Source organism: Anabrus simplex, chromosome 2, assembly GCF_040414725.1.
Source record: "Anabrus simplex isolate iqAnaSimp1 chromosome 2, ASM4041472v1, whole genome shotgun sequence".
NCBI classification, from domain to species: domain Eukaryota; kingdom Metazoa; phylum Arthropoda; class Insecta; order Orthoptera; family Tettigoniidae; genus Anabrus; species Anabrus simplex.
The window spans coordinates 1,051,088,092-1,051,335,734 of NC_090266.1; the positions used below are offsets into that span (position 1 = coordinate 1,051,088,092).

Below are 247,643 nucleotides of genomic sequence, written 5' to 3' on the forward strand. Positions count from 1 at the left end.
GGTTCTGGTATTTTGTTTTTGCACATATTTTGTGATGGAAGCCGTGTATATGTATTGCATATCTGGTTATAACATGTCTTTGTTCTTGTAGTTCTTTGGTCTAGTTACGTTCAATCATAGCATCACTGCCGTAGAATTCAAGATCTGTATCGGTGCTTTTCCTTAAAAGTTTCTTTTGAATTGCTTGGAATGGCTCTGTAGATGGCAGTGGTAGATTGATTCGTAGATCTTCAACGAAATACGTTTCCCGAGCCAGAACGTAAACTAGTCTGGAGAGTACTGATTTACCCACTCGTTGGGCCTTCTTGAGGAATCTCTGACTTTTTCTATCTTCTCCAGGTCGCTAATTGTCAGGTTGTCCCAGATTATCTCGATTCCGTATGTGTGAAAGTTGGAGCAATTGTGGTCTTAAATAATATTATCGCTGTGTTGATTGATAGCATAGATAGGTTCTTGATGTTGTGGATGGCTCCGATTGCTGCTGTCGTTCTGTTTAAAACGTCTCTGTTGAAGGATGTCATGGCTGTTTGAAAGGTGATGCCTAAGTATTTGAATTTCTTGACTATTTCTAGTGGTTTATTTTTTGCGTTATAGTGTCGCCTGTGGCCATTTTGCCACCTTTCCTGAACACCATCTGAACTGTCTTTTCCTGGTTATAATCTCAAATTTATTCTCTGATGCCCATGCATCTGATTTCATCATTTTCTTCTAAAGTTCCATGTTTGAACACGATCCCAGAGCCATATCGTCAGCGTACATTAAGGTAGTAGTCTCGGGTGACTCCACCGTTACTTGAGTGATGAATGCTGTTGCTATGTTGAATAGCAGCGGGCTTAGGGGTCTCCGTGGAGTACCCTGTTAGTTTGAGTTACTTTTCCTGATGTGGCTACTCCATAGTCTATTTTGATTACGTTGTAGTCTAGGATGGTCATGACGTTTCTAGTGAGTGGGTGGTCGCCAATAATTTGCTTTATTTTTCCTACCAGGATCTGTCTGTAAGGCTGAAAGCTTTTTTTATAGTCCACAAAGACAACATAGTATTTCTCCCTTGGGAAGTAGCCGTTGAGTGGAAAATGCTTTGCCAACAAACAAGACATCATACAAGCATTTCGACTTGAGGTAAGTGTACATCGATGAATCTCGTGCTGCAGATGGTACGTTCAGTCTTCCTCATTGATTGGAACGAACCACAGACAACCTAGGAGATTACTTCGAAGAATGTTAGACAGCTAGTACAATACGTAAAAATAATTTTATACAAGTTATATGAGAATTAAGCAAATAAAACAATTTTTAAATGCCATGTTTGCCTTCTTACCATTTGCCATGACTTTTGAATCAACACTCATATCACTATTGGTTTGGGAGTTATTATGTCTTAGTTTGCCATAACCTCTATCAAGATAAGTACCCATCTTGATTTATGGGAGTAACGCAGTGTAAAATGTATTCAGCCAATAGCAGCGTTCCTTTGCCTACCTACTTTGCAAAAGCTTATAGTTGTATGATATTTTACTTTTTTTTTTTTTTTTTTTTTTTTTTTTATGTAACCTTTTAGGGCGGGATGGTGAGTCCCGAGCAGTGTTGGTGAACACTCTCTCTGCTGCACTGTTGTGATGGTGCTGAAATTCTACCTTAGTATGTCCTATGCTGTTGCCTGGTTACCTATTATTTGCACATCTTGCTGTTTTCTACTCATATGAATAGCAATTATTTCAGTTGCTGCTGTCAAATCCCTGTGTCTCTTTACTGGCTGAGGAATTTTTACCATCCATTACAGGTATGCAATTTCAACATTGAATAACAAATAGTTAAACAATGCCCGGTGGCTCAGTTTCGATGTCAGTTTTCAAGTCCTGTGATAGCCGAGTGTAGCATTATTTAAATGATATTGTTTAAGGGTAAAGTTATACTCTGGCTTACTATTTGATATCAGATACAATGGAACTTGGTACTGGTAAGAGGTATTGAGTAAATGTTTTGATTTGACACTTAAAGTTTCAGACTGGAGTTATTTGTTTAAGTGAAAGCTATCTTTGGTACTTTTTCATGTAAACTCTGGTTGTGGAATGCTTGTTCTTTACAGTCATCTCACTTGCAGCAATGGGATGTTTCTTAAGAAGTTGCCTATAAATAATTGAAAGCTCACGCAGTGTAATAGATTAATTATATATTGTTTAATTTTGCAAAGAAAAGTGCCTTCAGTTCTGAAATTTGCAGTATATACAAATTAAGTAAAAAGCAGCTGTATTAAAATATTCCTGTCCATATGGTGTAGGTCTGACTGCCTGAAAGTAACTTTTGTTGTCAGGTTAGGTTTTGACCAGCCAGAAATTATAACTGGTTAAAGATGCAAGATTAGTAGCATTGTCATCATTTGGCTGTATTCCAGTATATACAACTTCAGAGTTTTGAGCAACATATTGTTCTTATTGCCTTACAGAATAATGCATGCATATATATATATATATATGAACAAAAGATCTGTTTCTGCTTTGTTATAATGGAAAATCTTGACTCCAACACTGTGTTTCTTATGGATGTGTGTCAACATCTGGATGCGGAATGCTTGTTGCAGTATTATATAAAATATTTTTCTTTACAGGTGTTTATGCTGTTTTAGCAAATTCAGTTGGTGAATGTATTGCTTATTTTTCATTCTGTGCAGTTTTAAATACATTGTCATTTTAATTCTATGTTTATCACACAACAGTCTTGCCTGTAAGTATATATACTTAAGACATAGGTGACCATAACCACCTTTGAATGAACCAACTGTAAAACCTTCAATCTAATGTTCATACATACAGTTGGTGAAACCCCAATTCACGCTGTGATCAATCTCTAGTCAATATTAACACATTTGCATAAACTTTCATCCATACAGTAGGAGAAATCCATTTTACACTTAGGACGTTATTTAGTCATTGTAATATGAAATAATTTAGTTGCTTCCTTGTTCACAAATTCTGGCTTTTAATTAATGTTCATATTTTAAACTATGTAAATATCAACTTTTATAATTTTTTTTTTTAGCATAAGGCCACTGTATTTAGTATTAAGTTCCAATGTTTAATAAATTTAAGACTTGACCTTAAGATTAGTATTAGGCTGAAAATGCCCAAAATTAGGGCGAAACATGTTCCTAACTAGTGTTTATAATTCATGTAGGATTTAATCACTACAAAATATAATTGTATTGAATAGGTGGACACAGTAATTTTATTCTTGAAAGAATTTTACTTATTGTATCTTCAATACAGAAGAAAATGAGATTAGTTACCAGTACTACAATGCCGATCTAACAGTCCAAAGTTCCAGAGCTGGAGTGACCAGGCCGCAGAAAGCCGTGAACACCACTCTGCCATTATTCACACTGCTCATTTCAATCATTGCCTCAAGAGTAGGGATTGAATAGCTCGAATGCTATGATGAATCAGTATATTACGTACCAGTAGTATCAGAAAATTTTTGAACCAGAAGAATGGCATGCTAAGGAAGAGAGTTTTCTAACTCCCCAGCTACTTCTCGCCAATATTCAGGCAGGCTGTGACACTCGGTATGACCAAGTGTGTTGGCTGTGTGGTTAGAGGCGTGCAGCTGTGAGCTTGCATTCGGGAGATAGTGCATTCGAATCCCATTGTCGGCAGCCCTGAAGACTGTTTTCCATGGTTTCCTATTTTCACACCAGGCAAATGATGTGGCTGTACCTTAAGGCCAAGGCCGCTTCCTTCACACTCCTAACCCCTTTTCCATCCCATCGCTGCCATAAGACCGATGTGTGTCGGTGGAACGTAAGGCAGATTAAAACAAATACTCTGTACGGAGGAATAATCCTGTCCGTCGGAGATAAGTGGCAACAGAAGACGTAAAGCACATCACAACAAACAATGCTCAATGTAACTTTATTGTTGATCAATTTTATGAGCTTTCTATATTGTACGCTTTCACGTTTAGTTTTGTTTCTACTGAGCTCAATAGCTGCAGTCGCTTAAGTGCGGCCAGTGTCCAGTATTCGGGAGATAGTGCGTTCGAACCCCACTGTCGGCAGCGCTGAGGATGGTTTTCCGTGGTTTCCCATTTTCACACCAGGTAAATGCTGGGGCGGTACCTTAATTAAGGCCATGGCCACTTCCTACTCCTAGCCCTTTCTTGTCCCATCGTCGCCATCAGACCTATCTGTTTCGGTGCGATGTAAGGCAGCTTGCAAAGTAAAAAAGTTTTGTTTCGACTCTGTGACATTAGGGCGTCTTTTAAAATTCTTTATAGCGTAGTCTGTAGTTCCCTATTCTCAAACTTAATATACCGATTTTCATTTATTCTGTTTACCCATTTTCTCGTGACTTGGCGCTGATATGGATTTGGTAACAAAAATCCAAATTCATGAATATCTCCGTAAACATAACCAGTAATTTAATACTAGATAACGTTAATTATGTAGTATTTATCGATACGACCACTAATAACAAATATTTGAGAATTCAATTTTAGGCCTTCCTGTAAACTACCATTTCACTCAGTGTGAATAAAATTATTTATCGCCTAGATTGTAGCGACTTATTCCCCAACTTTGCATACCGATTTTCATTAAATTTTCTTCAGCCGTTTTCTCGTGATGTGTGTACATACAGACAGACAGAAATTACGGAAAATTAGAAAGTGCATTTCCTTGTTACTGTGGACATGACTGATACAGAAATACCATCCTTTTTAAATTGTGAGCAATGTACAGACAAAACTCTTATTTTATGGGTAAATGAGTATTCACTTCATTTTTCATATGCGTGCACTAATATTGCATATTTGTCAGGGAAATGCGTAAGATTTCATGTACTGGTACTTGTTCTGAACTCCTCAGACTGGCTGCATAGCATAATCATACTTGCCTCGTATTTTAGAGATTTCATAATTGAATCATGCCACTTTTGAGTGCCTAAGTAGTAAAGATCTGTGACAGTACATTTACTGGCATGTTAAAGAACTCGTTTCCAGGACAAAATTCCAGCGTTGCAATATCCTGTGGATTAAGAGAATTTTTGCTGTTGTTATTATTATTATTATTATTATTATACTAAAGGAATTTCTATATCTTTGCCAATTTGCTGTTGCATGGAATGTCCATATTACTTTTTGCAGACATAATACTGTTTTTTTTAAATTTTGGAATGGAATCTGTTATCCCAACACTGGTAGTAACTTCCTATTCGAAAGGAAAAAATCCCTGTCATCTTCTCAAGTTTATGTGGGGTTGGTGGAGCATCCAGGCTGAGTGTTTGGTCTTGGCTGTGGTTTTGAAACTGGTCATCCTTCCTGCCACCATGTACCAGTCCCACCCAAAATTGCCAGGATTCAAACCTGGGTCACTCAGGTTGGGAGCCAAGCAACTAGTATTGGTGCCAGGCCACTAAATATATTCCTTAAACTTTGAACTTTATTAATAAAAATGCATTGAATAGTTGTAAGATCACTAGACGAGTTGGCCATGCGGTTATGGGCGCGCAGCTGTGAGCTTGCATCCTGGAGATCGTGGATTCGAATTCCACTGTCGGCAGCCCTGAAGATGGTTTTCCGTGGTTTCCCATTTTCATACCAGGCACATGCTGGGGCTGTACCTTAAATACGGCCACGGCCGCTTCCTTCCCACTCTTAGCCCTTTCCTATACCATTGTCGCCATAAGACCTCCCTGTGTTGGTGCGACGTAAAGCAAATTCTATTTTAAAAAATGACAACTGGAGTAGAAGCAGCCAAACAAAATGGATAAAAAGTTTATCTATAATTAAATGTATGTTTTGTGCTGGAAGGAAATGGAAATCCTTATATAACATCCCCCGAAATATATATTAAAATAGAAAATGCGCATGGCAAGGTTCGAACTAAGAACTTGCCAAGTTTGAATTGTGAGTATCATTACTAATTTATTGTATTACTTTTTCATGATAGTATAATGATAACACTTGTTAAGGAAACTTTAGTATGGTAGAACCATGGCAGTGTATTAATGTTTCTTAAAGGTAATTGCCTGGTGCACTTCCTGGCTTTGAATAAGTAGTAGTTCAAATACATACTTTTCCTACCCATAAACTCTGTATGTGTATCTGGGATGGCATCCAGTGCTGTGATCCAGAAACCTAAGGAGGATTGATCAGTAACACCATGGATCTCTTAATTTGATGTAAAATTACAACTATTTTCTACAGCTAGTGGTGGTGATTATTGTCTTAAGAGGAAGTACAATTGGGCAACCATCCTCTAACGATACGTGAGGAATTATTATTATAATTTCCATTTTATGGCCTTCATTGGTCCACTCTAGCCTACTTCATACAAAGAAATTTTCAGTTTCCTGTCAGCCCATTACTTCTTCATTCTCTCGGAACTTATATTTCTTTCTTCATCGGATATCACCCTTCCTATTGTCTGTTGATTCTGGTTTGTTTGCGAGTTTCCTGATTTTGTCGGTTTTGTTTCTTCGGTATCCCACTGTAATTTGTAGTTCATATCTTCTGTGATTTCTGTAATCAACTTAAGTTGCACTTACTGTTCCATAATTTTTCTATTCTCCTGATGATCCTGTTCTCTGGTGTCCTGATTAGATGTCTAAAAAATAAAATGAGTTTCTTCCTGATTGTGCTCATTACTGGTTATATTTCCTTGTAGACTATTTCATTAGAAGCTACTCTCCAGTGTCCATCTTTTTGGCATGATTCATTGATGCATGTTCTAATGATTCTTGTCTCTATCTTGAGTATTTTGTCTATTTCCAGCACCTTGGCATCTCCAAAAACCGTAAAAATGTAGATTGTGGAACGCAAAGCAAATATTATTATTAATATTATTATTATTATTACTTAGGGCTACTTTTTGGGGGTTTTTCATTATAATATTTCCATACACAGTGCCATCTGTACTGTCTACTGTGAAATAGTAAGCAGTTGTCTGTTATCTACTTGATAATCCACCTAACATAAACATGAATGCATGTGTAGCTTGCCCATTATGATCAGGTAAAATTACTATCCCAGTGAATGCATTGCATAAATAATCAGATTCACTCCCTGTGTGTAATTGATATTTCAACTATTAATAGAATACATTGTTTTTCTTCAGTTGAATAGATCAGCTTTTGTTTTGAGGAAGTACGTACCACTGCAATTTTTCATTCAAAGATTTTACTGTGTCTATATTTGAATGAGGCAGGCTGCAACTTGCTGTTGCAGGCTTGTTCAATGAAGCAGTTGTTGAGTTCAGTAAATTGTGTAAACGGCATTACCAGGAGAGTTGGCCGTGCGGTTAGGAGCGCGCAGCTGTGAGCTCGCATCCGGGAGATAGTGGGTTCGAACCCCACTGTCGGCAGCCCTGAAAATGGTTTTCCGTGGTTTCCCATTTTCACACCAGGCAAATGCTGGGGCTGTACTTTAATTAAGGCCACGGCCGCTTCCTTCCCATTCCTAGGCCTTTCCTATCCCATCGTCGCCATAAGACCTATCTGTATCGGTGCGACGTAAAGCAACTAGCAAAAAAAATAAAAAATAAACGGCATATCTCAGAATTCCGTACCCATCCTCTTGTACTTTTTCCCACCTATGCAGCTCAAATTGTGCCTAGTGAAATAAAATAACATGCTGGTGATTCCATCCAACTATATTGTGGGGACTAACTTAATTTTTTTAAAAGTTAATCTATATAAATGTGTCGGTAGGAGAACACCCTTCTTTTAACCATGGCAGCCCATTGCCTTCTTCGAATTCGGTCCCTGGGGAATACCTTAGTGATAAATTCTCTCTCTGGCTTGTTCGTACAGCCGAAAGCACGACAAACTGGCGTTTTCACCAACTGTGTGAACTATGACCATTAAAATAACTCGTTTACAATACAGTGCTAGGGACGAATGTGGTGGATCAGGTGCAGCCAATCAGAAATTGAACCGTGCTAGCCACAATGTATATAGTTGCTATTTTTGTCTGGGAGCCAGCTTGTTTCTTACAGAATACTGTTGATTGCAACTGCAAACTCACTGCATTACCTTTTACTAAATACTTGAAATTATCTACCTATTCCAGCTTTGTATTTCCAACTTGACATTCAGTTCACTTAGATTTCTTCTCTACTGATTTCACTTTAGTTTTGGAAAGGCTAATTTTAATATCATACTTGTTGGACTTATTTTCTCAAGTTCCAAGATAATAGACTGCAGGCTTCAGTGCAATCTGCCATTAAGACCAAGTTGTTGGCTTAGGCCATATTGCTTACTACATTTCCACTGAACTGAATCCCTCCATGTCACTTTATACCTTTCAGCAGATGATCCATGTAAACTATGAACAACAAAGGTGAGAGATTACAGCCTTGTCTTAACCTCTCTAAGTACCTTGAACCAAGAACTCGTTCTGCTGTTAATTCTTACCGCAGCACAATTGACAACGTAAGTGCATTTGACTGCTTTTAATAATCCACCCTTAATCCCATAGTCCCCAGTACGGCGAACGTCTTTTTCCTCAGTACTCTGTCATATTCCTTCTATAGATCTACATAACACTATTCCCTCCGTAGCATTTTTCAATTACCTGGTGCATACTGAAAATCTGATCCTGACAGCCCCTATGTGGTCGGAAACGACACTGGTTTTCATCCAACTTACTCTCAACCATTGATCCCCTTCCAAAATGCCAGGGAACACCTTGTTTGGTATACTGATCGTTGAAGTACCTCGATAGTTGTTGCAATCCTTCCTGTTCCCTTGTTTCTAGATAGGTGCAGTTACTGCTGTTGCCCTGTCAGAAGGTACCTTACTAACACTTCATGCTAATCTTATTTCTCTATGAGCCATTTCAACCCTGCCTTCCCACTATATTTCACCATATCAGGTCTAATTTCACCTATTCTTGCTGCTTTATGACCGGAGTTTATTTACTATCCTTTCCACTCATCAAGCATAATTTCACCAACGTCATTGCCCTCCTTCCCATGAGCTCAGTTGTTCACGATGTCACCAGGAAGATTTCCTTTTGCATGAGAAGATTTTCAAAATATTCCTTCCACCTGTCCAGTGATTCCCTGGGATGGATTCACCTGATTTACCCAAAACACTATTCATTTACTTTTCCCCTCCCTTCTTTAGATTACTTATGACTGTCCGGAAAACTTTCCCTGCTCTTTGACCTTGCCTTTCCAGCTTATTACCAAAGTCTTCCCTCGATTTCTTCTTGGATTCAACAACTAATTGTTTCGCTCTGTTTGTTTCATCTACGTACAATTCTCTCTACATCAGTCCTTGTTTGGAACCATTTCTGATACTCCTTTTTATGTTCACAAGCTGCACTCACTTCATCACTCCACATAGGTGTTGGATTTTTCCATCTTTACACACAATTGTTCCTAGACATTCCCTTGCTGTTTTTACTACAGCATTGCTGTAAGCCCCCATTCTGGTTCTATACCCTGAACCTGCTTGCTGTCCATTGTGTGGAACTTTTCACTAATCGTATCCATGTACTTCTAATTTTCTCTTCCTGGAGATTTACCCTTATTCATCTGCAGACAGATTCACTTTCCCTAGTTCACTACAGATCAGGTAGCGGTCTGTATCATCGAAAAATTTCTGGAAAACCTGCACATTCCTAACAGATTTCCTGAAATCAGTCTGTTAAGATAGTCTATTATGGATCTGCTGCCCCTATCCCCTCATGTGTAGCGGTGAATGGCCTTATGCATGAGGAATGTATTCGTAACTACTAACCCCATAGTAGCACCGAAGTCCAGCAAACGCTTCCATTCTTATTAGCTTCCATATCTTTCCCACTTTCACTAATCGCCCATTAGCACAATCCTATCTGTGCTGTTGACCCTGACTTTGATGTTGCTCAGTGCTTCATAAAGCTTGTCAACTTCATCCTCATCTGCACCCTCACATGGTGAATACACTGAGACAATCCTCGTCCTAATTCCTCTAACTGCCAAATCTCCCCACATCATTAGCTCATTTGCGTGCTTAATAGAAACTATGTTGCTTGCAATAGTATACCTGATGAACAGTCCTACCCCACACTGACCTTCCCCTTTTAACACCCGTCAAGTACACTTTATAATATATCTCTTCCTCGTTATCTCCCTTTATCCAAATGTCATTAACTCCTAACACATCCAGATGTATCTTCTTTGCTGACTCAGCCAGTTCTACGTTCCATCTTCCCTAAGCCCCATTAATATTGATAGCTCCCATTGAATTCCATTTTGTTCACGAAGTTTGTTTACAAAGAGTCCCTCACCTTTCAAATAGGAGTGTGACTACATTACTCCTGTAGGTCCGATGCGTGCTTAAATTGTTCTGAACATGCTCTTGAAAATTCTGTGAAGCAGGATGCTACCCCTACTGAAATAAAGTCGGAGTGAGGATCTCTCCACTAATGGGTTAGGGACCATCAGAGGATTGTATAATCCTAGCTGCCTGAGCACAAGGGCATGACTCGATATATCCGAGATGCCCACTCCCATTCCATAGCAGCTGGTATCCCTACTCATTGCACCACTTACTAGTCCACTTGGCTGTTGCCTATGGTTCACGAACTTGGACCTGACTACAGTAACCCCCTCCTATTTATTAATAATTATATTTTTGAATTTACGTCCCACTAACTATTTTTTCATGGTTTTTGGAGACTGGAGGTGCCATAATTTTGTCCTGCAGGAGTTTTTACATGCCATTAATTTTAGAGACACAAGGCTGATGTATTTGAACATTTACAAATACCACCTGCCAGGTAGGGCTTAGACAGTCAGGGCTGTAATCGCCTGTGCTACTCAAACCCGGCGGATGATTAAAAATTTAAGGTAATGTGAGTGTGCATGATGTGCACACATGCTAAGAGGAAGCTTGGCTGTAACAGAGATAAGCATCATTGTTTTGATGGAGGACAGAGAGAAAATGAATAATAAATCTTGTCTAATATGCTCTTGGATTTTTTTATACATGTAGTATATGTATACTGTTTTAGTACTGGGCAGAGTGTCTTATGTAGTGGTGCATTGACTTTTTTTTTTTTTTTTTTTTTTTTGCTAGGGGCTTTACGTCGCACCGACACAGATAGGTCGTATGGCGACGATGGGATAGGAAAGGCCTAGGAGTTAGAAGGAAGTGGCCGTGGCCTTAATTAAGGTACAGCCCCAGCATTTGCCTGGTGTGAAAATGGGGAAACCACGGAAAACCATCTTCAGGGTTGCCGATAGCGGGATTCGAACCTACTATCTCCCGGATGCAAGCTCACAGCCGCGCGCCTCTACGCGCACGGCCAACTCACCCGGTGCATTGACTTTTAGAGTCCGATTAGGATTCGGTTGTGCCTCAGTATGGTGATCAAATACACCAGTCTCATCTTGATTTATTAACACAAAGGAATTAAAGTGGGACAAAATTTCCAGTGCCCATTACTGATAAAGTAATTTGTGGGGTATATAATAATAAATACATTATTTTGCATGTGACAGGCATTTTATTATGTTAATAAAGAACCAGTAGTATTAAATTGTTCTGAGAAATGTCAATGGTAGTCTCAGATCTCAAAGATATTTATGGATAAACCTCTCTGTATTAACTAGCCGAGAAATTTCTATGATAATGTGCTGCTCCTTTCCATCATTTTTTTGGGTGTGTAAATACTGTATACAAGTGACAACTAACTAGGTATGTCAGGTATGGTCTGTCGGCAGCCCTGAAGATGGTTTTCCGTGGTTTCCCATTTTCACACCAGGTGAATGCTGGGACTGTACCTTAATTAAGGCCACGGCCGCTTCCTTCCCACTCCTAACCCTTTCCTGTCCCATCGTCGCCATAAGACCTATCTATGTCGGTGCGACGTAAAGCAGCTAGCAAAAAAAATCATGTATGGTCTTGCCTTTTTCCTAGAGAATGACCAGAGAATTTTACTCTTGATCTGATTTTTTCTCATATAATCAATTTGAAAAAATGTTAAGTGTACAAATACTGAAGAATAGGATGCTTGTTCCATTCTGTTACTTATATAAGACCTGTTGAGTACCTTATTTCATTCTTTGTTCTATTATCGTGTGTTCCTTGCTTTTACCATCTCTGCTAACATTTTTCTTTTTGCCTCTTTCTAACTTTTGATCCATCTTTATCACGATAGAATTCACAGAGTACAATTGCCTGCCCTCCCGATAAGGCAGTGGAGCAGAAGTGGGCTCGTTGGGAGACTAAAGAGGAGTGTATCCTGCCAGGCTGGTTGTCTTAGGCGGTAGAGTGCTGGTCTTCTGAACTCAAGTTGACTTGGGTTTTTTAAAAAAAAAATTTAATTTTTTTTTTTTTTTTTTTTTTTTTTTTTTTTTTTTTTTTTTTTTACCAGCTGGTGGTATTTGAAGGGGCTCGGATACGTCGGTCACATGTCTAGATTTAATGGCACATTAAAGAACTCTTGGCTTGGCTGGCCTTCTGACCCCAACGTGGCAGGTTCGATCCTGGCTCAGTCCGGTGGTATTTGAAGGTGCTCAAATACGCCAGCCTCGTGTCGGTAGATTTTCTGGCACGTAAAATAACTCCTGCGGGACTAAATTCCGGCACCTCGGCGTCTCCGAAAACCGTAAAAGAATAGTTAGTGGGACGTAAAGTAAATAGCATTATTATTAAAGAACTCTTGCGGAAAGAAATCCCGGCATCTCTGTATCTGTTGTCTGTTAGGTCATCAGCCCTGAGGCTGGTTGGATCCTCAAATAGCACCACCGAAGGTTATGCGGTTGTAAGGAAACCCCAAAAACCAATGGCAGCACCAAGATGAGGAGTGAGGTAGTTTGCCATTGCTTTCATCACTGGGTCAGAAAGTACTATTGCAGCACGACTGACCCTATGAGCAGCACCTTTCATAACACTCAGATGCACTAGTTATGCTCCGAATGTCATTACTCAGCACTACCCATACCCCAGCAACTACCATATTGTCACAGTCATGTATGTTGACTGGGACTTCGGTGGAAGCTACACTTTACTCTGTATCTGTTAAGATGGTAAAAGTAGTTCCAGGGAAGTAACACGAATAAAATTATTAGAAATGGATCCTGAAAAACTGGGATTTATAACAGGAGAGCATGTTTACTCCTACTTGTCCTTGTCTCACTACTCTTTTGCTTCCTCTGCTCTGCTAGCCTGGCGTTGTATTTTCCTACACTCTTTATGATTTAGTGTTTCATTGTCAGGGCCGGATTAAGAGGGGGGCTAAAGGGGCTGCGGCCCCGCGTGCCAAGGGGTCCCGGCTTTTGGCTGAACCTAAAATTGTATAAAAAGGCCTGCTGCTCCACCTCCGTGCATGTATATGAATATTTACGCTCGCAAAATATCGAACACGCACTCTTCCTTCCTTCTTATCAGTTGTCCGCGTTAGTATGTCATCACTGCTAGAATCAATTGCCGTCCGGAGACACGAATCCTCGCTACTCACGCACTGTAATTATTGTAAAGGTTATTGTTGACGAAAATTTAAATCTGGCAGCTTGCGAGTACGGGCAGAGGGGGAAGGGGGTGAAGAGGTCTCGGAAGTGAGCGGGAGGGGACAGGGGAAGCACGGTGGAATGCGCATGCTATACTATATCTTTGCATCAGGAAGAGAACTTCCAGTTCACCTCTGATTATTGAACCATTCTTAAGTTACTACTGGAATGTTTTTGTAAAATGGATAGAAAATATCCTAGTGGTGCCAAAAAACGTAAGTTCTGTTTTGTATGTCGATTTGATAGTGATGATGAGACAAATGTAAAATATGTTTTGGCATTATGAAATATTAACATGAAAAATTGTAGTCTATTTCAATACTTCCCTATTCATTAATTTAAGTGCAAGTAGTTCTATAACGACTTCTATGCTAGTCTTACATGGTTACGAAGAAGGGGCCCCACATTTTTAAATAGCCCAGGGCCCCCAAACACCTTCATCCAGCACTGTTCATTGTTAATTAACTTACATGCTGTCTACATCTCACATTAATGATGAAAGTAGATTTCATGCTTCCATGCATTCCTCTGTAATTTAAATTTTCTTGATAATATTATATTCTTGTACCTAATTAGGATGCTAGGAAATAGCTGCAAGTGTGAATCAGTTCCTTCATTAGTACTTGGGCCGAGCCATTTCCCAGACAAGCTAATTTTAGGCCAGGTGAATCATCAGTAGAGTCCAGATTTGTATGTGTTATTAACCTATGATATATATGTACACAGCCACACAAAAAATAAGCCGGCAAAGGAATATGTGAAATTATACATTCAATTTTCTACATTCACAAAACGTGAGGATATTCGTAAACTGCATAGCCGGTGGCCGGTGATATGATACTTGGAATCCTTTCACCTGCACAATATGTTCATTCTATTTCAAACAAGGATTTAGAAAGAAAGTCATACCGAGTGAGTGGCTGTGAGTTTTAGGTCATGTAGCTGTCGACTTGCACTCAGGAGGTAGTAGGTTCGACCGCCCTGTAAGCATAGCTGAAGATGGCTTTCCCGTGGTTTGCCATTTTATTAATAGGAAAATTATTTATTATTTATAGGAAAAGCACCCGAAAGGGCATATACAATATGATTATATCAAATTTTTTAAATTATTCTTTGCGGGATGCTTTTGGTCCTTTTTGAACACAACACAATATGGTATTTTACGCAGCACTTTCCACAGAGCAAACATATGCAATTCTCGTTTGGTGGGTGGAATTTCGTATTGCTACATAACTTGTAGTGGTAGCCATGAATGGCTAGTCTTGTGATTGTGTGTCTTTGTTCTTTGTTAGCGTTTGTCCATGATCTGTCTTGCATTGCATCAGTACTGTAAAATTCCAAGTCGATGTCCATTCGTTTCCTTTGTCTAGCAGCTAGAAGTGCCTGGTAAGCGTCAGTATATGGCAGGCTGAGCTTATACCTGATATCCTCTAAGAAGAAAGTCTCTTGCTAATTCATAGGCAAGTCTCGATGGTGCATACTTCCCTGTTCGCAGGCAGTGCTTTATGAATCTTGCTTTCACCTTTTCAATTCTCTCGAGGTTCTTGTACGTTAGATTTTCCCATATTAGTTTTATGCCATATGTTGTTATTGGTGTTAATGTGGCGTCGAAAAGAGTCATAGCTGTATTCAGCGATAAGCGATGAAGATTCTTGAGTCCACATATGTTTTTAATAGCCGTTGTTGTCCTTTCTTCCACATGGTAGCTGAATGATCGACCCTTGTCTGCAGGGTGGTGCCTAGGTATTTAAATTTATTAACCACTTCCATCTCTTCGTTGTTCAATAACAGCGTGTTCTTTGGTGATGCTGTTCCCCCTTTCCTGAATGTCATCTGTGCTGATTTCTTCATGTTTATCTCGAGACCATTCTCCAGTGCCCATTTTGCCAGGGCTTTTAATGTCGTCTGTAATTCCTCTTTGTTGGGGCCCGCTATGACCATATCGTCGGCGTACATCAGGAGGGTCGTCTCCATTGTATTTCTAAGGATATTGGTGATGTTCGCAGTGGCTATATTAAACAGTGTTGGGCTGATGGGGTCCCCTTGTAGTACACCATTTGTCTGCCTGATTTTGTGAGATGTTGTTATTCCATCATCTACTACAATGTCGTATGTCAAAATGTCTTCTATTATTTTACTAATGTAGTGTGTCTTTCCAATCATGCCTTCGATGTTTTGCAGTAGTTGTTTTCTGTCTATAAGATCAAAAGCCTTTTTGTAATCAATGAAGACTGCGTAGTATTTTCCCTTGGGCATTCTTAGTGCTGATTCTATCTCGTCCAGAAGAAATTTTACAGCTTGTGTTGTGTTTCTACCCTTCCTGAACCCGAATTGGCATTCTGGTATTTTTGAGTCTACTTCCTGTTCGAGTCTCCTCGTTAGTATTTTAGTATAGATTTTGAAGATGTTATTCTCCAGTGCTATTCCTCTGTATGAATTTGTGTCATTTGTTTCCCCTTTACCTTTGTATAGCATTTTGATCTTCGCAGTTCTCCAGCTTTCCGGTATTGTCCCTGATTGCAGGCATATGTTGAAGAGATTGGTCCATAAAGGAAGTAGTATTTCCAATGAGTCTTTTAAGATTTCCATGCAAATATTATCTGGCCCAGGGGCTTTCCTACTTTTCGCTTTAGTGATGGCGTCTGCGATCTCTTGTGGTGTTATCGGTAGTGGATTTTGAATCCGTTCCTCAGTTATGCTTCTGCACACAGCTACATTAATGTTCTGTTGATTTAGTATTTTCTTGAAGTGTTCTTCCCATTCTTACATCGGTATAACTGTGGCTTGTGTTACATTTCGCTTCTTCAGGGCAATGAATGGGTCTTTCTTTGCTGCTTCTGCGATTCTATTCGCTTCTCCTTCCATGAATGCAGTTCTCGTTTCCTTCAAAAGTTGCTTGTAATTTCTCCTCTTAGTTGCATAGGTTTTAAGATCTTCGTCTCTTCCTGTCGTTTTGGCTACGTATAACGCTTCTATTGTTTCTGTACGTATTTTATAACATTTTTCATTAAACCAGGGCTGAGCTCTACGTTGTCTTGGTGGAATAAGAGCTTGTTGAAGTATGTTATTGATTAGTTCTAATGCCCCAGTTGTGTTGCCCTCATCTATGAGCTGCGCTGAAGTTTCTATTTGCGTCTCGTTTTGTTTGAGGATATTTATATCAATCTTTCTTGATGGTCTGTCGTTGGTGGTCTTAGTCATGTATTTTGTCTGCATATTTTCTATTTCAAATGTATTGTGAATAGGAATATGTTTTCTGATTGGTGCTGCAGAAGACGACCATAAACCTTCTTGGGCCAGATTTCGAACATATTTTCCTCTATAAAATACTAAATCAATTTGAACTGGTGCCGTTGTGTGCAAAATATGTTTTGAGTTCTGAGTCGTTTACAAGTTTGAAGCCTTCCTCGCTGAGTGTTTCCAGAATCAGTTAAGTCTTGTTACTGATTTTATCTATTCTTCAGTTAAGATCTCCTGCTAAAAGGACTGACTCATCATGTTTCACCTCCGTCAATGGTTTCATTAAGTGTTCTATTGCATCTTCCGTTGTCCAGTGTGGGGGCATGTACAGGCCTACTGTTGTGAGAAGTGTTGTTCTTGTTATTAGCAGATTGTCTTCTTTCGTGGCGCTGGTTATCTTTCCAATAGTCGGTTTGAAGAAACATGAAACACCTCCCTCCGGCCCACCGTCAGTAGACTTGGCGAATGAATGTGTACTGTAAAATCCTTGGATGTGTATTGGTTCTAAGAGGAAAGTCTCTGTTGCAATTATAATACCTATGTTTGCAAGTGTATCGTGGGGGAATATGTATATGGTTTGCCATTTTCACACTAAGCGAATTCTGGGACTGTACCTTAATTAAGGCCACGGTCGCTTCCTTCCATCTCATTTCCCATCGTCGCCAAAAGATCGGTCTGTGTTGATACGACGTAAGGTATATAGCAAAAAAGTCATTGTGCGACAGCCAGTTTTTGTGTATTTGAGTGTACGTAACATTTTGCAACCAAAAGCCTCAAAATACCGGTATGTAATATCAAGGTTATTAAAATGCTTCAGAAATGCTTTTATTGGGCATAAAATGTAAGGAGAAAAGTTATTTTTAAACAAATAACAATATGAACCATTGTCATATTACATAATGGTGCAAAAGTCAGTCAATGCGTGAAGCACAGGTTAGAAGGTATTTCCCATATTCTCAAGATTTGGGTTCCGTCAGTGATCGGAAAGTGTATTCTTGTACACTGAAATAATCGCTTAACGTCACTGGTGCATACTTCTCTGTTGAGAATCTGGCTAACAGTAAACAAACTGGTGCAATCGGGATTTCTCTTCAGGACTGACTGAATTGTTTAAATGATTTTTTCATATATTGAGCTGCGAAGAACGTTCAATTTTTTTAATGTCGTAGTTGTCCATTGATTCCATGAACGATAGTCCAAAAGTTTCATACTTTTCTATGCTTTAAAGACTCCAGTCAAAGTCATATTTGATGTTCGCAACATCACATGCAATTTTAGGATTCTGCAAGGTTATCCTCACCAATGACTAACTCAGGAGGGAAAGGGCCAACTACAGTCTTAACATCTTGAAGGTGTTCATTTTAGAAATCGACTGCCTTTATCCAAGTGTCGCTCGTGGTAGTTGCTCCCAGTAAGCTGGCACGTGTAGGGCACCCTCACAAATTCCTTGTTGTTTGAAGAAACAAGTTACATTGACTTTGTAACTTTTCTGCCAAACACATGAAACGGACGAGAACAGTGCCTTCAACATACAGGCTGTCGAGTCGGTGTACATTTAAAGAATTCTTCTGTACGTCTCCAGGGCAGTAATTTTGTTCATTATTAACGAACCTGGCGATTGTTTCGTGAGCAGTGCGTCCTCAAAATGGGTTGGCAGTGATGTACGGTACGGTTTAGATGCTCTGTTCGAACTCGGCTTTCTCACAACTGAAGCCCGATTCACAATGCAAACGTAACGTAAACTTGAAATTAACGTTAACTTAGAAGTTGGCGGCCATGCTATCTAATGGATCCATTCACAATGCGCCGAGGTAAACTTAACAGCGAGTCCGTAAAATTAAGCGATTGCAAACTCCAAGCTCTTGCGGTTAATTTTACGTTAGTTTTAAGAAGCAGCCAATCAGAGCAGATGTAAACATTGTATTTTGTGTACGATATTATGACTTCTTTCGATGAAATACTTGTAATTCTCTTTCAAAATAATCTTTGTGTGTATGTATGATAAAAGGAAAAATAATTACAAAGACGCTGTACCGAAAAATAGTACATGGAAACAAATATCCTGTAGTAATGAAATATGACGGTAAATGGCGGGATACATGCTCGCAGAGCTGGCGAACGGACGAGAGACATTCCCTCTCATAGGTAAAACAGTTTCCCTGTATATTTCTTAACATTATGACGGACTACTAGTTCACGAAAACGATATCATCCAAACAAATAGATACAAACATCTCATCGGTGTGTGATAGCTAGGAGCACAGGAGACCTTACACTTCTTTTTATTAGAAAAGTGGAATCAGATCGTAAGATAGTTTCAAACAGTTCAGGTTTCATCCACATGTACAAAATGAACTAATGAGGGTCATTTGTTATATTAGATTACCGAAATCGTCCTGAGATAACCTTCTTTGATTCAATGGATGAACCCATTTTCTGCACCGTTGCTTAGTTCGCCTTTTAATGTACACAGCTCCCAGAAGTAAAGCAAGAGGTGTTTGAAGTAATATGAATTCCACTACCACGTTTTTCGATTCCATCGAGGTATTAAAATATAAAAATGCGAGATAGCCCAAAACTTTCGTGCTAAATAACATGGCAGTGTTTTGATTGGCTGCTGTGTACTCTTTAACGTTCCTCCATTGTGAATACCTCAAATTTTACGGTTACGTTACGTCGTTAAGTTTACGGTTACGTTTGCATTGTGAATGGGCCGTAAGTTTGCGCAGTGCATCAGCCCTAAACATCATGGTTTCATACACAGCAATCCATACGTAAGACGAGCCTATTTCCTTTGTAATGGACTCCACAGCATTATCCTAGCGAAGTCTTCCTGATCATCTTGAGCTTGGTGAAAAGTGTACTTAAGAAAAGCGTGGTATTTTGGCACCAGAAAATTGTTCCTTGGTATGTTTACGGTGATCACGGTTTCACACGTCTTATGAAACTCACTTGAGAAGAATACTTTTGCAATGTATAGGAGCTATCTATAGATCTTTTAGCCGTGCCACTGAAGATACTGGTCATGCCATCCACAGCTGTCATGTGGAATTGCCCGCCACCATATTTCAAAGGTATAGCAGCACGATGCTCCGTTGATTAAAGATGGCTGCTGTCAAATAGAATTTTACAAATTGCCGCCGCCACCACATTTCAAAGGTAAGTAGGTAAGTAGCTAAAGAGTGCAGCACTAACGTTTGCGATGCAAGATGGCGGATAACAGCTGTCAAAAAAAAAAGCACGTGTCTTTGTTAAGCACGTGGAATTTTTCAAATTGCCGCCATCACATTTCAGAGGTATGTAGCTAAGCATAGCAGCACGATTGTGCAAGCACCCTTAAGCAGTCCCATAAAATGCTATGTCTAGCCTCCATCTTGCGCAAGCACCCTCGAGGTGTCTCATAGCCGTCATCTTGTGTCCATCTTGCGCAAGCATCCCAAGGGAGTCCCATAAAATCCTACGTATAGCAGCCATCTTGCGCAAGCACCCTCAAGGCGTCTTATAAGGAGTCATGTTTAGCCGCCACCTTGTGGCAATTAGCGTCGGGAAGGGCATCCGGCCGTAAAACTAAGGTTAAGCCCCCCCATGAGGTTAGGCTTGCTGTCTTGTGCTAGGCTAAGCCCCTCTAATATAGCCGATGTGAGGTTAGGCGGTGTTTCATAAGGAGTCATGTATAGCCGCCATCTTGTGCAGTTGATGTCGGGAAGGGCATCCATCCGAAAAACTGATGTTAGGCTTGCTATCTTGCGTTAGGTTAAGCCCCTCTAAGATAGCGGATGTGAGGTTAGGCGGTGTCTCATAAGGAGCCATGTATGGCCGCCTTCTTGTGCAATTGGCGTCGGGAAGGGCACCCAGCCGTAAAAATGAGGTTAGGCTTGCTGTCTTTGCTGGTTAAGCCCCTTGAAGCAAGTTGATAAGGGGCAGCCATGTTAACGGTTGTCAAAACAAAGCGAATTGGCGCGAAAGCATATGTTGAGGTGACAGGGAGATCGTGCATGCCAATTTAATTCCCTAAGTTTTAAGAAGTGAAAACGTAGATTCTCGCTTTAAAGAATGCCAGCCGTAAGCTCAGCGTATGATTGTACTAATCGGAGTAATGAAACCAAGGATATATCGTACTTTAAGTATTACTGAATTATAGCCGAGATTCCTTTTTGTAATTAAATCCATTTTATTGTTTACTTAGCGTAAGTACGGATAGCCACGGTAATTATTTGTCGAATTTTGTTTCAGATTTCGTTTAAAGAACAAGGAATTGACCGAACAATGCGTTGTGAGGGCGAAAAGAGATAAATGGTATCCCACTCAATTCAGTTGCTTATGCTCTGTACATTTCCAGCCTTATTTAATTTTCATTCACATTTACAAATAAAGGAAATGGAGCGCCCACCACCAAGAAAACGTAACCACAAAAAATCACTTATTTCGTTCAAACGTACACCAAGTATGATAAATACAGCATTTTACTGCTAGTTTTGAAATGTATACAGCCTTTATTTTTAAAACTGTGCCACACTTCATAATGGACAACTTTCAAGCTTACCTTTCAGCTAGTAATCCCAGTATGATATGGTAATGGGAGAAACATCATATCCCACCTATACTATAATAAATAATTACACTAAACGATTATTGTGGTAAAGTATTCATGGACTGCCTCTGTTGTGCACTGGTTAGCGTGAGCAGCTGCCACCCCTGGAAGCCCGGGTTCGATTCCCGGCTCCGCCACGAAATTTGAAAAGGGGTACGAGTGCTCGAACGGGATTCTATCAGCCTGGGAAGGTCAACTGAGTAGAAGTGGGTTCGATTCCCACCTCAGCCATCCTCGAAGTGATTTTCCGTGGTTTCCCAATTCTCCTCCAGGCAAATGACGGGATGGTACCTATATTAAGGCCACGGCCGCTTCCTTCTCCCCCCACAAGGCCCCTGTTCAGCATAGCAGGTGCACCCCTCCCTCACAGTTGTATCCCCCGACCCAATGTCTCAAGCTCCAGAACACTGTCCTTGAGGTGGTAGAGGTGGGATCCGTCGCTGAGTCCGTGGGGAAAAAACAACCCTGGAGGGTAAACAGATTAAGAAAGGAACACAGTAATCATGAGGATGCAATAATTTTAAAAATATGAACAGAATGAGGTTGTAACCTATTGTAGGTCCCTATGATTTTAAGGCTTCCTGTCAAATATTCATGTCCATCGTTTTTATTCTAATTTACGCTTAACCACAACAGCCAAGCAGGGTAACGCTCTTGTTGCGATTTCGAGGCCTATTCGTGTGTCACTGTGCGATGATTTCGAACTACCCTACAATCAACTGATCGTGATGTCGGCCTCGTGCCGCAATGTGATGAAGTGGCGGTATTCGCTTTAATGCTTCAAGCTTTCGGCAACGGTCTTTAATTCTTCCCCAGTGATTCTAAAATGCGCATTTTCTACACTTTTCGTCATTTAAAGGCCATGCCCCCTTGCTTGTTTGACCACAGGAAACATGGCGGACGTTCGTTCTATTAGGTTCACCCAGGCAGCGCTTCCGCCTCTCTATGTTATTCTAGCTCGTTGCATTACACATATGCGATTGCTACATGCTCTAGCGGAAAAAGTTTAGAACAATTGTCGATGCATGCATCATCGATACGTAATGTGTACACGCTTTAAAACATGGCTATTCTTTGTGCTTTAAGTTCATGCACATAGGTAGCAGCACACAATTGCGATCGTTGTACACTCTAGCGGAAGAAGTTTAATATGATAGTCGATGCATGCAAAATCGGTAGGTGATGGATACAAGCTCTAGCTGTTGCAAATAAAACCTTACTACTGTTCTGTTCACAAGATTTTTAAACATAGCTATTTTTAATGATTCTCTTAACAACGTAGAGAATAGAATTGGTTATCTTTGTGCTTTTGCCGAGTGTTGACTACGTAGGCGTTGGTTTCGAACTTCGCATGCTGACGTAGTATACCAAGAGACCATGACATCACGACCACGTGCTCTTGTTGGTAAACAAAGCTACGGGCTTTTTTGACAGCTGTCATATTGACGGACCCTAACCTCACTTTGAAGGACAATAGAGATTCGCTAACCTCACTGCTGCCATATTTACGGCGCTAAACCTCAAAGCTGCCACCTTATGCATGTTGTAGTGCGGAATTTAAAATCCAACAACAGAACATCGCTAACCTCACTGCTGCCATCTTCAAACGTTCACTGTTCCAACACTTAAAACAATCAAGCAGATACTGATTTCTGTTAGGAAAACGCAACTCATTGCACCTCGGGGATTTTATTAGGTAATTCTGATAAGACGTGACCCTTGGGTTCCATTCCTTGTTATGTGTAGCTTTTCTTCGGTTCTGAACACAAAACCATTTACCAATAAAGATTCATTTGCAACACTTAACAAAGTAGAAGCGTTCTTGCTAATAACAATCGATGAGGGTGTTGCTGCTGTTAAAAATGTGCCTACTTCAGCTAACTCCTTCCGGGAGGAGGAGGGCGTGGTGAGGCGCTAGACGAGCCCGTTCGCCTATTAGCCCCTTAGCCCTAGGAGGAGGAGAAGGAGTAGGACGCAGTAAGGAGGTGGAGGAAGATTCCTTTCATTCTTTTGCCCTTATAATAAGCCCAGATGCCCTTCCAGACACAAACTTTACAATGTAAGTTCCTCAGCGAGAATCATTGTTTTTACAACTACTTACACGGTTTTTAGAGGGTAAAACCAGGCTCCGGCACATAACCTACTCCTGTCCAAGGAGCCTGCACAAGGCTTAACGTCCCCATCCGACAGATGAATCACCATCAACATCTTGTACCCGCAATCATTCTCGCTACTTCTGTTACTTTTCGGGAGATAGCGGGCTCGGACCCCTACTGTCGGCAGCCCTGAAGATAGCAAATGCTAGGTGGAGGCTAGCCGCTGCTAGCCCTTTCCTGCACGATCGTCAGTCTTCCTGAAAACGGGTAATTACATAAAACATAAGGATCTGGCCGGATACCCTTCCTGACGGAATAAGTTGCCATGATTTGAATCGCGGTATCCATCATTTTATTTCTGTAAGTGTCTAACTTGCGTGTATGCAGGAACAAGGTCATGCGTATTTTTTGCTGAGATAACATGCCACTTCCGTTCACGTTCTAAGCAAGCAGAAACTCACAGTACTGCGTCCATTTGGTCTTACAACTTGGCTGTTTGAAGTGGCTCAGTTGTTATTCCTGAGAGGAATATATATTGTATAAGAGCATTTTTCTCATTATCTTTCTATAATCCAGATTTTCATTAGTCCACATCACCTTCGGTCCTGTTTAGTCTAGAAAATTGAGGTTCTACTATACATGGATTGTAAACTTACAGCATACAGATATACAACATTAGCTGCGATCCTCAGGCACTGAACTGAAGCAAAACATCTACAGTATCCCCTACCTGTTATCTTGTAGAGCGTAAACGGGGCGTTGAGCTAAGTTGAAGAATTAGTCATCGGGCATTGTGCTGACCTAACATCTACGGGATTATCTCCTGCCTGTTAGTGACCTCATACGACTAAACTGAGCCAGGATCAAACCCGGAAACGCCAAAGTGCCAGAATTTAGCCCCTTAAGAGTTCTGCTGTGTACGACTAGAATGAGCCAGGATCGAACCTAGAGACGCCGAGGTGCTAGAATCTTGTCCCTCGGAAGTTCTACTAAGCTCCTTCAGACTAAGCCAAGATCGAACCTGGAGACGCCGAGGAGTTAGAATTTTGTCGTTCAAAAGTTCTACTAAGCACCTTCAGACTAAGCCAAGATCGAACCTCGAGACGCTGAGGTGCTAGAATTTAGTCCCTCAGAAGTTCTACTAAGCACCTTCAGACTCAGCCAGGATCGAACTTCGAGACGCCGAGGTGCCAAAAATTGGTCCTTTAAAAGTTCTTCGGAGCACCTTCAGACTGAGCTAGGATTAAACCTAGAGACGCCGAAGTGCTAGAATTTTGTGCCTCAGAAGTTATTCCGAGCACTTTCAAACTAAGCTAGGATCGAACCCGGAAACGCCAAAGTGTAAGACTTTAGTCCCTCAAATGTTCTACCGGCACGACGTATACCGGACTAAGCCAGAATCGAACCTGTTATGTTATAATGCTAGCGCTTCTAAGCTACTCAGCCCTGCAAGAGAGAGCAGGTTGCCGCTGCAACTTTTGACGCACGCTGTAGGCGAGCAGTGAACGTTGTACTGGGCGAAACTCGCTGAAGCATCACTCACATTCCAGCAGTGTCCATGTGCTGGCCGAATTGATGTAGCTTGTGTGTGGGTTTGCTTCAAGCTTACACTAATACAACGATTTACTAAAACACATCCCTGATATTTTTCTTGTTCGGGAGGGACTTACACATCGGTGCTAGAACTCTAGAGTCTGCTTATTCGAAACCCGGTGCTGGTACATACCTACTCGCAAGGCATAACGCCCGAACTACACCAGGGAGCGACCAGCTGCTTCCCCCGCTCCTAGTCCAGGTTTACAGCCGGATACCCTTCCTGACGCCGCAGGACCGGGATTCGACCGGTTGCCCTTCCTGAGGTAACAAAACCGGGATTTATTTTTGCTAAGTCACTACAGTTTTGCTTGCACAAGAGCATGTCAGATGCAAGTCGTGCTGAGCAGCATTCGCCTAAGGCTGTAGTTGCTTCAACATGCTTTAACTCGAATCCTAAAAGAAATCCGTTGGTTAGGGACCGTCAAGAAAGAAAATAGCGCATAACGAACTGCCTGCGTAAAGTAGCAAGCATGTGGATTTAGCTAGCACTTCGTTGATGGCCGCTGTAAAATTGCCCACTACCACATGTCGAAGGTATGTAGCCAAAGATAGCAGCTAAATAGAATTTCAAATCACCGCCACCACATTTCAAAGGTATAGCAGCACGGTGCTCTGTCGATTAAAGATGGCTGCTGTCAAAAAGAATTTTTCAAATTATACGCCACCACATTTCGAAGGTAATAGCTAAAGAGTGCAGCACTGAGGTTTGCGATGCAAGATGGAGGATGACAGCTGTTAAAAAAGCACGTAGATGTTAAATTACCAGCAGTTCCGTAAAGAGGGCAGCACTAAGGTTACCGATGCAAGATGGCGGATGAGAACTGTCACTTAGAATTTGCCCACCACCACATTTCAAAGGTATAGCAGCACGATGCTCCGATGATTAAAGATGGCTGCTGACAAATAGAATTTTTCAAATTGCCGCCGCCATCACATTTCAAAGGTAAGTAGCTAAAGAGTGCAGCACTAAGGTTTGCGATACAAGATGGCGGATAACAGCTGTCAAAAAGCACGTGGAATTTTTCAAATTGCCGCCGCCACATTTCAAAAGTGTGTAGCTAAAGATAGCAGCACGATTGTGCAGGCACCCTTAAGCAGTCCCATAAAAAGCTACGTATAGCCGCCATGTTGCGCAAGCAACCTTAAGGCGTCTCATAGCCGCCATCTTGTGTCCACCACCTTGCGCAAGCATCCCAAGGGGTCTCATAAAAGCCTATGTATAGCAGCCATTTTGCGACCGCCATCTTGCACAAGCACCCTTAAGGCTTCTCGTAAGGAGCCATGTATAACCGCCATCTTGCGCAAGTATCCCAAGGGGGTCTCATAAGAGCCTATGTATAGCAGCCATCTTGTAGCCGCCATCTTGCGCAAGCACCCTTAAGGCGTCTCATAAGGAGTCATGTATAGACGCTATCTTGTGCGATTGGCGTCGGGAAGGGCATCCAGCCTTAAAACTGAGGTTAAGCCCCTCCATGAGGTTAGGTTTCCTGTCTTGTGTTAGGTTAAGCCCCTCTAAGATAGCGGATGTGAGGTTAGGCTGTGTCTCATAATGAGCCATTTATAGCTGCCATCTTGTGCAATTGGCGTCGGGAAGGGCATCCAGCCGAAAAACTGAGGTTAGGCTCTTCTATGAAGTTAGCCTTGCTGTCTTTGTTAGGTTAAGCCCCTCCAAGATAGCAGATGTAAGGTTAAGCTCCCTCTCTTAGGCGTCAGGAAGGGCAGTCGGCCGTAAAACTGCGGTTAAGCCCCTCCGTGAGGTTAGGCTAGCTCTCTTTGTTAGGTTAAGTCCCTCCAAGATAGTGCATGTGAGGTTAGGGTCGAGCTCTTAGGCGTCAGGATGGGCGTCTGGCTGTAAAACTGAGGTTAGGCCCTTCCGTGTGGTTAGGCTAGCTCTCTTACGCATAAAAAGTTGGGTTAAGCCCCTTCAAGATGCCCAACAGCACCGCGCTGTTCTGGTGAATGAATTTCTGGCTACGGAAGACATTCATCTCATGGACTGGTCAGCGAGGTCTGTGGATCTGAATCCTATAGGACATGCCTGGGATGCATTGGGGAGACGAATTGCGTACTATCAGCCTCCACCAAGGACCCTCCAAGACCTTCGCATTGCTCTTTCGGAGGAATAGGATCGACTGCCACAAGAGCTCTTGGACCATCTGATAGAGAGCATGCCACGTCGCTGCGAAGCATGTGTGGCCGTTAGGGGTAACCATACACCCTATTAGCAGCAAATTTTGTTGTGGAATACATTGCCAAGTTTTGTTAGTTGTTGTAAGAGGTGTACCTTAGCTATCAGAACCTTTCTGACTGTTTTTGGACACGTTGTGTGATTCAGCTTCCGTTTGTTCAGCAATCCGTCTGACTTTCCTCTCAGGCGGTATGGCGTCGTTAGTGATTATGCTTAACTTTTGGATACTAGTGTATATACTGAAACAGGAACGCCCGTACTTCAGTTTTTCGGAGAGCATGAGAAACGACAAGGCGTGTACGGCCCATGCTAAGAGAGTGAGAGAGAAGGGTAGTGAAAAAAAAAATGTTATGATTAAAGTGGATCCTTCAGTTTATTCAATAGATATGCAAAGAATTATGTCACCTTTTACAGCTGAATCGTGGGGTTGTCCTTGAAGGCGTGGAGGTGACGTCGTCCTGCGGCGTCTGCGTCGTCTTGCGGTCGGCGTCGGCGTTGTCTTCCGTCGTTGGTGTTTTCTCTGTATTAGCGTTGATGGCGACTCGAACCTGAGGCAGGAACGGGGAAATGTGGAGCTTCCGCATCGGACGTCATGGGACTCTGGTGTGACACCTTTCTTAGGCGAAGCACACCGAAATAGTTCCCACAGTCAATGATGTTGAACGCACTTTACCAACAAGGATAAAGTCAGAGTCACAGTTCCATGAGAATAAGATGGAAGGAATTATCGTATTTGGAATAATAAACAAACGAAAACAATCTAGAACCTTCCGAGGTGCAGTGATTAAGCACTTCACAAAGAAAATTAAATTCACCGGGTACAGTCTCTGCACTGTACACCATGAGCACAATATTCACACACTTGTTGAAATAAACGACAGTCCAAGTTCTGTTACGTCGTGATTTTCAGAAGATTATCATTGACACTTACGATCATACGTGATTCTGAACAGGTTATGATGGGAAATGGCATGGTCCCTCGGAAAGAAATGACGATACCGTATTCCACAAGTTAATACTGTCTTTAAGAGGGAATGTCGGCACAGTTTTATTACGAACACAGTTCCGAAAAATGGATAGACACAGTCTTTAAATGAAATGAAGGTCTGCACAGTTTTATTACGAACACAGTTCCGAAAAATGGATAGACACTGTCTTTAAATGAAATGAAGGCTGGCACAGTTTATGTTAGAAACGTTATCGCTTTTTTCACACAGTCTTTAAATGAAATCAAGGCTGGCACAGTTTATGCTAGAAACATTATCGCTGTTTTCACACAGTCTTTAAATGAAATGAAGGCTGGCACAGTTTATGCTAGAATGTTATCACTGTTTCCACACAGTCTGTAAATGAAATGAAGGCTGGCACAGTTTATGTTAGAAACGTTCATAATACACAAACGAAATATAATCGCCCAGTCGTACAGACTGATAAAAAAGAAATTACGTTTTTGTTCAAGCCCAAGTACACAGCCGGACCGGGTGACGAATTATATCGCGACGTGCTTACTTGCACACACACACTGAGCTCACGGCTTACTGCCGACTCCTCTCACTCTCTCTGCCTACGGCACACTGCACACTCTCTGATTTACCCCAGGCTGGCGATTCGCTTATATTGCCGAAGGTCGGTGGCCGTGGCTACACATGTGGGCCCCAAGAAAATTTTATATCTTGGCCATCTTTACACCGATTGACATTAAATTTCGGCTAGCAGCGTTCATTATTCCTGCCTGCAAGGTGACGTTATTGAAATATTGATATCACATTTCGTTCATGCTGCAATGCTATGGAACACGAAAGAACCTTCTGCGTGACGTCGCTTGGCCTTGGCCGGTGTTCTGGAACAGCGCGAGCTTGCTTGCAGTTCCCACAATGCCTGTGCGCTCGGCGCAAGTTTTAAATGCTTACGGCCGGGTGATAGCGAGTTCCTCTTAATAAATGAATGAAACGTGAACGCTCGTAGGGCATTCCCGTTTCAATACGATTCCTCACGATTTTACGCTAAGCTTTTAAAATTAAAAAACCGAACATTACAGCCTACAGGCCATGTGGACGTATTGCAATGCTCAAGTATACTTGCACGACTGTAGGTCGATATTGTCCTTGACGGTGAGCCAGAGGTATTCCTGAATCCCATGGTAATGTGATGGGGAGGGCCCACGTAAAATAAACGGTGGTTGGTACGCGTGGATTTTGACGGGGTGGAAGGAGTACCTTTGGTCAAATACAGTAGAGGCAATACGGGACACTCAGCGAGATATCGAGGGACAGCTATTAGAGCTCTCTCTAGCGGGTAGACCTGAGTACTACTGATTCTGCCATAAGAGCACGTGTATTTGTGTGTGAAGTTTTTGGTGTTATTTATGCGTTTTCAGTGAGTTGACATAATTAAACAGTAGCGTGTGTCATTGCTTTATATCTCCTCTCAACATGAGGGGAAAGGCAGTTGCTGTGTTTGGCTGCAGTAACTATGAAGTAGAGAAGAATGCGCGGTCTATCATTCGCTACCCTCGTGACAAGAAAATGTAAGTAATATTGTTTTTGCATATATATTCTTCCAGTGACAAAGAGATTTTTATAGTACTTCATAATTTTCTGACCTGCTCGACCCATATTTTAACTGGCTTAAAATATAATACGCATATTTTATTGTATAGTGCAGCAGTTAACCTTCAATACGGTACCGACGTGTTGTTGTAGGTGTGATCTGTGCGTTTTGAAATGTCACAGAAGTGATTTGGATAAGGTGTTCAAGAAAGAAGGGACGTTACGCTTATATAAGAATTATAAGATCTGTTCAGATCATTTCAGGCCAGTGACTTTAAAAATCCTCGACTATACAGCCAAGGGTATGTTACATTTTTACTCTAATTGTATGTACACTGACTGACAGAGCAAATGCAACACAAAGAAGGAGTGGTTCGAAAGGGATGAAAGTTAGGGAAAAAACAGAGACTGCACGGACGAATAATTGATGTTTATTTCAAACCGATATGCAGGTTACACAATGCGCACGGCATCGACTCAGTAGGATGTAGGACCACCGCGAGCGGCGATGCACGCAGAAACACGTCGAGGTACAGAGTCAATAAGAGTGTGGATGGTGTCCTGAGGGATGGTTCTCCATTCTCTGTCAACCATTTGCCACAGTTGGTCGTCCGTACGAGGCTGGGGCAGAGTTTGCAAACGGCGTCCAATGAGATCCCACACGTGTTCGATTGGTGAGAGATCCGGAGAGTACGCTGGCCACGGAAGCATCTGTATACCTTGTAGAGCCTGTTGGGAGATGCGAGCAGTGTGTGGGCGGGCATTATCCTGCTGAAACAGAGCATTGGGCAGCCCCTGAATGTACGGGAGTGCCACCGGCCGCAGCACATGCTGCATGTAGCGGTGGGCATTTAACGTGCCTTCAATACGCACTAGAGGTGACGTGGAATCATACGCAATAGCGCCCCAAACCATGATGCCGCGTTGTCTAGTGGTAGGGCGCTCCACAGTTACTGCCATATTTGACCTTTCTCCACGCCGACGCCACACTCGTCTGCGGTGACTATCACTGACAGAACAGAAGCGTGACTCATCGGAGAACACGACGTTCCGCCATTCCCTCATCCAAGTCGCTCTAGCCCGGCACCATGCCAGGCGTGCACGTCTATGCTGTGGAGTCAATGGTAGTCTTCTGAGCGGACGCCGGGAGTGCAGGCCTCCTTCAACCAATCGACGGGAAATTGTTCTGGTCGACAATGGAACAGCCAGGGTGTCTTGCACATGCTGAAGAATGGCAGTTGACGTGGCGTGCGGGGCTGCCACCGCTTGGCGGCGGATGCGCCGATCCTCGCGTGCTGACGTCACTCGGGCTGCGCCTGGACCCCTCGCACGTGCCACATGTCCCTGCGCCAACCATCTTCGCCACAGGCGCTGCACCGTGGACACATCCCTATGGGTATCGGCTGCGATTTGACGAAGCGACCAACCTGCCCTTCTCAGCCCGATCACCATACCCCTCGTAAAGTCGTCTGTCTGCTGGAAATGCCTCCGTTGACGGCGGCCTGGCATTCTTAGCTATACACGTGTCCTGTGGCACACGACAACACGTTCTACAATGAATGTCGGCTGAGAAATCACGGTACGAAGTGGGCTATTCGCCAACGCCGTGTCCCATTTATCGTTCGCTACGTGCGCAGCACAGCGGCGCATTTCACATCATGAGCATACCTCAGTGACGTCAGTCTACCCTGCAATTGGCATAAAGTTCTGACCACTCCTTCTTGGTGTTGCATTTGCTCTGTCAGTCAGTGTAAATATTCCTCAAAGCATCACTGTCAACAACATTTTCATACTTTTCTTTCTTTTATCCCTCTTCTCAGATTAAAGCCGTGATTTTATAGATTTTCTTTCTGTTAGTAGGCTTCATGTTAAGAGGAAAATTGTCCAGCTTTTAAATGTTAAATCATTGCATCATCTGTGTAAGGAATGTGCCGATATTTTTATTGACAAGTGTCTTAATGTGATGATACAATGTTTTTTAAATGAGAAAAAATACAAATCTAACCGTAAAAGTTCAGGCAGGAATGCTAAAGCAAAAAAGTAATGCAGAAATGAAATATCAACCCATTTCACAGCAGTCCATTTCACATCTTGTTTATGTGTCTAATTTCAGTCTGTAAATAATAACCTTTCAAATACAGTAATTCTTCATTCATTTATCCAGAATTGCTTTAGCAACTTCGAAGTTAATATCTCAATAATACTTTCTTTCTAGACGTAATTTATTTAGCCATTTTCGTATATGCATTTCCATTGATATTTGAATTTAGCGCGACTTTTCAGGTCAAGTCACTAGGAGCGCCACCGACGAATTGTCTCCCATTTTATCAAGGCTAAATCCGTAAGTGTCGCGTATTGTCTCCACTGTATTTTATTTGGTTGTAGGGCTGTTTTGTCTTATGTAAAAAAGGGCATCACTGGCATATGTGCTTAATTGATTGTACAGTTGAAGGTGTGCCGTAAAACTACCTCTGTCCACAATCTGTATCCATTTATACAGGTGAAAGTTATATGTTGCCAAACGGCGACAGTATGCAGTAGAGGGTTAATGAATTTATTATCCAGTGGAAAGCAAGGCTCGTAACATTTGAAATGCAGATAAACATTGAAAAAACAAAATACCTGAAAAGCGGCACCCAGGCAGATGGGAAAATATTGATCTACGACATTCCACTACGGAAGATATCTGCGTTCCGTTAACTTGTCTCGTGCGGGGCAGCTGAAGAAGACACACTTGTGGACGATCGAGAAGAGTTAACACTGCCTGGTTAAAGTTGCCTCGGGTCACAGGCGGCGTACTTTGTGACTGTAAGTTCCCGCTGTGACTCACATCGAAGATCTTCCTCAGTGATGTTCGTTCACCCAGTGATACTTACTGTATGGGATGATATGTTTGCTGGCGTTAAAGAGACATTAACAGATCCTACGCGTAACAGATATGGGCATATTTAAATGGACGCTGGGTGTCACGCGGCTGGACCGCACTAAGAACGAATAGGTCAGAACACTCTTGGAGTTGGCCCGATTCCCGAACAAATTGAGGTGATATGGTCAGTTTGCCAGAGCTGACACAGAATCTATCCCAAAGTGAGCACTTACACTCAGCCCAGATGGACAACGGCCTCGAGGTCGACCTGAAAATGAGTGAATGGTCTGTCTGTGAACGCTGAAGACCGGTCGAAATGCAAGAAGACCGGGAAGAAGAACAGAAATCGGCAACCTCTGCTGGTTTTTAACCCACGATCTTCAGATACAGTGGCGGAAACTACCTCTCATCTAATGAAGTACCGTTTTGGAAAAGGAACGTGCCGGCTTGTGTGGCGTGCCATGCACCTCCATTGAGATGATTAATAGATAAATTGTGCGTCAATAGAATGAAAGGTCATGGGGAAACTGGGGATCCCGGGTGAAGCCTATCCGACCTCCGCTTTATCCGGCACAAACCTGGTTTGAATCCAGGACCAGCGTTAAAGGCCGTTGTCTAACCGTTTTATACACGAAGGTATAATGCCCTTTTTTTTACATAAGACAAAACAGCCCTACAACCAAATAAAATACAGTGGAGACAATACGCGACACTTACGGATTTAGCCTTGATAGAATGGGAGACAATTCGTCGGTGGGTATAATGTCAATACATAGTTAAATTTGGAGAATCAAATCACTTCATAATTAATTTAATTAACACCTTACTTAGGCGATACAAAGTAGGCCTATTTTGATCTTCTTTAGTACAATTAGGCAGAATTGCTATTGTTAGTGAGTCTTAAAATGTAAACCTATGAAACAATAATGTATTCGAAGGTCAATAAGAATTTCCTTCTAATATGAAAACCTATGAAAATATTTCGTATTCTATCAAAATGCTTAAACAATTTGTGGCAGCGCCCTTAAAACTCTTGCATTAACAGAAGATAGGAATATTTGAATTTGAATGCATATTCTATGCTAATTATTGAGCCATGTTAGCCATTTAGTATCTCGACGATCAGGAAATAAGAAATAAAAAATCATAATGGAAACAAATAATAAAAGTAGGTGAGATTTCACGTTTACATAATTCTAAATCTTTTGATCATAAGGCATGGGACCAATAGTTTTATGTGGAATCCGAACCAAAGAGATGCGCTCATCTGTTCCGAAAATTGCACATGCTCCTTTTTGGAGAAGGTGGTTCGAGGCTCAGTGTTGGCACTCCTAAATGTGGCTCTTCGTGGTTTCCCTTTTTCACACCATGTACCTTAATTCATGCCACGGTCATTGTCTTTCCACTAATGGCCCTCTCATTACACATCGTCGATGAAAACTTCAGTTGTTAGTGAGAAATTAAACATGCAACACAAATAATATCGCATTCACTGCAATCCGTGGTCACTTTCGTAAGAAGTCAGGCACGATAGGATTATACCGTTCTTCCCTAGAAAGAAGAAATACCGTAGGGCCGTCGCAAGGGAAGTAGGAGCAGGGAGATGCTACGAGCTAGGGGGCATCGTGGGTACCTTCTCTTACGTAGCCTGTTATGTTTTGAAAATCTGTTTAGGGGTTAAGAGGGCCTCACAACAGATATTCTCTAAAACTCAATTCTATTCGTGATTATAAAATTAATCTCGCACTCGTTTAGGTACTAATTGACTGCCTTCTGGTTTAGTTGTTTTATGTCTCATTAATCACAGTGCATGCTTTGCTTCAAACCAATTTAGCAGCCTCAGCATAAAAATACACCGTTGTCAGCCATGTTCTTTTAACCACGTTCAATAGACGGTCTATTGGAAAAATTCGATTTCTTCAATTAATTTAATTTATGTATGTTTATACTTATGCAATGCCGAGGGAAAATAGGAAATGCCAAATAAAGTGTAGGAAACAACGTTGGCTTAGAAAATAACTTCATTTCCGTAGGTATTAATATAGGCAATTAACATACTATACTTAACATTTTATGAGCTGCAATGTGTCAATGGTAATAAAACGGATAATGGTATCACACACACACACACACACACACACACACACACACACACACACACACACACACACACACACACACACACACACACACACACACACACACACACACACACACACACACACACACACACACACACACACCAGTCATGTACACTTCAGTTTATGTATTGTCTCCCAAACAGCGGAAGCAGAATCATGGAGTGCAGGAGTGATATTTCTCCCGTCATTCACCGCGCTTTCTCAATAGGGGGCCTTGAGCATTTACGTTTCTCTCTATCTCTCTCTCTCTCTCTCTCTCTCTCTCTTCCCTCCTCCTCCAGGTCAAATTGTCGGTGCTGTTAACAGAAGAGTGTAGCCCTTGTCATTTATGCTGAACCGGTGACAGACCACAAAATGTGTCCTGTTGCTACATAAATTGTACATTATTTACAATTCACAGTGATTTCTTATATATTATCATATAACCCTAGACATATTAAGTTTACTCTCTATTTTATATTTTTAAAATTTCTGAATTTTTCTCGTTTTTCATCTGACAATTTGGGGTCTCTCCTCTCTCGGTGAATCCGCTCTTGGTCCAACGATTCTGATCAGAATGTGGTACAGGACAAGGCTGTATTTTCTCACCCTCTATCTGCAACATCTGTGGAATGATGGAAGTACTAGAGAAATGGGAAGGAGGCATTTCCGTCGGATCAGCAAATTGCTGATACTCTGATCTTAGCCAATAGTGCGAAGGAACTACAGTTCACTATGGGGAGCTTCATGTTTTTTAACAAGGAATATGTCTTAGAAATTAACAGAGGAAGGAAAAGAGTTATGAATTTTGGCAAACAAACTGACAGACAATCAGCTCGACATGAGGGAGGTGGCTTGGTTTGAAGTTGGCGAGAAATGAATGTATTTGGGCTTCGTGATATTCAATGCAGGAGATAGTTCTGGTGAAATTAGGAGAGGAATGGCTGTGAACAGGGAAGCCATTCACAGATGACCAGAATCTGGAAGGGCCGATGAATAACTAAGAACACCAAATTACACTTGGTCCAATTCCTCATCTAACCCATTTCTCCCGGCGCATTCTCCGTATCTCTTGGACTGAACATCGAACGAATGTGTGTATGTTTTCTAAATAAGTGAACATCCGGATAACACACTTCTAGCGGATCGTTCTAGCTTACCTCCGGTACTTCGGATACGTCACCAGAAGAACTGCTGTCATACAGACTTTTGTAGTAGAGGGCAAGGTTGAAGACAGAGAATCTTCGAGGAAGATATCCTATTAGATGCGTTGACCAACTACAGCCTCTGATAGGGTGTCTGCTACACACATATTGTACATGATTGCCAGACCTGACGTGACCAAATTAGATGTTATATAGTTGTACACCAGACCGTGTCAAGTGCTGAGAATTGAAGAGGAGGATAAGGGGCTGATGACTTTGATGTATAGATGCTTAAAACGCCAATCATTATTGAAAGAGTGTATCCACGTCTTTCTTCGTATTTTCTACATTTTTTCTTGTAAACAAACAATTCAAGTAAAAACTTTCCAAATCGTCGGATACATGGAAGCTGGTCAGACACAAATCGAAGTCTCAGCAGCCCTGGTTCTCCCATAAAGTGTCATTTTCAGGCTTTAGTGATTGGTCTGATACACACGATTTATGTTCGTTACAAGCCAGTACAATGTCGCCCAAAGTCAACAATTTCACATTAGGTTCGATATGTGCCATTAACTACTTGACGAAACTGGACGATGAATTCAAGGCACTGTCCTTAGAGCCTGTCACGCCTCAGCAGTTAGAATTTCATGGCAAACTGTGTACCCGGAGGCCCAGGAAAGCTGGCCTCCTTGCCAGATGTCCGGTAGTGTAAGCGAGGATCGATTAAAGCTTTCATTCCATAGCCGGACAGGTTGAAAATAGTGTCTACCTCGCTTGATCTAATGCAGGGAAGAGCGCGATTTTTTTTTTTTTTTTTGCTATTTGCTTTACGTCGTACCGACACAGATAGGTCTTATGACGGCGATGGGATAGGAAACGCCTAGGAGTGGGAAGGAATCGGCCGTGGCCTTAATTAAGGTACAGCCGCAGCATTTTGCTGGTGTGGAAATGGGAATCCACGGAAAACCATCTTCAAGGCTGTCTCTCTTCAGAGCAGCTGTGATGTTGTAAGAGGTTTAGGCTACGTGTTAGCTTCTTGAAGAAATGATGCAGTCAGATCAGCATGTAGGACTAAATATGAAACAAAGACACATTAACCCCATGCTATAGTTGGCTGTGGTATAGTCGGCACCATCGAAATCAGGATCTGAGCGAATGGAGGAACGTTGTCTTCTCAGATGAATCCAGATTTAGTTTTAAAAATTATTCCTATTGCACATTTGCATTGAGAGAACCTAGAACGCTTTCAGGAATGGGATCAGGTAGCTGGTTATGGAATATTGATATGGACAGGCATCAAGTTCAAGAAATGTACACAGCTGCACATATTCACTAGTGGTGCTGCTACTACCTGGAGATACAGTAACGAGGTACTCTAACAACATGCGTAACTTTCCAGAGGCGGCCCAATCTTCATTTTCATAGACAACAATGTAAAGTACTGACACTTGCACATGGAACCGACCTGATGGATGAAACTCTTGATGTTGAAGATATCTGTAGTAGGCTATAGATTGACCAGCGATGTATCCAGACGTAAACCTTATACTGCATGCCTGAGATTAGATTAAAATATTGTGTTTGAGACGTAAGAAAGAAAACATAAGTTTGCACACAAATAATGGACATATTGGTACTAATTCTTAATACAAAGGATAAATTCTTCATACGATTAGTTTTGAGAGTAAACGAGAAGCGCATTGTACCATAAGTATCGATTTGCCTGGAATGATAGCCCGGGAAGACAAATTGTCTCTCTTCAAAACAGCTGTGATGTTGTAAGGGGTTTAGGTTATGTGTTAGTTGCTTGAAGAATAACTGCTGAAATGGACAATTATGAAGTATTGGGAATGGTTGGTGAAGGATCTTTTGGTAGAGTGTATAAAGCGCAAGATAAGCAGAATGGTGCAATTGTTGCCTTCAAAGTGATCCGAAAGGTAATGTAACTATTTACCTTTGAAATTGGTTTTCCTGTTTAATTTCGATCATAGAATGTTAAGTGTTTGAAGCTCTTCTGTTAAATGTGCTCTGTCCCCTAACTGCTGCATCATAAATATTTGGTTGACCTTATGTTGCTTGAATTCTATGAATGCTAGACGTGGACGTTCTGGCTTTCATCCAGGCAAGAATGGGCCACTGTACTGTGAATACAGAATCGCGTGATGTGATAAAAGTTTGAAATAAGGTATGTCTCGTTGATGATAATTCTTGAGATGTGGCCGTGGTGTCACTATACGATGTATAGATGAACATTAGCTGTTGATTGATTTCTTACTTGTCATCCCTGGACTTGGCGATCTTTAAAGTATTCATTCATCGTTACGGCCAGCTATGGGCTTCGTTTACACAAGTCGCGTGTCCTGTCCTTTAGAATTATTATTATTATTATTATTATTATTATTATTATTATTATTATTATTATTATTATTATTATTATTATTATTAATAATTATATTAACATATACCAATGTTTGTTTATTGTAGTAGGCATGTGGTAGAAATAGGCTAGTATTTTTATTCGTTGTCTGCTTTAGTAGGTGGTACTGAGGATAATTTACATCCAGTCCTAGTATTTGCAGGATGTAAACAATATAGTAATATTGTACACACCGCTTGTTAGTGAATCACTTATGTTTAGCTGAATGTACATTGGTATAGGCCCTATCGTATATTATGAATTCAAGTATGATATACCGGTATGTGCATTCTTACTTCTCACTGTGGGGTGGATTGCAGAATGTTCATCAGGGATACTGTTCGTTACTATATAGTTCCTGCTAGGCTTAAATATTAACATCAGTTATATAAATATATACAGTGACCATCATAATTTTTCAGAGAGGCAGAGTTCCTTTGTATTGAACATAAAAAAGATTAATAATAAACATACCAGTACAAAGTTTAATTTTGCTTACTCCAGGATGAGTAGTTACACATACAGATACCAAAAATAAATATGCACTTCCTTTCATGAAAAGCCAAAAATTTGAGACATATGAATGTAATTACAATAATACAAAATTGCCTGTTCATAAATATTCGGACAAAAATGCAAGTACAACAAAAATATGAAGGATGGAGTTCATGTAGGAATATTAATACTTTGTGATTCTTCCCTTCCTGCGAAGCACTTCAGTCAGGCATCTCAGGATGCTGTCCATGAGTTTTCTTGTGGTGGAATGGGACAGTTTCTCCCACTCCCCTTGCAGTCGTCTCATCACATCAGCTTTGGAATTTATGGGAAGTTTCCAGATGTTGTTTTCCAGTATATCCCATAAATTCTGTATGGGGTTAATGTCAGGACTTTGTGGGGGAGGATTCACAACTTTAGGACAGTTGTACAACCACCATAGCTGTACATTATAGGCCGTATGTTTTGGGTCGTTGTCCTGATAAAATTTAAAACGGTCCCCAACTCCCATTTTTTTTGCACTTTTCTTTAGGTTGTTTTTAAAAATCTGAAGATACTGGCGGTGGTCCATGTTTCCGTCTGTACAAACCAGCTCACCTACTCCTTGAGCCAACATAAAGCACCAAACCATAACATGTCCGCCTCCAAGTTTTACTGTTGCCTTCATACTTCTTTCTTCAAACTGTTTATTGGGCTGTTTCCAAATTGTGATGTACCCATCTGAGCCAGAAACATTGAATTTTGATTCATCGCAGAAAATTATCTTCCACCAGTTCATGTCTTCACTAAGATGCTCCTTAGCAAATCGTTGTCACTTGATCCTATTTATTTTGTTGATATAGGGCTTCCTTCTTGCAGTTCGCCCGTGATAATCACCTCTATATAACACCCTCCAGATTGTACATGCACTGATCTTGTTTCCAAACTCGCTCTCAGCTGCAACAGCAATAGTGATTGTAGTAAGACATGGATTTCTTTTCACTTTTCTTACTACTGCCCTGTCTTCTCTCCTATTAAGGACCCTTGGGTGACCTGTTTGTGGCAAATTTTTCCTTTGATCATATGTACTGTTCTTTCCTCTGCATCCCATTTCACTCATGAATCGTTGCGTTTGCTTTGTGCATGAGGAAGGCACTGATTGGGACCTGCCTGCATAGCGCATAACAAGTGCAAAGCATGCCTTGAGTAGCTAAACATCTCCTGTCCAAAAAAAATTGACCAGCAAATTTTCGTATCTCAAATAAGTAAAAGGTATTACCGGTACTACTTTGTGTAAACTCATCTACAAATCGTAATTGGATAATTACAGTACCTACGAATTGCATTCAATTTTAGTAATTTTGAATTTATTACCTGTTCTTTCTTTAATAACAGGAGTTATTACATGTATAGATTATTGTGTTTAAAAAATCCTGTCACTGTATATATATTGAAATTTCAGAGATTAGGGCTAGAATTATTCTGTATGAAGGGGCCAGTGGTGAGGTAGACTCGTGTTACATGCTCATGTTTGATTTCATTGTAAGGATTGGAAATGAATTCGAAAATAAGAGAAATGTGGTTATGATATGGAAGTTTATTTATTTTTATTTATTAGCTGAGGCACCTGAGCTAAAGCTTGCTGTGGTGCAGTACATTCTAATATTATCATGGCTTCAGAGTATTTATAAAGTAAATTAATACACTCCAGTAATACAAGTTTGTTACATCAAATCAGGTAACAGTAATTTTGGTTACAAGAATAGAGCTAAGTACTACATATCACACATAAGTTACGTTAGTTTCATAAAATATTAATATATCCTATAAAAATAATCATATGTACCGGTATATGTTTTGTTTTATTTAATTGAATTGTTTCATAATGATGCACTGTAAGAGTAAACAAGCAGTGACACCAACTGCTGAATATACAAGAAAGAAAATATAAAAGTCAGTTTCAAAATTCATTAAATCTACATTTTTTCTACTTAAGATAATTATTTAATATTAATGGGAAGTACTAGCCTGATTCTGTTAGAATAGGATAAGCAGGTGCAAATTCATTCTTCTAGTTTAAGGTTATTCATCACTACACTTGAGAACATAGCGGTACCAGAGCCATACAGTAATGGACTTCATCATAAATGTTTGTGTCTTCAGTAAATCTGTGAAGAATGTGAGAATATTCTGATAATTTTTCAGTGATATCAAGTACTAACTTAACATATCTGCAACAATCCAAGTATTGTGCGACCTAGGATGTAGATAGTGAAGGATGTTTGCTAGTGGATGAGAGAGGAAATGCTACAGAATACAAATGTTAGACAGAAATAGACAGACATAGTTAATTGTTGAAAGAACAGGCAGTGAGCAGTTTTCAGGTCACTGGAGTAAAATGAATGACATACAGTGTATTATGAGCAGTAAGAAACAGTTTTGGAACAATGGAAGGGAAAGAAATGATGCAGTCAGATCAGCATGTATGCCTAAATATAAAACAAAGACACCTTAACCCCATACTATGTTTTGCTGTTTATTGACATTACTACATCTCGGTGCCTCATAAAATTTATCTACCTCTTCCTCATCTGCTGTGCCACATGTTAAGTAGACTGAGACGATGGTAGTCCAGATTCGTTGAACCATATCTACCCTCATCTCTCATTCACTTTGGTGCCTAGGCCTAATGGAAACTGTGTTACTTACTATAGATTACCTGGTAAACAGTCTCACTGTATATATATTGAAATTTCAGAGATTAGGGCTAGAAGTATTCTGTATGAAGGAGCCAGTGGCGAAGTAGACTCATGTTTGATGTCATTGCAAGGATTGGAAATGGATGAGAAAATAAGAGAAATGTGGTTATGATATGGAAGTTAATATAAATGGGAAGTACTTGCTTGATTCTGTGCTAAAATAGGATAAGCAGGTGCAAATTCATTCTTCTAGTTTTAGATCTCACTGTTTACGCAGCCATACCCCTTTTAACATCTGTTAAGAACATTGTAGACATTTCCATATTGCTGAGGACATTTTGTGCTTTGGCAAATGTTTATGGCGCTTTACTAACATACAGTCACAGTGAGCTTTTAATTCTAACTATTTTGAGAAAACATTTTATTTTGTGTCTGTTTAACATTACAACAAATGCTGGGGGTTGAGAAAGGCAGCAGCCGTGGCATTTACTAAGGTGCATCCTCAGTATTTGGCCGATGTGAAAATGGGAAACCGTGGAAAACTACCTTCAGGGCTGTCGGCAGTGGGGCTCTAATCTACCATTTCTTCAGTGCTAGTACTGCTGTATGAGTGGCTGCCTAGCCGAGGCAGTAAAGGCGTGTTCGGTTCACCTAGAAGGACGTGGGTTCGATTGCCTGTCAGGAAGTTGTAAAATTCAAGAAACAAGATTTCCACTTTCGGAGGTGCACATGGCCCTGAGGTTCACTCAGCCTACACCAAAAATGAGTATCAGGTTAATTCCTGGGGGCAAAGGCGGCCGGGTGTAGAGCTAACCACTCTACCCCACCAAATGTGGAGGTTACGGATAGTGGAAGCCTTTATCTTCCACCCCTCCAGGAGCCTTCATGGCCTGTACGGAGATGACTTTGCTTTGCTTTTAGTACTGATGTATATTGTTGTGGGGTATTACTTAAATATACCTGAGATTCCTGTTCTGGGGCTGTAATCTCTCAGCTTTATTTTCATAGTTTATCATTATTGATAGGCCTAATTTATTGAAATCTTGGCTTAGCCTATACCCGTAGTAATTCTCAGTAAATCAGCATTTTCAAGAGGAAAAGACCTAAGTAGATTTAATGCCAGGTAAAGGTAACAAATCAGAGGTGGTGAGTAATTTCAGGTACTTAGTCTGTGTTTTCTCCCAGACTGGCTGTATAGTGAGACAAATTGCTGGAGCAAGATACAGCAATAAGAGAAATGTTCGAAAAGAAATGTATTGGTTTTGGTAAACTTTCTGTGAGGGAATTGCAGAATAAAAAAAATAAAAAGTGCTCAAACTGCTACTGTCAAAGGGTAAATATTGGAGAAATTATCTGAATAGATTCCTTGAATAGTTAGAAGAGGAAATATTTCTTGTTTAAATGCTAGAGACCAACTCTAATGTCCCTAAAACAGTATTTTCTCTGATACACAATGAAGGATATTTCTATTTTTGTCTTGCTTGACATGAAGGTACCGTAAATGTTTCTCACATAGTCTGTAGCTACATATAACATTTGGCTAATGCCAGATGAATATTTTTGGGTTTCAACAGCCGTCACCTCTGTAGTGATATGATATATATGCTGGATAATTGGCTACATGTTGTCATGAATTTCTAGGTAGTGCATCTCACTAAAATCCTGGGGCTGATAACCTACATGTCAGACCCTTAGCAGCGATCGTCTTCATCATCATCATTAAAAACATTGTAGTAGGTTTTCGTGGGGGTTACCATAATTTGAAAACTTACTGAAATAATTGATAAATTATTCCATTCCCTAATTCCTCTTCCTATAAGTGAATATTTGCCCCAATTTGTCCTTTTGAATTCCAACTTTATCTTCATACTAGCAAGATACCCGTGCTTCGCTATGGTATTATACTGAAATATGTAATTGAATGCTTAACGTTTTATATATAATCCTCCCAAATTTGTTACCTTACTCGTTTTCTGAGAGAATCCGCCTAAATTCGCGATCTGACTCGTTTTCTGAGAGATTACGGCAAAGTTCCTCAAATTTTTCAATCTTTCTTTCCAGCAATCGATTTCGTACTTCCCGGGCTAGGTCCAGGTATTCCACGCGGTCAGTTGGGTCCCTAAATCATTGCCATCCTTTCCTATAAGCATTTTTAGTGTGGATCAAATCCTGAAGGAGATACAGCGTGGTGTCGTCTTGGGTGCATTGGCGGTACTGAACCCGCGGCCGGACTGTATTCGTAGTCATTACCAGGCCAGGACCCGTTTCCAGCGCGGTCCGCACAATTTGACGACGGTCCAGAACATTATTATTATTATTATTATTATTATTATTATTATTATTATTATTATTATTATTATTATTAGATGTTCTGGACCCCACAGCAAGATGCAAGACCGCTACTTGGCGGTAAATTACATCTGCTGCCATTGTCATTGTTGACAATGTGACCAGCACCATTGTCGCGTGTAGGCAAGTGTGCGAGATTTCTGGCGATACGAATGACATACTTCCGTGTATTATTGACCTTATTATAGAGGTGAACAATTTGACGGTCAATTTCATTCCTATCGTTTATTTCAAATGTGTTTAAATTTTTATTTATATGCCAGGAGAGTCTGCTGTAATCTAAGAACGTTCTCCGAAGGAAAAATGGCTGCTGAAATCGAACCCAGGAAATATTAAAAATGATCGGTTTATGATCAGAATAAGTACATCGAAAATCTACAGCCTGTTTCCAGTCATTCTATAGGGTCAGGAATGGAATGAATAAAGCCCCATCTAGCGGCGACAATAGGACTTGTGCCGGCTGCCGAAGCACTCCTCTGGGGCCAATGATCGATGAATGACAAATGAAATGAAATGAAATATTGGACAGTATTGCTGGAATGAATGATGATAGGGAAAACCGGAGTATCCGGAGAGAAACCTGTCCCGCCTCCGTTTTGTCCAGCACGAATGTCACATGGAGTGACAGGGATTTGAACCACGGAACCCAGCTGTGAGAGGCCGGCGCCCTGTCGCCTGAGCAACGGATGCTCCAGATAAGTACAGTACATTATGAACAGTAAAATCAATTGGTCTCACCTCCTTTTACAGCCCACCGCCATTAAGTTTATTTACCCCCCCCCCCAAAAAAAAAAATTAAAAGAAAGCGTGTTTCTTTATGTTTAGAGGAGATTCCAAACACCAATGTTTACGTCTATTATCTTCAGTTCTGAGATATAAGTATCCCCATAAAAGTAATTCATTTTTCACTTTCTTTCACACTCCCACCCCCCACCCCACCCCACCCCACCCTAAGTGAATTCTCCGGCAAAAAATACTTGTTTCTTTAATAGTAAAGGATCTTCTAAATACCAATTATCACGACTCTAACTTCTTCAGTTTTTTATTTATGTGTCCTCGTGAAAGGAATTCAACTCCTTTTCACTCCCGCCTCGTAAGATGGTCCCCCCCCCCCCCCAAAACGCGTTTTTCCTTGTTTGTAAAGGAGATCCAAATACTAATTTTCACGTCTGTAACAACTTTAATTTTTATTAGATGTATGTATTCTCATACAATTAAGTCAATTAATTTTTTAATTCCTTCATCCCCGCCCCCTTCATTGGATTTTCTGAGAATACGTGTTTCTTTACTTTTAAAGCAGATTCCAAATATCAAATTTCACGTCTGTAACATCTTCATTTTTGAGATATCAGTAGCCTAATTAATTCTACACCATTTTCAGTGTTTTCTGTAGATCCCAATATGATGGGTTTAAAAGGGTGAATACCCAAGTGGTATTTCCGAAAACTAAAAATTCACGTCTCTTTATTTTTAATAGAGATAAAAATACCATTTTTCACTTCTGTAGCTTGTTAAGTTTTTTGGAGATATACTGTAGAAATTCTCATTTTGAAATTTCACCCCTTTTTAGTTCCCCTTAAGTGGAGTTTTCAAAAACAAATCACCTATGTTTCTTTACATTTACAGGAGATTCCAAATACCAAATTTTTATGTCCGTAACATTTTACGTTTCTCATATATTTTGTAGATATAGTCTTTCAAAAAATTCACCCCAATTTGTCACTCCCGTTCAACCGCCATTAATTGGATTTTCCAAAAACAAAAAGTACGTGTTTCTTTATTTTTAAAGGAGATCCCATATACAAATTTTCAGTTCTGTAATATCTTCAGTTTCTGAGATATATGTATCCTCATTAAAGGCATTCAACCTATTATTCACCCTTTTAAACCCATCATATTGGGATCTACAGAAAACAAAAAAATACGTTTTCCTTCATTTTAAGGGAGATTCTAAATACCAATTTTTACATCTGTAAACTTTTAAAGTTTTAAGATGTAGACACACTTATTTTAAAAATTCACCCCCCCCCCCTTTTCACCCCCCATTATTTGGATTTTCCCAAAACGGAAAAATACCTGCTTCTTTAGTTTTAAAGTAGATCCCAAATACCAATTTTCAGGTCTGTAATATCTCCAGGTTCTGAAATATAAGTAGCCTCATTAAAGGCATTCAACCTTTTTTTCACCCTTTTCCACCCTTCCTATTGGGATTTTCCGAAAACAAAAAAATACGTGTTTCTTTATTTTTAAAGGAGATTCTAAATACCAATTTTTACATCTATAAGCTTTAAAAGTTTCGAGATATAGATACACTCATTTTAAAAATTCGCCCCCTTTTCACCCCCCCCCCCCCATTAATTGGATTTTCCGAAACTAAAAAAATACGTGTTTCTTTATTTTTAAAGGAGATCCCAAACACCAGTTTTCAGGTCTGTAATATCTTCAGGTTCTGAAATATAAGTAGCTACATTAAAGGCATTCAACCCGTTTTTCACCCTTTTCCACCATTCCTATTGGGATTTTCCGAAAACAAAAAAATACGTGTTTCTTTATTTTTAAAGGAGATTCTAAATACCAATTTTTACTTCTATAAGCTTTAAAAGTTTGAAGATATAGATACACTCATTTTAAAATTTCACCCCCTTTTCAGCCCCACCATGAATTGTATTTTCCAAAAACAAAAAATACATGTTTCTTTATTTTTAAAGGAGATCCCAAACACCAATTTTCAGGTCTGTAATATCTTCAGTTTCTGAGATATAAGTATTCTCTTTAAAGGCATTCAACCCATTTTTCACCTCTTTTCACCCCTCCTATTGGGAATTTCCGAAAACAAAGAAAGACGTGCTTCTTTATTTTTAATGAACATTCTTAATACCAATTTTTACATCTGTAAAGTTTAAAAGTTTTGAGATATAGATGCACTCATTTCAAAATTTTACCCCCCTTTTCACCCTCCCATTAATTGGATTTTCCAAAAACAAAAAAATACGTGCTTCTTAATTTTTAAAAGCGAACAAAAGTTCCAATTTTCAGGTCTGTAATGTCTGCGGTTTCTAAGATATAAGTACCGGTATCCTGATTAAAAGGCATTCAACCCCTTTTTCACCCTCTTTCACCCATCCTATTGGGATTTTCTGAAAATAAAAAAATACGGGTTTCCTTATTTTTAAAGAAGATTCTAAATACCAATCTTCACATCTGTAAACTTTTAAAGTTTTGAGATATAGATACACTCATTTTATAATTTCACACCCCCTTTTTACTCCCTTAGCGACGGAATATCCAAAAATCCTCTCTTAGCGAGCACCTACATCTTAATATGAATATATCCTCAAAATTTCATTCATTTATGTCCAGTAGTTTCGGCTCGGCGATGATGAATCAGTCAGTCAGTCAGGACAAGTTACTTTATATATATATAGATTATGATCTTACCTAACTTTAAAAGCTCCACTCAAGCTTATTAGTATGCTAATGTCATTCCATGCCATCTTTCCACTGACAGCTTGTGAACATCCCGCTTAGTTAAGCAGCTCGTCTCCGTACTCCTAAGTCTTCCAAAGCCAAAGTTTGCCACATTTACGTAACACTAATCTTTTGTAGGAAATCACCCAGAATAAATCATGCTGCTTTCCTTTGGATGGATCTCTTCCAGTTCTCATATCAAGTAATGTTGTATAGTATAGTATAGGGTCTCTGATACAAACTCAGACCAAACGAATGGTGTTTGTACTCTGCGTTTTGGCAGCTGCCTCAGCCGAGCTTATACCGCGCGCGGCCGCCCTACTTTAAGCATGTATACAATCTTATATGAAATCTAACCTTATAAAAGATGCTGGAATTGTCGTCCTTCCTGGGTTATACAGGCATTGTATCTGGTAACCACATTCTGGCTGACGCAAGTCAGTTCTGCCACTGTAATGTTTCCAATTTCATTTGTAATGTTTTCTTTCAGTTCCTCCAATGTGTGAGGATTTGTTCGATACACTTTTTCTTTCAGTTTACCCCACAAGTAAATATCACACACTGTTAGATCTGGAGAACAAGGAGAAAATAGACCAGCACTGATCACTCTGTCTACAAACACTTCCAAGATTGTAAGAAGGGAATCTTCTGCTGTATGAGCAGGGGCTGAATCTTGTTGAAACCACCCATACAATTTTTCTTCTTGTGTTAACTGATGGAAGAACGGCATCAAAATGGCATCTTGGTACCTCTCTGCATTTACTGTTGTCTTTAAAAAAATAGGCCCAATTATTCGTCTTGCACTAAGCAGCACTCCAAACACCAATCTCCCTATCGTAATGAGGGACTTCCAACACCATTAGGATTTTCTGCTCATCAGTAGTGAGAGTTTTGACTGTTCATATGACCATTAAGATGTAACCGGAACTTTTACATACAAAAATACGGTGTTGCAATGATAACTGTCTCACCATGTTAACAGCTGAGATGCAGACTGGTGAGTTATGCTTGCCAGGTCGAACACACACAGTCTGCTTGAAAGGTCAAGAACTATGCGCGTACTTCCCATACTGCAGCTGCCTTAGCGCTGAGTTCAAACACCGTGCGTTTGGTCTGGGTTTATATGAGAGACCCTGTAGTGTATTTGATCATCCATCAAATCATATTCATGTATACAAAGTACATTTTAGTATTGGACACATCTTAAAGCAGTAGGTAATGATGTAAAACATAAAAATTATGTACATTTTATATTATAATCTTATAATCACAGTATTTAATTTACTGTATGACCTATTTAGATATTCCCTCACAGAATAAAAACAATGGTATTCCAGACATGCCTTTAGTAATCTTTGAAATGATTTTATTTTGGGGAAAAATTTGATGTCCTGTGGTAGTTTTATTGTATAATATGATCCCTACGTGAAATGTTTCATTTTGATACATAGACTACAGTACTTGTATTTGTATGTAAGATATGAATGTTTTGTTTGTACCATGGTCTGCTGTCCATCTCACATCATCATCTAGGTCTTTTTTGCAGTCACTCACAATTCTGTAATTTATTTACTACTCTGTACAGTATAACATCATTTACCCCATCTGGTAGCCATGATCATTACGGCGTCCAGTCTATATGGTCTGACACCGTGGTTAGCCGGTTTGAGTCCTATTGGTAAAGAAAAAAATTTCACCATTAACCCCTGCGGGTGGGGGACGCACATGTAGAATACAGCCGTGGTATCCCCTGCCTGTCGTAAGAGGCGACTAAAAGGGGCGACCTAGGTGCGGACATGGATTGGTGATGGGAGAGGCTGAATACATCCACAGGTAATCCCTGCCTGTCGTAGAAGGCGACTAAAAGGGTCATGTGGCCATGGTCAAGGGTCAGTTATAGACTATTTCAAAATTTTTCATGTGAGTGCTGCTCACGTGTGCGACTATGCTCGAAAGCCTGTGTCAATAACCACCCAGGAACCGGCGGGTGGGAGTGTCATGTACCCGGGCAGTAGTATCCGCCTGAAAACACAGGTCCCTGCACAGCCTAATTCCAGAAGGACATATTCTTATTCATCATTTTTATTTATTTTTACCTATATTTAGTGCTCTGTACATGCTATGGGGTACATGCTAATGCGGATGACTGGAGGGAGTCCTCGTGCTTATTGCCTCAGTCCTCCCGCATTAGGCATCGTCCAGCATCAGACCCCGGGCAGTATCGGCTATGACCAGGTGGGTATTGCCTTGGCTGCTTGGTTCGGCTACAGAGACCCCTGATCGGAGTGGTTGGCATTCGGGGAGGATGATTTCGGGCATGGCGTCGAAATAATTTCCGTCTGCCACCTCTGGTAGTTTGCTACCCGTCTTTAACTTTTAATTCCCTTAGGGGGCCAACCCCTTGGGAACAAGCGCAGCGTATTAGTCTGGGTTCCAACTTCTCTAGGTTCCTGGTTGCTACCGGAACCGATGGGCACGACTTCAAGCTGATTAAATCCATTCTTTTCAGTTGACACATTGAAGGTGTATACGGTGAACTTGAGGTCCTTAAGAAAATGCGCAATGGTGGTTTGCTTCTGAAGACGAGCACTGTGCTCCAGGCAGATCGGTTGCTTGAGTGTGACCACTTTGGCGACATCCCCGTCAAAGTGGAAGAGCACAAAACTTGAATATGGTTCGTGGAGTTATTTTCCACCATGATCTCGTTCTGAACACTGACGATGAATTGATGGAAGACATGAAGCACCATGGCGTGACCCACGTCCGGCGTATCACATGCAAAGTCAGCGGTGAAGACGTTGCCATGGGTGCGTTCATAGTCTCCTTCAAATTGTCAGTGTTGCCAGAGAAAATCAAGGTATCAACCTATCGCTTGCGATGTGAGGCCGTACATCCCGCCTCCTATGTGATGCTATCAGTGCCAGATATTTGGACACATGGTATCTCGTTGTTCGAACCAGTCTGTGTGTGGTACATGTGGAAGAGTAGTTCACGGCGCGGAGGAGTGCACAACTCCGTACAAGTGCGCTAACTGCTCTGGTCTTCATTCTCCTCGAGATCGGACCTGTCCGACCTATCTGAGTGAGAAGAAGATCCAGGAGATCAAGACCCTGGATGGTCTTTCCTACCAGGAAGCGCGCCGTAAGTTTAATTCCCTGAATGCACCGGCCAAGACACCAGACATCAGCATGATAGCACAGTCTCTCCCAGGTTCGTCATTTTCTATTGAAACACCTTCCAAGAAGATTGCTGCGCCCAAGGCGGCAGTTGCTCCTGTGAGCAGCGCCGCAAAGAGAACGAGCTCAAAGGCAGGTCCATCCCGGGGGTCGACCACCAATAAGCCTGTGCCGGCTAAGAAACCTACCCCATGAGGTCGACAAAAGCCGCGCCTAAGCCAGCGGAGGCGGCATCGTCGACCAGGGTTGGGAAATCACCTTCCAGCCAGTCCAAACAAGAATCGATGGCAGGGAATTAGAGCGCCCTTACCAGGCCTTCTTCCACATCTCCTACAAATGGGGCGTCACGCCCTCCACCCGGAGGGCCTGATTCTGCGCTGGCGGGTCTTCCTCCTGGAAAACCTGCGCGCTGTCCTCGTCGGAAGAAACCCCGTCCCCGGACTACATTGAAGAAATTCAAGGCCTGAATCACCTCGTCTGGTGACGAGGTGATGCACATGGAGCATTTATCTCCATCTTCGGATGGAGATGTGAGTGTAGGTTAGGTAGCATTACACTGCTTCTAACTTAAACCTCAGAAGTCCATACCCACACTATGGCACTGTTGCATTGGAATTGTAACGGTTATGACAGGCATCTTGCTGAGCTACGTCAGCTCATTAGTGAGTATGCAGCGAGTATAGTTTGTATTCAGGAGACAAACTTCAGACCAGGTCATCATACGGTCTTGAGAAATTTCAGACTATACTCGACAGAACGACATTATGCCCACCGGGCGTCTGGTGGCGTGGATATTTTTGTCTGTTCTGATACTTATAGCGAAGAGGTCCCTCTAAGGACCCCACTGGAAGCAATTGTGGTACGAGTGCTGCTGCTTGTCATAGCAACAGTGTGTAACGTTTATTTTCCTCCAGGCCAGCCTCTTAACATAAATGATGTCACTGATCTTATAGATCAGCTTCCACCTTCATTCCTCTTTTTGGGACATTTTAACGCAGTGAGGCAGGCACTGAGATGCCTTGTCCCTGGGGACGAGAGCTGGAAAGATTAGTAACAGAGCTGGATTTATGTATTTTGAACACAGGGGACCCAACTCACTTCAGTGTACGTTACGGCACATATTCTCGCATAGACGTAAGTCTGTGCAGCCGAACGTTGGTTCCGCTGTTTCGGTGGAGTACACACAATGATTTCTGTGACAGTGACCATTTTCCCATCATTCTTACTTTGTTGAAACAAAACTTTGTTGGCTCTGAGTCTCCCGAGAGTCTCCAGAGACTCAGAGCCAACAGAAGGGCGGCTACCAACGCAACAGTAGATAGCAAATAACATCTTTCAACAAACATAGAACATTTTCCAATATCTACTGACACTTCCTGACATGGTCTCAGTCAATTTTATTGCCTACCGGAGCTATAAAGGCCCCTTCTGCAATAATTCAACTGATGCTTCAGTTTCACATAATGCTCATGATTTCATCAGCGGCCTTGAAGATGTTGTTTTTATGACATTCATTTTAGTGCTTGTTTTTTCACGCCCTCATGTCGTTGGCATTATATCATTGTCACACTGTTTATCCACTAAAATTTTTTTAATGAACCGTTTTAATTAGAAATTTTGTAACAGGATAAGTTTTAGTCTCTGACAAAATATTTTTATGGTTTAAACATTGACAGTGTTTCCATCAACATGTTTGTGTAATGTATCATTTCTCACATTTTTATGTACAGTAGAAGTCTGATAGTCCGGCACGATCGGGACCGGCCCGGTGCCGGATTACCGAAAATGCCGGATTATCAGGCGGTACCTCTTACTACGATATAGGTTAAGGCGTACAGTGAAAACAGCTCTAACACCGCGTTTTGCAGTAAAATGTTGATCAGCAGAATCATTAGTTTAATAACACACTCCTCTTTTCAATCGTGTTGTTTCTTATTGTCATTCCATAATAATGCCAAAGTTCATTGATATTCTTATCTGTAAGTCTTCCTTTACCATTTAGAGAGACTTTCCATCTACAGCTTCTCTTTTCCTTCTGTCCGCTTCAATTTTTGAAGGCATGTTCCCATCCGTTTTTGAACTTGTCCCATACATTCAATTTTTTAAATCTGGTTTTTTATCATATGGTTGGCTTTCCAGTACTCGGTGTAGCACACAGCCTTCCAGACTGAATATTTCCAGAGATAGAGATATTTAAGTAAGTCAATGCATAACAACTGGATTGTATCAGACACATTTGCACTATTTACTTTGAAATAATAAAAAATACACTTCCAATGGTTTTGACAAATGCATCAAATTGTTCAAGAGGGATCATTATTAAGAAATAATATTAAAAATCCTGGAGTGGTGCCGGACCATCGGGTGTTCTGGACTATTGGATGCCGGACTAATGGAATTCTACTGTACTGAATTTTAGTAACTGGCTAAACTTTTAGCTTCGATATTAATATAAGGTGTACTCTTGAATATTGTTTTTAGGCTGAAGATGCCCTGAATTGAGGGCGAAACATGTCCCATTTAACTGATAGTATGTTTATGTAACCACTATAAGTGGAAATTAATGTATTGAATAGGTGGATTAAAGAAAGCCTTTATTGTTTTTAAACTATAAATTTTCAATACGGACCAAAAATGAGATTTATAACATGTAATACCCTCTGGTACAGCGGGTCCAGGACCTGCTGGCCGGATGTTCGGATGCCGGCACCAGAATCACGTTTATGTGGCTCCCAAGCAGCATAGGTGTAGAGGGAAATGAATTAGCAGATAAGGCTGCCAAGGAACTGCCCCCGTTGCCTTTCAAGGTTCCAGCAAGTGATATTCACACTCAGCTGAGACATCTGGTTATGTCCCATTGGGAGATGGAGTGGCAGGGCATTCCACTTCCAAATAAGCTGAGAGCGATAAAAGGATCAGCGAAGCTATGGAGGACTTCCCTTCGGGCTTCGCGGAGGGAAGCAGTGGTATTATGTCGTCTTCGGATCGGCCACGGTATCCTGACTCACTCCCATCTATTGAAAGGAGAACCCCATCCGGCATGTACTTGCGGCGATCATCTTACCGTTGTACGCATCCTTACGGAGTGTGTGGACCTGGTCGATCTTCGTCGTAGTCTTAATCTCCCGAGTACAATCTCCCTTATCTTGTGAGATGACGAGCAGTCAGCAGACCTCGTCATCCGCTTTATGAGGGATAGTGGTCTGTTTTATTGTGTGTAATGATGTCCTTTGTCCTAGTGTATTTGTGTTAATTGTGCTTCTATCCCTTTGACTTCATTTTAGTTTGTGTTGCGTATTTTAAAGTGTTCTTTTAATGTCTAATGTAAATTATTTATATATATATATATATAATATCTGTACTACCAGGCAATGCTTTATTCCTCTGTTTCCTCTATTTTCTCTTATTTTATTAGAAAGAAGGCATTGTGAATTAGATCCACTGATTGTTTTAATTTCATACTCATTTTTATCACCATTTTTTAAACTCTAGTCAGTGGATACATTTTAAAATTTTAACTATCATATATCATGTTGTCCATCTCGTCCCATTAGGGGCCGATGACCTTCGATGTTAGGCCCATTAAAATAACAAGCATCATCATCATCAATTTCACCATCAGAATGTTGGCTGGCAGGGTAGAAGAAGTGGTGGTATACAGTTTCTAATCACCAGATTGCGTGCCAAAAGCCTGGATTCAGTTCTAAACCTCTCCGCAGTGCTCACGTGAAGTGAGGGCATATGACGCTGTTGATGGTGATTCATCTGTCGGATGGGGATGTAAAGCTTTAAGCAGAACTCATGGTGATATTTGACAGGAGTAGGCTATGTGCCATCACTGGGTTTCACCCTCTCCCTTTGTACTATTGTGTAGCACATCATTCATTTCATCTCATTAGCTCCTCTAACGTGTGACAGGCTTCGGTAGCCAGCACAGTTCCTATCCTCGCTGCTAGATGGGGGTTCCCTTCATTCCATTCCCGAGCCGGTTGAAACTGAAAACAGACTGTGGTTTTTTATTTTTATTTTCAACTCCTAGGTTTTTTATTTTTATTTTCAACTCCTAGGACGAGGTTGACATCAGGAAGGGCATCTGGTCATAAAAGCTTGTTACAAAGTTTCATCCCACTTCATACCTGACCCGGTAGAGAAATAGGACAAGGGTTTTACATACACAGTATAACATAATTTGCAAAATGTCTTACCTGTGATTCCATATCTTTACTCGTATAATTTGTGTACATTAGAAAACATAAGGTTCCAACAATACTGCCCTGCGGGATTCTCTTCTTAATCCTTACAGGACCATATAATTCTCTGAGTTCTATATTCTAGAAATGTAAGCCACCCATTCAACCACTTATTTTGTCTAGTCTGGTAGCCCTCATTTTCATCAGCAGTCTCCTATGATCAACCCTATCAAAAGCCTTGGATAGTTCAATGATGGAAAATGATAGGAAAATGGCAGATAAAATTGGTTTACTTACAAAGCAAACAAAGTAAGTCATAAGGGGTTAGGCTTCTTTTATGTGTGTGTGTATGCACTGTATATTAATTTGTTACCATTAGTTGACAATGGTAACAATAGGTGACAATGTCCGGCTCCATGGCTAAATGGTTAGCGCGCTGTCCCTTATTCAGAGGGGTCCCGGATTCGATTCCTGGCAGGATCTGGAATTTTAACCATCATTGGTTAATTTCGCTGGCATGGGGGCTGGGTGCTGTGTCGTCTTCATCATAATTTCATCCTCATCATGACGTGCAGGTCGCCTATGGGAGTCAAATCAAAGACCTGCACCTGGAGAGCCGAACGTGTCCTTGGACACTCCTGGCACTAAAAGGTATACGCCATTTCAATAGCTAACAATTAGGTTGTGATGGGTAACCATTAATTATTGGTTGCACCTGTGAGAGTGGAGCGACAAGCAGCACTGTCATTTCACTTCAACAGATCTTTTTTGCATGAAGGTTTCATCTTAGTTTACGTTACACGTATGAATTACCATAGTAAGTTGCCTAATTTATTTTTATGCAGAACATGAGTCAAAAGCATGTACAGTATAGCAAATCTGGCATGCTTTGTACCTTAGGCCAAGCTTGCTTCGTTCATATACAGCAGGTTGTTAGCCAAGTCTGCATTTTTATACATTTGAAAACACCCATAAAAAATGCATGACTACCATAAAAGTTAACTGAAGGTATCTCTTGGCCTTCAGACTTTTGCCAAGAGATTGCATATTGCATGTCCCTGAACAGGCTTATTCATACACTGAATAACTCTTCTGTAAACCATCAGTGCAGTGAGGTATTTTATACACTTAATCTTGGACAATCTTGTAAGTGAAAGGGGTATTCCCTTTTGCTGAATGATGCTCAGAGAAATGGTCTCTTATGGAATGTGGCACAACTTGAGATTGTTACATTAGGGCATCCGAAACTTGCAGAGTACTGAGTGAGTTGGCCATGCGGTTAGGAGCGTGCAGCTGTGAGCTTGCATTTGGGAGATAGTGGGTTTGAACCCCACTGTCGTTAGCCCTGAAGATGGTTTTCCATGGTTTCTCATTTTCACACTAGGCTGTACCTTAATTAAGGATAGGGCTGCTTCCTTCCCACTCCTAGCTCTTTCCTATCCCATCGTCGCCATAAGACCTCCCTGTGATGGTGCGACATAAAGCAACTTGAAAACAAAACAAAACAAAAAAAAAAAAAAAAAAAGCACAAACTTGCAGAGTATGTCCATGATGATCCACCATCTGTATTTTCATATTTTTATGAAAACATCAAATCAACACAGATGGATTTTTGTAAACATGCGTTAGAACCTGGTTGTTATGGGGACCAATAGAAATAGCTGTGACCAAGCGAGTTGGCCGTGTAGTTAGAGTTCCGTAGCTGTAAGCTTGCATTCTGGAGATGGTGGGTTCGAATCTCACTGTCAACAGCCCTAAGGATGGTTTTCCATCCATACCTAAGCCAGGACCGCTACCTTCCCAAACCTAGCCCTTTCCCATCCTTCCACTGCCGAAAACTTTTGACGTGTTAGTGCAACGTTAAACCACTAGCGAAAAAAAAAAAAAGATCTCACAAACTTTAGGAAAGGAGTTCTTTAACAGAAATGAGCAGCTAGAGGTATTCTGATGATGGTTTATGGAAAAACATGAGCTTTCTATAATCATTGTACAAATCATGGTCAATTCTGTGGTGTAGGGGTAGTCTGTGCCAGCTATTCAGATTGCAGCAAGCAGGCCTACAACTTGGCTGTATCAACTGTTTGTCCGGTATAGATCATTTCCTAGCTTTTCGTTGTTTAACACAAACTACAACCTCTTCCGAGTGCTGACATACGAATTATTGGTAACGTGAGTATTTGCATTTGCCTGGTGTGAAAATGGGAAAAAAATTGGGAAACGACAGAAAACCATCTTCAGGGTTGCCGATGGTAGAATTCAAACCCACCAACTCCTGAATGCAAGCTCACAGCTACGCGACTCTAACCGCACGGCACTGCCTATGTAGGTGGCAAGAAATTTTGATGAGAGTCTGCAGGCAGGATGTGTTGAAAGACTGTTTCAGTACCCTGTATACCCCTTTTCAGCAGCAATACAGGCCACAACTTTTTCATGGAAGCAACCATAGTGGTAACAAATATGGTGTGGAATTCACTCCACATTCAGTATATCTGTTGTTTGTTTAATATCCGTTCTTACTACCAACAGTTTTCACTGATGTTCCCCTTGTTTCACATGTTGGTGTAGTTAGACAGAGGTCATTGGCAGTGTTGGAAGACTGATCCAGATGAAGGCCAGTTAGTCCTATTCATGCTGAGAGCGATCAAGTCTAGTGATCATACTGACCAGAGGATTTGATAAACTCCTCGAAAGAGCTTTAGCTTACATGAGTTGTACATAGATGGGTATTGTACTATTGGAATAAATATCTCCCTGTTGTTGCAGATATATTGTGAACTGTTAAATGTTCCCTGTAGAGACACCATTACTCCAGATGTTACTCTTTTATGTTACTGCTATATATACTGTGGAATTATCGGTGGTCAACACTGCACTTGCAAACAACCATGGTTAGCACTGAGGCATAATCTGCATTCGTCAGTGAACAAAACATATCACCACTCATCAGTTGACATGCTTTCTTCTCAATACCATTGAAGGTAAGCTACATGTTGGTGAGATGTGAGCAAATATTTTCCTAATAGTACCCATGACTCCAACTTCAAGCAAATGGTTATGGATGGTCATTGCTGACAGCTATGTTTTGTCTCTACCTCTATTCCATTCCGCAGTTACTGTACAGTCTGCTATGGCTGCTCGTTTGGTGTCATGATATTTACCTGTATGTCACTGCTGTTCGTACTGAGGCTTATGGGCAAGGACATGTCTCATAGAATGTGTTGTGCAAACATTTGATATGAATATCTGTGAAATCCATATACTACACCTGTACTTCAACTCCATAAATTACACAAACTATGTGTACTTACATTTGTCATGACATGCTAGCAACATTCAACACAACTTTGGAGTACTCTAGGGAACTGGATACTACAGACTACTCCCACTCTAGGGGCACATCTGTTGATACACCTCAGATATTTTTGGAAAATATTTGATTTCCAATTCTTCAGAGCACTGCACTTATGATCGTCTTATTTGTTGCCCACCAGCAGTGCCTATGCATATAGGATCCTTCTCATTCACTTCCTTGAAGACATTCTTTTTTTCATTTTCTATTAGTGCAAAATGCTTTTTAAACATATCTAATCAAGAGGTAAACAGTATTCTTCAGTCATTGCTCTTTTCATTTTGCTTTCACTTTCACTCTGTTGACATGTTATTTCTAAGAAAATGGAAGGAGAAAATCAGTTTTCATCAGTATTCCAAGTAAGTCCAGTTGAATGCTTTATTGTCTTTTAAGTCAAGGAATGTTAGAAATATTCTAAAATTTGTGGTATAAGTACAATAGTATATGAGTTTCCAGGACAGTGGAAAGGCATGAAATTCTAGGGTTGACATTTCCTAGATGTGAACATTAAAGGTCCATGCAACTTATTTTAGTGTTTTTTTTTTTTCTTAACTCAATGAATGCAAGATTAAATTTTAGTCAACATGCTGAAAATCCTAGCATTTTTTTATATTGTTCATGAGATATAAGCAGAAAACAGCCACAGTGCTTGAGCAAGTGATGTCACTGTTGGCAAGCTGCCTCCTGTGTGCTATTAGTAGGCATAGCAGTGTCAAACAGTGCAACTATTGGTTCAGCATATTTAACTACTGTAAACGATACCTAAGTGAAAACATGGTTTACTCTATTGTGTATAGTTGCAACCATGCAAGCACTTTGGAAACATTGAAGGAAGAAGGTGTAGGTTTTCATTTCACAAATTCTCCAGTTGAGAGAAATCTCTAGAGAGATATCGTGCATAGCTATAAAAAATTATATAGATGTTGATTCCCATAGGGAATCTGAAATATTTGTCCTGAATGAGTAAATTTATAATACCAATGTCCGTTATTGGACATTATAAATTTTCCAGCTAACTCATTCTTGGTTGCCAGCGTTCTTAACCCTCAGCAGCCTGGAATCCTACATATGTACGTCCTTCTTGGGGATGGTGTTCTTGTATTGCCTTGACTACACAAGATGGTATAACTTCTCTCTTCCTAAAAGAGTCCAGTTTGACCCAGGACACAAACTGGTGAAAGGCTATAGACTGCCAGTTAGCATTAGTTTTCATAGCCAGTCCTTCCGTAACATAGGGAGTATTCGTTTTATCCATATGAAGACAACGTGCAGTATTTAACACATTGTAATTTAACACAACATTAGAAAAGTCCTCGTGCCAAACAATGCACGTCATACTTCGGCGCATTTCATTTATTGTTTCACTCTCTTTACAGCAGAAACTTTCAGCAGCAGTAGGCATCGCTTTACAATGTTCGCACTTACACCAGTCAGTGTTTTCCTGTCTTTCTAAAATAACAGATGCTGGTGGTTTGTTCTCTAGTCGAGATGTTGTGCATTTTAGTTCAAATTGACAAGGCTTCACTTAACAAATGTTGAAATTTCATTGAGGGTTCCATCTATTCAATACAAAGCGTATGTTGTACAGGATAGTATTTACAACATGTTTTTATTCAAGGGACCGGTTTCGACACATTTCTGAAGCATCATCAGCCTAAATTACAAAACTAGCAAAATACATAATAGGTTATGATAACAATGTATATACATAGTGACACATAAAAATTTTCTTGACAACAATTTCACATTTAAAAAATTGAGGGTTTTATAAAATACTAGCAAGATACCCGTGCTTCGCTACGGTATTATACTGAAATTTATAATTGAATGATTAATGTTTTATGTATAATCCACCGAAATTAGCGATCTGACTCTTTTTCTGAGAGATTACGGCAAAGTTCCTCCCATTTTTCATTCTTTCTTTCTCCAGCAATCGATTCCGTACTTCCCGGGCTAGGTTCAGGTATTCCACCCGTTCAGTTGGGTCCCTAAATCTTTGCCATCTTTTCCTATAAGCATTTTAAATATGGATCAAATCCTTGAGGAGGTCCGGCGTGGAGTCGTCTTGGGTGCCTTGGCGGTACTAAACCCGTGGCCGGACTGCATTCGTAGTCATTACCCGGCCAGGACACCACCGCCGCCGCCGCAACCACCACCACCACCACCACCACCACCGCCGCCACCACCACCACCACCAATGTGACCAGCGCGTAGTCAAGTGCGTGGGATTTCTGGTTCTGGCGATACGAATGATATACTTCCGTGCATTATTGACCTTATTATAGAGGTGAACAGTTGTACGGTCAATGTCATTCCTATCATTTATTTCAAATATGTTTAAATTTTTATATATATGCCAGAAGGATCTACTGTAATCTAACTTTTAAGTTCTACAAAGGAAAAGATGGCTCTTGAAAACGAACCCAGAAAAGATAAAAAATGATCAGTTTATGATCAGAATAAATACATTATGAACAGTAAAATCAATTGGTCTCAAATCCTTTTTCACCCCACCGCCGTTAAGTGCATTTACTCCCCCCTCCCCCCCCAAAAAAGGGAGATTCCAAATACCAATGTTCATGTCTGGGTTACCTTCAGTTTTGAGATATAAGTATCCCCATAAAAATGACTCACTTTTTTCACTTCCTTTCACACTCCCCCCCCTCCCCTTAAGTGAACTATCCGGCAAAAATTACTTGTTTTTTTAATAGTAAAGTATCTTATAAATACCAACTATCACAACTCTAACATCTTCAGTTTGTGAGATGTGTGTCCTCATAAAAGGAATTCAACTCCTTTTCACCCCTGCCCCCAAGATGATTTCCCTCCAAAACACGTTTTTCTTTGTTTTTAAAGGAGATCCAAATACCAATTTTCACGTCTGTAACAACTTAAGTTTTTATTAGATGTAAGGATCCTCATACAAATAATTCAATTAATTTTTCAATTCTTTCACCTCCCCCCTCCTTCATTGGATTTTCCGGGATTACGTGTTTCTTTACTTTTAAAGCAGTTTCCAAACAACAATTTTCACATCTGAAAAGTCTTTCGTTTTTGCGATAATAGTATCTTCATGTAAATAATTTAACTAATTTTTCAGTCCCCCACCCTTTAAGTGGATTCCCGAAAACAAAAAATATGTATTTCGTTATTTTTAAAGGAGATTCCAAATACCAAATTTCACGTCTGTAACATCTTCAGTTTTTGAGATATCAGTAGCCTATTTAAAAGAAATCAACCCCATTTTCAGTCACTTTTACCCCCCCACCCAAGTGGTTTTTCCGAAAACAAAAAATACATGTTTCTTTATTTTAATAGAGATAAAAAATACGACTTTCACTTCTGTAACATGTTAAGTTTTTGAGATATAATATAGAAATGCTCATTTTAAAATTTCACTCCCTTTTTAATTCCCCTTACCGTAATTGGAGTTTCCAAAAACAAATCACCTATGTTTCTTTACTTTTACAGGAGATTCCAAATACCAATTTTTACATCTGTAACAGTTTACATTTCTGAGATATTCTGTAGGTATAGTCTTTCTAAAAATTCACACCAATTTGTCACTCCTGTTTAACCCCATTAATTGGATTTTCCAAAAACTAAAAAATATGCGTTTATTTTTAAAGGAGATCCCAAATACCACTTTTCAGGTCTGTAATATCTTCAGTCTCTGAGATATAAGTACCCTCATTAAACTCATTCAACACTTTTTTTCACCCTTTTTCACCCCTCCTATTGAATTTTCCAAAAACAAAAAATAAGTGTTTCTTTTTTAAAGGAGATTCTAAATACCAATTTTTACATCTGTAAACTTGTAAAGTGTTGAGATATAGATACATTCATTTTAAAAATCCCCCTCCCCTTTTCACCCCCCCACCATTAATTGAATTTTCCAAAAACAAAAATACAACTTTCTTTATTTTTAATGGAGATCCCAAATACCAATTTTCGGGTCTGTAATATCTTCAGTTCCTGAGATATAAGGATCCTCATTAAAGGCATTCAGCCTGTTTCTCACCTTTTCACCCCTCCTATTGGGATTTTCTGAAAACAAAAAATACATGTTTATTTTTAAAGGAGATTCTAAATATCAGTTTTTACATCTGTGAACTTTTAAAGTTTTGAGATATTGATACACTCATTTTAAAAAATCATCCCCCTTTTTACGCACTTAGCGACGGAATATCCAAAAATCCTCCCTTAGCGAGCACCTACATTGTAATATAAATGTGTCCTCCAAATTTCATTTCGTTATGTCCACTAGTTTTGACTCGGCGATGATGAATCGGTCAGTCAGGACATGTTCTTTTATATATATAGATTTGGCGTGTTTTTGCAACGCGTATGCACATGTAAAGTTCTTGTGTAGAATGTCATACATTCAAGTGTGGTGATGTATTTTTACAACACGTTAATCGTGCAGTAGTCTTCTTTGGATGAGGCACTTTCATCAAGTGCTAGGTTAAGGATGTGATAAAAACTTGGTGTACACATTAAAATCTTGTTGGACACATAAAACTACTCCTCTGTGTGGTGTCTCTTAAGGACAAAATAGCAGTGCTGTTGTTGTACTCAGCAACGTCTTCCAATACTTTTGTTACAGGTACGTAATTAGGTGGTATGTAGTTGAACTGTAGGCTAAGGTTTCTCAGTCCAACATGGAATTGTGAAGCCTGAAGAATAAAAGAAAAGACTTAGTTTAGATTAGTTTAGATGTAAGGGCTTAATGAGCCAAGGCAAAAGAATGACCTGTGTGGTTATATGTAGAGGCTCACCTTGCTCGGCGTGCTGTGTAGTTTACCATGCGGAGAGGAGATGTAAACTAAAGCGTGTAGGCCTGGCCAGAGTAGGTAATTGGGAGTGGGGAGGGGAAGGCTTCACTTTTCTGGACACGATTATTAATTCGGAACAGTGTGCTGACACTGAGAAACACTCGTTGACAGATGGAAGTGGTGCGCGATATCCGTTGTAAGGCAACAGTGCCGTCATGCTGTCTTCTACCTAAAACTTAGGATCTTCACATCTCGCAAGCTAATGGAGATTTTTAAGATACAATTTTTGCATTCCACTCTTCTATACAAATTCTAAGTGAATTAATTATCAACAAAAACATGATTTTGATGAGTTTACTGGGCCTTTAAGTGGTGTGTAGTGTGTAAGAGAATTGCACAAAGGGCTTTTCTAATCTTTTCATTCCTACCTACTGTATCCTCCTCCTCCTCCTCCTGCTTTTCCCACACCATGGTGGGGTCATGGGTGTGAACCATGTTACACGTGTAGACTTGGGCCTGTTTGACGGCCAGACGCCCTTCCTGATGCCAAACCTTCGTGGAGGGATGTATTCACTACTGCGTGTTTCTATGGTGGTTGATAGTGTGGCGTGGTTATGAAGAGGAGTGTCCTAGGACGAACAAGAACACCCAGTCTCAGAGTCAGGGGAATTAACCAGACCCGATTAAAATCCGTGATCCTCCTGGGAATTAGACCTGGGTTCCTCTGAACTAAAGCCCTCAATGATAACATTTAGCCATTTTTACCTGTCCTACAAATATGAATGTTCCGGACTAGTTGGCCATGCGGTTAGGGGCGTGCAGCTGCGAGCTTGCATCCAGGAGATAGTGGGTTTGAACCTCACTCTCGGCAGCCCTGAATATAGTTTTCCGTGGTTTTCCATTTTCACACTAGGCAAATGCTGGGGCTGTACCTTAATGAAGGCCATGGCCACTTCCTTCCCACTCCTAGGCCTTTCCTATCCCATCGTCGCCATTAGACCTATCTGTGTCGGTGCGACGTTAAGCAAAATAGAAAAAAAAATAGTGTCTTTAGTATAGTGTACTTACCTGTGAAATTGTTGTTTCTTATGTGCAGAGAGGGAGGTCAGAGAAGGAGCTCCGAAGCCTCAGGCAAGAGTGTGAAATCCAGCGACACTTAAATCACCCTAACATCATTCACATGCTTGACTCCTTTGAAACTGAAAATGAGGTAAGTTTGTTTTCATTATATGCAACAGTGGCGTATGCTGGGATCAAGACATGGGCTATCACTAGACTTAGGTTACCCTTTTCCAATGGTTGGTTTAGTGAACGTAAATCCTTAAGCATTTTTAGATGTAGCCAATAGCTAATGAAGGGGGGCGACGGGGGCAGTTGCCCTCTCACTTTGTGGAGAAAACATTACATTTTTATTCCATTTTATCTGGCTAAAACTAGGAAATTTATAAATGATTAAAACAAGCAATTTGTACAAGCCTTGATGTCTTATCAGCTAATTATTTCCTTTATGTTCTTCAATTATTAACAAAATTATTAGCGGAAGTATGCACCAAATGTCGTTCGTTGTGGCTAACCGATTTGTATAGCGCCGCATGAAGTAGTGGAGACTTTGCATATGCTATGAGGAAGGGTGGTAGGGGTATATATTTTTTGCCAGGTCATGTACATGAGGTATGATTCACCTGCTTGCCACGCGCATTTGTCGGTCTGGCAGTCTCTTTAGTGTCTGTTAGTTTCTTAGCATAGTCAAATGCTGAATGATTTTTAATTGTAATCACCCCGTACTTTTATTTAATTGTAATACAGTTGTAATATAGTTCCCGACCGAGCTTGAGATTGGGCCAGCTAGGAAGACAGCCGGTGAGGGGAAGTGTGCGAGTGAGAAAGCAGACTCGTGAGAGCAAGAACACTGACTTCCCCTTCTCGCTCTGTGTTGTGGCGACGCACAGTTGACCCGAAATATTTGTCATAACTGACATGTAACACTCCGCAGATTTTCAGTTAGTGGAATTCCCTTCCAGCTGTAAATTACAGACATACCTAGCCAAAACAAATTTATTTAGAAGTATTACAGATGATAGATAGATTTAAGGAGTTAGAACATAATTTAACCTCTTATTACAGTAGTTGTCAAAATGTTTCCGTGTATCAATTTGCATAGCCATTGTTTTAAATTATAATTAGATGTAGAATTAACTTTACGATACTGTAGACGTACAGTGTAGAATATGGTTTGGCATAACAGCGGGCTTCATAACTTGAGCCATGTCATGTAAAATAAGTTGATAATAATAACTTTTGCTACAAGGTGAGAAAGACTATGTGATTGTATGTCCCTAGCTCCTTAATGCCGAGATTTTCTTGCTCTCTTGTAAAATAAGAAATGTGACTTAATAACACAACATACATATAACGATATAATGGTTTTCAGGTACAAAAACAAAATATAATTCATAAAAAGAAATACAGTAAAGGGTCTGCATATGCTGAGTAAAAGGCAACAACGTATGTATACAAAGATAACGTAAATGACACTTGAAATAAGAAATAATAAAATAATGACACTATATTCACAAAATGAGCACATACTTGTTTCGTACTGTCCTCTACAGCTCTTCAATTCCACTGAGTCCTTCTTCATCACTTCTGTTGTCGGTTCCCAGCTGGATCACAAAGGACTCTATAATGTCTTCAAGAGGTTCCTCATCCCTCATGAAGTCTTTCAGGGTGATAAGGGGGCATTCGAAGGACCGACTGACCGTACTGTTCCATGACTTCATCTAGGACGTAGGTTTTGTGTGCTGGCTTGTGCTATTTGATAAGCTCATAAAGCTTGTGTTTGTACATCATCTCACGGTGTGGAATGTTCCTATTCGCTAGCCAGGAGATCATTGTCACTTCCTGTGAGCTAGAGGTTGGAGCACGATCTGCTTCCTTGTTGTGATATGATGCATTGTCAGTCATGAGAACACTGCGAGGTGGAAGGTCAGGAATAAGCATATCTTTCACCCAATTAAAATAATTGTCACAATTCATGTCACCATGTAGTCGCCAGTCTTGCTGCCAGACTTCCAGATTAGCAGACAGTTCTCGATGAAACCCATTTCCCCACCAGTATGTACAACAATAAGTATTGTTCCTTTTGATATGGGAGGTGATATACCGTATATTGAATTATCAGACCATCCTTTGCTGGATTCATGGGACGTATGGATATAAGTTTCATCCATGTACACTATAGGCCTATCCTCTGCCTGGTACTGAGTATTTTTTTTTTTTTTTCAAATAAACAAATCTTTTGTATTTTATGTCATACTTTTCCATTAGGATATGCTTGTTAGTGTCAGATTTTTTCCAACGATGTCCTAATGATCGAAGTATTTGCTTGACAATAGTATTGGATCCTTTGAACTTTAAGTCTTTCTCTGACTTTGCACGAATTCTTGAAACTGTAGGTAAACATTTTTCAACTAAATAAACATTGTTAACAATATGTCTTACGACTCCTTCATCAAAGTCATCCAGTCCAGTAACATTGTTTGTGCGCATTCTTCTTTTGTTTGGTGTTTCAAACAAACTATCCATAGGTTTTCCTAATTATATCGCATTTCGTTTTTCACTCTTAATCCGTGCTACAGAAATTTCTGACACTCCAACAGCTGCTGCTACTCTTTCCTGCACTTTCTTACAATATCTCACTAACTTTTCTTCCATTGCCTTCCTTTCTGTAAGGTGTATATCGTTCAAGATTGCTGCAAGAGTCTGACTCTTTAGCACCTTACGATGCAGGCTACATTTAACGCCTTCCATACTATCACAGATAGGCCTAACGTACACCATTAACTACAGTTTCAAGACAACGAGAAATTAGAAAGCAGCGCTTAACAGCTGATTGTAAACTTATGGACTGAAGTGTCCTTGTAACACGGAGCTCTGTTAGGAGGGGATGCGCTATGCTGGATGGTCCGAAGTGCGCATGCGCAACCAGGCGTCTTCCTAGCCGGCCTGATCTCTAGCTGCAGTCGCTTAAGTGCGGCCAATATCAAGTATTCGGGTGATAGTGGGTTCGAACCCCACTGTTGGCAGCCCTGAAGATGGTTTTCTGTAGTTTCCCATTTTCACACCAGACAAATGTTGGTACTATACCTTAATTAAGGCCACTGCCACTTCCTTCCACTCCTAACCCTTTCCTTGCCCATCGTTACCATAAGAGCTACCTGTGTCAGTGCGACGTCAAGCAACTTGAAAAAAATAGATGTTTGTTTGGTGAAAGTTTTATTGTATAGTATGGAATCAAAATCTCAAAAACTATTATTGCCACACTCAAGTTGGTAGACTGCCAACATTTATGTCTCTATCAAAATTCACTCTGAGAGCATTAAAAACTTAGCATTTTGTAGCTTTTTTCACTTTAGATACAGGCCTGCACCCCCCCCCCCCCCCCCCAACCGCCTCCGCCCATTATATCCTGCAAACCCGGGTACTTTTTCTTGTCTACATTTTTTGCCCCCTCCGCCACTTCTAATCCCTAATCGCCATTACTAAATGGAGAAACCTTCTATGTTGTCAAGGATGCTTCATAAGCTACTGCCCTGGCTTCTGCTACTATAAATACTCAACACCTCATTGGTGGAGATGGTAGCCTAAGGTTTAGCAAATTGAAGTCCGGTTTTGTGACTAAATGGATAGAATGCTTGTGGATGGCCCAGTTCAATTCTCACAATCAACCCCCTCATAGTGTTAATTCTCCGTGGTTGGGGAGAGGGTTTTTATGACGTTTTCACCGTTCATTTCATCTTCATCTTACGTCAGAGATGCCATGCACCATTATTATTATTATTATTTGTATCAATTTAGGAAGGCTCGGCTCGTGCCGGTAACATAATGGGCTGACTCGGCCTAAGCAAGGAGTCACCCTCTTGATTATGAAACTACAGGTACATATATGTACAAATATTTACAACAGAAATAATTACAACATATACATTTATACAATAAATACAAACAACTTCAGACTTCTTATGTCCCCGTTTTGGGAATCTGTTCTTCAGTATTACTGGAATTGCGACCTGGAACTTCATGCTGTTTGGCGTGAGTCAGAGGAAAAGTCGTTCCTAGGAACTTTCTCACAATGTGGCAGGTGCTCAGGAGGGTGGCTTTCTGTAGTTCTACGTATGTGTGATGATGCAGGTTTAATGCGGCCAGAGAGCTGTGCAATCATTTTGGAATAACACCGGTACATGATATTACTATTGGAACTGTGGTGACTGATTCTAGTTTCCACAGGCGTTGTATTTCTATTGCCAGTTCTGTGTATTTTGATATCTTTGTGGCTATTGTTGTTTGCAGATTGGAGGTATTTGGACAAGCAATTTCTATAAGGGATGCGGATCTTTTTGATTTATCGATTAGAATAATATCTGGCCTCTTGTTGCTGAGCATGACATCGGTTATGACTTCTCGGTCCCATAGTAGTTTATATGAAGAGTTTTCGAGAATGGGTGGAGGTGTATATTTCCAATATGCAGTTGATGACTGAAGAAATCCACATTTTACAGAAAGTTTCAGGTGAATGATTTTTGCTACCTGATCATGTCGGTGCTTATAATCGGTGTTGGCCAAGTGTGGGCAACCAGAGATGACGTGCTGTATGCTCTCTGTAGTTCTGGAACAGCGGCGGCAGTTGTCTGAGACAACTGTTGGATCCTTCATGATAAATCTACGGTAGTTCCGTGTAGCAATTACTTGATCTTGGATGGCCAGAACAAATCCTTCTGTTTCTGGGAAAAGACCGGAGTAGGTCAACCAAGCGTGCGACGCAGATTTGTCGATATGAGGTTGATCCAGTTCGTGGGGGTATTTCCCGTGAAGAGGTTTTTGCTTCCACATGGCCATATTCATCTCTTTTGTAGGTGGGGTAGAAACAGGCATTTCTGGCGACGACAGATTGAGAGGTGTATAGTTTATATCGGCTCTGCAAACAGAATGATGAAGACACGATGTATCAGATCTCGAGTGGAAATATTCTCTTAGACTTGATATCAGATTGCTATGTAAATTGACAATGGATAAGAAGCCCCTACCACCTTCTGATCTCGGGAGTGTAAGACGTTCGGTTGCAGGTTTAGGATGGTGCATATGGTACCGGGTGAGTGAAACTGCTGTTTTCGTTTGTAACTGCTGAAGTTCTGTTTGGGTCCATTTTATGATACCAAAGGAGTATGTGAGCAGTGGTACGGCGTACGTATTGACTGCTTTGGTAAGATGTTTAGCTGTCAGTTTTGATGATAGTACCTTGTTGAGACGCGTTATATATTGCTGCGTGACATTTCTCTTGATGTCGGGGTGTTTCATACGAGTGCTCTGATGAAAACCGAGGTATTTGTACATTTCTTCTTCCTCCAGCTGTTGTATGGATTCGTCTCTTAAACTCAGAGGTGTCCCTTGTGCTGAGTAGGATCCTCTGATGACAGTTTGGGTTCTGCATTTGTCCAATCCAAACCGCATGCCTATATCTGAAGAAAACGTCTTGGTAATTGAGAAGAGATGTTGGAGATGGGGTTTGGTAGAGGCATACAGTTTAATGTCATCCATATAGAGTAGGTGGCTGATTTTGAATAGCTCTTCTCGCTTATTCTTAATGCTAAATCCATACCCACTTGTGTTCAGTAGGTAGGATAGTGGATTTAATGCCATGCAGAACCATAATGGACTCAGTGAGTCCCCTTGGAAGATCCCTCGTCGTATTGGTATGGGTCTTGTTGCAACACTGTAGTTTCTTAGAGAAACGTGAAGTGAGGTGTTCCAGTCTGCCATTACCGTCTTAAGGAAGTGAATGATTGAGGGGTCAACTTTATATAGTTCCAGAACATGTATGAGCCAAGTGTGTGGTACTGAATCAAAGGCCTTTTGGTAGTCAATGAAGCACGTGTATAGGTTCCTGGATTTATGGTGTGCTTGTTCCAGGACCACAGTGTCGATAATCAGTTGCTCCTTGCACCCCTTGGTATTCTTCTTGCAACCCTTTTGCTCCTCGGCAATGATGTGGTTTTCCTCGCAGTGTTTCAGAATTCTGTTGGCTATTATAGATGTAAATATCTTATATAGAGTAGATAGACATGTTATAGGCCGATACTTCGCTGGATTTTGCAGATTTTCATCCTTTGGTTTCAGATATGCAATGCCAGTGCACAGGAAAGCTGGGAATGTTGCCGGGTTGTCTAAGAATTTCTGGAAATGTTGAGTCAGAAGGAAATGAGTACATGTAAATTTCTTGTAGTAATAATTGTGTATACGATCAATGCCTGGGGCCTTCCAGTTCTGCAGTTTCTTGATGCTCTGTTGTATTTCTCCGATCTCAACAGCCTTGGTTGCCATATGCTTCACTTCATTACTTCTATCTTTCAGTTCACTGATCCAATGGGCTTCCGCATTGTGCTCTATTGGGTTCGACCATACTCCCGACCAGTAGCTGTGAATTTTTTCTTCGCTGGGCGTATTTCCATCTTGAGCTGCATCTTGTGTTCTCTTGTTCAGATTGTTGTAGAACTGTTTCTCATTTCTTTCGAACATTGCGTTCTGTGATTTTCTCTCTGTGGTGTTTTGGTATCTTTTGAGGCGCTTGGATAATGCGGCCAACTTTTGCTTCATGGTTTCGAGGGTTTCTTGTAGTACTATGCTTCCAGGTTCCTCCAGACTCTGCCTTGAACTGATTTTCAGAATTCGAATAATTTTGTTATTTAGGCATTTCCCTCTGACTCCATTCTCATATTGCTGCAGGCGATTTACGTCCTGGCGGATTTGGATGATGCGTTCTTTCAGGCAAGGTGCCCAAGGTGGTTCTCTCAATTTTTTCTTGACAGACTTATTGTTAGGCAAAAATGGCTTTCCATTGTTCAGTCGTACTGCGGCAAGTGCTGCACAGTATATTGCAGTATGTACTTCAGGGAACGTCTGATGTTCTTTCAGATATTCTGGCAAGACTTTCGAATTAAGATCTTCAATGATTTTTGCAAACTTTTTGGATGATTGCTGCCTTGGCAGTATGGGTCTTTGTGTGGGATCGGTACCAGAATATTCTAGAAGGGCCTTGTAGAATTCAACATGTGTCTTGTCATTATTATTATTATTATTATTATTATTATTATTATTATTATTATTATTATTATTATTATTATTATTATTATTATTATTATTATTAAATAAAAAAAGAATTTTACATCATTTCCAGCGGTCGTACCCATCGTTCACTGGTTTATTAGCTTCATCGGGAGATGAGTGATGGTGTATGACCCATGATTCCAACCAAGGAAAGAGAACACTAAACCTGAATGATTGCACTTCATTTTTGGATCTACCTATAACAAGAAAACTACTCATATAACAGCAGTTCTGGAGTGTCGTCCTACAAGGATGCAGAAGTAAATAGGAGTGAAATACCAGCACTCTGTTATCTACATAATTAAGTTAGAAATATGAGGTGACGAATTTATACTATGAGGAACACATGGTTATTCATTAGCAGTGGCAATCTGACGGAGCGAAGCCTAGCACACCTATACCCCAGGTGCCCGCATCTGTCGGACATACAGCAGCAAGCAGCTCCAGGTGGTACAAGGTGAGAGGAACACAGAGCCTAGGTGGCAAGATCAGTCTCCGGTGCCTTGCTCTCAGAAATCGTGCAACGTTTTATCTCATTGATTTCAAGTTATGTAAATGGAAAAATGTGTCAGATGCCTACATTATAATGTGCTTTAGATTTCCATCGTTCTCATTTGAGGTTTGGGCTTCACCGGTAGCCTTGGTAGCTCTCAGTATACGCCACTGATATGCAACAAGTATCAAACCACATCCAGATGGGCACTGTTACATTGGGGGGCAGTCAACCTCTTGATATTAAAAAGAAGACCAAAGAGCAGATCAAATTCTTGAAAGAGAATGTCTTAGCCATTCTTGGGCTGTATGACCAAGTGGAAGGGAAGACTAGAAAGGCTGCTGAAAGTTGGGTATAGGCTCTTTCAGAAGACTGAAAATGAGAATTGGGTTAGGTAGGAAGACCATACATATGGAAGATACAAAGTATGTAAATAACAGGATCATTATACTGACAATTCATCTGAAGTAAAGAACAAAGATTTTTTTCAAGGGTTTGCTCCACAGACAGGAAATAAAGAACAAGACTTAGAGCAGTTTCTAGAAGAAGCAGTTTCAGCTGAAGGAAATGATGACAGTGGGAAATTTTCTTCCCATATATGTTATTACAGAGTAATGCACAAAAAAAGCTGCATGTTGCTGTTTTATTCGACACTTGTGGTAGCTTGCCGGTACTACCTTTTCCAGGGGACATGGGACTATTACATATGAAAGAGAAAAGTGAGGGTTTCTCCTATTGCACTGGCACATTGACACTGAGATCAGGAAGGCTAGGACAAGGAAGGAAGCAGCTGATGCTTAAGCTAAGGTCTTACGGAAATCACAGAACACTATCTTGAGAGCTGACAAGAGTGAGGTTTGAACCTACCTACATTATCCAGAAATGAGTTAGTATGGTAATCACATTTAGAGAGGATACTTTTCCCACATCCTGGTGGGGTCACGGGTGTGAACTGTGTTACACATGTAGACTTGGGCCTGTTTTATAGCTGGATAACCTTCCTGATGCCAACTCTTTGTGGAGGGATATATTCACTACTGCATGTTTCTATGGTGGTTGATAGTGTTGTGTGGTATGTCATGTGGTTATAATGAGGACTCCTAGCTTTGAGCTTGCATCCAGGAGATAATGGGTTCAAACCCCACTGCCGGCAGCCCTGAAGATGGTTTTCCGTGGTTTCCCACTTTCACACCAGACAAATGCTGGGGCTATACCTTAATTAAGGCCACAGCCGCTTCCTTCCCATTCCTAGGCCTTGCGTGTCCCATCGTCACCATAAGACCTATCTATGTCGGTGCGACGTGAAGCAAATAGCAAGAGAGAGAATCCCATACAGGCCCAAGTCTACATCAGTAATACAGTTCATCCCAGTGATCCCACCAGAGTGTGGGAAAAGCAGTAGAAGAAGGAGGAGGAGGAGGATAGATAGGAATGAAAAAGATCAGGATACTGTATGTCCATACAGATCTGTGCTATTTTCAGCCTGAGAATTTTGAGGAACTGTGCTCAATGCATGTACACATCATCAGTAACAGAAGACATACATGAGGGTCTCTCTTCGTCTTGGGATTACACAAGGAACATGTTGTACACCACTTTTTCTCCAACTTCTATTGCTTCTCTTGGATGACTGTCCATGGTGAGGAAGCTGATTGATGGAGCTTGTCTGCACGTTTGGTTTCACTATTGCAGTACATTCTTGCAATCCGTATGACGTATCATTACTTCAACAACACTGGCTACTTCCATGCATTACCATGACACTTCTAGGAACAGGTTACATGAGTGCATCGGAGGATAGGATTTGGCAGTAGGCTGACTAGGCTCCAGCCTAGGGACCTGCACTACAAAAAATGAATAATAATTAAAAAAAATTGAAAATATTCACAAGTTAAATATGTTCAAAGTTAACAGTAAGTATTAATAGTAATCTTCAATACATAAATTTAATCAGTCGTTAATAGGCACTAAGTCAATTTTTCCTGTATCGAGGTAAAGAAAAAGGTTTTCTTATCTAATTGTAAAGATTTTTTCCTGTCCTGTGTAAGCTTTACTCACCATGATAATATTACTCTAGGGAGGGGTATTCGTTTGGCTTTATCCTCCTTGAAGTTGAAAAGGAAATTAGGATGACATTTTTCTCTTTAACAATGAATCACAAGTTTAATAAGTAGAAGGTTTTATGACGTATAAATGTATAGTGGCCATTAATGCATATTACAGTATTTTCAATGCAAGGCTGTAGAAGAATTAACATCTAGTAATATGCAAGGCAACAAAAGTCTGTGACTTAATTCTCTTTAATCCTTTATGGGACAAAATAACTCTTTCTTTTCAGAAACCTTTTTTGTTTGTTTTAATATTCACAGATGGGTCTAGTTTGCAGTAGAAAAAGAGCATTGACAGGAAATAACATGTTAGGCTTTAAAAATAAATGTAGAAATTAGGTGGTCAGAATCATGACCACCATCTGTTTAAAACGACATTGAATTGCTCACAATCAGTTTGAATCAGCTGCCTGTTTATCCTTAATTGAGTCAAAGAATGTGATTAATTCATCTTGAGTCATTGGTTCTAATATCTCACCAAAATGTCTGCCTGCCATGCTGGAAAAACATACTCTTACAATGATATATGTATTTATTTGATCCTCCTGATCCGTAGCCATGTTGAAACACCGGATCCCGTGAGATCTCCGAAGTTAAGCAACATTGGGCGTGGTCAGGAGTTGGATGGGTTGCCACGCGCTGTTGGTGGGGGTAAGGGAATGGAGGAGCGGAAAGGAACTGGCCACCCTACCGCACGTAAACTCTGGCTCAGGAACACCTCTGCGGAGGTTCGGACCTGCCTTCGGGCAGAATAACCCTTACCTTACCTTACCTTACCTGTTCAATACAAGCTAACTCATTCCTGGAAAATTTATGATGTCCAATAACGGACCATTTATATTGGTATTATAAATTTACTCATTCGGGAAAAATATTTCAGGTTCCCTATGGGAATCAACATCTACATCATCTGATGGCCAGGCAGGCAACAATTTTTGGTAATGGGACCAAGTCTCTCATAGTGCATTGGCACTGCCGGTGGCTCCAAGTAACCTACGCAGTGGTCTCCACGGTTTGTACTAGCCATGTGTCTTGGTCGGTGTGCTATTTACTAACTGATGAGCCCAACTTAGCACACTGGGCTGAAATGCTGGCAACCAGGAATGAGTAAGCTGGTAAATTTATAATGTCCAATAACAGACCATCTATATTGGTATTGGATGAAATCTTTCACTCCTTCTTCCATCCTCAGTTGTACTCTGATTATTGTATCACTAATGTAGCCTACCCTATCCATATTTTCACCCAGGGTTTTGTTAACAATCACTCTTAATCCATTTCTTGCCTCCCCTTCTCCACTTCAGTATAGGGTGTACCCTCCCTCTACTCATCCTCTTCACTCCCTTTCCCCTCCACTTCAAAACAAAGTAGGCAGCAAAAGCAGGTCTTCAGATCTCCTTTGAGGAAAATCAGTTTACAACAAACATAAAGCTGGCACCATAAGAGCTAGATGTGGACCAGGGAAAAACCAAGCAGGTAGGAATGTTTAAATATAGTATCTAGGTTAGTGGTTAGAACTCTGTCTGAGAAAGCAGTCTTCATGTCACACATGAATAAAATCGAAATGGCATACCATCTAACCAAGGGTTTACATACCAAAATATCATAATCCCTGAACACCAAGTTCAGGTATACTATCGCACTATCATTTGCTTTACGTCGCACTGACACAGATAGGTCATACCAAGTACTGCTAGCTGATCTTGTACAAATGCTACCATCGTTAACCCAGTGGCTGGATGAACTTGTTGTTCAACTTTAAAGTTGTGGTATTTAATATCTCTGTTGGCAAGGGTATTGACACCTCACTGCTGTGTATATTGTGCATACATTATACTTTTATTTTCTAATTCTGTGTGTAGTTCTATATGTGCTATATGCTAAATAACCCAAAATCCCTCTTTTCAGCTAACATTTTTACCCTTGGTACTTTGTTATATGCCTTCTCTACAGTATATCTACGAAACGTGAACAGAGCGTTATATTCCTCATATCGCATTTTGCTATTACTTGACACAAAGTGATAGTCTGGTCCTGTGGTCTGAAACTACACTGGTTTTCATCCAACTTACTCTTTACCATTGATTGCACCCTCTTTTCCAAAATGCCTGTGATCACCTTGCCTGGGTACTGATCAACGAAACACCTTGATAGTTGTTGCAATTCTTCCTGTTCTCTTATATATAGGTATGTGCACTTATTGCTTTACCAAGCGAGTCGACTGCATGGTCCAAGGCATGTACCTGTTAGCTTGCATTTGGGAGATAGTAGGTTCAAACCCCACTGTCGTCAGCCCTGAAGATAGTTTTCCGTGGTTTCCCATTTTTACACCAGCCAATGTACCTTAAGGCCACAGCCTCTTCCATTCCAGTCCTATCCCTGTCCTATCCCATCATCCCCCATAAGACCTGTCTGAGTCGGTGCGATGTTAAAACAACAAACAATTACTACTTTCTTCCAATCGGAAGTTACCTTACTCACATTCCATGCTAAATCTGTTACTGTCTGAAGCAATTTCATCCGTACCTTGCCACTGTTTCTACCATTTAAGGTCTAATTTCATCTATTCCTTCTACTTTATGAAAATGTAGTTTATTTACCATCATTTCCTCTTCCGCGAGCGTAATTTCTTTGCCGTCATTTTCCTCCCCCCCATGAGCTCGATTGTTTGGTACAAGTATTGGGAATGTTCATGAAATGAATATCTACGTAAGTTATACTGCAAATAATCAATCAATCAATCAATCAATCAATCAATCAATAATAAATATAGTATTCCCTTTATGTTCCCTTCAAATGCTGTGAGTATTATCACAGAGGTAGAATATTAGTTGCTGGTGAATGTGGTTTTAACTGCTGTACCCTGTGCAGAACTCATAATGTGATCGTGATAAACTGTTAAAGAAACTCTGTCTTATTCTACAATTTCAGTCCTTGTGTGAATACTCCATCCGCATTTCAGTTTTTCTAGGACGGAGGTAGGCAGTGTGGGAAGCTGGGATACGAAAGATGTTATCGTGAATGGAATGAAATGTCGTATGGCTTTTAGTGCCGGGATATCCCAGGACGGGTTTGGCTCGCCAGGTGCAGGTCTTTCCATTTGACTCCCGTAGGCAACCTGCGCGTCATGATGAGGATGAAATGATGATGAAGACAACATATACACCCAGCCCCCGTGCCATTGGAATTAACCAATTAAGGTTAAAATCCCCGACCCGGCCGGAAATCAAACCCGGGACCCTCTGAACCGAAGGCCAGTACGCTGACCGTTCAGCCAACGAGTCGGGCGTGAATGGAATGATAGGGGTGGAATATGGTTTGGGAATGGGCTAGGAGTCATAGGGAATTGAGTTTTTTTTTTACTTGTTATTCCTTCTAGGATCTTAGATAATTCAGAAATAAGAATTGAGACTGATGGGTCTATAGGAATGGATTAGGTTTAAGGAAAAGGAGGATATTGGATTTTCCCCAATGTCCAGGGTAGAATCCAGTATATAGTATGATTGTATATTTTGCACTTAGAAAGGCAATAAGGATTGGAGGGGCTTCTTGGATATGTTGGTAGGAAATTTGATTGGGGCCAGGGCAGGTATTTTTCCTATGTTTCAAAAATTGGGATATTTCTCAAGGCATAATAGCATTTACAGAATGGGAATAATCGACTTGGGGTTTAAGTTCAGGACATTCTGGGTTTGCAAGTGTGTTAATGACATGTTCATTAGGATGATAATATTATTGAGACTGGGAGATGGGGAGAAAACTGTTGTAGTAGTTGGCAAATAAGTCAGATTTTTCTTTGTCATTAGTTGGGTGATTGGGAGGATTGAAGATTGGATAGCGAGGAAGAGGTTTATTTGTTTAGTCAGTCGGTGTAAAGTTTTCCAGAATTGTTTAAGTGTCATGTTGGTCTGCTAGCTCATCACAGCTGTTCATACAAAATTTATATTTTATTGCTTTAATATAGGAGCGAGCGTGTAATAAAGTGTGTTGGTGTTGTTGCAAGATTACTGGGTTTCTAGTTCTTGTATATGAGTGATAATAATCATGCGCTAACTGGAGAAGGTGTAGTGCTTTAGGTTGAATTGGAGGTTTAGTAGGGTGATACAAGTGGCAGGGAATGTGGAGTCTATCTGCAGTGAAAATAGCCTGTTCGACCATGGTGATGGCAGTATTGAGGTTGATTATGGAGGGGAGAAGTGTCTTTGAATAATTCATTAATTGTATTACGATAACTGTTCTAATTTGTATCAGGAAAACGTCGGGAAGGCGGGGGTGCAGGAGGTGGTTGATGTCTGTGCGGAAGTATTCCAGGGTGGGTGATGAGGGCGGGAGCATGATCAATTCCAACATGACTTGCTTTTTGAATGGTGGGTGAGTTGGCAAGGGATGGTGATAGAATTAAAACGTCTGGGGTAGAGTTGGACATGGGTAGTGTGTGGAAAGGAAAGGGAAGTCGTATAACCTGTAGATGATTACATAGATCTTTAAAAGTATTGGTCTGTGTAACAGTGTATAAATTTACACTAATGTCTGCAAGAATTATGTAATCAGGAAATGTGGAATCAATATATTTCATAAAGTCAGTAGGGACTGGTTTGTCTGATAAATATATAGTTGCAATAACAATTGATTTTAGGGGTGTAATAATTTCTAATATGAGATATTCATTAAAACTGGAGTAAATTGAAAAAAGTGTTGTTCTTCTGTGAAGTAACCGTGCTTCGTTGGGGTGGTCACCTCTATAGAGATTGAAAGATCTGAATTTTGAGGTTTAATTTTCTTGTCCAGAGCATACTAGGATAAATAAATGTCGAATAGTCCCTGATCAGCATTAAGAGAACAATGTTTACATAAGAAATTTTCATAAATTTAATACACGAATGGGATCGTATTTAGGGGAAAGAATACAAAATGCATTCTATTCCCTGAGTACGTCACTTCAACATACGTATTGAGAACTATTCGGGCAGCTAGTTGCGCTTGGGACAGGATATGGGGGCGGTGAAAAGAATGGATGTTCTGAAGTATCATGGGTAATAAAGCTAATGATAATTTCAGAACTAGGGGAAGGGAGGATGAGGAAGGTGCGGAGGTGGGGAGATTCTGGGATGTGACTGGTACTACTGTTTCAAGTTGTGTGGGTTCAGGGATGATTTCAGTTTACATTTGAAATTGAATGCGGGATGAGGTAAGTTACAATTAATACAATTGGAAGCAGATTTGTTATTACAGTGGTTAGTAGGATGCTCTGGTCTTGTGCAGATACCACATACCTCTGCCTGGACTCATGGGCTGCCGGGTGGATGGTCGTACCGCTGGCAGTGCACATAGCGGAATTTCTGTGGAGCGGCAGATTGAGATGTCTCCACCCTGTGACGCTGGTCATAAATCATCGTTCCATTCCGATTCCTCAGTAAGGCGTCTAGTGTGGCGACGTCCCTCGATAGAATCCGCACCAGGCTGGTAGGTCCTTGGGCATTACGGATCATTGCCACCCAGTAGATCAGGTGACCTTCCAACTGGAGCTGGGCGGCTGCCTCGTCGTCCATGAGGTCACGGTCTACCCGTATGCTACCACTGAGGAGACGGATGCAGGAAGGCGTGATGAACTACTACTACTACTACTACTACTACTACTACTACTACTACTACCGAGCTCGATAGCTGCAGTCGCTTAAGTGCGGCCAGTATCCAGTATTCGGGAGATAGTAGGTTCGAACCCCACTGTCGGCAGCCCTGAAAATGGTTTTCTGTGGTTTCCCATTTTCACACCAGGCAAATGCTGGGGCTGTACCTTAATTAAGGCCACGGCCGCTTCCTTCCCACTCCTAGCCCTTCCCTGTCCCATCGTCGCCATAAGACCTATCTGTGTCGGTGCGACGTAAAGCAACTAGCAAAAAAACTACTACTACTACTACTACTACTACTACTACTACTACTGCTACTACTACTTTTTCGTTCCTCCCCTGAAGGTGGAGGTGGGTCTCTTAGACGGTAACACCATCTCTCAGGACGGGAGATTTGTTACGGTGAAGGAGATGCACGGAGAAGGTGAGAGGGTTGGCGGTTGTGGCCTATACTAGGAACTGTCCTGGAAGGTTCACTGCAGAATTACAAGAACCTGTTTACCTAGTCAATATAAGGGCTGACAGACTTTTGCCTCTTTATTTTACCCTCAGGGACTGAACCTGGTCTATTAATAAGAAATTAATGTATGTAGTAATTATCTCCATCAATTCATATGGAAGACTTGAACTTTAAAGTAATTACGAGCAGTTTAAAATGGAAAAATAATTAGTGGACAGCGTGAACATTTTACAATCCAGTAAAAGAAACTCTTTCTGTTTTAGTAAAGTTTTATGGAGCTGAGCTTCATATTCCACCAAATAGTCCTCTATATTTCACTTATGCTGTAGTGTCGATGGTTAAGGTTCTCCTTTAACACACTGTTTAGACTTTGAATCAGAATCTTGTGAATAATCTCTTTGCATCTTATCTTGGTAAAATATTCCTTGAATTTTCTTTCTAATGGTTGAGAAATTCGTTAATGAGTGTAATTGTCACAAATCAAATGAAAGTGGATTTGATGAGATTGGGTCAGTTGTTATTCAATAATTTGACTAAATGCTTTAAACTAGAGTTCGATACCCTACCTGTCCACTTACAGGGTATGGAATGAATTTGATAGCTTTTTGCTCATGTTCAAATTTGTTGCTCTTGTGTTAAAATACATATTGTTAAGATGGAATATGGTATGTTCCTTCATCCCTTTGATTATCCCAACTTCCGCTATTTATGAACATTCCAAATGGATCTACGTGCCTTCAGATTTTGAGGTAGATGACCCTGGCTCGCACTTTCTACTATTAGGATATTTTTTCCCCACGTGTTAACTTGGTCTTGTACTCTCCGTGGCCACCTCTCCTTGCATAGCACATTCACTTTGCTTCTACTGCGCTGCACTAACTCTACGCTAACTCTGCGCCAACTCTGTGCTAACTCTACTCCAATTGGATTACGGCATAGTTCTTTCTCGTGACACAGTCCATAACAAGATGCTATGAATTGTGACATTGTAGCTAACCAATATATATATATACACTGACTTAGCAGATGTCATGGGGTAGTCACCTAATAGCGTGTGGGGCCTCCTCTGGCCCTGCGAACTGCAGTGAGACGCCGTGGAAGTGAGTCGACAAGTCCCTGGTTGTCCTCTGGATGCAACTGACACCAATCGTTTGCAGAGCGGCTGCCAATGCTGGTCTGTCCGTGGGTGCAGGACCCATGGCACGGAGCCTGCGTTCCAAGACATCCCAGATATGCTCGATAGGGTTCATATCGGGGCTCCTGGGTGGCCATGGCAGTCGTTGGACCTCCGCTGCATGTTCCTGGAACCATTCTCGGGCAACATGGGAGCGATGTGGCAGCGCGTTATCATCTTGAAACACCGCAGAACCGTCTGGGCGCTAGAAGGCCAAAAATGGGTGGAGATGGTCCCCAAGCAGCTCAACATACCGCGTACCATTCAAAGTCTCTTCCAGAACAACTAGTGGGCCCATTCCATACCAGGAAAATACACCCCAGACCATAACAGAGACACCAGCGCCCTGAACCACACCTTCGAGGCAGGTGGGATCCTCGCTTCTGTGGTCTACACCATACACGGTGCCTTCCATTGGCATGGTGCAGTTGAAATCGTGATTCGTCCGACCATATCACTTTACGCCATTGTTCCAGTGTCCATCCCTGGTGACTGGCGACAAATGCGCGTCGTCGTGCCCGATGACGTTGGGTTAACAGTGGCAGCCGTTGCGGCGCCGGCTCCCATACCCCATAGAACCCATGTTCCTATGGATTGTCCACTGGGAGACGTGTCTAGCATGGCCTGTGTTGAATTGAGCCGTGATTTATTGCACGGTTGCCCGTCTGTCACTATTGACAATCCGTCTCAGATGTCGCTGGTCACGGTCATCGAGGGTGGCTGGACGGCCGGTCGTTCAGCTGTTGTGGACAGTGACACCCGCATTCAACCATTTACGATACACCCTGGACACGGTTGATCGTGTGAAGCCAAATTCCCGCACCACTTCCGAAATAGCACTTCCCATCCGTCGGGCACTGACCACCATGCCCCGTTCGAATGGTGTCAGCTCACGATGACGTTCCATGTTACACCTGTCACATGCACAGCCACTGCTCACAAGGTCTCCTATACAACTGCCGCTGGCACAGGGGGCGTGTGGTGCGCAGACAACACACCTGTGCATCAGTGCTCCGCTATCCCATGACATTTGCTCAGTCAGTAATTCGTATTTGTACATAATTTCCTTTAGGTCCCGGCAAAATATAATTTAAAAGCGTGTTAATTAAATCTTATTTATACGTAATCAGTTTGTACGTAATTCGCTGTTATACGTATTAAGTGCCAGTGAAATATAACTGAGTTTTGCGTAATTGTAATGAGAATGTGCTTTTAAAAAATAAACTACTGTATTTACGAAGTTCCCTCTTTGTCGGCGTAGGCGGAAATAGAGCGATCGGGTTTCGGTGCTGAAACAGAACAGAGAGTTTCGCCGAGTGACATTGTTGACCCTTACTTACTGGCGGCTTAACAAAGACTCCTCCTATACCTTAGTCGTTTTTAACACGCCGCCGAAGATTAAGGCACATTGTAAGCAAAATGGGCGGTTTCGGTGCTTAAACAAAAGAAAATACAGTAAATTTGTTTGAATATGAGAATTTCTTTCGTGGGAACAACGGAGAATAAAATGTCCACGATGCCGGTATCTGATGTTTACTGTTGAACAGTAGTTGCTTTTGATTAGCCATGGAGAACAGAAAAGGGAAAAGTTATACGAGAAGTGGACGCTAATCCACACAAAACGAAAACTGAAATCGCTTCAGACTTAGGCATTGCTTATACCACGCTATGTACAGTCATCAGTAAAAGAAACGCTATTTTGGATGAGTTCTTAAAACTGGGTTCAAAATCAGCAAAGCGCAGCCGTCAGCAAGAAGGATGGTACGTAGATTTGGAGAAAGCACTTTTCACATGGTTCCAGCAAAAGCGGGCTGCAGCTCTACCAATTAGTGCAGACATGCTGAAGGCAAAGGCGATAGATTTAGCTAAAATGATGAGTATCACTGCTGCTTTCAAGGCTTCATCGGGATGGTTGCAAGGATTTAAATATCGTCATGGAATTACACGGAGAAGAATTTGCGGTGACTCAAAATCTGCAGATGACGTCACGGTGCAACATTGGAAAGAGGAGGTTCTGCCAGGTATCGTAAGCAATTATCAGCCTCCAAACATCTACAGCTGTGATGAGACCGGCCTATTCTACAATTTCCTTCCTAATAAGACATTAGCTGAAAAAGGTGACTCATGCCACGGAGGGAAGAAAAATAAAATTCGTGTAACAGTACTTCTCGCCACCAATGCAGGTGGATCTGACAAACTTCCTCCACTTGTGATAAGAAAATCGAAGAATCCGAGGTGTTTTAAGGGTTCGAAAACAAAACCTAAGGAAGTTGAATCCAATGGAACAGTGGTTGAAAAAACTGGACATTAAAATGAAAAAGAAACAGAAGAAGATCCCTCATTTTATGGATCGATGTGCAGTACATCCACCTCAAATCGTTCTGGAGAATATCCAAATGGAATTTTTCCCTCCTAACTGTACCAGCGTTCTACAACTGCTTGATTTGGGCATCATTGCAAATTTCAAAGTGCATTATAGAAAAATGCTGGTTCAACATTTAATATCACTGAGTGATGCAGGAAATGAACCTCTCTCCATTAATTTGCTACAAGCCATGAACTTTATTTCGGCTGCCTGGAAGCAGGTGTCATCCTCCACAATCAGCAACCGTTCCTGCAAAACTGGTGTCTGACGAAAAGAGGCTGACTCTAATTATGATGTGATTATGGGGACGAAGTTTTGTCTGGTAATGAGCTAATGGTGGGTGTATAAAAAATAGAATTCGATACTTTTGTGCATTTCGATGACAATCTGGCTGTATGTGGAGAACTACCGGATGAAGAGATTATTGCTGATGTATGCCAACAACGCAGCGGTGTTGGACCAGCTGCAAGCGATAGTGACATTGGAGATGGAGATAACGACTTGAATCTTGACACCTGAACTGAGTGAAGTGTTAAAGTGCAATCGAAGTGTGTAGGCGTTCCATCAGTGCGAAAAGTTGAAGTGAAAATGCTTTGAATGCATTACCAAGTTTGCTAAAGGAGGTTTATATTCTTAATGCAAGAAAAGTGAAACAAGCCAAACTATCTGATTTCTTTAAGGCCGGGCCAAGTTCAAAATAATATTTTCTGTCTTAATGTATTTATTATTTGCAAGGATTTACACATGTAGGTCTATTCCATTGGTTTTTCAGTAAATATGTGATGTATTGCGTAAGTCTGATTTCTAGGTAATTCTGAGTTACAAGTAGTTTTTTCTCTTCCCCTTGATATACATATAAGTCGGGTTCAACTGTGTATATATACTCTCTCTTGTAATTAAGCTGCCGTTTAATAAACACTACCCTTCGATCATTAGTTGTAAAAATCTCTGGCAGTGCCTTTTGCAAGCATGGGGAACTATAACCACATAGATGTTGAAAAAAGAACTCACCAGGAGAATGCCATGTGTTTGTCGAGGAGTAATCGGAGCAAAAGGGGGACACATAGACAAGCACAGCGTTTGAACTGTGTACTGTAACTCTAAAAGACATTGTTTTCCATTATTTAAAGAGTGTCAGTTTATGTATAATGGATGTCTATTATTGCATTTTAAAAAAAATGGATGCCATGTGTAATATCACTAATCTGCTGCCTAATAAATATTAAGAACTGAAGTTTTCTTAAGGTGAGTTTAAACTTGCTGATCCTAGTTTATCTCTGTCTCTTGCATATATATTTTCGTGACATGTTCAATTTAATTTGTCTTGAATAAGAACTCTCTGTCCTACAGATTGTTGTTGTAACAGAATATGCTGACAAGGAACTTTATGAAATACTGGGTACTGAAGGTTACTTGCCTGAAGAAAGAGTGAAAACAATAGCTTGTGACTTGGTATCAGCTTTGTATTACCTTCATTCCCATAGAGTTCTCCACAGGTGAGTTAGTGAATGAGTCAGGAGCAGTTGGATAATGAGCTTGGATATATTGTTAATAGATATATTTGAAAATGCTATTCTCATTAAAATATTGTGGAATCTATATTTTTTTCTGTAATTTTTGTCTCATACTTTGTTTTGAACTGCATTTTTTCTGTCTGTCTCATTATGTATTATAGTTTACATCATGATGTGGTATCGGCTGTACGTAAATTTTTTAAAAAATTTGTATTTATGGTAAGGAATCAAGAGATTGTGATTTACACTGTCAGTTATTTCATAATGCATGGGTGGGAAGTGGTGGTTTCCTCGCAGCATACCATAAATTTCCCATGACTCAGAATAGCACATCAGTAAGGCAATTCCCTCAAAAATATATTGTTCTCTGATACTTCTTTCCTCATTGTGAGTGTAGCTAGCCCTAGCTACTCCCATTCGGGTTGGTGCATACGAAGGGAGTACTCATTTCTTTGGTGTACCAAATCCAGAGGTATGGTTCTGCTTCTCGGAAGTTCTTTTCAGGATCTCCTCCAGGTGTCTTTTGGTCTTCCTCTTCTTGCAGGTGGTTCTTCGATACTTAGGCTCTCTGAACAAGGTGTTTTTCGTCTTGGCATTGGACGTGTCCAGACCATTTCAGCTGTTCTTCATCCATTTTATCTGTTAATGCAGAGACTCCCATCCAGCCATGAATGTGATCATTTTTGATCCGATCTTCCCATGTCACACCCAGTGACCAGTGAAGCATTCTTGTTTTGGCAACACACAGTTTCTGATTATGCTTGGCCTGCCTGGCCCATGTTTTTGTACTGTATGTGATTGCTGGTCTGATCACAGTGCATTCTTTTCTCACACATCACTGATCGCCACTTTGCCCACCCGACAGTGATTCGGTGTTGAGCATCAGTGTGTACTGTTACCTTGCTGTTGATGATAGATCCTGAATTTATCTACTAACTTTAAGGGCTCATCGTCCAGGAAAACTGCACATTGTGGGCCAAAGTGTTATGGACTGGAGAAGTTTGTGTGCATATACTCGGTCTTTGCCCTGCTCACTCTAAATCCATGGCTCTCTAGTGCTAGCCTCCATCTCTCAGGAACTTCAACCCTCTCTCTTCTTTCACCAATGAAGACCTGGTCATCCACATAAAAAATGCTCCATGAGATATTTGGTCAGGTAGTATATGACCAAATTAAATAACAATGGACCAAGCACTGAACCCTGGTGAATGCCAGCCCTCGCAGGGAAACTATCAGGCACTTCAGCTCTAGTCTCGACCTTAGGGAGTGACATTTCCTAGGTCTTTTTCACTGCATTTACCAGCCACTTCAACACATTTAGGCTTCGTAAGGTGTTCCAAACCAGTTCTCTTGGAACTCTATCATATGCTTTCTGTAGATCAGCAAACACAGCATGAAAATATTCTCAAGTTCCCTCTTCTTTTCCATTATGATATGAACTGCCTGGATCAGATCAGGAGTTGACCTTACTCAAACAAACCTAACTGGCCTCTGTGAATTTCGACTAGATTTTGTATCCAGTTTGCCACTATAGATTCCCAGATTTTAAGCGTTTGAGACATTTAATTCTTCGATAGTTCACACATTTCCTGGAATCACCCTTATTCTTGAAAATAATGGTACCGGGAAACTTTCACAGGGCTGAAATAGAAGGAAGTCGCCATCTAGCCACTTGTTGGGCAGTCTTTACAGACACAGATGTCCATCTTCACTACACTTTTTCCACAATTTTGCAGGGATGTTGTCATGGCCAACAGCACTTCCCAGTTTCATCATCGACACCGCTTCTTCCACCATTGTTTTAGTTCCTGGCTGAACTGGGCCTTTTGTGGGGTCAGATTCCTCTGCTTCTTGATGGGGAAGTTCCCCATTCAAAAGCACTTTAAAGTATTCTTTCCATCAGTCGTTAATGTTGGCTTTTTTTCCCCCCTCAATAATTTGACTTGTTTGCTGTTAATGTTCATTCATAAGGCCATATCTTGTGACTGTTTACACCTCTGGGATGCCAGCTTGTACAATTTTCTTGCATTATTCATCTCTTCCTACTCTTTGTACAGTCTGTCCTGTGGCTCGTATTTTACTACCGCCACTTCTTTTGCTTCTTTTCATGCTTTGGTGTATTGCACTCTGAATGTGACTCCATCTGGGTTATTTTGGTTTTTCCACCATGCCTTGAATGCTGCTTTCTTCTCCTTCAGCTTTGATTGAATAGCTTCTTCCCACTGCCAGGATTCTTTTTCTCTCTGTAATGTTCTTCTTGATACCCCTGGATTCTCTTTCTCCTTATCAACACACAGCCTTTGAAAGGGCATCCACATTTCTTGCGCACTCAACACACCACTAATATCTATATCTTGTCTGAAGAAGGCTTTCATATCTTCAGTAAATATGTGGGCTCTCCCCTCATCTTTTAAACCATTTGAGCTTTTCAATTGGTACAACTCACTCATTACCAATGATTTTCTGCAGCCTCATTTCAGTTAATAAAAGGTAATTTTATGATGTGAGAAATTCATCCGGAATCACTTTACAATCGACAGAATATCAAAGTAACTCCTTGTGGCACAAGATATAGTCTATGTCGGTGTCTGTGATACCATTTTTGGTTTGTGATTTGTAAGTTACAAGGTGTTCATCTTTTTTCTGGAAGTGTGTGTCGACAATTGCCAAATCATATGCCAGAGCAAGTTCTAACCGCTCCTGTCCTTGATCATTGTTTTAGCCATAGCCAAAGCCACTGTGACACACTTCATAATCTGAAGCATTTCTGCCAACATGTCCATTGAAGTCCATTCTGATGATAGTCGGCTCGGATAGCGGGAACTCTTGCAAGAGTTGCTCAAGCTCTTCCCAAAAGGCCTGCTTGGTCATTGCACCCTGTCCAGACTGCAGTGCATATGCAGATATTACGTTATACACCATCCTTCTTCCACCACCAATTTTATTAACTTCAGTCAATCATTCACCCTTTTCACAGAGACGATTTGTCAGATGTTGAGCGACGATGATGTCAAATCTATTATATCTATTTTTATAACCATTGTAGAAAACATTGTATCACTGTCCAGTGTTTTTAGCTTTGGCGTTGGCATACAAGCAATGTCAACACATCTTTATTCCAGCACTTCTGCTAGTTCAGTTGTCTTCCCTGGCAAGGTGCCGATGTTCCACTTTATGATATATACTTTTTGCTTCTGCAGCTATTTTCTTACTGGGCGAGTTGGCTGTGCGGTTAGGGGCGGGCAGCTGTGAGCTTGCATCCGGGAGATAGTGGGTTCGAATCCCACTGTCGGCAGCCCTGAAGATGGTCTTTCGTGTACCTTAATTGAGTCCATGGCCGCTTCCTTCCCAGTCCTAGACCTTTCCTATCCCATCATTGCCACAAGATCTATCTGTGTCTGTGGCATAAAGCAAGTAATAATAATAATAATAATAATAATAATAATAATAATAATAATAATAATAATAATAATAATAATAAAAAGCTCTTTTCTTGTCTCACTGATGTAACGAGATTTCCTGCCACAGAACGTGCTTGTATTCACCTCACGTTTATGTGGAGGCAACCTATTCTGTACACCCGTTTCTTTTGGACACGGTCGTTGACCGGACATTTTTCCCAACAGCTCAATTTCTTCTCAGGGTATCCGATTGTCAAGTAAAATCTGGAGATTTTACACTAGGTTTTGCTTTACGTGAGGTCGAAGAGAATGGCAGTCCACGGTAAACTTATCTGCGGTCGTTTGATATAGACATAATATCAATCAATTATTTCTCCTAACTAAGGTACCAACAACGTGAGAAGTCAATATATTCAAATCAGGTATCTACCCATTTGTTAGTTCGCATATCTTACCAACTAACTTATCAACTATGTCAAGATGAAAGAATTCATAACACACCAAATTATAGAAAAGCACAATAATAGTATTTATTGAATAAACAGATGCCCTATGAAAATGTAATCTGATTTGGGGTAGTATTTGGTCTGGTATTATTTACAGGTAAAGTTCAGAGTCAGCGCTGGCTCGTAGAAAAAGAAAATAAATATAATGTTAAGTTATGTACATCAGTTCCGTCATGAATTCAAAATCGGATACTAATATTTACAATTAATCACTGGACATCTACGGTCCTCCTTGAAATCAAGTCCTTGAGACGATTGTTAAGATTGCTCAGTTTCATTATAAACCGAGGCTAAATAGATCTGAATAGACGTACAGTTAATCTGAAGTGAATGTAAGATCAACAAATAGATCTAAGCTTGAACATAATTCTGAATTATAACTTCGAACTATGTATCTCAATTATATTTGAATTATAAATAATATTTAAATTATACGTTGCAAATCATAAATCTGAACTCATTTATTTCTTTCTTCTATGTTGTGCACGGCTAACGACTTACGGACTAAGGCATTTCTCCCTAGTGCCTGTTAAATCTGGCTCCTAGCCTATCATTTCCCTAACCATTACTCATTGAAAGAATGTAAATTCCAACAAACTCCGTCTCAGGATAAATAAGCTATCTATCTAACTTCAACATAAATTTTTGGTCGACATACACACGTATTTGAGGCTCAATGTGCCCTCTCTCTGTTATATTCCATAACATTTCTCGTTTAGGCAAGTTACTGAATTCATACGCGCAGTCGTAATGTAAATAATATGTATTTGTACTTGGGAATATATTACTGCATTTATAGGTATCATGAATGCATTTGGTCAAGATCACCGTCATAAACATATCATAATATTCTCGTAATTGGAACAAAGCATCTACAATTGACATATAATCCCGTAATAAATTCAATTCTACTTCAATGAATTCCATCCATACCTTGGTTTAGCTCATCTCCGCGGTGTGGTCAATTTCACGTACCTGTATCCTTTCACATAATTCCTTCCCTATTATAAGTGTGGCATGGCATATCCTAAGCCGCAGGCACTCCTTGGCCTCTGCGTAATACATTAATAAACCTTCGCATTTCATATACAACAACATACTTTGTCGAGTTCCACTATTGTAACCATATTTCCACATTCACTTAACATCTTAATTATCATAGCCTCCATAACAACATGTCGCGATTATATTCACTTTACCATGTCAAAATGCCACAATTCCTTTCTTATAAACGCATTTCAATATCGCTATTTATCATAACCCTAAAGCTGAGTTCAATGCACTTATTGCGAAGCAAAGAGTACGTGATTCTATGCATTCATTACCACCGCGCATACCAAACGTGACGTAGACATATAGCATAACCAATATGAATTCATTGCATTTCCTCAATGTGTCATTACTATCAGCTGTTATTAAGGACACTTCTTTCAACTTGTAGTTACTCACGAGTTATTCTGACCAATATGCGGTGATGTATATATATAACATAGAAGAATCTTATTCTACACTGCTTAATCGTATACTATGGACTTAAATATTTCACATATCACTTTCATTATTCACTTGCACTTTAAATTCCACGGTTTCTATAACCAACTTATCGGCACATGCCAAAAGCACCTGTGTACGCGAACCAAAAACTATGTAATTAAATAATGTAAATGACTTAGCTCGCTTATCGTTACATCTGGTCCAGCTGTTCCGCCTCCACTCGGATGTAGTTGGCTCTGTGGTCAGGTCATGGGTTGGTCGTCTGGTAGGTCCTCGGCCTCCTCATCATGGGTTGGTCAACTGGTTTCCCATTGCCTTCCTCATCATGGGTTGGTCGTCTGGTTTCCCATTGCCTTCCTCATCATGGGTTGGTCGTCTGGTTTCCCATTCTCTTCCTCATCATGGGTTGGTCTTCCGGTAAGGATGTACTGCTCCCTAGCTTGGTCCATCATGCGTATTTAGCAAGCCATCATCATGCTACTTCTGTTAGCAACAAAAATGCAGATTTCAGAGCAGTAAATAGCCATGGTATGTTCCATTCGACGATAATAATTCCTCAATTGTTATTTCTTTTTGCTGCTCTCAGAGGTGAATTTAATTTCGTCGGGTTTAAGTTCTGCGTATATATATCTATATCGGCTGCTTCTTGCAAATGTCGAAAAATTGTTCTTCTTCTCTTGAAACAAGACCAAGGTAGTCTTCTTCCTGTAAGAGAATCTTTCTCCTAGGTTTCACTTGCTTCTTCCTTGTAGAATGTAGCTCAGTTGCTGTCGAGATCCTCCCACGCGTATTTCGTCGTATCTTGCTTATTTTTATATTTTTTTATCAGCTCTTCTTCGTCGGCTGGTGAATTATGTCGTTTCTTTTACTACGGCGATCCCTTTTTCTCAAGTACCTCTACTAAATCTTTCCGTCTTCTTCAAATTATGTAGCGCATTTGCCAATTGCCTCTTCACTCTCCGATGAAAATTTTTAAGATGGAGTTTTTTTAACAATCCGTTGTCTTCTATTTTTTTTGTAAAACAATTCACTTGACAGTCCACTGTCCGTTGTGCCTTCAATATTTGACCGTTCCGTGATGTGTATGGCCTTCAATAATATCGCATTAGATATCTATTCCTTGCATCTTATAGATCAGATCGGCCATCTGCACTTCGGACCTTCAACCTCCGGATTGAGCTCATCCGCCCACCAAGTTGTTGGCTCCCTCAGATTCTCGGATTATTTCCTGCTCTCAACACTTGGTGTTGAGGTGCTGGCTGCATGGTCTACTCCATTACCATAACAGGATATCTAGGCCAGGCCATTTGCCTGATGTGAAAATGGGAAACCATGGAAAACTATCTGCAGGGCTGCCAACAGTGGGGCTCAAACCTACTTTCTCCCGAATGCAAGTTGATACCTACATGACCCAAATCGTGCAGCCACTTGTTGTGTGCATTTCTTGTACAATTACCTTTTTGCAATATTTCAACCTTAAAATATCGCTGTCTTGACATTGCATCATTTAATTGGCCATAACTGAAAACTGGTTTAGTAAAGTGGAGCCCTTCACTTCCCTTGAGGTTCATTGATTGTGATACAAAATGCCAAGCAGATTGGAAATTAATGCCTCTTGAAAGAAAATGGAAGTGTTTTATCGGAAATTGTTAACTCAGTTCGAGGGATTAGAGCTCCCTGCTCAGCTTTATCTCCACTTATTCTCTCCAAATCAAAACAATTTTTGTCCATACTTCTTAGAATTAGGTCCTAATCTAGTTCAGTTCAGGAGCCGTTGGGAAACGTTCTGATTTCTGCGGAGCATAACTATGGCTCCAATTTTTAGAATAAGAATATGTGGAGGCAAACCATTAACTCCAAGGAATTCAAGAATTATGCAGGAAACTGAATTAGCTATCTTTCATCTTCAGTATTAATCTGTTGATGCTACTGTATGGTTTTGAACTACCGGGTATAAGCCCAATGACTTTCAAATAAATTAATTATGAATGGCAACTTTCAAGAAAATGATTATATCTTTCAGAGATGTGAATGTATTGCTATCAATTTCAGTCACTACATCATCATGTGCTAAAATTCTGGGCTGGTAGTTCAATAAAATTTGATCCGTCGCCGTCTACAGAGGAGTAGTTGGCGTTACCGATTTCTTGCTAAAAAAATCAGGGAATTCCTTTTTTTTTTTTTTTTTTTTTTTTTTTGTGCTCACATATTTTGATTTAAGCAACATATTTTGAAGAAGGGTCAAAGAGGAGAGTAGTTAATACAGTTATAAGTAAATAATGGTTTGGCGATAAGCATGTGGCAAAACTGGCAAAACCTTGATGAAATCTCCCCAAGAACAATGATTTTTCCACCAGAAGGAATGGAATTTCGTTACCTATGATATATTTTAGAAGACTATTCACATACATTAATACCAAGTGATTTGGCTATGGGGTTAGGGGCATGCAGCTGTGAGCTTTCATTTGGGAGATAGCAGTTTCGAATCCCACTGTTGGCAGCCCTGAAGATGGTTTTCCATGGTTTCCGATTTTCACACCAGGCAAATGCCGGGGCTGTAACTTAATTCCTTCCCACTCCTAGCACTTACCTATCCGATTGTCGCCACAAGACCTATCTGTGTCGGTGCGACGTAAAGCAACTTTTAAAAACAAAAAAAAACACGCATTAATGAATTACTATTTGCCGTTGGAACTTTATCCCGTATTGAGCCATGCTAATCTAATATTGTCAGCTGCTTTAGAATTTAATTTTAATCCAGTCACTGAACTCTCATTTAAATTTAGAGGAGTTTTGAATGTAATGTGCACCATTCAACAGCTGGGCAGCAAAACAGCAGCTATTCCTGTCCACGTTACTGATATAACATGAAGCCCTAACCTGAAGCACTTGAAGTGTTTTTTTAGTGCCCTCGGGATCATCGATGAAAAATGCATTCTTGACATTTGTGTTGTTTTGTTGAAGCACATCAATGGTTCCATTAATAATTGAAAGTTTTTCATGGTTTATTATGAGTACGATGACGGTCAAATTAAAATTGAAAATTAGCTCGTTAGTATGACATGGTGGATTGACTCACTTTGCTAACTATGTTAGTATGGAATGGAAGAAGTTCACAGCCTGTGTTAAAATTATGGCATGAAAAAAGTTAAAATTTTTCCAAAATCACTCAAGTTAACAAATATAGGGAAAGATGATATGGAGAAGGAAATGATTAAATCTATCCAAAATCACTTCAAGCTAGCAAATATAGGGAAAAGTACAGAAGAGACAGTAAAATTGCGCTCAGTAGCTTCTTCTTGGCCAAGCGACGCACTGCGACTGACTGCGCATGCGTGCTTACCCCTTCCACCTTCTCTACCATGCTTCAGCGCTGTCACGGTTCAGGTGGCCTTACAGTACTTGTGAGCGCTTTGGCCAATCAGAATGCTACATTTTTCTTTAATAATTTAAAAATGTACCTAACCTAATCCTATGGCACTACAGCCCTGAAGGGCCATGGCCTAACAAGCGTCCGTTGCTCAGCATGAAGGCCTGCAGATTACGAGGTGTCGTGTGGTCAGCACGACGAACCCTCTCAGGCATTATTCTTGGCTTTCTGGACCAGGACCGCTATCTCACCATCAGATAGCTCCTCAGTTCTAATCACGTAGGCTTAGTGGACCTCGAACCAGCCCTCAGATCCAGGTAAAAATCCCTGACCTGGCCGGGAATCAAACCCGGGGCCTCCACATAAGAGGCTGGCACGCTACCCCTACACCATGGGACCGGCAATTTAAAAATATACAGCGAGAACTGTTTATGCTTTTAAAGACATTCTACAAATCTAAAGGCCAAGAGCTTTCATCAAAATAGTTTACGATGTCAGTCGGTTTAGCCGTTCTCTCAAGCTTGCTGTAAATAAAATCAGCCTAGTGTTTTAACTATCTAGATATCATTTAGTTTGTATTCTTCTTTTACAATCTGCTTTACATCACACCCTTATACATAGGTCTTATGACAACGATGGGATAGGAATGGACTAGGATTGGAAAGGAAGAGACCATGGCCTTAATTAAAGTACAGCCCCAGCATTTGCCTGGTGTAAAAATGGGAAACCACGGAACACCATATTCAGGGTTGCCGACAGTGGGGTTCGAACCCACTATCTCCTGAATGCAAATTTTAGCTACATGTGATTGTATTCTAAATTGGAAATCAGATAGTCTCAAAGGTGATGCATATTTACTCTTATCTTTTATCAAACGGGTGATAAATAAGGTCCTGTCACATTGATTCACCGGAGTATGACATATTCCACTTTCTCTGGATAAAACATTCTTCCTCGTCTCTCAGAAGTCCTGATGTGTATTGTAATGATACACAACTTTTATATATCTTTCTTTCACATGTCAGTGGGGGCCGGACTGGAAACAACCAAAAGTGAGCCATGATTGTGATTTGTTAACTGGGAAATCAGTGGTGTGGCTCTAATATGCATGTCATTGAGATAGACAATTTCTGAATAAGTGGCATATTATGGTCCTCTTTATCTCCTTTACAACTGGCCGAGTAATGTAGTAGCTATGTGCTCACCATCTGTGAGGGTGAATATCATGGTTGGCATTTAAGATGACTTAAATATAGATTTGATGATGTGTTAAGAACCCATTTACAGGGCATAATTTTGACATTCTAATGACTCTTTTAAGACTGGTATTTGTTGAAGCGATGTTCAGCACACATTATCATCTTATCCTTAATATCTGCCTGGGATTGTATATTGCAGCACTAATAACTACAGTTTTTATTTGACGCTTATTTTTTTATTTTTAGAAACAACGTACACTCATGTTCATAATAAACAGAATACCTTGGAAGACTAGAGATAGGAAGTTCATATTTACAGGACATGTTCGTTTGTATGTTCTGCAGAAACTATTAGCATTTCAGTCGCCTAAGTTCAGCATGTGTCCTGTTGCCTAGTAGGCACTGGGTCCTCCATGGGCACTGATAACTTGTTCCATGCGTGATGGCATCGACACGTATAACGCGCTAATGGCGTCCTGGGGTATAGCCATCCATGCTGCGTTCACCTGGTTCCACAGTTCATCTTTGGTGGTTGGCATTGAGTCACAGCACCGCACCCGTCGTTTCACCATATCCCACACATTTTCGATTGGTGACAAGTCCAGTGATCGGGTGGGCCAGGTCAACAGTCTGACATCCTGTGACAACAAGAAGGCATGTGTTCGTGCAGCAACATGTGGTCGTGCATTGTTCTGCTGAAATATGGCGTCTGGGGTGTCGTGCAGAAAGGATATGGCTATGGGTCGCAGAATGTCATTCACGTAAGTCACACTGGTCACAGTGCCCTGGACACGCACCAACTGTAATTTGTGGTTGTACCCAATAGCACCCCACACCATAAGGCCTTGAGTTGGCGCTGTATGTCTTGTGCGAATGCGTCAGTGTGATGTCTCTCCCCCTGTCTGCCGCAAACCAAAATGTGGCCATCATTTTCAAACAAACAGAACCTGGATTCATCCAAAAACACTGTCTGCTGCCATTCCTGTCCCCAGTGATGTCGTTTCATACACCATTGCAGTCTAGCATGTGTATGCACATTAGTGAAAGGTAGGCGGCGACAGACTGTCACTCCTGATAGTGTACGATGTGTTACACTGTTCCGGTGTTGTGCCAGAGCGGAGGAGAATGCAGACTGTCCTGCAATGCCATTCGGATGAGGAGCCGATCTTCTCGGGGGGTGGTCTGGGTGGTGCGACCAGACCCATCTCGTCGTGTTCTGCGGCCTTCTGTCAACCATTCTGTACACACATGTTGCACTGCAGACACACTTCGTCCCACACGAGCAGGAATTTCCCGGATGGATGCATCATGTTCTCCCATGCCAATAATGCTCTCTCTTTCAAACTCATTTGACTGTGCGGCTCTCTCATACATCTGTGAGGCATCCTGCACGTCTGCTCCAGTCACACTGATAAATTATCTTCAGTTTATAGCGACGAGAGCCACAGGCACATTTTATCAGTCGGTGGTGGTGCGTCGAGATATTGATGTCGACCTTGAACCCGAGGGCCGACAGTTTCAAATGTTAATCATTTCTTCAGAACATACTAATGCACATGTTCTGTGAATATGAACTTCCTATCTCTAGTCTTTCAAGGTGTTCTGGTTTTTATGAACATGAGAGTATATAGTGAACATAAAGTTGAACCAAGAGAGCAGTACTTCAAACATGACAGAGATTTGACAGAAAGAAAGAAACTATCCTTCATAATTGTTTTGGAAATTTTTCTCTTAACACGGCATGAAGTATGAAGATATTTTATATGATCCACCTTTGTTTGCATTGTGGGTTAGTAAAATTGTATCTGCATTTTATTTTTTAGAGACTTAAAGCCACAGAACATCTTGCTTGAAGCCAGTGGGGTTGCAAAACTTTGTGACTTTGGTTTTGCTCGCAGCATGAGTGCTGGTACTCATGTGCTGACTTCAATAAAAGGTACTCCTTTATATATGGCACCTGAGCTCATTGAGGAGAATCCTTATGATCACAATGCAGATCTGTGGTAAGTATATTTATCATTATATTCTCACCTGACTCTTGAGTGACAGTTCTCATCAAGGTGGCCACAGTTCGAATCATGACCAGTGCTTGTAAGATTTTTGGAATGAAACATGCTTGCCTAGCTGGAATAAATTTCGTGTATCCCCACTTGTTACAATTTTGCAACATGTCTAATGATGATAGCCAGTCTTGAGTTATATTCAAAATTTAAAGACCAAATATTCAGACCTCAGTCCCTTATACAGTAGCCTTTATTATCAGAAATTGATGTTGAACAATATCTTATTTATATATCTCATTATTTTCATTTATGTGTAACTGAAAGTACAGTAGTCAATTGCAGCTGCTGATGGAACTTTTTTATGTTTCATATACAATGTTCTTTATAAATACGTCTGGCTCCTTGGTTGAAACGTCATTATTGCAGTCCTCGGTTCACAGGTTCCCAGGTTTGATGCTGGGCCGGGGATTTCAGCTGTGCCTGGTTATTTCATCTGTGGTTCAAGGACTGGGTGTTTGTCTCAGTACACTAGAGTTCATATACGTACAACACAACACAACACAACACAACACAACACAACACAACACAACACAACACAACACCACACCACACCACACCACACCACACCACCACAGAAACACAAAATGGTAGAAAACATCCCTCCACGTAAGGATGAAATTATGAAGAGCAACCGGTCGTAAGGCTGGTATTACACAATCAGAGAAATATATGACAGTGCAATGGAGGAATATTTAATGTGCTTTCATAAAATTTCTTTGATAAAAGATATGAGCATCATGTTATCTTTTGCAAACGATTTGACTTGTTCAATCCAAAATGGTGGATCGTAAGTTCAGGTGGAATGTTGCTACAACAAAACTACTTCTTTCAGAGTATGAAATGAATGAAATTTGCTTAAACATAGCGGAGGCGATATACGGGAAGGATGCACAGTTTTGGATGTGAAAAAGAAATTGAAAGAATTACATAGCGAGTATTTGGCTGGAAAACTAATGTTGAATATAATCTTTACATTATATTTAATCTAATTCATTTAATTTTTATTATTGTTAGCAACTTATTTTATTTTTCTGATAAGCCACGTGAGATAACTTAAAACCATGTGGGTTTTAAACTTGTAGTATGAACCAGCAGACAGATGTACAGTAGAACTTGTGGTGTTCTCTCCTGTAATGGTTTAATTTAAAACAACATACCTGTACATTTTATGATAATTTTTGTCATTACAATATAAGTAAAAACTAATAGTAGCCAAACATGCACACAACTGTCCTTCATCCATTTTTGCTGAACTGTGATAAAATTTATTTTATGTAGTGTAATGGTGCAATAGCTGTATGTTATGATCTTTTGTAAAAGTTAACTTGCACAAAATATTTTACAAAAGATCTTCGACAAATTTCTTTGATAGTGTAATACTAACTTAAAAACTGGGCAAAGTCCACATGTGCACCTCGGATCACACCCTCAATCCCTCCACGGTGTGGGAAATGTGGCATATGTAGAAGTAGTTAAAAAAAAATCTGAATACCACACAGAAGCTGTTATATGAGTGTAACAAGGAGCCCATCCCATATTGCAGTAGGATATGCACAATGTTTTTGATGTTCATGTTGAAGGCTCCTATTTGAAATGTCTAGTTTGAATGCACATTATTAGCCCGGAACAGTTTTAGCAGGAGATTTACCAGTAGTGTGTAGATTTACCATCGGGCAAGTTGGCTATGCGGTGAAGGGCGCGCAGCTGTGAGCTTGCATCTGGGAGATAGTGGGTTCGAACCCCACTGTCGGCAGCCCTGAAGATGGTTTTCCATGGTTTCCCATTTTAACACCAGGCAAATGCTGGGGCTGTACCTTAATTAAGGCCACAGCTGCTTTCTTCCCATTCCTAGGCCTTTCCTATCCCATTGTCGCCATAAGACCTATCTGCGTCAGTGCGACGTAAAGTAAATAGCAGAAAAAAAAGTAGATTTACCAGCATGTAAAAGAACTCCCACGCGACAACATTCGGGCACCTAGTCGTCTCCAAAATTGTATAAGTGGTTTTTGGGGATGTAAAACTAGTAATAGTAGTAGTAGTAGTAGTAGTATTACACCTTTGGGGAATGTGAGAAATCTTTGAATAGGAAGATACATGATCTTGAAATCTGCTCTTTTGTTTTTAATATACTTTGTTAGCAGAGGTTGGTAGACTATTATCTCTATATTGAGAGCTTACATCACAAGAGAATATTGTTTTAAAGTTTACTACTAGGAGATGAATGATGAATGTAAGGCTCCAACCTGGGTCCCGTAGTTGTTCTCATATTTTCCCCGTCTCATCTCCTTTCATATGAAGCATCCTAAATGTCAAAGAACTTCAAATTATGGGATTTGATTGGGACAGTTTTGCACTAGAAACATCAGTCATGACTAAGGTGTTCATTAATTTTTGTGGGAGTTGAACACATTACCCATCATTGCTCTCTTACTGTACTAGCGGGTAAATTTTATCAGATCTCTCTAATGGTTATGACATTGATTTGGAAAAGTCCTGTGATAGATAGCTTTCTCATAGCAAAAGCATTCTCATAGCAGAAGTTTGAACAAGTCATATGGAAATTTGTTGGGAAAGGAACAGTTCTGTCGTCGACAAATGGGGAAAAGTAGGATGGTTTAAAATTGAAACTTGACTAAGACAGAAAACTGTCCTTTCACATTATTATTATTATTATTATTATTATTATTATTATTATTATTATTGTTATTGTTATTGTTATTGTTATTGTTATTATTATTATTATTATTATTATTATTATTATTATTATTATTATTATTATTATTATTATTATTATTATTATTATTATTATTATTATTATTATTGCCAACTAGGGACCACGTCATTTCAACTGTCTCCTTCCCCATGCTTTAATATTTGTCCAATACTCCCGCATTCGTTGCCGGTGTTGTTCCTTTCTTGTTTTGTTTCACACTTTCCCTGTTTCCAGCTTTGACTTTTCTTGGAAACCCTTGTGGTCTTGAAGTTTCTTCTTAAGTGGGTTGTGCTCTAGGATATAATCATGTGTGATGCCCACCACTTTTAGATCTTTCTCTGCCTCACTGAATCAGGCCCCTTTTGTCTTCTTATCTTGGAAATAGGGGAAGATCCGTTTGATTGACCTTGCAGGGCTCATACATGTTATGTTACCATAGAATGCAATCCTAGTCTTCTGCATTGTGTCCGTTATCTTTTCTACGTGGAAATAGAGCTCCTGGTTGTGCCATCTTCTATATTCACCTTTGTTTTTTATGGAGCCCAAGATTTTCCTCAATCTTTCTTTCTTTCTTTCTTTGATCTCATGTTTCCCAATAAGGCGTTTTTTGTTCATTGCAAGGCACTCCACTGCATGGAGGTCCTCGAGACAAATGATAGTGCGATAGTATGCCTGAACTTGGTGTTCAGGAATTATATTTTGGTATGTAAACCCTTGGTTAGATGGTATGCCATTTCGATTTTATTCATGTGTGACATGAAGACTGCTTTCTCAGACAGGGTTCTAACCACTAACCTAGGTACTATATTTAAACATTCCTACCTGCTTGGTTTTTCCCTGGTCCACATCTAGCTCTTATGGTGCCCTTTATGTTTGTTGTAAACTGATTTTTCTCAAAGGAGATCTGAAGACCTGCTTTTGCTGCCTACTTTGTTTTGAAGCTGTCTGTAGCAAATTGGAAAAGATTGGACAAGATTGCTAGATCATCTATAAAAGCAAGTCAGTCACTTACAAATTTTGTGTTCCTACAACCCAGTCTGACTCCACTGTTGACCACTTTGTTTATCATTTCCGTACACCTTTTGCAGATGACTTTCTCTATATAACACAGTTGAGATCAGAGATGAGAGCCCATCTCCCTGCCTAACTCCTGTCCTTATTTCAAAGCCATCTGAAATTTATCCTCTGAAGTTCTCTTTGGAAGTAGTGTCTTTCAGGGTCTGTTGAATGATTGCTCTTGTTCTGTTGACCAAGCCAATTTCCTTTAGAATTTGTATGGGGATATTTTAATCAATCAAGTCATAAGCCTTTTGTAAATTGACAAATGTCACCACATATTTCCTTTCCTGGACCCTCTTTGGTATTCTCCCAGTTGTGGATCGAATTGTTCTTCTGCCCTAGTCTGAAGAGCTTTTGAAAGAATCTTGTAGGTAATTAAGAGGAGGGAGATACTATGATAGTTGTTAACATTCTTCTTGTTGCCTTTTTTTATGAAGGGGTGACTCAATGCAGAATTCCAGTCTCTTGGAAGTTTCTGTTTCCCAAATCTCATGGATGACGTCTGTCAGTTTTTCAGTCACATTGTCACCTGCATACATCTACTGTTCAGCTACTATAGAGTCTTTACCTGGTGCCTTATTGTTCTTTAATGACTGGATGATATGTTTGATGCTTTCTTTTGTGGGTGTGATGAATCATGTTGGACTAGCGCACTATTTCAACTGTCAATGTGGAATTTGGAGCTTCACAGTTGAGGAGGGATTCAAAGTAATCCACCAGAATCCGGCAAGTTTCTGTATCACTGTGTGCTGTTTTCCCATCGGAGTTTGTGAACTGTAGGCTTAAATTTTGTCTGAAGATTGTATAGAAGTCTCGTATTATTCTTCTGAAAGTCCTGCTCAGTCGGTGCCAACTGGTTCTCTGCCAAAAGCATGTTTCGTTCTGTGGATGTTTTTCAGCAGCATGTTTTCTCTCATTCAGGAAGTTTACCCAGTTAGTTTGGGTCTTTTGAGAGTTCCATCTCTATCAGATGAACTGTCTTTGCTTTACCACAGCATTGCAATCACTGTTCCACCAGGCATGTTTTCATGGCTTCGTTAGTGGGATTGTCTCCTTAGGTGTTACGACTAGGGCCTCTTATTGTTCTTCCCAGTTCTGGGGATCAATGGATTCTAGCTTCTGGGTGAATTCCTGACTAGATTCCAGTTTTTCTGTATCATATCTAATCATCTTTCTCGGATGGCTCTTCCTAATGTTTCGCGGGAGCAACTTAATTTTGATTTTGGATAGATAGGGATCTGAATCTACGTCAGCATTTCTTAGAATATTCACCTTTTTGGATCTTTTTCTGGGCTTTCTGAGCGATCGCATGATTTATTTGGAACTCGCCATGATAGGGATTTGACGGTTTTAGAGTTTTCTGCTTTCTGAGCAGGTGTCTAAAAGTGGTTGATTTCAAAACTAGATTGAATACCTTACATAGTTCCACAAGCCTCTCTCCATTGCAATTTGTTCTCCGGTGAGCCAGATAATTACCTAAGTTTTGGAACTACTTCTCTTGGCTGAGCTGGGCATTGAAATCTCCAAGCAGGATGGTTGTAAGTTTGTCTAGGACCTTAGAAGCTATGTTTTCAGGCTCTTCCCAGAATCTATCTGTTTCTTCTGGGTCTTTCTTGTTTGCCTGATTAAATGATGCATGCAAAAATCTTTCTGGTGACTATAAATCCAGTGCCTAGGTGAGGGACAGATTTAGTGACACATTTATCAGATTTACTTTTGAAGATCCTGTAACCTTGTGACTCAAAGGCCTGTTCATCTATAACCTTGTCTCCTGAATCACTGCTGTTAGGATTTGATTTTGAGACAACGTACTGGTGAGTGAATTGCTTTAACTTCCCGATCAGTATAAGAGAATTTGCGTTAAAGGTAGCACTGAAATTCTGGCATTTGTGACTGATCTTTTCTGGAGCCTCCGATACCTCCAAACTTGATATAGTTATTGATTCCCATAGGGAACCTGAAATATTTGTCCTGAATGAGTTAAATTCTTAATTCCAATATAATTGGTTCATTATTCCAGCTAACTCATTCTTGGTTGCCAGCATTTCGCTCGTGTGCCAATTTGGGCTCATCACTTGGTAACTAGAACACCTACCAAGATGCATGGCTAGTGCATACCGTGGAAGCCACTGGCAGTGCCAATGCACTATGAGAGAATTTCTCATTTACAAAAATTGATGCCTGCTAGGCCATGAGATGATATGGATATTGATTCCCATAGGGAGCCTGAAATATTTTTTCTAAATAAGTAAATTCATAATTCTAATATCATTACCATCTGTTTTTATGTGATTGAGGATGCAAAGAATCTTGTTGGATAGTATTAGCAGTTTGTGTAGGTTTTCTGGAAATATTGTAAGATAGATGATTTAAATGTCTGGTAATACAGTAGTTAAATAAATAATTCAAAGATTGGTGAGTTTCAGATTCTGGAGTAAACTTAATGTATGAAATCAAGCAGTCATATCAGCACATAAGTGTTCAGTTGAAAACCGATTTTTGGACACTAGGTCCATCATCAGTGATCAAAACTTATTTAAAACATACTAATTTCCATAGGTGTGTCATCAAGATAAAATGGAGCCCAGATGAAATAAACATTAGAAGTGGTGGCTGGACATGCTATTGAAGTTCTTAGTTGAAGTTATTTCATCTGAGCTCAGTCTTATCTTGTAACACACCTATGTAGATAGTATGTGTATATAAGTTTTAATACTAGAACCGCGGCTGGGTCATTTGTGACCCAGCTGTTAGTTCTTTCTTCCATATCTTCCTTTTGTCTCTACCTGGAGTGCTAGATTTTTATGACTTTTCATAAATAAGGGTCTTTAACAACCACAAATAAGGTTAGTTTTTGGGGGGCAAACCGCTGTTTAAAAAAAGCCAAATTTGCCTAGAACCGCAGCTGGGTCAGATTTGACCTGTCATTGATAATAATGTGTTAACATCTGTTCATCCGTTTGGCTTTTTGTAATTTTAATCCAGTGTCACCGGAATTCTCCAAGGATATATACTGTGCCCAAACTGGTAACATCGAATTGGCTGCGGGGGAAGGGAGAGGAACGAAACAGTTTAATCACATCTGAACAATTGTGCAGTAAGGATACTACTCACGCTTTGTTGTGCAATAGGTTGTTAGTTTTGCAGTATTGGTGTGTATATAGTTGACAATGGCCGTACGTCAACGACTTACTACTGAGCAAAATATCATCGATGCCATGAATGACATTTCCAATGAGGAATCTGAAGGGGAACCCGTGGATTTTTCGTCTGATGAAGGATCACAGCTCGTACCTTCAGATTCGTTATCAGAAGAGGGTGATGTCCTGCCATTTGAAGCTGTATCAAATCTTGATAGAGCAGGTATGCATTTCTAAACTTTCATTTTGTAATGTATGGACTACAATTTAGATACTTTGAAAATTTCAGGCCTAAAAGTATTTATTTTACAGTTTCATCACTGTGATATTTCTGTTCAGGCTATTAGGTTTATATAGCTCGGTGCATTTTTATTTGCTGTAAATATTATTTTCAGGTGGAAAATCTAAGACAAATTTTATCTTTGTATCTAATCAGGTCTTGCAATGCCAGAGACTTCTCGCGTTCGTCAAAGGGGGCGTGGCCAGGAGCACTGTTCAGTTCCTTCATCGGGAGAGGACGCCATCGCTAACGGTCAAGTAATTGTACAATTTTACAACAGAGAGGATGCGCCATTAATGAAATGAGACAGGTTTTGTGTTGAGAGTCTGATTCTGTTTCCAGCAGGTACAGAAATTGTATATCCAGATGGCACGACCTAGAAAGTTGGGTTAATTGGTGATGTTAAAGCTGGTAGACGTGGAGCTCAAAATGTGTTCAGAGATCACGTTGGAGCTACTGCACATGCTGAACGTAATGTGAATGAGACTTGCGCAAGTGCTTGGCGACTTATGATCAAGGACAAGATTTGGAAACATATTGTGACATGTACTGAGACAGAGGCACATCGTGTACTGATGTCAGATGATTAGTGTCTAAAGATTGGGGAGATGGAAGCCTTTCTAGCTATACTGTACATTTGCGGTGCCATAGGAGCTAAAGGTTTAGAACTCGACTCACTGTGTTCAAAGAAGTGGGGCAATCCCATTGTAAAATCAACAGTGGCTCATGATAGATTCAGAGAAATAATGCGTTTCTTGAGATTTGATGTTGAATGTACAAGGTCAGAAAGACTAAAAGAATATATATTTGCAGTGGTATCAGCAATCTGGTACGCCTTCATTTTAAATACCCAATGTAGCTATAGAAGAGACCCTCCACATCCCTGCACCAGCTATTCATTCAGTTCTACACAACCATCTCCATGTTAGGAAGGTTTGTTCTCTTTGGGTGCCCCATTCACTTTCAGAGGAACATAGGGCACATCTAGCTAAATGGTGCCGAGAAATGCTAAAACAGTTTGAAAATGGGACTTCGCGTAACGTCAATAGCATCGTTACAGGTGACGAAACTTGGCTTTATTATTACGATGTCCCAACAAAATCGCAGAACAAGGTGTGACTGTTTGAAGACGAGGGTACTCCTGTGACTGTGCGAAAGTCAAGGTCGGTGAAGAAAAGCATGATTGCAGTATTCTTCACTAAATGGGGCATCCTGACTCGGATTGTGCTAGAAACACAAAGAACAGTTACTTCGAAGTGGTACAGTGAGACTTGTCTGCCTTAGGTCATCCAGGCTCTCAAGCAGCTCCGCCCAAGATCACGACTCAACACTTGGCTCTTGCATCACAATGCTCCAGCACATCGTGCTAACGTAACAATGGATTTTCCTGCCAGATGAGGGTTGACTGTGCTTGATCACCCTCTGTACAGTCCTGATCTTGCCCCATGTGACTTCGCACTCTTCCCAGAAGTGAAGATGATGCTGAAAGGGCGGCGTTTTGTATCCGACGAGGAGCTTCTGGCAACATGGGATTAAGAGTGTGAAAATGTAACTGAAGAAAAGTGGCAGAGTTAGTTCAGTAACTGGTTTTGACGTATGGAGAAGTGTATTGAGTGTGGTGAAAATTATTTGGAAAAGTCTAAAGCGTTCACTCACATTGCAAAACTTTCCTAGTGCCCTTTGTATGATCCATTATGGCAAATATGTCATCAACATATCTGGCCCAACAGCATATGTTGTTGAAATCAGTATTATTAAGAATTTTATTATGTTCAAGATTATCCAAATATATTGTTAAAGCAAAAGTGTAAAACCAGTTTATCACCATAAGACCTATCTGTGTCGGTGTGGAAAAAAAAAAAAAAAAAAACACCACCAGTTTTAAGATGATCAGAAATTCTTCAATTTCAGCTTGCTAAATTTCTTTAAATTGTTGCTAATTATGTTGATTGTGTAATTTGTGGGGATGCTTGGATACATATTAACTACAGGTATGTCGAATGAGTGGATGTAATGGTAAGATTGAATTTTTATGTCTTTAATGCTATTCCATAACTCTGTGGTATTTCTTATCGACTTTTTAGCCAGGAAAAAATAGGTCTTCTTTAAAAATCTTCGGATAAATTGGGAAACTTTGTAAAGTGGGCTAGGTCTCAAATTAATAATTGGCCTTATGTGGGCTCCGGCTTTGTGAATCTTAGGCAGTGTTCTGTCTTTCAGAAGTAGGGTTCTTGTTGATAAATTTTGCACACTCTTGATCGCTTGAAAACAGGAGATGTTTTTGAGAATTTGCTTTAAATTATGCTGGATTTTGGATGCGGGGGTCTTTTGTGATTATAGTAAATGAGTCGTCAGAAAAAAGTTTTTAGTTTTATTAATGTGATCTTCTTTATTCTTTATAACTAGAGCCCAGTTTCTTATGTAATTACATATTCCACTCCTGTGCTTGTAGACAGTTGAAAATGTCAGCAAATTGTGGTTCTGATATGGTTATACTTGGGTTTCATTTTACATATTCTTAGTAATATTAGCCTACATATTATGTGAAGAATGTAACATTTTTGTACATATCTAGGCAATTACTAAAAAAATAAAAAAATTGCCTTTCTACTTTCTTTTTCAGACTAGTAAAATAATTGGGAAATTTCCTTTCATATAGAGAATATTTCATTTCCTAAAGTTCCCTTAAGAAAATAGTTTCTTTAACATTACATTTCTAACTTACTGTGCGATACAGGAAGACGATGTGCATAAACTGCCATCTTGTGAGATACACACAGGAAGGACTGTCAATAAGGTGCTGAGAACTTGCTGAGTTATGGGAATGAAGTGTGGTTTCACAAGATCCTACACTATTTCTGTCAATACACTTCTAATGACCGTGTGTGTATATCGAGTGAATTATTCATAAAACTCTAGCGCTCTGGAGCAAATGGTTTTCGGTTGAGACTGCTGACGAGTGTGTATTGGTAGTGTTCTGTTTAGTCTGTACTCATGTGAGGTGGATTTATTAAAAATGACTCCAGTTAAATCTAGTCTTGCGTCAAAACTAAAATCGTGGTAGAGTACTGAGGAATGTTTTACAGTGGATGGGAAAGTGGTTATGTGTTAAGTGTGTAACAAAACTATAGGGTGCTCCATGAAGTCACAACTTAACCAATATTTATGTAGTGCATTGCACACAAACAATAAACATCGTGTGTCTTCTAAGCAGGTTGAAGTCACAACTTGACCAATATTTATGTAGTGCATTGCACACAAACAATAAACATCGTGTGTCTTCTAAGCAGGTACTCTTAACTCAATTGGAAGAGTCAGGTTCCAAAAGTGAGTTTATGAAAGATATGTACTGGGCAATGGTAGCTGCAAATATTCCGTGGAACAAACCTCAGGTGCTGGCATAATGTTCATTTCTTGGAAAGTATTGCAATAGGCCAATTCCAGACGAATCTATGCTTCGAAAGAACTATCTGGACGAGTGTTAACAGGATACACTGGTGTCTATTCAAATTGATATTCAGAACTCTTATATCTGGATCAGAGCTGATGGAACGACTGATGCTTTCAGATACTACATTGCCAATTATTGGGAAAATGGATCCAGAAGCCCCTTTCAAGTCACACCTAATCTGTTCGAGAATCCTGGAGCAAACAAACCATGCAACAGTTACATGTTTTGTTAACGAAGAGTTGTAAGTGTTTTGGCCTGAAGGCATACAAGCAGATGATGATGATGATGATGATGATGATGATGATGATGATGATAAGTCCTCAAAACAAATTTCAAATCTTAAAAAGAAAATTAAAGACAGAGATCTTATTATTACAAAAGAAAAGAAAATCAAAGGGTGCTTGTTTTGTATTGAGATGCTGCGGCCTGTATGCTGAAAGGCGCGAAAACACTGCAAGTATTTTACCATAACACAGTTCATTTCACATGCTTAGCACATGCATTACAACGTGTTGCTGAAGAAGTCAGAAGTAATTTTATGAATGTAAATAATTTAATAGCGTCAACAAAAAAGTATTGTGAAAGTCCTAATGAGAATTCAGTATTATAAAACACATCTAGCGCACGTACCCTTGCCACCTGAGCCTATCTTAACATGATGGGCCTTCGAGCTATTAGTTTCTAAAATGAACTTTTTGAAGCTGTTAAACAATTGTAGATACATTTCCTCCCGAGTCGGTAGCATCAGTACGCGATTCTCAGACTGCATTCAGTGAGCAAAGTGTAGTCAGCAATATTGCATACATTCAGAGTAATTTTACTTGGATGGCAGAGAGCATTACAAAATAGACCATTGGCCTTATCCATGACAATTGGGGAGAATGCTAAATTGATACTTGGTAGTACCATGGCAGGACAAATCGGCGTCAGAGTTTCTAACAAACTCCGTGCAGCCTTGAAACAAAATCAGAGTTATTCAAGTTTTCTATCTGTTTTCAAGATTATTCGTGGTGAACAAGAAGAACGCCCGGAAGATATTTCGCCCAGCGAGTTTTATGTTTTAAAATATGCACCCGTCACTTCCTGCGACGTTGAACGTTCCTTCTCAGACTACAAGATAATTTTATCAGATCAGCACTAAAGAATCATGGTGGAAAACATGGAAAAGTACTTGGTAATTTACTGCACATCACAATTTAAAAAAAAAGGGTACCATACTGATTGTTACTTAATAGGGGGTTTAAAGACAGATTCTGTATTAATATTATTTAGTAGCATTTATTTTTTTCATTTCCTGGGCATGAGGAGAACAGGGAATTACCTACAACAATAAATTGTGTAGTATACTCTGCGATTTACAGTGCATAACATTCTTTTTAAATATTTGAAATATTTTGAGTATGCCTTCAATTTGATTATTTAATAAGTATACTTAATTTCAACATTAGAAAATGGTAGACTATGTAAATTATCTTGACCACCAACGATAATTTTGTCTTAAAATATTGAGGTATTTGAATCAATTTTATTGTTTAATATCAACATTAGTCATGAATGACAATAAAAGGAGTATACAAACATTTTTGAGAATTTAATGCATTAATACTGCTACATATTTTCTGAATATGACATATTGAATTACATATTATGTGAATATTATATATTTCATTTTTACTACATTTTTATGTACATATTTCACACTTTGATATTACATAAAATCCGGGCCCTAATTATAACGGTGGTAGTACCTTTATCTGATTTTGTAATAATAAGATCTTTGTCTTTAATTTACTTTTAAGATTTGAAATTTGTTTTGACGAAATGTTGTTGTTATTATTATTATTATTATTATTATTATTATTATTATTATTATTATTATTATTATTGTTATTGTTATGGGGTTACCCATGGAGCAGAAAGAGGTTACAGAAGGTGCTGGGGTGAATGGGTCTGTCTACAATATCAAAAATTGAGTTAAAAACTTTAAAAGGTTATATTTCTTTTCCGAAAACAAACTTAACAATTTTTTTCATAACAAAATAGCAATCATTAAACAAGGCTAGGAAAATCCAAGATTATTGATATTTATAGATTCTGGGCTTCAAGCCCCTAGTTTTACAATTCCAGAGATACTGGATCCAGTTTACACAATTTAAGTTAAAAATCGTGAATATTAAGTCAAGGGCAGAAATCCCCCAAATCAAGAGCACTTGCTCCCTCAGTCACAATATCTAGCCTCCCAGAGGCACACTTTAAAGTTACAAAACCTGAAAAAGAGCTAACAGGCTCTCAGGTTTCCAAGCCTACTCAAGGCAACATCAACTTACAATCACTGGCCTCTCAAGGCACAACTTACTATTTGAAAATGATTTATACAGGGGTATTTAATACCCAACCTATGGGGCCTTCATGAAAACAGAACAGGTTAAATAACTGGCTCAAACACAAAAGGAACGGAGACGTACACTGTGCTCCAAGATAATGAAAACATAAAATCTTACAGGGCTCAAGGCCGATGAAACAGGGGCTATTCCTAAACTATTGAGGTGACTGGCATAGAAATTACTTTTTAACACATTACAGAAGGAAAAACAGTTACAAAACGTAGTCACCTCAAACCAAGATGAAGGGGAGCTCGAGAGGGTAACTCACTCTCTTTCCCCGATTTATAATTAAAGCTTTTATGAAGTTTTACATTAGCCAAAAGAAATTTTACATTTTAGAGAAGTAGGTTAAGTAGTTAAAGATTCGGACCTTTCCCTCGGATTAAACTGCAAAGGTAGCAAGAAAGAATGATTTTATGTGGCCATTACCTTATAGATGTTCTAGCTGCTGACGAAAGAGGCCGCCCGCCTCCTGCTTAAACACACTCAGTATGACGACGATCAGTTGGCCAAGAAACATGAAAAGCCGCAGTTTATAAACCCTCAGGGAAGGTTCGAGATCATTCAAGATTAATCAGGACACACCCTCTTAAATTTTATTGGCTAACACAAAGTGAACAAGAAATGCGGGATTGGTTGAAAATGAATTACAAAAATTCCTGATTGGCTAGATTCAAAACTGGCGGAAAGAAAAGGAAGTATTGCCAACCCAAAAATAAATGAACATAGATCAGTTATGGAAAACCTAGGAATCCAAAACTTTTTTAAGTTATAAGTTCTTACACCTTGCACCAGGGTGCATGATCATAGTTTTTTGGTAGCATCATCTGTGGAAGAATGTCCAAACTTCTTGATGAAAGCAAGGTGAAATTGAGTCAGTTTAGGAAACTGCACAACAAAACAATTACTTAATTTTTCAGTGGTGACATCTTCTGATTAAAGTTCTAAGTTCTTGTTGTTGTAGTTACCACTTTTGTTTGATAGAGGAGTTAATTTTGGCGCTAATTTTTAATGCGCGGCATTGAGGTGTACCTCCGGGTATTATTATTATTATTATTATTATTATTATTATCTGGATTATTAGTTTTTTGTAAATTGATAAGACATAGTAGACACATTTAACAGTACATTTAAAAATAACTTCATCACGGCTGACAAGGACGAAGACATGTTCACTACAAAGAAATCCCCTCCCTTCCTGTCCCTCACTAGCCTCTACTTCACTCTAACGAGGTCGCAGCAAGTCTTTGGAGAACCACATCCTATGCAGCGAACGGCCCAGTTAACGTGCCGGCCAGAATTTCCCACTGCTGTGCAGATGCATTGGCACCTTCTGTTTGTGCAATATTTAACATTTCTGTGAACAGTGGGACTGTGCCAGATGAATGGAAGAAAGCAAACATTGTTCCTGTGTTCAAAGATGGCAACAGGGAAAATGTAGACAATTATTGCCCGGTCTCTATTACGTCTGGGTTATGTAATTTCATGGAACGCCTAATACCTAAACATGTGCTGGATTTTCTGAATGAGAGAAACCTGTTGAATAACAGCCAGCATGGATTCCTCCCTAGGAAATCCTGTACTACACTTGTAACAACAGTAATTGATGAGTGGCAACATTCCCTGGACCAGTCTAGTACGAGGACGATTTGAAAAGTTCTCGGAATCACCGCTAGATGTCAGTGCTAGAGCAACGAGGTTCCCGCGCAATAATCACACATCCTTTGTGAGTGAACACGTGGCGCATCAGTGCTCTAGCTGCAGGAGTGTGGTAGTGACGACTCTTTGTTGTTGTTCCCGCGTAGTGATTTGTGACAATGGAAAAACTGAGATTCGAGCAGAGATTAAATACTTTGTAAAGAAAGGTATGAAAGCAAAGGAAATTCATGCTGACTTTCAGAACACACTGGGGGACTCTGCTCCTTCATTTTCAACTGTTACCAAGTGGACCAGCGAGTCTAAATTTGGTCGGGAGAGCTTGGATTATGATCCGCGTAGTGGACGGTCAAAAAGTGTTACGACCCCAGAATTTATCGCAAAAGTCCATAAAATGGTCATGGAGGATTGTCGACTGAAAGTGCGGGAGATTGCTGAAGCTGTAGGGATGTCTTCTGAACGGGTATATTATATTTTAACCAAAGAATTGGGTATGAAAAAATTATCCGCAAGATGGGTGCTGCGGCTCTCGACATTGGACAATAAATGCACCAGATTGGAAATGTCCGAACAAAGTCCGGCCCGTTTTCAGTGCAACCAACAAGATTTTTTGCTTGCAAGTGAACGGTCATTGACATCTATAAGAACATATCTTTTCAACAGCATTCGCCGAGGTCATATGGCAATAAGCATTTAAATTTCTTGAAGACCAACATTTATCCTGTTACATGTTCAATCATCAAAGTGACGATAATTTTGAATCTTTATAGACTCTTATCCACAAGGGATAAATAACTTTTTACCAGATCTCATTGCCAAGAAAATCCTCAAATTTAGCTCCTATGATTTTCACGTCTTTCTAAGATTTTGGACATGATATATATATTTTTATTTTATTTAATATTTTAGTACTCTCTCTTCCATAATTTTAATGTATCTTCCTATTAAGTACATGTAATTAACCCATGTATACAAAGATTTTATATTTTATGATATTCTAATAGAGTAAGTTTAAAGTTTGTCAAAAATGATCTAATAGTTCTCAAGTCATTATTTACGTAAATAACAATTATTCGAGATTCAGATTTGGCTAATGATGCTCTATAAGGGAGCGAAACATGTCCCATATATAACTTTTTAACTAATGAAGTTATTTTAAATGTGACAACATTATAATGTATTGAACAGGTGGATTCATAATAAAACTTTATTATTGTATATCAAGATTTTTTGCGCCGGTTTGTGACTACAGATGAAACTTGGGTCCACTACTGTACCCCAGAGACAAAACAGCAGTCAAAGCAGTGGAAACATGCTGATTCACCACCACCAAGGAAAGCAAAGGCAGTACGTTCGGCTGGAAAGGTCATGGCCTCAGTTTTCTGGGATGTAAAAGGCATTCTGCTGATAGATTATCTTCCTACTGGCCAAACAATTACGGGGCAATACTATGCAAACCTCCTAGACCAACTACAGGAAAAGATACGTGAAACAAGGCCTGGTTTGGCAAGGATAAAAGTAATCTTTTATCAGGACAACGTTCCGCCGCACACAAGTGTTATTGCCATGGAAAAACTTCATGAACTGGGGTACGAATTGTTGCCACATCCACCTTGTTCACCTGATTTGGCACCATCAGACTTTCATCTATTCCCCAAGCAGAAAATTTTCCTCGGTGGATGGAGATTTTCTACAAGAGAAGAACTGACAGCCGAATTGGAGAGGTATTTTGCAGGCCTGGAGGAATCTCATTTTCGAGATGGGATCAAGGCATTGGAACATCGCTGGACCAGATGCATTAGTCTACAGGGAGACTATGTTGAAAAATAAAAGCAGTTCCACCGAGGTAAGATACTTAATTCTAGTACATTCCGAGAACTTTTCAAACCACCTACGTCTCTCCCAAGTGGACTGCGTGACTCTTGACTGGAGTAAGATCTTTGATGTGGTACCTTATCGACTGTTGTTAAAACTAAAGAAGTATGGTATTCAAGGCAAACTGCTGGCATGGTTTTGATCATTCCTGGTATGTAGGTTGAACACAGTGCGTTTTGTTTAGTGGGGCCAGATGAGACCAAACCTTAGTCACCTCAGGTGTGATTCAGGGTAGTGTGATAGGGCTGTTTCTGTACACGATCTTTACACTAGATCTACATATAATTGGTACTACATGAAGAGCAAACTACAGCGTCTATTCTAGCTATTTGTTGCTGCTATGTGCCACTATATGGTGCCACAGTATTCTTCCAAAATCACTGACTGGCCTGTGGTCATTCTCACAAGTGTCCGGCTCCATGGCTAAATGGTTAGCGTGCTGGCCTTTGGCCGCAAGGGTCCCAGGTTCGATTCCCGGCAGGGTCGGGAATTTTAACCATAATTGATTAATTCCGCTGACACTGGGGCTGGGTGTATGTGTTGTCTTCATCATCATTTCATCCTCATCACGACGCGCGGGTCGCCTACAGGCGTCAAATCAAAAGACCTGCATCTGGCGAGCCGAACTTGTCCTTGGGCACTCCCGGCACTAAAAAGCCATACGCCATTTCATTCTCACAAGTGAAAGTGCGCCAGGTATTGTTTATTTCCTTGTTTATGTGCGATTATCATTTGGTTTGTATAGTTGTACAAAAATATAAAAGATCGAAGATATTGGTAATATTCTTGGTGGAAATGGTAAGCGACTTACCAAGAAGAGAATTAGTGAATTGATATTTGTGAATTACTGATGGATTCTGATGGAGAGAAGGGTGTAAGTATTGATGACAGTGATTATAACGCTAGTGATGAGGAGTGCACTGACAGCATGATGAATATATCGAATGATGCAGAAGATGATGGCAATACTGATAGTGATATTATAGTTGGGGATGGTGCTGGTGCAAATGGTGTACACAATCATGTGAACAATGATGACTGGGATCCTTGTGTAGGAGCACAGAAAGATATTCCATTTACAAGCCAGGAGCATCCAAATCTTCAAATTGATACTCCTTCAGCCACAGGAGCACATACATCAAGAATTTTGAATCGGTCTACAACTAACCCTAAAAAAAAATTTTTTTAAATAAAGAGCGGACTGATGGCCACATGACCCTTTTAATCGCCTTCTATGACAGGCAGGGATCACCTGTGGATGTATTCAACTCGAACCATTCACAGGGGGTCAACATATGGTACCAAACCACAATCCTCGTCCGCACCGAGGTCGCCCTTTTTAGTCGCCTCTTACGACAGGCAGGGTATACCGGGGGTGTATTCATCATCTGCATCCCCCACCCACAGAGGGTAACAATATGTAATGTAAGTACTGTACTTGTTTTGCATTTCAGTAGTTTTCATAAATATTGTGTTAGTTTGAATTAGCACATAATTTGTGTTGTACATTCTATAAGAAGTATCAAAAAGTTCTGTGACACCATATGGCATCATGCTATATTTTATGTTTCATAAAAATTAATGTTACACCATGTGGTGTTGCACATGACCTTGGTATGATGAGATAAAGTTTACTTAGTACATCATATTAATATATCCCAAGATTATACTGTATAGACAGCCTACAAGGCGTATAATTGCTGTGGCACCAGCGGAATACTATTGAAATTCATGCCTGGCACCAGTGGAATAGTGTGCTACAATCGGCTCGGCACTCACCATGTTAAATACAACCAGGTCACTGCCCCCCATAACACACTCTGTAAACAAATAGATATTGTTTTTCTGAGAAAATTCCTCACAGGTAAATTCACATCAACCCTACCGTTCTGCTCAAAGAGATCGAGGTATGTCCCTTTTCCCTCCATTGCAAGAAAAGCATCATATCAGAGTAGCTTCTTTATTTGTTCTGCTCGGCTATGGAATGAACATTTTTGTAAAGAGGTAAAGAGCATGTATATATAACGAAACCTTCTGTAACATAACATAATTGTCTACGCACGCACGCACGCACGCACGCATGCACGCACGCACACACTCTCTCTCTCTCTCTCTCTCTCTCTCTCTCTCTCTCTCTCATATTATTGGAATTTTAAGTGGGGATGGAGGCACATTAGTGTATATGGGACTATGCCTTTTCTCCATTCACCATCCCTAAATTGTATCCACAATTTCTGGAAATAATAATACGGTAGATTAAAGCTTATGGCTAAGGAATAATTCGATAGAATCCCATTGAAGTCCAGGTAAGCAGTTAGAGACTTCTAAGTGACTCTCATATAATTTACTATTTAGACACGTTTTCTTCTTGTATAGGAACTTCATTTCATCTTTGAGCCTAATTTTATTGGTTTTAGCTTGAGTTTCAGGCATCAAATTATTTGATAGACATTGTTTTAAGAACTCAGTATCTTTGCCAACTGGCTATTTTAGTTTTCAGGTCTAAATAATAATAATAAGCCTTTTTGTTCTTGTCTGGTTGGCTTTAATTTCATATGATATAAACTTCATAATGATCCGTATTGACATGAATTCAACGTTAAATGGGGTAATAATTATCAGTGACATTATAAATATATTTTCATTAAAAAAAATTGGCTATATTCTCCGTAAAACTTTAATGGGACTGGTAGTTTCAGCCTTATTTTGAGCCATTACATAAACCAAAATTGGCATAATTAAAAAACACTGAAAAACAGACAACATCTAAAAAATGTAAGTAAAAGAAGACGCTTTGAAAATCAATGAGTCTTTGGTGTCATTGCAAAAAAACTTTTTGTTGAAGAGTAACACCAATGCCCCTCAGTTGTTGTGTAATGTAAATGTTATTTAGTGAAGGCAATCTTTTGTTGAGTTAAATGGTGCTGATTTGTTCAAGTTGTAGCCATAGGAACCAGTTGTAATCTTGATTGCACTGCGACTTATGAGTGGATGTGTTTAACAAACTTCAAAATTGGCTGAGGGGGATATCTGTAAAACCAGAACCACATTGACCCAGTAGAAGTTTGTAGGGTGTCAATGAGGATCAATTGTATATTGTCCAGAATAGATGTCTAGAAAAAAAGAAAGAAAAAGAGAGAATCAGGGCACTGTTTGGTGGAAGAAGAAAAGGAGAAATGAAAAGATGTGTATTATACGAGACTTACTCCATCTTTCAACTATGTAAGTGAGCCACACTGATTGCTATATCGAAACGGTAGGAGTTTAGGCTGAAGGAGGGGTAGATGAGGGGAAGCAATAAGGGGATGTAGGAATGATGAGAGGCTGGTAGGGATATTGGAGCTTCTGTTTGTATTGGATTTGTGTACTGGATGATTACATCATATAAAGTGTTAGGCTTTTCAGAAATTTCATTGAGTTGTAATTGGGATTAAAATATTAAATTAAGTGCGGCCAGTATCCAGTATTCGGGAGATCGTGGGTTTGAACCCCACTGTTGGCAGCCCTGAAGATGGTTTTCCGTGGTTTCCCATTTTCACACCAGGTAAATGCTGGGCTGTACTTTAATTAAGGCCACGGCCGCTTCCTTCCCACTCCTAGCCATTTCTGGTCCCATCGTCGCGATAAGACCTATCTGTGTCGGTGCGACGTAAAGCAACTTGCAAAAAAAATAAATTAAAATATGAATGAACAATTGTTAAGGATATTTAGCAGAGTACCTTTATCCGCAACCTTTAGTATGTTCATATCTTGGTCAATAGAAGTAAACTGATGATTGGAATCAGACATACGGTATGTTGACCCATGGCAGAAAACTAGTTATGTGTTTTAGTGTTAACATGCTCTAAATAACACGTTGTGAAGCTTCTGTCTTTTTAACCAATATATGTCGCGTCATAGTTATTGCACTTAAGTTTATAAGCCACAGAAATGAGAAATTTCTGAAAAGCCTAACATTTTTAATTGATGTAAACATTCCAGTCTATAATAAACACAAATCTACGAACAATCTACCAGCTTTCACCACTTCTGCTTTCCCTTACCATTTTCCATCCCTCAGCCAGAACTCCTACCACCAGCCTATGCTTCAATATAGCAGTCAGTGTGTTGCACTTCGCGTAGTTGAAAGAAGCTGTGTGAGAGGGCGGGGGTAAGTCTCGTATAATAAAAGTCATTTCATTTTTTCCTTTCCTTCAACTTCTTCTTCTTTATTTTTTCCAGGCATCTATTGTGGACAATCTGCAATTGATCCATATTGAGCCTACAAACATTTACTGGGCCACTGTGTTCCACAGTTCTGGTTTTATAGATGTTCCCCTTAGCCAATTTTCAAGTTTGGTAAATACTGCACATCCACTCATTATAAGTCACAGTGCAATCAAGATTATGACTGATTCCTACGGCTACAACTTGAACAAAACAGCGCCATTTAAATTAACAAAACATTATCTTCACTAAATAACATTTACATTTTACAACAACTGAGGGACATTTTTGTTACCCTTCAAAAAAACTTTTTTGTTTACAGACACCAAAGACTCATGAATTTTTTAAAGTGTCTTTATTTTATTCACATTTTTTTTAGATGTTGTGTTTTTTCCAGTGTTTTTAATTATGCCTTTTTTGGTTTATATAACTGCTGAGGGTGAGCTTAAAATAAGGTCGAAACTTGTCCCATTAATGTTTTAATGAAAATATACCCAATTTTTAAATGAAAATAAAGTTATATTGTCGCTGATAATTACTTACTGAAATGTTTATTTGTAGGTCCCTAGGATGTATCGTTTATGAACTTGTTGTTGGTACTCCTCCATTTTGTACAACCTCAATACTGCATCTCTTGCGATTCATACGGCATGAGGCAGTGAAATGGACCTACTCTTACCCCATTTAACATTAAAAGAATAGTGTTAGATGTTGCAGACTTTGGGCTGGGAAGACTTGGGAGTTAAGAAATGAGCTGTTCAACTGATTGGTGTGTTCCAAGCTGTCAGTGGAATTAGGAATTGAAATAATTTATCAAGGGAAATGTTTGATAAATTTCCAACTTTTTGAAATCATTAAGATAAAATTCGAAAGAATTTAATTGTATAAAGTCCACCTGATCAATACATAGGACATGTTTCGACCTAGCCTAGAAGTCATCATCATCAGCTAAAATAACACAAAGATGAAAGACAGATACAAAAACAGTGATACATAAACACTTAAGATAAAATGCAATCAACAAATACAATAGCAATCTATGTTTGAAATATTCATAAGCTTCAATCTTGGACAAATCTAGTTGTGACAGGTGTGGATCCAACCGTATTTATCACACCTATTGGTTGGCTGGAGGAATAATTTAAAATTGTGAAGACAGTCAACTGTTATCTATTTGTCATGCTTCTGGAAATGGAGTGAAGTTTTAAAATCTGTAAAATTTCTTTATGTAGAATACAAGTTTGGCCAGGATTTCCTCTTTCCTCCAGCCCTGTGCTTGTATAGATCAGGTTGGGTCAGTGTTGACCTCCACACTGACTAGCAACTGATCTGAGGTTAGGAAAAGGTTTAAGAAAAGTCTAGGTAAACAATTATTAGGGAATCTGCCACCTGAGCAGCAGTCCTAAATTGAGATCAATGATTGATTGATTGATTGATTGATTGATTGATTGATTTGATGATGATTTTTTGTTTTATAGGGAAAACAAATGTGATTACTATCTTGTTAGTATGGATAAAAGCAAGATAATGGTGATGAGAAAAAGAATGACAGAAATAAAAGTGTACATACATACATACATACATACATACATACTGTCCCCTTCAAAAGTGGTAATATTTTATTAGAAAGAAAATGATTTATTTCATCAGTGTGTTGGGACATTATTTTAATCGGCAAGAGGGTGAGATTCCGTATTTCGTGCCAGTACGAGCTAGTCACTTCGCGAACCGGTTTTCCCGACCTACAGAGAGCACGAGGGAGCAGGCTGGAATTCCTGTTATGTGGCCTTCAGACACATGTGTGCGTACCACGTGACACGGCGAGCAGGCAGATCTCAATCGATCAATAAATGGAAAGTCAAGTGACGTAAAACTGGAGCAGCCAATAAAAGTGACAACCTTCACTGGAATTCAATAAATCCACCAATTAGATGTAATTAAGAGACACACCTATGTCTTACGACAGGAAATTAATGGTAATTCCAGAGGAAAATTTGGTAGAGGGTTTTATACTTCTGAACGCTAAATTTGAGCATTACTCTGACTGCAGCAACCGAAGAGACTGGACGTCGTTTGCTTCATCGGAAGACTTTACATTGGAGAAGGCATCGAGGACTATATAAACAGCAATTCAGACACTCGAAAAATTTCACTACGATTAATTTAGGGTTGTTCTAAGATAAGTGTCTTCAGCCAGATTATAAAGCATCGAGAGTGAATCCTGGGCTATTTCTAAGACTTTTTGTTAGTTTCAGCTTTCTACAAGAACTTGGAAGAAGAAAGGTCCTGAGTTCGAGTTTACGGCAAGATGGTTATCCAGCTCCACGAAGAATACTGCAAGTTCCTGTACATCGTCAACGCCTCCATGAGTCACTAAACATGTAAGGCATCGGACATGGGCGAGACTTCGTTCGATGGAAGGTGATTTGACCACGTGCTAGGTCATCAGCCACAATCCAGTTCACACCAGTCACATGAGTATTCTTTAAGAATTCAATTGCTTTCTATCTTTGTAAATATCTGTAAACGTAGCCTTACTTATTCCTTTGGATTTCTATTAGTTTTGCAGTAGTTTGATTTTTCATTCTTCTTTCTTTGGTGAGAGGTAGTTAGAACCCTTGGAATGAGTGTGTGTTTGCTCTATTAGTTAGAAATGAATGTGAGTCATCGAGAGAGACCTTAACTGTCCTAAGAATTTAGAAGACAGGTGAGATAAAAATTAAATGAACCCCGCGTTAATTTTGATTAGTTTTGAAATAATTTGAAAGTTATTTAAAACAAATTAGGACAGTGTTCTAGTGTTTTTCTTCGTGTAGAATTTCATTCTATGATTGTACGACATGTTTATGGGTTCGAATTTATTTAGAGTCATCCGAATAACTTCACACGACAACTTTACGAATGAGATTATGCACGGTCAGGAATATAATAATAATAATAATAATAATAATAATAATAATTAAAGATAATTACGGGCTAAAATGATTTAATAAGGTCATGAGTTTAATGTTAGTTATTTTTGGAAAGTATTATCGTGTGCTCACTTTATGTAAAGTAAGCCTGGAACATGGCAAATTCTCCGGACGGAGTATCGACGAATTATAGGTATATTTCTGCGCTATGAATTTGAGTATGACTTGCAGATGGGCATTATATTTTGAGTAATAATTTATGCACCCATTAGAGTCAATTTTGGGAAGAGATGTGTCACTGGACATGATTTCTTCGAGCTTCAGTGCAGAATAATTGAGAGCCACGACATTATGATGAATAAAAATAAATGCCGCAACTCATGTACCGTTAGCGCGTATTCTATTATTTTGACCTGTGTTACAATTATTCTATTCGCTAAATTAGGATGATTTCTGTTTAAAATACTCCTTGAACATCGTTGTATAGTTAATTTCTTTGTATAAGTGATAACCTTAATTCTATCACACTCTGAATTGATACCTGGGATGTGTGTGATAGTGTCATCTGGAGAATGATTTCCCTAATTCGCAGTAAAATCCTAAAATTAATAATAATGGGTTAGTGTTCGTGTAAATAATGTTATAATAACGCCGTGTACCCCTGTGTGAATGTGTGATGTGAGATTTGATCCTATTCTGTGTTTTTTGGAATATTTCATGTACGATTTTGTGAAGGTAATTTTCATTATGTGCGTCCAAGTTTTGACCGACTTGTATTATTTCGCGTGTCCGTAATTGGATCAATTTTGAATCTTTAGAAGATTTTATCGTAATTTAAGGTTGATTAGGGCCTAATTTACTAACTCAAAGTGAATAAGAGAAGGCAACGTCCGTGGACTGATGTCACGAGATTTAATTGTTAGATGTTGTACAGTCACTTTCTGCATAAAATTGAGCAAAAGTTAAGGTGGTATAAGTTCAAGTAAAAGTTATTAGAAGAAGTTTATTCAATCAATAATTATATAAACGAAGTAATTGTTGAAAGGAAAGTCTAGGGAATACTTGCTAATCATAAATTAATGAATTAAATAATTTTCAATAATTTAAATAAGGAGGAGAAAATAGTCATTTTCTTGGAAAATAATTGAAACCCAGGAGGGAAGATTTTAATTTTAATAATTGGATTATCATCATAAGAGAAGGATATTAGATATTATTTTGTTTTCCAATCAATTTTTCAGTAAGTTAATGGTTTCTATATTTATTATTGCAGAAAAGAACAATCATTGAAAATTTATTTGAGCGAGATCCCTCACGAATGAAAGCACGAGGAGAAGATGTTTTTCAAGAATCCAACCCAGATTTTGTTAATTTAATTGTTTTCTTTAAAAGAGTGTTAGTTTAATAAATGTGTAAACCTAATTTAGTCTCCTTTCATTTGTCGCTAGTCCTTCATCTATCCCTGCCTTTAAAATTTTCTGCGCAGCCGATAGCGAACGGTCCACCACTGAGACCCTCGCTCTCCGGCGAGCTGAGCCCGGCATAAAGGGGGCAATACATACATACATACATACATACATACATACATACATACATACATACATACATACATACTGCACCCGTCCACCTCCCGAGTCCCAGACTAGTATTTATCTCAGGGGTGTGGGTTCATTATTTAAGTCATCAAATATATAAATATAGAGGCATCAGTGAACACGGGAATGAACGGGGCAACTAAAAATAAAATGGGGAAAGCTCAATATGTAAACATGAATCTAAGGACTCCATGATAGGACTAGGACGTGACAGTTAACGTTAAAAAGTGCATAACATCTAACTACAATAAAAAGATTATGAGAATGGTTTCCTTTGAAATAATGGCCAGAAGGAGCAATTTATTGCGCCACCAGGCGCATGGAATTTTGATACATTTGGCAACAACAATTAATTTTACAACATGTTACATCAAACAAATCACTTGCTTTACCGCAAGTGGTAACAATATGCTGATGATGTCCATCCTGGAAAAGAATGACAGTTGTGGGGTATATTTCACTTATTGATCGCATTAGGATCGAACCTATGTCCTTAAGACTCGAGAGCCCGAGGATAAACCATGTTTATTGTCGGCTTCTCGATTTAAATTAGATGACGTACCTCCGACTATCTACATTTCCTGGGGTCGGCACTCAGGATGGGAAATGTCATACGATCTCGGGAAGCATTATCACGAACGGGTTCTATTTTATATCCAGCTGATGCCATGCCACTGGAACTAACATCTACCAATTATTTAAACATAATCTAAATACTGCCCAACTCGGCCACATGGTATCAGTAGGTTAGTGTCTCGAATGAGATAACATGAGGAGTATTGGGAATTACCGGCCGATGAACTCCACTTGCCCCGCAAGCAGAAAATAAACAAACCAAGCATTACAGTAACATGACTCACGCTTGAGCCAGCTAGTTACAGGAAAATATGTGATTATTACTCCGACGATATCACGAACTGAATGATGGCGTCATCGATACTTTAATTCATTATTATTAGAATAATCATCCATCCATGAAATTACCAGTATTATTATTATTATTATTATTATTATTATTATTATTATTATTATTATTATTATTATTATTATTATTATTATTCAATGATTCCTGACACCGCCACGTTTCATTATGGTCCTGATTATTACGGGACGCAAAACACAAATGTTATTACTGTTATTATTATTATACTATCACTCAGGTGATTATTAATATTATTATATCACTCATCTGATTATTATTATTATTATTATTATTATTATTATTATTATTATTATTATTATTATTATTATGTGTTATGAGTTCGTCACGTCCGCAAACATCTCAGCATACCGGTTACATTTACGCCTCTACAATGATCACCAAACCAAATGTGATTATTATTATTTTATGATAATTATTATGGATATTGATCACTACGATTTATCACCGTTCTAACGTTATTATTATTATTATTATTATTATTATTATTATTATTATTATTATTATTATTATTATTATTATTATCAGTTTCACACCATCAGTTATATTCCTCATTAACACAATTATCCTCATTTATTTAACACGGTCCAACTTCTCAATCTGAAATATTCATTATTATTATTGCAGTATCATGATTATCATTACTCGTCATTTTAACTATCACAATGTACGATCATTTATGTGGAATCTGAACCTCTCATTATCTTTAGGTCCGTAGTATTTCAACGAATAGCTGCGCAGTCTATTAACTTCGTACATGCTGTCACGGGTTCGAATCCTGCCCGTTACGTAATTCAGTATTTCTCTGTTACATTGCCCGTATATTTTACACTCATTTCTCTGTGTTCAATTTCATACATTTTCTCGTATCATATTATTTCAACACAGCTTCGTCAATATGCTAAGTGTTTCCCATACGGAATTCATATCTCTTTCTATCTCAACATTATTTTATTCATTTATTTCTCACAGAGTTATCAACTGACTTAGATTTTTCATCTATGACATTGTACGACATTTTTATATCCTGACTGCATGATCTTTATAATATCTCTCTTCCCACTCGATTTATTTCTGAGGTCATTCTCCACAAAATCATCGCAACAACCTGGAATTATATTGCCAACATTTGACAATCATGATCACGTAATTCATCACCCTACGTGTTCCGGTTAGTACTTGCAAATGAAATATCTGACATTTATTTATAAAATATTGGACCGTAATTTAAACAATACGTCTATTAGCATATAAGGATTATTAGAAGTGATCTCACTATTCATAATTATTAATTCACAAATTTAGATTATCATACATTATTTAGTCCGAATTAGAAAAACATACCGTCATTAACAACTCCTGATAATTTCACAGAATTTACTATTAATCGCTGTTCACATCGAAATACGATATCTCAAGAATTATTATTATATTTATGATTATTATTAGTGGCATTCACTTCAACTTTTGACAACGTCAAACGGAGACTATTAACATAACAATACAAACACAGCTGGCCTGACACAAAGCTGGATTTTCCATAATGATTATTATACGACTTGTCGTCAAATGAAATAACATAATAGCAAACTCCGGGTCGAATTGAACACTACACAAAATTAAAACTTGTCGAAAAATCTTGACTATAAAATACTGGTAAATACATGCATGACTTAACTACTATCCTCTATCTACAGAAATTATATGTACAACAAAATGAATACATATGTCGACCCGACATTTACGTTAGAATTATTTGATCCCGTTCGTTTATGCAAATTTAGAATAGGATCGAGAGGTGACCCATTTCGTTACGTAAGGTAACCAAGTCAAAATCAAACTACTACTCTTCCCTGGGTCATAATGACATCCCCAAATAATTTTACATTTTGGTACTGATCTGGTTAGTTCTAAACTTCAGCGGCATAGCAGACGAGAGACCCACATGGCCCTCTCTGCTGTTTAGCCCTCCATAATGGCTGGTTGTACGTCACATGTGATTTCCTGGCATTCCGCCATTCTTATTAAATTATCACACCTTTATTACTTCATATATTAACACTGTTGGTATTCACTGAAATACTATCATAACACTTAATCATCCTAGACCCAAACTAATTTATATACACTGTTATCTCTTCGTCCTCCTTCCGCACAAAGGACTTAACACAACGGCGGAGTGTTAATATACACGCCCGACGCGCTTCGCGTTGTCTGGCCCGTCCCGCTCACGTCGTACTCTTGAAGAGTTTATCATGATGACGGTTCGATTCCTACCATACAGGTTCCATTAATTTAATGTTATTTCCTTGTACTGCTCGTCACACAGTAGCGTAACTCTGCATTTACCGTTTTTAGTAAAAGAAAGTATGTTCTCTCCTTGGAAATACTATCTACTATTTAGACTTCACAAACTATATATCTCAAAGTCTCAAATCGTAGCATGATTTGGAATGTTTAAATTTACTCTACTGACTGGAACAAGACGTAAATAATACAAGTCACTTCGCCCACACATGAGCACATCATGTAAGTACATGCGGTCGTTCGTACAAAATTGCAAGTTAATTCAGCGTCAAAGTAAAATTTCAGAGTAAGCTCCACAACGAGTTAGCGCCAACATGAATCCAGAAGTAACTACTACACGACGAGTTAGCGTCAACATGAATTCACAAGTAACTAAGAACTGAGTGTTCATTGCTCTCATATTTATCGGTGAGTGTCTTCCTCGTGGCTCCACTGACGTCATGTCCGAGAGAGAGGGGGGTGGATTTCTCAAATCGGCACTTGCACTCCGAACTGGAAATTATAAATTATCTCAAATTAATCCCCTCATTTGGAATATTTACTGAATCGAATATGATCTCCTGACGATCATAGATTTCGGAGATATGGATGGATTTCGCTCCTGACTTTTGGCGGGTTCGAAAGCGTCTATCTCAACATGGTCGCCTTCCAGCCAATGGCAATCGAGGAGCTCAAATTTCAAGAAAGTCCGTCTTCAATTAATTTAATTTGCAATCTATTATTGATTATTCTTCCACGTATGACATCTAAAAAGTTCCTTAAGTTGATCCATATAACTGCAATAATTTATTTATGATTACTTTCGTAGCTAACTTTATTATTTCACCCAGATCTTTCAAGGTGGTATTCCTGAATCGCCAACAAAATTTTCGTGATTGGTCTACAAGTGCGCGCTCGGTTTGAATTTTCACCTGCAACAACTTGAGCCAACGATTGCCGTGGAAACACTGTAATTTTTCACTCTCTGATTCTGAGAATCTCTGACATAGCAGAAAGTTTGCTTTCGCCCAAAATATCCCAGCGCAGCGCTCGTGTTGCAACCATTCTATTGTCCCTGGCTTGCCTTTCTCTTATTGTACGAAACATATTTGTGGACATACGTATCTCCTGGTCGCTAAATTAATAGGCCCCCTGCCGTGAGGCAGCTCTATGCTGTTGTGACAAGCTAATCCTTCAGGCTCCAGTCTGTCGTGTACTTAGCTCGTATTTCAACAATACACAAATGAAATATTGTCAACTAAATTCTACATTTCAATAAATGTACCATATATTCTTTCATATATGAAATCATGATTAAATTATGACCCCGATCATGCAGGTTCAATACATACATACATACATACATACATACATACATACATACTTTTTGTATATGAACTAAGCTCCTTCACAGTCTTCTATTTGCAGCTAGCACTGTGTCCTCCCCTGGTATTACTGTACCTTGAAATTGTTAAAATCTGACTCTAACCATTGCACCTAGTTCTCCCTCTGCTTCTCTTAGCCTCCATGGCTGAGTCCTTTGATCTTCTAGGTAACCTGTCCTCCTCAAATTGCCTCATATGACCTCACTACCAAAATCAGTTCATACACACTGCTTCATCTATTTCATCACTCCTAATTGTTTGCTTCCAGCACTTTGAAAAGGTTTCTGCAGGACAAAATTCTGATACTCTGGTTTGTCTGAAAACTTGTAGCAATTGAAGGGACGTTAAACAAACAATGGGTGGTATGGGTTTATTTTGAAGCAGTTAATACTGGATAACCGTGATTGTCATATTTGAGCGACGTGTGGAGGATTGGGTCTAACAGTGCCTTATCTGATACCCAGTAATAATATTTAGGACCACCATACAGTAACTACAGAATATTGTATTTTTTAACTTATAAGGAATCACTGCCCTTTCCCACTGTGATAGCACTAGTATACTCATGTGGATACCACACCATGTGGAATTGGAAGATGTCTTCTTTTCATTGAAGAGATGACATATGTCCACCTCATGTAGTGACCCTTGAGCTTCTGGTCTACACAGTCTACACAGTACTTTGGAATCGTATATACTCATGAAATTGCAGAAACTTTGCAGAAACGTTTCAAGCTTATATCTTGGCAAGAGAATATTGCTTTCAAGAGATGTACTGTCCTTGTCTCTGGAATATTCCAAAACATGTTAGAAAAAATACTATAGTTTAAACATACTTGCATTTGTAGGATGAGTGTATTTTATGTTTTATTTAGACTGAAACCTAATGAAGATTTAGTATACTGTTCTTGTGTACAGAATTTCATATGTAATTTGTGTGAATGAAATGTTTGTTTGTAGGTCCCTTGGCTGTATCATTTATGAACTTGTTGTTGGTACTCCTCCATTTTGTACAACCTCAATACTCCATCTCGTGCGACTCATACGGCATGAGGCAGTGAAATGGCCAGACTTTGTTTCTGTAGAATGTAGAAGTTTTATCCAGGTATGTAAAATCCCTAGTTTATTTCTTTTTTCACTATTTGTTACATATTTATCATTTATTGATTGCTTGAGAGAATCTATTCTAGTCATGATGAAATATTCATATTTATTAATATACAGAGGGGTCCAGAAAAATGTAGACACTCTTTGATAGTCAATATTTATGGAACAAAGTGGCATTCTGTTAAAATTCTTGCGCAGGGGGGACTTTATTTTATGTGTTCAAAGTGACCCCCATTAGCAGCCAAACAATGTCTATGCCGCTGAACTGCTAACTGAACTACGGCTGTCAAAGTTGCCAGTGTGATAGCTGCACAGGACGCCTCTATGGTTTCTCGTAGCTCGTTCAGTGTAGCTAGCTTCCGTCGATAAACTTCATTTTTCAAGGACCCCCATAGGTAGTAGTTTAGAAGTGTAAGGTCTGGAGACCGTGGTGGGTACTCATCAGTTCCTCTTCGACCTATTCATCGTCCAGGTAGATTTTCGTCCAAGTAGGATCTGACATCTCTGTGTTAAGGCAGAGTGCCATCTTATTGTAGGTAAAATCTTCCATTTCCAAACACCTCTCGGATGGCAGGTAAAATCAATGTTTGCAGTATATGAAGATACATCTCACCAGTTACGGTACCTTCAAAGAAGAATGGGCCAATCAAACCGCGCGATGACAGACCACACCACACCACACCACACCACACCACACCACACCACACCACACCACACCACACATTAACATCGGGTAGATTAACATGTTTGCCCACGTGAACGTGAAGATTTTCAGGAGCCCAGTACACGGAGTTGTGGCGGTTTACAGTACCATTCTGTTTGAATTGCGCCTCATCAGACCAGATAACCATCCTTGCAAACCTAAAAATAAAATTCAGGAAACTCAATCCTAAAAAATTACCAGTGTTTCGCCCAGAGTGCGGCATGGGCTCATCAGTTGGATACCACACCTTTTCCAAGACACTGGCCGGCTAGTACGCCAGTAGCGACACCACTGCAAGCCATACATATGATAAGCACAATGCAGTGCCAACGTACTAGGGGAGAATTGCATCTCCACTTGCTATATTGCCCTCCCGGGCTAGCATGAACAAAATGTGGCTTCCGATTGAGTTAGCTAAAAATAAAATTCAGGAAACTCAATCGTCAAAAAAGTGTCGTCTTCATTCACAACGTGCAGCGATCTTGGAATATATACTTTCTACTTTGCAGCCTTCAGAATTCGTCGTACAGTTGTTCGACTTAACCCACTTTCACATGCACCCTGATTCACAGATTTTTGAGGTGATCTAATAAAATGCTGCAACACAGCAACGCTGGAAGCTGGGCTTGATGTTTTTTGTTGGCCAGACCTCTTCTTATGCACATCCTGAACAGTACCGTCGGCTTCAAATTTATCCTGAATACGATAAATTGTTGTATGTGTTGGTGGCTGAGTTCCGTACACATGCCATTGCAGTTGTACCTCCATCATGTTTTCGTACTTCCAGTACCACTTCAGTATGGCCTTGCATTGCTCAAACGACGATCTTACTTCATTCATTGCTGCACTGTCATCTGCTAGAAAACTCATGCCAAGATTGTTGTGCCATTCAGGTGACCTTCATCATCTGTTGAGAAAGCAATGGACTACGCTACCACGCAAGAATTGCAACGATTTGTCATTTTGTTCCAAAGGTATTAACTATCAAAGATGTGTATACATTTTTCTGGACCCCTGTGTATTTATTTGGTGTAAGGTAATACTGTATACATTTGTAGAGAATTTCTAATTATAGTTTACAGTCTTCTCAGGACTACAGTCAGTAGTGTGAAGTTTTAGCTGCCTCTGTTGATAAGGGGTAGAGTGTCAGCCCCCTGATCCCAAGGTAAAGGGTTCAAGCCTGGCAGAGATAGTCAGATTTTTGAAGGGTGGAAGAAAGTTCATTCGACACTCCATGTCATACAATGCCGGCATGTAAAGGATCTCTGGTGGCATACTTGATGTTTACCCGACAAAATTAATTTAATCTGAACCACAGATGCCCAAGAGAGTTTCGGTTTACTCTGTCTGCCATCTAGTAGGGCTCGAGTAAAACGGAACATCAAATTTGACGAGCAGACAGCCAGATGGTGTCACATTAAAATGTCTGCACATGGTAGCTGAAGCCATGCGATTATAATAATAATAATAAAAATAATAATAATATCAAGTTTTACAGAAAATCTTGTAGGTTGTTCTGTTCTCTGGCTTAGCAGTCATGTGGATGCTAGTCAAAGTCCCACACTACATTGGGTGTCTTATTTCAGTATCTTGATTGATAAATTTCATTTTTTATTCCGTATTGATAGTCACCATAAGTCATAAATGAAAGAGAAGTTCCACCTAATCAATACTATTTTATTGTCACATGCAGGACCGGTTTAGCCTATGCAGTGGCCTCCACGGTGTGCACTAGCCTTGCGTCTTGGGTGGTGTGCTAAGTCCCAATGTAAAAACATTATTATTGCTCAGCAACCAACTCCTCCACACTTCTTTCCTCTGCAGTGATCACAGAATCATCTGCAATTCGCCTGCCAATAAAACACGTGTTCTGCGGTACGAATCAACCTTTTCTAATATTCTAACTTTTTCATCCATAGTGAAAGTTTTTCTTTCCTTCTTTTTTTCCATTATTAGCAGGAAAACATTAAAGCAATAACAAAGAAGAATTAACAAATACACACGATGGTAAAGGAAGATTGTGGCAATTCACTTTGACCGCTCGACTCGCATAGCAAGAACAGAAAATGTAACAAATAACAAAAATAAATGTGATTAATCAGAGACAATAACTTTAACAACTCCAACAACAAACGCAAGTGTAAAATAATAACCGTGAAATAACGAACTCGGGCAAGACAAACACTGAATCACTTGATAACGTCTTCTTCTTGTGGCTTATACTTTATTTAGTAATAAAGCAAACACCTGATTTCTTCTTCTTCTTCTTCTTCTTCTTCGAGGTTTTGTTGGGCTCTGCATTTTGCCATTACGCAGATACTGTATGTGCGGTATTATACATGTTTTTGATTTCTGTTGGGTGTTTGTTTTCTTGCATTCAAAAGTCATAGGATTATGGTGGAAAGTTTGTGTGTATGTGAGATTTATAGAGTTAATTCAACTCGTTGTTGGATTTGGAAATAAGGTTTAGGACGTTGTGGAAAACACCTGATGTCAAAGAATGTGCTACGTTGGTTAAGAGGAAGTTCAATACTGAGAGTTCTAAGAGTTATTATAGACCATGGTTGTTTGATTTGGTCGTCATGCCATGGTTACGCAAAGTGTTTTACGTTAGTTGCAACGCCATTTTATCTCAAAGTTTTTCCTCTCGAATGGCCTGTCGTGGTGTAAATGGCGAGAAGCATAAAATGTCGCAAATGTACATTTGAGGATTTTAATACATTGTGAGCATAGGAAATCTCAGGGGACCAACAAAAAATGTAAAAGGTGGGAAAACATAAGAGCCAGGAATGTAAATGTGGGGTAATAGTGTACTTTGTTTATGACATGTTGTGGAATATTCTGTATTGAGTTTTCAGAGAATGTTTTTCATTTCAATTCTTAAATGTTGCAAAGAAGGTTTGTTTTCATCACGTGTCTGTTTCCATTTCAATATGTATGCACATCATGGAGGTATAAACATATAAAAATGTGACCAAATTTCTTTTTTGAGCAATGTAGTTTGTGATAAAATTCTACGTTCATGAGATACTATTCTAATGGTGTACTAGTTTTCAACTTGGCTGCATCTAGTTCTGTAGGCGCAGGGTATAAACATTTTAAGAATCAGACGGCTCTTCTGTCTTGTGCATCTTACATTCAAAATCAAATAACATTGTTGTGCCAGCTCCTCCAGTGGAAACAAGTAATTTTTGTGGGCATATCATCAGTTCAAGGTACCTTTTCCCTACTCCCTCTATGATCTGTCATATTATGACTTTAAAATTGGTTCTCCCATCTCATTAGCATTGATAACGCCTTCCTTTTACAGTACAGTGTCACCTACTTCCTTCTACTGGTATGATTCTTTAGTGTTCCTGCAATCTTTTTGCCAAGTCTTCTTTCACTAGACATGGTTTTCCATCTGAGTTTGTAATACTGATATATCTACTTCTCCTTTTTCCAAAAGTTTCTGTTGTATTTCTGTGTGCAGCATGTAACTTTCCTACCATGCAGTCTTCAACATTTCGACTCATTTCAATAAGCCAACTTACACTTTCTCTCCCCTTCATTCTTTAGTCCCCTGTACTGCTTTGTCGCATTATTGTATTTCACTTTCGTATGTCAGGTCTACTATCTTGTGAGTTATCAGCTGATTCCCTCTTGATCTTGCCTTCCTTCCTACCTTTTCATTAGTATCTGTACCGATCTCATTCCTTAGGACTCTCCTCCTTTCATATATTGCTGTCCTTCCTTCTCTTTGATCGGTCCTTGTGCAGTGCATTTCCTGAAACATTCCCTCATTTATTTTTTCCTCAACCTATCCATATTCCATCTCTGTGCTTCCCTTCCTTTTCTGACTTTCTTCATCTCCAGTCAGCATATCTGATAATCAAGTAGTGGACCATGTTTACTCCTGAGAAGGTCTTAAAAACCATCAACTGATTTCTAAATCTCTGCCTAATCCATATTAAGTCTATTGATATCGTACATTGTCTCCTTGTCTTATCTCTTTGTATAACCATCTTTTGTGGTTTTTGAATTGAGGGTTAGCAGTGTCTTAAATTATGCCAGTTAGCTTCCTCTTTCATTCTTTTCTCTCCTATTACATTACTTTCTCATCTTTGGCTTACCACTGCATTTCAGTCTCCCATCACATTTAGGTTTTAATTTTCTTTTAGATACAATATTATACCTTCAATCTTGTATATTATTTTGATTTCTTCTTTCTTGGTAAGGTATCTTTAGATTGGACAAAAGCATAATTGCACCTATCTATAAGCAAGGGAACAGGAAGGATTGCAACAACTATCGAGGTATCTCATTGATTAGTGTACCAGGCAAAGTATTCACTGGCATCTTGGAAGGGAGGGTGCGATCAGTTGTTGAGAGGAAGTTGGATGAAAACCAGTGTGGTTTTAGACCATAGAGGGGCTGTTAGGATCAGATTTTCAGTATGTGGCAGGTAATTGAAAAATGCTACGAAAGGAATAGGCAGTTGTGTTTATGTTTCGTAGATCTAGAAAAAGCATAAGACAGGGTACCGAAGGAAAAGATATTCACCATACTGGGGGACTATGGAATTAAAGGTAGATTATTAAAATCAATCAAAGGCATTTATGTTGACAGTTGGGCTTCAGTGAAAATTGATGGTAGAATGAGTTCTTGGTTCAGGGTACTTACAGGGGTTAGACAAGGCTGCAATCTTTCACCTTTGCTGTTCGTAGTTTGCATGGTTCATCTGCTGAAAGGTATAAAATGGCAGGGAGGATTCAGTTAGGTGGAAATGTAGTAAGCAGTTTGGCCTATGCTGACGACTCGGTCTTAATGGCAGATTGTGCTGAAAGCCTGCAGTCTAATATCTTGCAACATGAAAATAGGTGCAATGAGTATGGTATTAAAATTAGCCTTTCAAAGACTAAATTGATGTCAGTAGGTAAGAAATTCAATACAATTGAATGTCAGATTGGTGATACAAAGCTAGAACAGGTAGATAATTTCAAGTATTTAGGTTGTTTGTTCTCCCAGAATGGTAATATAGTAAATGAGATTGAATCAAGGTGTAGTAAAGCTAATGCAGTGAGCTTGCAGTTTCAATCAGCAGTATTCTGTAAGAGGGAAGTCAGCTCCCAGACGAAACTATCTTTACATCGGTCTGTTTTCAGACCAACTTTGCTTTATGGGAACGAAAGCTGGGTGGACTCAGGATATCTTATTCATAAGTTAGAAGTAACAGGCATGAAAGTAGCGAGAATGATTGCTGGTACAAACAGGTGGGAACACTGGCAGGAGGGTACTCAGAATGAGGAGATAAAGGCTAATTTAGGATTGAACTCAATGGATGAAGCTGTACGCATAAACCGGCTTCGGTGGTGGGGTCATGTGAGACGAATGGAGGAGGATAGGTTACCTAGGAGAATAATGGACTCTGTTATGGAGGGTAAGAGAAGTAGAGGAAGACTAAGATGACGATGGTTAGACTCAGTTTCTAACGATTTAAAGGTAAGAGGTATAGAACTAAATGAGGCCACAGCATTAGTTGCAAATAGAGGATTGTGGTGACATTTAGTAAATTCACAGAGGCTTGCAGACTGAACGCTGAAAGGCATAACAGTCTATAATGATAATATATGTATGTTCATAATTGGAAGAAATGGAAACATTCAGTGTTGAGCTGGACATTAAATTAATGTCTGTTTTGATGATATCATCAATCCATTTGCTCTTCTGCCATTAGTTCATATTCATTATTTATACCATCTGCTTATCTCGGTTATCACACACCACACATAACACTATCCTCCACCACAATAACACGCAGTTACCTACACATGGCAGATGCCACCCACCCTCATTGGAGGGTCTGCCTTACAAGGGTTGCACTCGGCTAGAAATAGCCACATGAAATTATCTCAATTGTTTCTGCAGTCATTGGAGATTATATAATTGTAAAATATGTGATATCGCACTATGAATACAAAAGTGTTGTAACTTTAGTTTATGACACCTTCATATGCACCTTCCCTGTAAAATGGTTGTAACTCTAAATTATTAATGAAATTATAATACAAACAATAGTTTAGTAATTCTTTTAAAGTTGCATGTCATTCATGCATAACTGTCTTATGTATGGTTACGTCAGTTTTGTCTCATAATAGCGTAGTGAAGTATTTATTAGATTTAAACTATCATTTGTGAAACCATTTGCATGTCTTAAATCCCACATATGTATTTTATAACATTGTTTGAAACATGAAAGTTCTGAAGAAACACAGATTTTGAGTTATGACACTTTTGTATTCAGGGAGCTGTATGTAGAATGTGCAGTATTCTCTCTCTCTCTTTGTAATTTCTTTTGCCATAATAATGACACTTAGAAACTGTGGTTGTATGTGTACCCTGTACTCAACATTGTCCATAGAAGAAATCCTTATCAAGTACATGTAATACTTTCACACCAGAAATAAATGTATTTATACATACTGGAAATGTAAATAACTGAGACCTGTTAAAATGAAAAATACTTATGAGACAACTTTGAATCCTTTATGTCAAGGTTTTTGTAAATTTTGTTCTTAGTCACAGCGTCCTCCCTCCAACTTCCAGCGTTGCCCCATTGTTCACCGTACACCTTCTTTCACCCAAATATGTATTACAATTTTTATATGGCTTTAGTGTTTGACTGTCATTTTATTTTTTACTAAAATAAATCATGTTTTATTTATAGGGACTCCTGCAAAAGGATCCTAACCAGAGATTAACTTGGCCTCATCTTTTAAATCATCCCTTCGTCAAAGATGGAATTCTCATCCAAAGTGAAGAAGGTGTGCAGTATGCATGACAGTAAATTTTTGTTCTTTCTTACTCAGATTTAGGTTTCATATTTCATTTTTTCTTCTCTATCAAACTCAAAGGATGGAAATATTAGCTAATTCATTGCAGCTACCATTTTCACCCGATTGTAAGCCAAACTTTTTTTTTTTATTTTTTTATTTTTTTTTACGTTTTCCTCGGATTATTGTTAACACGGCTGGTAAAGTACATGACACCTTTTATCAGCGCAATAGGAAGAAGTTACAAAGAAATAAATGCCAGAAGTTAGTTTTTGCCATCATGTAGATTCAGGCTTGGTTTCATCAACATTTATTAAATATATACTAACAAATTTAACGTGTTAAGATTTTTGCGTATCTTCAAACTTTTCCTAAATGATGTTAGCTAACACATTGTTAAATCTCATGAGAGTTACAACAGTGCAAATCTAGAATGCAGTGCCAGAACAGAGTGGTTTGAGTGCAGTCTGATGCGCTTTTGTTTGACTTTGAATACAACTGTTAAACGTAGTGCGTGAAATCAGCGTAAACAGGTTGCCTCAACATTTGAATTGCAATCCCTGGCTAAGAACAGGAAGCAGTCTTTTGTAGACCTCTGTCATCCTTTCCACGCTGTTCAGGATCCCTTTGCAACTTGTCGTCACTTCAGGTCATGCTTGGATATGAGGGTTATTAATTATCATTCTGTTGTTTACAGAACCTCCTGATTTGGAGGTCAGGATCATTAATTGCTTGAACATTAATAGAATAAAAGTATACTTTCCAATTGAGGCAGATTTCAGCTCTATTGCTTCCAGGTGATTGGATTCTTGTGAGTACTATCTTTTGCACTTAAAACGCACATTCTTCTACTGAAGGAAATACTAAGTAATCTTCTCATGGATGCAGACACTGCAGAAACTCTGCTATTCTACTAACTGAGCTTTTGAAACTCTAATGTTGTCTCCAAACACTACATGAAAAATCGTCAGTCCTGTGTTTATAGACCTTTGTGTTCGGTCTCGAATCTGCTTAACGACACAGAAGACGGTGCTGTGTATGAAGACATAAAAGAAATTGGTGGTAATAAATCTGAATCATTTGATAGCAGTGACTAACTAAACAATTAAATGGCAGAAAATTTATTCCTTATACCTTCCTAACGGCTGCAGTTTGAATTCTGTGGTCTCTTTGTAGGATTTTTATGAATGATCTTAGAGATACTACTTCAACTCTGACAAGTATCTATTTTGAATAAAAACATGGTGGAAAGGAAATCATTTGGATGCTACCTTGCCTTAACGAAAATATATACAGTAAAACCTCGTTAATTCAAAGTCGTTGGGACTCAAAAATTGGACTTCGAATTACGTGATTTCGAATTAACCGCCAATTCGCAATTCAGAAGTACCAACCCTTGCCGCGTTACAAAATATTCTAAGGCCCGTTACTGCATGCAGTTAACCTTGATTCACAGTTTATACCTTTCAAATGCCATGAAAAAAGAACTATTTCCAAAATGTATCCAAGAAGGTGCATTTACAGTATTCAAATAATGCACTCGGATATCTCACTGGTAAACATAACCTCACGCAACGAAAGAAAGAAAAAAAAGCACGATTCAAAGATGAGGAGAAATCTATGCTAGCTCCCATGTGTAAGTGCTTTGTTAATTGGATTACTATACTGTATGCACTTTAGATGCCTTGTATTTACACAGAAAGTACCCGATGCCCTTAAAATCGAACTTTCATATGACTCTATCCTTGTACGATTTCCCGCCATGGCACTTCTCTCGTACTTCAGAAATGTAATCATTTGCCGCGTCACAAAGTGTTCTAAGACCCATTAATACATACAATCACCTCGATTCACAGTTTAAACCTTTCAAATGCCATGGAATAAAACTATTTCCGAAATGTATCCAACAAGGTGCATTTACAATGTTAAAATAATGCACTTGGATAAATCACTGCCAAACATAACCTCACACAACGAAAGAAAAAAAATCTCACAATTCAAAGACGAGGATAAATTATGCCGGTTCCCCTGTGCAAATTCATTATTTTTTGGATTTCTTTACTGTTTGCATTTTTATTATAGATGCTTTGTACTGGCATGGAAAGTGCCCGACGCTCTTAAAACATTGTGGCTTATCGAACTTTCCTATGGCGAGGGGATAAAGTATCTCGCTTCCACGTGCATTGCAACGCACTACTATGTCCCCCATCCCTCACACTTGTACGATTTCCCGGCTGGCAATTTCTCCTTTAAAACCATAAGACCGCTTGGGCTCGCATTAAAATAAAGCAACGCAGTTTCACCAGCAATGACAATATTGTTCGGTGCCTACGAATTCATTATATGAGCCACGTTTTTTCGTCAACTGTCGGCATCGCCAGTGTTCGCGGATTCTGTTTTCCCGCACACTACCTGTTGTGTGATATTACGGCGTTCCTTAAAAGGTTGAATAGAAAAGAATTCCGATTTCATTCAACTTAGCAATCATGAAGCTCACTGTAGACCCACCGAAGTGAGTGTAAGTGCGTAAAGCTACCCCTCCACGTTCCGGAACGCGCGTTTTTATTATGACGCAGAGCGGATAATATTTCGAGTTGAAATTACTCTGTAACATACTATTGTTTTAAAATGGAAAGGCAGTTTCGAATTAAAAGTCTGAATTTCAGTAATGGGGCCGATATTGTACTTCGAATTACGAATTATCCGTATTTCGAATTAAACAATTGAAATAATATGCAAAACTGTATCTCATGTTTCCGGGAACGAGAGCTTCTTCGAATTAGGCGGGATTTTGAACTAACCGATTTCGAATTATCGAGGTTCTACTGTATTTGTTACAATTGTGTTCATTATTTTAACAATTCATGGTCAGTGGTTGCTGAGAGTTGCCGGAGGAGTGGAGGAGGTTAATTTTAATTAAAATTCTGGCAGTCGTGTAACATTTTTATTTATTAATACAAAATATGAACCCATCTTTCCTATTTTTGATTGTGTGCCAAGGTGTTTTGGATGATGCAATTTAAAAAAATCTGAATTGTTAATTTGCCCAGATAAACTAAAAGTAACTTACTTGTCAACGTATTATAATTTAATAACTAGTCTTTTGGGTCATTGTGAGCTTCTGTCCACGCTTCTGAATGGAAGCTTGTTGCTTTCTACTAATCCCGTAATTGTCTGCGACAGCATTAGAATTATTTGCATTATTCATTTTTAAAATGTTCTTTAAGTATTATAGTCAGTGGTTTTAATATCTATATATATAAAATGACTTGTCCTGACTGACTGACTGACTGACTGACTGACTGACTGACTGACTGACTGACTGACTGACTGACTGATTCATCATCGCCAAGCCCAAACTACTGGACATAAGGAAATGAAATTTTGGGGATACATTCATATTAACATGTAGGTGCTCGCTAAGGGAGGATTTTTGGATATTCCGTCGCTAAGGGGGTGAAAAGCGGGGTGAATTTTTAAAATGACGATATCTATATCTCGAAAAGTTAAAAGTTTACAGACATTAAAATTGGTATTTGGAATCTCCTTTAAAAATAAAGAAACACATATATTTTTGTTTTCTGAAAATCGCATTAAGGGGGTGGAAAAAGGGAGAAAAGTGGTTGAACACCTTTTATGAGGAGACTTATATGTCAAAAACTGGAGATGTTACAGACATGAAAGTTCAAATTTGGAATCTCCTTTGAAAATAAAGAAACACGTATTTTTGTGTTTTTGGATAATCCGAAGAATAGGGGGTGAACAGAAGTGACAAACAGGGTGAATTTAAAAAAATACTGTATCTGCAGATTATCTTACACACTTAACAATTACAGATTTGAAAACTGGTATTTGGAATTTCCTGTAAATGTAAAGAATTTTTTTTTTTTTGGTAAATCCACTTAAGGGGAACTGAAAAAGGGGGTAAATTTTTAAAATTAGCATATCTACGGTATACCTCAAAAATTTAACATGTTGCAGACGTGAAAATTGGTAGTTGGAATCTCCTTTAGGAATAAGGAAATGCGTAATCTTCGGTTTTCAGTAAAAAAACCTTAACGGCAGGGGGTGAAATACAGTAGCCATGTTCACTTAACTCTGTGCAATTTGTGAGGTAGGGCATATATCCCACCCAAGGATTTTGTAAATCTCAGTTTTTCAAATGTAAGAAACCTTAAAGACTTTTAAGTAGTTTGGTGTTCTAGATCATACGAATCTTGATGAAAGTCACAGTGTTTACTTTCGGTCAGTTTTAAAAACTTGTTTTTACTGTGACTTGTGTAGACACATTCAGAGAATTTTCATTTCCAGGTGTTGGATCTCCCTTGACAAACCCTCTGACAACGTCTCAAGCTATGGCAAAAGAAAACCAAAAACGGCACCTAGCTAATCAAATTTCAAATCAAAACAAGTAAGTGTGGGTTTTTGTTGTTGTCTAGTTACATTTATTTGTACTATTGATGTGACATAAAGTTGAAAAATCTATGTTGCCTAAACATCTTGTATTAGGTAACAAATTATTGGGTTGATGCAAAAGTTTGCAGTATTTGTTTTTGGCCTAACAACACTGTGAATGTTAGGAGATTGTTTATTATTTGTCATTTGTGGTTATATTTTGTGCGTGCGGATACGCTTCGAATTTTGCAGATTTTAAGAAAATTAGTATAATTTGTAGACTAAAGAAGATGAAGTGTCAAGTGAAGAAAAATAAACACTTCCACCGAGCAAGTTGGCTGTGCGGTTAGGGTCACGCAGCTGTGAGGTTGCATTCGGGAGATAGTGGGTTTGAACCCCACTATTGGCAGCCCTGAAGATGGTTTTCCATGGTTTCCCGTTTTCACACCAGTCAAATGCTGGGGCTGTACCTTAATAAAGGCCATAGCCACTTCCTTCCCACTCCTAGCCCTGTTCAATCCCATCATCGCCATAAGGCCTGTTATCTGTGTCAGTGTGACATAAGGCAAATTGTAAAAAAAACAAAAAACACTATGTCTATATATAACACTTCCAACATATTCTTCCATTCGAGTTTAATCATGCATACATACATACATACATACATACATACATACATACATACATACATACATACATACATACATACATACATACATACATACATACATACATACATACATACATTATCATTATAGACTGTTATGCCTTTCAGCGTTCAGTCTGCAAGCCTCTGAGAATTTACTAAACGTCGCCACAATCCTCGATTTGCAACTAGTGTTCTGGCCTCATTTAGTTCTATACCTCTTATCTTTAAATCGTTAGAAACCGAGTCTAACCATCGTCGTCTTGGTCTCCCTCTACTTCTCTTAACCTCCATAACAGAGTCCATTATTCTCTTAGGTAACCTATCCTCATCCATTCGCCTCACATGTCCCCACCACCGAAGCCGGTTTATGCGTACAGCTTCATCCATCGAGTTCATTCCTAAATTAGCCTTTATCTCCTCATTCTGAGTACCCTCCTGCCATTGTTCCCACCTGTTTTATACCAACAATCATTCTTGCTACTTTCATGTCTGTTACTTCTAACTTATGAATAAGATATCCTGAGTCCACCCAGCTTTCGCTCCCGTAAAGCAAAGTTGGTCTGAAAACAGACCGATGTAAAGATAGTTTCGTCTGGGAGCTGACTTCCTTCTTACAGAATACTGTTGATCGCAACAGCCAGCTTGCTGCATTAGCTTTACGACACCTTGATTCAGTCTCGCTTACTATATTACCATCCTGGGAGAACACACAACCTAAATACTTGAAATTATCGACCTGTTCTAGCTTTGTATCACCAATCTGACATTCAATTCTGTTGAATTTCTTACCTACTGACATCAATTTAGTCTTCGAGAGGCTAATTTTAATACCATACTCATTGCACCTATTTTCAAGTTCCAAGATATTAGACTGCAGGCTTTCGGCACAGTCTGCCATTAACACCAAGTCGTCAGCATAGGCCAAACTGCTTACTACATTTCTACCTAACTGAATCCCTCCCTGCCATTTTATACCTTTCAGCAGATGATCCATGTAAACTACGAACAGCAAAGGTGAAATATTACAGCCTTGTCTAACTCCTGTAAGTACCCTGAACCAAGAACTCATTCTATCATCAATTCTCACTGAAGCCCAATTGTCAACATAAATGCCTTTGATTGATTTTAATAATCTACCTTTAATTCCATAGTCCCCCAGTATGGCGAACATCTATTCCCTTGGTACCCTGTCATATGCTTTCTCTAGTTCTACGAAACATAAACACAACTGCCTATTCCTCTCGTAGTATTTTTCAGTTACCTGGCGCATACTGAAAATCTGATCCTGACAGCCTCTCTGTGGCCTGAAACTACACTGGTTTTCATCCAACTTCCTCTCAACGACTGATCACACACTCCCTTCCAAGATGCTAGTGAATACTTTGCCTGGTATACTAATCAATGAGATACCTCGATAGTTGTTGCAATCCTTCCTGTTCCCTTGCTTATAGATAGGTGCAATTACTGCTTTTGTCCAATCTGAAGGTACCTTACCAACACTCCACGCTAATTTTACTACTCTATGAAGCCATTTCATCCCTGCCTTCCCACTATACTTCACCATTTCAGGTCTAATTTCATCTATTCCTGTTGCCTTTTGACAATGGAGTTTATTTACTATCCTTTCCACTTCCTCAAGCATAATTTCACCAACATCATTTTCCTCCTCCCCATGAGCTTGGCTGTTTGCAACACCACCATTATGATTTCCTTTTACATTGAGAAGATGTTCAAAGTATTCCCTCCACCTCTCCAGTGATTCCCTGGGATCCATTATGAGTTCACCTGAATTACTCAAAACACAGTTCATTTCCTTTTTCCCTCCCTTCCTAAGATTCTTTATTACTGTCCAGAAAGGTTTCCCTGCTGCTTGACCTAGCCTTTCCAGGTTATTACCAAAATCTTCCCATGGCTTCTTTTTGGATTCAACAACTATTTGTTTCGCTCTGTTTCTTTCATCTACATACAAATCCCTGTCTGCCTCGGCCCTTGTTTGGAGCCATTTCTGATAAGCCTTCTTTTTACGTTTACAGGCTGCTCTCACTTCATCATTCCACCAAGATGTTCGCCTTTTCCTATCTTTACACACAGTTGTTCCTAGGCATTCCCTTGCTGTTTCTACTACAGCATCCCTGTATGCCACCCATTCACTTTCTATATCCTGAACCTGCTGTCTACTGTCCGAAACTTCTCACTAATCATATCCATGTACTTCCGTCTAATTTCCTCATCCTGGAGATTTTCTACCCTTATTCGTTTGCAGACAGATTTCACTTTCTCTACCCTAGGCCTAGAGATACTTAGTTCACTACAGATCAGATAGTGGTCTGTATCATCGAAAAATCCGCGAAAAACTCGTACATTCCTAACAGATTTCCTGAATTCAAAGTCTGTTAAGATATAGTCTATTATGGATCTGGTACCCCTAGCCTCCCATGTGTAGCGATGAATAGCCTTATGCTTGAAGAATGTATTCGTAACAGCTAAACCCATACTAGCACAGAAGTCCAGCAAACGCTTCCCATTCCCATTAGCTTCCATATCTTCCCCACATTTACCAATCACGCTTTCGTATCCTCCAGTTCTATTCCCAACTCTCGCATTGAAATCGCCCATTAGCACCATTCTATCCTTGCTGTTGACCCTGACCACGATGTCACTCAATGCTTCATAAAACCTGTCAACTTCATCCTCATCTGCACCCTCACATGGTGAATACACGGACACAATTCTTGTCCTAATTCCTTCCACTGACAGATCTACCCACATCATTCGCTCATTTACGTGCCTAACAGAAACTATGTTGCGTGCAATGGTATTCCTGATAAAGAGCCCTACCCCAGACTCTGCCCTTCCCTTTCTAACATCCGTCAAGTACACTTTATAATCTCCTATCTCTTCCTCATTATCTCCCCTTACCCGAATATCACTTACTCCTAGCACATCCAGATGCATCCTCTTTGCTGACTCAGCCAGTTCTACCTTCTTTCTTCCATAAGCACATCAATATTGATAGCTCCCCATCGAATTCCATTTCGTTCGCGAAGTTGTTTCCAAGGAGTCCCTCGCCTGTAAAATGGGAGTGGGACTCCATTACTCCCATAGGTCCGAGGCTTGCTTAAAGTGTTCTGAGCTCGGTAAATTCATCAAATCAAATCAAATCAATATCTCTTTATTTGCAAATGAGGTGTCTACCTCGGTGGCAAATGGTACACTAAAATACATTATTGTCAAGCACTAAATATTAAATTAACAAGAGAAGAAAATTTTTCCTATAATACAGTATTATACAATTTACGCTAACAATGTTTTCTATTAAACACACAGCTCATCCTTAATAAATTTATATTGTTTACAAAATTCTAATTATAATATCTCCTGTACTACTTACAAATATAGTCAACTGATATACAGTATGTGGAATTGCTTCAAATGATACTATAAAACTGGTATAACATTAATATTTACATTGTATTTATTTATTTACTTTTTTTTTTTTTTTTTTTTACCCGTTCTGGATCCTAAGTAGCATAACGACCTGCTGCGTCTTAACCAGAGCCCCTTTTGCCACCACTTTTCAGAGTTCTTGAAGGGCCTTCACAGCTACCGTAGCGGTCCCAGGGCCCTCAAAGTCCCCACTGTACTTCACCCCTACAGGCAGTCCCCTACTTTGGCTGTCCAAACTCCTTAGACCGGGGGATGGAATTAATTTATTCACACACATTTTTTTATTTACAATAACCTGCACCGGTCGAATGCCCTCTAACACTTCATTTATTTTCTCTGTTGCTGTTTATTCTCTTCTTGAATATCTGTACAGATTTTGGAAAAGGATCAAACACTACCCCTGGTAAACTGTTCCACTCCTTCACACCCTTCCCAATGAATGAAAATTTACCCCAATCGCTTCTGCTAAAATTCCTTCTAATTTTATATTTGTGGTCAGTCCTGCCGATATAATTATTTTCCAACTGAAGCCTCTCACGGATATCTCCCCATGCTTCTTCTCCTGTATAGGCTCTATATAATCCTGTAAGTCTAGTTTTCTCCCTTCTCTTACTTAAAGTTTCCCACCCAAGTTCCTTTAACATTTCTGATACACTACTCTTTCTCCTGAAATCCCCTGTTACAAATCTTGCTGCTTTCCTCTGCACACTATCTATTTCTTTTATTAGGTATTCTTGATGAGGATCCCAAACACTGTTTGCATATTCCAATAATGGACGAACCATACTCAGGTAACTTTTTTCTTTTAATTCTTTGTTGCATCCTTTAAGTAGCCTCATTATGACATGTAATGATCTGTATGCTTTCCCAACAATGTCATCAATATGACCCTTCCAGTGCAAATTACTTTCAAATCTCACACCTAAGTATTTGCACTTGCCATCTTTTGGGATAACTACCTCATCCAAAGTATATTGAAATTCAGTTTTAAAGCTCCTGTTTGTAAAAGTTGTAACAGTTGATTTGCCTCCATTAACCTTCATATTATTTTCTTCAACCCATTGTTGGATACTTTCAAGGTCCCTTTGTAATTCTGAACAATCCTCAATGTTGTTTATTTCTCTATAAACAATTATGTCATCTGCATACAATCTTATTTTTGATGTTATATTGTTCCCTAAATCATTTGCGTATATTAAGAAAAGTAACGGACCGATTATACTACCCTGTGCAATTCCCTTCCAAACTTTCTCTTCCTGAGATACATTATTTCCTACTTTGACTTTCTGAACCCTTGAATTTAGAAATGCTTTTATCCAACGTGTAACCCTTACGTCCAATCCTATTCCCTCCAATTTCTTTAATAATATTCCATGTTCCACTCAATCAAAGGCTTTGGAAAGATCTATGGCTATGCAATCTAACTGACCTCCTGAATCCAACTGATCTGATATGTCCTGCTGAAATCCCACCAGTTGTGCCTCACAAGAAAATTTCTTTCTAAATCCATACTGGCTCCTCATGAACCAATTTTTATCATCACATATCCCTCTGATGTACTTCGATATTAAACTCTCCAGAATTTTACAAACTATACTGGTCAGGCTGATTGGTCTGTAGTTCTCTGGTTTCCTTTTATCACCCTTTCCTTTATAAATTGGTATTATTATAGATTCCTTCCATTCCGTTGGTATTACACTATTATTTATGACATAGTCAAAGAGAAATTTTAAATAAGGCACTATGTACCACCCCATTGTCTTTAATACCTCCCCAGTAATTTGATCACTTCCTGCAGCTTTTCCTTGCTGAAGCAGTTGGATTTCTCTGAAAATATCTTCGTTTGTGAATGAGAAGCTTCTTGTTTCCCTCTGTCTCTCTCCCTCTCTATCTTCTGTTTCGGTTTCCAACTCTTGACAATCATCTACTGAATCTCTAAATTCCCTACTAAATAGGTTTGCTTTCTTAGTATCTGTTAAATAGTGTTCACCCCCTTCTCCCACCATTGTAGGAATTTGGACTCCTTTTCCTTTTTGATTCCTGATATATGAATACAGCTTTTTCCATTTCCCTTTGTGGTCATTACCCTCTTGAAGTATGCCATTCATATAATTCTCTTTTGCTTCCTTTTTCACTCTATTCAGTTCCCTCATTAGCTGTTTTCTAGTTTCTCTACTCTCCCTACCCTCTTTGATTTTCCTGTTTACTATTCTACATTTTCTTTTTAATTTTCTTATTTCCCTTGTATAATAAACAGGGTCTGAGGTCATTTTACCCTTCTTAACAGGTACAAATCTCTTCTCTCCTTCCCAAATAATTCCTTTAAATTTAGCCCAAAGTGTATCCACGTTACTCCCTTCACTTATCCAACAACTGAATTGTGATTTAAGGTAAGTCCCAAATTCATCAACTTTAGTTTTTCTGTACAATTTCTTGTCTTGTGTAACCCTCTTATTAAGCCTTTTTGGTACGAGTCCTACATCCATTATTACAGCCTTATGGTCTCCTATTCCTTCAATTACCTCAATTTTATCAACAATTTCCCATGGTTTAACCAAGAATACATCTAGTAAGTTATTGAGACAAGTCGGTTCTTGTACTACTTGTGTAAATCCTCCCTCCCAAATTAACTTATTTGCCAGTTTCTGTTCATGGGCTTCACTTGCAGCTCCTTTCCATTCAACTTCAGGCAAATTTAGATCTCCCCCAATTATTACCATATCATTATTATTGTTTTTATGAGTATAATCTATTATTTTTTCAAAGATTTCCATGTCTCTTTCCTCTCTTCCAGGCCTGTATGTTCCTATAATTCCCACCTCCTTCATATTATCACAAACTAATTTTATCCCTAATATTTCATCCCTTTCATCGGTAAACCATTCATGTGAACAGTAAGTTTCCTTCACCAGAATAAACACCCCCCCTCCCTTTTTATCTCCTTGGTCTCTACGATAGACTGTGTACCCTTCTGGAAATACTTCTCTATTACCCACCCCTTCTTTCAACCACGATTCCACTCCTATCACCACATCAGTCTCATAAGATTCCATCAATGTACCGAATTTTAATTGTTTATTTACTACACTTTGACAGTGAAGCAGGATGCTGCCCTACTTGCACATAGTCCAAGTGAGGATCTCTCCTCTAATGGGTTATGGACCACCGGTGAAATGTATAGTCCTAGCCGCCTGAGCACAAGGAGGGCCACGACTCAGAATATGTCCGAGATGCCCACTCCCATTCCATAGCAACTGGTATCCCGACTCAGGACCACTTACTAGGCCACTCAGCCGTTGCCCATGATTCACGAACTAGGACGTGACTACAGTAACCCACAAACATGAACCATGAGTTTAACAAAGAAACAAAAAAAGCAGAGGCAGCTCGAAACATTTGCACCATGTATAGGAAGATTGCTGTCAGGAGAAATAGTTTAATCGTTTAAAACTGGGCCACTTTGGCCTGAGTGACTGTCCTCATTCTGGGGACAATCTCAACGCATTGATTCACAATGATTCAAGTCAGTCAACCAAAGAATTGACAAGTGTAATGAACTTTGACCAGTCAACAATCGTGTAATATTAAAAAAGAAAAAGATGAAGAAAAGAAGAAATCAGCGGGCTGCCATGCCATTTGTGCTCGTTTGCTATTGTTTAGTTCATGAACAGTATCAATCATTCCTATTCAGGATTGTTACTGGTGACGAGAAATGGTGCCTTTACGTGAACATCCAAAAGAGTAATGTTTACTGACAACAGCTCAGACGTCTTGTGATCACAATGCAAGAAAACTGACCAGGAGAAAGATGTCAGGTTTTGGAGCAACACAGTAATGCACACACACATTCAGCTTACTTGACGAACGCAGTTATTCAGGAGCTTAGTTGGGAGGTCCTTTCACATCCTATTTATTCCCTCAATCTTGTGTCCTCGGATATTTCCACCTGCTCAGTTCTCCATTCTACAATATTGAAGGAAACTCATTTACCAATGAAAATGCTCTTTGAACTAGGCTTGACTTCCTTAATTCCAAACCAGCAGATTTCTTCATGCATGAGTGTGAAGAAATTTCCCCAGCCACAGATAGGTCTTACGGCGACTATGGGACAGGAAAGGGGTAGGAGTGGGAAGGAAGCGACCGTGGCCTTAATTAAGGTACAGCCCCAGCATTTGCCTGGTGTGAAAATGGGAAACCACGGAAAACCATTTTCAGGGCTGCCGACAGTGGGGTTTGAACCTACTGTCTCCCGAATACTGGATACTGGCCGCACTTAAGCGACTGCAGCTATCGAGCTGTTTCAAAATTAGCATCTATTTTTTTCCAAAATTAGCATCTATTTACATAATTAAAATAATCGCATGGTGTTAATTGTAACGATTCCAAGTTTATGAAGTGCAATTATTGTCATTGGTTCACACACAGTTAAATGAAATAATTAAATGAAATAAGTTTCATTGTGATAGATTCGTATTGAACTGTGATTACTTTTTATGAATCTCTGTCATAGAGTTATTTTTTAACATAGTGCTGCACGTCTCTATAATTCTTTTCTCAATATCTCACATGGTATGTACATTTACGAGATCTTATGTGTCTTTATATCATTTAATTTCTTCGGTACTTATGTTTTAATTTTGCTTTAGGCTGATGATGGCCTACTATTAGGTCGAAACTAGTCCCTAATCTTATATGTAATTCACACACAATACAATTCATTGTTCAAACGAAAGCATTGTCAGTACTTCGGCACTATTGTTTTTCAGATTGCACCGTCTGTCTGTAACCACTGTGTTGTAATGAGACAACACGAGCTCGATATCTACATTGTTCATTGGGGTCCACAACAACTCAAGACAGTATTTAGCAAATATGCTGAACTCTGTCTGAACTGCAGTTAATGCAAGCTTGACATCACATTTTTCACTTTCTTTCATCTTGGTTTGAATTGCATGTTTCAGAGAACAGTAACCAGACCAGATATCATATCATGAGAGATCTGTTACTCCAAACAATTTCTCAAGCTCACCTAATTTATCAGTGTTATTCAAAATTATATCTTTTGGATACAAAGCTTGAGAAATTGACACAAAATGCTTATGGTTGGGGTCTTTAGCTTTCAATGTGGCTAGCTTGCACTGTGAAGAATGAGCAGCTTTGACAAATGTGTCTCTGCATGCAGCCTGCTGTAGAGGAGTGAGATTAATCAGAGCATCATTAGTTGCCGCAGAAAAATTCCCCTCACAAATGAAGGTAAAACTGGCGTCAAGGTTATGCAGTTTGGGGTAAAGGAGATGAAAGGTAGGATACAGAGGCCCTTCAAGTTCAGTAAGGAGGTCAACCAATCCAGCTGCATGATCTGTGACAAAAACCATGTGGGAGTGAAGATTATTCACTTCTCGGTCACTCAGATCAGTCAGGTACTTAATACCACAGTTGTTGTCTTTCATGTCAGACATCTTGAGAAATGTAATGGCATCAGTAAAGTAAGCACTCAAATGGAAGACAGCCTGAAACCAGTTATTCCATCAGGTTATGACAGGTACAGGAAAAAGCTTTGCTTCCTTTGAAGCACCCTACTTTGATGTTAAGAATTGTAAATAATTATATTTTCGCTTTCTTGTGTTCAAAAATGCTAACTTTACCATCGCAACCATATGATTTAAATCTGTCATCACTGCGACCCAACTGTTGCCAACCAAGCTGATCTTATGTGCCCAGCACTGTACATGCATTAAATGATCCCTTATGACCACACTTAATGTTTCATAACACCAGGTCATGTACGGGGGCACTGTCACTAACAAACACTTTAACTGCATCATATGGTACACTATAACTGCGCAGAGCTTCTAAAACAGCACGAGAGCAGTTTGTAGCATTTCTTGCATCAAGATAGTTCACAGAAACAATGTGCAGCTCTCTTTTCGATCAGGCTGGGACTTGGAATACGATGATAAAAACACAATGGCCCATTCTGTCTGTAGTTTCATCACAGAGTATGTTGATGTTCTTCCCCACTAGAGCCTCTGCTGTTCTTTCCTGGTGGTCAGATGCAACTTCTAGAAAGGAAGAAAGACCTCAAAATAATTTTAAATTACTGGATCAGTTGGGTGCGGTAAGATAGTTCGATATGGAAATCGCACTCAAATTCTGTATCCTTCAATTTTGCGCATGGTGTTGATGTCATAATACCTAACCATACCCGATATATGAAATCGAAACTTACCTGGTAAATATACTTCACGTAGAGTTCTTACACATGGCAGCTCTTTGTTTGAAAACTCTGTAATCCATGTTCTTAGCTCTTTGCTTTCCAGCTTTTCCAGAGGTATATTTGCTTTGGCAAATACTTCAACTGTGTGTTTCGAGAAGTTATCTCTGGAAATTTTTCGTCGTTTACGTCTAACTGTGTAAGCACAGAAGATTGCTTTCTTTGAGACCTACTAGCAGCAGGGGCTGAACTTTCGTTATCACGTCGCTTACCCACGTGTTTTTCAGATTAACATGTTTCATAATGCTATCTTTTTTTCACCACCCAACTCGGCAGTTACAATACTTGCAAAACACTGTCGCTGAATCTGTGGCATATAGATCATCCTTTGCATATTGCTGAGCTCTTTCGTGCGCTGTTTTTGTCTTGCGCCCCATAACCTAAACGATCACTCGACTTTCTACTCTTCACTAGTTTCAGTTTTGAACAACAGCAAAACAACGCTGCGTCTGTCTCGTTATTTCCGTGACACTCGAGTTACATTTTGATAATGGATACAGATCTTATTCCCCTTGCTATTCCCATTGTAAATATCGATTAGAGTCAGCAAGCAGCAAGCGATCGGCTACTTTTCTTCATCGATCTGAACGGTCTAAATTTTTTATGCATCATATTTTGAGTATTTTGGGCGATTTCGCCAAAATATGTTGTTTTTGCCAGTAAAATAGTACATTTTCGCATAATTCGCACCAAAATCGCATATTCATACTAATTGCGCATTTTGGGTCACAATTCACATTTTGTCACACTTCTATTTCTGCATAAAAATGATTTTATTCCACATTAGAATTACCGTATACTTTGATTCAGTAGAAGATTAAAAAATTCGCATTTATTGCAAATGCAATTTTTTTTCAGGTCCCTGCTGATTAGTTTATATCTTGCTTGTGTCTCAAATGTATAAAAATTAAGACTTTGTCATATAGCAGAAAAACACCATGAATTTATGCATCAACCTAATCTACATATATATACATAAAATAACATGTCCTGACTGACTGTCCGACTGATTCATCATCAGTATAAATGGTCCGTTATTGGACATTATAAATTTTCCAGCTAACTCATTCCTGGTTGCCAGCGTTTCGCCCTCATCTTGGTAGGTGTGCTAGGTACCAACTGATGAGCCCAACCTAGCACGCGAGGGCGAAACGCTGGCAACCAGGAATGAGTTAGCTGGAAAATTTATATTGTCCAATAACGGACCATTTATATTGGTATTATAAATTTACTCATTCAGGACAAATGTTTCAGGTTCCCTATGCATTCATTCATTCATTCATTTAGCTTCCATAGACTGTACAATTACATATTTTGAAATATGCCAACAGTATAGGAGTTGTCAAGTGATTTCCTAATACTAATATGCACAATAATGAACATTTTGAAAAAGAAGAAAAAGAAAAAAACAGAAACCCCCAATTGCCTCAATGTTCGGACAGCACATCTTCTTTTTAAATAATAAATAATATTAATAACCAATATTTACAAGACAAAATAAAAATAAAAATCTTTTGGTGTGGTGTTAATAATATGTACATAATCAATGTGACATTAACATATTTTTAAGGCTATATACTAGATATTAAGAACGTTTACAAGCTAATAAGTAATAGCATCATTACCAGCACTTCATCATGTATTCTTCTGTACTATAGAAGCAGCTACTCAGCAGGAGATTTTTTAAAGCTGTGGTAAATGAACGGATGGGACTAATATCTTTAATCTTATTTGGAAGCTTATTATACAATCTGATTCTAACAGAGTCTACATGTCTCAAGGCAATGGTTTTACTCTTGTGCTCGATAAAAATATTATTTCTTGTTTGCGTCTGGTAAAGGAATGGTTATTTGAAGAGTATGGTATATCTAAAAAAAAAATGTAACATTCTACAGAGGTGCAAATTGGTATTTGGAATCTCCGGTAAAAGTAAAGAAACATAGGTGATTTGTTTTTGGAAAAACCACTTAAGGGGAACTGAAAAAGGGGGTGAATTTTATAATCAACATCTATATCATCTGATGGCCAAGCAGGCACCAGTTTCTGGTAATGAGACGAAGTCTCATAGTGCATTAGCACTGCCGGTGGCTCCAAGTAGCCTACGCAGTGGTCTCCATGGTATGCACTAGCCATGCGTCTTGGTAGGTGTGCTAGGTACCAACTGATGAGCCCAACCTAGCACACGAGGGCGAAACGCTGGCAACCAGGAATGAGTTAGCTGGAAAATTTGCAATATTCAATAACGGACCATTTATATTGGTATTATAAATTTACTCATTTGGGACAAATGTTTCAGGTTCCCTATGGGAATCAACATCTATATCATGATTCATTGCCGAGCCAAAACGACGGGACATAAAGAAATTAAATTCCGGGAATACATTTATATTAGAGTGTAAGTGCTCACTAAGGGAGGATTTTTGGATATTCCGTCGCTAAGGGGGTGAATTGTTTAAATGAGCATATTTATATCTCAAAAACTTAAAAATTTCCACACGTAAAATTTGATACGTTAGCGATGGAATATCCAAAAATCTTTCCTTAGTGAGCACTTACACTCTAATATAAATGTAACCCCAGAATTTCGTTTCTTTATATCCCGAATTTTTTGTTTTCAGAAAATTCCTTTAAGTGGGATGAAAAGTTGGTGAAAAAGTGGTTGAACACCTTTTATGAGGATATTTATATCTCAAAAACTGAAGATGATACAGACGTGAAAATTGGTATTTGGAATCTCCCTTAAAAATAAAGAAATGGTTATATGAAGAGTATGGTATATCTAAAAAAATGTAACATTCTACAGATATGCAATTTGGTATTTGGAATCTCCCATAAAAGTAAAGAAACATAGACAATTGTGTTTGGAAAAACCACTTAAATGGGGGTAAAAAAGGATGGAAAATGGGTTAATTCTTTTTATTGGGATTCTGATATCTCAAAGACTGAAGATGTTACAGATGTGAAAATTGGTATTTGGAATCTCCTTTAATATAAAGAAACATATTTTTTTGTTTTTGGAAAATTCACTTAAGGGAGAGGGCAAAAGGAAGTGAAAAAAATTGAATTCCTTTTATGGGGATACTTATATCGCAAAAACTGAGGGTTACAGATGTAAAATTTAGTATTTGGAATCTCCTTTAAAAATAAACATACATGTTTGTTTTTCGACTTGAGAGAAGACTGCTTCTTACGTATACAGTTCTGTGTCGCATGGTCATCTTAGCCCCAAAAGGTAATACCACAAACGTGGTTTACAAAGAGTTTCTGGGGTAAATGAAACTCAATTTTTTGGTGAGTACTTAGGGATTTTCAGATAATGTCTTAGTACAATACCAAAGAACAACTACTTTTATCAAATTATGAAATCCACGCGAGCAAAGCCGCGGGTAACTGCTAGTACAGTATATAACACAGTATGCTTTATTACCGAGCTCGATAGCTGCAGTCACTTAAGTGCGGCCAGTATCCAGTATTCGGGAGATAGTAGGTTCGAACCCCACTGTCGGCAGCCCTGAAGATGGTTTTCCGTGGTTTCCCATTTTCACACCAGGCAAATGCTGGGGCTGTACCTTAATTAAGGCCACGGCCGCTTCCTTCCCATTCTTAGCCCTTACCTGTCCCATCGTTGCCGTAAGACCTATCTGTGTCGGTGCGTCGTAAAACAACTAGCAAAAAAAATGCTTTATTTTTCTATTATTTGTATATCCTGTATTCTGAATGAATATACATAATCCATTGAGTGTTTGTCTCCTGATCTGTAATCAATTTTGACAATAGTGTCTTAAGACATACTTGCTTGACTGTTAGGATTTTACTATTTGTTGATCTAACTGATAATTTTAAGCAGTGTGAGGTATTCTTATTGTAATAGAATTAGATTTATCATATCTCTTGTTATTGTTTTAAAATATGTAATTGTTCCATATTTCAGAATCTTATCACGAGTAGTGCAGAAGATAGATGAACAGGAGAAGAAACTGAAATTACAACTAAAGAAGGCACATTGTATTAAGTCAGTTGAATCATCTAAAGCATCAATTCAGGTTTTAACTGGTGATGTTTCCGAAAGCCAGCCAGTTGGAGTGCCAGTGTGTAGAAATGTAGTTGAATGTGCTGAGGGCCTTGATCACCATGTCAAAGACTCTCTTGTAGGAAGTGGCTGTAGGACAGTAGCTGCTAACAAAAGAAGTATTAATACTCAAGTTTTGCACAATAGTGAAAGTACTGGGAACTTTGTCAGTAGAATCCAAAATGAGGATCCTGAAAGAGAAGAGCAACTGCCTGATCCTTGTGAACTGGCAGACCAGATCAAAAAGGTAGAAGTGACAGAAAATAAAAATATGAACATTGTACTTTGTGTGTCAGATATAAATCAGGAAAGTGAGTGTGGCCTTATTAGTTCAAATAACAGTCCGTTTATTAAGAGTAATGTGAAAGAATCAAAAGTAGGAAGTAGTCAGGAGCATGAAGATGGCCGTAATAGTACCTCAATTTTTACTTTACATAACTGGGATTCAGCTGACAGTGCTCATCCAATTGAGAATGATGAGTGGCTGGCATTTTTGCAACGGACTATGGAAGAAGTAATAGAAGGTGATGTTGATTCAATGTTGCAACAAAGTTTTGTTGGAATGATTGTTACTCCTCTACGGAACTCAAATGCTAATTGTAGGGTGATTGAATATGTAGCTTCACTTCTTTCATTACCATTTGTGTCTGATGGAGTACTAGAGGATGAAATTGAAGCTATAATGCAGGTTTGTTATTATACAGTTGTATTTCATTTTAACTATTTTTTAAATTCATTTAAAACTGCTGTTGTAATTTTTGTATTTTGTTATGCTGTACATTTATATAATTGTTATGCAAAAAATTAATTTGCATACATAACTAACAATTTAATTATACAGGTTATCCCACCTAACTCTGCAACCTCAAATATTTTTGAAATGAAACAAACTGTGAAAAATCTAGTTGCACAGGAATATGCTCTAAAAATGTTCAATTGTGTGTTATTATTATTATTATTATTATTATTATTATTATTATTATTATTATTATTATTATTATTATTATTATTATTGGTAGTTGCAGTAATTAGACAGAAGCAAAAACTGTGTATCTCGTAGACTGTGTGTGTGTCAAGTAGCCTGTCATAAGTGCTAAGAAAGGAAAAATGAATAAGGGAGCCCTACTGTAGATATTTCATGTTTCAGAAGAGGGGCATGACAGAAAAAGTTTGAGAACCCCTGATATAGAACGTACATTAAGTACAAAATAAGAATCGGTCTGGTATTATAAAGCAACATATACAGTGGTTCTGAAGATTAAAAATATCCATTATGGAAACAACCAGATTAACTCAGAATTTCACTTGCAACCTTTTCATAGCTGCGAATCCATTGATATAATAGGGGATTGAAGATCTCTTGAGATTATACTGAGGTTTGTGAGCCTTTGCTGCTTCATTGTTCTTCATAAATAGTTTCTTATCAGTTTCAGCTTACTGAAACGTCTTTCTCCTGAAGCAACAGAAACTGGCAGCTTAAAAAATATTTTCAAAGCAGTTGTATTCGGGTAGCCCTCTTTGTAGCCTGTTGCTATTCTTTTTATGGATGCAGTATTTTTGCATATGTCTTTCAGCACAGGCCAGAGTAAAATATCACTTCCACCAAAGTCTCAGTCTCATTTATGGCTGTGACAGCACGGAAGCTGCTGAGGTATGGGTGATGCTGAGTAAAATGATATTCAGATCACAACTGTTGTATCTGGTTGTTGTGAAGGGCATATCTCATAGGGCCAGTTGTTCTGCGATAGCACTTTCTGGCCCAGTAAGGAAGACAATGGCAGACTACCTCACTCCTCATCATGCCTATTACACCTCATTATTGTACTGCCATTGTTACCGTGTGGTTAGGGGCGTGCAGCTGTGAGCTTGCATTTGGGAGATAGTGGGTTCAAATCCCACTGTCGGCAGCCCTGAAGATGGTTTTCCGTGGTTTCCCATTTTCACAGCAGGCAAATGCTAGGGCTGCACCTTTATGAAGGCCGCAACCGGTCCCTTCTCATTCCTAACCATTTCCTATCCCATCATCGCCATAGACCTATCTGTGTCGGTGCAAAGTAAAGCAACTTATAAAAAAAAAAAGTGGAGTAGTTCACTTTCAGTCCATTGTTTTCTAGAACTCTTTACCATTTTCACTTTACAGTATGGTATTATAGAATACTAGCTGTAGTACCCGTCGTTGATGGTACAGTCATTTAGCATGTGCATAATTACATATTTGTCCGCCCCTCAAATTGTTCCTGAGATTTTGATACACATTGTCAGCAGCTTGTTGTGACATACTCACTTCCTTGCTCCTGATGGCCCTTTGCAGTTTTTTTTTTCTCTTTTTCACTATTTTTGATTTGATCTCCTTCCATTACAAAAGGAAGCCAAGTATCGGGTTAATATTCTAAAAAATATTGACAGATGTACCTTTAAAACGATGCCAGAAAGGATCTCCATAGAAACTCTCTTTACAGTCTATAGATTTAGTTAACTACTTCCAGCCAATATTCAGGCAGGCTGTTCTACTGAGCATGCAGCAGTAATGCCACCTATTGGAGATGAGTGGTAACAGAGGATCCAAATCACTTCACAACAAACAAAAGTCAGTATAATGTTATTCTTGAACAATTTTATAGGATTTTGGTATTATTGACTTACTTGACTTACAGTATTTCCTTTATCTCGTAAGTGGAGCGTAGGGCATCGATTTTGATATTATAGGCGTTCGTATTTAGTTTTCTTCCGATTCTATGACATTCCGGTAGTCCTTCCTTCTTCCATGACGTTCCTTCATGACTTTTTTCTCATTTTGATAGTCATATTTACAATTTTCTTTGCTGATGTGGGCTGATGACCATGCAATTTTTCACCTTAAAACAATCATGACAAAAAAACTCCACCATTGCCAGTTAACATGATTGACAATATATCCATGTTAGCAATGTTTGGTGTTGACGTGGATTAAGTAAGAAAAGCCTAAATTACAAATATTTCTGTTATCATAGCTGGTACGGTAAAATTGTATAAGACATAAATAATCGGAAATTACATATATTATCTGTAACCTTTGTTATGTAATGTTTATCAATAGGGCCACTAATAACATAGATACTAGAGAATTAAATTTGAGGCCTTCCCCTAAACTACCATTTCACCTAGCATGAATAAAATAATTTATAGCCTAGATTGTAGTGCCTTATACCGAGCGAGTTGGCTGTGCAGTTAGGGGCGCGCAGCTGTGAGCTTGTATTTGGGAGACGATAAGTCCCACAGTCGACATCCTTGAAGATGGTTTTCCGTGGTTTCCTATTTTCACACCAGGCAAATGCTAGGGCTGCACCTTTATGAAGGCCGCAACCGGTCCCTTCTCATTCCTAACCATTTCCTATCCCATCATCGCCATAGACCTATCTGTGTCGGTGCAAAGTAAAGCAACTTATAAAAAAAAAAAAAATAGGTAGTGCCTTATTCCCCAACTTTACATACCGATTTTAATTAAATTCTTTTCTGCCATTTTCCTGTGATGCATGTATGTACATACATACGTACAGAAAGACAGAGATGACGGAAAACTAAAAATTCTATTTGCTTGTTAATATGGACACGACCGATACAGAGATACATTGCTTTTTAATTCTGAGCAATGTACAGACAAAACACTTATTTTATGTATATATCAATCTATATATATTAAAAAATTATATGTCCTGACCGACTGACTGACCGATTCATCACCATCGCCAAGTGCAAACTACTGGACATAAAGAAATTAAACTTTGTGGATACATTTATAGTACAGTGTAGGTGCTCAGTAAGGGAGGATTTTTAGACAGTCCATCGCTAAGAGGGTGGAAAGTGGGGTGAATTTTTAAAATGTGTATGTCTATATCTCATAAACTTAATAGTTTAAAGATGTGAAAATTGGTATTTGGAATCTCCTTTAAAAATAAAGAAAAATGTTATTTTCGTTTTCAGAAAATACATTTAAGGGGCATAAAAATAAGTGAATATGAGGACACTTATATCTCAAAAACTATAGATGTTACATGTGTGAAAATTGGTACATAGAATCACCTTTAAAAATAAATAAATATGTATTTTTTGTTTTCAGAAAATCCACTTAAGACGGGATGAAAATAATTTAAAATGCAGCGAATTTAAAAAATAAGTATACCGGTATCTAGAAAACTTAGCAAGCTACAGATGTAAAAATTGGTATTTGGAATCTCCTTTACAAATAAAGAAAAGGAAGCATGTTTTTGTTTTCAGAAAATCCAAATAAGGGGGTTAAAAGAAGTGAAAATGGGGTGAATTTTAAAATGGGTATATCTCAAAGTCTTAACAGGTTACAGACGTTAACATTGGTATTTGGAATCAACATTAAAAATAAAATAACACGTATTTTTTGTTTTTAGAAAATCCACTTGAGGAGAAGTGAAAAGGACAAAAAAATTGGGTGAATCTTTTAATGGGGATTCTTATAAACCTTTCTCAAAAATCGAATATGTTACAGACATGAAAATTTGTATTTGGAATCTCCTTTAAATATAAAGTAATACGTATTTTTTGTTCTCGGAGAATCCATTGAAGGTGCGGGGGTGAAAAGGGCTGAAAAAAGTGGTTGAATCTTTTTATGAGGATACTTATATATCAAAATTTGAAGATGTTACAGACATAAAAATTGGTTACTGGAATCTCCTTTAAAAATAAAGGAACACTTCTTTTCAGAAAATCCACTTACGGGGGTGCAAAGAATTGAAAAATTGGTTAAATTTTTAAAATGAGTTTATCTACAGTATATCTCAAACACTGAAGATGTTACAGATGTGAAAATTGGTATTTGGAATCTTCCTTAAAAATAAAGAAAAATATTTTTTCGGAAACCCACTTAAAAGTGGGGGGGGGGGGGGGGTGAAAAGAAGTGAAGGAGTTTTTTTTATGAGGATACTTATATCTCAAAAATTGAAGATCTTACAGACGTGAAAATTTGTATCTGAAATCTCCTTTACAAATAAAGAAGCACACATTTTTGTTTTCGAAGAGTCCACTTAATGGGTGAGCGGAGTGAAGAGAAGTGAAGAAATTGAATTCTTCTTATGAGGATACATATATCTAAAAAAAGTACTGATGTTAGGGACGTGAAAATTGGTACTTGAAATCTCCTTTGAATGAAGAAACATGCATGTTTTTGTTTTGGAAAATCCACCTAAGAGGGTGAAAAGAATTGAAAAAGCGGGTGAATAAGTGAAGGAGTTGAATTCTGTTTACGAGGATACTTAAATCTTAAAACCTGAAGATGTTACAGATATGAAAATTTGTGTTTGGAATCTCCTTTAAAAATGAAGAAACACACATTTTTTGTTTTCAGAAAATCCACTTAAGAGGGTGAGAAGTATTGAAAAAGGGGATGAATTCTTAAAATTAGTATATCTACAGTATATCTCAAAAACTGAAGATGTTACAGACATGAAAATTGGTATTTGGAATCTCCTTTAAAAATAATGAAACATGTATTTTTTTAGTTTTCAGAAAATCAACTTAGTTGGGGGCGGGGTGGGAGGTGGAAGGACTAATAAATGGATTGAGTTCTTATTATTTGTGTCAACTTATATCTCAAAAACTAAAGATGTTACATACGTGAAATGAAACTCAATTTTTCGGTAAGATTTTAAACTTTAGGGATTTTCAGATAATGTCTCAGTGCAGTAATGAGGAATGATTACTTTTATCATAGTATGAAATTAATGCAAGCGAAACCGCAGGTAACAGCTAGTATAGATATAATATTGGTGCATGGTATTCTACATAAGGAACTGTTACAGTACTTGCAAGTCATTTTCACAAGGAAAAGTAAAGTATATTGCTCTGTCACTCACGGAAACAAAAGTGCCTCGTCACTTCTTGGCTAACTCGTATTCATAGCTTCCGTTAACTCAGTGGTGACTTTGGACGTTGCAGCAGAATGTTCTCAATTATTCAAGGCGGTTAAAATTTCCTGGCTGTTAGGTGGAATTACATTGTCATCCTGAATCTTACTCCTACCTCAAACAATAACAACTATTGATTTGCAATAGTATTCTTTCCTTACATTTAATGTGCATGTTATTGAAGTGAGTTAGTAGGCTAAGATACAGGCTGACTGTTGACTGCTTCACAATTGTCTGTTTAATTGCACCAATGTTAATCCACTTATTCATAGCGTAACACCCAAATAAACTATGGTTTAACAATGGTTTACTTTCAACTATGTACATTGCTTGCATTCCTAGCAGAAAAACAACATTTCTTGTTAAGTGAGATATTTTGATGTAGGTGGGGGATAAAAAAAAAGGTTCATAGTTCATGATAACTGAAATTTGTGTCAACTGAGGAGACTTTCCGTAAGAAATAATACATTCCTGCCAGGAAAATTGTTTTGTTCATCTTAACTGAGAGTTCATCTTAGGTGAGCTTTTGTTAATAAGGTTTTACAGTAGTGGTGGTGGTGGTGGTGGTGGTGGTGGTGGTGGTGGTGGTGGTGGTGGTGGTGGTGGTGGTAGTAGTAGATATTACATCATGGCTACAGATGTCACAGATTTTAAATGTAACTTCCAGGTTCACTGTATTTGTGATTTTTTTTTTTTTAACAGGTATATTTGGATGTGAAGGTAGTCCCTAACCTTATTTACGCATCAAAACTACTGGCTCGAAATAAAGGCTTCATTGGTAATGAAAGCAGTCTCAGTGCCGATGGACTTCAGGCTTTGGAATCTATATACCTACTCCTGTGCTATCTGATGTACTCCCAGGATGAATTTATCATCCAGTTCTGCGACACTGTTATGATTTTAAATGCAGCCTCATTGCTTCAACAGTTCCTCTTGTTGGGCCGCAGAAAGGTCAGAGTCGTGACAGATCTTATTGCCATTCTCTGTCAAGTACTGCGAGTTGTTCCTGAGAATGCTTCTGTTGTGGAACAGATTGTTCTGGGAAAAAAAGCACCTGGTAAGTATTTTGTTTTGCATGAGTGTAATTTTTATTCATCACTCTTAGCAGCAATCATTATTTGGCAAATGTTCCATTTATTTGTTAAGGTGTTCTGTACATTTCATGAAGACCTGACATAATTTTCTATTCAATCCTATGACCATAAGAAGATCACTGTATTCACTGTTGTTTCACTTATCCTTAAGGTATAATGTTAAAGAAAGATGTTGAAATCTGTTAACCTTCACATAATTTACTTCTGTCTATAATCATGTCTATAATTGTAGCATGGAATTTCTAAACCAGGTAAGTGACAAAATCATGTTTGTGAGTTATTTGATAAAAACAGCTTGATATTGATTGTAATAGTGCTTTTAATTGTTATGAAAGAAATTAGAAATGCATCTTGTAAAAAAGAAAATCATCACAGACTATAAATTTCATTTTTCCATATTGACAGTTGAACTCCTACAATAATGCAATTAAGTGTTTATTATTCCTCCTATGCAATACATATTTATCATCTTACAAGGTGAAGTGTTTACTAACTAGACATGTTTTGACTCACTCTTTCAGTAAAAACATATTAAATTAAAACATGATTAAGATTAAAATGATTGTGTGTAAAACATACATTAAAATGCTTCCTTAATATTTATGATTTATCATATATTTATATGTAGATTATTTTCCTGGTCAATATATGAAGATAAATCAACTTGTAGAAGACTGGGTGCAAAATCCCAGGGTAGGATTTTCCCATCAATGTTTTTATGAAAAACAATTCCCCCCACACTAAAAAATTCTGGAGGGAAGAATTTTAAAATTAAAATGACACAGATAAACAACAAAACATACATAACTAAGAATAATCATTGTCATTCATTGTGTCATTCTGTGTACATCCATTCAATTAACAGCATAAATACAATGTTATAAATCACTGGGCAAGTTGGCCTTGCGGTTGGAACATAGATGAATTTGACATACACAACAAAAAATCTATAAAAATGGTACTTAGCTGGTTTGGAACTTCCATGCTGCATGCATACAGATGATTTTAGGAAATTTTTGAGAAATTTAAGATAGCTACATAACTTAAAAGAAATGAACATTTGTTTTGTGCATTTTTAAGTATTCATACTGTGATTTTATTTCATAATTATGATGCTGATTTCAGACATCTTAGTTAGTTTAGTTTCATCCAGCTTGGAAGACTGAAAATTTGTTCTCAGTAACTCACCCTCTTCTGTACATCCTTTTCCCTGTTGCTCTTCCAGCTGTTTCTTTTGTTATTAGTTATAGTTTAGAAGTCAGCTTTGCATCACCTTAGGAAGCATAGTAACAATTACCATATTTACTCACATAATTTCCTCCCCCCTTACTTTTTTTAGACCTTAAAAATGGGGGGGAAAAATTATGTGAATCTAAATTAAAAATGGTAGTGAAAAAATGAAACATAATTACCTTACTTAAGTTACAAAATGTATTTAGGCCAAAAAATAGTACAAAATAATCAAAAATATTTATAACAATTACTTTTAATAAAAAATCTAAGACATTAATACATTCCCTGGCAATAGTTACACGGTAACCATCGTCTTTTAATGTCACACGAGAATTCGCTGAACATAGGAGCCAGATACCTGAAATAAATTAGAATGCTGAACTAGGGGCTGAACTAGGGTAAAATGTGTAAAATTGCCTACGCGAATATGTATTTCACTTCAATGAATTAGACTTACCATGTCATTCATCGTTGTTTTCTTGCGGAGTTTGGTCTGCATTTCCGATTTACGATAGCAGGTAATTGTACTCGGGCCACTTCCTAATTACAAATATATAAAACTGCACGATTTTTTCACCGTGGTCCTTCAGAAGTTACTGGCATAGAGATGTCCTTTGAATAGAAAGATTGTTCCTTTTCATGACCCAACAAAGCCACCCATTGCTTGCTTTAAAATCAGGAATTTTCAAGGCTTTTGCTATTTCTACAGCTTTTAACTGGAGCATCTCGTGGGAAACTGAAAAGCCATAATTTCTCAATTGATTTACGTAGAAACAACTTCCTTTTCAATTTATGGATGCTTCCCAGTTTTTGGTCCCCGAAATGATAAAGGTGTTTTCTTGGTTCACTGTAATTCTTCTTTCTGCTTCCGCCAGTAATGCACGTGTGATGGTGCTATGGAAAATTCACGAGATGCAGCACGATTGCTGTTATTTTTGGCAAATTCTATTACAGACAATTTAAATTGTGTATTGTAATTACTGTTTTTCTTTCCCATCACGTCACTAACACGCTTCGCACAACTAATTACACGTAAGAGCACTGTTAAAAGCAATTACTGTACGTGTACAAGTCACAGCTGATAACGAGGGCGAGTTTTGGCTAGCAGTCACAGGTGTGTTCTGGCTCCGGGCGCTGGAATGTTGAGTAATCAGTCACTTCCTCCTCTCCTAGCATGGGAAACATGAACTGGAATTTCCAAACTAGTTCCCAATTTCCGTACATCGTCATGAATTACAAAGACGAGATAAGTCCATGGTTCGCAACTGGTGGAATCTGTAGATAAAACAAGGGGGGAAAAATATGCGATTATATTTTTTTTCAAAATTTTCTTTCTAAAAATCAGGGAGGGAAAATTATGTGAGGGGGGAAAATTACGTGAGTAAATACAGTATTGCTGTCTCCTTAAATATCTGTAACAGGATGTCCACCCCTATGGAAAATAACAATGATAATAATCGTATGGTCTCAGCTACCATGTACAGACATTTCAATTTGACACCATCTGGCTGTCTGCTCGTCAATTTTGACGTTCCATTTTACTCTAGGCCCACTAGATGGCAGGCGGAGTAAACCGAAACTCTCTTGGAAGCTGCCTCTGTGGATCAGTGGTAGAGTGTCGGCCTCCAGATCCCAAGATAGCGGGTTCAAACCTGGTAGAGGTAATCGGATTTTTGAAGGGCGGAAAAAAGTCCATTTGACACTCCATGCCGTACGATGTTGGCATGTAAAAGATCTCTGGTGACACATTTGGTGTTTACCTAACAAAATTAATTAAATCTCAGCCATAGACGCTCGAGAGTTTCGGTTTACTCGGTCTGCCATCTAGTAGGCCTAGAATAAAACAGAATATTTAAATTGATGAGCAGACAGCCAGATGGTGTCAAATCAAAATGTCTGCACACGTTAGCTGAGGCCATACGATTATTATTATTATTATTATTATTATTATTATTATTATTATTATTAATATTATTATTATTATTATTATTATTACAGTCGAACCTGCCCTAACGGACACCCTTATTCAGCGGACACCTCCCTATACGGACAATTTTCCTCGGAACCGATTTTATTTTATGTAAGACAAGTGTTAAATTGGCCTCATGTAAGTGGACACCTCGAACTCCGGACAGCGGACATCGCCATTTGTCCCGTCCACTTGACTTAAGCGGACACTTTACTCGTTGCAGGTCAATTTATTCCGCCGGACCACATGTCATCCTTTCTTTTAAAACCATTCTTCGGACATAAGGAAAGCCCTTTTGAATGTTTGTACTATTTCGAGTGAGAGGGGAGAGAGTGTACATCGGAATGCAGTTCTACCTAGTGGTGTACAGGCCTATTCCGAGAATTCTAATTGCCCAGAAATGCTGCCAGAGACTGTTGACTCACAAGTTACCTGGGGATTTTCGTCCCTTCTTGCATCATTCTATTCATAACTCGGATTGTCGCTGATAAGGTCGAGCTCAGGTAGTCAACTTCAGAAGGAAAAGACGGTACAGGCGCTAATTAGTGAGACAGAAATACCGTAGCATTTGAGTTGTCTCTTAAACATGAGTAACAAGGGACGATCATGTTTAGATCTCGAGGCAAGAGGAAATGTGATTATAGAAAGTGACAAGGGACTTTCAGTGAGAAAGCTTGCCGAAAAATTCAACTGCGGGAAAACTCAAATAAACACTATTGTGAAGAATAGAACTGAAATTTTAAAGGAGTGGGTGGAAAATGGAACACTATGGAACCATTTAACAGACTTTATTCCGTTTTCGAGAATATCGCAGTTAAGAAAACATGTGCTAAATTTACACAGACGAAGCTTCATGATGACTTCACGAAGCTGTAATGTTTGTAAATGATGTAATGATAAATGATAAAGCGTATGGCTTTTAGTGCCGGGAGTGTCCGAGGACAAGTTCGGCTCGCCAGATGCAGGTCTTTTTATTTGACACCCGTAGGCGACCTGCACGTCGTGATGAGGATGAAATGTTGAAGAAGACGATACATACACCCAGCCCCCGTGTCAGCGAAATTAACCAATTAAGGTTAAAATTCCCGACCCCGCCGGGAATCGAATCCGGGACTCCTGGACAGCACGCTAACCATTTAGCCATGGAGCGGACTGTAAATGATGTAAAATCACTTATAATAACTCTCTATGAAATACTAACACAAAAATGACTTAGAAAAATAAATATAAAGACATGTATGCTTATATTTAAGGTGGATGTCCTTTACCGTTAAAATGTTCGATTATTTTTACAACTTGTTTTAGCGGACACCTCTCGTAACTGACATTTTTCCTCGGAACCGATGGTGTCCGCAGAAGGGAGGTTCGACTGTATTATTATTATTATTATTATTATTATTATTATTATTATTATTATTATTATTATTATTATTATTATTATTATTATTGTTCCTATGGAAAACAGGGAAAACCAGAAAATATTAGAGGATTCATTAAATCACAGGAAAATCAGAAAATGTCAGGAATTTCAGAAAAAATGTGGAAATTTGTTCATCTGCTAGATAAAATGGACAAACCATATTTATCTGTGTAATAGAAGCATTTTTTCAATTTTTATCACAAAAATGCACAAAAAAATTTGCAACAAGAAGTTAAGACATAATATGTGACGCTCTCCAGGAAACCATACCTTAACTCGGGAAATTGCATTTTTGGTTTATTTCATATTTTGATAGTAGATAAATTTGCGGTCATTTTCGTGAAAACCAGAAGTCTCTAGTTTAAAAACTGATCACTTTGAAGTTGTAAGATAAAATTGATTGAATTTTAAGAATATAGATTTGAAAATGGGGTATAGTACTTCATAATACAAGGCATGTTTTTTAAGTAAGTACGGTTTTTAAATATGGCTGCTTCAGCACTTCGATAGTCATTCAGAGCATGAGCGTTCAGTACGTACATCTGCAGGCTAGCTATAAACGCCATTGCAGAAGCATTCGCCCGTATGTACGTTTGTTTGTGCATATTGAAAATGCCTCTGACAATTAACGGTCCCACCGTGTGTGAAGTATGCACTGTGATTCGATTTTTGAATGGAAAATGCGTGAAAGCTGTTGAAATTCATCGGTAGATTAGTGAAGTGTATGGAGAACACACTATGAGCAATAGAATGTTAAGAAAATGGGTAAGAGCATTTAAAGAACACTGTAGTAATGTCCACAATGAGAAGCGTTGTGGGCGACCGTCTGTCAGTACTGAAGACTTGGTGCAAAATGTTGATGCAAAGGTTCGATAAAACAGCTGCTTTACGATTTCATCATTGAGTTATGAGTTGCCTGAAATTTCAAGCAATGTTCTGTATGAAATTGTGTCAGGATGCTTAGATTATCGGAAGTTGTGCTCACACAATCCAAAACAAATGACTTGTCATGCTCACAAGGGGGATTCTTTTGCTTCATGACAATGTGCGACCTCACATGGCTAATCAAACCCAAAACCTTATCACTTCATTTGGTTGGGGACAATTTGATCATCCTCTGTAGATTCGTGATGTAGTGTCTACTAACACTTGTAGCTGCACCTGAAAAAGCATTTAGGTGGTCAGCTCTATGACGATGATGATGACCTAAAAATGACCGTGCTGCAGTGGCTGGCACATCAGGCGGCAGATTTCTATGAGGATAGAATTTTTTTTTTTTTTTTTTTGCTAGGGGCTTTACGTCGCACCGACACAGATAAGTCTTATGGCGACGATAGGATAGAATTCAGAAGCTGGCTTCACAATATGACAAGTGCCTTTAATATGCCTGGAACTTACGTTGAGAAGTAGTATTTAAGGTACAGGTTTACATGAAAAAAAAAAAAAAAAAAAAGAGTTTAAAAAATTGTATTACTTTTTTCTATATCAAAACGGTCCTTAAAAAACATGCCTCGTACATTAAGAATTTAAGAAAATCTGACTTTTTCACTGGATAAAGTAATATCAGCTGTGCGTATTAAAATATTGTTCATAAATATTTAATAGTTTTATCCTCTTGGAAATTAAATATGTAAACATGTCACAATTTGAAAAAAAGTTAAAAAAAGGAAGTTTTTAGTCTTGTGGCACTCATAATACGCAGAAGTTCTGTCCTAAGATGTGCAAATAAGAGAAGGATACAATAATAATAAAATGTGGATATGTTAAAAGATCTGAAACTACACACCGTCAATATCCAATTAACGGTTAATGATTTACATTACTAATCTATAGTATACCCTATAATAACAAAACTGAATAGTTGCTCATTTTACTGGAATGTTCTTTTGCGAACACAATCAGTCTCGCTACTTGGCCCAGGTTCAGCGGCCTTACTGTCGCCTGATTGTTGGCGCAACGAATACCCCTTTTCTGCTGTGCAGTATTCTTCGAATGGTGTTGAACAAATATTTCGTCCTTTCTGCAGTCATGCCTTTTACTTCCAACTTATCTGCCTCGCAAATCTTCACAATTACAGTTGGACACGAAATGACCCCAGGTATATTCCTTTTCACAGTAAAATGACTGAAAGATGTGATCTAAGGAACTCATTTCCAACCATCTTGCCAGTCATACACATTTATTACCAGCTCACCAGTTTCTTTTCCAATGAGGACATCTTTGTTAAGTTTTGACTCAGCGGTGCTATCTTAAATGACCGAGACAATACCTGTCATGTGCTACCTCATCCTAATGAGATCAAAAGTCCAGTCACAGAAAAATTTCATATGACGCACTGGCAGAAAAAAAATGGTTATTTCTTCAAGTAAACCTGACATAACTCTCCACATGGTAATGTTATTTTTATTTTGTGCAATGCACTTGCCAGTATGACGAAACTAATCACAGCACTATGATGCTGGGCTCGTATGGAGGTAGTCCACCTCAGTTAAAATTACCAGTTATAAAATATGCAGCCAAGTGTGTTGTTGTTGTTGTTGTTGTTTGAGTCATCAATCCATCATCTCCCCTGGACCTTCCATGCCAAGCATTTGGTCAAGAAAGTGTCTGGTATATTGCATCAGTTTTGACGGAACTTGCTTCCTTTGTCAGTGAGAAAGATGTTGATCCAAACTATGGTATTTCCTATTTTAGATTACGGCACTGTAATTTACAGCAATATCTCAGAGAAATATAATACCAAACTCCAGTGAGTTCAGAATGTGTGTGTGCGATTCGTCTTCAGTATTCGTAAAGACTATCATGTAAAAACTTACTACAAAGCCGCAGAGTGGTTGAAACTTAGGGATAGACAATCATACTCAGCTGCTTGCTTACTGCTGAGAATTTTAAAATCTAATGCTCCCGCATATTTAGCCAAGTCCTTTGTTCAGATAAGTTAAGTGCATGATCGAGACAGTACAGTAGGTTTACAGCTAACACCCTTCAGGTTCCACAGCATCGTACGGTAAAGTGCAGTAAGTTGTTCATTGTCACTGCCTCTCAATTATACAATGACCTTAAACTATATGAAATACAGCAAAGCAGTGTCGGAACTCAGAAAAAAATGTCTTAAATACTGCTACCTATCCACTTATTAAGCCATGTAAGTGAATTTTCACAAAATTAATTAAATAGTACAAAATATTATAATCTCCTAGATACAGTTTAGATGCTCAGTTTTATTCTTAATTCATCCTTGGCAATAAAACTCTTAGGTTTCTCTTATGTCTTCTCTTCCTTAGTATAGTCTATGTTTATGAAATGGTAAAAGTAATATTATAATCTCCTAGATGTTTAGTGTTTAATCTGATTTTTCATCCTCAGTAGGAAAATGTATCTTACGCTTTTTATGTATTATTCTTATTAGATTTTGTGTATTAATTGATACATTTAAGTTGAAGTGGCAGTTAGTTACAGCCAAAGGGACCTCTGATCCTACGTGTAATTAACTTTAAATAAATATATTTCCGTAGACTGGTTTGATGCTGCTTTCCATGCCACCCTATCATGTGCTAACCTTTTCATTTCTACGTAACTATTGCATCCTACATCTGCTCTAATCTGCTTGTCATATTCATACCTTGGTCTACCCCTACTGTCCTTACCGCCTACACTTCCTTCAAAAACCAACTGAACAAGTCCCGGGTGTCTTAAGATGTATCCTATCATTCTATCTTTTCTTCTTGTCAAATTCAGCCGAATCGATCTCCTCTCACCAATTAGATTCAGTACCTCTTCATTCGTGATTCAATCTATCTATCTCACCTTCAGCATTCTTCTGTAACACTACATTTCAAGAGCTTCTATTCTCTTTCCTTCTGAGCTGGTTATCGTCCATGTTTCACTTCCATACAATGCCATGCTCCAGATGAAAGTCTTCAGAAACATCTTCCTAATTCCTATATCAATGTTTGAAGTGAGCAAACTTCTTTTCTTACGAAAGCTCTTCCTTGTTTGTGCTAGTCTGCATTTTATGTCCTCCTTACTTCTGCCATCGTTAATTATTTTACTACCAAAGTAACAGTATTCATCTACTTCGTTTAAGACTTCATTTCCTAATCTAATATTTCCTGCATCACCTGCCTTCATTTGACTGCACTCCATTACTTTTGTTTTGGACATATTTATTTTCTTCTTGTATTCCTTACCCAAGACTTCGTCCATACCATTCAGCAACTTTGCAAAAAATCAGCTTCATTTTCTGTATCAAATTCTAATCACAGAGGCTTACAATAATTGAAAATCATCCACCTTTTTGATACTTTTTATTTGCTTTTTAGCAAATTAATTAACTATAAACAGTACGTGTTTCATTCTTATTTGAGAACATCTTCAGTTGTTGCTTAGCTTAGGTGAATTACTGAGTTTTTAAGTACATTATTTTCAGGTACCTTGTTCCTCTTAAAAACTATTTGAATATAAATTGAATTGAAATGAAATTAAAACTATGTGGTGGTTAAATGGGTGAAATGAGATGGGATGGGATGGATGGATGGACGGACGGACGGACGGACGGACGGACGGACGGACTACTTAAAAACGATATCTATTCATTTGAATAGTTGTTGTTAAAAAGTTTCAAACTCTAGTACACTAAAATTATTCCGCTTGTCTTCCTGTTAAAATTTTTTTGTTAAAATGTGTGACTCCTTGTCACTTTTCTAAATATTGTTGAATGTTCACTTCTTTCTCTCCTTCCAAGTTGGCTGTGTTTGTTTTGAGCTTACTTAATATATCTTAAATTGAGTGTAATGCGGAACGTTGAAGCTGATTGCCATTTGTTAATTATAAAGGGAGCTTCGTCACAATTTCTTACTGTTGTTAAAATCCAATCCTACCGCGACCTTGGAGGAGCTACATTTGAAGCTGCTTTGCGTCTTGTATAATAATATTATTATTGTATATTAATAATAATAATTGTATAATTATTCCTAGTGCTCATTGCCTCAGTCATTCTGTATTAGGTATTATCTAATATCGGACCCCGGGCAATATCGACTACGACCAGGTGGGTATTGCTTTGGCTGCTTGGTTCGCCTATAGAGGCTCCTGATCAGAGTGGGTGGCATTCGGGGAGGATGATTTTGGGCATGGCATCGAAACAACTTCCGCCTATCATGGATAGCAAGTATGAAGAATGAGATTTCCACCTAATCAGTACTTTATTACAAAATGTTTGAAGTTATCTACATTGAAACAGTACCGGTTTCGACCTGTAAAAAGGTCATCATCAGCTGTTGGTGAACCTGCTTAATAGCGATAGTACGTAAAACATTACTAAAACTAATTTAACAAGAATGCCTTATTCTAATATAATATTGCTTAAGATATATACATATGGTACAATATGGGGCTTAGACTCATTGGAGTTCCATTCAAAAATCTGTGCTGTTGCCAACATTATGTCGAACAATATACATATATACATATGGTGCAATAAAGGGCTTGGCTTGCTGGAGTCCCTTGAATGCCACACACTCCAAAAATTGTATAACAGAGGTTGAAAATACAGTTCCTATAGAATAGAGGATCACTGAGGTTTCGGTGTTAAGTTGAAACGTCTTTGCAGCATGTCGGCACTGAGACCAACCGTTGTGAATACACAATCAAGGTGCTTTGTTGGGCCGCAATTTTGCGGGGAGCGTAATCGACTGAGGTTCTGTAGGTTGTTCATTCTTATTGTATGATGTTTCTGATAAATACTAATTTCCAGGTTCCTTGTTGAGGCATGTCATGCTATGGATGAAGTTTTGAAACCTTTCTTTAATTTCAAAACTTCATCCATGCCTCAACAAGGAACCTGGAAATTAGTATTTATCAGAAACATCATACAATAAGAATGAACAACCTACAGAACCTCAGTCAATTATGCTCCGTGCAAAATTGCGGCCCAACAAAGCACCTTGATTGTGTATTCACAACGGTTGGTCTCAGTGCCGACATGCTGCAAAGACGTTTCAACTTAACACCGAAACCTCAGTGATCCTCTATTCTATAGGAACTGTATTTTCAACCTCTGTTATACAATTTTTGGAGTGTGTGGCATTCAAGGGACTCCAGCAAGCCAAGCCCTTTATTGCACCATATGTATATATGTATATTGTTTGACATAATGTTGGCAACAGCACAGATTTTTGAATGGAACTCCAATGAGTCTAAGCCCCATATTGTACCATATGCATATATCTTAAGCAATATTATATTAGAATAAGGCATTCTTGTTAAATTAGTTTTAGTAATGTTTTACGTACTATCGCTATTAAGCAGGTTCACCAACAGCTGATGATGACCTTTTTACAGGTCGAAACCGGTACTGTTTCAATGTAGATAACTTCAAACATTTTGTAATAAAGTATTGATTAGGTGGAAATCTCATTCTTCATACTTGCATTCTTAATTCATCAATACGGACAATGAAGCTGATAGATTATAGTACCATGGATAGTTCGCTACCCAAGTCTTTAACATTTGATTACCTAACGGGGGGCAAACCCCTGGGAACAAGCGCATTGAATTAGTTTGGGTTCCATCTTCCCTAGGCTCCTAGTTGCTACCAGAACCGATGGGCAAGATTTCAAGCTGGTTAAATTGATCCTTTTCAGTAGATACATTGAAGGTGTATACAGAGGTGCCAACTGTTACGGATTGTCCGTAATTATTATGAATTTCCCCTCATGATTACTGCATTATGGTTAAAGGGTAAATTATTATGGAAAAGTGACATTATAACAAAAATATAATTTCTACAGAAAAAAATAAGGAGAGAGGAAAAATGAATCTTTTCGAGCATTAGTACTCGACACTTTTTGTTTCAATGCTTGTGAGTTGGCAACGATACTTATTCGTTCGTCACTTCCTTTTGCTACCCATGAGCGTTGTGAAAATCATTGTGAATGAAGGAATTCTACTCTGCTATTCTTCACTATAAAATGTAATCTTTTATTATTGCAGTATTAAGTGTACCTGACAGTAACTCTCCCACAGAAAGAGTTTTCAGTGTTAATAGGAAAAAACAGAAGGACTTCAGGCCTACAATAACACTCTACACTGGAATCGCTTATTGTTCATAAGGTGAACATGTCCACATGGGGGGAAGGATGCTACGAGAAAAATCCCACATAAAAGTAGCTGTTGCGTGGGAAACAAAGCACTAACTGTTAATGTGAAATTATTTTATGTAATGGGATATATTTTAGAAAAGATTGTTATCGGGAAGGGCAAAGAGGGTGTCATTATCCAGAAGGGATGGGTGTGCTTTGGATTTAACTCCAAAATTTTTCAGAGGGTAGCGGAGGGGGAATACGGAAAAGCCATTTCAAAGGTTGGCACCTCTGTGTATATGGTGAGAGGATCTTAAGAAAATACGCATTGGCGGTTTGCTTCTTAAGACGAGCACTGCGCTCCAAGCAGATCACTTTGCGACAACTTTCCCTTCAAAGTGGAAGAGCACAAAACCTTGAATCTGGTTCGTGGAGTTATCTTCCACCGTGATCTCGTTCTGAACACTTACGATGAATTGATGGAAGACATGGAGAAGCATGGCGTGACATATGTCCGATGCATCACGCGCAAAGTCAATGGTGAAGACGTTGCCACGGGTGCGTTCATAGTCTCCTTTAATTTGTCAGTGTTGCCAGAGAAAGTCAAGGTTAGAACCTATCATTGCGATGTGAGGCCGTACATCCCACCTCCTATGCGGTGCTATCAGTGTCAGAGATTCAGAGGCATGGTATCTCATTGTTCGAATAAATCTGTTTGTGGTACGTGTGGAAGAGAAGCTCATGGTGTGGAACATATAGGTGTGCTAACTGCCCTGGTCTTCATTCTCCTCGGAATAGGAACTGTCCGGTATACCTGAGTGAGAAAGAAGATCCAGGAGATCAAGACTCTGGATGGTCTTTCCTACCAGGAAGCGCGCTGTAAGTTCAATTCTCTGAATGCCCCGGCCAAGACAATAGACTTCAGCATGATAGCACAGTCTCTCCCAGGTTCATACTATCCACTTCATATCCGTATCGACTATAAGATCCAATTAATTGAAGGAACAAGAATCCACCTGATCGATACTTTCACTTTTATTTAGCCTTAGGCTATTTCAATAGACATTAAATTAAAAGTTCAGAACATGTTTCGAATGCGTTGCATTCATCATCAGCTGCTTACATTTGGCAAAAGTAAAATTAGCTAAAAACAGTCTCACAATTTTCTTAAAACCTTAAAAACAAGTGTTAGTAGTGCGTGTGTGAATGGAGATAAGAGATAAGAGACGTGAAAACACCGGATGCCTTCTTAAGGAAACTTTTTACCAATAGCTCAACAGAAATACTTCACATAGTGCATACAAGTTCTTCAGTAATCAACGAACTTATGGAAAATTCACAAGACTTATAGTGAACTATATTTTAGTCCATCAGTGTTTTTAACATTAAGATTTTTAATAATAAGTCATAGTTTAACTAACAATCGCCTTCAATGCATCCCCCCCCCCCCCCCTCCAGCCCCCCACATCCATTCACACACGCACTACTAACACTTGTTTTTAAGGTTTTAAGAAAATTGTGAGACTGTTTTTAGCTAATTTTACTTTTGCCAAATGTGAGCAGCTGATGATGAATGCAATGCATTCGAAACATGTTCTGAACTTTTAATTTAATGTCTATTGAAATAGCCTAAGGCTAAATAAAAGTGAAAGTATCGATCAGGTGGATTCTTGTTCCTTCAATTAATTGGATCTCCCAGGTTCGTCATTGACAACTGCAACACCTTCCCAGAAGATTGCTGCGCCCAAGGTGATGAGCAATGCCGCAAAGAGCAGAAGCTCAAAGACAGGTTCATCCCAGCCTTCGACCACAAATAACTCTGTGCCGGCTAAGAAACCTACGCCGGCACAGCAGAGGGGGAAGAAGACAACGTGGGTGGGAAAGAAGAACGCCCTTACAAGGCGTTCCTCTATAAATGGGGTCTCATGCCCTCCACCCGGAGGGTCTGAGTCTGTGCCAGTAGATTTTCCTCTTGAAAAACCTATGTGCTCCTCTCATAAGAACAAACCCCTGCCGTGGAATACGCCGAAGAAGTTCAAGGCGTACATCACCTCATCTGGTGATGCACATGGGACGTTTATCTCCATCTTTGAATGGGGATGTGAGTGTAAGTTAAGTAGCATCTCGCTGCTTCTAACCTAAAGCTCAGAAGTCTTTTTTTTTTTTTTTTTTTTTTTTTTTTTGCTAGGGGCTTTACGTCGCACCGACACAGACAGGTCTTATGGCGACGAAGAAGTCTACACTATGGCACTGTTACAGTGGAATTGTAATGGTTATGACAGGCATCTTACTGAGCTGCGCCAGTTAATTAGTTGCAGTGAGTATAGTCTGTATTCAAGAAACCAATCTTAGACCAGGTCATCATATGGTCTTGAGAAATTTTCGACTATACTCGACAGAACGACATTCTGCCCACCAGTCTTCTGGTGGAGTTGGTATTTTTGTTCGCTCTGACACTTGCAGCGAAGAGGATCCCCTAAAAATCCCACTGGAAGCAGTTGCCGTATGTGTACCGCTGCCTGTCATAGCAACAGTGTGTAATGTGTATTTTCCACCAGGTGAGCCACTTCATGTCAATGACGTAATTGATCTTACAGATCAGCTCCCACCTCCATTCCTTTTATTGGGTGACTTTAACACCCACAATCCATTATATGGCTCTACAATGTCTTGCCCCAGAGGAAGGGAATTGGAGAGATTAATACGAGAGCTGGATTTACGCATTTTGAATACAGGGGAAGTGACGCATTTTAGCGTGTCGTGCAGCACTTATTCGCGCATTGACATCAGTCTCGGCAGCCGAGCACTCGATCCCCTGATTCAATGGAATACACATGATGATCTCTGTGACAGACCATTTCCCTATTTATACTTTTTTGAAACAGAAATCCATCGAGGTGAACCTCGATGGGTCCTTAAACTTGCTGATTGGCCAAAGTTTACGTCATTAGCTGTCTTTAATGATGCGAATAACCGGAGTGTAGACGACGATATAACTTATATAACACAAGTTATTCTTGCTGCTGCTGAAGAGTCCATTCCATTCTTTTCAGGAACTCCTCGATGGAAGCTCGTTCCCTGGTGAAATGAAGAAATTGCAACAGCTATAAGAGAACGACGTCGCGCTCATAAACAGTACCGTAGGCAACCTACTATGGCCAAATTGGTAACATTTAAAAAATTGAAAAAACTCTGCTCTAAGGCGCGAGTTCTTATTCGACAGAGTAAGAAAATTTCCTGGGAAAGGTATGTGTCGTCTATGACGTCACATACACCGTGATCAAGTGTGGACGAAACTTCGACGTATTTCCGGAGTACAAGGACCATCCTCAGTACCGGGAATTTCCATTACAGGCCGCATCGTGACAGATGCACCCTCGGTTGTTAACCATCTTGCAAGCCATTTTGCAGATGTATCCGGTTCAGGGATTAACTGTAGTGATTTCTTATCTCTGAAGCGGGAAGCAGAATGTCATCATCTTAGTTTTGCCGCTCAAGCTACAGAGGACTATAACGTGCCTTTTACAGAGTGGGAACTCTGCAGTGCTCTGGCGCTTTGTAGGGACACGTCTCTCGGACCAGGTAATGTCCACAACCAGATGTTGACACACCTCTGTGAGAATAGTCTTTTCTATCTCTTTGGGACGTTCAACCGAATCTGGATAGAGGGTGAGTTGCCGTCACAGTGGCGAAAGGGTATAGTAATTCCTCTCCTCAAGCCTGACAAAAATCCTAAATAAGCAGAAGGTTCCAGACCTATTTGCCTAACTAATTGTGTAGGCTGTTTGAGAGGATGGGTGAATCGCCGACTAGTGTGGTCCCATGAGAAAAGGGGACTATTGTCCGAGTCCCAGTGTGGTTTTCAAGCCGCTCTCTCGACTTCTGACAACTTGGTATGCTTGGAGAGTTCTATCCAGGACGCCTTTCTCTGAAAACAGCATTTGGTAGCTGTTTTCTTTGACTTAGAAAAGGCCTATGACACCACTTGGTGATATGGCATCCCATCAGTCCTGCATCAATGGAATTTCCAAAGTAACTTGCTGGCATTTATTGGAAATTTTTGTCCCTCCGTCTATTCTGTGTCCAAATAAGGAGGGCATATTCGCAATACCACGTTCAAGAAAATGGAGTCCCAGAGGGATCGGTTCTCAGTGTCACTCTGTTCGCGATTCCCATAAACAGTATTGTCGCTGCTGCTGGTTCAGCAGTAATACCGTTGCTATATGTAGAAGATTTTTTGTTGCAGTATAGCTCGCAAAATATGGCAGTCGCTGAGTGACAATTACAGCAAGCAGTTAGGAAATGGAACAGTGGACCTTAGAACATGGCTTTCAGTTTTCAACCGCAAAGACCTCTATTGTGCACTTTTGCCAGAAGCACACTCTTCACTCTCATCCTGAGCTTTATTTAGGGAATGTCGCCCTTCCTGTAATTGACACTTCCTGATTTCTTGGGCACCTTTTCTATAGCAAATTATTGTGGGAGCCACACGTGCGGCAGTTAAAAGCGAAATGCGCTAAGAAACTTAACATCTTGAAGTTCCCTTAGCGGCACTACTTGGAGGGGCAGATGGCACGGTGCTCCTACGATTTTATAGGGCACATATTTTATCCAGATTAGACGACGGCAGTGCAGTATATAGATCAGCAAGGCAAAGCGTCCTAGCCAAACTGAATAACATTCACCACTGCGGAGTTAGGTTGGTAACGGGAGCTTTTCGTACAAGCCTCTTTGCTAGCCTGCTCGCTGAATCTGGTGTACCGCCTTTACACCTGTGGTGCCAGCAAATGCTTCTGTCCTATGCTGCAAATTTGCGACAGATGCCACTTCACCCAAGCTATCCTTGTGTATTCCACAATGGAAACCGTCGGCTGTACGCTGCTTACCCTCGAGCAATGCAGCCGGTTGGAATATGCTTGGGTAGCAATCACAAATTATTTGATGTACCTTCGGTTCCTTGTCTTGTCAGACGACTAAGTAGGGTACCTCCTTGACTAATATAATGACCTGAAATCATTCTAGATTTGCACACCGGCACGAAGGAAAACACGGACCACTCCATTTATCGGAGGCTCTTCCTGTCCGTTGTTGGCCGGTAACCTGATTCGGACATTGTTTTCATGGATGGTTCGAGGGCAGAAGCGGGAGTAGGCTGTGCGTTCGTTGTTGAAAATAACAGGTTTCTTTTTCCTCTACCGAAAATCTATGGTGTGTACATAGCAGAGCTATATGCCATCTGTGAAGCTCTGCGGTACACACAGTCCAATGAGCACCAGCAATTTCTTCTGTGTACCGACTCCTTGAGTGCGCTACAATCTATATATACACATTTTCCTCGGCACCCTCTGGCGCAGTGGGTGCAGGACCTGTTGGCCGGGTGTTCGGATGCCGGCACCAGAATTAAGTTTATGTGGCTCCCAAGCCACATGGGTGTAGAGGGAAAAGGGTTAGCTGATAAGGCTGCCAAGGTGGCTGTTACCTTACCCTTGTTGCCTTACAGAGTTCCACTCAGTGACATTCGCTCTCAGCAGAGACATCTGGTTATATCCCATTGGGAGATGGAATGGCAGGCCACCCCTCTCCCAAATAAGCTGAGAGCCATAAAAGGAACTATGAAGGTATGAAAGACTTTACTTCGGGCTTCTCGGAGAGAAGCAGTGGTATTATATGTTCTTCGGATTGGGCATGGCATAGTAACGCACTCCCACTTACTGAAAGGTGAATGCCTCCCGGTGTGTACTTGCGGGGGTCATCTAACCGTGGTACACATCCTTACGGAGTGCATTGACCTGGCCAATCTGCGCCGAAGTCTACAACTCCCGAGTGCCATTTCCGTCATCCTACGAGATGACATGCAGTCAGCAGACCTCATAATCCATTTTATGGGGGTTAGTGGTCTTTTTTTTATCGTGTGTAATAATGGCCTTTGTATTAGTATACTTTTTTAAACTACACTTTTATCCCTTTGACTCTATTTTAGTTTGTGTTCGTGTATTCTAATGTGTTATTTTAACTTCTAACTTGAATGATATATTTCTCTGTACTTCAAGGCAATGCCTTATTCCATTGTAACCTTTATTTTCTATAATTTTATTAGAAAATAAGGCATTATGAATCAGATCCACTGATTGTTTTAAACTCATGATCATATTTCATGACCTTTTATTTTAAATTCTAGTCAGTGGATATATTTTAAAATTTTAATAATCACGTATTTTTGTTTCATCTCGTACTATTAGGGGCTGATGACTTACCTGTTAGGCCCCTTTAAACAACAGTTATCATCATCATCATCATCATCATTATTTTCCATCCAGACACAAATGACACAAATCAACTTATTATGATTCTGTTTCTTGATCACTGCCTCTTGAGATTTGTTAAATGGATTTTTGTGAGCACTGCAAGGACTCAGTCTGTAGAAACTCTCACAAATTTCAATGACTGGTCCTAAAGTCAATAAAAAGTTCCTTCAGGATATAAATACTTTCCTAAATGGTAATCAGAATGGTCGTATTTTGGTGAATATTGGATATTCCAGCTTGCATGCTGTGCACAGTTCATACCAAATGGAAAGAAACTGATGCCCCAAAGTAACTTGAGCAATAGATCTTGGAGAGAGGATCACAATGTGGCAAGTTTCAGGTCTGTAACTTGCAGCATTTTCGAGGAAAGTCGTGTTTTGGGAGTTGCAAGAATGGCAACGTAACAGCTGGTGGTAGCTACTGATGAGGCTGCCAGGGTACGTGGGCAAGTTTTAAAACCGGTTGTTGCTTGCTGTTGTATCTTCAACGTCGAGCATCTGCTGTCAAGAGTAACAATATGCATATCCTCTTTCCAGAGGAACGACTAGCACTACCCCATCCCATGCGGGTGGGAGACGCAGATGTAGAATACACCCCCCGGTATTCCCTGCCTGTTGTAAGAGGCGACTAAAAGGGGCGACCTTGGGGGTGGATATGGATTGTGGCTTGGTATCATGTGTTGGACCCTCTGTGGTTGGGAGAGGCTGAATACATTCACAGGTAATCCCTCCCTGTTGTAGAAGGTGACTAAAAGGGTCATGTGGCCATTGGCCCCCTCTTTATTTTAAAAAAAATTTTTAGGGTTAATTGTAGACTGATTCAAAATTCTTGATCTGCGTGCTGCTCGGGGATGGGTCTCTTACGTGTGCGACTACACCCGAAAGCCCACCGGTATTCCCAAAACTCATGTCGGTTGGGAGCGTCATGTATCCACGCAGTAGTATCCACCTGATAACACAGATCCCCGTACAGCCGAATGCCAGGAGGACATATTAATTGTTTTTTATATTTTTTCTCTATATTTATTACTCTGTACATGCTATGGAGCTCATGCTATTGCGGGTGATTTGAGGAAGTGAGTCCAAGTGCTCATTGCCTCAGTCATCACGTATTAGACATCGCCCAGCATCGGACCCCAGGCAATACCTGCTACGACCAGGTGGGTATTGCCTTGGCTGCTTGGTTCGGCTACAGAGGCCTCTGATCGGAGTGGGTGGCATTCGGGGAGGATGATTTCGGGCATGTCTTCGAAACATCTTCAGCCTGTCCAAGGTAGTCCCCCTGCCAAAGTCTTTTATCTTTTGATTTCTTGAGGGGTTCAACCCCCTGGGAACAAGCACAGCGTGAAGGATTGGGATCCAGCTTCCCTAGGTTTCTGGTTGCTGCCAGAACTGATGGGAGTGACTTCAAGTTGGTAAAGTCTATTTTGTTTAGTAGGCACGTAGAGGGTGTCTACAGCGAACTGGAGGATCTGAAGAAAATGCGTAACGGTAGTTGGTTGCTAAAGACGCGCACTGCCGTGCAAACTGATCAGTTGCTTATGTGCGACAACTTTGGTGATATTCCCGTCAAAGTGGAGGAGCACAACACCTTGAATCTTGTTCGTGGATTTATCTTCCACCGCGTTCTCATCTTCAACACTGACGATGAGTTTATGGAAGACTCAAAGCACCCTGGCATGACACTCGTCCACTGCATTACGCGCAAAGTCAACGGTGAAGACGTTGCCACAGGTGCGTTCATTGTCTCCTTTAAATTGTCGTTGTTACCAGAAAAAGTCAGCTGGGATGTGAGGCCATACATCCCACCTCCTATGTGCTGCTATCAATGCCAGAGGTTTAGGCATATGGTATCTCGTTGCTCGAATCGGTCTGTATGTGGTTCATGTAGCATAGGAGCTCACGGCGTGGAAGAGTGCACATCTCCTTACAGGTGCACTAACTGCCCTGGTCTTCATTCACCCCGAGATTGAAACTGTCCAGTTTATCTCGGTGAGAAGCAGATCCAGGAGATCAAGACCCTGGATGGTCTTTCCTACCAGGAAGCGCGCCGGAAGTTCAATTCTATGAAGGCACCCGCCAAGACGCTAGACTACACGAAGACAGCACAGAGGCTTCCAGGTTCGTTGCTAACATCTTCTAAACCTGTTATGATGGCTGCACCCAAGGCGGTTGTTGCTATTGCGAGCAAAGCCACAAAAAGTAAAAGCTTGAAGGGGTTGACCACCCCACCTTTGACGACGAACAAGTCTGCGCCGGCTGGGACTCCTAAGTCAGTGCAGCAGTGTGGGGGGGAAGGCCAAGTCTCCTCCCACAAAGAGGCCGGTGAAAGCAGTTCCCACGCCGGCGGAGGTGGCATCATTGACCAGAACTGGGAAAGTATCTCCCAACTCGTGTAAACAAGAAAAGAAGGCGGAGGAGCGGAGCGCCCTTACCAGGCGCTCCCGCACTTCTCCTGCAAAGGGGAAATCGCCCTCCATCTCTAGGGTATGAATCTGCACCAGCAGGTACGCCTGCTCCTAAATCTGCGTGCTCCCCTCGTAGGACGACAGCCTGCCCCCACAAAAAGTCGAAGTTCTGGGTGTCAGTCCCCTCGTCCGTTGATGGTGGGATGGACGTCGAGCTTTCCTCTACATCCACGGATGTTGGTGTTAGTGCTTAGGTTTAAAGAGCAACCCAATAAAGATAAAAACAGGAATGATAATCAAAACCCATAAATAGCACCAAATGAGCACAAGAAGCAAAAGACTTACCATCGAGCAGCAGTAGCATTAAATATACCAGCGTGGAGGGCACGGAACATAAATGATAAAGGCCAGGATCATAACTAACTACTTGAGGTGTTGCCAGGTCAATATTGCTAACTACTAAATGAAAGCAAAATTACATTTCAGTAAATTGAACTTTACTTAAAAATTAGGAAAAATTAAAAAAAAATTATGAATGAAAACTGAAGAACAAATAATTGAATTTTAAATAACATCATGAATTATGGATAAAATCAGTTTTTAAAGCAATAAAACTATGAGTGCGCACTCGGATAACAACGTAAAATAATTTTTATATTGTAATAAATAAGTAAATAGAAGAACATATACCCCATTAAAGAAAAAAATTCTTATTATTCAATTCATTAAAATAAGAGACAAATGTCTTTTTAAAATAATTAAAATTCTGAAAACACACTCAGATTACAAACTACAGCTTGCATTAGAATCAATAAATGACAAATGTTAAAACGGATCCGTGCTTTAGAAAAGTCATTACACCACAGACCAGAGTTTTTGTAAGCGGGTGTACTACAATAAATCTCACTAAACTGAAATTTGTTTCCAGACCCTGTACACAAGGATTTCAATCATCCCAGAAACATGGAAACACGCCGAATATAAAAAGGCAACGATAGCCGATGAAATATTCCACACGTAAATAAAAGAATACAAGAGAGAATAGCACGAACCCGAATAAAATATATGTCTCAAATAATTTACAAATTATGAAGGGAAAATACGTAAAATTCCACAGAAAACAAACAATGGTACACACGAAGCATGCAGCTTCCTAAAACCAAGCCAACATCCAACTTAAAACAACAGGCAAGTCCCACACAAAATTAGCGTGCCGGAGATAAGATAAAAATATGACACGCAATAATAAAAGAAAGAAAGAAAGAAAACACGGACGTGAGGAGGGTAAGCGTAAGTATCATCAAGAAATGGCAGAAGCAAAATTCAGCTTCCTACAACCTCTATATTACAATAATATAATTATAATATTTTGAATTTAATATTTCCTCCAACCAAATATTAATAAAGAATTTAAATGCCGGTTATTAAATTTTAATTTTAGGAGGCTCTGGAAAATGGTAATGGCCGAATAAGACCGGAAATAAACCATCCCATTAAGTAATTAAACAATAATCCATTACAAAAACAATACTAGCACACGTCGTCTTTCAAAACATTGATAACAGTGCAATGGATACCACACATATGAACCAAGAAAAGTAGAAGGAAATCCACCAACTAAATTAATAATAATAATAATAATAATAATAATAATAATAATAATAATAATAATAATAATAATAATAATGCTATTTGCTTTACGTCCCACTAACTACTTTTACGGTCTTCGGAGACGCCGAGGTGCCGGAATTTAGTCCCGCAGGAGTTCTTTTACGTGCCAGTAAATCTACCGACACGGGGCTGTCGTATTTGAGCACCTTCAAATACCACCGGACTGAGCCAGGATCGAACCTGCCAAGTTGGGGTTAGAAGGCTAGCGCCTTAACCGTCTGAGCCACTCAGCCCGGCAAATTAATAATAATAATAATAATAACTTTAAGAAACAGAAAAAGGTAGCACTATGATAATCTCAGTAAAATAAAAGGAGTGGAATAATTCGCCTCTCATCCGCGCATATACCAAATCCCAGAATTACACTTTAACTAATTATGATTTGGATATAGAATTTGACAAAAATCTAGTTAGGTTACATTTTAATAGTTTGAAGGTACAACTTATATCATTAAAATGTCCGATGCAGAAGAAATTCCAGCTTAATTTAATGAATAAACGGTGGTTGACATGTCCATAAACTATAGGCCTAACTTCAATTACAGTTGCGGAGTAGACATGAAATAATACTAGCAGCGTTGCCAAAAAATTTTAAAAAATATAATAGGTGTCACAGACAGCTTGTTACACACATTCTTCTTCTCCAAATAATCTGGCAGTAGAAGAGTTTCGAAACAATGAAGAAGATACTTGTACTTACATCTGTGGGTGTCCAATTTAATATACGGTAATCCAATAGCTTACGTTCTACGACATTTTGCAATGAATTGCCCTCCTTCAGATATTCTGGTCACACAAATACTAAACGACTGTAAATATGAAACACACTAAAACATAATTACGCTACAACTAAGGCAAATGCCTTAATTCAAGTGGCTATTAGCCTGGATTATCAGACTCCACTCCAACAACTTTCAACCGCATCTTGTACAGGACAGCTTTACCCAATGCGTCAGTCATGGCGGTCAGCCGGCAACAGACTGGCGTGCAGGCGAGCAAGCCGCGCATCGCTCAGTTCAAAGGAGAAGTGCGCTTGCGCGCTCGAATCAACTAGCTTATTGAAATAATCAGAAAAATCGAAGGACCGACTTAATAATGGCAAAATTTGCATTTTAAATAGGCATAGTTCAGGCACATAAATTAACGGCAATTCAAACAATGGCCGTGAATGGTAGATAAAGTCCCCACACACAAATACATATGTCCAACAAATGAGGGTAGCGTAAATTCTTGTCACATAAAGTATAACCTAACACTCTTCCCCTTTTAGTCCACAGTTTGGCTCTGTTACAGTGCAGTTGTAACGGTTATGAAGGTATCCTGCTGAGCTGCGCCGGCTAATTAGTGAGTATTTGGCGAATATAGTCTCTATTCAGGAAACTAATCCCAGACCAGGTCATCATACGGGCTTGAGAAATTTTCGACTATACTCGACAGAACTATATTATGCCAACCAGGCTTCCGGTGGCATTGGCATTTTTGTCTGTTCTGATACCTATTGCGAAGAGGTTCCACTAAGAACCCCGCTGGAAGCTGTAGCAGTTCGCGTTTCGCTGCCTGTCATAGCAACAGTGTGTAATGTTTATTTTCCACCAGGCCGGTCTCTTAATATAAATTATGTAACGGATCTTATAGATCAGCTTCCACCTCCACTCCTCCTATTGGGAAATTTAAAGCCCATCACCCCATATGGGGCTCTGAAATACCTTGCCCCAGGGGAAGGGAGTTGGAAACATTTGTGAGAGAGCTGGATTTATGTATTTTGAATACAGGTGAACCAACTCATTTCAGTGTATGTTACAGCACATACTCTTGCATAGACGTTAATCTATGCAGCCGAATGCTGGTTCCCGTGTTTTGGTGGAATACACACAATGATCTCTGTGACAGTGACCATTTTCCCATTGCTCTTACTTTGTTGAAACAGAAATCCATTGAGGCTCTTCCTCAATGGATTCTTAAACATGCTAATGGACCAAAGTTCACATCACGAGCTGTCTGTAACAACGTGACCAGGCGGAGCGTAGACAGCAATATCAATACATAACAGTAGTTATACTTGCTGCTGCTGAGGAAACCATTCTATCCTTTTCAGGGACTCCTCGCTGAAAACTCGTTCCTTGGTGGAACGAAGAAATTGCAGCAGCTATCAAAGAACACCGTCGTGCTCATAAATGCTATCGTAGGCAGCCTACTGTGGCCAGTTTGGTAACATTTAAAAAACTCTGTGCTAAGGCGCTAGTTGTTATTCGACAGAGTAAGAAAGCTTTGTGGGAGAGATGTGTGTTGTCTACGAAGTCACATACTCCGTCATCTCATATGTGGACTAAACTTCAACGTATTTCGGGTATCCAAGGATCATCTTCAGTACCGGGAATTTTCATTGCAGGCAGTATCGTCATTGAACTGCTCTTGATTGGTAACCATCTAGCCAGTCATTTCGCGGATGTGTTTGGCTCCAGGAATTACCATCGTTATTTCCTCGCTCTGAAGCGGTAGGCAGAATTTCATCACCTCTGATTTGCTACTGAAGCTTCAGAGGACTATAATGTGCCCGTTACGGAGTGGGAACTTCGCAGCACCTTGGCGCTTTGCAAGGACACATCTCCTAGACCAGACTGTGTCCATAACCAGATATTGAAACACCTTAGTGAGGATAGTCTGTTACATCATCTTCGTGTGTTCAACCTAATCTGGATAGAGGGTGAGTTTCCGTCTCAGTGGCGAGAGGGCATAGTCATTCCTGTCCTAAAGCCTGACAAAAATCCCAAGTATGCAGGAAGTTATGGACTTATTTGTCTAAATAACTGTTTGTGTAAGCTATTTGAGTGAATGGTAAATCACCGATGTGTGTGGTGTCTGGATAAACAAGGACTTTTGTCCGAGTACCAATGTGGTTTAGATGTTGATTCCCGTAGGGAATCTAAAATATTTATTCCGAATGAGTAAATTTATAATGCCAATATCAATAAAGGGCATTGCTCTCCTGGAAACCTGTAGTGTGTACACAGCAGAACTCTATGCTATCTGTGAAGCTCTGCGGTACGCACTGTCCGATGAGCAATGACACTTTCTGCTGTGTACAGACTTCTTGAGCTGGCTACAGTCTATTGATACATGTTTTCCTTGGCACCCTGTGGTGCAACGGATCCAGAACCTGCTGGCCTAGTGTTCGGATGCCGGCACCAGAATCATGTTTATGTGGCTGCCAAGCCCCATGGGTATAGAGTTAGCTGATAAGGCTGCCGAGGAGGCTGTTACGTTGCCCCTGTTGCCTTACAGAGTTCCAGCAAGTGATATTCGCTCTCAGCTGAGACGTTTGGTTATGTCCCATCGGGAGATGGAGTGACAGGCCACTTACAAATAAGCTGAGAGCGATGAAAGGTACAACGAAGGTATGGAGGACTTCCCTTTTGGCTTCTCGGAGGGAAGCAATATTGTTATGTCGTCTTCGGATCGGCCACGGTATAGTAACGCACTCCTCTATTTAATGAAGGGAGAACCCCCTCTGGAGTGTACTTCCGGCGATCATCTTACCGTGGTACACATCCTTACGGAGTGCATAGACCTGGTCGATCTGCGGCGTAGTCTAAAACTCCTGAGTACCATCTCCCTCATCCTGTGAGATGACGAGCAATCAGCAGACCTCGTCATCCATTTTATGACGAATAGTGGTTTGTTTTATTGCATATAAACTTAGTGTTTCGTATTAGTCTTTGTATTAATGTTCACTACGTTTTATTAATTTGACTCTGTTTTAGTTTGTATATTTTAATGTGTTTTTTAAAATATTTATTTGCATGATATATTATTGCATTTTTAGGCAATGTCTTATTCTACCATAATCTATCATCTATCATTTTACCGAAAATAAGGCATTGCGAAGTAGATCCACTGATTATTTTAAATTTGCCATCATTGTTCATCTTCATTTGTTTTAAATACTAGTCAGTGGATACATTTAAAAATTTTAATTATCATATCATGTCGTCCATCTCGAACCATTAGGGGCTGATGACCTTATATATTAGGCCCCTTTAAGCAACAGGTATCATCATCGACTAGCACTAGTGCATTGACAAAGTTTTGTGACAATACAGGGCATAATTTCACTCTATAAACTTTACAACATACATACCTGCCAAATATTCCGTTTTTTTTGTAAAATGTACAGATTTTGAGTGTATTTTACGGTTGTACAGAGGAACAATGTTATTTTAAGGATTTTGAATATCCGAGCTTGGTTTCGCTTTCTGTGGTTAAATCGGATTTTTTAAACTTTCGATGGTAGCTGGTAATATGAGATGCAGTGTGAAATTTGACCGGTAAATGTATCGATAATCGCAATATCGATTATCACTGTACTTTTGTCACCTGTTCGACCTCAACTGCTACTTCATTCACTGAGATGTTCCCAAACAAGTAGCAGGCTGTGATTTTGAAGAAAAGAAATCCATGAAAAGTAGCAGGCTGTGAATTTACGTAAAACAACTTCAGTAACTGCATCATGCTTCGTAGCAGCTGTGAGGCTCCATTCACAATGCAAACATAACCGTAAACTTAACGGTGTAATGTAACCGTAAAATTAACGTAAAATTTGTAGTATTCACAATGGAGAAACATAACATGTACGTAAAGAGTACACAGCAGCCAATAAAAACATTGCCATGTTATTTAGCACGGATGTCGGGTTTTAGTCTATCTCACAGTTTTATATTTTAATACCTCGATGGAATCAAACAGCGTGGTAGCGGAATTCATATTACTTCAAACATCTCTTGCTTTGCTCCTGGGAGCTGTGTACCTGAAAAGGCAAACTAAACAACGGTGCAAAAAATGGGTTCATCCCTTGAATCAAAGGTTATCTCAGGGCGATTTTGGTAATCTACTGTAAGAAATGACCCTCTTCAGTTCGTTTTGTACATGCGGATGAAACCTGAACTAATAAAAAGAATTGTACCAGACGAGTTGGCCGTGGGGTTAGGGGCGCGCAGCTGTGAGCTTGCATCCGGGAGATAGTGGGTTCGAACCCCACTGTCGGCAGCCCTGAAGATGGTTTTCTGTGGTTTCCCATTTTCACACCAGGCAAATGCTGGGGCTGTACCTTATTTAAGGCCATGGTCGCTTCCTTCCCACTCCTAACCGTTTCCCGTCCCATCCCATCATTGCCATAGGACATATCTGTGTCGGTGCGACGTAAAGCAACTTGTAAAAAAAAAAAATACAGGAATACTGTTTTATCTATGACAGGGATTGTCACTCGCCCGGTTGCCAGCGCTGTGAGCTTGTCTCCCTCCATTTACCATCCGATTTCATTGCTACAGCATATTTATTTCAGCGTATTCTTTTTCGGTACAGCATCCTTGTAATTCTCTTTCTTTTAATTGTACTTACACACAAAGATTATTTTGAAAGAGAATTACAAGTCTTTCATCGAAAGAAGTCATTATATCGCGCACAAAATACAATGTTTACATCTGCTCTGATTGGCTGGTTCTTAAACTTAACGTAAAATTAACCGCAAGAGCTTGGAGTTTGCAATCCCTTAATTTTACGGACTCGCAGTTAAGTTTATGTCGGCGCAATGTGAATGGTTCCTTCAGATAACATGGTCGCAAACTTCTAAGTTAACGGTAATTTTAAGTTTACATTACATTACGTTTGCATTTGATTCTATGTTGGTGTGAGTAACATAGGTGGTAGTTCTGAAACTCGTGGGATTGTGTGATGAATTTGTAAGCAATTTAGTATTTTTAGTAGTGTTCGTAATGAGCTTAGCTAAGAAACGATATTATCAGTCTTTTAGGGAGGCATATTCTGCTTAATTTCCTTATTTTATACAATCACGGAAAGTGTTCCCAGTGTTAAGTGGAAACAGATGATCACTCATCAAGATGTAACTTTGTGTAAGTATTTAATTTCAGGAGTGATTAAAACATTTATTTGACTTGTATTACTATTGTTTTTATTTCCCTCCCCCCCCCCCCCTTTGCTGTCCTTTTCCATTATAGCTTAAGACTTTGCGGCGCATGCATGTGTTGTTAAAAAATTTCCGCTTTTGGGTCTTCCGGATTTCTCGTTTAGAAAGTTGGCAGGTACATAATGAACATTCGGTAGCTTTTTAACAATATGATATTAAGCGTAACCTGGCCTGTTCCAATGATAATGATTCCTGCCCCTTATTTGTACCCTGAAGGTGGTAATGGAAAATCACAGAATACTATCTTCAATATGATCAGCAGTGGGATTCAGACCACTCACAATCCAATTATAGCAAATTCGCCGGAACAGGTTGCCGCTGATAACTGTGCCATACTGCGTGAATTGGCCAGCCCATTAATAAGTTAATACCATAATGAAAACACAACTGTCCGGCTTCGTATAGCTGAATGGCTAGCGTACTAGCCTTCCGTACTTGAAGTCCTAGTTCCGATTCAAGTCCAGGCCAGGGATTATTACATTAAAAAGTGCATTCCTATGACTTGGAGACTGGAAGTTTCTGTCATCTTCAACACTTCTACACAGCACACAAGCCATGATACTCACCACCCGCATCACATTGTATATATGTTGGGTATTCAGCCCGAAGGCTGGTTTGATCCTCCACAGCTCCACCAAGAGCTATCATAAACAGTCTAGGCATCACTGAAGAGGCATACTGGGGAAATGAGGAGCGAGGTAGTTTCCCGTTGCTTTCCTTACCGAGCCAGAAGTTGCTATTGCATATCAGTCTGCCAAGCCCACTGAAATCCATACACCAACCGACCCTATGAGCGATATTTTCACACCGTTCATAATAGGGACTGGCTGTATAAGGAATTGTATTAATAGCGTCACTCACACTACCTCAGTCACTTTCACATTGTCAAAGCCAAGGATGAGACTGAGGCAGGTCAATGAAAGTAACAAATTGCTCTAGCCCATACCAGAAGACATAGTGCACTATAAACACTACATCTTGCCAGCAAGGGTTCACCATCACGTTAACATGCAGTATTTCTTCTCAAGTGGTTGACGTCAAGAAGGTCATCTGGCCGTAAAACTCTGTAAATCTACTTCAATCCCCAACCCTGCAGGAAGATGGGATAAAATGGGGTATTACAGAAACAATCCCAGTAGCATTGCTGCTCAGTTCTCACTAAGGCAGTTCAGGTTAGATTCCCAGCCAGTACATGTGGGATTTACAAAAGGAAATTCTATTTGTCCCATCCCACATAAAAAAGGAGGTCCTGTGGCTTATGATCACAAAAGTAAAAGTCACAAAACATCTAACCGTAGTTTACCTTTTTATTAGACAAAATGAGAACACAACAGCAAAGCGTTTGTATACCTTTTAGAGTGTGACGCACCCAACCTGATTGATTGTGGGAAGTGAAGCACTTCATTTCAGCTCTCTTCTTGTGTTTATCACTTTTCTTTTACTCCAGTATGACTTTATTTTGGATTTTTCCATTTGATCCATTAGAATGTACAAGGCATTGTAGGATTTCATTTCATTCACAGCACATTCTCTCGCCATGCTTAAGTCGTACTGAAGTGTCTTTTGGTTTGGATCACTCAACAAAATATTTAGCATAGTCATTGGTTTCTACAGTTACTATATATAAAGTTTGTCACCAAGAAACTTCTATAGCTGAAGGATTATTGCCTAGACTTTCGGGTATAATGGTATTCACACTGCAGAACAAGGAATACTTTTTTTTTTTTTTTTTGCTTCATGTGTCCATACCCAGTCTGCCTACTGAGCTGTAACACGGTCATCGCCGTGCACTTCGTCTTTGATTTCCATGTCACTTTGTTCATCATAATTGTTACTAGTGCTACTACTAATATCACTGAAAGAAATACATCAGAGATCATTATCACTTTCTAAAAGGGACTGACCGAGCGAGTGGCTGCATGGTTTGGGACACATAGCTGTCATCTTGCATTTGGGAGACAATGGGTTCGAATCCCATTCTCGGAAGCCCTGAAGATGGTTTTCTTTGGTTTCACATTTAAGGCCATGGCTTCTTCCTTCCCACTCCTAGCCCTTTCCTATCCCATCATTGCCATAAGACCTGTTTGTATCGGTGCAATGTAAAGCAAATAAAAAAATAAAAGGGAATGTATATTGTTAACTTTCAGTCATTTACTTGTGGCCAAGTTGTTTACAAAACCAATCTCAAAATAGGCAGATATTACACTTGAACTAATATTACCAAGCACACTACCGATGCGTATGTTAACAAAGATCATATAACTTCTTCTTCTTCTTTTCCTGCCGCTTTTCCCACACCTGTGGGGTCGCGGGTGCGAACTGTGTCGCACAGGTGGATTTGGCCCTGTTTAACGGCCGGATGCCCTTCCTGACGCCAACCCTCTATGGAGGGATGTAAGCACTATTGCGTGTTTCTGTGGTGGTTGGTAGTGTAGTATGTTGTGTGAATATGATGAGGAGAGTGTTGGGACGGACATATATACCCAGTCCCCGAGCCAGAAGAATTAATCAGAAGAGATTAAAATCCCTGACCCGGCCGGGAATCGAACCCGGGACCCTCTGAACCGAAGGCCAGTACGCTGACCATTCAGCCAACGAGTCGGACAACAAAGATCATATAACATTGGAGGTAAAGAGTCTCTGCACAAATCATTCTGCCATCTCTTGAGGGAAAGTTGAATTACGCAGTAAAGTGAGACAGTAGAACCGTTCTGCTGTCCAGCATTCTGTCTACCAAGACGAAGAATGGAATGGTTCTGTGGATCAGGCCCTATAAGTTAATCATCATCAATTTATTTGTTTCAGTTGGAAAAGTATATAATGCTCCTATAGCTTTGGTAAAATCAGAAAATATACCAATGAAGACAAATCCGAGAACAGTTACTGCTATACTTTCCACCAGTCACAAGCTGTATAGGCAAAGTAAAGGTCAAGTAAAATAATAATAATAATAATAATAATAATAATAATAATAATAATAATAATAATAATAATAATAATAATAATAATAATGCCTGCTATTATCCTATTAGTGTGTTGACAGACTGAATGTGTGTGGTTTTTGTGGGGGGTGGGGGTGGACTTCCTTGAATTTATTTGTTACTCAACAAGTTTATTTATTCATTTTAATTTAAATTCACTTAATCACAAAATATTTATTAGCTACTATAAGTAGCTTCATACTGACTGGAATGGTTGCGTGTATTACTATAATACAGCTATGGAGCCAAGCTCTGCATTTGGATAATGAGTGGTTTCAAACCGTGCCATTGGTTGTCCTGAGAATGGTTTTCAATGGTTTCCCATTTTCACTTTCAGGCAAATGCTGGGACAGTTCCTATTCATAGGCCACATCTGATTCCTTCCACCTCTTTATCCAATTTCATTTACCATCATTCATTTCATCTTCATTAGCTCCTCAAATGAGGCTAGTGGCAGGAAGTGCATTCTGCCGTAAAACATGCTATATCATCTCGGCTCATCCCCGATCTTATTTCAGGAAGTGCGACAGAGAGGTAGACATACACTGTAAGTAGCTTCATTAATCTTCCTGTTCTTAAACGTCATCTACACATGTTTTTCTTGTGGACTAAGACCAAGCTCTGAAATAAAATAACTTCTAAATTACAGTATTTTCTGAGGTGGAAATGGACTTAATGTTTTCTACACAAATTATTTATCTGTACAAAGAAGTGTTTGAAGGAATTCACTCACTTACTGTCTGACAATGGATGAGAAAGTTCAGATTCAGATGAGAAAAACTGGTCATCAGTTGGATCACTTGAATCATTTGAGTCACTATCCAGAAGTACAATGAATCTGTCAAGCGCATCTTCCATCAGACCCTCGTTTTGCCAATAGTCTTCGTCAATTTTATGATGTGGGAACAGTACCCTTCCCATTATTGTTTGTTAATAGAAGAAATTGTAATTCTTGTTACGGCTTTAGGCTTTATCAAGGAAATGTCCCCAGTGACTTTAATTTCCTGTCAGGTCTCTTTGTCTTCACCCAGACCAATTCAGTGACATTAAGCTCGCACATATAAAGTGGCAAACAAATTAATCATGCCCATATGACTTAAAAAGTTCATGTTTGGAAGAGTTCCTTGGGACCTGTATTAATTTTAGTTAAACGGAAGAGCTCAAATTTCCTCATGTTTTCAACATATTCACATGTTCACTACCAGCCATCTCAACATTTTGTTTGTAACAGAATACTTCATGGAGTTTTATTGTGTTGCACAGAATGTTGTGAAGCAATTGTCTAATACTGTTCTTGGAGAGATATGGAAACAACTTCTCACGAATCTACTTTTCATAATTGTCTGTATTCATTTGGCCATAATCATCTCCTGATGAATTTCCAACTTTAAAAATTAGATTTTTTCCCTTCACTTTTTCTCTCTTTTTTTTTTCCCCCCCACAATTTGCTTCATATTGCACCAACACAGATACGTCTTATGGTAACAATGGGATAGGAAAGTTGTTGTAGTTGGAAGGAAGCAACTATGGCTGTAATTAAGGTACAGCCCCATCATTTGACTTATGTGAAAATGGGAAACCACAGAAATCCATTTTCAGGGCTGCCCAAAGCAGGGTTCAAACCCACTATCTCTCAAATACAAGCTGATGGCTACGTGACCCAAACCATACAGCCACTCACTCGGTTTAAAAATTAGTAACACATCATCCAGGAAATTCGGGAGTTAGCAACCAAAAAATATTTTAAATACATGTCAATAACTAATAAATAAGATGAGCAAATAAACAAGGTAATGTGAATATATTACGTTACAAGGAATTGAAAGTTAAATCTTCGTCAGTTCAACCCATTCAGAGTAGGAAGGTTAGAATGAACACAATCACCCACTCTCCAAGCTAGAGGAATTAACCTGATGCAGCTAAAATACCTGGCCTGGAATCGAACCCAGGGCCCTCTGAACTGCAGGCCATCACTCTGAACATTCAGCCAAGGAGCTGGACCATTTTGGTAACTACTTGTAATTTCAAATGTTCATTCATTCAAGGAATAGTGAGCCACTAAAACTGAGAACTGGTTTTTGAATTGGCAATGATATTAAATGAAAGCTGAAGTTCCTAATATTTTTGTGATATACTTGTCTCTATATGGGGAAATATTCCATATTCCCTCTCTATGTTAGATCCAACTAAAATGGCCAATCATTCTCTAGCCCACTTATATTTGGAACACTCTGGGTTTCAAGTAGAGGATTATACTGGATGAGGCCACCACATGGTGGAGTGAGAAATAGGTGATTCTGAGGGATCCCTGATCTGGAGCTGCCTTCCCCTGGTCTTGTGACTACAGTTCAGATGCTCTAATCTGTCTTTTTCCTCTGCTTTTCCTGGCTGTATTTTCTTTTCCAAAATTTTTGAAATTCTCAATCTTGCAGAGCATGGATATATATTTTTTTTTAATTCTCTGAATACTGTACTCATAATTACACACAGTGTTAAAGTTGAAGACCTAAGATATTCAGCCAGGACAGTGCTGGAGAAGAAGCCCTCACTGGGTCATTCCAGTCACCCTATATTTGGACACTCTTGGAAGATGTGAGTTATTGTCTGTTCTTGGGTTCAACAGTAATTCTTTGGGGAAGTAAATGTACCCCACTTGGAGTGTCACATTACATCTTCCGTGGCGTTTTCATATGCAGTTCAGTCGGGGCCATGTGGCCCTTGACATTTGAGTTCCTGGTGGAGGTTTAGTACAGTCATCTAGAGGGATTTAGTGAAATCTGGGTCCGGCTTTCCACATTATCTTGATCTGGAATGTTAAATGGTGTCGTCAGCCCAGAATGGCTTCCTGGATATCAGACATGGGTTTGGTGAATTACACAATATTGAATACATTGGCAGGTGTTTGAAACGGACGGAATTGTTCTTTTTTCCATTCATGTCCAACTTCTTGCTCTTGAGCACTCTCACCAGGTTACAGATGTTGATCTTATTTTCCTGATGTGGGCACTTATGTATTATATTGGTCCACAGTAATCGGCAGTAGAGCATACTAACGCCATTCCAGCCGTGCATGCAATATCAGCTGGGTACCCAATTTGTGCCAGCCAATTTTTGAATCGTATTCTTTTCTTTCCTCGAGTTTTCTTCCAGTGTTCACTAGGTGCTGCTTGTATGTTGGAGGGCAATCAAGATTTAATCCCAAATATCTGGAGTGTGAGTTCTATTTTAATCTTTGACAACAAGATGTAACATTAAACTCTTGTATTGCCTACTGGTTAATGATATGGAAAGAATTTGTGCTGTGGCAGTGTCATCACCAGAGCAGAATTCTTGGCTCACAGTCCCTGGAGCATCGCTTGCTTACAAGGGTTTATTCCATTTATATTACAACATTCATGGTTCACTTTTGAGGAAGCAGATAAAATTATTTGTAAAACATAAAGGTTTCCTGCTGTTCATCTCATTTCACACTCCATAAACTCAAAAGAATATGTCTAATATTAATGTTGTTTAGGTGATTTTTTTCTTTGTTTTGTTTTGCTAATTTGAGCATTATTCTTTTGTCTATTTTGATGCAGAGGGAGCTGTAGTTGACCTGGCATCTATGTTGACACATCATAGTCCAGTTATTCGAATGCGGCTATGTATACTACTGAGGTTACTAGGTCGCTTTAGTTGTGCTGCGTTACAACCATGTTGGAGCAAAAGATTGCGAGAAAATCTTGTTACCCTCATGTTTGATTCTGATGAGTGTGTTAGAGAGGTAAGTGATAAAGTAGCCTGTCGGTAGTTATAGAATGCAAATGTATAAACTGCCCCTGTGAATTATAATAATAATAATAATAATAATAATAATAATAATAATAATAATAATAATCTGGGATAACTGCAACAGCCATTTTTGAAATTTTAGAGCCTAACACTTCCTTTTTCTGCTATTGATCATCCATAATATTTCCCAGAAACTTGTTGATGATAATTTTGAAAGGATCCCATCCGTGAAACTTGAAGTTGTTCATGATGCTTCAAAATGTGAGTGAATCTTATGATTAGGGACCGAACTCGATAGCTGGAGTCGCTTAAGTGCGGCCAGTATCCAGTATTCGGGAGATAGTGGGTTCAAACCCCACTGTTGGCAGCCCTGAAGATGGTTTTCCATAGTTTCCCATTTTCACACCAGGCTGTACCTTAATTAAGGCTACGGCCGCTTCCTTTCCAGTCCTAGCCCTTTCCTGTCCCATCGTTGCCATAAGACCTATCTGTGTCGATGCGACGTAAAGCCAATAGCAAAATAATATGATTAGGAAAGACATCTTGGCTTCCTTTCACCTCATACAACAGTGGAAATTATGAAGAGTTACCCTAAAAAAGCAATATTTTTATCAAAATTTTTGAAATATAGGTTCATGTAAGATGAGGTAATGGAGCTATATGTATATATATATTCTTTACTTCTCATTCCTGGCATTAAGTACTTCCTTTCTGCCTCATTCACACAAATTTAACAATTTTGTTTACCCTAAAACTGTACATACGTTTAGGTAATATATGTTGTTTTGCTAGTGGTTTAACGTTTACTCGCATGTGGAAAGACTCCTCCATTACTGCGACGACAAAACTTATGCTTTTGTGGACACTCATTTTTCCCGTTGCCACTTATGCCGCAGAAACTTGGACGTTAAAAGATAACAGGCTACTGCAGGATTGACTCTTTGGAAATGTGGTGCTACAGAATAATTTTGTGAACACCGTGGACATCACACTGAATGAACGAGTCAATCCTGAAACAGTTCGGCATCAAAATAAGACTATCGACAATTATCAAACAACAACTGGTCATGTACTTTGGTCACATTGTTAGAAGACCCAATGGACTGGAGAAGACTATCATTAAAGGGAAATTCGCTGGACGAAGGCCAAGAGGACGTGCTCCATTGAGATGGGTACATCAACTCAAGAGCCTAACTGGAGAGAACAAGCAATTCTCCGTGCCCAGGACAGAACTCTTGGAGACAGGTCATTAAGAGGCTAGCTACATGGTGCCACTACACTTTTATGGAGGGTTAGAATAAGACACAAACACACACATATATACTGTGCGTACTTACATTAATGAGACGGAGTGAGCCTGCCAACCTTTGCACAATTGCTCAGTATTTGGACATGTGCTAGTGAGCTTAACTCTGAGATCAGCACCTACATCAAGTTGATTTCTGCACTTTGTTTTTTAGTTAGTGATGAAAACCGTTTCTCACACAGATACACAAAAGCAAATTAAATAATATTTTTTAGGCACTTTTGGATAGTTCACTGTACTCTCTTTTCCCTGGTGATGACATCCAGAAATTAACTGTTCCTTGTGCTTTGAATTTCATTTTAAGTCTGGTATTATTCAAGAGTTCAGTTCACTGCTCTCTTTTATTTAATACTAGCAAGATACCCGTGCTTCGCTACGGTATTATACTGAAATTTAGAATTGAATGCTTATTGTTTTATATATAATCCACCAAAATTCGCGATCTGACTCGTTTTCTAATAGATTGCAGCAAGTTTCCTCCCATTTTTCAATCTTTCTTTCCAGCAATCGATTTCGTACTTCCTGGGCTAGGTCCAGGTATTCCACCCGGTCAGTTGGGTCCCGAAATCTTTGCCATCTTTTCCTATAAGCATTTTTAATATGGATCAAATCCTTCAGGAGATCCAGCGTGATGTCGTCTTGGGTGCCTTGGTGATACTGAACCCGCGGCCGGACTGCATTTTCAGTCATTACCCGTCCAGGACCAGTTTCCAGCGCGGTCCGCACATTTGTCGATGGTCCAGAACATTATTATTATTATTATTATTATTATTATTATTATTATTATTATTATTATAGATGTTCTGGACCCCACAGCAAGATGCAAGACCGCTACTTGGCGGTATATTACATCTGCTCTCATTGTCATTGTTGAGAGAGAGTCTAGTGTCAGACCTAAGACGAAACGCTGGTTAATAGAGCAAACGCCGGAAAAGCCATCCATCTAATTTTTGATCTGATTTTTGATATGCTCTATTGGTGGAAAAGAATCTAATTCCCTCCATGGGAACTTAGAATTTCCATTTGGAATTGCCAGGCGGGCATTAATTCCATTGTGGAGTTTTATCTCCCGTATGCAGTTATCAGACTGTGCTTCATAAATAAGCTTCTGATAAGTTCACCTGCATACACCCCAGCGTCAGTGGGTAAGGTCTGACACATCCCACTCTGAAGAGTCTAGTGTCAGACCTAAGACGAAGCGCTGGTTAATAGAGCAAACGCCGGAAAAGCCATCCATCTAATTTTTGATCTGACCAGCACCATTGTCGCGCATAGGCAAGTGTGCAGGATTTCTGGCGATATGAATGACATACTTCCGTGCATTATTGACCTTATTATAGAGGTGAACAATTCGACGGACAATCTCATTCCTATCGTTTATTTCAAATGTGTTTAAATTTTTATTTATATGCCAGGAGAATCTACTGTAATCTAAGAACGTTCTCCGAAGGAAAAGATGGCTCTTGAAAACGAACCCAAGAGAGATTAAAAATGATTGATTTATGATCAGAATAAGTACATCAAAAATCTACAGCCTGTTTCCAGTCATTCGACAGAGTCAGGAATCGAATGAATGAATCCCCCATCTAGCGGCGACAATAAGAATTGTGGCGGCTGCCGAATCCTGTCGCACTCCTCTGGGGCAATGATTAATGAATGACAAATGAAATGAAATTATATTGGACAGTGTTGGTGGAATGAATGATGACAGGGAAAACCGGAGTATCCGGAGAAAAATCTGTCCCGCCTCAGTTTTGTCCAGCACGAATGTCACATGGAGAGACCGGGATTTGAACCACGGAACCCAGCTGTAAGAGGCCGGCGTGCTGCCGCCTGAGCAACGGAGGCTCCTTATAAATATATTATGAACAGTAAAATCAATTGGTCTCACCTCCTTTTACACCCCACTGCCGTTAGGTTTATTTACCCCTCGCCTCCCAAAAAACTAAAAGAAGGCGTGTTTCTTTATGTTTAAAGGAGATTCCAAACACCAATATTCACGTCTATTACCTTCAGTTTTGAGATAAAAATAATTCACTTTTTTTTCACTTTTACACTCCTCCTCCCCCCCCCCCCCCCAAGTGAATTTTCCGGCAAAAAATATTTGTTACTTTAATAGTAAAGGATCTTCTAAATACCAATTATCACGACTCTAACTTCTTCAGTTTTTTATTTCTGTGTCCTCATGAAAGGAATTCAACTCCTTTACACTCCCGCCCCCCAAGATGATTCCCCCTGCCAAAACGGGTTTTTCTTTGTTTTTAAAGGAGATCCAAATACCAATTTTCACGTCTGTAGGCCCTAACAACTTCAGTTTTTATTAGATGTAAGTATTCTCATACAATTAAGTCAATTTTTCAATACTTTCACCCCCCCCCCCCCCCCATTAATTGGATTTTCCGAGAATACGTGTTTCTTTACTTTTAAAGCAGATTCCAAATATCAAATTTCACGTCTGTAATATCTTCATTTTTGAGATAACAGTAGCCTAATTAAATGAATTCAACACCATTTTCAATCACTTTTACCCCCCCCCCCTCCACCCAAGTGGTGTTTCCGAAAACTAAAAATACACGTTTCTTTATTTTTAATAGAGATAGGAATTATATTTTTCACTTCTGTAACATGTTAAGTTTTTTGAGATATACTGTAGAAATTCTCATTTTAAAATTTCACCCCCTTTTTAGTTCCCCTTAAGAGGAGTTACCAGAAACAAATCACCTATGTTTCTTTACATTTACAGGAGATTCCAAGTACAACTTTTTATGTCTGTAACATTCTATGTTTCTCAGATATTCTGTAGATATAGTCTTTCAAAAAATTCATCCCAATTTGTCACTCCTGTTTAACCACCATTAATTGGATTTTCCAAAAACAAAAAAATACGTGTTTCTTTATTTTGAAAGGATATCCCATTTACAAATTTTCAGTTCTGTAATATCTTCAGTTTCTGAGATATATCTACCCTCATTTAAGGCATTCAACCCATTATTCACCCTTTTACACCCCTCCCATTGGGATTTACAGAAAACAAAAAAAAAAAAATAATACGTGTTCCTTTATTTTTAAAGGAGATTCTAAATATCAATTTTTACATGTGCAAAGTTTTAAAGTTTTGAGATATAGATACACTCATTTTAAAAGTCCACCCCTTTTTAGCGCCCCCCCCCCCCCACTATTTGGATTTTCCAAAAGCAAAAAAAAAATCTTTATTTTTAAAGGAGATCCCAAATACCAAAGGAGATTCTAAATACCAATTTTACATCTGTAAACTTTTAAAGTTTTAAGATGTAGATACTCATTTTAAAAATTCAGCCCCTTTTTCACCCCCCATTTTTTGGATTTTCCAAAAATGAAAAAATACCTGTTTCTTTATTTTTAAAGTAGATCCCAAATACCAATTTTCAGGTCTGTAATATCTTCAGTTCTGAAATATAAGTAGCCTCATTAAAGGCATTCAACATATTTTCATTCCTTTTGCACCCTTCGTACTGGGATTTTCCGAAAACAAAAAAATACACGTTTCTTTATTTTTTAAAGGAGATTCTAAATACCAATTTTTACATGTATAAACTTTAAAAGTTTTCAGATATAGATACACTCATTTTAAAAATTCACCTCCTTTTCATCCCTCATTAATTCGATTTTCCAAAAACAAAAAAAAATATGTGTGTTTCTTTATTTTTAAAGGAGATCCCATACACCAATTTTCATGTCTGTAATATCTTCAGTTTCTGAGATATAAGTATCCTCATTAAAGGCATCAACTCCTTTTTCACCCCTTTTCACCCCTCCTATTGGGATTTTCCAAAACAAAAAAATATGCATTTCTTTATTTTTAATAAAGATTCTAAATACTAACTTTTACATCTGTAAACTTTCAAAGTTTTGAGATATAGATACACTCACTTAAAAAATTCACCCCCCCTTTTCACCCTGCCATTAATTGGATTTTCCAAAAAAAAAAAAAAAAAAAAGTGTTTATTTTTAAAAGAGTTCAAAAGTACCAATTTTCAGATCTGTAATATCTTCCGTTTCTGAGATATAAGTACAGGTATCCTGATTAAAGGCATTCAACCCCTATTTCACCCCTCCTATTGGGATTTTCTGAAAACAATAAAAAATATGTGTTTCTGTATTTTTAAAGAAGATTCTAAATACCAATTTTTACATCTGTAAACTTTTTAAGTTTTGAGATATAGATACTCATTTTAAAATTTCACCCCCCTTTTCACCCCCTTAGCGACGGAATATCCAAAAATCCTCTCTTAGCGAGCACCTACATCTTAATATGAATGTATGCCCAAAATTTCATTTCTTTATGTCCAGTAGTTTTGGCTCGGCGATAATGAATCTGTCAGTCAGTCAGTCAGTCAGTAAGTCAGGACAAGCTTTTTATATATATATATATATATATATATATATATATATATATAGATAGATAAGTTTGTTATTTTCAGTATCACAGGGGAAAGGATAGTGAAGCCATATAATAATGTACTAGTTGAATAATAATGTTCAATTTGTGACTACAGAGTTTCAAGATGGGAACATACTGTATATCATCACAAAAATCTTTTTTAATGCTGAGGTCATTCCCCAGTAAAAGACTCTAGGGTTAGAAATGATCACCGGGCGAGTTGGACGTGCGGTTAGGGGCGCGCAGCTGTGAGCTTGCATCCGGGAGTTCGTCGGTTTGAACCCCACTGTCGGCAGCCATGAAGGTGGTTTTCTGTAGTTAAGGCCACAGCCGCTTCATTCCCACTCCTAGGCCTTTCCCATCCCATCGTCACCATAAGACCTATCTGTGTCAGTGTGATGTAAAACAAATTGTAAAAAAAGAAATGATGAAAAGTCTTTGTTTTATACAACTGATCCATAAACTAAGTTTTTTCCAAACCCCCTATTTTATCATGAGCTTTGAGAACAGTAAAAAGATGACCGTGAAGACGGAGATGTAATTCCTTTAGTTTTGAGCCGATATCGGAAAGATATGACAAAGTACTTGGTCACAACTCATTAACAAGTTTGTTTGTTTGTTTGTTTGTTTGTTTGTTTGTTTGTTTGTTTGTTTGTTTGTTTGTTTGTTTATTTAACAACCATTACTGAGCCTTTAAATGATCGTAGCGGACAGTAAAGTGCCCTATACTTAACCCCTGGATGGTGCTAAGTAAGAAACAATACAATGAGACTGAGCTGTCTGAAATGACCTCCTATTCAAAAAATGCTGAAAATCCATTAGGAGGTTCATTTCAGGACCTCCAAATTAATCGAATAGGACCATTCCTCTGCATCTATCAGCTCAATATTGAAGGCATTAGCTGGGCGAAATGTGACTATGAACATGGAATGGAACATGATCTTTGTTGATATTGTTTACATAGAATAGGACTTCCTGTCTTAATTCAAAGATCCTTGTAAGCATCTTACACTGTTAGAGCCAGTAAATTTCAGAATAATAGAAGCTGTTTGTGCTCACCACCCATACCATCACAAATTATTGAAAATGGAGGCTTTGCTTTAATAGAGTTTATAATTTTAATGCTGATTTCTAGCACGGCTTTCAGTTTATACGACATACTTTTGGAACCAACGCTTCCCTGTGAATGAAACAGTGAGTCCATGTAACGTTGGGAGCAACATCTCTACCTTCAGCTTCAATGCCACTTTGCTGACTGGTAAGCGCACAAACACCCTCCGAACAAAAACCCATTCATTTTTCCAGTCAATTTCATGCCCCAGCATATACTCGAGAACTTGAATAAAAGTATTTTCTTCAGTTGAATGCGTTTCAGAGTCTTGGAAAATAACATATCCTCATGAATGTCATTATTAAACTCGTTTCTGACATTAAAAGGCATTGTGCTTCATTTGAAACATCTGTTGCCTCGTTTGTATGAAGTGAAAAAGAATGTCTTTCATCCTGCTAATAATTGTTAGCCATGTCATTAGTAAATAACTGCATTGTCTGCAAGTGGTATTAAATCAATGGTTTTTGATATCTTTTTCCCAGAGCATTGTTTCAACTATATCTTTTGCAGTTAGAAGTATTAAGGTCTCGCCTATAGAATGGGGTTTCATTCGCTTCGTGATTGAAGACTAACGATATATGAAGTTTCTAAGACCTTTTTAGTTGTTGAATGAACATTATAAATTGGTTTGATTTCTTTGTTGAGATTTTCTGCACGTCAGTGAAAAAAAATCGACAGGTTTACTTTTCATATTTGGGTGTTTTGTATCTAAGTGTCATTTCCATTTCATGGGTTTCATACACTCATTCAGTCTCCGAAGACTGTAAAAGTAGTTAGTGGGACGTAAAGCAAATAACATTAAACACTCATTCAGAATCACTTCATAACACACAGCACACTGATGTTTTGGTTTACGTTCATCGCCACACCAAGTAAATCCAAATTCCAAATAACTCTTGTCCTATTTTTGAAAATGTTTCTATGAACACATACCACTACAATAGATATTTCTTTAATGGCAATAACTCCGCTGATACTAATATTAGTTTCACTCACAACTTTTGCACTATTAACACTGCTGACATGAAGTGTGTCATGGTCACGTTCCTTTCATTTCAATTTCATGGTTCTTAGCCAGTTTTCCATTATGTATAAAATGCTCTATAACATAAATCACAATCAATCACGGACTAACATCCACGAACAACAACTGAAAGCTCTTGAGCAAAGAAGAAAGACAACAATAAGATTTAATTTCCAAACTGTGTACAACACGTTTCCATGAATATAAAAGTAAAATATTTGCAACAACAATCCCCTTTCTTTGACAGTGAGTCTAGAAGAGAGACAACACTAACAAATTCTCTGAGTCGAGACGAGAAAAATCAATAACAATTAAACTGTGCCAACACATGTTTACATGTAGGAAATTGTTGCAGCAGTAATTCTCTTCCTTGGTAGGTGAAAATAAAACAGATAGTGTCATAAATTTCATAAAATGTCAGTCCTGGGAGAAAAAAGAGGTAGATGCAAGCTGCATGGAATTTCCTAAATCTATAAAGCTGTCAACAGTGTTGAACTTGCGTTTGTATGAAAGAAAACATTTGCAACAGAAATCCTGTTGTACAGTGTGGTTCAGAACTATAAAAATGATTTCTTTTCCATCTTTCTCGAACAAATGCTCAGTCTTACCAAATACATATTCACTCTCAGATGAACACCAAGTCAGACCTCGAGGGCATCTTGTAGCCCATGGGCATAGTTTGAGAAATGCTGGTCTACTGTGTCGAGTGTGTCCTTAAGGGCTACTGTGGAGAAATGTAACTGTGTGAAAATAACTAGGTGATTGAAAATTTGCAACAGGTTGCTTGGGCAAAATTTGAAAAAACTTGCTGTAATAATTATTGAATTCTTCCTCCGGGTTGAACCATGCTGTTTTATTCTGTACATTCCATACATTTTGCCGACATTTCAAATACATTGTCAAGGTGACTGAAATACCCCTACTCGAGCTGAGGTAATCAGTCTCCCAGGCAATGTTGGTATAATGCGGTTGTCCCTGTAGCACTTCAGGAAGGAAAGTCGAGCCAGGTAGTTACTCATCTTCTTATGAACATTATCGAACTGCCTAGTAGCTTTGAGAATATTCTCCCTGTACAGGATTCGTATCTTAGATGTTAAGCTTCCACATTCTGTTGAGTTATTTAGCTGTTCTTCCCGATTGAACTGTGTTGTTTCATTCTGTACGGTATGTTAAGAGAATTTTTTAAAATAGATTATAAAATGATGAAGCAGCAATGAACAGAGTTATTGTCTACAGAATTCCCCTCACCCGCTACATAGCAACCATGACCAGAGCAAGCGAACTGGCTTCAGTCCAAACGTCGTCGCTGAAGGAAACAGACTATTAGCAGCTTAAAGAAGTACAGAAAACCTTCTCAGAATTACTAAGCTGACAGTGGAGGACTACTACAATCACAATTTGTCTCGCTTGTTACTGGTCGAGTTGGCCGTGCGGTTAGGGCCGCACAGCTGTGAGCTTGAATCCGGGAGATAGTGGGTTTGAATCCCACTGTCGGCAGCCCTGAAGATGGTTTTCCATGGTTTCCCATTTTCACTCCAGGCGAATGCTGGGGCTGTACCTTAATTAAGATCACGGCCGCTTCCTTCCCAATCCTAGGCCCTTCCAATCCCATCGTCGCCACAAGACCTATTTTTGTTCGTCCGATGTAAAGCAAATTGTAAAATTTAAAAAAAAGTAAAAATGTCTCACTTGTTCTCTTGTTCATAACAAAATCAATTCACAATCATTGACAAATTTTTGCAATGTAAACTATGTTGTGCATACATGTGCATGATTAAACGTGATTTGATAGAATCTCACTCCGGATGTTTTTGTAGAAAGTAACATGTCATTCTTTATTTAATAGCATGTATAGAGATATAGAGATATGAAAATAATTTGTAATGGTAATTACAAAAAGTAGTTAGTGAGATGTGAAAACAACAACTTTTTTTTTTTTTTTTACAATTTGCTTAACGTCGCACCAACACAGATAGGTCTTACGGCAACGATGGGATAGGAAAAGGCCTAGGAGTGGTTAGGAAGGGCTTTAGCCTTAATTGAGATGGAGCTCCAGCATTTGCCTGGTGTGAAAATGGGAAAATACAGAAAACCGTCTTCAGGGCTTTCGACAGTGGGGTTCGAACCCACTATCTCCTGGATGCAAGCTCACAGCTGCGTGCCTAACCGCATGGCCAACTCACCTGGTTAAGCATTATTATTAAAAATGTCATGTCATTACACTCCTTTCCTTAACATCAGCTATTGCATTTAACTTCAGTTTGGTTGTTTAAATATACATCTGTCTAAAGTATTAGAGTTAAGCATATGTGTTAACTTCAGGTTTTGTTTAATTATGAAGTAGTACACATTTGTTATCACTGATTGTTCTGAAGAGTTGGTATTTTATGCTATTTTATGCTCTGTCTTTGACTTTCTTTAGGCTGCAGAGCAGGCTGTATTGGAGCTGAAACAACTTCCTTACTATGATGAGAAGAAGCCATAGAATCATAGAAAGCCACACGTATTCCCTCTGCTGTTCAGTATTATATGTTAGTAATGTAAGTAGTATTTAAACGTTCTTATACAATACTGAACAGGTGTTGATCTTTATTAAAGAAACAATGGACACAATTATTACTAGTCAGAATTAATTTTTGCTATTGTGATAATTTGTTTATTTATTTTTGTTTGTTTATTTATTATTACTGTTCTTGTGGATTACTGTAGTCACATTCTAGTTTGTGAACCATGGGCAACTGCTGAGTGACCTAGTAACTGGTCCTGAAAGTCAGGATACCAGTTACTGTGGAATGGGAGTGGGCATCTCGGACATATTCTGAGTCGGCCCTCCTTGTGCTCAGGCGGCTAGGACTATACAATTCACCGGTAGTCCCTAACCCGTTAGAAGAGAGATCCTCACTTGGACTATGTGTGAGTAAGGGTAGCATCCTTCTTCACAGAATTTTCATCTAGCACACTCATAACATTTTAAGCAAGCTTCAAACCTATTGGAGTAATGGAGTCCCACTCTCATTTGACAGGTGAGGGACTCCTTGGAATCAACTTGGCAAATGAATTGGAATTCAATGGGGAGCAATAAATATTAATAGGGCTTTTGGAAGAAAAAGTAGAACTGGCTGAGTCAGCAAAGAGATGTATATGGATGTGTTAGGAGTTAATGATATTCAGTTAAGGGTTGATAACAAGGAAGAGATTATAAAGTTTACCTGACGGGTGTTAGAAAGGGAACGGCAGAGAGTGAGGTAGGACTGTTCATCAGGAATACTATTGCATGCAACACAGTTCCTATTAGGCACGTAAATGAGAAAATGATATGGCTGGATTTGGCAGTTGGAAGAATTAGGATGAGAATTGTTTCAGTGTTCTCACCATGTGAGGGTGCAGATGAGGATGAAGTTGACAAGTTTTATGAAGCATTGAGTGACATCATAGTTAGGACCAACAGCAAGGATAAGGTAAGGTAAGGGTGTATTCTGCCCGAAGGCAGGTCCGAACCTCCGCAGAGGTGTGCCTGAGCCGGAGTTGACGTGGGGTAAGGTGGCAAGTTCCTTTCCGCTCCTCCAATCCCTTACCCCCCCCACCAACAGTACGTGGCAACCCATCCAAATCTTGACCACGCCCAATGTTGCTTAACTTCGGAGATCTCACCAGATCCGGTGTTTCACCACAGCTACGGCCGTTGGCCAGCAAGGATAGGATAGTTCTAATGGGCGATTTCAATGTGAGAGTTGGAAAGCGAACTGGAGGATACGAAAGGGTGATTGGTTAAATGTGGGGAAGATATGGAAGCTAATAGGAATGGGAAGCATTTATTGGACTTGTGTGATAGTATGGAATTAGCAGTTATGAATACATTCTTCAAGTATAACCTCCTGAGATTCACTATGAGAAATACATGGCATTTTAGGAAAGTTATTACACACTGACATCATCAGGGCTCTATTTATCAATAAATCACAGTTAGCTTGAATTTTCATTTTTTACTTTTCTGAAAATAGCATGTGTAGTATACTTCACACTGGATCACAACCTCTACATCTTTTTTCATGAATGATACATTTGTTTTACCAACTTGAGCCTTATTTTCACCAATTTTACTTACATTAGCTGTTCTATCTTCAGTACACATTATGTTTTTATTATACAATACACAAGAAACAAAACTTTATTCAGAGTTATGAAAAAATTGTAAAGTAAAACTAAAATATTGAAATGATTGAAGTTCTGATGTTCTATCAATCAAATATTACTTTTTTTTTTTCTCTCTCTTTCGAGATGTTCATTCAGTATTTGAAAAATCTTCATTTGGCACTTAACTCCTCCATCTTCAGTCACATCTGATGGTATGCCTTGAAACAATTTCTGCTTGATACGAGGCACGAATGAACCTTGCATTCACTACAGAATACTCCAGCTTCCACACTATTGCAACCTCGCATGCGGCAGCGGTGATTTTTGCGGTCGTCCTCGATTTCAGGCATATGTGTGGCTCCAGTTCTTCATTGTGACATGCTTGGATGAGGAGTTGGGAACCTTTTCTTTTTGGCTGGAGCAGTTTCTCCATCTTTATCTGCTTCTGTGTCATTTCTGTCTTCCAGCCCAAAGATCCGGAGTGTAGTATACTATACATAAGAAAGGAAGAGTCAAAAATACACGGGAAAGTGAAATTAATTGTTGGTAGCAATACTCTAACAGCTTCACAAGAACATCAGTGAACATAAAACGCTACAATTGTCTCAGGCGTATAGGGGTGAAAGCAGGGAGGGTACTTACGTGAAGTCATACTTCCATCCTCATCCAAGACAACAAGCTAAAACAATGACCTGTTCCTTCCTTTGAATGCAAAGGAGAACCGTTAGCGTGGCATGATGATGTTGACGGACATCTGAGGGAGAGATTTCGAACTGTTGCAACTGTGTAGCCGGCCACACATCACATCCGTATGAGTTTGAAATAAGACGTATGTGTAGTATACTACACATGGCATCTCAGGATGATGAGGCTATTCACTGTTGCACATGGGAGGGTATGGCCACTAGGTCCATAATAGACTATATCATAGCCGACTTGGGAATTTAGGAAATCTGTTAGGAATTTGCCGGTATTCCAGGAATTTCTTTTATGATACAGGCTACTATCTGATTAGTGAACTAAGTATCTCCAGGCCTAGGATAGAGAAAGTGAAATCTATTTGCATAGGAATAAGCCTAGAAAATCTCCAGGACAAGGAAATTCTTTTTTTTTGCTACAGGCTTTACGTCGCACCGACACAGCCAGGTCTTATGGCGGCGATGGGATAGGAAAGGCCTAAGAGTTGGAAGGAAGCCCCAGATTTGCCTGGTGTGAAAATGGGAAACCACGGAAAACCATTTTCAGGGCTGCCAACAGTGGGATTCGAACCCACTATCTCCCGGATGCAAGCTCACAGCCGCACGCCTGTAACAGGTGACAAGGAAATTAGTCGGAAGTACTGGTATATGGACATGGTTAGTGAAAAGTTCCAAACAGTAGACAGCAAGCAGGTTCATTGTATAGGAAGGGAATGGGTGGCATGCAGGGATGCTATAGTAGAAACAGCAAGGAATGCCTAGGAACAACTGTGTGTAAAAATGGGAAAAAGCAAACATCTTGGTGGAATAGTAAAGTGAGAGCAGCTTCTAAATGTAAAAAGAAGACGTATCAGAAATGTCTCCAAACAAGGACTGATGCAGACAGGGACTTATACATAGAGAAAAGAAACATAAAAGCAAAGTCTTCTCCGTACAGGCCATGAAGGCCCTTGGAGGGGTGAAAGGTAAAGGCTTCCACTGTCCGTAACCTCGGCACTTGATGGGGTACAGTGGTTAGCTATACGCCCGGCTGCCTTTGCCCCCAGGAATTAACCTGGTACTCATTTTTGGTGTAGGCTGATTGAACCTCAGGGCCATGTGCACCTCCGGAAGTGGAAATCTCATTTCTTAAATTTTACGACTTTCTGACGGGAATTCGAACAAACGTCCTTCCGGGCGAACCGAGCACGCCTTTACCGCCTCGGTCAGGCAGCCCCTAGGAAAGAAACATAGCGAAACAAATATTTGTTAAATCTAAGAAGTCGTGGGAATATTTTGGTAACCTGGAAAGGCTAGGTCAAGCAGCAAAGAAACCTTTCTGGACAGTAATAAAGAAAGGAATGGAGGGAAAAAGGAAATGAATAGTGTTTTGTTTAAATCAAGTGAACTCATAATAGATATCAGGGAATCATTGGAGAGGTGGAAGGAATATTGTGAAAATCTTTTCAGCGTAAAAGGAAATCTTCCTCTTGACGCTACCAACAACCAAGCTCATGGGTAGGAGGACAATGACGTTGGTAAAATTACTCTCGAGGAAGTGGAAAGGATGGTACAAAAACTCCATTTGTTTTAAAGCAGCAGGAATAGATGAAATTAGACGTGAATGGTGATGTATAGCAGGAAGGCAGGGATAAAGTAACTTCATATAGTAATATGATTAGCACGGAGTGTTAGTAAGGTATCTTCTGATTGAACATAACCAGTAATTGCACCTATCTATAAGCAAGGGAACAGGAAGGTTTGCAACAATTTTTGAGGTATCTTGTTGATCCGTATACCAGGCAAGGTGTTCACTGGCATCTGGGAAGGGAAGGTACGATCAGTGGTTGAGAGCAAGTTGGATGAAAACCAGCGTGGTTTCAGACCACAGAAGTGCTGTCAGTATCCGATTTTCAGTATACGCCAGATAACTGAAAAATGCTATGAGAGGAATAGACCGTTATATTTACGTTTCGTAAATCTAGAGGTGGCATATGTCAGAGTACCGAGAGGAAAGATGTTCGCTGTACTGCGGGACTATGGAATTAAGGGTAGATTATTAGAATCAATCAAAGGCATTTATGTTGACAGTTGGTCTGCAGTGAGAATTGATGGTACTGTAGAATGAGTTCTTGGTTCAAGGTACGTACAGGGGTTAGACAAGGCTGTATGTATCTTTCACCTTTGTTGTTCATACTTTACATGGATCATCTGGTAAAAGGTATCAAGTGACAGGGAGGGATTCAGTTAGGTGAAAATGTAGTAAACAGTCTGGCCTCTGGCCTTAGTGGCATATTGTGCCAAAAGCCAGCAGTCTATTATCTTGGAACTTGAAAATTGGTACATTGAATATAGTATGAAAATTAGCCTTTTCTAAGACTAAATTGATGTCAGTAGGTAAGAAAACAAAGAAAACTGAATATCAGATTGGGGATACAAAGCTAGGACATGTAGATCATTTTAAGTATTTCGGATATGTGTTCTCCCAAGATGCTGGCCCCGTGGTGTAGGGGTAGCGTGCCTGCTTCTTACCCGGAGGCCCCGGGTTCGATTCCCAGCCAAGTCAGGGATTTTTACCTTGACCTGAGGGCTGGTTCGAGGTCCACTCAGCCTACATGATTAGAATTGAGGAGCTATCTGACGGTGAGATAGCGGCCCCGATCTTGCAAGCCAAGAATAACGGCCGAGAGGATTCGTCGTGCTGATCACATGACACCTCGTAATCTGCAGGCCTCCGGGCTGAGCAGCGGTCGCTTGGTAGGCCAAAGCCCTTCAAGGGCTGTAGTGCCATGGGGTTTGGTTTGGTTTGGTTCTCCCAAGATGATAGTATAGTAAGTGAGATTGGTTCTAGGTGCAATAAAGCTAATACAGCAAGCTTGCAGTTGCGATGAGCAATATTCTGTAACAAGGAAGTTAGCTCCCAGACGAAACTGTCTTTACATCGGTCTGTTTTCAGACAAACTTTGCTTTCTGGGTTTGAAAGGTGGGTGGACTCAGGATATCTTATTCATAAGCTAGAAGTAACAGACATGTAAGTAGCAAGAATGATTGCTGGCACAAACAGGTGGGAACATTGGCAGGAGGGTACTTGGGATGAGGAGATAAAGTCTAAGTTAGGAATGAACTCGATGGATGAAGCTGTACGCATAAACCTGCTTTGGTGGGTCATGTGAGGCAAATGGAGGAGGCTAGGTTACCTAGGAGAATAATGGACTCTATTATGGAGGATAAGAGGAGTAGAAGGAGACCAAGACAATGATGGTTAGACTCAGTTTCTAATTATTTAAAGATAGAGGTATAGAACTAAACGAGGTCACAGAACTAGTTACAAATAGAGGATTGTGGCAGTGATTAGTAAATTCACAGAGGCTTGCAGACTGAACACTGTAAGACTTAACTGTCCTTAATGAATATCTATCTATCTATATTTTATTTATTTATATGAAAATTATTTTATCGAGCTCGATAGCTGCAGTTGCTTAAGTGCGGCCAGTATCCAGTACTACCAATATAAATGGTCCGTTATTGGACATTATAAATTTTCCAGCTAACTCATTCCTGTTTGCCAGTGTTTGGCCCCAGTGTGCTAAGTTGGGCTCATCAGTTGGTAAATAGCACACCCACCAAGACGCATGTCTAGTGCATACCATGGAGGCCACTGCGTAGGCTACTTGGAGCCACCGGCAGTGCCAATGCAGTATGAGAGACTTTGTCTCATTACCAAAAATTGATGCCTGCCTGGCCATCAGATGATATAGATGTTGATTCCCATAGGGAACCTGAAATATTTGTTTCGAATGAGTAAATTTATAATACCAATATAAATGGTCCATTATTGGACATTATAAATTTCCAGCTAACTCAGGAATGAGGAAGTTAGCTCCCAGACAAAACGGTCTTTACATCGGTCTGTTTCGGGTTTGAAAGCTGGGTGGACTCAGGATATCTTAGATATAAGCTAGAAGTGGTTCAGTGAGAGCAGCTTGTAAATTTAAAAGATGTATCAGAAATGGCGCCAAACAAGAACTGATGCAGAGGAGAGAAACATAGCTAAACAAATAGTTGTTAAATCTAAGAAGTCGTGGGAATAGCTGGAAAATTTATAATGTCCAGTAATGGACCATTTATGTCTGTCTGTTAGGTCATCAGCCTAAGGGCTGGTTGGATCCTCAAATAGCATCACCAAAGGTTATGCGGTCATAAGGAGACCCCAAAAACCAATGGTAGCACCAGAATGAGGCATACTAGGCAAGATGAGGAGTGAGGTAGTTTGCCATTGCTTTCCTCACTGGGTCAGAAAGTACTATTGCAGCATGACTGACCCTATGAGCAGCATCTTTCATAAAACTCAGATGCACTAGTCATGCTCTGAAGGACCATTTATATTGATATTATAAATTTACTCATTCAGGACAGATATTTCAGGTTCCCTATGGGAATCAACATCTATACAAATGGCACTAGGAAAGTTTTGCAGTGTGAGCAAACGCTTTAGAGTTTTTCAAAATAATTTCCACCACACTCAGTACACTTCTCCATACATCAAAACCAGTCACTGAATCGACTTTGCCACTTTTCTTCGGTTACATTTTCACACTCTTGATCCCATGTTGCCAGAAGCTCCTCGTCGGATACAAAACGCCGCACTGTCAGCTTCATCTTCACTTCTGGGAAGAGTGCGAAGTCACATGATGCAAGATCAGTACTGTATGGAGGGTGATCAAGCACAGCCAACACCGATCCGGCAAGGAAATATTTTGTTACATTAGCTCGATGTGCTGGAGCATTGCGTGCCGTGACCTTGGACGGAGCTGCTTGAGAGCCTGGATGACCTGAGCCAGACAAGTCTAGCTGTACCACTTCGCAATAACTGTCCTTTGTGTTTCTAGCACAACCCGAGTCAGGATGCCCCGTTTAGTGAAGAATACTGCAATCATCCTTTTCTTCACTGACCTTGACTTTTGCACAGTCACTCGAGTACCCTCATCTTCAAATCATCTTCTGGGATTTTGTTGGGACATCGTAATAATAAAGTCAAGTTTTGTCGCCTGTAACGATGCTATTGACGTTACGCAAAGTCCCATTTTCAAACTGTTTTAGCATTTCTCGACAACATTTCACTCAATGTGCCCTTTGTTCATCTGAAAATGAATGGGGCACCCAAAGGGAACAAACCTTTCTAACATGGAGATGGTTGTGTAGAATTGAATGAATAGCTGGTGCAGGGATGTGGAGGGTCTCTTCTGCCTGCCGATATGTCAACCGCCTCTCTTGCTGCAACATTTTCCTCACAGCTTCAATGTTTTCCTCAGTCACTGATTCAGACGGTCGCCCTAGCGAGGATCGTCTTCAACCCCAAAATTTCCCCTCTGGAACTCTTTGTACCAGCGAAAAATTGTTGTCCGATGTGGACAGTCTTTCCCCAGCACAGGAGTCATTTCCTCCACGCACTGGTCAACAGTTAATCCACGAGCAAAATTGTAGCGGATAATCGCGCGATATTCACCTTTAGACCACACTGACATCTTAACTTGCTTTCAGTCCCACTGCTTGGTAACAACTGGTGTGAAGGTCGCGCCTTGCTGTCTTCTAGACTGGTTCTCACCCCTCTTTTCATCCCTCACCATAACAGGGGTGTCCAGCCAACCATTTTTGTTTATTGCAAAACTTTCCTAGTGTCCTTTGTATCATCTGATGGCCGGGCAGGCATCAATTTTTGGTAATGAGACAAAGTCTCTCACAGTGCATTGGCATTGCTGGTGGATCCAAGTAGCCTACACAGTGGCCTCCACGGTATGCACTATCCATGCGTCTTGGTGGATATGCTATTTACCAACTGATGAGCCCAACTTAGCATACTGGGGCGAAACGCTGGCAACCAGGAATGAGTTAGCTGGAATATTTATAATGTCCAATAATGGGCCATTTATATTGGTATTATAAATTTACTCATTCAGGACAAGTATTTCAGGTTTCCTATGGGAATCAACATCTATACCAGTATCCAATATTCGGGAGATAGTGGATTCGAACCCCACTGTCGGCAGCCCTGAAGATGGTTTTTCGTGATTTTCCATTTTCACACGAGGCAAATGCTGGGGCTGTACCCTAATTAAGGCCATGGCCGCTTCCTTCCCATTCCTAGCCCTTTCCTGTCCCATCATCGCCATAAGACCTATCTGTGTCTCTGTGTCGGTGCGACGTGAAGCAACTTGCAAAAAATATATATATATATATTTTTTAGAATAGACCAAATTTGTGAGCAACCTTGGACATAAAGTGATGTAACACACATCCTTTATTATTATGAAGCATTTTGCAGCCAGGTACTCTGTTGAAAGGAATTTTATGCAAATTGTTTTTATTCACATCCATTAAATATGGCACCAGTCACATTTCCGTTTACATCTCCAGCATTTAAGTTAACAGAAGACGCCTCGTCCTTTCCGGATTTAGATAAAGCCTCATTCTCTTCAAATAAATTTCACATTCATCACCTGTTTTGTCACACTCATCCTACAGCTCTAACATGATACTATTGTTCTTACTTCCATTTGCCCTCACTAACATTTTGTACATATGTTCCCATTGGGAATCAACATCTATATCATATGCTCAGAGAATATGACGTGATGATTTCCCACAGAAATTATAAAATTATACATCTACAGCAATGAAATATAATTCTATGTATTTGCGGTAGATGGTTCATTGTGCTAGATCAAATAGTTCACACAAATACCAACAATCTTCCATGTCAGAGATATGTTGATAATTCATGCAGGCTATGCCAGCATATGAACAGTACAGGAAAATATGATGATGTGCAGTGCCCAACTCATGAGTGGCCTTGGAAAGTCATTTTTCATCTCAAAAATCCCACTTGCATATGCTGGGATAAGTGATGATGCCACTTGGCTATCACATCGCCTCCATTATTGAAACTGAATTGCAGTGATTATGTTTACAGAATTAGAATCTTACACTTAAACTCATTTTTTTTTTTTTTTTTTTTTTCGGGAGGGCCCCCGAAGCCCGCTCCCCCCGCGTGACCATCGACTCAATCTACATGGCCTCCGACATGCTATTAGTTCTAAGAAGAAAAAGATAGCAGGGAGGAGTGGAAGTGTGATACTACAGGAGTATCTGCCTGTCCCCATGCTCAGCATGCTACCAGGCCAGATGTGGTGGTGGGTATCAATAGTTGTGTAATCAGGTAGTAAGGGTCAGGACAAAACCACATAGGCGGAAATAGAAAGATGCCTACATGTAAAACCTGACATTTTGTAGATAGCACATGCAAGGATGTGGTTCTGGAGAGGTCCAGGTAATTGTGTTAGTTGGGAATAGGTATCATGCACAGTCTTAAGCCTATTCCTCGCCATGCCAGTTATTCAGGGGATCAGTCCTTCTGGGCACTGCTGTGACTAGCGCGGGCCGTGCCGGTTGCCGAGCCATGCGGCAATAGCCACTAGTGCCTGCCGCACCGCCCGACCTCCTTGAGGTCCCTCGTACCCAGTCTCCAATCCCGGAGAATGAGGCCAAGCCCGCCGAGGCGGGGACCTGCTGGATGGTTGTGGGACATGGCGCCGGGCCTCCTTCCTCTCTGCCCGCGCCATGGACGGTAGACAGGGCAACTGCGATGGGAGGCCGGGTGGCCCCCCGAGCAGTTGGCGCACACCGGCGCCTCCCTAAGTGCTGCGCAGGCCGTGTAGTGGTGATCACCACCACAGCGGTTGCACCTCACCTCGAGCCCACAGCTGACCTGACGGTGGCCCCACCTCAGACAGCGGAAACACTGCAAGAGCTGTTGAGGGGGACGTTCTGTTCTCACCTGACTGCCGCTACCTGCTGAGGTCCTCTCCTGATTGGCTCCTCGGCTGACTGCTGTCCTGGGAGCAGTCTTGGGTTGCGGCTGGGTGGCCATCTCCTGATGGGCCGGCGTCGCCTTCTGCTTCCTGGTCCGGCGTCGTCTTCTTCTTCTTCTTCTTCTTCTTCCCGGGCGTGTCTTCTCGGCAGGGGAAGAGGCCGCGTCCTGGTGGTCCTCCTCCCGGCCTGGTGACCCCGGGGTAGCTGGTGGTTCCGCTGCGTCGCCGTCTTCTTCCTTCTCCTGGCTCGCGGCGGCGGCGTCGGTCGGTGCTAGCACTCGACAGCTTTCCCTGTCCTGAGGGGCGCACATCGAGGTTTGCAACTCGACAGACATGCAGGCAGGCTGTGCCTGGGCAGCAGCATCAGAACACCAAGGGGCGTCCTTCTCCACTGCCGTGCTGCCATCCACCAACACGGGCGCTCTCCTGGTTTGCGCCCGGGTTACAGGCCCCTCCTGGTGGGCATGCGTCTGCGACCACTTCGCCTTGGTAGGTTGGCGACGATCCTGGTTGGCGGCCTTGTTGGTCTGCGTGTACTTCGTAAGGTACAGCTTTCCAACTGGGGTCGCGCCGTCGCGGCGCTCGGGAGCGCCGCCGTCGTCCTCCTTCCTCGGCTCCGTCTGTGTGGCAGTCTCCTGGCTACCGTTGCCGGTAGTGTAGTTCCTCTTGCCTGGTATTCGGGTGACCTGAAAGTAAGCAGAGAAGCTCCTCTCGTAGCGGCTGATCTGGCCTGGGTCCGTGGGGCGGATAATTATCGCCCAGTTCTCGATGTTCTTGACGGCGTCGGGGGAGAGCTCCTTCCCTGTGGCCCCCTCGAGCCTCGTGAGGAGCTCAATGATGAGGTAGGCCTCCCTGTAGGTGTCCTCCCCAGGTCGGTACTGCACCAGCAGCGCAGGGGCGGCGTGGTTCAGCGGGACGGTCCTGTGGTCGACCCAGAGAACAATCTCCCCTACTGCGTCCTTGAAGTTCTCTGGTAGGTCTTCTCGAAGTTCCATCATACCTGTCGCTTCCTGAAATAAAATCCTGAAAGAGAATAGCACTAAAAAGTGCTTCCTGACAATGCTCGTACTGTGTACTTAAAAGTACAGACAGTAGATAATGCTCTTTCGGAGATGTACTAACAAGTACAGCTGCCTGACTAGTACTGGGAAAGTACAGAGCGCCTGGCGAGGAGAGAGAGAGCGAGCGAGAGGAACACGTCCTTCCACTATGGCTGTCGAACTCGTCCTCGGTATACTTAAACTCACTTGAGTTGTTATGTTAGAAAGCCGCAGCTAAAGCTGAATTAAAGTGAGAGTTATTATTGAAGTTACCGTGAAAATTATTGTTGAAACTAAAAAAATCTCTGATTTAGCATGGGAGCAAAAGATTATAAGATTCATATACTATTAGAAAGTGAAGTAGTTTTAGTGACTGCAAAGCATGAGGAACTGATGAGGAAAATATGTGACACTAAAAATATTAACCAAAAAGGGTTGAGGGTATTCGCAATTTGTCGCCCTCACTGAGATCATTATTAATACATTCACTGAAGCAGATTTAGGTTGAGGCAAATGTGGAGCAGTTACAGGTTACAAGTTATCATTTTCAATCTCCCATCTTTCACTTTCCTCCCTTCTTTCTTTTACACTTTATTTCTGTGCCATAAGAAGGCCAGAACACCAATTACACATATATACTTCAAGTCAGTCATAGCAGGGAAGAGTGCTGTAAGCATGACTTAACCTAGAATTCAGTTACTGCATGCGACTCGTCGCATGGAAAGAGGCCCAAAGTTGGCAGTGGAAGTTTTACAGCAGAGCTGAACGGAGGAGTCTGAGCTGTTAAAAAAAAAAAAAATAATAAAAAAAAAATTAAAAAAAAAAAAAAAAAAAACAACTTAGTTAAGCAGCAGTTCGAGTCTTTGCTACCTAATGTCATGAAATCTTTGTACAGTTGGTAAGAAAATTAGTGAAAGCTGTGCAGGGCTGAGTGGCTCAGACTGTTGAGGCACTGGCCTTCTGACCCCAATTTGGCAGGTTCGATCCTGGCTCAGTCCGGTGGTATTTGAAGGTGCTCAAATACGTCAGCCTTGTGTCGGTAGATTTACTGGCACATAAAAGAACACCTATGGGACAAACTTTTGGCACTTCGGCATCTCCAAAAACCATTAAAATGTTCTTAGTGGGACGTAAAGCAATCATCATCATCATCATCATCATCATTATTGAAAGATGTAATTGTGTTTTTTCTCAAAATACAGTTCCCTTAATGGCAACAGTCGATAATTAATGTCTTTTGAAGCATTGCACCTAGAAGCATGAACTCTTTATTTAAAACTGCTCAGTATCTTATGCCAATTTTACATTCACAAAAGTCTCAAAAATGAAAAATCCCTTTCCACACAACGGGTCATATATTGTACTATTCGAGGGCACAGGCTTAGTCTACATCCGTACTGTAACAGATAGCACTAGTAGATGCCATCCTGGGAGGCCCATGTTCGAATCCCAGTACTGCCAGAAGTTTGGCAAGAGGGCTGGTTTGTGGTTAAAAAGGTGCATGTAACTGACCTCCATTGAGGGTGTGCCTGAAACAAGCTGTACCACCTTGGGATGAGGGTATGATTGTAGTCCCTCTCTGTAGTGTAACAGTTAGTGCTATTAACTGCTGTCCTTCAAGAACCGGGTTTGATTCTTGGTGCTGCCAGAGGTGTAAGAATGGCAGATCGTCGCCATAAGACCTATCTGTGTCTGTGCAACGTAAAACCAATTGTAAAATAAAAAATAAAGAATGGCAGGAGGGCTAGTGTGCACATGGTACATCCAACTCACCTCCATCAGGGGTGTGCCTGAAAAAGAGCTGCACGACCTCAGAGAATAACAGGACAGGCGTTTTCTTATTGTACAATTGCTTTACTCTCAAATGAACACAACCACATTAAATTCCTTCACATAGGAAAACAGGTAAAGAATAACAGCAACTCAACAATCAAAACCAAGCCCGCAATTTGATGACCTAATAAATACTGAAAATTGATTTATAAAAATGACCTAAAGTCCGCAAATTATTTTAAATGTGCATGAAGATGACCCAAACATATGAGGGAAATATATATATATATTGTACCAGGAACCGCCAGCGGTCTGGAACATAATTTATTTCAGCGCGAGGTACTGCGAAGTAAACAAAGTCACAGCTGGAACTTTTGGTGAGAGAGCGAGTAACTACGTCACAAGCTCCACGCAAGGAAGTGACATTGCTGTGACGCGCCGATCACATGTACAGTGCGTTATTGCATGGAAAGGAATGGAACTTATTTTTACGATATCTTGATCCGGATAAGCTATCAAATAATGGAATATGTCATTTTGTAGCCCATCATTTGAAAGCAAACATAACCAAATTTCAAGTGAATCGTCCCACGGATTTACGAGTATTTCCACCTCAAAGGAGATCAATCCTGCCTCGGCAGAATGATATAAAAGGACAGGGATTCACCAAGTAAAGGTCAGTTCATAACTAGCGCTGAAGGAACAACACAATGTTGTACGCGAGTGACTGCGCCAAGGTTCGAACATAGCCACCACGAGTGAGGTTCGCCGATAAGAACTCTGCCGTAATTGTCGTCAAAAGACTAGTATTCAAAGTGCTACTTTTGGACTTACAAATTTTTTGAAAATAAAATACGAACTTAGTTTTCACGAACTACCGTACTAGGACTATTTCGAGAATATGTTATAACTTAAACTGTGGAATAATGCCTTTGAACTTCAACTCAGTTGAAAGCAATTGTGCAGAACTTGTACTCACACCAGATTTATTTTTAACTTGAAACATTTGTAATTTAAAAGCGTGTGCATATTAACGCAATTGTCCAGTGAAATACTTAAATACTTAGTCTGTTAAAACCAATAACGCAATAAAAGTGCTTAAAGATTGGTATTTAATTAAAGTGTGATTAACTCTAAACAGCATCAAAATATTTGTCGCGGGTGAACAAGACAGTGCCGCATTAGATGATCTCTTCTTTGTAACACTCCAACTATTTGAACGTACAAACATTCATGAGTTTAAAACACTTCTACTGTTGTAAATAGAACTTTCCTTCTTGTGTCATACCAATGATTATATTGGAACTGTGTTTTTCCTCTGAATAGTTCTTCCGATAAATGAGCTTTCATAATTTTGCTGCCAGTGTTAAGAACAGTGAACAAGTGCGCATTACAAAGTGCCGTGCATACTTTTATGAAGTGCAAATATGAGTTATTTTGAATAAGACACTACTAAGCAATCATAGTCAGTTGAACTTTCACGTGTTCGCTAACTCTACACAGTGACGCGTGAAATCGAGACAGGTACCTATTTCTCGTAATCATGATATGCCTGCCGCTACACAAGCTGAATCTCAAATCGACGTGGGACATGTCAACAAGGGAATGGAACTGCGGTATCAACGTGGGATATGGAGCGTGGTGCTATGGTGATGACTTCACGACATCGGCTGCCTATGGTAACAACTTGCTGTTCGCTGACCAGCAGCTGTCTACATTCCAGTCCTGAGTTGCAGTAAAAGCAGGTGATATGAAGTGCATTTTAAACCACTTTTAAAACAAGTGCATAAAATTCCACAAAAACTAACTTTCTTCTTGCCAAGTGGAATAGTAAAATCAGTGACTTCGTTTAGCAGCTTTACGAACAATTATTACAATGCTCATTGGAAACTAGACTTTTACTAAATTCTAGTTTGCATTATTTTCGAAGTGTTAAATTTTTCATACGTATAAAAACTTGTAGGGAAAACTTCACAAACTTTGAAAGTGAAAGAGTATTTATTTTAAAGTGAAGGAATATTTATTATTATTTAAAAGACTGTAGGAAACAAGTGAAATTTATTATTTAAAAAGACTGTAGGGAAAACAGTTCAGTATTTGGAATTTTTAATTTGATCTTCTGGCGAACGACATTCATTTCAATTAATTTATGGTGACTTACGTAAAAACAAATATTTTCAAAACATCAAGATAAAGGCAATCTTTTGTGGATATCATGTTTTTAAATCAGGCAAACATTGCATTACGAAAATTTCGTAAAATAACTTGCTTTAATGTTTAAATAATTTGCCAACGAAACAAATATTTCGTGAAAAGGAGCAGGAATAATACAGCAGGAAACATTGCCTATAAATGCATGGTGGTGAATAAATTGAGTTTTAAGTCCAACTATTATTTTGCTCTGCATACGCCTCTCTGTACCTACTCCATAAGAGCCGTCCACCCCTACGTGAAGATTCCCATGCCCAGATCCCTGATCGTTTCCTGGTACTATATATATATATATATACACACACACACACACATATATATATTGTCCCCTTCAAATTTGGCCTACAGCAAGTATTTATTGTGTCTGCGAGTGCAAGGCTATTATTTCATTAGCACGGGCGATATTTTTCCAATCCTGTGTTGTAGAGACGTTCTCATTTGTACAGAACCTGTCCTACCAGCGAGGGAGCAGAGTATTGATTTTTTTTATCAAGCTGTCAGCTGTCCCACGTGGCCCACTGAGATTAGTCAAGATCGCCCCGATCTGAATTACACATGTCCAAGTCTTCAAATGAAAGGTATTTTCGAGAATTGTAATGGCCTATCATGTGCAAGATTACGAACTACTGTGGTGATGCCCTCATTGTGAAGTGCTTAAATACCCCAGTTTCCAGAAGAAACGTTCTCTGATTCTCGTACTCTTACTTACGGATTTTTCTCACGCTCTTACTTACGAACTTCACTTGCTGCTGCTTTCGCTGAGCTCTGATTTACGATGCAGATACTCCGTCATTGGACGTAAAATATTTCTATCCAGCAGTGTAAATCAACTACCTTCAGTAACACCTTAGCCAAAGAGTCTGGCAGATTTTCACAGGCAAAGTTACGTGTCATTCATCTTTAAAACTCATCGCGTGTGTGTGCAGAATATCTTCTAAAATTGCTTGTTAGTTTCAGCTTTGGCTGTGTTAGAAGAAAGAAGATCGCCACGTGTTTGTTCGAGTGCGTCAAGATGTTTCTACACTTTGAAGAGAAGACCTACCACAACTCTGCATTGAACATCGTGGCTATAATGGTGTGTTAAAATGTAGGCGACTTCTGACATGGGGAGATGCAACGGGAGCAGATAATCCACTACATGTAATCCAGAGATTCCAGATCACCGGCAGAGATCCAGTTTCATTATTCATTTAAGTTCCATTTTTCTAATGTTTACCTGTTCATCTTTGTAGAAATGAAAATGAAAACCTACAACCTGTTTTCCAGTCATTGACCGGGTCAGGGATGTAATAATAATAATTTCGTGTGGCTATTTCTAGCCGAGTCCAGCCCTTGTAAGGCAGACCCTCCGATGAGGGTGGGCGGCATCTGCCATGTGTAGGTAACTGTGTGTTATTGTGGTGGAGGACAGTGTTATGTGTGGTGTGTGAGTTGCAAGGATGTTGGGGACAGCACAAACACCCAGCCCCCGGGCCATTGGAATTAACCAATGAAGGTTAAAATCCCCGACCCGGCCGGGAATCGAACCCGGGACCCTCTGAACCGAAGGCCAGTACGCTGACCATTCAGCCAACGAGTCGGACAGGGATGTAATGAATGAAGCAGATATAGGCTGTTAGTACGATGGGGTCGCCACTCCCAGAGTGATTTATTAATGAATGATAGATGCTATGAAATGAGAATGGAGAGTGTTGCTGGAATGAAAGATGACAGGGAAAACCTGAGTACCCGGAGAAAAACCTGTCCCGCCTCCGCTTTGTCCAGCACAAATCTCGCATGGAGTGACCGGGATTTGAACCACGGTATCCAGCGGTGAGAGGCCGACGCGCTGCTGTCTGAGCCACGGAGGCTCCTTTGTAGAAATAATGCTTACTTATTCATTAGTGGTAATATTTCTTGTAGTCTTGCAGTAGTCTTGAATATTTTCATCCTTCTTTCACATGGGAAATGTTAGTGTTGTCATTTATGTGTGAATGATTATTGGTCTCTATTAGAATAGCTAGAACTTGCGTGTCTTCTACGATTATTCTAACTGTCCCATTTAATAGTCTAGTGTGATTTAAAAGTCATTGTCCTCATCAATAATTAATAATTTAATTTGAAAATATTTTCTTTCGGAAGTCGTGTGGGACAGATTTACGGCATCTAATTCCCTCCTTGGAAACTTAGAATTTCCATGTTTGTTATGCTGGATTTCTATATAAAAATTTCTTCTCGTATGATTTAAGGCGTGTTAGTCTCATGTGGCATATTGTTGAACCCTAGTTTACGCGAATTTGAGATCTAGCACATCTTAAAAAAAAATAAAATAAAATAATAATAATAATAATAATAAATTTTCACCTCGGGTTAAATGAATGATTAAGGGTCATGAGTTTTAATATTGTTTGATCTTGTGTGTAAGATGTTAATGTGTGCTCAATTAGGATGAATATGAGCCTGGAATATGGCAGAATCTTGACGGATCATTTACTGTATTTATTGACTTGTGAATGGATCATTTACTGTATTTAATTGACTTGTGGATTCATTTATTGAATTTATTTGAAGAATACGTGTGGGATAAGGCATAATTTCTTCAAGTGTGAGCACGTGTTAATTGATGGACATGGAGTTGAGTAATAATAATGTCGTGACTCATGAACCATGAAAGCGAATGCTAATATTTGACCTGTACCATGTGCGTTTCTGTAGATGACAATTTTTCCAGATATCAACCGCCAATATTATCGTGACCAACGTTGTAAAATTTTATCATCTTTGACCAAGTGATCATCCGGACTTCATCACATTTCTGAGAGACGTGAATGGATTTTTCTTTACCTGATACAGTCATCGAGAAAATTCAGATGCCTAGGATAAAAGTCAAAATATAATATTCAAAGTCTAGAATTCGTTGTAAATAATGTAAATAATTCTCTTGTGCCTTAGTGTGAATGCTGTGTGTGTGGTAGTAATTTCAGTGAATTGTGATATGTTTTTTTTGACTATGGTTGTGACCCGGCCACGTGTTCGTTATGTTGGGTCCTGGTTATCAGCATCGTTGTTTGAGTTGATTTAACTTTTTGAGAATTGAACCTTTAGTAAATTTTATTTTGAAATTAAGTTGAGAAAAGTTCAGAATATCATACAGTAATGAATAAGAAAGAATTATTTCAGTGGACGAGAATCACTGTTATTGTAAAGCTTACAATGCTAAAAATCCTCAAGACGTCAGATGTTAAAGATTGGCATCATGTTTTGTTCAATCGAATATTAAAGAAATTTTCATAGTAAGAATTATTATACAAGCACAATTTTGTGAAATTAAGTCAGATAGAGACTTCTTTGAGTAATGTTTCCGATAAAAATTTTGTTTATTTTTCCAGTTTAATGGATATCACGTTAATTCAGTTCTCTAAAGGAGTCAAGTTTTCATTTGAGGAAATGAATGTTAACACAAGTGGATCTGATATTTTAGATGCTTAAAACTAGCATGAGATAGACAGCTTTTTGAGACTGAATTATTTTCAACTTGTGAATATTAACGACATTGCTAGAGGAGATCCTCCCATAAAAAGTTTACTTTTTTCTTGTGTTTCGTTAGAAGTAGGCTAATATCCATCTGTATATTTGCAGAATTATTGACATCAAAGCTATTTGGAGGAATTAAATGCTATATTCGAATGAACCGGCCGAGAAGAACCAAAAATTTGATTTTCCGTCAAGATTTGTTTAATTATTTATAAGTTTCATATTCCGTATTGATTGGATTCAATGTAATAGACAAGAAAAATGTTCCACCGATCAATACATTTATTGTGAATGAATTATTGCGCTAGTACCGGTTTCGGCCTATCTTGGCCATCATCAGCTAGCACACAAATTTACAGTCATTAGACAAAATTACAAAGATGTTACGTTAGAGCATCCGGATGTCTAATGAAAAATGGAAGTAAAATATATTGCAGTATGTTGCGTTAAAATATCTCTGATTAAAAGTGGTGATGGTTATAATAAACTAAAACCTATTGATTGAGCATGGACATGAGTACATAAACACATTAAAATATATATGCCAAATCATAAGACACTAAAAAATATAGTACATTAAACACATTAAAACATGGTATATTTTTAAAACGTCTATTAAAATTTGAGTTCGTGTTGCGTTGCATTCATTCTTCAATCCTCTTGTAGTTCTTGTGTTGATTAAGTTTTATTAGGTGATCTTCGAGAATGTTCTATGGCTGATATACTTTGTATTGGTATGTTATAACAACTCTTGTCATTAAAATTTGAAAATTGAGTACTGTGCAATTCAACTGTTGATGTAGTCCAGTAAGATATATATATATACAGCGAGATAGGGTTTAATTTTAGAGCAGTTGGTGGTGACACCTCTCTTATCTATGCACGTTATATGGTTGTTATCTGTAAAGAAAAGCTAATATGAGTATAGCGTATGTATGAAGGAATGCCTGGATGTATGTGTGAAATGAAAAGAGTACTTACTGTTGTTGCTGTGGAGGTTGTGTACCGATATGTTTGGAGATTTGTTGTGTTCTGCTACGAGTACGTCTGGGGCTCATGTTAGCTGTGTGGAGGGATGTTGGTGGAGGGGATGGAGGAGTGGCTATCGTGAAGGTAGGGGCGGCGTTAGGTTTGTGATTCATCGGTTTGTTATGACGTGTGTTTACTAATTTGAGATAGTCATTTTTTATTGCAGGAATGACTTTGTCAAAGATGATACTGGTTTTCTCTGTAATGTCGTTAATGTTATGATTGGGGTTAGCGTATTGATCCAAAGAAATATAGAAATCTTCGGTTATGTTGAGCAGGGGGCCCGTAGAGTTTATGTTTAATATCATCATGTCATTATTGATGTCTGTGAAGTTGTGCTTAGATTCTTCTACATGTTGGCCTATTGATGAGAAATGGTTGTGCTGTACTGCATTTATATGTTCATTATAACGGACGGTAAAGTTTCTGCCTGTACGTCCAATGTAGCTTGTGACACAGTTGTTACATTTGATGCGGTAGACACCTGATTGGTTGTATTTATTATTATTATTATTGACTTTTTTGGTGTTGTGTATAGTGTTGGTGCTGTTGTGTGTGGTTTTGAATGCTATTTTCAGGTTGTGCTTCTTAAAGATATTAGTTATAGTATATATATTGGTGGTGTTGAAGGTAAATAGGACATAATCTTTTTTCGGTTTGGCTGTTTTGATTAATTTAGTTTTAGATTGGGATTTTATTTTGTGAATGATTTTGTTGACCATTTCTTTGCTGTATCCATTGTATTTGGCTATGTCGTGGATTAATTTTAATTCATTATTTCGATCTTCTATTGTCATTGGGATATTGAAAGCTCTATGTATCATACTATAATAGGCTGCTCTTTTATGTGTGTTAGGATGAACGGAGTCATTTTTTATGGTATTTAAAGTGTGTGTGGGTTTCCTATAGATCTTGTAAGATAAGTGAGTGTCATGCCTGGTTATTGTTAAGTCCAAGTAATTTAAGGTACGGTTATTTTCTGTTTCTTTAGTGAATTTAATTTGGGGGTCTAAATTGTTAAGTTTGTCTAGTATAGTATCTGCATCAGTGAATCTATTATCTATAATTACGAAGATATCGTCGACAAATCTACACCAAAAATATATATTATCTATTTTATTAATTGACGTGTGTTCTAGGTAGTCGATATATATTTCTGCTAATATTCCGGAAGCAGGAGATCCCATAGGTAATCCTTGTTGCTGATATATGGTATCATGAAATCTGAAGTAGTTATTGTTTAAGGCGAATTTAAGCAGAATCACGAATTCTTCTATTTCTAAGGTGCTCAAGTTACTATGTTTTTTTAGGTTAGATTCAATTATTTTGACTGTTTGTTTAACACTAGAACGGCCGAACTTTCCTCATACCTATAAAGGCCACAGGCGGTCATTTTGACCGCTGCCACTTACTGACATATATCTAGCATCCAGGATCTGGGAAACATGCGAATGTTCAATTATTAATTTTAAAGCAACATAGTTAACAATTGGGATGTATTGTATACAGATCAATCCATTGTTAAGTATTAATAATTGTTCATATTCTCTCACTTCTAATAGGTAACAATGAAATATTTTGACGGACTTGCTATTGAATTCCTTTATGAAAAATGATAAAAATAAGAGTCTCAATTTGTTTACAAGCCTATTTAGGCACTTGACAAGCAATTTATGCAAGTTATATAAGGGACAATATCGGTGTTCCCTTATCAACTACGGATGTAATTTTTGACGTAAATGTACATAACCCTAAAAGATTAAAAGTCACAAAAGCACAACTTCGTGCATTAAAAAGTACGAGCGTGGAAATACCTTGAAATTCGCTAACGGTCAAAATGACCGCTCTGGCCGTTCTAGTGTTAATAGGAATGTTAGGATACATGTTTGTTATATCAAATGAAGTAAGGGTATGATGTTTTCCGATCTTTAGTTCTTCGGTTCTGTTGCAAAAATCTATTGAGTTTTGTATTGTTTTGTTTGCTAAAAATGAATAATGCTTTTTCAAAAATTTCTGAATGAATTGTGATAACTTATAGGTTGGACTGGCTTTATAGTTTATAATCGGTCTCATGGGTACATTATCTTTGTGTATTTTAGGGTAGGCCCTTGCGGATGGTAATTGGGGTTCATAGTTATAAGTTTAGCAGATTCTGTTTCGGTGAGAATAAAGTGTGTGTTCTTGAGTAGATTGTTTAAATTCCTTTGTATATTATTGGTTGGATCTCAGCGTTTAATTGAAAAAGTGTTTTCCTGGAAACATTCTTTAGTCTTTGTTATGTATTCATTCTTATCCATAATGACCGTAGTGTTGCCTTTGTCGGCTTTTGTTATTAGTAGATTGTTCTGTTTTATTTTGTTTTTGAGTTTGTTTAGGTTCGATTTATTGGTGGTATTCATGTTTAGGTTATTATTGTGAACATTATTGATATATTGCGGGATCTTTCTACTGATTTTGTGTCTAACTTCGTCTCGTATATCGTACGGAATTTTCTGTAAAGCGAGTTCTGTTTCGGTAACAGCAGTTATAAGGACCAGGCTGTGAGCTTGCATCCGGGAGATAGTAGGTTCGAATCCCACTATCGGCAGCCCTGAAAATGGTTTTCCGTGGTTTCCCATTTTCACACCAGGCAAATGCTGGGGCTGTACCTTAATTAAGGCCACGGCCGCTTCTTTCCAACTCCTAAGCCTTTCCTATCCCATCGTCGCCATAAGACCTATCTGTGTCGGTGCGACGTAAAGCCCCTAGCAAAAAAACAAAACAAAAACATTAAGGAAAAACATTTTTAGAGACGCAAACTATACACGCCATTTACAGTTATGTTTAAAGTTATCATAGGAATGTCCAACATTTGGGCTGTTTGACCACGTTTCATGTGTGGATTAGCATCCGCTTTCTCAATAAACTTAAATTTTTAATCATCTGTAAAATGTCTAGCTTTCTTCTTCTCCAGAACTGAATGTCCTGCAAACCACTATTGCGTAAGTACAGTAGGCCTAATTTATGTACGTTGTTACACAATTAACTTCTCTCTCTCTCTTTCTAGTCATCAGCTGTAAGGTTGGTTGGCAGCAGCTCTCCATTCTTCACGTTTCAGTTCATAGTAGGAGTCACATCTCGTGTCATCCAATATTTGCGTCATGTACTCTAATCTTGATCGTCGTCTAAAATTTTTTTCCTCTATCGAATCGTCTATTATTTTCTTCAATAACCCATCATGTCTACTGGTCTATTAGATGATCCCATTGTCTATTTATTTGTGTCATAAAACACCTCTTCATTTGTGACTGACACTAGCTGCAGCTGTAGGCCGACACGCTAGGGCTGTGAAATTAAGTTCTCTACCAAATCCTCACCCAGGCCAGTCATCGCTGGTGCGTTGTGCATGCAACGTGGTCAGGAATGCTAATTTAAATTTCTTATGGTGGGAATATTACGAACGTACTAAAGAGCGACGTAAATGTGCTATCCACGTTTCTTTTGCGTGTATTTAATAGGACTATATTAAGCCCTAACACGTCAGCTGTATACGCACATACAGTAGGCCTAATTTATGTACGTTGTTACACAGTGCTCTTACGATCGTAAAATTAAGCACCAACACGTCACACGAGCGCCTGTTGTGCGATCCAATCAAACACACGTTCACATCAAAGACTGGCTTGGGACTGTCGCTTCCTGCAGCTGTAGGCTGACATGCTAGGGCCGTGAAATTAAGTTCTCTACCAAATCCTCACCCAGGCCAGTCGCCGCTGGTGCCTCGTGCGTGCAACGTGGCCAGGAACGCTAATTTAAATTTCTTATGGTAGGAATATTACAAACGTACTAAAGAGTGACATAAATGTGCTATCTAGGTTTCTGTAAGATGTATTTAATAGGACATGGACTGAAAATATGGAATAATGATGTAATAACCAGGGAAACGAGCTAGAGAGGTCTTAACCGGTTTCGACTGTATACTGTATATTACATAATAAGTAAAGCCTAAATGTTGAGGCACTTGTCTCTCTGAGAAGCTAACCAGTCAGTGACCATACTGTAGAAGGTGGAACCATATTTTCACTACATTCTTCACAGCTTACTCCAGTGAGAATCTTCTCCCATGTAATGCTTATTTTAGTTCATCAGAACCAAAACTTGCAAAATGAATTGTTTAAAGTTGTCTTGCACTGTTGTTCTGGGACTCTTAAACATGAGGACCTAATGTGTGGTTGAGATATTAATAATTTGTGGTGTAAATATAAAAGCATTATATCTTTTTGCAATGTGACCTGCTGACAATACTTTAGAGCATTGCATTAAAAACATTCTTTCCCCTAGATTTCTTTACAGAAATGCTGGTAAACTTAAAATTCATAATTTAAGTGTATGCTCAAACTTTTATGGGTATTCTGTGCATATTTTTAAGAGTGAACATTGATTTGTATCCTCAAGTAAAACTAGGTTATCATCATCCACGTTTCATAATTTATCTTCACTTGTTCTAGCAGTATCAAAGTACATCTGGTACACCACCACCACCACCACCACAGTATGGAGGCAGGAAAGTCATCTAATCTTGAATCTCTGGCCAAGAATCCAAGTGGTTCAGCAACTCTATAGAAGTGGAAGAAGGCAACAAGTATCGTCATCATCCTCGGATGCTGGAATGTCAAAATTTTGTTGTTAAAAGGTGTTCTTTAACAAGTCTGTACCATTTGCTGACACAAGTCTTTCAAAATGAATCATTCTTAATAGCCATCCTATTGTGTGGGATTCACTACCACAACTATGGACACAAGAGATGAGCAGCTAACCATCTGCAGCACACATCTGGCTGAAAATAAATGCTTTTGAGCACTTTTATTTTATATTATCTTGTACCCAATTGGCAGTAAGATGTATAAATACTGCACATAAAACTACATTTATTCTCATCATGATAATACCTATTGTGTGAAATTCTTACTTACACACACATTCATAGGTCTATATTGTCCCCATACAAGGTCAGCGGCGACCAAGAGACACCTCAGGGGTGCTCAGTAAGTATTGGCATGAAATAACTACAGTAGGCACAAGTGACAGGGAAAACCCCCTGTGGGTGGGGGGACGCAGATGAAGAATACAGCCACGGTATCCCCTGCCTGCCGTAAGAGGCAACTAAAAGGGGCGACCAAGGTATGATTGTATCAGAACCATGAAACTACTTGTGATTAGTACCATCACGTGGGGAACACCATGGATCACCTAGTTGCGAGTAGAGTATCACTACGTTCGGTACACAATAGATTTGTGTTTAGTAGCAACAGAAGGTGAATCTGTATGGGTTTTCTAGTACCCGTGATTAGTACGATTGTGAGAAACACCACAGGTCTGGGCATTGCTTGTTATTAGTACCCGCTATATGAGGAACACCACGGGAATATCGGCGCCTGTGATTAGTACACCTAGGTGAAAAACACCATGGGTTTGCATTGCCTATGAGTGGCGCCACTATGTGAGAAACACCATAGGTGTGTGTTACCTCTGCGATGTACAATACTTGTGAGTAGTACCATAATATGTTGAACACCATGAGTCTACGCTACTTTTGATTAGTACCGCAGCATGACAAATACCATGGTTCTACTTTACTAGTGATAAGTATCATTATGAGGTGCCATTGACCTGGATTTTGGACACCTTTAAACTACAAGAATCCTCAGTTCAGGATTGTGATTTAGAAGCAGTCCCTTGGTCAGTAATACTATTGTTTATGATAGTTTCTGGGTCGGATCCACTGATTGTTTTAAATTCATATCCATCCATTCATTCTTCATAACGTTTTTTATTTCAGTCACTGGATGATTTTGAACTTTTAAATTGTCATTACATTTTATCTCATTTCGTACCATTAGGGGCCGATGACCTAGATGTTAGTCTCCTTTAAACAACAATCATCATCAGTCACAGGGAGAAAATAATGATAGGTTCAGCAATGAAAACGGCGACATGAATATAAAATTATACATGATTTATTCAGAATAAGAACTGAAAATTGCCATCCTCGCTAACTAGGATAATGTGAATGATTGCTACATTAATTTGAATTTTAATTAAGCTCTTGAGGTAACATAAAAATGGTTCAAACAAATGGGATGGTACAGCCAAAATTCATCCTAACCATTCTAACTGGATTGAATTGTGACTATAATTTTGTTCTTGAGGAGTATGAATAATTAAATTAGTTAATAAATTCCTGAGTTTATAGGCTGTCGAAGTAAAATTCTCAAACACATTTGAAAAATACATCGAATAATCGTAAGAGTAGTGAAATATAAAAAATGTTATAAAAAATTTAAACATTGAAAGTACTTAATTTTCTTGTAATGAAAATTTGACATGAAAATTACATCATGGCAATTTTCAAATTAAAATGTTGATAAACAATTTAGTTTAATTAATTAATCAGTTAACGTTAAGTGGTCACTTCATGTGAACTGCAATAAAATAAACATCTCTTCTATTGACGAAAATTAATCATCAACGCTGGAACATGGACAAAAACACAGATCATAATCCCTACACATTGGAACACAAATAAATCTGCCCACATGGCACACACATATGTCTGAAATAAATCACTTTTCCTAATTACATCTCCAACAACTACAAATGTACCACAATTCTACAATTCAACTACTAAGAATAATGTACAAAAGAAGTATACTACAATATCTACAAATCATGAAATCACAACTCACACTCTCCAATCAGTTTACTCCATAAGTGGCAGGTACAAATGATGAGCATGAAATTTAGCACGTGACCCTAGGTTCGAGCGATTATGAAGTGAGTTTCGCTTTAAATTGATCTATCACATATTTTGATTGATTAATATGTAGGAATCTGTGCCGTAATCTAAATAATTCTCGGTAAATAGCCAGCAAATACACTCGTAGACTTGACAACTGTCAGTAACTTCACATCAGGATAATTTCATTCTCACAATGACGGAATTCTATATTCAGGAATACAACTGTAAGACTCTGCTAATGTGGCCACAATCACGTATACACGAGGACACTGCTATTTATCACCTCTTGACATTCAAATGCCGCATATGCATCTAATATATCTGAACATCACTAAACACTCGTCAGAATTCAATTATAGATCTTGATTCTCATAGGGAACATCTATATCATCTGATGGCCAGGCAGGCATCAATTTTTGGTAATGAGACAAAGTCTCTCATAGTGCATTGGCACTGCCAGTGGCTGCAAGTAGCCTATGTAGTGGCCTCTATGGTATGAACTAGCCATGCGTCTTGGTGGGTATGCTATTTACTTAGCACACTGGGGCAAAACGCTGGCAACCAGGAATGAGTTAGCTGGAAAATGTATAATGTCCAATAACGGACCATTTATATTGGTATTAAGAATTCAGTTATCTTAGGACTAATTATAACATGCACATTAAATAATCTATTAATCCAAGAAGTCCACTCAAAAGACTCACAATATCAGCTACTGTAATCCATTACAGTATCTCACAGAAAACATGTGGTCAGAAATAACACAAAGTATCACACTCATGAAACAAATCTTAATTTGTTGAAATCGATATCAAAGATCCAATCTAACATTCATTGTCATATACTTTCACTAAAGCACTCCAAAACTGAATGATTACCTGATATCTGAATTAACATCTCGATGACACTGAGTTCAATCACCACAAGGCATAAATATAAGCACCAGATATTACCGAAATATTACTGGAAAATGAAAAATGTTTCTATATTAGATTCAGATTACTCATGTTAATTCTCAAGTAGCATAACTTTACTTAAATGTTTAAAGATGACTAAGATAACCCACGGATAAACTATCAGTGATTCACCACTGTCATAAGAGCGTCACACTTGGTTAGGAAAACCTACTATTCCACATGACTAAAATATCCAATGTTGGAAATCCACATTTTGACACAATTCATATGGAGAAATAATTAATAGAAGAAGTATAAGGGAAATAAAAGCAAATGATTAACTACAAGACCACACCACAAAACTAAGGGAAAATACAACTATATAGAACAGATATCTAGTATAACATGCAATCGACTTAGCTTAGACTGCAGACTTCATGTTGAACGATGAAAAGTCGTCCTTAATTGATATGAAGGCGGATGCCCTCGCATTTCTTCTCCGTTGGTGATGGTCTGATGATCTAGCAGCTCATAATAGAATGAATGTTGAATACTGCGATTAAATCCATCCTCGTAATTAATTATAAGTAATCCTGGACACAGTTTCTTTTCAATATCATGAAATGATAACTATTTTCTCACAAGTGACTAACAACATTCGACGTCTGTTGGTTTGGTGGAGTTATACTTTTAAATAATTGAATCATGTAAGCAAGCACATTTCCATAAGCAACTGTTTGACCAGAATGTGAGTAGCTCTAGTTGGGCATCGAATATGTTGCTCCACTGTCCACTGCGACGGCCAAAATCAGAGTGAAAGTGAGTGCTTGCACTACCCTTGGCTAAGTAGAGCACATTCAACCAATTACCGAAAGTACATGTTCAGTTCAGATGCTGAATTCTTATATAATCGTTTGATTTATTTAACACTAAATGCACTCGTAAATTGTCATAAAATTAGCCACTAATTATCTTCTAAATGCTGTGATTAAGACATGATTTCATTACCACTTATCTGACCTAATTTCACATTGACACATGCACCCGTATTTACTGCAGATAGCGCTGTTAACTTCTTCCGATGTTAGAATGTGAGTGACCTACTATGTACAATACCTTTCTTATGTATTTAATTCTTATAATATTGTATATTTTTGTAACTAGATTTTGAATAATTTGATAATGTGTAAATAAATATTTTCTTATTTAGTAAGTGTTCTTTGATTTTTCCTTCCATTAAATAACTCCTCAGTTGTAGATCAGAAGAATGGCAAGTAAACGTACAGAATCAATACATGCAATACACACAACAGCTATTACTTTCATGATCTGACGAGGGAACAGTTTGGGTTGGACCAGACCAATTGCAATGAAAAACGGTAGGATGAAATAATAATAGTCATTCTGCTGTAAAATAGTATGTACATACTTAAAACTATTAATTTGTTGCTGCAGTTTTAATTTATGTATCAAAGGTATAGACTGCACTGAAACTTGGTAGGGTGATAAATTAAGACATCAGAACATCAGTGCATGCCTGCCACTGTTACATAGGCTGTCCCGAGCATGACTAAGGAGCAATTCTGAATGAGAATTCAGCTGTTTCCTTGTTAACACTAATAAAAGGTTATATTAATAGTATATATATTCATGAACAGGGTGTAATTGAAATAACTGATGTCTGTTAAACTGGTGGTATATTAGACAATTCTGAGCTAAATTATTTACTCAACATTGTGGAACTGAGTGAGTTGGCTGCGTGGTTAGGGTCGCATAGCTATAAGCTTACACTCGGGAGATTGTGGGTTCGAATCCCACCATCGGCAGCACTGAAGGGGGCTTCCCATGGTTTCCATTTTCACAGCAGGCAAATGCTGGGGCTGTACCTTAATTGAGGCATGGTTGCTTTTTTCCTAACCCTATCCCTTTCCCATCCTTGCGTCATCGAAAATCTTCAGTGTGTTAGATGATAAACCCCTAACAAAAAAAAAAGATAATAATAATAATAATAATAATAATAATATTAAATTATAATTTTGGTCTATCATGAAATTTAAAATTAAGTTATAAAAAGTGAATGATTTTAGGTATTCAGTAACTCTTCAGGTAGCAGTAGCAAATTACTGTACATTTGCAGTAGCTAGACTGGTTTAGGATGAGGCAAGTTTGGTGAGGGGAAGTTGTGTGCTCGAAGTATGACATTGCCTGTTGGCAGGGATGAGGACAGGAGGTAGTGGGCTGATATTATAATAGTGCTACTGTCTTGCCAGATCCTTACATAAATAAATTGCTATTGTTGTTGTTGCAACCTTACATAAAGGATTGGGATATTTAGTTCAGTAATACTGTGTAGCCTACCTAGTAAATGAGGAATTGATTGATTGATTGATTGATTGATTGATTGATTGATTGATTGATTGATTGATTGACTGATTGATTGATTTTTTTTTTAAAGGACAAAATCATTTCCATAATCATCCCCAATGTGGGAGGATGTTTGAAAATGTACATGTCACAAGGTCCTATCAAGATTTGAACGCAAGTTTAAATGGAAAATGACTAGCTACAAAAAAAAGTTTTCTTTATGCAGAGGATTATTTGTGCAGGACAAGAGTTTACTCAGCGATCTCCGGTCTCCCCTGTCAATGTAATTCTGGTAATAGTCCATAATCAATAATTTATCATCGTTCCAAAGGAGTGCGAGGGGGGGTATCAGTCGCTGAGTGATGCAGTTTTAATAGCAGCTGTCATACCTAGGGGGAAGATCAGAGTTTTTTAAATCTGGCTGCTGGTGTGTTATTCTTGGTTTATAGCTGAAACTCTTAAAGGGTGTTCTGGGTTTTTAATTAGTGTAGTTTAAATCTCATCCATCAACCTGATTGCTGACTGAGTGGCTCAATTGGATAATCATTGCTTTTCTGAGCCCAGGTTTGTGGGTTCAAATTCAGCTCAGGTCAGTGACTTTTAACACGTTGAGTGCCGAGCCGATTGTAGCACACTATTCCACTGGTGCCAGGCTTGTTTTTGAATTGCATTCCGCTGGTGCCAAAGCAATTGTACGCGTTGTAGTCTGTTTATATAATCTTGGGATATATTTATATGATGTACTAAGTAAATTTTATCTCACCATACCATGGTCATGTGTGACGCCATATGGTGTCACATCAATTTTTAGGAAAGATAAAATATAGCGTGGCGCCATATGGTGTCACAGAATTTTTTGACATGGAATGTGCAATACGAATTTCAAATACGAGATATTTATTTGCTAATTCAAATTAACGCAATATTTATGAAAACCTAGTAAAATGCAAAACAAGTACTTATATTACATTACATATTGTTGATAACAGTTTTCAGATAACTCTAAACATTGAAAATATGCGTCTCGGCACGCCCGAGTTCTTGTTACTCGTAATTTTTCAAACCTTATTGGCATCGTTGTTCAAACATCGTCCTTTGTACACTTGTTTCATGTGCTGTTTTCATATTTACGTTTTGCACATCTGATCGGGAAGTTAAGGGGAACGCGCTAACCTTACGCTACCTGGCTGCTGGAGCAGCTCGACGCAGCCCGGTTGGTTCACGTCCGCTGCTTCGCTCCTCCCTACCTCTCTGCCACACCCCGATACTCCCGCGGCACTTCTAATTTTATGACTATTTATTTGTTCAATTTTGGCGTTTAAACTTGCGCTGGGTACATGCAGTTTTCACCTTAGCATTCTAATGTCTCCCACGAATATTCCTACCAAATTTCAACCGAATCCGAGTGTAACACATGTATGTGTTCCCTCGTAAGATTATTACCAATATCTTCCATTTTTTTATATTTTTGCACAACTATATAAACTGAGTGATAATACGTACGTAAACGAGGAATAAACAATGCCTGGCGCGCTTTCACCTGTGACAACGACCACAGGCCACTCAGTGGCTTCGGAAGAATACTGTAGCGCCATAATATGGTGGCATACAGTAAAAATACGTAGCTGGAATAGACCCTGAAGTTCGCCCTTCACGTAGTACCAATTTTACGCGCATAGATGTCACAGCTGATTATCTACGGCACATCGCCTGAAACTCAACTGTGCCGCCATATGGCGTCACGCCAACTCTGATTTCAAGAACGGTGTGCCGCCATATGGCGTCACGCCATCTCAAATTTGAAGACCACCGTGACGCCATATGGCGGCACGTGGCACCCAACGTGTTAAAGGGTGTTTTAAAGTTAACAGCTCTGTGTCATTGGATCCCAGCATGTTAAAGAATGCCTGCGGGACAAAATCCGACATCCCGACGTCTGTTAGGATCTAGCATTTAGGACGGATGTAAAACAAATAACATTATTACATTCAACCTGACTGTTGTCCGAGCTCTCCTAAGGCAACAACCTATGTACAGTGCTGTACTGAAAGAATTCATTTCAGCTATTTCAACAATCAGTTCCCTGTTCCATCACCTTTTTCAAATATTCAGAAAGTTCCATTGAAGCTGCCGGGCCTCCATACCCTACTCTATAGGAAAGTCCCTATAAATTCACAAAAAATGACAGGTAATGGGAAAAATGAAGTGGTATTAACTGAGTTAAGTGTATAACAAAATTGTTTCAGTAATAAGATGGCAAGACTGCTTAACACAGAGATTTATAAAGTTACAGGGCCTACACTTAGACTGCGTAAAAATAGGAGAGTGTAAAGAATAATAATAATATTGGCTTTACGTCCCACTAACTACTTTTACGTCTTTCGAAGATGCCAAGGGGCCGGAATTTAGTCCTGCACGAGTTCTATAATGTGCCAGGAAATCTACCAACACGAGGCTGACATATTTCAGCACCTTCAAATACCTCCAGACTAAGCCAGGATCGAACCTGCCAAGTTGGGATCAGAAGGCCAGAGCCTCAACTGTCTGAGCCACACAGCGCAGCAGTATAAAGAATTGTGTTTTACGAAAATGTGAGCTCTGTGACTAAAACACTTTAAACAAATAAACGTACGAGTATAAGGACATTTAAAGATTAGATATTTTTCATGAGCAATTGTTACTACAGTCAGAAGTAAATTAGTAGGAATTAGAAAAGAAAGGGATGAGAGAAAAAAAGACCCTCACTAATTCAAAATGGAAGTCAGGTCTTTGTTTAAAAAAAGGTGTTTAATGTGACCACCATTAGCCTGAAGGCATGCTTCGACACGTTCACTCGCCATGATGTCGTTCCTTATTGAGGCTACAGCACCAACTGCATGCCTTTGAAGATCTTTGGGGTCATGGATTTCACAGGCCTTTGAAGATCTTTGGGGTCATGGATTTCACAGCTGTACACCTATGGCCCCAGAAATAAAAATCAAGGAATTTAAATCATGGGTTTGGGCTGGCCACTAAACCAGAGCATTTCGACCAATCCACTGGCTCGAGAAAGTTGTGTAAGTACACTCGCACCAGCTGAGAAATTTGAGGGGTGCACACCATTGTGAAGAAACCACAATTTTCATCGTATGTGCAGAGGAATGTCATCTAGGGCGTCCGGCAACATTTCAGTTAGGAAAAGCAAATACTATTTGCCTGTCAAAGGTTGTGGGAGTATCAAAAGGTTAGTGATTGGGTCCCCATGATTCCTACCCACACCTTCAACGAGAACCTGTCTTGAAAGAGACTCTGAACTCTCCATTTCTAAATTTAACAAAACCTTGTTGTATGAAACCGTATGTGGATAATGAGATGTTCCTTTAAAATGTAAATATTTCAAGTAGTACCTTTCAAATTGATACACATGCATTTTGAACCTAGGCCTCCGCACCACGTGCGCATAATCCAGTTTTGGCCTGACCAAGGTGTTGTACAACTTAAAACATGTTTTTATGTTTTTAAATGGCTTCAAATTAACAAAAATCCTAAAAGTTATACATCCTTTAACGACCACTCTTCAGGTACAGAAGGTGGCTGGACAGAATTTAATGAAAATCAGTACGTGAAGTTGAAAAATAAGGCACTACATTTTAGGCTATATATGATTTTATCCACGCTGAGTGGAGTGGTAATTAGGGGAAGGCCTAAAACTTTATTCTCAAATATTTATGTAATTATTGGTTCTGTCGATAAATACCACATAACAAAGGTTATAGAAACAAAATTTCTGATGACTTATATCTTGTACAGTATTACTGTGTCAGCCATGATAACAGATATATTCATGAATTTAGACTTTTGTTGCTTAGTCCATATCAATGACGAGCCATGAGAAAATGGGTGAACAGAATTTAATGAAAACCGAGCTCGATAGCTGCAGTCGCTTAAATGCGGCCAGTATCCAGTATTCGGGAGATAATAGGTTCGAACCCCACTGTCGGCAGCCCTGAAAATGGTTTTCTGTGGTTTCCCATTTTCACACCAGGCAAATGCTGGGGCTGTACCTTAATTAAGGCCACGGCCGCTTCCTTCCCACTCCTAGCCCTTCCCTGTCCCATCGTCGCCATAAGACCTATCTGTGTCGGTGCGACGTAAAGCAACTAGCAAACAATTTAATGAAAATCTGTATGTTACGTCAGGGAATAAGGCATTACAGACTAGGCTCTAAATAACTTTATTCGCATTGTGTGAAATGGTACTGTGGGGGAAGGCTTGAAATTTAATTCTCAAATATCTATGTTGTTAGTGATCCCTTCAAATACCACCAGACTGAGCCAGGATCGAACCTGCCAAGTTGGGATCAGAAGGCCAAAGGCCAAAAGTTATAGAGAGTACAATTTCCAGTCATTATGTGTTATACAGTTTTACCGTATTGGCTTCATGAACTTAGAAATTTGATGCTTGGTCCATATCAATTCGAGCATTGCTAACATGGAATATTTTTCAGTCTCATTAAGTGTCAATGGTGATGGTTTATGTTATAATTGTATTAAGGTGAAAAACCATATCGACAAGGAAAATTGTGAAGATGACTATCAAAATGAAAAAAGAAAATTGTGAAGGAACATTCGCTTGAAGAATTAGAGAAGAGGGAGTCATGAAAGGAGAAAGAAGGACACACTTTACATTAAATGCCCTAATATCACATTCAGAAGAAGACGAAATGTAAAGGCCTACAATATGAAAAGCCCATAAAATTGATCAACAATAATAACATTACATTGACTTTTGTCTGTTGTTATGCACATTGTTTCTTCTGCTGCCACCTATCTCTGATAGATAGCATTACTGCTGTGTACCACATACCTACCAGAGTGGAGTAGAATGTTTTATACTTTTTACCATAAGTGAAGATAAGTAAACCACATTTGTTGGTCATGTATTGTGATTTCTCTTTCAGGAGTAATGGTCATCCAATAATTTTGTGTCACATGCAGTTTTCCCTTAAATGGCCCCAACAGACCCATATCTAATGACTAGAGTTGAAGTGCGCAATGTGATGAAAATGCTATCAAAATAATTCCACTCCCTCTTGTAAATAAAATAGCATCAGAAGTGCAATGACTCTCATGATTGTCCTTTAGAAAAATAATTTTGTGATCATCACTCCATGTAGCATGGTTTTTATCATGTTTGAGGACATTTCCAAATAAAGACTCAGTCATCCATAAATTTCATAGGCTGTTGACCAAACCCAAACTACCTGGATGAGCACAATGACTGGTGGTATAGCATTACTAACTCCATTTCCCACCATTCAGACAACTGTCGTAATTCCTTATTCAGTCTGTTCCGCTTCTGTACACCAAGCTGAGTGACAACTCAATCAGCAATATGTAAAGATAATAATAATAATAATGATAATGTCATGTGGCCTGCTGAGAGGCCTGGTGAAGGTCTTTGCAGTTGACATTGTACAAGTGACCTGCTCTTCTGTGAGGACGTAAAGACAATAACATAATTATTTATTATAAAACAGGGCCAAATGCACATGTGCGAAACAGTTCTCACCCGCGACCCCATAAGTGCGGGAAAAGCAGTAGAAGAAGAAGAAAAAGTAGTGTAATCGTGTAAGGAGTGCCAGTATATTGAACATATACATCTCCTACGGTATAATTGTTCTTTAAAAAAATAAAAATAGAAGAGCGTGTGACATACTGTACGCGAAAAAAGGAAAAATACTGTGCGTTCTGTAGTAAGAGATGTTATACATGGTTATATGTACATTTGTGCTGATAGTATTTTCCATTATTTTTGTTAAAGATTGCATTTAATCAGTTATGTTTCCTACGCTGCATTATTCAATGAAAGAATCTGTTGTTCCAACGCGGAGAGTCGAGCGAGAAACTTTCTGTAGCTCAAGTTGAAAGTGGACATTCTGATGACATCTGTTGAGTGAAATGTAAACTACATGGACAGGAATAGAGACTCGTCTTATGCTCATTTAGACTGCCGGGATCGAACGGAAGTAGTGCCAGTATCTCGAATATACGTCCCGTACAGTGCATTCAATCTGGAAATACATCGTTTTAAGATGAATGGAACTTAGGCAAAGTATTATTAGATGTTATCCATTAACACTGTATACCTGTGATATGTTTCTTCGCTACTGTATATAAAGCTTTATCATTGGATTAATTGCCAATGTTGCCAGCAGTGTTTATATTAATTGTTCATTTGTTTTATTCCAAGAGTAGTGTGCCAAACTGGACATTGTGTCCCATCTGTTGTGGGAAAGGTGAACTATCTTGCGCTATCTCGTTCCTTCAAGTAAAAACGGGAGTCATGAGTAATCTAGAAAATGTAAAATAACATTATTTTGGGCTTTCATAAATAGATAACTCATGCCTTAGTATATAATAATAATAATAATAATAATAATAATAATAATAATAATAATAATAATAATAATAATAATAATAATGTTATTTGCTTTACGTCCTACTAACTACTTTTACGGTCTTCGGAGATGCCGATGTGCCGGAATTTAGTCCCGCAGGAGTTCTTTTACGTGCCAGTAAATCTACCGACATGAGGCTGTCGTACTTGAGCACCTTCAAATACCACTGGACTGAGCCAGGATCGAACCTGCCAAGTTGGGGTTAGAAGGCCAGTGCCTTAACCGTCTGAACCACGCAGCCCGGCGATTAGTACATACTATAGTAACTTACATCGCATTACATTTTTAAACAATTATTTATGAATGTGTAAGTAGTGCCAATATCTCGAAGATACATCTCGTTACGGTGCATTCAGTCGTGAAAGACATCATTTTAAGAAGAATGGAACTTAGGCAAAGTATTATAATATATCATCCATTAATACTGTGTATTTGTGATACATTTCTTCGTTACTATATGTAAAGCTTAATCGTTAGATTAATTGCCAATGTTGCCAGGAGTGCATATATTAGTTGTTCACTTGTTTTATTTCAAGAGTAGCGATCTAAACTGGACATTGTGTTGCCATCTGTTGTGGGAAATGTAAACTATTTGCGTTATCTTGTTCATTCCCGGAAGTCATAAAGAGCGTCCGGAAGTCATAAAGGGCCATCTGCCCTAAACCGGACGAACGAATGAACCTGGTTGCGGAGAGCGGCCTCTTGACTTCCTCAGCTCGCTCCATCCTTCCCGCTCCCAAGAGTCGACTCTTTTGAACGACTTTCAGTTAGGAGCGGGAGCGAATGAGCTAGCTCCCTCAAAAGAGCTAGTTCGACCTTTCACTACGTTACTGGGTAAACGAGACTGCAGAGCACGTCGAGTTATTCCACAGCGCCACTGTGGCATGTTTTATCTTCAGTGCCATTATGGCATATTTGATCATTTCTTCATAGCAAAAGCGCCATTGCGTTAAATTTGGAGTGCAGTGATGGAAGGACATATTATCGATAACTGGATATTCTTTGTTTCTGTCCTGTATGATCTCCATTTTCTTTTCATGGTTACTTATTCCTTGACAATATCTTGCTACCTAGCAGAAAAACCAAAACCAAACCCCATGGCTCAGCAGCCCCGAAGGGCCATGGCCTACCAAGCAACTGCTGCTCAACCCGAAGATCTGCAGATTACGTGGTGTCGTGTGGTCAGCGCGACAAATCCTCTTGGCCAGATAGCTCCTCAATTGTAATCACGTAGGTTGAGTGGACCTTGAACCAGCCCTCAGGTACAGGTAAAAATCCCAGGCCTGGCCGGGAATCGAACCCGGGGCCTCTGGGTATGAGGCAGGCACGCTACCCCTACACCGCGGGGCTGGCACCTAGCAGAAAGCCAATTATTATTCTATTCTGATGCTGAAGAGCATACGCACACACCCACATACGCACAGAGTTTTTTATGAATTCTGTTCCTAGGAGAGGACGACCAAGAAGGTATGCAGTTTTACGAAGCACTCCAGATGTCAGAGTTCGAACTAAGGATTGAGTTGATAATTTCCGCAATAGGGAAAGAAGTCTGTTGGCTCAGAATGCTATTCACGATGAAGCCCCCATTGAATTATGCAGGGAAGGATTATTAAATGAAATCTGTATGCACTGCCAAGCACAACATTTCACTGTGGAATTGGTAAATGGACATTTTCATTCGTGTTCCCACAATGGTTTGGTTTATTTTCCACAACCTCAAGTAAACAACGTATTTAAAGGTATGATGCTTCATGGTAATGATTGCATGAACCATGTAAGGCAGGACAAGTGGGGATAAAATATAAATGGGATTTTATTTTTTATTTAACTTCATTTATTGAAAAATACAAGGCAATTACAATTTATTTTTCCACATAGTTTCCTGCTTTGGAAATGCATTTGTCCCAGTGTATGGGCAGCTTTTTGATGCCCTCATCGTAAAAAGAACAGGGTCATGTCACCAGCCAGTTGCACACAAAGTTTTCCACACTCGTCATCTTCAAATCATTGCCCTCCTAGAGCTTCTTTAAGCGGTCCGAACAAATGGAAATCACAGGGCGATAAGTCCGAGTTGTAAGGAGGATGATCAAATGTAGTCCAGTGCATTACCTGTAGCTTGGAGACAGAGCTGCAGTATGGGGCCCACGCATTGTCATGGAGGCGGATGACCTGTCGAATCAGTTGGTCTCTTCTTTTGCAGTGATATGCAACCCTCACCTTGTTCAACAGCTCACTGTAGTAAGCAGCATTGATTGTGTGTCACTCATGCAAAAAATCATGCAAGTCCCACCAACTGTTGATGTTCAGGAACGAAAATTCTGTTTTTATTTGATCGACCTTCATATAATAGTATAATGTCCTTTGCATCCATCTCTGCTAACCGTAGCCACATTCCAGGATTAGGTCCTTACTGTTTTAAGCTTCAGGGGATGATTCTTAGATGCATTTCAGATTAACTGCCTACTGAAAATGGCTGAGCATTATACGGCCAGTTTTATGTGACAGATTCAAGTCTTGCAAGTAGAATATGTTGTGAAAATTCTATAAAATCCTCTTTTGACCCAGCCGCAATTGATGGACTCTCCAACAGTTTGTTAAATAACCATATGCTATATCATATCATAATGCTAGCAAAGCAATGAGATAAGAAATAAGTTCGCAGCTATTGCTGCAACAGGCCACTAGTTAATGCTTAAATCATGGCATTATTCATCGTAGAATATTTAATAATACACAGTTCAAAAATATTAGAGGAACATGTTTTGTAACGTCTGGTATGTGAACATTAATTTGGTAGATGGGGTTCCGATGGTCGTACAGCATACCTTGAAACCTTAGCTACTCAGGGTATGTCAAATCAAAGTTATATTCCATCTGTAGGCGTAGCCATGCATTAAAATGTCAGGTGACCCCTCAAAACAAAGTGAATAGCGGTGTGTCCATGTGTCGTTGTGAGGTACACAGACTACTGCAGTCATTTGAGCACATTGTACGTAAATCAGCACATCCCATGAGACATCTTAACGAAGTTCAAGTTGCAAGGGCCGTCACTTTGATCCAGGAAGGATGGACTTTTCGTTATGTTGCTGTGAATCTAAATGTCTCTCCGTCAGTTATTCAACACTTGTGGAATTGCTACAGTGAGACAGGCCAGTTCACGAGGAGGGTTGGACAAGGTCATGGACGCATGACAACCCCAGAGGATGACCGATATCTGACCATCTGTGTGTTGCGGCGTCATTCAGCAACTGCCAGAGAACTGTAACAAGACCTCAGGAGGGTCACTGGAGTCACAGTGTCTGACCAGACAGTAAGGAACAGGTTAAGAGAAGTGTCCTTACGACCCAGACGTCCTGTTCGAGTGCCCCATTTAATGCAGCAACATCGCGCAGCTCGCCTTTGGTTTGCCCGTACCCATGTCAACTGGCAACTTCACCAGTGGAGACTTGTGTTGTTCACAGACGAGTCCAGATTTTCCCTGACACAGCATGATGGACGTGAATGTGTATGGAGACTCTGTGGTGAGCAGTACATGCCAAATGTTGTCCAGGAAGGCGACCAATTCAGACAAGGTTCTGTGATGGTGTGGGGTGGCATCAGTATTGATGGCTGTACAGATCTTGTCGTCGTCCGTGGTAATCTTACTGCTGCGGGGTACGTTGAGCAGATACTGCTACAGCATGTGTTGGTTGCTGCATACGGTGTTGGCCCTGAATTCGTACTCATTCACGAAAATGCCAGGGCTCGTGTAGCGCGCATCACCAGAGCTGTCTTGCGAGAACTGGACATTCAAGAGATGGAATGGCCAACAGTGAGTCCCGACCTTTATCCCATTGAGCATGTGTGGGATAGGCTTGACAGAAGTGCTCGTGGGCGTCCTATTCCACCACAGACTCCAAGACCTCGAACAGGCTCTCATTGAAGAATGGGACCTGATACTGCAACATGACCTCCGTTAACTTATACAGATCATGCCACGTAGGTGCCAAGCTGTGATAAATGCTGGTGGAGGACATACACCATACTGAAGCTCTCCGACTGTGATAAAAATCCACGCTGGAGGACTGTTATCACTTTGTTTTTGCCCCTATTTGGACATTTCCGTTTGTGTTCTGAAAATGAACACGAATCCATCGATATTCTTTTGTATACTTCAACGGTAAAGAATAAAGGTTTAGTTGGTAATATACCTGGGTGTGAGGTATTGTTTTGTGGAGCATGGCATACGTTGAAAAACATGTTCCCCTAATTTGTTTTGAACTGTGTATAATAACTGAGTGAGACTCTTGTTCCATGATGAACAACTATTGGCTGGTGTATCATGAACCATATTATCCACTTATATCCTTGCCTTTCGCAAACATTTTTCATTTAGTAAAATAATGCTGTGAGAGTCGTGCCATATTTTGAAGCTGCATTTATTAGTTATTATTCTTTCTTTAATAACTTACCTGCCTCCTGCATAACTTCATTGTCTGTTTCAGGTTTGTTTATTTTCTTTATGAATGTCTGAACCATTTACATGGCCTGAAAACAAATGTAATGTTATGAACAACTTTGTTCTATTAAATATTCATAATGTCAAAATGTAGTTGCTTTAATGGAGTTGGGCAGCTTTGAATCCTGTTCAGTCAAACCCTCAAGGAGTTCTTCAGATGTGCCCTACGGAACCCTTCAAAATATATACTTTAATTAAGAGAATCAATAAGAAAATACTTTACATTCTACAGTTATCTTTACACATTTATTATTCAATGCTTCTTTTATAAGAAAAAAGGTGGTGGGACTCACCCAAACTTCTTCACAAACTGAATCTTACACTTTGTTCTTATCTCCAGATGTACTGTCGTCTTCTTTTCCAAAGGTACTGATTTTACTATTGACTCACACTGAAGAAAAATTCACTTCGCTCTGTTTTTCTGGTCCTAAGCTTGTAAAATCTTGGCACACCTTACAACCTATTTTATTTTTCGCACAAAGTCAGTTATTTCTCTGGAAGAAATAATTTTTAAGAGTTAATGTCCATCATGGTCAGAATTGTTTCCCTCTTGAACTACAGTTAATCTATTTGTACTTTCGATGTTTTCTTCACATTCACTTAATTCACTGTTCATAGGTTCGGGAGATTCTTCAAAAGAATTGTCATGCTTTCTTTTACTGTGCATCGGTAAAAAATAATTAGTT

General features: G+C 39.4%; 1 protein-coding gene across 4 annotated transcripts; it reads left to right on the forward strand.

Moving 5' to 3' along the window:
* Nucleotides 1-37,669: 37,669 nt before the first annotated feature.
* fu (STKc_STK36 domain-containing protein fused) lies at nucleotides 37,670-234,865 on the forward strand. Of its 4 annotated transcripts, none has more exons than XM_067141970.2 (12): nucleotides 37,670-37,820; nucleotides 63,876-63,989; nucleotides 84,517-84,662; nucleotides 96,474-96,653; nucleotides 127,556-127,700; nucleotides 135,112-135,208; nucleotides 139,529-139,628; nucleotides 153,914-154,739; nucleotides 160,666-161,020; nucleotides 195,684-195,868; nucleotides 206,160-206,277; nucleotides 230,470-234,865. In XM_067141970.2, exons 1-11 carry the CDS (start codon nucleotides 37,710-37,712, stop codon nucleotides 206,220-206,222), a joined length of 2,322 nt encoding a protein of 773 aa, XP_066998071.2. In that variant the 5' UTR covers nucleotides 37,670-37,709; the 3' UTR covers nucleotides 206,223-206,277; nucleotides 230,470-234,865. The 4 variants fall into 4 exon arrangements, with proteins under 4 accessions (XP_066998071.2, XP_066998072.2, XP_066998075.2 ...); XM_067141971.2 differs by having other exon boundaries at nucleotides 230,473-234,865; XM_067141974.2 differs by lacking the exon at nucleotides 195,684-195,868.
* Nucleotides 234,866-247,643: the final 12,778 nt, after the last annotated feature.

Bases quoted from the DNA above. Each gene is read 5' to 3' on its own strand.
- fu (XM_067141970.2), top strand. From the start codon at position 37,710: ATGGACAATTATGAAGTATTGGGAATGGTTGGTGAAGGATCTTTTGGT. The intron at 127,701-135,111 runs GTATGTAAAATC...TTTTATTTATAG, and splicing joins AATGTAGAAGTTTTATCCAG to GGACTCCTGCAAAAGGATCC. The intron at 135,209-139,528 runs GTGTGCAGTATG...TTTCATTTCCAG, and splicing joins TCTCATCCAAAGTGAAGAAG to GTGTTGGATCTCCCTTGACA.